The following is a 288,358-nucleotide window of genomic DNA, read 5'->3' as shown; positions in this document are numbered from 1 at the left end:
CCAATACCTGTTCATTAAATCCTATCACTTCAGGATTACTTCATCTCCCAATCAGGAAATAAAGGGGAGGAAGCAAGGTGACTCTCAACCCATGCTCCTCATTAAAATGTCTGCCATTCAGATTGTCTTATTTTTACAAGGACATGTCCAAATAGACATATGATCAAGCCAAACAGCAGGGAGACTGACAGTGATCACTCAATCTTTGGTCATTGAGAGAAGTCATTGATCCAATTTATTGGTTACCACTAGCCTAACTCATAAGTTGTTCATGCTCAGACCATGGTTTCTCAATTTATCTTAATTTTCACATGTCACACCAGAAATTGCTTATTTTGAAGCTCTAACTATATTGCCATTTAAAAAATCTAAACTGCCTCAATTAAAAAAACAAATCTTCCTAAATAAGTTGTAACTTTTTAAAAAGCTGCTATGGTGAAAACACTTTGAATCTTGCTAAGACTCATAGATTGCTTCTCTGAGCTTCAGTAGGAGCTAAATCCAGGAATGTGTTTGAACTAGCAAAAATCTGATTGTTAAATCTCCAGTATAACCATTTACTCTAGGAAATCAGCAAATCTGGTCCTAATTTGTTGTTTTGTTGATTAGCTACACTTAAGAAAGGGATGGAAGAATGTTACACATACAAAGTAAATTTAAATTAAATTTAAAAGTATATCATGAATACAATTCTTTCTTTTTGTAGGAGAGCTGATTGTTAAACATTTACTAGCATATCTCTGACTCAAGCTGATAGAGTGCTCTGGACTTTCACCACATTTAGTACCAATATGGTGAGCTTCTTGGAACTGAGGCACTAAATTGGATCAGGTCAGACAAAGCATGCTAAAGCTTAGTGTTGGATTTAAGTTTGTGAGTAGTTGATGCACTTCCTGCCTTGGCAAGACTTGGAAAACCAGTCTCAAAAAGGAAAAAAAAAAGGCAGGACTTAAGGATTAAAAAATTTTTTTTTATGTGTGTCTCCCACAGAACTTGTATGTACATAGCAAGAATTCAATCATTATTTGTGAGTTAATTTAAAAAAGAACCAGATTATTTTTTACAGGGTTATATAAATACAAGTGGAATATAAATGGGAGGAAGTAAGCACCTCTGATAGGGCACTGTCTTGCAATACTGGCACATTTGTGTAGTCACATGGGTAAAAAAAATCTGATCCAATCTGAGGGAGCTGCTTTTCTCTTTGCTGCTTGCCTACACCTCAGGTTAGTAGCCTGAACACTCCAGAAGAGTTTTCCCTGCATCTTTCCATGTGACTTTTTCACCTTATTCCTGGGTCATAATCTTATCTAGGAGAAGAAATCGTTGTCATTTAAATTGTGTCCAACTTCTTATTAGTGATCTCACTTGATACTGGAGTGATTTGTCATTTCCTTCTCCAGTTCATTGGACAGGTGAGGAAACTGAGGAAATGGGGTTCAATGACTTGACCAGGTTCGTTCAGCTAGTAAGTGTTTGAGGTTAGAGTTGAAGTCAAAATGAGTCTTCCTGCATCCAGGCTCATTACTCTTCTACTGGGCCACATAGTTGCCCATAGAGATGAAATTATATAAAATGAAATTATATAAAAACGAACTTTTCTATTTTATTCATTCTATATTTTTGGCTCATCTCCCTTCTCCTATGAGATATTCCACTCACTCAGATATCTTCCCTTAGCATTCATAGATGCAGACTCTCAGTATGTGTTTACATTGTTTCAATGAGGAAGAATTAAAAAGAAAAAAAAATATATAAACTTTCCTTTGTCACTACATCTCCCTCCAGATATTTGGTGAGGGTTTGAAAAGTTCTTGAGCAAGTCCCCTTCATGTGAGTAGCGGGGAGGGAGAGACTGGTAGTATCTCCCAAAGACAAGGAACATAGACTTATGGGTGACCTAGTTGGACCCTGGTTGATGGCTAAGCAGCCCGTATCAGCACTATCTATGGCATCTCTACAAACTCTGGCTGATGATTTATCAGGGCTTTCTTTTTTCTCCCTAAGCCTCATCTAGGTAGGTATCTGATATCTCCCAAATCCTGCTTGCCTCTTGTCTTCTGGTGTTTTCATCTCAAATTCCTCAAAATCTCAAAAAAGATGCCAATAAGTACAAATAAAATGTATTCTATTCTATTGTACAACTCCTACTTTTGCTACAAAGGAATCATTGGGATTCTGATTATGAAGTAGATGCAATCCATTTCCTGTGTCAGAATCTCAGAATTTATTCTACTATCTTTCATTCAGGAATAATTTCCTCAGACTTTGAAAAATCTCTGCAGAGACAAAAAGACATATATCTTCTAGGCTTCCTCTACTCCACTACTCTTTCTCTCTCTCTTTTTAAATTATTAAATCTTTTTAATTTACAAAACATATGCATGGATAATTTTTCAACATTGACTCTTGCAAAACCTTGTGTTCCAAATTTTTCCCTCCTTCCCCCCTCCCCTAGATGGCAGGTAGTCCAATACATGTTAAGTATGTTAAAATATATATTAAATCCAATATATGTATATACATTTATACAGTTATCTTGTTACACAAGAAAAATCAGACCAAGTAGGAAAAAAAATTGAGAAAGAAAACAAAATGCAAGCAAACAACAACAGAAAGAGTAAAAATGCTATGCGGTGTTCCACCCTCACTTTCCACACTCCTCTCTCTGGGTGGAGATGGCTCTCTTCATTACTGAACAATTGGAACTGGTTTGAACATCTCATTGTTAATGAGAGCCATGTCCATCAGAATTGATCATTGTATAGTCTTCTTGTTGCCATGTATAATGACTCTTGGTCATAATATTCCACAACATTCATATACCACAACTTATTCAGCCATTCTCCAATTGATGGGCATCCACTCAGTTTCCAGTTTCTGGCCACTACAAAGAGGGCTGCCACAAACATTTTTGCACTTACGGGTCCCTTCCCTTCCCTTAAGATCTTTGGGATATAAGCCCAGTAGTAACACTGCTGGATCAAAGGGTATGCACAGTTTGATAATTTTTTGAGCATAGTTCCAAATCGCTCTCCAGAATGGCTGGATATATTCACAACTCCACCAACAATGCATCAGTGTCCCAGTTTTCCCAAATCCCCTCCAAATTCGTCATTATCTTTTCCTGTCATCTTCGCCAATCTGACAGGTGTGTGTATCTTAGAGTTGTCTTAATTTGCATTTCTCTGAGCACCTTTTCATGTGACTACAAATAGTTTCAATTTTTTCTTCATATCTGTTCATATCCTTTGACCATTTATCAATTGTACTCTACCTCTTTCAATTGTTTACTATGTGTATTTTTCCCTCAACAAAATTTCCCAAAGCTTTCTGGGTAGAAAAGTGAATTGTTGGTAAAAAGTTAGCATGGTTTTTGTTTGTAATAGCAATATTTCAGAAATAACAACAGTCTTATTATCTGAATGTAGATCTTATATGATGTATGTCCCTTTTATAGGTGACTATTTGAGACTCTGTGAACACAAATTTACATGGCCATGTGAACAATCAGTGGTTAATTGAACAAGAAGAAAGTGCCATCCTTCCCTTTCCTTCCCTTCCTTCCAAAAAAGAAAAGCCAAACTCAAACAAAAACAACAACAAAATTAACAAAAAATCCAAACCCCCAAAATTATTGCTTATCAGCAAAAACTTTTAATCCCAGACCACAGGTTTCATTGGTGAAACTATAGAGAGAATATAGTCCAATTAAAATGTCTGGTGTGAAGTTAAATATTTAGTTCATGTTTGATGAGTAATCACAGTTAATCACACAATTATTACATTTGGAAAAAACCCAAGGCAATTAAAAATTCAAACACTTCAAAAAAACAGAAAAAAATGATTTGAAGTGATAAGAAGATCAGTTGAAATGAAGGAATATACTTCAACTATCTAAGCCACAGTGCAGTACTTTCATTTCCTGGAGGGCAGGACAAGAAGCCCTTTGGAATGATCAGTTAAATTTAATTTTAAAAACCAGAGGCAAGGTTGCATCCAACAAAAGACAATTGTGAATTTTAACAGATCATTTTAAAGAAAATCTCAGATAATGTGCTTATTTGAAGATTCCGCTGTTAAATGATTTGTCGTAGAATAATTGGCCAAATGAGATAGTTTTTGCAGAAGGTATTTTTGTTCAATTGAATATCTGCCATGCTGTTGATGAATTGTAGAATAGGTACAATCTCTCCTTGAAGATTGGTGCCTGAATGACTTGGAGATTTAATAAAAGGAGAAATTTAAATTTTCCTAGGATGTAGAACTGATAGGTATCTTGGAAATTATTCAGTTTAAATGTCTTATTTTAATAGATATATTGTTGTTCAGTCATTTCAGTTGGGTATGACTCTTTGTGACTATTTGGGGTTTTCTTTCTATAGATACTGTCATTTCCTTCTCCAGTTCATTTTACAGATGAGGAAACTGAAGCAAATGGTATTAAAGGACTTGTATAAATGTATACATTTACAGCTTAGTAAATGTATTAGGGTGGATTTAAACTTAGATATTCCTGACTCCAGACCTGGTACTTTATCCACTGTACCACCTTCTTGCCCTATTTTAACAGATAAAATCCAAGAAATACAGAAATTCAGGCTTAAAGACAGTAGAAGAAGGTCTTTTGTCTCCACATATATTGTCTTTACTCTTTAATTGATAGCCAGGTGATATAAAGAATAGAAGATATAAAGAAAAGAAATATAAAGAAAAGAAAGAATATAAAGAATAGATAATAGAAGGACTGAGTTCAAATGTCATCTCAAGTATTTAATATCTGTTAAGTATTTTAACATCTTTAGCTTCAATTTCCTGTCAAGTGGGAATAATATTATCTACTCACAGACTTGTTCTGAGAATCAAATGTACAATGCTTTGCAGACCTCAAAGCACTATATGACCTCTAGCTTAATATTGTTTTTAATTAAGCTATGTGCTTGGCAGTGTCACTAGGGCATATTTTAGCTCTTTCACCAGCCTAAACTTACTCTTAGCTTTTAGACTCTAGATATTGTTTTATGGGATTATGTCATGTTCTTACATTTATCCTTCCTTTTTTTTTTCTTTTAAAATTAAATTTAATTTTATTTTTAGTTTCAAATTCTCTACCTATTGAGAAATCAAGAAAAACCAAGCCCATTACAAATATCTATAGGCAATATTGAAGCTAGGACCTGGACCTGGAGTCAGGAAGGCCTAAATTCAAAACCAGTGTCAGACATTACCTGTGTGACTCTGGACAAGTCACTTCATCCTGTTTGCCTCAGTTTCCTTATCTGAGAAGGAAATGGCAAATCACTTTAGTATCTCTATAGCAAGAAAACCCCAAATACGGTCATAGAATCTGACATGATTGGAATGACTGACAACAAAATAGTTCATGCACATATCTTTTTTTCTTTTAATGTTAATAGTATTTTATTTTTCCAAATAAATGTAAAGTTAGTTTTCAACATTCACCTTTGCAAAACCTTGTGTTCCAAATTTTTCTTCCTCTCTTCCATGCTCCATCTTCCCTATGATTGCAAGCAATCAGATATAAGTTAAACGTATGAAATTCTTCTAAATATAATATTCATTATGCTGCACAAGAAAAATCAGATCAAAAGGGGAAAAAACATGAAAAAGAAAAAAAAACCCACAAACAATAACAACAAAGGTGAAAATACTATGCTTTGATCCAGATTGAGTCTCCATTGTTCTCTTTCTGGATATGGATGGCTCTCTCTATCACAAATCTATTGCAATTGTCTTGAGTCACCTGATTGTTGAAAAGGCCAAATCCATAGTTGATCATCACATAATCTTGTCATTGTCATATATAATGATCTCCTGGTTCTGCTCATTTTGCTTAGCATCAGTTCATATAAGTCTCTCCAGGCCTCTCTGAAATCATCCTGTTGGTTGTTTCTTACAGAACAATAATATTCCATGACATTCACACACTATAATTTATTCAGCCATTCTCCAACTGATGGGCATCCACTCAGTTTCCAATTTCTTGGCACTACAAAAAGGGCTGCCACAAACATTTTTGCACATGTGAGTTCCTTTCTCTCCTTTAAGATCTCTTTGGGATATAAGCCCAGTAGTAATACTGCTGGGTCAAAGGGTATGCCTTTTGATAGTCCTTTGGGCATAATTCCAGATTGCTCTCCAGAATGGTTGGATTCTTTCACAACTCCACCAGCAATGCACCAGTGTCCCAGTTTTCCCACATCCCCTCCAACATTCATCATTATCTTTTCCTGTCATCTTCGCCAATTTGACAGGTGTGTAGTGGTATCTCAGAGTTGTCTTAATTTGCATTTCTCTGATCAATAATGATTTGGAACACCTTTTCATATGACTAGAGATAGTTTTAATTTCTTCATCTGAAAATTGTTCACATCCTTTGACCATTTATCAATTGGAGAATGACTTGAATTCTTATAAATTTGAGTCAATTCTCTAGAAATTTTAGAAATGAGGCCTTTATCAGAACCCTTCTATGTAAAAATGTTTTCCCAATTTATTGCTTCCCTTCCATCTTGTCTGCATTCGTTTTATTTTTAATATTTATCTATTTTGTGTTCAATAATGAGCTCCAGTTCTTCTTTGGTCACAAGTTCCTTCCTTCTCCACAGGTTATTTACAGTTATTTTAAATGGAATTTCTCTTTCTCTCTCTTGATGTTGAACTTTGTTGGTAACATAAGGAAATGCCAATATTTATGTAGATTTATTTTATATTTTGCAACTTTACTAAAGTTTTTAATTGTTTCCAGTAGTTTTTTAGTTGGTTCTCTAAATATACCATTATATCATCTGCAAAGAGTGATAGCTTTGTTCCTTCACTGCCTACTCTAATTCCTTCAAATCTTGTTATTGCTAAAGCTAACATTTCTAGCATCATATTGAGTAATAGTGATGATAATGGGCAAATCTTATTGGGAATGCTTCTAATTTATCCTTTTTACATATAATCCTTGCTGATGGTTTTAGATAGATGCTACCTATCATTTTAAGGAAAACTCCATTTATTCCTATTTCTCTAATTTTTTTTTAATAGGAATGGGTATTGTATTTTATCAAATGCTTTTTTTCTGAATCTATTGAGATAATATAATTTCTGCTAGTTTGTCTATTATGCTGATAGTTTTCCTGACATTGAACCAGCCCTGCATTGTTGACATAAATACTATTTGGTCATAATGTATTACCCTGGTGATAAAATTGCTGTAATCTCTTTGCTACTATTTTATTTAAGATTTTTTGCATCAATACTCATTAGGGAAACTGGTCTACAGATTTCTTTTTCTATTTTGTCCCTTGCAGGTTTAGGTATCAGCACTACATTTATGACATGAAAGGGATTTAGTAGGACTCCTTTCTCCATTTTCCCACATAGTTGACACAATATTAAAATTAATTGTTCTTTAAATGCTTGGTAGAATTCACTTGTAAATCTACCTGGCCCTGGAGATTTTTTTTAGCTAAGGAAATTGGGATTAAGTAACTTGCCCAAGGTCACACAGTGAGGAAGTATTAAGTGTCTTGAGGTCAAATTTGAACTCAGGTTCTCCTGACTTCAGGCTGGTGCTCTATACACTGCACCACCTAGCTGCCCTGGAGAATTTTTTTCTAAGGTGTTCATTAATGGTTTGTTCAATTTCTTTTTCTCTAATAGGACTAATTTAACTAATTTATTTTCTCTTCTGTTAATCTGGGCAATCTTTATAAATACAATCTATGTATTTATCAATTTCATTTAGATTATCAGATTTATTGGTATACAATTGGGCAAAACAGCTCCTAATTATTGCTTTAATTTCCTCTTCATTGATAAGTTCACCCTTTTTATTTTTGATATGGGTTATTTAGTTTTCTTTCCTTTTTCTAATCAAATTAACTAAAGGTTTATCTATTTTGCTGTTTTTTTTCATAAAGCCAATTTAGTTTTGTTTATTCAATAATTTTCTTACTTTCAGTTTTATTAATCTTTCCTTTGATTATAGGTATTCCTAATTAGGTATTTAATTTTATTTTTAAATTAAATTAAATTAAATTTTAATTTGATTTGTTCTTTTACTCTATTTTTTAGTTGCATGCCCAATTCATTTATCTTTTCTTTCTCTGTTTTATTCATGTAAGCATTTATTGATAAAAATTTCCCTTAAGAATTGCTTTAGCATAAGTTTTGGTATGATATCTCATTATTGCCATTCTCTCACATGAAATTATTGATTATTTCTATGATTTGTTGTTTTACACATTCATTCTTTAGGATTAGGTTATTTAGTTTCCAATTACTTTTGGATCTATTTTTCTATTTCTCTTTATTGCATGTAACTTTATTGCATCATGATCTGAAAAGAATGTATTTACTATTTCTGTCTTTCTGCATTTGATTGTGAGGTTTTTATGTCTTAATACATGGTCATTTTTTTTTTTTTTTGTAAAGGTGGTATGTACCACTGAGAAAAAGATATATTCCTTTTCGTCTCCATTCAAATTTCTTCAAAGGTGTATGCATCATACCTCACATTTCTAAAATTCTATTGACCCCCTTAATTTCTTTCTTTTTTATTTTGTGATTAGATTTATCTACTTCTGATAGAGGAAAGATGAGGACCCCTACTAGTTTAATTTTGCTGTCTATTTCTTCTTGTAACTCACCTAGTTTCTTTTAGAATTTGGATGCTATACCATTTGATACATATATGTTTAACATCGATATTACTTCATTATCTATAGTATCCTTTAGCAAGATGTAGTTTCCTTCCTTATGTCTTTTAATTAGATCTATTTTTGCTTTAGCTTGATCTGAGATTAGGATCACTATCCCTATTCTTTTTTTTTTTTTTTTTTTTTTTACTTTAGCTGAAGCATAATATATTCTATTCCAGACTTTTACCTTTACTCTATATGTGTATCTCTGCTTCAAATATGTTTCTTGTAAACAACATATTATAGGATTCTGGCTTTTTTTTTTTTTTTTTTTTTTTTTTTCCTGAGGCTGGGGTTAAGTGACCCACCCAGGGTCACACAGCTAGGAAGTGTCAAGTGTCTGAGATCTGATCGGAACTCGGGTACTCCTGAATTCAGGGCTGGTGCTCTACCCACTGCGCCACCTAGCTGCCCCAGATTCTGGCTTTTAATACACTCTGCTATCTGCTTCTGTTTTATGGGAGAATTTATCCCATTCATATTCACAGTTATGATTACTAACTGTATTTCTCACCATCCTCTTTTTTTGAAGTTACATTTTTCTCCTTCTTTTTACCCTTTCCCTCCTTACCAGGTTTTGCTTCTACCACCTCCCTTAATCTGCTCTCCCTTTTTAAGGTCCCTCCCCCCTTTCTCATCCTTTTCTCCTTCCATTCCCCTACAGGCTGAGATAAATTTCCATACCAGACTAAGTATTCATGTTATTTCTTCTTTGAACCAAATTTGATGAAATTAAGGTTCAAACAATGTTTCTTTTCCACCTCAACTTTTTTTTATATTATTACATTAAAGTCAACTTATATCTATACTCTTTAAGTATACCCCTTCTAAATGCCCTGACAAAAATACAGTTCTCAAGAGTTACATGTATCATCTTTCCATGTAGGAATATAAACATTTAACCTTTAAAATTTTATTTTTTTCCTTCCTTTTCATCTTTTTATGCATCTCTTGAATCTTGTATTTGGAGACAATTTTCTGTTCAGCTCTGGTTTTTTCATTAGAGATGATTGAAAATCCCCTAGTTCATTGAATATTCATCTTTCCTCCCAAAAGGTAATGCTTTATTTTGCTGGACAGTTGAGTCTTGGCTGTAGTTCAAGCTCCTTTGTCTATTGGAATATCATATCCTCTAACCCTTTAATATGGAAGCTGTTAGGTCGTGGGTAATCCTGTGGACCTTTGATATTTGAATTGTTTCTTTCTGGCTATTTGCAGTTTTTTACTCTTTGATCTGATAATTCTGGAATTTAGCTACTCTCTTCCTTGGACTTTTGATTTTGGGGTCTCTTTCAGGAGGTGATTGGTGGGTTTTTCTTTCTTTTTAAAAAATTATTTTCAAAATATATGCATAGATAATTTTAAAATTCACCCTTGTAAAACCTTGTTTCCAAATTTTTCCCTTCCTTCCCCCCACTTTCTCCCTTAGACTGCAAGTAATCCAATATTTGTTTTTTTTAAAATTTTATTTATAATTTTTTTGACATTATATATGCATGAGTAATTTTTTTTATAACATTATCCCTTGTATTCATTTTTCCAAATTATCCCCTCCCTCCCTCTACTCCCTCCCCTTGATGACAGGCAATCCCATATATTTTACATGTGTTACAATATAACCTAGATACAATATATGTGTGTAAATACCATTTTCTTGTTGCACATTAAGTATTAGATTCCGAAGGTATAAGTAACCTGGGTAGATAGATAGTAGTACTAAAAGTTTACATTCACTTCCCAGTGTTCCTTCTCTGGGTATAGTTGTTTCTGTCCATCATTGATCAACTGGAAGTGAGTTGGATCTTCTTTATGTTGAAGATATCCACTTCCATCAGAATACATCTTCATACAACATTGAAGTGTACAGCGATCTTCTGGTTCTATTCATTTCACACAGCATCAGTTGATGTAAGTCTCTCCAAGCCTCTCTGTATTCCTCCTGCTGGTCATTTCTTACAGAACAATAATATTCCATAACCTTCATATACCATAATTTACCCAACCATTCTCCAATTGATGGACATCCATTCATCTTCCAGTTTCTGGCCACTACGAAAAGAGCTGCCACAAACATTTTGGCACGTACAGGTCCCTTTCCCCTCCTCAGTATTTCTTTGGGATATAAGCCCAGTAGCAGCAATGCTGGATCAAAGGGTATGCACAGTTTGATAACTTTTTGGGCATAGTTCCAAATTGCTCTCCAGAATGGTAATCCAATATTTGTTAAACATGTGCAATTCTTCTATACATATTTCTACATGCTGCACAAGAAACATCAGATCAAAAGGAAAGAAAATGTTAAAGAAAACAAAAAACAAGCAAACAACAACAAAAAGGTAAAAATACTATGTTGTGATCCATTTTCAGTCCCCACAGTCCTCTCTCTAGGTTTACATAACCATCAACAAGACCATTGGAATCAGTCTGACTCACCTCATTGTTGAAAAGAGTCATGTCCATCATAATTGATCATCATATAATCTTGTTTTTGCTGTGTAAAATATTTTCTTGGTTCTACTCACTTCGTTTAGCAGTCTAGCCAGGCCTTTCTGAAATCATCCTGCTGATTGTTTCTCATAGAACAATAATATTCCAGATGAGAATCCACTTAATTTCCAATTCTTTAGATGGGTTCTTTCAATGACTATTTTACCCTTTGGTTTTAAGATACCAGATCAGTCTTGATTTCTTGAAAGATGTTGTCTAGACTCCTTTTTTTTTTTTTTTTTTCATTGTGACTTCAGGTAGACCAATAATTCTTATGTTGTTTCTCTTGGATCTATTTTTCAGGTTAGTTGTTTTTCTAATTAGATATTTTACATTTTCTTCTTCTTTTTTTAATTTAAAAATTTGTTTGGTTGATTCTTCATGTCTCATTGAGTCATTCACTTCCATTTGTCCAATTCTAATTTTTAGTGAAATATTTTCCTTAGTTTTTTTTTTTTTGAATTTGGCTAATTGCACTTTTAAAGGTGTGTTTTGTTCAGCAGATTCTCTCCTCCCCCTTTTCACCAATTCTAATTTTTTTAAAGAGTTGTTTTCTTTAGTCATTTATGTGCTTCCTTTTCCAAACAGTTGGCTTTTCCCCCAAACTTTCATAACTCTCCTGCATAGCTCTCATTTCTTTCCCCCATTTTTCTTTTACCTTTAAGATTCTCTTTGAACTCTTCTAAGAGAGCCTTTTGAGCTGAAGACCAGTTCATATTCCTCTTTGAGGCTGCACTTGAAGGCATTTTACCTTTGCTGTCCTCTTCTGGGTTTGTGTTCTGATCTTCCCAGTCTCCATAGTAGCTCTCTATGGTCAGAACTCTTTTGCTTTTGCTCATTTTTAAAGGTTGTGCTCCTAGGATACAGGGGGATTGTCCCAAGCTTCTTCTGCAGGTGGACAATACTAATTGTGCGACTGGTGGTGCTGCAGACTTCCTCACTGCACTGGGTGGAGCTGGCCAAATCCCACCAGTTATCCTGGGATTCAGGGGCTCATAATTTGCCTTCTGTGGTTGTGTTGGAGATCTCACTGATGATCTGGCCTTCTTGAACCAGGGCAGTAACCAAAACTGCTATATTTTGGCTAAGAGCCTCCTGCTAGATTCCCTGTGCTGGGCCTCCCTACAATGTGCCTTCACTGGCCTTTTTACTCTCCTAGACAATTGAAGCAGACATTTCCTAATGTCCTTCCAAGATATCTTAAACTGGAAAATTATTACACTTCAAATGTTTGTGGGTTCTGTCACTCCAAAATCCATTCAGAGGCTTGGTCTAGTTTTGATTTTGAGGTAAGCTGGGGAGAGCTTAGGCAATGTTCTGTTTACTTTCTGCCATCTTCGCTCCACCCCCTTGCACATATTTTTTTAAAAAACCCAAATTTGTTGGTGAGTTCCAAGTACATTTATATTGATCTATTAAGATAACTTCCATTTATTTCTCCTCAGACAGTCAACAAGTTCTTACTAGCACTTAATGTCTGGTAGAATGCTATGCTAAGCAAAGTGTTTATTGGGATCATTCTCTTTCCTGTCTTCATTATTTTATTCTAAGTATATCCCATCTTTTCTGGGCTAACTTGCCTTCAAGAATTTCAAGTCAGTGAATGGGATTTTAACCTCCTTCTTTTCAAATCTGAAATCTTTTTCCTCCCAAATCTCGGCTTCATGAGAGAACTTATTCATTTTTCTTCTTCTTTATCATAGATGCTGCTAGGGATGATAATTCCCCCAAGATTCCTATAAATTTCACCATAGGAAACAGTTCCTCTTTGTTAATGAGAATCAGCTCTAGAAGAGAATTACCCTATTTTGAATTCTTCTCTTAAAGGATGAATTTATTTATTAATTTTCAACATTTAATTTTATAACATTTTAATTTCTATTTTTCTTCCTTTCTTTCTTTATCTTACTCCAAGACAGTAATAATTCTAACATAGGTTATAGAAGTACAATCATATTAAACATATTTCTACATTAGTCATCTGGTGAAAGAAAAGCCAGAATAAAGGGGAAAACCACAAGAAAGAAAAAACAACAACAAAAGTAAAAACAGTCTGCTTTCAGACTCCATAGTTAATTTTCTTGATATGGATAACATATTCCAATATGAGTCTTTTAGAATTGTCTTAGATCATTGTATTGCTGAGACTGAGAAGAGCTACAACACATATGGAGAATTTTTATATCTCTAAAATTGATTAGTTGCCAAATAGAGGGTCTGCCATTTCATCCTTTGACCCTAACTAAAAAGTAATCAGGATCTTCTTAGATCATTAAATATTTCAGATCAGAGAGTTAAAACTTAGAGACCTTAGAGACCTTCTCACCCTATAGATGGAGTTAAGTGACTTGCCTACGGTTATATGGTATTTAAATGTCTGAGGCAGGATTTGAATATAGGTGTCCTGGATTCTATGTACCACCTAGCAGTGTCATTTTTCACACTTATATATTTCATGCAAGCCTCCAGGCTTCTTAGAATATATATATTTTTGAAAATCTAGAATTTCCAGGACCATGTTCAAATATCACCAATGACATATGAGTATCTTACCTTTTGTAGTTTGAAGTGGTAGTATCTCATGACTGTTGACATATATTGCTAAAAATCCTAAAAAAGAAAACTATGCTTATGATATTGACATTGTAGATTAAAGGAAGTTTTGAGAGTAAAAAGGGAACTGAGAATGTAATAAATAAAGTGTCTTTTAAAAAGTTAGTTGAATGGCAACATTGCAACTCCCTAAGCTAATAGGGACATTTTGCCCCTCTTGAAGTATGCTAAAGTGGTTATGGAGACTGAAACAAATTTACTAAAGTTATAGAACACTGTTTAAGATTACCTTTCACTATAAAAAAAGCTGTTGGGACAATAACAGTAGTATTGTATGATTATCAACTATGAATGACATCTATTTTTAGCAATGCAGTAATACAAGATAGTTCTAAAGATTTAGGATGAAAAATGGCATCGACTTCCAGAGAAAGAACTAATGGAAGTTGAATGTAAATTGAAGCATGCTTCTTTTTTCTTACATTATTTCTCTTTTTTCCTTTTTTTTTTTTTTTGATATGTGATCTCTTTTACAATATAACTAATATGAAAGTATGTTTTACATAATTGTACCTACTACAAATTTTAAATCTGTATCAAAGTGCTTGCCTTATAAAGGAGAGAGGAGGAAATTTGAGACTCAAAAATTATTTAAAAAGTTAAAATTGTTTTTACTTATAATTGTGAAAAAATAAAATAAAAGCATTCTTAAAAAAAGAAAAAAGAAAGTTGGTAAAAAACTAATGTAATTAGTTTAAGGAGAGACTTTGGGGCAAGGACCCAACCAATCTTTTAGTATATGTCCACATTTACCTCTTTCCCAAATCTTAGAGAGTGAGATATTTAACTTCACATTATTGCTTCACTGTGGTACTCATTCAGTAATCGCCAGACCTCCCATAGAGGTTCCTTTCTTGATCCTGAGATGATTTGACAATGCATTGACATGGAGGTATAAAGAACTGATAAATTATAAATAAATGAAAAGATCTGAGGGAGAGATTTAAATTTTTTTTTTAAAAAAGAATAAGGTCTCAGCATTAAAAGAATGATGATAGAATAATGGAATCTTGGGGATAAGGGAAATGATGAAAAATTGGGGGAAGATTTTCCTTAATATTTTCCTTTCTATGACATTCTTTTAAAATATTAATTACCATGTTAGGAAAGAACTAAGAAAGTGTCAGTCATCTTAAATCATTAGTTTTAGTTCTGGAATGGCAGGAGCTAAGGTGACAGGGAGATAACACGTTATGATGGAAAGAATGCTAAATCTGGAGGTGAGGCTTGGCTTTTATTTCTGACTTAGCTAGTGACAAAGTAGCACCAAATGCTTGTTGACTGCCTCTGCTGCCGTCTGGATGACTTTGAGTATTCCATTTTAGTTACCTGACTATAAGTTGTTTCATCTGAATGAAAAGGTACTTTTAAGTAATAGTACTTGGATTAATGACTTTATAAGAGTAAGATAGGACAAATTCTTTGTAACTGTAAAGATGCCCTTAAATGGCTATCATTTGGTAGTTGTGGAATTCTAATCTTGGGATTTGATTTAAGCTCTACATTAATAAGAAGAAGCCAAGAAGTAGTGGCAAAGATTTCTTCAAGGGTATTGTCATCAAATTCTGGTTCTGATACTTACTGGGTGCCTTTAATTGTTTAATCTTTCTGGGTCTCAGTTTTCTTATTTGTCCAATGATGATATTGGACTTTGAGACACCTAATGTCCATTCCTATTCTGGGACTGTACTTGCTGACACTTATCTGTGAAGTAATTTTTGACCATAGCCTACTTTGGACATAGACCCTGCTCTGTTTCCTAGAAGGAGCTGGCATAACAATTACTAGAAAAGGCTTTGTCTCTATTACAACAGTGGGATAAATATCTGTGATGTCAGACCATTGGACAAAAAGAAAGGAAGGGAGTAGAATGACAAGGAACTGTGGACTTAGAGCATTTTAGATAACAAAATTCATCTATCTCTGAATTTTGGCCAGGAATTCTAATTGGACAGTTGCTGCACATCATGTGAGGTAACATATAGATCACAGCAAACTTTAAAGCAGTAAGTAATGATAACTATTATTGTCAATGTTGTTCATATTAGAGCTACCAGGAAGAAATATCTGATAATAAATATGACATACATATTTTGTAGATGGGAGTAAAAATAAAGACAGATGGTTCTGCTTGCACTGTGTGTGTGTAAAGGGAAAGGAATGAGATTGTAATAGGCATAGTTGCCATAGTGAAGGAAGTCAATCAGTCAACCAATTAATAAACATTTATTATGTGCCCATTATGTGCCAGACATCTGTGCAAAGCACTGAGGATACAAAAAAGAGCCAAAAAGACTGTTCCTGTCCTCAACGAGCTTGCAATCTAATGAGAATAAAACCCAATCACATAAACTAGTAAAACCATATAAAGAAAGTTACATACAAGATAAATAGGAAATATTTAATAGAGGGAAAGCACTAGAATTGGGGAAAACTTCCTACAGAAGATGGAATTTTAGTTGGAATTTAAAGGGATCCAAGGAGGTGATAGTCTTCTGCTCAGGCCACATCTCTAGTACTCTGCTCTCTTCTGGATACCACTTTGTTTTTTTTTTTTTTTAATTAAAAGCTTTTTATTTTCAAAACATGCATGGACAATTTTTTAACATTGTTCTCTTCAAAAAACCCTGTGTTCCAAATTTTTCTCCCCTTTCCTTTCCCCCTACCCCAGTTGGCAAGTAATCCAATATATGTTAAATATGTTAATATATAATATATATTACATCCAATAGATGTATACATATTTATACAATTATCATGCTGCACAAAAAAATCAAATCAAAAAGAAAAAAATGAGAAAAACCAAAATACAAGCACATAAAATCAAAAAGAGTAAAAATGTCATGTTGTGATCCACGCTGAGTTCCCACAATCCTCTCTCTGGGCCATCTAATGGCTCTCTTCATCACAGAATCATTGGAATTGGAATGAAACATCTATCTCATTGTTGAAGAGTCACATCCATCAGAATTGATCATCATATAATCTTCTTGTTGCCATGTACAATGATCTCCTGGTTCCTGCTCTCTAGAATGATTGGATCAGTTCATAACTTCACCAACAATTAGTGTCCAGTTTCCCCACAGCTCCTCCAATATTTATCATTATCTTTTCCTGTCATCTTAGCCAATTTGACATGTGTGTAGTGGTACCTCAGAGTTGTCTTAATTTGCATTTCTCTGATCAATAGTGATTCAGAGCACCTTTTCATATGACTAGAAATGGTTTCAATTTCTTCACCTGAAAATTGTTCATATCCTTTGATCATTTATCTATTGGAGAATGGCTTGAATTCTTATAATCTCTATATATTTTAGAAATGAGGCCTTTATCAGAGCCCTTGAATGTAAAAATGTTTTCCCATTTTATTGCTTCCCTTCCAATCTTGTCTATATTAGTTTTGCTTTATAAAAAAAAAGCCTTTTAACTTAATATAATCAAAATTATCTATTTTGTGTTCAATAATGAGCTCCAGTTCTTTGGCCACAAATTCCTTCTTTCTCCATAGATCTGAGAGGTAAACTATACTTTGTTCTTCTACTTTGCTTATAATATCACTCTTTATGTCTAAATCATGAAGCCATTTTGACCTTATCTTGACATACTGTGTTAGGTGTGGGTCTAGTTTATGACATACTGATTTCCAATTTTCCCAGCAGTTTTTGTCAAATAGTGAGTTGGGTTTATCAAACACTAAATTACTATAGTCATTGACTATTTTGTCCTGTGAACCTAACCTACTACACCAATCAACTACTCTTATTTCTTAGACAGTATCAAATGGTTTTGATGACTGTTGCTTTATAATATAGTTTTTGGTCTGGTATAGCAAGGCCACCTTCATTTGCATTTTTTCCGTTAATTCTCTTGAAATTATTTGTTCTTTTAGATGAACTTGATCATTATTTTTTCTAGCTCTGTAAAATAATTTTTTGGGAGTTTAATTGGTATGACACTGTATAAGTAGATTAATTTAGGTACTAAATTATGCTAATTTAGCCTACCATGAGCATTTAATATTTTTCCAATTGGTTATTTTACTTGTGTGGAAAGTGTTTTGTAATTGTGTTCATATTGTTCCTGACTTTGCCTTGGCAGGCAGATTCCCAAATATTTAATATTATCTACAGTTATTTTAAATGGAATTTCTCTTTTTATCTTTTGTCACTGGACTTTGTTGGTCCAAAGTGCTGATGATTTATGTGGATTTATTTTGTATCCTGCAACTTTGATAAAGTTGTGAATTGTTTCCAGTAATTTTTTAGTTGATTCTCTAAGTATACCATCATTTTTTGCCTCTTCATGAGATATAATTTACCCCATTTTAACTCCATTTCTCTCTTCTTCAAGAAATACTTTTTTTCCTTTAGTTTCTTTTTTATATCATCACAATAAAATCAAATTATACCTGCACCCTCTAAGTATACCCATAACAGAGATACAGATCTCAAGAATTAAACATATCATCTTCCCATAGAGGGGTACAAGCTTTTTAATTTTTAAAAGAAAGTTATTTTTTTCCTTTTTTACATTTTTATGCTTTTCTTGAGAATTGTTTTTGAAGAACAAATTTTCTATTTAGTTCTGGTCTTTTTATCAGAAATAAATTAAATTAGCCTATTTCATTTTATCCCTTGAAAGATAATGCTCAATTTTGCTGGATAGATGATTCTTGGCTGCAATGCAAGTTCTTTTGCCTTTCAGAATATCAGATTCCAAGCCCTTTGATCCTTTAAGATGGAAGCTACTAGGTCCTGGGTAATCCTGATTGTAACTCATTGATATTTGAGTTGTTTCCTTCTGGTTGTTTACAATATTTTCTCCTTGATCTGATAATTCTGCAATTTAGCTATGATCTTCCTTGGAGTTTTCATTTTGGGGTCTATTTCAGGAGGTGATTGGTAAATTTTTTCAATGGCTCTTTTATCCTCTGATTCTAGGACATCAGGGCAGTTTTCCTCGATGATTTCCTGAAAGATGATGTATAAGCTCATTTTCTCATCATAGTTTTCAAGAAGTCCAATAATTTTTAGATTGCCTCTCCTGGATCTATTTTCCAGATCAATTGTTTTTGCAGTGAAATATTTTATATTTTCTTCTATTTTTTCCATTTTTTGGTTTTGTTTTGCTGATTCTTGATGTCTCATTGAGTCATTCACTTCCATTTGTTCAATTCTAATTTTTAGTGAATTGTTTTCTTCAGTTAGCTTTTTAAATCTCCTTTTGCATTTGGCCAATTGAACTTTTAAATGAGGTATTTTGTTTATTGAATTTTTTCCATTTCACAAATTCTATTTTTTAATGAATTATTTTCTTTTTCATACCTATTTTATAAGAGGTTATATGCTTTTTTCATTTCATCAAATCAATTTTTAAGGCATTTTCTTCAAAAAATGTCTGTTTTTCCTTTTTCAAACTCTCTTAAAAAGTTCTTATTTCTTTTCTCCATTTTTCTTCTAGGATCTTTTAAGATCTTTTTTGAATTATTCCAAGAGAACTTTGTGAAATGGGGATCAACTAATATCACCCTTTGGGGCTTCATCTAGAGATGATTTACCTTTAAGATCCTCAGGATTTGAGGATCTCTTTTTCTCCATAAAAACTATCTATAATCAGAATTCTTTTTGCTTTTTTGATCATTTTTTTTAAAGGTTGAGCTCTATTCTTAGGCCAAAGAGGTGACAGCTATTTTAGTTTGCCCTGGGGCTGGTGTTGCTGACTGTCTTTCAGTGCTGGCTAGACATGGCCAAGTCCCATGGTTTTCTGGGGTTCAGGGGCTCACTATGTTCATTTTGTATTTGCTTTGTATATCTCATAGCAAATCTGCTGATCCACTGGCTTGTAATCAGGACCAAGTAGCCTAAGAGCCTCCCCAGTAGGCCTCAATGCCCTGGCTCCTTGTCACAACTCCCTGTGCTGTGTCTGTGCTCAGCTGCCTCCCCCACTGCCAACTGAAACAGACCTTTTCTGAAGATCTTCCAGAGTATTTTCTGTTGGAAATTTGTTACACTCCAAATTTCACACTCCAAATTTATACTCCAAATGTGGATTCTGTCACTCCAAAATCACTTCAGAGACTTGATCATCAGGTGTTGATCTGAAGGACATTAGGAGGAACTCAGATAAAGACATGTCTACTCTCCACCATCTTGACTCTGCCCCTTCTGGATACCATATGTTAGTAGAATGAATGTCAAAGTAGAATGAATCTATAAGGTGAAAACAGGGGTGAGATAATGGGTGATATATCACAGGAGCATTAGTTGCATAGTTTGGAGAGGTGAAGAATTAGGCTGGATATAGTAGTTGTCCCTCAAGTACCAAAGGTCTGCCATACGGACAAAGACTTGTCCTACTTGACTTCAGAGGAGAGAAGTAACAGAAATTGGAAGAAGGTGCAGAGGCAGATTAAGGCTTGATATATGAGGGAAAATCTTAACAATGAGATCTACCCAGAGATGATGTAGTTTTCTTGAGAAAGCAGAAAACTCTTTCACTGGAGTTCTTCAAGAAGTTTGGATGACCACTCTAATATATTTAGAATTGTATCATGTATGGCTTGGATTAGATGAATGTTGGGGTCTGACTTGTCAAATCCTGTGAGTGTGATGAAATTGCAAAATATACAGAATGGTTAAAAAGAAAAATAATTTGCCTCATGAACAGACCTGAGGAAATTTCTACTAGTCCTAGGATAAAGGTTTCTGCTCCTTCTGAAAAAAACAAAAAACAAAAAACAACAAAGCAATTCTCTAGCTACTGACCACAACAGAGCTAAAAGCAGTAGAGTGAGGAATGTCTGTCCCATAAGATCAAGCCCCCAAAATAATTCCTAGCTCAGATGTCACAATATAAGGCCATCGTGAGAAGTCCCTGCAGTGTAAGAAGTACAAGTTGCCTTGGCCATGTACATTTCCCATATATGTACCTTTCTGCCACTGTATCTGTGTGTCCACTATTTCAACTGACTGAATATATTTGTGGGAGAGCATATCCTAAATTTATTGGGGGAATTGTTATCACTGTCCATATTATGCCATTTCAATAAATGTCTTTGCTATGAGCTAATTATCTTAAAGGTAAGCACTAATGGGTGCCTTGTGAACTATAGCTTAGAAGTGCATGTCCATATAATAATTGACATTTGTAATAGTCACCCCCTGGAGTAGACTCCAAAAAGGAGTACGAGTTGAGAGGGAAACTCAAGATACTACTGATATTAATGGGGAGAAGTATCATTCATTATATAGTGAATGTAGCCAACTTCATATTTAGGAGGTTCAGTTTCTACTTATATCATATACTTGCTGTGTGGCTTTGGGTAAATTAGTTAACTCTCAGTGGTCTATACAGTTTTCTAAGATTATGAATTGCAAGTTATTTGCCAATCTCTGTTGATAGAGGGCATCTTTTCTCCAAGAATTCCAAATGAAATCCTGAGTCTGAACAACAACAAAAAGTTAGGTAACTTTTGCTCATTTGATTATTTTCAGGAAGTGCTTTGTAAAAGCTTGCCTAAAAATAAATGACAATTGTTATTTTTACATATTAACAATGATCAATGGAGAGCCAAGCTACTTTTATCCACTTAGTCTAGCAAAATTCCAATATAAAATGTATTTTGGGGAATTGGTAGGTCTTATATAATGTCCTTAATAAGAAGGTTAGGAGATCATAGACTTAAAATTGAAATAGTTAAAAGCTAATATTATTTAGCACTTTGAGATTTGCAAAACATTTTATATATCTCATCTATCTATCTATTTATCTAAATATCTATCCTCTCATTTGATTTTTATAAACCCTCAGAGGTAGATGCTATTATTGTCCCTGTTTTGTAGATAAGGAAAACGAAGCACGAAAGATTAAATGATTTATGCAGGGTCATATAACTGAAATGTGTGAGGCCATTTTTGAACACAAGTCCTTCCGACTTAACGGAAGGACTTAAGTTCAAAAATGGCCTCACACATTTCAATTATGTCAAGAGAACTAGATTAAACTTCAGTATGAATACTGCTTTTGCAACTTGCCTTTGAGACATTTAGAGAAATCGTTTTGCTTTTATGTGCCTCAATTTCTTCATCTGTAAACAATAATTTTAAAAATGATTTAAGAACCAATAAAATCAACGGATTATGAGTTAATGCCCCTTTCAGCCCCAAATTCCATAAACATGGTCCCAGAAAATGGTTTCCTGAACTTTTAACAGCTGGATAAATATCCAGAGTTCTCATTTTGCTTCCATTTTGGTCTCCAAGAATTTTCCAACCTGGATAAGTCTATTGTCTACCATCAGCCTTTATATAAATTCACTGCAGTCGGCTCTCCTCTTGAAAATTTTCATCTGGAACACTAGAGGGTGCAAAAGCACCACATTAAAAAACCCTCTTGTAGCATACAGGGGAAAAATTAGCTTACCATGGGAACAGGCTAAAAAAATTATTTTGTACTTGATGTAAGGAGGATTGAAGTGGAGATCAAGCTCAAAATGGGCCCTTTTTAGTTTCTGCTGCATGGGTATCTTACTGTAATACATAGAGATTTTCCACTAATTTTTTCAGATTCAAGTGTTATGTCTTTTTTTGAACTTTCAAAGCTTAAAACCCAATTTTTAGATTTTTCTTAGGAAAATACACAACATACACATGCTGCCATCACAATCATCACCACCACCATAACAGTAATAATAATTTTGGTACAGCATCCTCTTTTTATAGAAGATTTCCTTTAGCGGAAGATGTACACAGCTCTTAATTTTATCTTTTCCTGCCAGAAGGGAGGTTGTTAATTATATTGGAGAACCAGTGAGTGAAGACCCTTTAGGCTTAATACTTAGAGTCTGTGAATATATGTTTGACCCTCTTCCTTAAACCCCGGCCCCACTGGAATTTCTAGTTTTGCCCAGTTGTGATATGTGATAAGATGTGTGATTCCCACTATTCCCACTATTATGATTATCAATTATATCTTTTCTGGATCATCAGATAAGATAAGCAGTTTGGGCACCTGATTCATGAATTTTTATGAATTTATTCTTCTTTGTAGTAGATCTGCACCCAGGTGAGAACAGCTGAGCAAGCTGCCCAGAAAAGATGGTCTTGCAGAGAACATGAGAACTGAAAGCATTCCCACTATTATTACTATCAATTATATCTTTTCCGGGTCATCAGAGAAGTAGACAAATGGTAGCAATAGTTTTGGCATTTGATTAAATAATTTTTATAAATTTATACTTTCCTGTAGTAGCTCTTTACCCGAGTGAGAGCAGCTGAGCAATCTCCAGAAAAGATGGTCTTGCAGAGAACATGAGAATTGAAAGGGCTTGGAGACCATGCATGTTTTGGCCACATGCATTCCCTACGGGTAGTTCTCTACTAATGAATTCTCTGTGTGCCCACTTTTCCTGTGGCACTGTATTTTTGGAAGAGTGTATTCCAGGAGAGAATTCTTTGTTACTATTATGCTATAATATTTCAGCAAATGCCTTTGTTTTAAGCTATTGTGTACACTCTTACTATTTAAAGGTAATTATTAATGAGGGCTGTGAGGTATTTGAAGTAGGGTACTTTGAAACTAAGGCAATCATTCCCTAGGAGTCCTAATCTGTGAAAACACATGTCATTATAGTAGACTTTTAAATTATGTCATAATGTTTTGTTTGGGGACATGATCTGCCCCATTTACATTTAAATTCATGTAATACTATAATGTTATAATGTCATGATGTTATTGATTTCACTATAAAAGAAGCAATTGAGATTAAATCTTTAATTTTTTTTGAATTTAACAAACATAAACATGATCATTTCAATATGTGAAAAGGAACAGAAAAATAGGATCACATGTAAAAGGCTGAAGTTATATGCAGTTATAAAAAAACTTATTAAATTTATCATGATAGCTACAATTGCTTACACTGGGTATAACTCACTTTGTATATATTTACATATTATATTTCCTATTATAAACTCCTTGAGGTCAGGGACTTTTTTTTGTCCCTTTTTTGTATCCTTAGTGCTTAGCACAGTGCCTGGCACATAGTAGGTGTTTAACAAATATTGATTGATGGATTTCCCAGTTAATAATTTGTTTTTTAATTTTATCTGCATTGATTTTCCTCTGACAAAAGCTTTTTAATTGTATGTGATCAAAATTGTTCATTTGTTTCTTCTTTAATCAAGGATGCTTCTTCTATCTGTAGCTGTAGATAGTATCTTATTCCCTGATCTCTAATTTATTTATAATATGACCTCTTATAGTTAATTCATATATACCTGTGGACTCCATATGCATTGTTAGGTTTTTTCCCCTTTCTCTGTATCCCTAATACATAGCACAGTGCCTAATAAATATTTACTAAATATTAAATTAGTAAGAATTTACTAAAATTTACTAAATACTAAATAAATATTTAGTAAATGACTTTCCATTTTCTTCAGAAGCTTTTGTCAAATAATAAATGTTTCATTAGTTGGTATTTAGTTTATGGAACATTATACTATCATGTTCTATTGCTTCTCAGTCTTGTCCTAATCTGTTGCATTATCTTTTCTATTTTTAACCAGTTCAGAACAGTTTGGGTGATTACTACTGTTAAGTACCATTTGAGATATGATATTGCTAATTCCCCTTTTTCCCCCCTCACTTTTTCTTTTCAGTATTTCCTTTCTCAGTCTAGACAGTCTTTTATTACTATAGATGAATTTGATTATTGTCCTTTTTTGGGGTTATTATTCTTTCTGGTTTTATAATGTCAATCTTTGGTATTTAATAAAGCTCTAAAACTATAAATTAACTTATTGAGGATTGTAATTATTATTATATTATCAAGGCCCAGTCATGGGAAATCATGTCTTTATTTCTGTAAAGAGTGCTTTTTTGAGTTGTATGTCTTTGTAGGAGAAATTTCAAATCTTTTACACGTTCTATAGCTATTTACAATGGTATTGCCTTTTTATTTTTCTGGGTTTTATTGGTAATTCACAGAATGATAGATTTATATGATTTCTGCTATCTGCTGGTATTTCTAGCACTATATAAAATAACATATAAAATAAAATGTGATTGATCATAGGTATTCTTGCTTTATCCCTGATCTTATTGAAAAGGCTTTTGGCACTTCTCTATTACAGATAATATTAGCTCATGATTTTAAATAATTTTTACATATTAAGGAATTTTTTACTATGTTTTTCAAAACAGAAATGGGTAGTGTAGTTTGTAAAAAGCTTTTCCCCCCTTGAGATAATTATGCAATTTCTTAAAATACAGTCTATCAATTTTTATAATTTTTCTAATATAGGACCAACATTACATTCCTGGTATAAGTCTAACTTGATTATAATATAAAATCTTTTTAGTATATTAACATAACCCCTTTTTTTCCATTTTATTATAGCTTTTTACTGACAAAACACATGCTTGGGCAATTTTTCAACATTGACCCTTACAAAAATTTCTGTTCCAATTTTTCCCCTCCTTCCCTCCGTCCCATCCCCTAGATGGCAGGTAGTCCCATACATGTTAAATATTTTAAAGTATATGTTAAATACAATCTAACATAACCTCTTTGCTTAATTTCTTTTGAATATATTTGTGTATAGTTGATAGTGAGTCAGGAAAAGAAGTTCAAATCCCTCGAGTCACTAGTTTTGTGAACTTGGGCAAATGACAGATTCAATTTCCTTGTTTATAAAATGTGGATAAAAGTAGCACCTCTCTTAAAAGGTGCTGTGAAAATCAAATGCAATAATGTATGTAAAGTACTTTGAAAACCTTAAAGAATATATAAAAGTTAAATTTCATTATTAATCTTTTTATGCTTTATCTTTACCTGGTTTATATATCAGGAAGGTATTTTTCTCTAGAAGCAATTTGCTAATATGATTTCTTTATTTTTGTAACAATTTATGTAACTCTGGAGTTAATCATTTTTTGAATGATAGAAATCATTTGAAAATCTGTTTGCATCCATGTCTCTGTGTTCATGGGGGATTTTCCCTTATAGAATTCTCTTCACTGATGGTTTGTTTAATTTACTTTTCTGAGATTGGATATTTAGGTTGTTATTTATTGTTATAACTTAGATATTTTGAAAATATATAGCTACTTCATTCAGTTGATTGGTTTTGTTAGCATTTAACTTGGTAAAATAATTTCCAGTAATTTAGTGTATTTTCTAAATAGGAATTTCCTAAATAGATTTGTTGTGAATTCTTTTTTATTTTTTATTTTGGCAAGTTGGGTTTTCCCTTTTTCTTTTCTTTTCTTTTTTATTTTAATAGTTTTAATTTATGCATGGGTAATTTTACAACATTGACAATTGCCAAACCTTTTGTCCTAATTTTTTCCCCTCCTTTCCCCCCCTCAGATGGCAGGTTAACCAATACATGTTAAATATGTTAGAGTATAAATTAAATACGATATATGTATGCATGTCCAAACAGTTGTTTTGCTGTACAAAAAGAATCGGACTTTGAAATAGTGTACATTTAGCCTGTGAAGGAAATCCAAAATGCAGGCAGACAAAATTCGATTTCCCTTTTTCTTAAATCAAATGATCAATTTTTGTCTAATTAGCTTTTAAAATTAGTTTCTAGTTTTTTTAATCAATATTTTTGTTTTCACTTTTTTTTTTGGATTTTCAGAAATTTTATTTGTTTGGCTGGGTTTTTTTGATGAGGTGTTCTGTGAATTCTTTCTATTTTTCACTTTCCCTCTGTTTACAATGATTTCTTGAAATATAAGACTCTTTTATTTGGTCATAGTTTTAGTTTATAGAAAATATGATAATTCCAAGATTTATTTTTCCTAATCAGTTTTCCAGGTTGGTTGTTTTTTGATAGTAGATGCTTACATTTTCTAATTTTTCCGTCTTTTAACTTTGTTCTATTTCTTGTGTCATTTTTCAGAGTTCATTACTTAAGCAATGTTTTCTACTTTCTTTTCAAACTATTTATTCTCTTTCCATTTTGTTTTTTTCTCTCAAGAGCTCTAAATATATCTTCATATGTTGCTTTATTTCTTCTATACATTCTTGGAGAGAGACTACCTGTACCTATTACACACAAACCTTTTTAGGTTTTTATTTCTAATCCCATAGTATTTCTTCATGATAGTTGAGTTTTCTTTTGTTTGCTCATATTTCTAGCTTCAGTTCCTAGATGGAAACTTTGAACCTAGACCAGGCTCTGTCTCCCCTTATATACTATTGGCCATTAGGGGTAATCACTGAGCCTTATCTCTGATTTCTTTATCTGCCTTCTGGTGGTTCAGTGCAGGTGTTAGTACCATCATGAGTTGGTTCCCTCCCCTGTTGTGGCTTTAAAAAACCTTGACCAGATGTCAGAGATATCATTGAGGTCACCTTGCCCATCTTTAAATCATCTCATCTTGGACATTCAACCACTGGCTCTGTATGTCTCCTGGTTAAAACCGAAGTATAAGTATACCTTGGAGATATTGCAAAATTGACTCCAGATTACTGCAATAAAATAAAAATTGCAATATGATGAGTCACACAAAATTTTTGGTTTCCAGTCATATAAAAAGTCATGTTTACATTATACTATAGTTTACTAATTTTGCAAAAATGTATTTACCTTAATTTAAAAGATACTTTTTTTGCTTAAAAATTCTAAACATCATCTGAGCCTTCAATGGGTCATAATCTTCTTACTGGAGGAGGGTTTTGCCTCAATGTTGAAGGCCTAGATGGAGGCATTTGCAGGATTAACTTTTGCTTCACTGATTATTGTTTCCTCTGATATTTGATGGAGATTTTTTTTAGTAGGAACTGGGATTGGCTAAAACCTTTCATGTCACCACCTTAATCACAAGAACCAATTAGATTATCTTTAAAGTTCTCTTAACTTTCAATGTTCTGTTTTTCCAATGAAATCCTCTCTATTCTTGGGATATATACTTTTATTATTAAAAAAAACCCCAAAAAACCCAAAACAAAACAAAACAAAAACAAACCATGTGCCTGCAAAGGGTAATAATCCTGAGATCTCTTAACTTATTTAACTCAATTCCTTATTTTAAAGCTACTACAGTGTACTCATGAAATTGCCATAGGAATAGCACTTTTCTAAATTAATACTCCTGCATATTTTCTCATGTACGCTACACAGTAGAATATCTCTACATTTTCTTGAACTGTAAAAAATTCTTAAAATTTAATGACATAACCTAGGAACTTCATAGATGTTTTACGTATATTGGAAAGATCATTTAAGCTCCCTAATAGGGAAAGAACAGCCAGAAGGCACTGTGGATAAAGTGCCAGATCTTGAGTAAGACTTACCTTCCTTAGTTCAAATCTGGTCTTAGATACTTACTAATTATGTGACCCTAGGCAAGTCATTTAACTCTGCCTCAGTTTCCTCATTTGTGAAATGAACTGGAGAAGGAAGTAGCGAACTGCTCTGGGATCTTTGCTAAGGAAATTCCAAAATGGAATCACAAAGAGTTGGATATGACTGTAATGACTCAACAACAAATAAAAAAAGAAAAAAACAACTAATTAAAATTTAACAAGTGATATGTGTTTTTATTTAGTATAACAACCACTCTAATTTGTATTTCTTATAACAAATATGCACAGAAAAGCAAAACAAAATCATCAATAGTCACATACAAAGATATATATGTATATATATATGTGTGTGTGTGTGTGTGTATATATATATATATATATATGTACATATATATATATATATATATATATGTACATATATATATATTATTCTGTATCAAATCTATTGGGGAATGGATAGAAAATGATGGTTTATAGATACAATTGAACTTTATTGTGTAGTAAGAAACGATGTATGTGAGGAATTCAGAGAACCATGTAGAGATAAACAGGGTGAAAAAAATAGAACTAAGAGAATATACCAAGTGAAAAGATCCCTGAAAGGAATTTGGACTCTTGAGTAATGGAAAAACCAACAAAGTTCCAACAGAAGAAAGACAACAAAACACATTCCTCCTTTATAACAAAAAAGTGGGAGGCTATGATGATAGAATATCATATGTGTTGTCAGACATTTCTATATTAAATGTTTTTCTTGTTCAAAAGGGAGTATTCAGTCTTGAGAGAAAGGTATAAACTGTGATGAAAAGCAAAAAACCTTAATAAGATGTATTAAAAATAGAAAGTGCTGGGGTTTGTTTTTCTGTGTGTGTGCGTTTGTGTTTGTTCAAATGGTTCAGTGCCCCTCATTCTTTTAATTGATTGCATCTGTAGCAGATGTGTTTTGGTTAAAGCATCTTTTTCTGTAAATTCAGTAAAAAGCACTCCAATAACTGTGACATTCAGTCAGGCATGGAGCAAATCCTCAATTCAAAAAGCAATTTTTTAGAGCTTTCCATGTACTACTTTGTTGGGCACTGTGATTACAAAGACAAAAATGAACTTTCTCATGCCCTCAGTTAGCTTCCATTCCAGTTGGAAGAATAGAACCTACTATACAGATTAATGAACATAAGAATTTTTGAAAAGGAAACACTAAGAAGAAAGATTTTGATTTTGGATTTGCATAGGAAGTGACATCTAAGCTGAGGTTTAAAGGGAGCTAGGAATTCTAAGAGGTAGAGGTAAGAAGGGGGAATATCTTAGGCAGGGGGAACAATGATATGCAAAAACATGGAGGTAGATGATTCAGCACTAATGTTAGGGAATAGTTAGTCTGACAGTTTAGTTGGAAATGGGGAGTATGTGAAGGAAAGTAATGTGAAATAAGGTGGGCTATCAGGCCATGAAAGGACTTTTAATTCCTAATGAAGGCGAATGCACTTGCTCTTTTAGGTAATAAGGATCCACTGAAACTTCTTAAGAAGGAAATGTCGTGGTAAAAAATATGCTTTAATGGAACTCCTTTTAGCCAGTGGTAATCTGTGATGTCACCATTATACAACCCGACCTCTGTTTTCATTCCCATGATAGTGGAAAAAGCACTGAATATGGAGTCTGAAGATTTGGCTTCAAGCTTGGGGTCTCCCGCATTGGTTATATGATTAGGGTTATATCACTTAACCTTGATGATCTCCTCTGTGAATTGGAAATACTGATGCACTAATTGCCTCAAAGGATTGTATAAACTCTACAATGGCATATGGAATGTTTTATTACGTATCTTTACCTTTTTACACTTTTCCTTTCCTTTTTTCTCCTTTCTTTTCCTCTTAGTCATTCAACAAATATTTTATGAAAGTCTATTATGAGTGTAGTGCATTTGGGTACCCTCTAGGATGGTTTAAAAAAAGAATACTATAAAATCCCTACTCTTCAAGGAGTTAAAGTTTTGATGGCTTACAAGTCACACAAAAGATAAAAGTTAAACCACAATATAAGATTGTATATGCATATAAGTAAATGTCAAGTTAGCATATAGCTATTGGGGCACATGGTGGGCTACATTTCCCATAGTGCTTTGAGTTGGGAGAACTTTAAGATCCAAGGGCAGTGGAAGAGATTCTTTGTGCGCACCTCTTCAAGAAGGTAGTGTGTAAGTAACAAGGTTAAAAATTAGATTGCAAATGGTTTGGAAATGAGCATGAAAATTGGAAGTGAAAGACTTATATATACAATTTTTTTTCTAAGAGTTTGTCTTTGAAAAGGATAGGAGTAAGAGCTTGAAGGGATGACAGGGTCATATGAGAGTTTTTTCTTTTTCTCTTTTAAAGATGAGGTAGATTAGTGTTTGTTTGTTGACAGCAGGGAAAGTACAGAAGAAATGGATTCAGTATTGCTGTTATACCCTCCAGCCCTTCTTCATATGGTAGCTAAGAACAAAGGGTTGTTAGTTGGATTTGTCCTTTGCAAGAGATTATATTCACAACAAAGTGATCATCTCCTCTGGGCTCAGCCTATGCTATTTACAAAGAAAGTCTGAAGCATTTGATGCTCTACAGGTAAACTACTGGAGGTAATGACACTTCTGGTGTCACATCAACCACATCATTCATAATCATATGCTCAGGTATCTGGGGGCTTTATGTGTTCCTTCTACCACAGAGCTGGAGAAAAGGCAAGAAAAGGCTTTGATATCAAGTCAGAATTTCAAATGTCAGAGATATAGGTCTTCTGACTCAAAGGCCAATAGAAAGCATCTCCCTGTCTCTCAACACTATTGACTTTATGCTCTATTTATTTGGTCTAGTTGACTTGAAACTATAGGAAAAATATATTAAACTGCAATTGCATTTCTCGCAACTATTCTAGACTATAGGTACATGAAATTAGAGGGGACAGGTATTGGATTTGGCAAATCACTATATCTATAAAGACACAGAAGATCATAAAATCATAGGTTTGGATTTAAAGGGACTAGAGAGCCTATCACAGCTGATTTGATTTTATAGATCAGAAAATCAAGACAGAGTATTTGAGTGAGTTGGAAAGTGTTGTACAACTGATTAAATATCTAAGGGCAGTATTTGAACAAAGTCTCCCTGACTCCAGGTGGAATGCTCTATTCATATGACCATGCTGCCTTTCATGTATTTGTTTATTCCATCTATTTATAACCCATTTATTTTTTCCTATTGGAATTCATGTCATCATTCATCAAGAATTTTCAATCTCTCCCTAGCTTCTGGCTCATCTTTAATTGCCTTTAATAGTTTTCTACCCATTTGATGTATCAGCTCCTCATATTTAATACCAAGCTCAATATCTTTGTCTTTAAACTTGCTCTTTCTGAATACTATATTTATATCTTTAGTAGCAATACTTATCCAATCTACTATATTCATAACCTTGAGGCCATCTTCTAGACTTCCCATTTCTTTTTTTTCTCACACTGAGTCAATCATAGATCCAATAGCTCTCCATTTTGTCCCTTCACTTAAATTTTTACTAGCACCAAAATTGTTTAAGTCCTTATTTACCCCTTTGGGGCTAATACAATAACTTAAGTCTTCTTGCCTTTAATCTCTTTCCTCTTTGAATTTATCCTTCATATTTTATTTACAGAATAATCTTTTTTAGAAAATATATATATTTAGACATATCCCTTGTCTGCTCAAAGATCTTTCATGGGTTCTTATTGTCCATCAAGTAAATTTCATCCTTCTTTGTTTGGCATTTAATACTCCCCACAACCTGGAACCATCCAATCAATCCAATAATCTCAAATTATCCCCTTTCAATGTATTGTATACTCCAACCAAGCTGGACAGTGATTTTGTCCTTTAAAAGCCTAGTGTTTTTCATTCCTTTGCTTGGATTCTTCCCCCACCTCCTACCCCCATCCCGAACTTATCTGTTCCTATGTCTTCCTTAAAGCCTAACACAGGTAGAACTTTTTACATAATCCCCCTCATTGGTAACAGGCTCTTCCCATCAGAACTTACAGTCTTTGATTTTCTACCAATCTAGTATTATGCTCGATAATTATTTCTGTAGGTAGCTTATTTACCTCCCAGAGTTCAAGGAACATATCTTATTTGAATTTTTGCCACTTAGCATAGGTGATACTGCATATGGTGCTATTTAGTAAATATTTGTTTTTTCTATTGATCACATAGAAGAGTTGGATATTTAATGAAATTGGGCATCACATTATAAAACTTATTATAGTCTTTGTAAGTCTGTCTTTAATCGCATTCAGATCATAGGCATGGATCTAGGGACATGGAAGGGACTTCAGAGTCTATTTAGTTTAAACTACCCCTACCCCCACCCCAAGTGCTTAAATAGAGCACTATCTGTGGAATCAAGAACAAAGTTTAAATTGTGCTTTGGGTACATACTAGTTGTGTGACTATAGCAACTCATCTGACTGCTTGGACCTAAAATGAAGGATTTGGACTTGTTGATTTCTAAGGTCCTTTTCAGCTTGAAATTTGTTATCTTATGATATTCATTTTATACATGAGGAAATAGAAGTCCAGATACTTCCTCTGCTCCTTCTTCCCCTTGCCCAATAACATATACAGAACTAGATGCCACAGATAGCAGGATAAGAATAGAAAAGTCTAATAATTTGAAAGGGAAAAATTTCCATATATAAAACCCATGACCTTACATTTCTATACACAATTTAATAAAACATAGGTAATTTTGACCTCAGAGATATGGAATTTGTGAATGGAATATATCTCTGAAAAGGTATACTTTATTGAAAAAGGGTAGAAGAGATAAGAAGGTTATGGAATAATATATTACAATCTCTTTGATAACATATACTCCCATGATGATAATAAATATGAAAATCAAAGAATTAGGAGGAAGCGGGACAGAGAATACATAGATGAAGAACAAAAGAGGGGAAAATAGATGAATCTAGAGTATATTATAGACCAGGGCTTCTTAAACTTTTTCCACTTGTGACCCCTTTTCATCTGAGAAATTTTTTTGTGACTCCACAAATAGATATACAAACCAAAAGATATACAAACCAAACATTTATTGATGATAAATCACAATTTCATGACTCCCACATTCACTTACAAGACCCCACATTCAGTTTCAAGGGGATCCTGTGGCGCAGTTTAAGAAGCTGGATTACAGACCACTTAGGAGAAAAGAAACTGGGAATTCTGGAAACAAATCACAGAAGTATGTTGTGGTTTTCAGGAACATTATCCTTTCACTCTCTGGACTTCTATTGTAAATCTCCCTTTTCATCTCTTCAAATTAGACTAATTAATAAATATCTGTACTGTTATAATGAGAATTTCATTTCTCAATAGGTAGAGAAAACACCTCTTCTGGAGAACTACTTCTATGAATAAGGAAGTAGGGAGAAGGGAACAAGCCTACGATGTATCAAGCACAATGCTAAGTATCTTACAAATATCTCATTTTATGTTCATATCTCTGGGGAGATAGATGCTATTCTTTGCCTCATTTTATAGATGAGAAAGTGAGGCAGGCAGAGATTGAGGGGCTTGCTGAAGGTCAGGAAGCTAAAAAGTATCTGAGGCAGGTTTGAACTCTGGTCTTTTTGGCTCTAGGACATGCACCCTAGATTTGGAAAGGATCTTTTTCTTTTTCAAAAAATTCAAAAAAAAGAAAGGTGGAATCCTCATCACCGGAAGTCTTTAAACAGAGGCTAAGTGACAACTTGTCAGGTGCAATAAAGGGGGTTTCTGAACAGGATCTATTGACTTACATGGCTGCTGAGGTAGTTTTAAGTCTGAGATTTTGGGATTCTGTAATGTCTGGATACACTGCAGTAGAATTGTTGGATTAAATGTTTCTTACCTTGATTATCATTAGTAACTCGATGTGATTATCAGTTTTGGCAAGGTAACAACATAAATAAGTGATGAACCAAAAAACATGAAATAGCCTGGATTATTAGCAAATTAGGAAAAATGCTTCTAATTCCTTCTTGAAAGGTAATGAGATCTAGCTCCATTTTTAGCTTTTTTCCTCTATACCATCTTTGTTGAAGGATTGTGTCTATAATTACTAGTACAAATGAACATTTGGAATAACTTATACCTGAACTGAAAATAAGCATCTATAGCTCTTACTTCTGTCAGGAGTCTGACTGCAGAGTGAATATTCTCAAATGCATGACTTTCTTTCTTGTCATTTTCCCTACTAACAAATGCTAATTAAAGCCATCTACACCAAAATCATAGCAACTCTAATTAAAGAGAATCCTTAGATATCTAATAGAGCAATAAGGAAACCTTTTAATTAATGTAGACCCTAATAGTAAGAACGCATGTTTCTAAATATACATTATTAATTTTCTATTTTTCTGGTACAAGGTTGATAAGGTTAGTACCTTATTTGCATCTGTATTGACTAAGTTGGACCTCAGCTAAATTAGGATGTTGAAGAGGATTTGAGGATGGTATAGGACTTTCCCAGACCTTTGAAACCATCAAAACTATGAACTTATTATTTTAATGTCCTAATTTCTTTGGAACTTATGAAAGTATTAATGATATGAACTTGACTTGGATTTTATTTAGAACTCATCAATCAACAAACAGGTCACAGATAGCTAGGTTTTCATCTTTCTTCCCCGCTTCCTCTCTCACCAAAAGTGCCAGTAAAACTGAATAAAAAAGATAGTGTTTTATTATGGTGTCCAAAAGGCAAATTTTATGTAAAAGAAGAGGAGGTATCTTGACAGCCTATGTGGTAGAATTTGAAAGGTGGAAAAATCCCCAATCTCTTTGATTATCTTGCCATAGATGTAATAAATCTGTCACTAGCAGTTATACACACCCTATTTTTTAGGTCATTTTGTTACATTTCCTTTCAATCTACTGTCATGGATACTCTTTTTTTTTTTTTCTAGTGTGGAGCTTAAGAACCTGTCATTCATATATGTTGATAGTAAGGTACTGACCCTTTTCTCCATCATATTCATAAATTTAGACAATAAACAAAGCAAGAAATAAAGCTCTGATTCATAGCATTTGCCAATTTCTGGGTATAAATACTTCCATTGAAAATTGACAGTTAGCTTTTAAGTCACCTCCTGTAGAATTTTGGATTTATGGTCCTCTAAGCCAGCGGAATCACTCAAATAGAAGCAGATGCCTACAGGTGGGTTTATTGATTTGGAAAACCACAAACTAACATTATCTTTATTGCAATGCATTTTTATTTATCTTATTTAACATTTCTCAAGTATAAATATTTCCATTGAAAATTGATAGTTGGCTTTTAATTCACTTCCAGTACAATTTAGGATTTATGGTCTCCTAAGCCGGTGAAATGAAATTCAAATAGAAACAGATCCCTGTACTTACTGATTTAGAAAGTCACAAATTAATATTGTGTTGCATTGTATTTTTATTTAATTTATTCAACATTTCTCAATGACACTTTAATTTTGATCAGAAGTTTAATACCTTTGCTCTGACACTTTCAGAAGGCCCAAATTGTTAAAGCAATCCACAGTGTACTTACTGGACCACACTGAAATATAATTGGGAAATGCTGAACAAAATAAGTAAAAATACAGTACAATATAGATAATTTAAAAAAAGTCTATTTGTTGCCTTAGCAGGGATCAGTTTCTATTTAAGTTTGATACTGCTACTTTGGATCACAGTGCAAGTCACCTATCTATGCTTTTCCTGTCCCCATCATTACAATAGATCACTGATTATTATTACCTATTTTGGAAAGAGAAAATAGATCAGCACTGTCTCTTGACCAAACTGTTCCTGATTTCATAGAACTCTCTTGAGAAGATTAATTTTAAAAAGTCCTTGAAACTAATTTAGTCCAACTCTTTTTTTTTTTTTTTGCAGATGAACAAATTAGGCACAGAAAAGTAAAATATATTTCCCAAAGTCACACAGGATAGTTTAGTCAATAGTTAATAATATATTGCTTCATGGCTATAAATAGCAATTCCCTGGAATAGGTGTAATTATTACAATATATACAACAATAAACTTGCATAACTGCAATCAGTTCAGAGTTGATGAAATGGTCTGAAAAATTCAGAAAATGTCAGGAAAACTAATTTTCAGGCTTACTGAAAGTCATCACCAACTTCTATCATTTAAGGCATTTGAAAATGTGAGGTTAATTAATCAATAAGTATCTTACTGTGTTTCAGGAACTGGAGAAACAAAGAAAGGCATAAAGCAGTTCCTGTCCTCAAGAAGCTTATATTCTAAAGGAAGAAACACCATGTAAATAATTATGTATACACAAGATAAATACAGGCTAAACTGGGGATCATCTCAGAAGGAAGGAGGCACTATCATTAAAGGGTACAGCTAAAACAACTGGGCGATAGACTTCAATGTCTGATAGAATATAATTTAATTTTCTCCATGACTTTTTAATGAGAGGCAATATCTTTTCAAATGATGCAACGTTGTCCATTGATTATTTCACTTGATTCTCTTCTAGTTTAAATAGAGGTGAAGAGCTCAGTTTGTATAGGATCTCAATGACTTTTGGTACCTTTATTTAGTCTCCTAATTCTTGTTATTTTATTGTTGTTTTTTTTCCTTTAGACAACCTTACTAGTTTATGAAAATATGCAAGAGAAGTGTAGATGTACACAATGCCAAGCACACGCAATCTGCTTTTTTCCCAGTGGAGTAAGTAAAGGAACAATGGATTCTTAAGAGATATGATTATTGTATTGTTCTAGCTATAATGAGTATAATCTTCAACTCTGATTTTTATTAAATTAGATTGTGGAATACTTGCTGTTACTTTTATGTTTGTGATACATCTTTTTTTTTTTTTAAATTGTGTTGCTGTGAGCAACACCTATTTTGTGTAGGCTAGGTTGGTTCCCCTTTAAAGAAGTGGGTAGGATGTCTCTGACATTAGCATTGGTTTTGTTTTATTGTGTATTAAAGCATAAAAAGCCTAACCTATAGGGAGATGGTGCTAGAAGTGTTTGTGGAATCATTCTGCCCTCTGAGAAAGACTTTCTGACCTTGCATGACCAGTTAGGATGATAAATTCAGAGGTACAGACAGGAGAGTAGCTACTTTAATGGGATTGCTATTTTTTAAACCTTAGAAATTCTATTCTTCGTATCCTTTGTTGTTAATATAATAATTTAAAAATTGCGTTTAATGTTTCATGAGTGTGTCATTGAATTCTTGAGCCCTAAACCCACCCTAGAATAGGGTGTCAATAATAATAGAACTGTCAAAGCAGTCAGGAAATATTTGCAATGATTTCTTGGTTAAATTAATTGTTGAAGTGAGAGGAGATGGTGTGGCTGAAAGGGAATGTTGGGATGGCTAGATAAGGCACCCTGGCAACCTGTGGAACAAGGATTGAGAAGCTCTTATTCACCAGTATCATTAGAATAATGGATGTTTAGGAAATTTGATGTGAGAAAGTAAAAACATGGTAAAATTCAGTATATTTTGGCTTTTTTCAAGGTTTTGTGAAAATTGGATTGCCAAATAAGGAAAACCAAGACAGCTTGTCCCTGCGATTTTTGCAATTATAAGCAGAGATGAATGAACTTTTGATCTTTAAGGCTCATACTTTCAAGACAGAAGAGTAGCTCTGAATCCAGTAACGTCACAGATTAAAAATTAAGAATAATGAGAGCGGAGACTAATAGATTGCAGATGTGTGAAATGATTTCTGGTCCATTGGAGAATGTTAAATGCTGCAGAGATAAGAGTTCTAAGGGAAGAGAATGAGAGCCAATACAAGGAGGATTTGGAAATGTTGGGATAAGACTTTTCAAAGCCCTATTTTATTTCTACCTTCTAAGGAATCAATGGCTTCCTTTAAAGGGGAACTGGGAATGGGAATGGACTTTTACTACTAAGGAACTTGGGCCACAGCAGGAGGCATTTAAACTGCAAGCCAAAGAATCATTAGAACAATGGCTAATGACTGTAAAGTCTAATGGGAACAATTCAGAGATTTTGTTAGTTGTAGAGGATTTGTTCTTGTGAAATCAGCTGAATGGATTAGACACCCCAGACAATGATTTCCTTTTTGCCTTTTTTAGGTGGTTAGAATGGGGAATTTTGCATGCTTTGCCTTACAAAATTGAATTCCCTCTGTAACTGGTATTCCAATTGGGCATCACAAAGGAAAAGCTAAAATTTGGTAAACTAAATTTATACATTTCCCTAATAACTCCTCCTGCCCCTCCAATGAACAGTCTATTTCAAGTGTAATTTAATTTCTGACTTTGGGCAGAGCCCCACCTGAATTGTATTATGTGTACCTTCAACTAAGGACCTTTCCAGCTAGAAAAAGATCAAAGTAGGTCTATTGGTGAAATTTAAATAGAGGATCAGGGAAGCAATCAAATCAGTTGTCCAAGTAAACACAGCTAACCACCCAAATAGGTATTCTGGGGTTTATGGGAGGAGGCAAAGTGCCCACTTCTATGTTAGATAGACTAGGGAGATGAATTTTTCTTTTTTAACCATAAGGCATAGAGCTCTCAGGAATAGGAAAATGACAATCTCACACTCTTCTGCCCTCCTTACATATCACCTGGGATATTGTATTAAATTCTGGACATGAAAATTTAAGACTGTTATTATTAATTGAAGAGCATATTGAGGACAACCAAAATAGCAAAAAGTTTTGAGTCAACATCACATGAGAACTGGTTGAAGGAAATGGGTGTGTTTAGCTTGGAGAAGACAAGATTTTGAAAAGACAAAATAATTTTCTTTAAGTATTTGAAAAGCTGGCATGAGGAGGAGAGATGAAGTCTGTTGTTTGGCCTAACAGAACAGAACAGAACAGAAGCAGGACAGAACCAGAAGTTATGGGTAAAGGCTGTAAGGAAGCCAGCTTTGGCTTGATGTCAGTGATTTTCCTAATAATTAGAATTGTTAAAAAATATTTGTACTTTTACAAGGTATTGAGATTGGGAAAGGACCCTAAAAGGTTGGGAGTTGCAGATGTGTCACAAGGTACTTCAAAAGAATTTGCAAGCTTGAACCCATCTCCAAGTGAAGGGGCAAAGTTTATTGTAAATGTAATGCCAATTGAAGCCAGCTAAGTTCCAAAAGGGATTAGCAAGGAACCAAGAGAAAGAACATAGATTTATAGGACGTTAGCTTTATGTTACTTATTTGCTAATTTTATAGCTTGCAGGTAGGTTTGAGGTTTGGTTATCACTGACCAATAGGTTATCTGTCTTACAGTCAGTAATGTTTGTAGTACTATTCTAAGGCCAGAAAACTTTAGAATTATTGAGAACAGAAGCACTTTAAGGTTGGGGGACCTCAGGATCACTGATTTCAAAGCCAGAAGACTTTAGAGTCTTTGACAGATTGTTAGAAGAGAAGCACTTTAAGGTCAGGGGACCTCCTCACTCCTATGTTTCACTAGAAGCTGTACTCATCATTTCCCCCCTCTCAAGAAGTTTGAACCCCAAATTCATTTGGGACAAAGGGGATGGAAATCTCATCTTCTGGAGCTGCTTCATGCTGACAAAGAGCCTAGAGCTGTCCTTGCCTAGTGTAGTCCAGACTGAGTAGGGGAGAATGCCATGAAGATGGCAGCAGCAGTAATTGGGGAGGGGTGCCGAGTGTCTGAATTAGTTAGCCAATGGTATTCAGGTTGAATGAGTAGTTGGAAGTTCATACCTTGGAGTCTGGAGGAAATAAATCTCACAAGTAGATTATAATTGCATGGGCCAAATAAGAGCAAAAAAAAGAATAATTAAAAGTGGAATGAGTATAGGTGTTACCAGGGACCATAACCAGGAACCTAGCTCAGAGAAGACTTGGGAGGGTAAATGAGGCTATCATGAATGTCTCATATTCAGACAGTTTTTCCTAGATAAATACTAAAGAATATTTCCTCAAAATCCTTGCTTTTGTCTTCTCAAATGAGTAGGGGAAATGGGTAGAATAGTGACATTATGCCCAGTGAAAAGAGTGGCCTGGGGTGTAAATACCATCATGTTTAAAAGGCATTATGCATTGGCTAGAGAGGATGACATGCAGAGTGAGATAATAATGAATCTTAAATGGATTTGATCTCTTTTAGCAAAAACCTCTGAGCCTTTTCAGTCTTACAAGAGAAGGCTTTTACCCAATTAGTAAAAGTGTCAACAAAAAAACCAAAAGCAGTTTGAAGCCTCTGAGAGGGGACATGTGTATAATTTATCTGCCAGCCCTATCCTGTGTATATATATCCCTCTTCTGGATGGGCTTCAGGAGAGAAGGGGGGAGGTTTAAAAGCCCTTACAGGATTTATTTGGGCATAAACTGGGCAGATTTGACAGATCTGTTTAATTGTGACTCCTAGCTTGTGACCAGTAAAAAGGTTTCACAAGGGATTGGAAAGCATTTTTTCCCCAAGGGAGTAGCTTGGTGGAGGTCAAAAAGAAGTTTTGGCTGCTGATCTCTGGGATTAGACGTTAGCCTGAAGGTGTTTGATACCACCCAGAAGGAGAAAGGGTCTCCTGGGAGGTAGGGAATGAAAGGTGCTTTGGTCAGGGGCAAACAGGGATCAGCATGGACAGTTGAACCTGCAAGCCTGTCTCCCTTGGCCTGAAGTGAATCCCCCTTCTGCTGTCCTTTCTCTAGGTCCATGGATGGCTTGTAATAATTATAGAATTTCCCCTGCATCAAGAATCCTATGACTTGCCCCCCTGCCTTTCATCAACATACAGGGTAAAAGGCTTTAGGTAGAGCTAAGACTGGGGCAGAGACTGGCTTAGCTTTCAGGGATTTAAAAAGTCTTGGCTTGATCAGGGACCCATTTGAGGAGAATTGTGTCAGGGCCTTGAATAGAATCATAGAGGAGTTTGGCAATAACCAAAGTTAGGTATCCAAGTTCTGCAAAACCCCACCATGTCCAGGAAAGTACCAGTTGTTTCTTTGAGGAAAGTTCAGGGAGTAATAAGATTGCTTTTCATCATGAAAAGACAGGTGGTGGGAGTTAATTCATGGCTCAAATACTTAGCACTCATAGGCAAAGTGGGCCTTTAGACAAAGAAATTTCATAGCCTTGGGTGGGGGGAGCATGGAAGTTAAGGGTTTTTATGGCTACAGCCAGAGAAGCCTCTCAGGTTGGGCTGCAGATCAAGATATCATGTATGTATATATGCAGATCAAGATATCATGTATATATATATACATATACATACACATACTGGATACCTGGAGCTGGATATCTGGAGCCTGTCCAAATATGTGGGGGCTGCCATGGAAGCCCTAAACTACACTCCATGTTATGTATCCCTGGATTTGCCCCTTCAAAGGCAAAAAGAAATTGTGAGATTTTTTTTTTTCTTGAGGCAATTGGGGTTAAGTGATTTGCCCAGGGTCACACAGCTAGGAAATAATGAGTGTCTGAGGTTAGATTTGAACTCAGATCCTCCTGACTTCAAGGTTGGTGCCATCTTCTAGATGCCTTGAAATTATGAGTCTTTATGCAATATGTATGTAAAAGAAAGCATCTTTAAAACCAAAGACAGAAAACCATTATTATGTCCTCTGGTATACTTGTACTGGGCTCATAGATTCTACTGATCATTTGTTCTAATTATAGAAATTTGCTGTAAGAGTAAAAAGCAGAGACATGATTATAATAGTATCAAAACAGGTCCTTCAGGCTTCAGCCTGAAAGCACATACATGACAGGATAAAGTATCTTTAGCTCTGTTTGAAAAGCAATCATGCAGTAACAATTCCACCTCCTAGCCAGCCTCAGGAATAATTAGTTGTGAAACAAAGAAACAGAACTGGGAAACTGAGTCAAAGAATCCCACCTTGAGCAGAGGCTAAGGTTGTCCTCCCAGCTCTCACCCAGATTAGACTTCTACCGATGACAGTTCAGGAAGGCTTTCCTCTGGCATTTATAGCATTTCTTTAGAATAGTCAGTTATTGACTTAATGATCAGGCAATCAAATTGAAAACTCAAAAGAATGTCAGTTATAGTCCCATCTCTAATAACAAATTCTACTTATTGCAGCTGAGAGCTAGATACATTATTTTTAAAAGCTTATCAGGACTTTCACACATAGGAAATTTTATTTAACATGTAGATTCTTAGTAAACACATTCCTTGTTTAGAAACTACATTCTAAACAGTTTCAGTTCTCAGGGCCGATGACGTTGGTTACTCTAGTGTTTTCAAGAAAACGGGCAAGCTTACAAATTAAGGGGCAGAGAAAGGACTGAACTTGCTGTTTCTGTCCCCAGACTGTTACTGCTTTGGAAGTTTTCTGGGAGTAAGTCTCTTCCCTTAAATAAGTTTTCCTTTTGTTTTAGGGAGCAAACAAAACAATTTTAAAAATTGAGATAGAACAAATTTTAAAACTGATTTAGCTTTAATTCATGAGATTCCTAAACTTCTAATTAAATGTTCTAGACAAACTGAGTTGCCAGTTGGTTATTTTCCAATTCACACAAACCATTTCTCTTTTGTGAGCCATGAAAGGTTAAAGTGCCATTTTTTTTTTTTTTTTTACTGACAGGTTCCTCAGAAGTCTCACTCTCAGTAACTGAAAAGCAGATTATTTGTTGTCAAACAAAAAGCAAACTGCTTTTCTGTTTTCCTAAAGTTCCCAACTTCCTAAATCTTCTGTTAACATTATTAGTGCAAATAGATTATAATTTATATATCCCTTTAGTGGGCTTTGATTAGAGCTTCTTTAAAACTGCTTTTACTGTCGTATCTCAAATAACAAATTTCACTGAACTGAATATATTTTCTTTCTCTTCCTCTCACCCCTTCATCCATATATCCTTGCTGCAGACAGGGAAAGAGGGAAGGGAGAAAAAGAGAAAGAGACTCTCTTTTCTCTATGTACTATCCTTCTAGTCCTGGAGAGACATTAATTTAGTTGAATTTGCTTCCAAATTACTTTACACACACACACACACACACACACACACACACACACACCATTTCCCTTAACACTGGCCAGTCATTGTATGTTGGTCACATTTAAAAACCCATCTAAAGTTATCAAATATGAAGCAATTATGTACATTATAGCAGTTTCATATAGCTTTTGTTTTGTGCTAAGCACTTTTGCAATCATGTGATCTTCACAGCAACCATTACTATTTCTCTTTACAAATCAGAAAACTGGGCAGAGATAAAATAATTTGCCATAAATTACATAGCTAATACCTACCATAAGTGAAACAGAAAATGGTGGGCTTACCAAATGCAGAGGCTGACTGATTTTCTCACCTCATACTGCCATGCTGGATTCTTCCCAGGCAGGTCCTGGATAGAACCTGTTGGGGTGCCCGGTACCCAGATCTCCCTTTGATGGTAGTTTCAGGTGCCAGGGCTCAGGGAACGCTGTCCATGGAGCTTGACATCCACTTCATCCCCATTCCCCCAAGAAGAGAGCTGTTTGGGCAAGGTTGTTTGAGGTCTCTACAATTGTTGCTGCTTCCCCTGTTTCAGCTGAAATGCTGGATGATGGCTTGTCATATATATTATTGTGGGCATTCCTTTCATGTATAGGTTACCTTAGCTGGTCTTTTCCAACTCTCTGATTCTGTGACTTGGTGATCTTTCCCCATTTCTAAATCCTATCCATCCTTCAAGACCCAACTCAAACCGACTGTTCTCTATAAAGCTTTCTCAATCCAAGCCACAGAAATATTAGGCTCTTTTGAACTCCAAGAACTTAAAGTAACTTGTGTAACAGTAACACATTAAAATGACACCTTAACCTAAGAGCAATAGAAAGACCCATAATAGCTCTATGGGTAGCCACATGGTACCAATGACTAATTATGGAGTAAATAAATCATAAAAGACATCCTCAAGAGAATATATCAGTGTAGGACTTGTATTAGTTGTGTATAAGAGCATCTGGGTACTGTACTGGATGGAGTCCTGGATCTGGAGTCAGTAATATCTGAGTGGTCTCAGATGCTTACTGTATAACTCAAGATGAGTCATTTAACCTCTATTTGCCTTAGTTTCTTCATTTGGGGTTTATTTGGTAACTAGAAGGCACAGTAGGTAAGAGTATCAGGCCTGGAGTCAAAGAGACTCATTTTCCTGAGTTCAAATCCAGCCTCAGACATTAGCTTAGCTCAGACTTAGCCCAGTTGCCTCAGTTTCCTCATTTGTAAAATAAGCTGGAAAAGGAAATGGCAAACCATTCCAATATCTTTGCCAAGAAAAGCCCAAAATAAGGCCACGAAGTTGGATATGACTGAAAAATTACTTGACAATAGCAATTACAATAGCAAGAAGCAATATAAATGCTAATGATGATGAGGATGATGAATCATGAAAGAGAGACACTAGAAGGTCAGCCCAAGGCTTATAATGATACTTTTAAGATATTAAAATTATCAAGAATTAAGATTTATATATTATATATATATGTGTATATATATATATATACATATATATATATATATATATATATATATATATATATATATACTTTATATATTATATTTGGATATATATCCAGAATTCTAATTTTGATATACATGCAGTATGACTTCCAAGATGAAATCTCTTATTCTACTTTTTATACCCATTGTTGCATCTCCATTATTGATCATATAGGGAAAGTAAGATGGAGAATACACATACTCTAGTGGTACACAGAGAACATTAAAGAATCAAGAAGAATGTCACCAGCAAATTGAGTAGAGCCTTCATAAAAAATTTAAGAGAGATTGTAGATGAGAAGTTCATGGCATGAAAGGGTATGTGTATGTTCCAATTTGTTCCATTGAAGCAAATTGTCTCCAGTATGGAATGATAATCTTGTGGGTTTTTATGAATGTTTTTAGGAAACTTTTTGACCATGGTAAATGTTTACTGAAGGTACCAAATAGTTAAATAATTGGGCTGATGTTGGTGATTTTAGAAAAAACACAGAAGAGATTCCTCAGAACTGAAAATCAGCAAATATCCCCAATTTACAAAAAGACAAGAGGGTGAATTCTTTAAACTATAGGTCAATGTGCTAAACTTTAATTTCTGGCAAAATTCCAGAACCTATTATTAAAGGAATGATTTGTGAACATTTAGAAAGGGAAGCAGAAATAATTAAGAGTCAGAATAACTTCATTAAAAATAGGTCATTTCAGACTAACCTCATTTCATTTTCTCACAATGTGTGTAGGGTAGTAGATAGGGGCAGACCAAAGGCATTGTCAAATAGCTTTTGGGAGGTCAATTATGCTAAGTTTATGATAATCTTGTGACAAGCTGGAGAGATGTGGCCTAGATTATAGTACAGCTAAACTAATTCAGGCCCGGTTAAAAATCAATGTATTTCTAGTGAAATGCCATAAGAATTTGTCTGTGGCCTTAATGCTATTCAACATTTTTAACATCATCTTTGTTAAAGACATGGTTTTGATGGTTATTAAATTTGTGTAGAAAACAAAGATTGAAGGGCTCACAAAATCTTGGCAATCTAGAATGGTTTGCCACCTAATAGGATTAAATTAATTAAATTAAATTATATTTTAAAATAACTTTAAAATACAAAATTTAATTAAAAAAACCAATTGTATAAATGCAGATTAGTTTATTCTTCTCATGACCTTCATTTAAAAGAAAGCTCCTAGGTCAGTCATGCATTCTTCTTTACTCATCTCTGGGCTCTGCTTCTTATTCTTAGGCTTCTTTTTCTAACATGACCGTAGAACCTTTTCACCCTTGTAATTGCACTTTTCTCTACCATCTTCCTACTCCCACACTTTTTCCTCCATTAAAATGTAAGTCCTCTCAGGATAGTCTTTTTTTTTTTTTTTTTTTTTTTTGCTTTCATTTGCAGTCCCAGTCTTAGCATGGAGGCAATAGCCAAACATACATTTGATTCATGATTGTTGATTTTTGATGATTAGAAAATTAATGGATTTATATGGATTTTATATAGACATATATATTATATGGATGAAGAAACTGAAACTAATACTTGCTGAAGGTCACGTAGCTCATAAATAGTGGAACAGAGGCTTGAATCCTGATCTTATAACTCTTAATATAAAACTCTTTTCTAATGTTTATGTCAAGGTTTCAAAACAAAAAAAAGAAATTGTACCATATCAGTAAGAGCTGAAGCAACTAGGAATGTTTAGCCTAAGAGCAGAGTTTTAAACTTTTTCCACTCATGACCCCCTATGTTTCCCTGATATAGGTTTATAAAATATATACAAATTAAACATTTATTGATAATAAATCATAATTTTGTGATCCCCACATTCAATTATATGTTCTTATGAGGTCATGATCCACAGTTTAAGAAACCCTGGCCTAAAGAATAGAACACTGGGGAAATATAGCTATTTCCAAACATGGAAGATGGCATAGATTTATTTTTTCAAAGAGCCAAAATAGTGTTACTTTGTGGAATTATGTGGATCAGGTGGACACAAGCATTCACAAAGTGGTCAGTAAAAAAGTGATACAAGGACATTCTCAAGGTTATCTCTTAAGAACTTTAGATTCGATTATATGACACGGGAGACACTGGGACAGGACTGCTCAGCATGGCATGCCCTTATCAGAGAAGATGCTGTGCTTTATGAGTAAAGCAGAATTGAATTAGCCCAAAGGAAATGCAAAATACGCAAAATTAGAGAAGGTATCCCAAATGTTCATAGGGATCATTTGTGTCTCACCTGTGGCAGAGCATTTTGAGCTCATGCTGGTCTGATCAGCCACAGTTGGACATACTGAAACTTGAATCTAATATAGGGATGTCATTTTGGTCCTCTTCAAACAAGGACAATAATCATTGTATGAAATTAAACAGATACAAATTTCAGCTGTATTTTCTTTTGCATTGGACCTGTAATCTCACTGGTATAAGGACCTTTCAGTGGGGACACTTTATCTACTATTGCAGACTGGCATCTGGGAATTGAAGTTTTAGGATTATCTGGGATACTGGGAAGTTATGTTTCTTGCCCATGATCACCCAATCTGTAGGTGTCAGGAGATGTGACTTGAACCCAGTTCTCTATGCTGGGTTATCTCTTCAGTTAAATATTCAACAAATAATTAATAAACCATACGTAGGAATGTAAACAGAAAAGCCTGCCCTTAAGGAACTTACTATGCTAGAGTAACCATTAAAAGTTGTCTAAACACAGGATGGCTTTACTAGAATTGTTTAAGTAGTGACTATGACAAGTTTCAGGTGTGAAATAAGGGGTTTCTTCAGTGGGTGGAAGATTGGGAATATAAAACCTTTTAGATTCTATTCTATTATTCAAAGATCTCAGAGTGGAGATAGATCTAATATAGGACAATGGCCTTTATGACTCAAGAATAGGTTGTAGGGACAGCTAGATGGTGCAGTGCATAGAGAACCAGCTCTGAAGTCAGGAGGACCCAAGTTCAAATCTGGTCTCAGACATTTAACACTTCTAGCTGTGTGACCCTGGGCAAGTCACTTAACCCCAACTGCTTTAGCAAAAAAAAATTAGGTTGTATTCTCTTTTTTCCCAACCTAGTTTTTTATAAAATCTCAGCTAATAGAGATAGTGTAGCCTAATGCAGCAGAAGTCACCTAAGGTTAGAGCAGTTCCATCACCAGGTTGGCTCCTGGGAAGCTTGGAGGAAATATTATATAATATGGATAGCTTGCCTAAAGAAGAAAATGGCTACTGATTCATAAAATGTAAAAGCAGGAGAGACTTTAGGCAAACCTTATTCAAATTCAGCAGCCATAGAAAAAAGTTTGGATAAGAGGAAAGTAACATAGGAGAAAGGAAATGAGAAAAGGGGAGGGAGAAAAAGATGGTGAGAGAGGGGAGGAGAGGAGAGAGACAGTCAGACACAGACACACACACACAGAGCAAGAAAAAGGGAGATAAGACACACACACACACACACACACACACACACAGAAGCAAAGAAGGGGGAATAATTGAGATGGAGAGTTAAATGAAAGGAATTTCCACATAATAGAAGGCTAAATTATCAGTTAATAATTATACAGCTTAGATAAGGAAGCTTATGATTCTATTTAGGACATAAGGCATTTGAAATGGAGATGGGAAGTGACAAGTATCACTTACCACTATCTCAAGCAAGCTCTTTCAATGATGGATTATGGATCTCTTTTTAAAATACATATGGTTAATTAATCTGCCATTTCTTATTGGCAATGTGCAAAGAGCCTGGGCTCTGGAATTTGAGGTCCTAGATTCAAATTATGTCTCTCATGCTTTCCAATAGTGGAATTTCTCTTTCTGAGCTTTGCTTTTTTTTATATGTAAAATGAAGGGGTTGAATCAGATTATCTCTGAGATCATTTCCAGTTCTAAATCTTGAGACTCTTCTTGGGACCTGTTTCCTTATTGGAAGAATAGAGATAAACACATGTATAATATCTCTGCTTTTTTTGCGTGTGTATGAGGAAACTGCTTTGTAAATGGCAGAATACTTTATAAAGAGATCTATTATCATCATCATTATGCTTATTATGTTTTTCTTTTACAACAAACCCACAAAGAACAAATTTTAAGTACCCAGAAGATTTTTTTTAATAGTCAGATGCTAGTTTTTATGACTGAAAATCACAGAATCGGAGGGGCAGAAAACTTCACTGTTGGAAAGTTATAAAATTTAATGCCTTTTGAATTTCTTTTTTAAAATTACATTTTCACACACATACAATTTGCCATTAAGTCACAACATTTTATTAAACTGTACAAACAGCAATGGCACTTTCATAGTGCAGGAGTTAAGAATTCTAATTAAACAGCTGTCTACTGTAAGTAACACGCATGGTTCTTTATCTTGAATGTTGCACAGAAAGAGACGTAAGAGATAACAGGTAAGTCTCCCTGGTGTATTATGACATTGGATATTTTCAGTTGCCATGATAGTTGTTCCTTTTCCTTTTATAAGTGAGGATGGTCACCATTAGATATAATGAAAAATGTATTAGTGGAATTTCCAGTCAAGGCAAGTTTTAATTGAGGGAAATAATTTGATATCATTTTTGGTAGATTCTACATTTAATTTCTTCATTGCCAAGACAATCGGATGAAATAGTCTATTCGACTTCCAAGGAAAACCACACCAGGTGATATGTTATTCCAACTTGCCATTGTTATCTCTTGCAAAACAGTGTGGGGGATGTGGATAATCAGAATGAATGGTTTTGAAAATTTCAAGTGACAGGCTACACTTATTGTGAAAGGATTCCCATGAAAACCTTGTTACTGTTTTCTTTTGGCCATTTAAGCTTCCACCGATGTGAATGGGGTAAAATAGGTCAGCAGCTCTTGTTCTGAAGCTGGAGGACAATTGGTATGGCATCTGGCAATGCGCTGTTATGGTGTTGAGACTGTTCGTACACAGTTTGTGCCTCGATTCATCAAGGACTCCATTGATCGGCACTTTGTACTAAAGTGCAGGGGCTAATTTAGGGCAGCATTAAGTTGTTCAATCTTTCACAGTACGCAGTACCATCTTTCAAGTAAATTACTACTGTGCAGGAGTGAGGTGGCAAATCTGAACCTCATGGTGAGTTCTTTCTCTAATGCCCTGAAATTTGAGAGCATTCTGTAAAAGATGGCAGGAGATGTAACGAAAGACATTTGTCATTAGTGAAGTAGAGGAGGCTTACTCTCCAGATAAATGTTGGGAATATTGGTAAAAGCTCTGATTCCTCACTGAGTGTTTCTTTTCTTTTCTGAGATGAAAAAGGGACATGATAAGTGTTGTTTGAGCCAGTTCAAAGAGCAGATTCCTTCAGCCGAGAGGCTCTGAAAGGCGGAATCCTCAGGATAACATCCTCTCCATCTTAGGGTTAATGAAGGAAAAGTTCTTGAACATATTTTGGTCCATGCTGTTTATCAGTGTTCTGTCAGCAAATGATAGCCGTGGCTTCTCATTCAGAAATTCTTTATCAAAGTTGCTGCAGTCACTTGGAGATTTCTTCAGCAGGTTAGGACAGGGAAAAAAAAAGGGAGAGTGAGCAAAAGAGAGAATGAGAGAGAGTAAGAGTGAGAGAGAATGAGAGAGAGTGAGAGAAAGAGAAAGAGAATGAGAGAGAGTGAATGAGAGTGAGAGAGTGAATGAGAGTGAGAGAGTGAATGAGAGTGAATGAGAGTGAGAGAGTGAGAGAGTGAGAGAGAGAGAGAGAGAGAGAGAGAGAGAGAGAGAGAGAGAGAGAGAAAGATGGATCAGACTCTTAATTTAACTTTTTTTTCTATCCAGACCTAAAATCTTTACATAGAAACAACTCTCTTGCAACTGGTGACAGGGGTTAGGACTGATACCTATTTTATAGGATAATTAAACATGTTACAACATTCTTTTACTGGGTACAATTGCTATAATCCTAGGGAGATGATTTTTAACCATCTGAATACATGTCATCATAACATATGGTACAGTGGGCATCTGCTAGTTTAGAGTCAGGTGGTCTTTCTACATAAAGGTATGTCAGGGAACTCAAGTAGAAAAGAAGAATCAAAGGGGGAAATCAATTATATCTATTAGTAGTTAAAAATTAGTAATTTCTGCATATGAATGACTTTTGGTTATTTCTGGACCGAGAGAGAAAGTACTAGTCACCAATTAAAGAGAGTTTAGCAGATATTGTCATCTAATCCCTAAAAACCCAGGAAGCCAATCATAAATAAATTAAACCTCCTTCAGCAGCTCCAGGTAATTGAGCTTCCCATTTATTGAATAGAAATGGCAAGTAAGCAGTTATCTAGGAGGTTTAAACAAGAGGGCTGTCAACAAGAAGACAAAGGACTGAGCATTTGGTTTCAAGCTAGTGCAGAGGGCATGGAGAAATTTGCAATTGCCTCTAGAAAAGTGGACATGTTTTTTAGTACAAGTTTGTCTCAATCCTAAAAGGGAAAGTCAAAGGGATGGGCTAGAGCTAGCTCTTAGCTGGTGCCAGAGATATTATCTCATTCAGTCTTCACACCAACAAAGGGCCAGGAGGGGGATGGGAAAAGTGCTAGTATTATCCCATTTTATAGTTAATAAATACTATCTGCCTCAGTTTAAGTGATTTGCCAAGAATGACATACATAGTTAGTATCTGAGGCTGGATTTGAATTTAGGTTTCCCTGACTCTAAACCTACTGAACCCCCTAATTGAGTAAGAAAAAAAAATAGTGGCAACCTCTTTACATTCTATTGTGATCCCAAGCAATCTGCTGGAGGAGTTGAATGATGGCTGAAATTTCTGAAATTAGCATGATGAAGTCAATGCCTAGTTCAAAACCTCTATTTGTATGCTGAAAAATTCAGGTTGCACCTATATTATATGAAGTCATCTTTTATCTTGAGATAGAGGATAAGATGAATAATATAACTTTTGATTGATACCCACTGGGATGGTAGTTGGTTATATTGCTAAATGCAATTCTTAAATTGGAACAAAAATCCCCAAATTATACATATTTCATATTTTGAACATGACAACAGTGTGATGAGGTTTAGATTTAGGGAACCAAAATGAAATTAGGGTTTCTGGTGGTCAGGGAGTTAAATGATATGGTCTAGTGGCAGGTTCGGGGTTCAAGGAACCAAATGGAGAGGTTTGGCTCCCCTACAACCCTTTGGGATTCAGCGTAAGGGTAGGGAGTTCTGGAGACTCCCTTCTGGTGGCGAGAGGTTCTCTGTAAAGGAATTTATAGACCAGAAAACCTAGATTGATAAAAGAGGTTTATTATGGGGATTGGAAGTAAGGTTGGAAATAAAGTCTGGGAAATAGGGGAGGATAAGGAGAGGATGACAATGAAAAAGAATATTATTCCAGCAGGCAGATTTATGGAAAATGGAGTTTTGCACTGAGAATGCAGTTCTCAATGGACAGAAAGTCCTGACAACTGAATGAGCTGCCGAGGTCTATCTGCAAAGACCTTCGTTGATGGAAGCTTATTATATTGCTTGTCTTGGTGGGGACTGGGAAACTCAAGCTGGGTGGCCCAAGCAAATCAGAATGGGGGCTGAGACAACCGGAGCAGATTGGATCCAGTGGGGGCTGGGACAAGCCCAGATCTCCTATTGGAATTGAAAGGGGTGCTTTTGACCAGGATTTGTGAATCAAAGGCCCTGGAATCCTGGACTGATATGCCTCAGTCAGGAGGGGCTGGGAATCTGAAAGGAATCACAAATCAATAGAAAATATAGTTTCTTAAAGGGACCAACCCACTTCACAGTGGATAAGCCTATTTAATGCTTTCATAAAGATAGCTCCAAGGAGCAGTACTGAGAGCAGAATTAAACTTGAATTTATCAGTGTTCTAACATGTTGAACAATACATGGGTATATGTTGAATAATACATGGGTAATGACTGACTTTGAGAGTTATCTGCCTTCCCAAGAAATCCTTCTATAGAATTGATTTATGATGATGAGGTTAATAAAAAGTTAAAATTTTTACACTGCAAAGAATACAGGTTTGCAAAGTATTTTATATATAAGATCTCATTAATAGACATGATTTTTAAACTTGATATTTGTTATGGACCAGAGCAGTGGTCCTCAAACTTTTAAAATAGGGGGCCAGTTCACTGTCCCTCAGACTGTTGGAGGGGCGGACTATAGTAAAAATAAAAACTCACACTCTGTCTCTGTCCCTCAGCCCATTTGCCATAACCCGGCTGGCCACATAAACGGGCTGCATCTGGCCCGCAGGACGTAGTTTGAGAACCCCTGGTCCAGAGTATTTTGAATCATGTATCACTATAAAGAAATGGCAGAGATCACTAGGATCCAGAAGGCTTTTCCATCTGTTTTTCCCTATCTCCAAAACAAACAGGACATGGGGAAAGACACTGAAACCTTTTGTGCCCACTTTCCTTTCTCCCCACCTTTAGCTTCCCACCTCACCTTCCCATTCCCCTAGCTACTTCAGCCCTTCTGGGCCCTTAGTTTCCTAGCTTGTAAAACTGAGGAGATGAATGATATCTAAGATCCTTTCAGCATCGTCATGACACTGTGAGATTTTCATTGGAAAGGGACTGGTCTTGATCCCCCAAAGCATGTATCTGATTATCACTCCATTCCTCCCATAATGAAACTTCTTGAATGCTCTTCTTGAAGAAATAAATCATTATACTTTACAATGGGGTGCTAGGGTGAGTTTCTATTTAAATAGAAAGCTACCTAATGATCTTTTTTTTTCCTTTGGAGTGGGGCAGACTGAGCTGTTTCCAAAGCAGTGACTTGTGGTATCCTGGAGTCTCTATTTCCCTGCACAGACCAGAGTCTGTTCCTTATCCTACCATGCCCTAATTGATGGTATCTTTCATGATGTATATCTAGGGTATGGCTTGTGTTGTTTGCCCCAGGTTAAAAAGAATCCCAGCTTGTTTCCATCATCATTTTGGAACCCAGTAATGCTACACTGAGTGGACATTATGTACGGATAGGGATAGTTGGGGCATGTTTTTAAATGAGGTCCTGTAGAGATTTTATCAAATCATAGGAGAATGAGGAAGAGATATAAAAGAGATATTAAATTTGTATCTCTTTTAGTTTAAAAGGTGGCTCAATGTCCTTTTTTATCTATCTCCTCAAAATCTGTTGCACCTATTCCCTTTTTCTTTGCTCATAGAAGTGTTACTATTGTTCAGGCTCTCATTTCCTCTCAGCTAGACTACAGCAATAGTTATATTTGGTCTCCCTACCTCCAGCCACTCACTCTTCTAATTCATATTTCTAAAACACAGGTCTGACCATGTTACCCTCTTGCTCAAGAAACTTCCTTGGCTTCCTGCTGCCTCTAAGATAAAATACAAACTCCTATGTCTGATATTTTAAGCCCTTCACAGTCTGCCTCCAACCTATATTTCCATTGCTGATCTCATATTATTTTTTCCCCCACATGTTCTAATGTGTTTTAACCAAAATTATCTACTTTTCTCCTCCTCCACTTTCAAAATTCCTTTGCTTTCCCCCAGGGTCTGGGCACAAGCTACCTCCCCTCCCCCAATGAGAATGCACTCCCTCCTAAATTTTACTTCCTTGAATCCTTAGGTCACTTTAGTCCAACACTTTACATCTTATGATCCTTCACCATAGTTAATGTCCTTTGAAATTACTTTCTATTCATCTGTGTATGTGCTATTTCATTTAATAGAATATAAACTCTCTGAAGGCAGAAACTCTTTAGTTTTGTTTTTATATTCCCAATACTCTGCACAAATGTTTATTCACTGGATGGATAAATCTTCCTTTTCATATTGTTTTACCTAAAGTCTTTTCCTCAGTCAGTTAAGGCAGTGTTGTTATTTGTAAAGACAAAATCTACTTATATGATGTAGGTTAACTCTGAGAAAACAGATATATAAGTAGAAAGAAAATTGACTACAGATTTTTGGTATGAGATGAGAAGCAGAGTGCTATCTAGTAATGGGTAATATACATTATGAATATAGAATATTGAGAATAACCCCATAAGATAAAACTCACTTTGCTGCCTTATAGTCATATTTTGAACCAATCTGTATAGCTGAAGATAAACATAAACTTGTCAGATCATTTCTTGTTTACAATTATACTGTGTGTGGTTTGAAACCTTAGCTGATGTTAATTGGGCTTTTCAATGTTCCAGTGACAGAGGCTTCCATTATTTTGTTTCCACTATCATTTTGGAGCCCAATAATGATACCATGAGCTAAAATTACGTAGGGTTGGGGTTTGTGGGGCCATGATTTTAAATGGTGCTCTGTATAGGTTTTATAAATCAAACTGGAAGAGACTGGGGAAATATAAAAGGGGTACTAAATCCTTACCACTTTTGGTTTGAATGGTGGCTCAATTTCCTTTCGTTCAAGGTCTTCCCAGTTGATCTCCCTGAAGAAGGCATGCATACGGATATCTCCTTTTATCCCTAGTCTTCGTTCAGGTTCTCTCACAAAAAGCTGGGAAATTATAGAAAGAGAAGCAATTTATTTCTCATCTGGCAAGTGTTTCTCTTCTTGGTACTAGTAACATCATGTTTTCACAAATCCTGAGGTATATTTAGAACTCAAGAGACCAACTCCAACGTTGGTCCCTTGAGATAACAAATTTTCTCTCAGCCGTTATATCACTGCTATTCATCTTCACTAGACCTTGGTTTGTTCTTAGAAAACTGAACACTTGATATTAATTTAGCAACCCAGAATATCATAAGAAAAGCAAAAAATGGATATTATTAAGCTCTTCCTGGGTAAAATTTAACAATTTAACAAATTTAAGATGCTTGAATTAAAAAAAAACAAACAAAATTTGAATGTAACAGATTTTGAAATAAATTATTTCAGTATTATTTAAATTGCTAAATTTACAAATATTTAAAAGGTAATGGAGGAGGAGCCAGGTGACACAGTGGTAGAGCATAGAACCTGGAGTCAGGAAGACGAGTTCAAATCCTAAGTAACACTAGTTATATAATCCTGGACAAGTCATTTAACTTTGATTGCATCTCCCTCCCCACTTTGAAAAAAATAGAAAGGCAATACAGCTTAATAGATGAAGAGCCAGTCTCAATCATGAAGATCTGGATTCAATTTCTGCTCTGACACATACTTTTTGTTTGACTCTGTGGGAGTCACTTATTTTCTTGTTATTTCAGGTAATTCCCTAGGTCTAAGTTGTAGAGCAGGTACCAAATCTGTATTGAGAGAAGTATCTTAATTGGAAATATTCATTTATTCCCAATGAAATCACTAGTCTAGTCCCTCCCCCAAAACAACAGCAAAACAAAACAAATCCAAATAAAATCTAAAAAGCCGCCACCCTCATAGATATTTAAAAATACTCTTCTGTGAGAAGAGTGCATTGTTAGGCAAGAAATTTTATTCTGCACCCTTCCTGTCCTGTTAGAGTTTAGAGTCCAATAGGGAGAGGTGACATATATACAAATAACACTAGTATAAAATGAGAGATGCAAAGTGAGTAAGAGAGTTACAATGAAATCCAAGGAGGAAATAAGGGAAAGCTTCCTGAAATGCTGACATTTGAGTTTAGCTTTAAAGGTTGTGCAGGAATTATATAGGGAATTGGGAGAGAAGAAGGATGACATTTTGGGCATAGGAAACTGCATGAGCTAAGGTGTGGAGTTATATGGCACATATATAGAAGATGACCAATAGTCTAATTTAACACAAAAAAGTATGTGGAAAGGAAAAGAGCCATAGACTCATAGGTTTAGAGCTAGAATTCATGAACCTTAGAGTTCATGTAGATATTCTTTCCTCACCTCCATTTTACAGATGAGAAAATGAGAAATGACTAGCTAAAGACCACACAGGTAGTAAATGGAAGAGGTGTGATTTTAACTTGAGTCTATATTCTAAATCCATTCTTCAAATCTGCAAAATACAATCTTCAACAGGTACTGAGATAAGGTTTCTTGCTGAGCATGCTTGAACTCACAGCCATAGCCTCATATATCTAAAACTGACCTTTGTCTTCTGATTTCTTTTTTTTTATTAGTTATTTTTCCTAATTTCCAAACTTAAGATCTCAGTCATCTTTCACTTATTCTTTTCCCATATATCCCACACATTTTTGAACTCTGTTCATTCTTTGAAATTATCCTTGTATTTATTTCTTAATTTTCCATATTTACTGTCATTTTTTTACTTATCAATTGATGCCTGAAATAATGTAATATCCTTATAACCGATTTCATTGTTCTTAAAGGCGAATCTTTTCTTATTCCACTCTCCATACCATCAAAAGATTACTCTTAAAACAGCTTTTTCTCACATAACTCTATTGCTCAGAAACTTCAGTAACTCCCAACTGCCTAGAGTAGATGTTCTTCACCTTTTTTTGTCTTATGGACGTCTATTCCCCACGTCCAACTATTAGCATTCTGATGAAACCTATGGACCTCTCCTTAGAATAATATTTAAAATGTATTTTATAAATATATGTATATATAATTAATATATTAAACAAAATATATAAGATTGCAAAAGAAACTAATTATGTTAACCATAGATATAAAAATATATTTTTTAAAAAGTTCATGGATCTCAGTTAAGAATTTCTGGCCTAGAGAATCAAGTACCAGTTCCCAAATGTTGCAATCAAAGACCTTCACAAACTATACCCAATCTATTTTCCAATCTTACCTTCCATCATCTCCTTAGACAAGCTTTAAATTTCAGTCAAATGAATTTCTTCCCAATCTTTTGAATCTGATTTGTGCATTCCAGCTTCTATGTGTCTGCCTATGCTCTTTGCTACATTTGGAATGTTACTCTTTCATTTATCTATAAAATCTTGCTCTTTCTTGCTCTTTCCTTAAGGCCCAGGCTGAATCACACCTCCTCTCCTGACCATCAAATTTGAATTATTAAATTCAGCCCAATAGGTATTCTAGGCATAAGAAACAACATAACCAGGTAGGTAAAATATGAAATAATTATTTCTTCCAGGTGTCAAATAGAAAGTATTGTATTATTATACAGTATTTTTTTTAAAGCAATGCCTTTGAATCCAGAGGGCTTAGAATGAAGTCTCAGTTACTGATGACTCTGAGCAAGTGATTTAACCTCTCTGAGCTTCATTTTATTCATCTGTAAAATGGGGAGATTGGATTATATGACCTTTAGGTTCATATATAGATTCAACTCTAAATCCGAAATCCGAATCTTCCTAATTTAAGAGATATGATTGTGTTACTTTCATACTCAAAACCCTTCAAAGATTCCCTCCTGGATAAAATATAAAGTTGCTAGCCTGATATTTAAAGACTTTCTACAATTTGGCTCTGTTCTACCTTTCCTGACTCATTTCATGATATTCCCCATCTACTCAACATTTTGGGCTAATTTAACAATTATTAGCTATTTCCAGCTCTTTTCTTACATTCTCCTGTCTCTGAGCATTCACATTGCCCAGGGATTCTTAACCTTGGTTCCATAATTTCAGAGGGTCTCTGAATATGAGTGGGAAAATTTACTTCTTTAGTTCAATGTAATTGACTTTCTTTGTACTTTGCATTTTATTTTATGCATTTACAAACATAATTCTGCAAAGGAGCCATTGCTTTTACCAGACAGCCAAATGGGTCCTAGACACACAAAAAGGTTCAGAACCCCTGGTATAGACCATCCTGTATGCCGAAACATATACTCTTCACAGCTCTTGCCTTTTAAATTCTTTTTCTTCTTTGATTTCCCTCCATTCACAATTGAAAATTATCTTTCCCTTTTCAAATTTCTCTAGAGCAGTTTGTTGAGATTTTTCATTTGGTCTTAACATATCCATCCTTTTGCTATATTTCATTGAATGTGGCATGGTTTCCTTGTTAAAGGAGAAGATTCTTGAGGGCAGAAATTGTTTCATTTATATTTTTATATCCCCAGTACCTCACACAGTACCTGGAAGATAGGATATGCTTTTGTTGAACTGAATGGGATTCTTGCAAAGCTAGATTTTAAAAAATTACCTTAATTCCTTCTTTTTTTCTAAATATGGACATCATATGGATACAAATTTGACATTCTGGAAAATATCCATTTAAAGTTTTTCAAATATTCTTGCTGTAAGGCAGGCTAGTCAGAGATGAACTTCACATGGCATATTAGCTCACCAAGTCACTAAGGTTTTTGCTTGCAAACCTGCCCATATGAGAAATATAACTCAAAGGTTCTCTTTCATGATCTCCCAGGGAGCATATATGTATTCTCTCTTTTCCCATTGTCCTTTATCTATTTGATTTCCCCCAGGGTATTAAAGCTAACATTGCAAAGGACAGAAAAGAAATTGAAAAACTTCAAATTTAAATAAAACATGTCTAGGACTTTAAGGAAGAATAAAGTCTAAACATTGGGCCTAGAAAAAGAACAGTTCTCCTGAGTGTCTGGGTTTATTATTGGACAGCTTTAAATCAGGTTTTAAAAATACTCTTAAAAGTTATTCTTAATTGTTTATAAAGATCATTATTATTATTTTTAAAGTCAAGAATGATAGATAATTGACAGGAACATGAATAAGAAAGTAATCAAAGACTGATCCCCTTTTGGAATTTATATTCTAGATCTTATTTTAACTTTTGGTACCTTAGCTGCATTTTCCAGTCTCAAATCTTCAATAACTCTCCTTTAGTAAAGAATCAAGCCTAGTCGCTAATAAATGCAGCTCAGGCTCAGCTTTGTCCTAATCAACTATGTGACTCTTGGCAAGTCACTTCATTGCAACTTAGTTTCTTCATATATAAAATAATTTCTAAGTCTCTCCTTCCAGTTTTAATATACTGTTATTTTGTGTTTCTTTATACTGTTACTTTGTGATTCCCTAGCTTGGCATTCAAGGCTTTCCACAGTCTGATCCTAATGTACCTATGCAATGTTACCTTGTGTTACTCTTTACTCCCGTGGATGAATCTTCTGCCCCCGTCACATTAGTATATTCACTGCATGTCATTTGTCATGCATATTCTTACCTTTGCATTTTACTCATTCTATTTTCTCTGCTTGGGCCGCTTTCCATTCCAAACCCTGCTCATTCTTTATGGCTCAGTTCTGATCACACCTTATCTGAGCATCTTCCCTTGACTACTTGAGCCTATCTCTTCCTCATCTGATCTCCTTGCTCCATAGTATCCTGTATCATATTATCAGTTATCTTATTTAAGACAACCCAATAAACAATTATGAAGAACCTACTATATATAAGTCATTGTATTAAAAGCTAAGAACACAAAGATTTAAATCAAAACCAAATAGTTCTGGTCCTTAAGGAGTATATATTCTATCAGATTATAACAATATACATTGGACTTTGCATTTAAGCTACAGAAATGCCTTAGATAACAATAGATAAAAGACAAAGATAAAACTCTATATCCATATGTCTAATGTATCCTATTTCTTCCATCAGATGGTCCCCAAGGATAGGGATCACATCTTGTACCTCTTTGTTTTGCCTATAATATTTAGCACAATTCTTTGAATGTAGTTAAAAAAACATATTTATATTTGCTGACTGATGAATCTCCATCTAATATAACTTTACCTTGAAGGTAGTTGGCTTAGTGGATATACTGCAGTACCTGAGTTCCAGAAGACCTGAATCCAAATCCTACTTCAGATACTTACTAGCTGTATGAGCCTGGACAAGTCACTTAATCTCTGCCTCAATTTCCTAATTTGTGAAATGGATATAAGAATAGTGTCTGTCTTCCAGGGTAGTTGTGAGGATTGAATGTGATAATATTTATAAAGTATTTTCAGAATCTTGAGACCTATTACTACTTATGATTATGATGATGTAGGTATTTATTTTCTTTTCTATTTCTTAGGTTTTCATTTTCCTCTCCATTCTTCTCCCTTCCCATCTTCTCTCCTTTCTTCCCTTCCTCTCTCCTCTCCTTCCCTTCCCCTCTCCACTCCTTATATTAACAGTCAGCATACTTTGTACCAAATGAAATACATTCAAATGGGGACAATAATAGGTCATGAAACTGAATTGTGAAGACAGCTCTCTGTTGCCAATAGGTAATGACGTCCTTGATTCAAATCCAGTGAGTTGTTTTAAAAAGGAATTTCATCTACAATGTCCCTAAGATTTAGCTTCATATGAAGAAGTTATGATTTTTCCTTCCAACCCTTTAGAGAAATCAAGGATCAAGCTATATAGTAATTCAATTCTGCAAAAGGATGGTAATGACATATTACTTGACTGGACCAGAAATAGTGAAGAGGATGTAAAGTTGAAAATGCAAGCATTCCACTTTCTTCTTTGCTTCCTGTAGTTATCTTGTTTGTCCATAGTCGTTTGCAAATTGCCCCCTCTGTTAGACTGTGAGCTCCTTGACAGCAAGGACTGGTTTTTATCTCTCTTTATAGCCCCACTGCTTGGTATACAGTAGGTGTTTAATAAATGCTGCTGACTTGACTATCCAGGAGTTAGAGGAGCACTCAGATTATAGCTCCCTTTTCTCTCTTTAGCTCTATGCCAAAGTTCAGTTTAGAGAAACTTTCTTTTCTTTTGGGCAAAGCAGCAGCCAGCACTAGGAGAGCCAATAATTTTATTTTCTGGGAAGCTAGTATGTTATTATTTTGAGTTGAATCTGGGGCCTTTCCACTGAGGTAGAACTGCAACTCACTTATAATCTAGAATCTTTGAGAGTCACTTGGGACACTGAAAGGTTAAGTCTGTGGTCCCACAGTAAGTGGGTGTCAACAGTAAGACTTAAACCCAGTTATTCACGAACTCAAGGCTATCCCTATGTCTGCTGTGCCACACTGTTTAATTAAAGGTATAATTCTTCATATATATATATATAAATGTGTCATAGATGTATTTATTAAAGCTGAACCAGAAATTTCCCTGATTTCTCATTGTGAACAAATTTTTCTATTTCATAAAGTTGCCTGTTTTATTGAGTAAAATTCAGTTCCCCTCCTCCTTCACACATACCATAATGTTTTGTTTCCCACTTTTTCAAATATCTCGACAGCTAACTTTCTGGAGAGGAGAGTAAATTTTACTCAAAGAGCCCTTCCTACAACACAGTGTTGGTAACAAGCTAGTCCTTTTTTTGATTCATCTTCCACTTTATTACTTGAGTATCCTTCAATCTTTCTAAATAGCATAGGGTCTTTGGGTTCCATTTTGAGCAACACTAATATAAGATAAAGAATATAGGCTTGTGAGAAGAGAAGAGAGAGGTTGTGATTTTATTATTGGTTCCATTTTTTTTTAGAATGTGTATATGTGTGTGTATGATCTATTCTTAGGGAAGTTCATCAATAGGAAAACTTAGTAAATAACCTTTTTTTTACTTTTTTTTTTAATTGTTGATCTTCCTTTCATTCCTTCATTTCTACTGGTTCTGATTTTGGATTTGGAAGATTCTATGCTGCTTACAATTTTAACCATGTTTTAACCTCTAATTCGGTGGTGATTAAAGATAATTTACCATTCTAAAAAGTATCTTGATTGGATTTTTAAACATATTCCAATTTAACAGATTCAAAACTGGTTCCATGGCTCATTGTAAATATTCAAATCGTGAAAGAGCAGCTAATGTGAGTCAGTGAGCAAAACTTCTTGAGATCTCATTTTAAGGTATCTTTGGAAAATAGGAAGCAAAAGAAATGGACACCTCCCCATACTTCCCTAGCCAATCCAATATCTATCTTCTTGGAACAGGATAGCAAGGCAGACCTTTGACTGATGTTCATGAGAGTTTGGGTTTTCAGTCTTGGTCTCAATGGTTCTTTGTGTCTATCTGTGTTCCTCTGGGTGCCAGTTATCTCCTTTCTGTATCCAGATTTTCTTTCTCTGGGATGGGAGGGAGTGCTTATGGCTAGGTAGCCCTCGAAGGCATATCCTTAAAATTTTCTTAATCTTATATCAACTTATACTCTATTCTTTTCTATTTTATGTATTCTTCTATACTTTCTTGCCTTTCCCTTTTTAAGATAATTTTTTTGGTACACATAAGATGTCTTGCTAATAACTCAAGAACAAATATGAATCATATAATCATAGGATGCAGAGTTGGTAGGTACCTTAGGGATAATCTGGTTCAATTCCATTTTATAAAGGGAACTGAGACAAAGAGAGGGAATTCTGGGTTAAAAAAAAGCTTCATTTAGCAACACAGAAAAGCACCTCATCTTCAGCTTATAGTCTTGGGGAATTCCTTTAGAGAATTACATAGGGTCCCAGAGCATATTAGAGGCAAGTTTTGAACCCAGACCAACTCTCCCTCCACTATGCACACTGCCCTCTCATTTTCTGAGTAAAAAAAACAACAACAACATTCTTATAAAAATCCTGTGAGAAAAGATAATAAAAGTATTCTCTTCATTTAACAATCTGGGAAATTGGGACTTGGATAGATTAAGCAAGGTATTATGCTGAGATATGAATCCAAGTCTCTTGATTTCAAATTCATTGTGTTTTCCACTGTATATGATATAGTTTCTCAATATGTTGAATTTATACTCAGAATCCATTCTACAGAACGAAAAATTGTCTTGTGAGCTGAATATATTTATTCTTGTATTTCTTTTATCTTCCAGGAAAAATAAAAATAAAATTTATAAGTTGGGGGGGCTCTCTGAGACTCTGATTTCCATACACCATTCTTCTTTCTAGTTCTACACAGCAGAGTAAATTGCTATCTTCTTTTTAGCAAATCAGAGAGTACCCCCGGGGTCCTGGATTTGGCAGGAGACTTCATTTGTAGGTTGGAATCAGCAGATTTGAGGAAGGGAGCTGGGCTGGAGAAATAAATTCTCATGAAGAAAGACTTGCCTTTATCCATAAAGGCTGTCAAGAAGGCTGGTTTACATTTATAGGAAATAGTAGGCCTGTTACATAAACAGTCAGCGTGCAGTTTGGGTTTTGTTAAATTTATCTGGTTGTCCAGAGGGGAATCAGCTCAAGGCTATTGAGGTCTGCCACCAGTGCTCAGCACTTGTCAGCTGGTGACATAAATGCCTGAGAAATTTTCTCTTCTATCTTTTAACCCTTCTCAGAAGCATCTCTTTCATAAGAGATTTAAAAGAAAATAAAAAAGATACTTCTATTAAAAAATGTTTTTGTTCTGGGGCTTTCGATTTCCATCATTTTCCAAACAAATGTATGAGGCACTATATATTGAATAAGCTGTTATTCAATCATTTCAGTCACGTCTGACTCTTCGTAACCCTGTTTGGAGTTTTCTTGGCAGAGATACTGGAATAGTTTGCCATTTCCTTCTCCAGCTCATTTTACAGATGAGAAAACAGAGCAAATGGGATTAATGACTTACTGAAGATCATACACTTAGTAAGTGTTGGAGGCTGCATTTGAACTTAGGTCTTCCTGACTCCAGACCTAAATGTCCATCTTTACTATACTATGTTAATATTTTGTGAATGCTGAAGATTGTAGAATTCTGGAACGAATATTATCTAATGCCATTTCCTTTGAGGAAAATTCTGTCTTAGTAGCATTTCTAGAAGATCTAGCACCTGGAAGATTTTACATTGTTAGGTTTTATATGTCCTATAGGATACAGGGAGTCAATAAAGAAAGAGTATTGGGATTGAATCAGTAGACCTGGCTTCAGACTTTTTTCTTTTTGCATGATATTGGGCATGCTATTGAGTCTGAGTTTCCAAATATATAAAATGAAGATAATACTTATTTTCTACTAGCTCACTAGATGGTAAGGAAAATGATTTTTTAAAAAAGTGCTATATATAAATATGTGCAAGTCATAATAATAATTACATATGCTTATATAGAAAATGGATAATTCTTATCATATAAAAATATATATATATGTTTTATTATATACACAAACACATATATGTATACACATAGGGGGAAGCTAACTGGTGCAGTGGATAGAGCACCAGCTTTGAAGTCAGGAGGACTTGAGTTCAAATGCAACCTCAGTCACTTAATGCTTCCTAGTTGTGTGACCCTGGGCAAGTCACTTAACCCCAACTGCCTCAGCAAAAAAAAGGCACAAAGATAGAACATCATGAATCTACACAGAGTTAATATGTGACTGAATTGAGATTCAATCTCATATTTTAAAAAAATCTTATTTTTATGAAATCTTTTGTTTTTTATACAAGTCTCATTTCTGAATATATACTTTTTCTCCCACCCAGTGAATTCATCCAAATTAATTGGATAAAGGCAGAAACAAAGGCCCAGAGATGTGAGATTAATTGTTTAAAGTCACCTAGTAAGAGGAAGGCATCTGGGGGATAGTGGGTCAATATAATGGTCCATAACAGTGATATTTGAGGTTACAGTTGCTAGAACCTGTGACTGAGACAATGTGTCCAAACTATGCGCCTAGGAAAAGGTCATGAAATCCTCATCTGCTAGAGTAAAATTTAATGAAAACACATGTCAGCCTGAGTTTCATGCTCCTTCACCATTAATATCCTCAATCGATTTATTTTAGTTCTTTTAATAAGTGCTACACCCTAGGCTAAAGAATCTATTTTCCGTACTATTCAGATTTCATGCTAGCTTCTGCCTCTGGAAATGACATTGTTATAACCTGAAGTGAACTCTTTCCTACCCTCTGCAAAGGTTCTTAAAATCATATTCAAAATTCACTTCTTGAAGTAGTCACTGATTAATTCCATCTGTCATCAGCTACTCACATTCCTTTAGCACATTTAGGGAATTTTCATGGTCTATCAAATATGTTTATCCCTGCTTTTTTCCCCCCTCTCTCCTCCTCTCCTTTCTCCAGTCTTCACTTGTTTCTCTGTCCTCCTCTCTCCCTCTCTCCTCTGCTTTCCTTCCCTCCTTCCTTCCCTCTTTCCTCCCTTCCTCCCTCCTTTCTCTTCTCCTCTTTCTTCCTTGCAATTGTTAAGTGACTTGCCCAGAATCACACAGCCAATAAATGTCAAGTGTCTGAAATTGGACTTGAACTCAGGTCTTCCTGACTCCAAGGCTGATGTTCCTTACTGCACCACCTATCCTGTCTTTTCAGTTGTAAATTCCTGGAAGTCACTTATATATTTCTCATTACTGGAGATCTTCTAAAGGCTCAGTGACCATGAGAGGATTATTGTTCAAGTATGAACCAGACAAGGTGGTTTTTGAGATTTCACAGGATTACAGAGCTAGAGCTGATTTAGGGAGGAGGTCACTGAGGCTCAGGGATGTTAAATGACTCATCTTAATGCACACCATACACCAGAATCAGGATTTGAACCCACATCCTGTAACTAGTTTTGTTGTTGAATTGTTTCAGTTATGTCTGACTCTTCGATTCCACTTGAGGTCTCCTTGGTAAAGATATTGGCGTGGTTTGCTATTTCCTTCTCCAGCTCTTTTTATAGATAAGTAAATGGAGGCAAACAGGAGTTTTGCAAACAGGTAGTAAGTATCTGAAGCTGGATTTCAGTTCAGGAAGAGGAATCTTCCTAAATTCAGGCCCTTAATAGATGCATATACATCTATACATCTATACATACATACATACTTACATATGTATGTATATGCTTTTCTTTCCATCCCCACCTCTTAGCATAGTGCCTATAATCTTTTAAGAATATGTGTGTGTGTGTGTGTGTGTGTGTGTATGTGTGTATAATGTAGTGCTCTTCCCCTCCAATCCCAAAGAGCTCACATTCAAACAGATAAAACACAACTACATACATACAAGATTTATTCTGTTGTAAATAAAAGAAACATTCAGAGATAGGGACTGAGGAAATTGCTGTACTTGAAAAGACTTCTTGAAAAAGGTTTTGAGTTGAGTCTTCAAGGAAGTCAGGAAAGCTAGATTGGGGAGAGCATTTCAGTCATGGGGGAGAACCTGTGCATGGGATTTGGAATGCCTGATATGTCCCTCTAGCCATATATGATCCTTTATTATGGTACAAAGTTTTCCTTTGCTTTTATCATAGTCTATCTTCTTCACATAATTTATAAACATGCTGTATCCTCTTTATTTTAAAAAACTGCTTAAGGGAAGGGAATGTGTCATTTTTCATCTTTATATTCTTTCTTCTAGCATAATACTTAGCATAAAATAGATGCTTGATAAAAGAATTTTGGATCTTTTTTAAGTAAGGGAAACTGTTTGAAGATGTTTGTGGCAGCTCTTTTTCTGGTGGCAAGAAATTGGAAAATGAGTGGTGCCTCAACTGGGGAATGGCTGAATAAGTTAAGGAACAGGAATGTAATGGAATATTATTGTGCTGTAAGAAATGATGAGCAGGCTGATTTCAGAAAAGCTCTGGAAAGACTGCCATGAACTGATGCTAAGTAAAGTGAGCAGCACCAGGAGAACACTGTACACAGGAACAGCAAGATTGTGTCATGATCAGCTATGACAGACTTAGCACTTCTTAGCAATTCAGCATTCTATGACAATTCCAATAGACTTGGGATGGAAAATACCATCTGCATGTAGAGGGACAACTATGGAGCCTGAATGGGGATTGAAGCATACTATTTTCACCTTTTTGTTTGCTTTTTCTTTCTCATGTTTTTTTTCTCCTTTTGTTCTGATTTTTCTTTCACAACATGACAAATATGAAAATGTTTAAAATGATTGTACATATATAACCAATGTCAGCTTGCTATTGTGGGGAGGGTGGAGGTAAGGAAAGGAGGAAGAAAAAATTTTGGAACTAAAATCTTACAGAAATGAATGTTGAAAACTATCTTTATCTATAATGGAAAAAATAAAGTAGTACTGAGAAAAAATAAAATTAGGGTAACTTTCTAATTTATTACATTTGAGTTTTCCATCCTAATCAATAATTATTTATTAATTGCCTACTATCTGCTAAGGTACTGTGCTAAGCACTGGGAATTAAAAAAAAAAAGCAAAAGATAATTCCTGCCCTCAATAACCCTATAATCTAATGTAGTAGATAACACAAATCTATACAAACAAGTTTTATACAGGATAAACAGAAAATAATTAAAAGCAAGGAAACAAGTAGGAAGAAATATGGAGGAAGAGTAACAGCAAACAAAAATCTAATCTCAAACATGGAAATGCTCAGGGATTTCTTCTTTTGATTTGATGTCTTACCTTTACTAAAAGATCCTTGGCATCTTTCTGAAGCCAGTTTGGGTATAAGGGATTGTCCATTCTGATAGAGTGGAAGAGCTCTTCTTCATCTTGGCCATGGAAAGGTGATTGACCAATTAGCATTTCATAGAGGAGGACACCGAAGGACCACCAGTCGACAGAAGTGTTGTATTTCTGACCCAACAAGATCTGTATACCCACAAGGAATAGAGTCATAAAAGTATGTTATAGAATTACTGAATTCTAGAGTAGAAAAGGAAATGAGTAATCATCTAGTTCAATCTCCCAACCAACAAAAGGATTCTTTTATAATATTCCTCAAGGGTGAAGCCTCTTTTTGAACATTCTAGTATTAAGAAGCTCAGTATCTATCGAAGCAGCTTATTTTAGTTTTGGACAGTCTTTATTAAATAAAATCTGCTTCCAAGTTATGTTTTGTTTTCTGACATCACACAGAATAAGTCTAATAACTCCTCTTTCACATAATAGGTTTTCAAGATTAATTGAATAGAATTTAGTATTATGTGCTCTATATTCAATTAATCCTTAGATGACTTACTTTCTAGGTCTCTTGCTCTCCCCATTTTTCTTCACTAGACATAATTTAGCTGGTCAATATTTACTTTAATCATGATACCCAGAAATGAACACAGCTTTCTAAATGTGGTCCATTGACTGATAACCTCTCTTGTTCTACATATTTCGGTTAATAGGAGGGATAGCATGAAGGGATGGAAAGAATAATTAATTTGGAAATCAGAGATGAAGATTATATTCCGACTTTTCATTTGTGACTATTTCATGACTATAAGGAAATAAATTGCTCCACTGGATTTCTGGTTTATTTATAAAACAGGACTGAATAGCTTAAAAAAAAAAAGAAACATTATAGGGAAGGAGAGAAATATGAAAAAATTAGTGATGGGCAGCTAGATGAATATAGGGCTTGAAGTCAGGAAGCCTTTTCTTCCTGAGGTCGATCTGGCTTCAGACACTTACTAGCTATGTGACCTTGGGCAAATCATTTCATCCTTTTGCCTCAGTTTTATGGCAAACCACTCTAATATCTTTACCAAGGAAACCCCAGATGGGGACATTAGGAATTGAACATGACAAAAATGATTGCGTAACATCAACAAATTTTCATTAAAAAATAGGGAGGAATCACCGAAGTATAGCCAGAGAATTTATGACAAATCCTGGAAGAAGAGGCCTGCCTGTTTTTATAAAGGGAATCAGCCATTGTTAAAAGGTAGGGTGGACTCATTAAGAATAGATCATTTCAGACTAATCTCCTTCCTTTTAAAAATTATTTTAAAAATTTTAGACACTGTTACTAAAGCAGTAGAATGTTGTAGATATAGTCTACTGATATTTCAGCAGAACATTTGACAAAAGCTGTCATGGTAGCCTTGTGGAAAAGATGTAAAACTATGGACTAGATAGCAGTTCAACTAAGTGAATCCAGGACTGATTGAATGATTGGGCCCAAAGAATAACCAGCGATTAATGGCATATAAGGGGCTTCTAGGGAAGTATTTCAAATATTTGGCTTTGGTTCTTTGCTATTTAGTAATTTTATCAATAATTATTTGGAGGCATGCAGAGCATTCTTATCTGATTTGTATTTGAAGGTTAGAGACATAGCTAATACACTGGATGACAAATCTGGAAAAGAATCAATAGGTTATGTGTGCTACTTTGAATAAAATGAATTAATTGTATAAGTACAGGATGGGAAGAGGCATGGAGAAATAACTTTATGTAGGAAAAAACATTTATGTATGAGAAAAAGATCTGGAAAACTTAGCATACTAGTAGTTCAATATGAATCAACACTACAACATCCAAAAAATAATGTGATTTTAAAATTTCATTTAAGAGTGTAGCCACAGCAAAGGAAGTATTAGTCCTGCTTTGCTTTTCCTGATTAAAGTAAATTTGGAATATTATCAATTACTCAATTATTTTTAAGGCCACCACGTTGGATGCTGGGAACACAAAGAGAAAAATAAAATAAAATCATGCCTGCCCTCGAGGAGCTCACATTTCTAAAGGGGGATTCAACATGTACATATATACATACACATATTTATACACAAATATATTTGTATACATATATATATATGCACATGTATACATATATTTATGTATCTTCACAAAAAAGCAAATATAAAGTAAACTTCTTCAGAGAATGCACCAGAAAGGGTAGGTAGGGGGAAAGGTCACTTTGTAGATGGTGGTATGTGAGCTGAATCTGGAAGGAAACCAAGTATACAAAGAGATACAATCAAAGAAGGAGTGCATTTCATCCTCAGTCAGGGGATTACCAATCCACTAAGCCTCCTAGAGATTATATATATATATATATATACATATATAAAATATATATATATACATATATAACATATATATATATATAAATAATACACACACATACACACATATATAATATATATACATACACATACACACACATATATATTTTTGTTTGTGCATGAAATTAGTTGTTTTATACATAAATTTATTTATATGGTGGAAAGGCACAGAGATTGGGATTGGAGCATGTGATATTCATATAACTGAAAAGGTTGAATGGAGCTAAAGACAAAGTTGATTTTGAAGGTAACAGGGAATTACTGGAGTTTATTTAACAAATGAAGTGACTTTGATAGCTGTGCAGAGGATGGAACAGTTTAAGGCAAGGCAAGGAGACCACACTGGAAAGGAAATTCAGTAGTTCAGGTGAGAGATGATAAGAGCCTTGTTTGGTGTTGGCTGTGTGAATGGAGAAGACAGATGCTATGGAGGTAGAAACAGCAAGATTTGAAAACCATGGGATACATGATGTGAGAGGGAAGAGTTGAAGATGACAATGAAGTTACGAAACTGGAAGGATGGCAGTGTCTTTGACTAAGAGTAGTCCATTTCTATATGTGCTATAATTTATGAAGGACATTGACAATCTGGACTGTTCCCAAGGGGATGGGGGAGGAGATCAATTAGGCTGGTAAGGAGATGGAGATCATGCCATATGAGTACTGATGAATAGAATTGGGATAATTTAGCTTATAAAAGAAGAATGAACTGGAAAAGACCATAAGGGTCCTTTAATTCAACTCATTTTACAGATGGGGATCTTCGAGGACCACAGCAATTAACTAACTCACTCAAAGTCAAGTTTATGTAGGGAGTGGCAACTGGAAAAGATAAGACTTGAACTTATGCCTCCTGATTATTCCAGTATCAAGCTGCCTCCTAATAGAGGGTATCACAGATTCAAAGAGATATCAGAAAAAAAAAAAAGAGATATTAAGCTCATTTAGCCCCATATAGAGCACAGGGCAATCAGCAAATTTTTCAGAGAAACTGAATTTGCTTTGATATGAGGGAAAACTTTTTAACCTATTAGAGACCTTAAAATAGGCAGCATCTGATGTGTAAGGAACCACTCCCCTTGAATCAGAGGTTCATTTTCTACTTGTAGAAGATGTCATAGGGAGAATTATTTACAACTCTGAGATTCTGTGGGGCTGTGTCAAGAAAATATAAAGTGTGGCATTTTTTTGTTAAGTTATTTTTATTTTGATAATAGAAAATATATAAACCTTGGGCAAAAATAGTAAAATGACATTTTAGTTCTGTGACTTCTAATCACTTTTTAAAAGCTTTTATTTATTCATTGTTCATTTTAAACTTAAATACATAAAGACAAAAAAGTTTTCATCTATATAGCACAACATAAAGAAAATTCATTATAAAACCATGAATTTATATTTTACATTGCTTCTTTTTTGAAAGACTATGTAATAATTACTATATATACTTTTCAAAGCTATTCTCCTTTCTATGCCTCCAAGTTTTCTTTTATTCTTTGCTATGTACTTTTTATATTTTTTCTCTGCCTTTAAGTTTTCTTTTATTCCTTGCTGGGCACTTTTTATGTTGTTTTCTCCTCATATCCCACCCTATCCTAGAGATGTCTATCAGTAGATATAAACTGTGCATATATATGTATTATGTGCATATTCATGCTCACATATGTGTAGAATTATACTCTACATTTATTTATTGGTTCTTTTCTCTGGGGCAGATGGCATCTTCCTCCACATATCTTTTGTAGTTTTGAGTATTTATAATTCTCAGAATGAGTTTGTCACCCAAAGTTGTTCTTAAAAAAATACTGTTAATACTGTATACAGTGTTCTCTTGGTGGTTCTTATTTCATTCTTCACTATTTCATGTAAGTCTTTCCATATTTTTCTAAAATCAAGCAGCTCTTCACTTCTTATAGCACAATAGTATTCCATTGCAATTCCATACCACAACTTGTAGTCATTCCCCAAATGATGAGCATTCTAAGATATGATATTTTTGTTATCAATATCAAATAAGTCAAATGCTGTACAAGTTCTTTGGGAGGTCTGGATAAGTTTTATGGTTAGCCAGGATTAATGGTGATGTTCCCTGGCTGTGGGGAGAACTGTGAGGATTCATATACTATCTGGAAAATATTAGAAATGGAGTTATTTTTCTTCCAGGAGTTCATTATATGGTTTGAGTAATCCTTTGATGGATCTGTGTACTTGCCACATTGCCTCCTTGACCCTTCACTCTCTGGACTGGCCATGACTTTATTTGACTATATCTGGCATTCAATTTTTAATTCTATCTTGTTCTCACAACTTGGCTTTAATCCTTTCCCTCAGTCCCCTTGCACATCAATCAATTTTATTTGCAATCCTACATATAGAAATTCAAAATAGCTCTGAGGGTTTGGTCTTTGACAATTCAATCTATTAATTTTAATTGGGCATCTACTTTATGCAAGGTGCCATTGAGCATACAAAGATGAATATGACAGCCTTCACTGCCTTCAAGGAGATATTAAAAGCTTTTATATTAATATAATCCAAAGCAGAATTAGACAAATGTATTAGAACAGTATAACAACATGCTATGGAAGGTCGTAGTGAGTAAGATCAATTAAAGCTTAAAGGCATTAGGTAAAGCTTTATGAAGAAAGTGAGGATTTAGTTGGGCACTGAATGAAGTCATAAGACTTGGGCAGGCAGAGATTGAGGAGCTGGGGGGGGGCATTTAAGGTAGAGGAAAAACTATAAGTGAATTTGTAGAGAGGAAAAAGCCAAGGTGTGTATAGGGAACAATAAATAACCTGAAATATGGGTATAGTAGAAGAAATAGTGGAAATTTAGACTGCTCTAGCAAACTCAAGTTTAGATTTCATTCGATAGAAGATGGAGATTCTTTGGAGGGTTTTTGCCTTTCCTTTTTTGGGGGAGAGCAGAGAGTTGGTGTTGGAGTTTTACATTAGAAAGATTAGTCTGGAAGCAGCAAATAGTATAGATTGGATTGGTTGAGGAGCTGAAAGTGAGGGAGAAAAAATTGGAAAGTAGGCTATATGAGAGGTGAGATGAGAACCTGACAGGGTAATGGGAATGGAAAGGGGAGAGAAAATGATAGAAGCAGGAGTGAAAATGATTTAAATTTTGTATGTGGTGACTGAAAGGTCACGGACTTGATATGAATATGAGAAGTCAGAAGGAGCTTCTTTTGGGGTGGGGGCATAGATGAGTTTTCGTTCAAATATGTGGAGTTTGAGATATATGGAGATTGGGCATACAGATGGAGGTATCCAGCATCTGGTCAGGGATGAGGACTAGAAATTAGGCAGGAAATTTAGGTTTTATAATGAAGTCGGGGGATAAATGAAAATCACAAAAGGGAAAATGTGGAGAAAGAGCAGAGGAGATGACCAGTGATAGAACATAGCTGTGTTTAAAGGTTACCAAGAATCAGATATATCTAAGAACAGTAATTAATTCAGGAGGAAAACCAAGAATGTTGTGCAAACCAAGGGCAGAAAGGCCATGGTTAAAAGTGTCAAATGACATAGTTAAGCTTAGTTTAAGTTTAGTGGTCTCAACATGGATCCCTAGGCCCCTGAGAACCTTTCAGAAGGTCTGTGAGGTTAAAACTATTTTCATAATGATATTTAGACATTTTAATTTTCCATATAGCTGCTCTTCTTCTTTGTCTCTGTCACCAATGTAAACACAAGCTCTTTGAAAGGGTCCCTAATACTTGTTAAAAAATTGTTTTTAGTGTAAAGGAGTCTTGAGAGCAAATAATTTTAGAATTACTCTTCTAGTTGAATCCAGGTTTATGGAGGGGGAATAATTCATGTTATAAAGTCTTATTGGTAGGGTCTAAAAAGAGACACTTTTGGGACCTTTGGGGTGAGAAGGAAAATGTAACAAATGAGTAAAGAAAAAAAGAAATGTTTTGGTGAGGGACAGGAAGACTGAGGGATTACATGGCTAATAAAATTAATTTGTTCATATAATACTAATAACAACAATAGCATTATAAATAGTATTTATATAGTACTTCAAGGTTTGCATAGACATTATTTCTTGTGATCTTCACAACAATCTTATGAGAAAGGTACTATTAACCCATTTTCCAGATGAGGAACCTGAGGACTGAGAGAGAAGTTAAATGACTTGCCCCACTAATGTCACACAATTGCTAAGTGTTTAATACTGGATTTGAATTTAAGTCTTCCTACATATCCTATATATCCAGCACCTTACCACTATGCCTGACCAGCAGGGAAGATGTGCTGAAAGTGGAAATAAATAAATGGAAAAGAGTTATAAAAGTTGATCTGTCACTTAAAACTAGGGAAAGGGAGAGGCTATGGAAATGTCTATTGTTTAGAGAACTCTTGGTTTGAGACATTTCCTGTCCCCTTGCTTGTAGACTCTTAGTTAGAAAAGGTTTTAAATGCATTGATATCTACAGGCTAATATACACGAAGACTTTCCAATCACAGTATCAAAAACAATGAGCTGAGCTGGTTCAATAGTTTCTTAAAAGGTAAAACTTGTCATTTCTTGTTTAACAGATGTGGAGCTTTGTTTAAATAAAGAAAACTTAAAATGGGAAACCATGTAATTTTAAGCTAGGTCCACATCTGTATCCACAGAGCAGGTAATTAAGGTAAAGAAGCATTATTTTGTTTTGACTCTGAATTGTCCAAGTGGACACAGTTGTATCTTCGATGAACATTAATTGTATGTCCACTGAATATTTGTTACTGCCCTATTTAAGGTTATTTTTGTAGGAAGTTCAGAAATCCTTTCAAAACGAATCTTACTGTCAATGACAAATCTGGTCTTTTTGGAAAGAATCAATGGATCATTTTAATTTAGATCTGTACCTCAAAGATTGACTCTTCTCTTTTTTTCATATGAGGAAACTAAGCTCAGAAATTATTTCTTTTGCCCAAGATCATACTTGTGATAATTAAAATGGCAGAGCCAAAATTTGAAACCAATCCTGTGACTGCAAATTTACCAGTATTCCATCTACTCCACAGGAAAAAAAAAACAAAAAAACTCTCTTAAAATTGTTCTTTTTCAAATACAACATGACTGTCATTATCATCATCATTATAATTTTAATCCCTACTGTTCACTAAGGCCAGACCCTCTACTTGTCATCTCATCATCTACCTCTTCTAGGAACTCATTTTACCATTCAGGCAAACTTTCTTATTCAACTTCCCTCCCCATTCCTCCTTCTACTTCTTCCTCTCCTTACCAATTCCTTCCCAACTCTCTACAAAAATCCTTTTAAAAAAAGCTTTTATTTGTGTCTTATAATAATAATAGCTAACATTTTACATAGCATAGTTGTTTTTCTGTGCTATCTGACTCTGACCCTATTTGTTTTTTGTTTTTGTTTTTGTTTTTTGGGGTTTTTTTTGGCAAGGATACTGAAGTGGTTTGTTATTCCCTTCCCCAAACCATTTTATAGATGAGAATTGAGGCAAATAGGGTGACTAGTCCAGGGTCACATAGTGTCTAAGGCCAGATTTGAACTCATGAAGATGAGTGTTCATGATTCCAAGCCCAGTGCTCTGTTTATTTCATCACCTAGCTGTCCTTTTTAAATTTCTAAAAATACTAATTAAAATCTCTTTAAGAATTCTCTTTCTATTTCTTTGTAAGCTGATACTTATATTCAGTTCCATAAGGAAATAAGTCCTCTTAGTCTTTTTTTCTTTATTCTCTCTTCAGCTACACAGTTAACTATTTCTGGAAAAGGACAGTTAAATTCTAATCTCCTCACAGATCCCCAAAGAATGTGAATTAAACTGTAAATGTTCAATATTTCTCTCTCAAAGACACAGTAATAGCATACAGTCTCTTTGGGAAAGGATCCTGAAGCTAATATCTAGAAATCTAGTCACTTGAAAACATTTAAGAAAAAAACCACATTTTTCTGGGGGCATCTAGGATGGCCCAGTGGATAGAGCACTAGCCCTGAAGTCAGGAGGACTTGAGTTCAATATGCCCTCAAACACTTAACACTTCCTAGCTGTGTGATCCTGGGCAAGTGACTTAATCCCAATTGCTTCAGCAAAAACCAAAACAAACAAAAAAACTTTTCTATTTAAAAAAAAAATAGCCCAGGTGTTTTTTGTTTGTTTGTTATTATATATTGAATACAATTAAAATGATATTGCTTTACATTCAATGCCTTCTCTTATCTAGTGTTATCTTTCCTTTCAAGCTTTATTCCCTTTCATACTACATATGCTATAGACATACCAAATCACTCTCTGTAGTCAGAAAATGCTTGCAATTTTTAACCTCTGTACCTTTGATCATGGTGCTTCTTGTGCCTGTAATGTCATCTCTGCCTACTGAATTACTATTTATACCTTAAAGTCCAATTAAAATAGAACTTCCTCTACGAAGCCTTCTTGTTTCCAGTGTTAATAAACACTCTCTTCTATCCCTGGTTTTAGAAAACTTTTTTTTGTTTTGCAAAATTGTGTTGTGTTATCATACTTTATGTTTTTTCCTGGGTGTTTAGTAAGACATAATAAACAGACTGAACTGAAGATCATACATTAGAATTTCTGTGGGCTGCATACTGACTTAGAAAACCATCCTCTTAACACTATCTACATTAAACTGTATTTTTATTTATTTTCCTAAATATTTCCCAATTGCATTTTAATCTGGTCCTGGGAGTCAGGAAAGTTATGGGACATGAATTTAACACTTTTTTTTCTCTTGACTATTTAAAAAAACAACAACAATGTAGGAGATTTTGAAATGTTTTATGCTCAATGAAATAAACAAAAATATTATTAAAATACGAGCACATTATCTTGTACAAATACTGTGGACGGAAAGGAAACTAGTCCCCATATTAATTGTGAGGAAGAGACAGGCAGTGTCACCATATAATACTGGGCCTGGAGTCAGGAAGACTTGAATTCAAATCCATTCTCAGACACTTAGTAACCATTCGAACTGGGCAAGTCAATTAATCCTATTTGCCTCAATTACTTAGTATCTAAGATGGACCTCCCTCATAGAGGGAGTTATAGTGTTGCTATAAGGATCAAATGAGATAATATTTGTAAAGCACTTGGCACAGTGACTGCTACATATTGGTTAATGAGTCTTTTTTTCCCTCTTTACTCTTCTTCTGTCCTTCCTTTATTCCTTCCCTTCCTCCTTCCCTCCCTCCTTTATTTTCTTCTTTCCTCCCTCTCTCCTTCCCCCCTCTCTTTTCCCCTTCCTCTGTTCCTTCCTTCCCTTATTCCTTCTTTTCCTCCTTCTTCCTTCCTTGCTCCCTCCTTCTCTTCTCCCTATCCATTATGTAGTGCTTTCAATAACCTCAACATGGCTTTCTATCTTTTAAGCAATTGTATCTTGCAGGTGATGCTTGTATTGCTGAAAGTCAGGAAATGTCAATCCCCAAAAGCGATGTCAATACAAATAGTGTGCGTTAGTGGGTAAGAACATATAACCAATGAAGATAACATGGGAGATGGGACATAAAGAATATTATGAGAGAGCTGTATGACTGAAAAAGAAGGTCATGGGGAAAGATTGAAGGATAACTGATAGCCAGACCACATATTTGAGATATCTATTAAGGGTGAGAGAGTAAAATTTCCAATATATTGGGCAGACACCCTGTGGAGGAGTTATGGGAAGATAAGTCTCATAGATCGAGAAAGCACAGATACATTACATTCTGTACTATTAGAATGGAAGAAAAATAGCAAATCTATTGAAGTATTACATTATAATTATCAGTGTATATGCTTTTTTCCTCCTATTAGTTAATAAATATTTGTTGACTGAATTCACTACGTTTGAAGAGATTGTCTTAACAAATTTTTACCTCCTCCAGTACCTCTACAATGCTTTGCCTACAAGTACACTTAGGAAATATTTATTGTATTTAATTTAAATTACTGAAATATGTTTTTGACCACTCAAAGTGTACACTTTAAGCTAGACTTATTAGTCACTTTCCATGTGGTTTCTTGTCAGTTTTCCTTTCTGTTCCATTTATCTAACTAGTGACTGCCATATTCTGAGAACAAGTACTGAAAGATAAAGCTGGATTCCTAACAACTCACTGAGAAATAGCTTTATTTAAAATATAAAGAAAGTTTCACTGAAATGATTTCTAGGAAATTTTGATATAAAAGCTTTGTGAGAAGATAAAGTTCAAATGCTTTGAGGCTACATAACCCCAATCCTCCTACCTTCAATATTAAGAGGAAGGAGAATTGGCAGTGGTTGAGCTAATGAACAGGTGTTCCTGAAAGGGAATGCTCAGCATCTGCTGAACTGTTTACCTCTGGAGCAATGTAGTCAGGGGTTCCACAGAAGGTGCTTGTCCTCATGTCTCCAAACATATTCTCCTTGCACATGCCAAAATCAGCTATTTTGATGTGTCCATCTTTGTCTAATAAAATGTTGTCCAATTTCAGGTCCCTGTGTGATAAAAGGGAAAACATTTTGTGCTTTTAGTTCAGCTGTTGTATTATCACAACTGACAAGGGTAGTTTGGCTAGGCCCAGAACAGGACTAGCAACTGAAAAACAAGATCAGGGTGAATGATACAACAAACATTGGTTAAGGGTCTATTATGTGCAGATGCTGAAGATAAAAAGACAAATAGCTTACATTATGCGTGTTGAAAGAAATAACATTTATACAGATAGACCAGTACAAAATATATGCAAAATAAAAACATAGTACTTTCAGAAGGGAGGGTACAGTCAGATGTGGTAAAGCTCAGGAAAAGCTTCATATAGGAAATGACTCAAGCTGAGCCTTGGGAGAAGCTAGGAATTCCATGGCAGGGAGGAGACACAATCTTTGCAAAGGTAGAGGAAGAAGAGAGAATTTACTGCTTGGTGAACAACAAGTAGACTAGTTTATCTAAATTATGTATGAGAGGCAGTGATGGAAGATCAGCCTGGAAAGACAGAGGGAGGCTATACTATGAAAGATCTTAAATACAGTGAAAGGAATTTGCATTTTATCCTAGGGTGAATAGTGTCAATCATTTTGAGCAGGGGAATGACATTGTCAGATCTATACTTTAGGACCCTCAATATGGTGGCTTTCTGAAGGACTGATTGAAGAGGGGGAAAGACTGGAGTTAGGGAACCCAGTTAGGAGGCTATTGTAATAATTCAGGTGAGAGCTGATGAGATTGAAGTAATGCGCTGAAGAAGATATCAGTGTTTCCTCATCAAAATTTTTTCCTATTCTTTCTCCCTTCCCTTGCTTTACTCATCCCCCATATGGGAATTCTCATGCCATGATCCCGCTGAAATTTTCAATGATTTCCTTCAACTGAAAAATAATTTTGATTAATAGCATATTGTGCTTTTCTTATAAACTTAATTCTATTTTACATATTTTAAAACTTTATTCCAAACTTAAATAAAAGAATCATTTCCATGAGATAGAAGTTTGTACATTATTATACATGAAATTTCAAATCTATTGTTATTTCTTTTAAATATATAAGTTGCTATTCTTTTTAAATAAAAATAAAGTTTTCACATTCTATTTTATAATTCTCTATATTTGATCTCCTTGAAATACCTATAACAAGCTCCTTGAAGACAGGAATTCTAATTTAGTTATTGCTTTGTAAGAATGTAAAATAAGTGCTTCAAGTAAACATGAATGAATACATGCCATCCCTTGAACTCCAAACTCCTTCCTTCTTTACTTTACCTAGGGAACTGTCTATGCTTTGAAGTTTTCCCTTATTTATCTTCCTCATCAAAATGCACTTGTACTATGTTTTATTCTTCTTGGGACTTGTACTTTTCTAGAAATAAGCTAATCTATGCCAGTGTGTAAGTAGACATTAATAGATTAATATTTTTCTTTCCAGATAACACAATTACAGAAAAAACCCAACAATCCTGAAGTAGTGATTTTACTTGGGAAGCCAGGTGGTATAGTAGATAGAGCACTGGGCTTGGATCAGGAAAATTCGTCTTCTTGAGTTCAAATATGGCTTCAGATACTTACTATCTGTGTGAAAACTTGGGCAAATCACATAACTCTACTTGCCTCAGTTCCTCATCTGCAAAATATTATGGAAAAGGAAATGCCAAACTAAAGTGTTTTTGCTAAAAACAATTAAACAAACCCAAATGATGTCATAGAGAGTTGAACACAACTGAAAAATGAGTTAATAAAGTGATTTTACTACAAGTTATAGATATATGGAGTAGCAGCAATTCCCTATATATAATCATAAATGATCCTTTCAGAATTTCTTCTGTCATTTTGTTTGGACCTCTTATCATGTGTTTTATATATACACACACACACACATATATATTTATATATATATTTACATGTATTATTATATAACACAATAATATATAATATTTTAATTAGGGAGGTCCAAATGAGAAATTCTGAGAGAGAAGACTTAGAGAACTTGTGACTTAGGGAGCCAGAGAAGGTTTCATGAAACTGGTAGCCCTTGATGAACACTTGCTATAATGGAAAGAGAAATTGGTTTAAAGTAAAAGGTGAGTTCAACTTCTGGCTTTGCTATTCTGTTGGTGTAATCTTGGTGAGCCACTTCTTTAGACCATAGGTGGGTAAGGTAGGCAACCATAGGTGGTGATGAGCTGAAAGTTAGATACAACCTCTCTCTGCTTGAGTTCTATAAGTTGATAATTTTATATGGCTGAGAATAATGTTATAAATATCCAAATGGTCTTTGACAGTAAAAAGGATCTAGACCTTTTCTCATTTGTTAAATGACAGGGTAGAATCACATGATCTTTAAAATCCTTTATTATCTCTTACTTTCAGGTATCAGAGAAGGTCTTTTGTTTGGGGCAATGGGATACTTTGACCTGATTTGAATTGCATCACATCTCAAGGGGCTTTTTACCCTAACCATTCTGCAATGACTGAGTGCTGTTACATTCTCTTCAGCATGGAATGTTGGATAGAGCATTAGACTTGGGGCTAGTCAACAAATCTTTATTAAGCATTTACTTTGGGTCAGGAAGACTCGAGTTCAAACACTTACTTAGCTGAATGGCCCTGAACAAATTACTTAACCTCTCTGTGCCTCAGTTTATCTGTAGAACAAGAGTTGGACTCAGTGCTTTCTAAGGCTCTTTCCAGCTCTAAATCTACACTCCTGTGTATACTATGATAGAAAATTTTAACACAATGTGGTTAAGACCTGAAACTGGGGACCTTTATTCTGCTCTGTGGTCTTTTCTGGTTGGGGCAGAAAGGTCTGAGAAAGGAGCAGAAATGGAATGAAGAGGATGTGGTTTTTACCATGTCATGTTATATGCAGGTACAAACCACTTATGTATCCTCTGATTCACTTGCTTCATATTTAAAGCAAAAACAAAGGGAAAAAAAGAAAAAGGAGTGTTTACTTCGTAGAAATGTAATGGGTCTGAGCCTTCTTTTCAGCAAAAAGTCATATTATATAGTCATATTTATTTATTCATATTTATTGAAAACCTATACTAAGCATGGGTATGACAAGAAGGAATACTTGGGACCTCATACAACAGAGCTATGTTATGACTTTGGTCATGTAGGTATTCCCTGCAGTAGTCCAGATTGAAACCATGTGGGAGAATAGGAAGAGTTCTGAACCTGAAGTCTGAGGAAGACCTCTGTTTGACTCTCAGTGGCAGACATTTATCAGCTATGTGATGCTGCCCAAGTAACTCAGTCTCTCTGGACTTCACTTCCCCCCTGTACAATGAGGGTGTTAAGACTACATGACCTTCCAGCTTTAAATCTAGAATATAATCATATATAAATTCTCTACAGGGGATACATTCAGTGAACAGAGGCGGGGCTTCCTCCCATCCTGCAGACTATCTTCCCTCCTATCACTGGATTAGCTCCCTTCCATTTCTCTTATATGATACATGCCATGTCATTTCTTGCATACAAGTCAGCACAAGGTGATCTTATGTAGAGATTGCCAGAGTTGGAATCAGGAAGACCTGATTTCTGATGCTTGCTAGCCTTGTGACCATATTCAATCAACCAACAAGTATTTATTAAGCACCTCTTATGTACCAGCACAGGTCCAGATAGTGTACAAAAAAAAATGCAATGAATTAATCCCTATTTACAAGCCCAAGCTAGATATCAGAGGGGATAGAGTCCTGGGCCTGGAGTCAAGGAAACTCATCCTTCTGAGTTTTTATATGGTCTCAGACACTTCCTAGCTGTGGAATACTGGGGGAGTACACCAAGGGAGTTACTTAACTATTTAACTTGTTTGCCTCAGTTTCCTCTTCTGTAAAATGACCTGGAGAAAGAAATGGCAAACCAGTGTCTTTGCCAAGAAAACCCCAAATGGGGTCACAGATTCAGATGGGACTGAGATAACTCAAAAAGTGTAACACATTTACAAGGAGCTTCAGTTCCCTCATCCATTACAGTTCCCTCAGCCATTACATGGCTGTTAGGATTAAGTGATGTAGATCACTTAGAACAATGAAATGTATTTGAAATTGGAAGCTCTCGTGTGAAAGAGAATATCTTCATGAGCTTTTAAAAATATATTAGCCTACATATAATATGTTTGTATCGTGATTTATGACCAGAGTTAATATCTTAACAGAAGAAAATCACTTAGGAAATTAATAAAAATAATACCTGGCATTTATGTAGCACTTAGGGGCTTACAGAGTGAGTACTTTACATAGATAGGGTACCCCAGCTAAAGCTATTAAAACTGTACTAAGACTTCTAGGGCACCTAATACATTATTTCATTTCATTCCCACAACAACCTTGTGAGATAGATAAAATAAGTATTATTATCTATATTTTTACAAATGAAGAAACAGATTCAGAGAGATTAATTGGCTTTCTCTTAGTCACTGAGCTAACAAAAATCAGAGGTAGCACTTAAGCCCACATCTTGAGGCTCCAGGTCTATTGCTAGATTCACTAATTCATTAATTTGAGTGTTCTGTCAGGTTGAGGCATTTGCCAATTTTAACTGAAATCTTCTGTTTGGTTGGTTCACTTGTGCCTGATTCTTTGTGACACCCATGAACAAACACAGCAGGACCTTCTATCCTTTACTCTCTCTTGAAGTCTGTCCAAATTCACGTTCTGTGATACTATCTCACCATCTAATCCTCTGCCATCCCCTTTTCCTTTTCCCTTCAATCTTTCCCACTATCAACATCTTTTCCAATGAGCCCTGTGTTCTCATTATGTGGACAAACTATTTAAGCTTTGTCTTCAATATTTGATTTTCTAGTGAATACCGTGAATTAACTTAAATATTGAGGGATTTGACCTGCATGCTGTCTGAGAGACTCTAAAAAGCCTTGTTCAATCAATTCTGTGATACTTAGCTTTTTTTTTATAGTCTAAATCTCACACTCATATGTTTATATATATATATGTGTATGTATATATGTATGTATGCGTATATGTATATATACATACACACATATACATACATACACACATACATATATACATATACACATATACATACATATACATACATACACATACACACACACACACACACACACATACACATTATATATAGCCACAACATTACTGGAAAAACCAAAGCTTTGACTGTATGGATCTTTGTTGGCAAGGATCTCTGCTTTTTAGTATGCTGTCCAGATTTGTCATAGCTTTGCTTCTAAGGATCAAATGTCTTTTTAAATTTCATGGCTGCAATTGCCATCTGCAGTGATCTTTGAGTTGACTCTGTTTTCATTTCTTTTTCATTTACCAGGAAGTGAGGGGGCTGTTGCCAAGATTTTATTATATTTTATTTTTGCCAGATTTTACACTCTTCTTAGACCCTCATCAAGAGGCTTTTTAGTTAGCTTCCATTAATTCTTATTATTTGTTAGCAAATGGGAATGTATTTGAATTTTTAATAGCAAAATGATAGTTTCAAACCTGCTCTTATTCTAATAGCTCTTTATGGATGTTTATGATTGAAGGAGGCCAACAGAGAGCAAGTTGTACCAAGTCTTACCAATTATGCTTATTGTCTGAGATTAAATAGTCAGAGAGGATCAGATAGGATGTAAGGTGATGGATTATTTTGGCCAGAGGAAATTCTCAGAGGCTATCGATTGGTCACAATACCCTTATCGAATAAATCTCAGATCCCAGAAACATTGAAAATAGAGGAAGAAATCTAGAAAACATTTTCTCATATTAACTCTTAGAAAAATATAAGAATTTAAAGTAATGGCTTTCCTTCAAAAAGGAGGCCTGAGAAGAATAGTAATTCATAAAAAAAACTTGCTAATGGCTCTTCCCTGCTATAGATAACAGCCTCTGTATGGTTTTCATCTCTGTTTCTTTTATTCACACACACATGTATTATAAATTTAATATATTAGATATATCTGAAAGTGCTTAAAGACACTTTTGATGTATAGATGGATCCTATGTTTCAGATGTCTTGAGGAGCCTCTTGACTAGGTGTTCTGTTCAGTTCTCTATGACAGGAGAGTATTCATTGAACTTTCTTCCCCAACCCTAACCATCATTTCCCAACATGCAAGTCCATGTACACTGGGTTTATTACCACTGAGTCATTCTCTTTTTGTCAAGACTGCCAGGAAATCCAATATCATGGCAAGTATTCATTCTACTGGTTCCAAAAATAGATGTCCTCTGTACCTTAGCCTAAGAAGTTCTATCAGTCATCTTGATTGTGAATATTCAGTCAAATGTTTAAATACTAGATGGTCTGGGGAGGGGAGAAAGGTTAGATATCAGAGAAAGACATTGAATCTAAAGGTTACAGATGCTATCAGACACGTGATAAGTAAATTGCTTATATATAACTTGCTCTACTCTTTCTCCAATTCATTCTCTTTGCAGCTAACAAATTGCCATTCCAAAGATATCGATGTGTCCATGCTATTTATCTCACAGATCATCAATGGCTCCCTGCTACTCCCCAGGTAAAATACAAAATCCTTAGCTTGGCATTTAAAAATCATTAAAAATTTTTACAATTTTACTTCCACAGAGCTTTCCAATCATTTTCTATCACTTCCTTTGCCATACTCTCTATTTAAGTTGAATTGTCCTGGTTTTTTCCCATATATGACATCCTATTTCTTGCTTCTGCTCCCCACTCCTGGAATACACTCCTTTCTAAGCTCCCTCTCCTAGAATCCCTGCTTCCATATAAGACAGTGTCAAACACAGGACCCAAAGTCCACACTTTTGATTAAAATTAAAATGTAATCAAGAAATATTTGACAAGAGAAATAGAAATATGATAGAAGACAGATAACGTTAGTATGTTTTTTGGATTCTTATATTAGGTTTAGTGGTTCCATTTGAATTTGACACCACTGATTTAAAAAACTCAGGTATCAATTTCTACACAAAGTTTTTCTTAATACCTTCTTTTTCTTTCTAAAATTACTATGTAACAACAATAGCTGTTGTTATTTGTCCTTTGTTTTTGGATAGCCAATGACTTCAAAATGTGATGGGTGGTCAAGAACGTTATTTACTTGTGAATTGGATTTAAGTGAGGCAGAATTATGCAAAATCATTAATCTCATTCTTTAGTCTTTGAATTCTAGTGGCTCAACAAAAGTCTAGATGATACAGTAAGAATAACTAGCATTTATAGACTCCTTTTCCAAAGCACTACAAATACAATCTTATTTGACTATCACAAATCTGAGAGATAGGTGATTTTATATTACTTTGCTAATTTTGTACATATAATAATTTCTACCAGGATGTTTTCTTCTATTTGATTAGCCCCATTCTAATTATTTCTTGACTCTTCCCCTTGATTATTGAGTTATTAAGCACTCAGTTAAAACTATGTTCATTTCCACTTCCTTATCAATACTGCTTTCAATTCAGGGTGACAGACACTTATTAAGGACTTAACTATGGGTAGAATGCCATGCTAAGTGCTGAGGGATACAGAATTACAAGATTACGTCTCAGTTCTCATGGAAGTTTCAACGGAGGCTAGGACTCATACAAATAACTATAGTGCAAACTGAATATGAGAAATACACATAATATAGTTTTATTTAACATGGCCAGGCTTTGCCGATTATTTCTTTTTCATGGCTATTTATTCCATTTCCCCCAAATGTGATAAGTTTCTAAGAAACTGGCAAACAAAAGGGACATAGAAATTACATTTTATGATTCTTTTGTCTTTAATATCTAGTGTTATTGCATATAGCAAACTGTATGTATTTAAGCAGACTTAATGTATTTAACTGAGTGAGAAGAATTATGTGTTACCAGGGTTTCAAGCACGGGAGACTTGGATACATGGAGGTACTTAACTGATAGGAAAAAAAAGGCAGTAAGAAGAATGAGATTTTTGGGGAAAGTAATAAACTTAGGTGTAGACGTGTATATATATATATATATATATATATATATATATATATATATATATATATATATATATATATACATACATATAAAATCACATTTAATTTATCTATATTATCTATCTATATATCAATTAAAAAAAACATTCTAACTCCATCCCTGTGTTTTCCTATTGATTCATTTCAAAGGTGCAAGACAGTTGAGCATATGTAGTATTGAACAAAATCCCCCAGTGAACATTGACTTGCTTACTTAATCCATAATGCATATTTAAAGTTTGAAGATTGGTTTGGGTGTCATATTAAAGCAATGGATCAATTCGATAGGCTTTTGGCCATTAAGTTGCCTGCCTAAAGTTCCACTAGGTTATAACTTTAGAGATATAAGAGAATGTATGTAGAGGGTATACCACTTGTACCTTGGAATATAAAAATGCCCAAAGAAACATGGAATGTGCCAGGCTCTTTTGGCACTTCCTTTCCTTACCATATATTTGCCCTTTTAGCCGGTGATACAGTGAAAGGAATACTATATTTAGAATTAGAGAACTCAACTTTAATCTACTATTTTGCTAACTCTTTGTGATCATGAACAAATCACTTTGGATGTGAGTTCCTTTTCTATAAAACAGGGGCATTTAACTGGATCAACACTAAGGTCCTCTGGCTCTAAACTTACAAATCCATAGTTTCAAAGCATAATGATGATGATGATTGCTAACATTTATATAGGACTGTGTGCCAGGTATTATGCTAAATACTTTATAACTTATCTTATTTGATTTTTACAAGAGCTTTGGAAAGGTGAATGTTGCTATTATCTCCATTTTCTAGTTGAGGAAACTAAGATAAACAGACATTAAATGACTTGTTCAGCATCAGGGAACTAACAAATATCTGATTCTGGATTTGAATGCAGATCTTTCTGACTCCAGGTCCAGTTCTCTATCCATTGCACCAACTAGTGCCCTATAATACAGTTGGGGGATGAAGGCAACAAATTACAACTTGTGTCCTCACCAATTAAAATTAAAATCAAAGAAAGACCTAGAATTGGTAAAACTGATGAGATAATACCAACAGGTGTTGAAGATGGGAACATTAGTTTCTTTTTTTACATCTCTAGAAAAGTAAGATGCCCTTTTTGTTCTGCTCTATTTCCCACTGATGTGGAGTTATACAAAGACTTTTTGGCATAGGTGGTCAGTTATTTATAGTTGGTCTAACTGGAAGGTTTCTCCAGTGCCTTCATTTGACAGCTGAAGAATCTGAAGGTAGGATATGATTTACGTGAAGTCATATAGGTAGTAAATGGCAAAGCTAAGACTTATAGTTGGGTACTCTGACTTTATCTATAGGCTTACATAAGAACTCATTCTTTCCTCTACAAATACCTGTAAGAAAATTTTAGCACCTGTATCCTTTGTTCTCAATTCTTTGAGTCCTAGACAGCTGTTCTTATATTCTTTTGTAAACTTTACTAGGCTATATGTTACTAGGATATATCCTTTCATAAACTTTAGTAGGATATGCCTTTTAATTTTTGTAGCACCATGGCATACTTATCAAATTTACTCATTTAACGAGCACGAAATGGTAGGGAAGGAGACGAAAGACTTATGTCTCCAAGCTCCCACAGTAAGTCAATTGAACTCATAACATCTGACACTTTGGGTACAATTGTTTCATGGTAATCTATCACTCAGAGTAAAAGACAATAGTTGGAATTTTCCCCTTTGATTCATAGTTGGTCTTTAAATAATGACTCCCTTAGTTCGTTGTTTTCTATTCATGGTATGGGTATTTATGAAAATATGGGTTATGAAATTAAATTGTGGGCATTTCATAATTATTCCTAAATCAAGAAGAGACATGGTAGCCAATTCACACTGTATCCAGAAAGCTGAAAATTGAAGATTCATGTTCCTCCACTGGTTGCCCTAATAGGTTCAATTCTGGGAGATTGTCACCCAAATTTAAGAAAATCCATTATTTCTGTAATTAAACCATAAATCAAGGGATCTTATCAGAGGGTCAAAAATTCTCAATTTTTAAAAATAGATCCTGAAGTCCTATTGAGAGTAGTATTAATCTATTGTCAACCAGTCAACCAAGACAAAGAGAAGTCTTCTGTAGGCTAAATCTACTATAGGTGATGTGGAATGGGAATTTTAATAAGTCTATTCTGCTTCTATTGTCAGAACTTATAATAAAACGCCTAGGGCTAGAAATTCTGAGCAATAGGTAAGACCAATAAATAAATAAAATGGGTCAGTGTTGGAAATATGAGGGATAGCACACCTCTAAGTTCCTGTAAGCATCCTTATCTACTTACTTTGACATTATAAAATTGTAGGGATGTCTTCTTCTCTCTTAAATACTTTGGAACTTTTACCAAAGTTGAAGAAAAATATTACAAGTGGCTAACATAGAAACTGCAGGAAAAAAAAAACACAACCCAGTGTCCTAACCCTGAGTCTTTTATACATGAAGTATAGTTAGCTATTTAACCCATTTAAAAGACAGATTTCCACAAACTTCAGCTTACTACTGGGGCTTAAAAAGATGATTGGAAATATAAGGAAAAAAATTCAGTGATAAGAGCCTTTTCTTTATCATCCCCATCTTATCTTTAGAAAAAGGAATGTAGAAAAGTTGTAAAATTTGACATAGAACCAAGACAGTTGGCTTGTGAGTATTTAAAAAGTATTTTTTTTCCTCTGTGTATGAATGCCAAGATACATGTGTTGCATTCGTGTGTGTGTCTATCTATTTTACATTAGAAGTCTCTTACTAAACACACATCAATGAAAGGGGGAAATAGCTCCTAAAAAAACTAGAGTCAGGGATAAGAAAAAATAACAATTTTTTTTTCACTAAGAAACTTCTGACCTATATTATTTGAACATATTTATTTATATTATTTTGTCTACTTTTGCTCCTGTTAGTCTGGTAAGCAGGAGATAGAAATGAGAGAAAATGAGAAAAAAGGTTGCATCTTTTGCTTTCAGAATTTATTGCTGTGAATGAAAGACTACATTTATGAAACAGAATAAAAACTTCCTTTTATCCAATGAATTAAAGCATAAGGCATGATTATTTAAATATGAATTTTATGGGTTGGTAAAATTTATGATGGAAAAAGTGGACTTTAATACGATTATACTAGACATATATCAAACATTATGGTTAAATTCATTTGGATATGCTTCTGTATGGATTGTTTAGTGGAAACTGAGATTTAAAAGAATTTGCTATTTGTACTCAATGTTTGAATAAGCTAGCACTCTCATTTTGTTTTGCTCTTTTCCTACCATTACAGTGAATGCTCCTTATTATACAAGTGGAAATATTGTGAGATACAGATATTATAGCAAATCATGTAGTGACCCTAATCATTTACTTTACAACAGACACTCATTCATGCTTTAAGGATGCTCATCTCTTGGTAGGTTAAGAGGCTCAGACATCCTTTTTGGTTTTATTGTTCTGTATTGTTTTGGATAATATCCCAAGTCTGGGATAGAGAGGAGAGGAAGGATTTGATCTATGATTTCATTGTTATAGGGAACTTATGGGTAAGAAAAGTGCCTTAAATAATGCAGGTCAGAATATTCTCTGCAAATTATTATCATAGAAATTGCTTCTAATGCTAAGAAACAGTGAGTTGCCTAGAGTCACCAGTGTGTATGGCCAGAGGGAAGACTAAAACAAGTTGTTTTGATTGTCAGCTCTCCATGATGTCCTCATGCTCTCACTGGAATCTGATAGTTTTTTTAATTAGCTTAATATTAGAAGTATTCAATTTAAGCCCTTAACAACTCTCTGATCAAGCAACTTCTCATTTAAATGAAGGATAATCCCTCTGATAATCTAGTAGCTAAAAGTTTTGCTACAGGAATAATGCATATTTTATTTTAATGTTGTAATTTTTACATTACTGTTTTCAAAATAGACCTGTGAGAATACAAGTTGTCGGTTGTAATCTGCCAAGACACACTATTGCCAGAGCTCAGAATTCATGAAATTTTGGGAATATCTGTAAAATAAGCATGTGTTCATGAATATTTCTGAACAATGCTGGCATTGTGTAAGCAAAGTTTGACTCAGCTTTCTCTTTCTCTCAGAGCACTAATGCTGTATTTGCAAGTGTGAACACAGACAATTTTGAATGCTACAGTTCAGCATGCTTAGCCTTTGCCTTTAAAATTGGAAAGCAAGCAGTCCTGAGTGACAAATCTGACACTAATCAGCATGGGTCTGTGTGCCCCCGATATGAATGTAAAAATAAATAAGACACAGTCTTGAAATTTGAAAATATAGTAATTCCTGTTAACAACCAGTGGCCTGGGATAATTTAGAAATATACTGTGTGAAGAGTCTTTTCTCCAGTGAGTTACTATATCAATTGTGATTGTATGTGGGTTTTTTTGTCCTATTTCTTGAGATTTAGAGAGACTTGTAATGGTTTTTGAACTTAATTTTATAGACTTTGGAATCCTGAGATGGATTTAGAAAAATAGCAAGAATCCTTTTGTTGAGGCAACAAATGTCGGGAACATTGCTTGAGGAAACTGGTATCCTTCTCTGAATGATTCCTGTGGATGTTTTTGTGGTCTTGGGTGTCTAATGTTTAAATGTGTGTGCATACCAGCTAATGTGTTATGGTTTGGGAAAGTTTTTTTCCTTAGCAACTGGAAAGTAGAAGGAAGTTTAGGAAGTTAGAATGTCAAAATTCTGATTTGATGTGGGGGGGAAAAGTTTCCATTAAATTTTTGTGTGCTTGAGAAAAGAAAGTTGAAAGAAAAATGGCCATATGTTGGAAGTGAAATATAGAGCTTGTCTAAATATAAGAATAAGGAAATTCATTTTTGGATTATAAAATTTGATATTTGAATTTCCCCTATGGAAGGATGATGACTTGATAGCTAATTAATTAAGAGCCCATTTGCTTTGAAATTCATTCATATTTTCTAATAACTTGTTTTAAAAGCTGTTTGCAGTGCCATCATTGGATGTCCAAGAAAAAAGGACAGAGCTTGAGTTCTTTTGGAAATAATGCAGATTGGGACAGCTGAATGGGACACTGGATAGAGGACTGACCCTCAAGTCAGGAGGATCTAAGTTCAAATTCGATCTCAGAAACTTAACACTTACTAGCTGTGAGACTCCGGGCAAGTCACTTGCCCCTAATGGCATTGTCCCCTTTCCCTTCAAAAAAGAAATAATTCAGATCATGAGGTTGGAATATTTGAAATGGAATTCAAATGCAAAATTGGGGTAGAATAAGTTTATTAATACCAGTGCTAATAACCATTTGTGATACCTAGTTGTCAATTTTTTTAGATGTTGTTATCCAGAAAGACATATAAATACCAGCATTATGGTTTGAAATTTGAAATATGTGATTCTTTCCTAAATAGTTAAAGATAGAAATGATAGATGTTGATTTTCATAACATGTATAGCATAGGTTCTAGGTGGGAGTGAGTAATAGAGGATCCTACTCCTTGATTAAAGGACAGCTGAGAGCTGCAGGAGATAGAATTCTGGGCTTGGATCTTCTTCCTGAATTAAAACCTGCCTTGAGACATTTATTAATTACGTGACTCTGGACAAGTCATTGAACTGTTTTTTTCAGTTTACATGTGTGACCCTGGGGCAATCACTTAACCTTGTTTGCTTCAGTTTCCTCATCTGTAAAATGAGCTGGAGAAGGAGATGGCAAACCTTTCCAGGATTCTTGTCAAGAAAACCCCAAATGGAGTCACAGAGAAGCAATCACAACTGAAACAACTCAACAACAGCATAGTAGTAAACATTTTGTAATGACAGTAAACTGCAAAGCTTACAATAAAGGGTTGTACCCAATAAAACTGTAGATACTTTTTCCTGTAATTTTTTTTGTCTTAATTAGACACTTCTGTTCATATTCACTGAATTAGAAAATAAGTTGGCATTGGAAATTATTTTATTTTTAAAATGTTGTTCATGACAATTACCAAGTCACCGTGTAGAAAGAGAATGTTTGTAGAATATTTACTACTTATATCATCAAAATATTCTGAAGATTTCTGAATATTAAATCAGCTTCAGGTAGATGAATGACATCGGTGAGAAAAATCAGGAAATCAGTTTCATAAAGTTAGTGACAGGACCATCCTTACTCTTATTTGTTCTCTTAACTTTAAAAAGGAAAGCTCTAACCTAGTTGACCACAGTTTTAGCTATTATCCCTCTTGAAATTTGCTCAGTTTTAGTGAACAGAATGACCATGAAAAAGGTGGGGATAAATTAGATGACCTCAAAAGTCCCTTCTAGTTCTAAATATATGTTTCTATTTTATAAAACTCAAACTAGATTCAGGATCAAAGAGGGCTGAGAGAACAGAGTCCCATGCACCGAAGGAGATCAGCACGTAATTCTTTGACTCATATCCAACAGGATAGGATCTATATAATCTTTCCCCTTTACACAATAAGTTCTAATGCATAAAGATATCCACCTCTAAAATAAAGAATATATCCAACTGCCATGAAGAATGGCTCTATTATTACTAGTGATGGAAATAATAATAGTCGTAATAATAACAACAACCATATAACAGCTATTATGTGTCATGCATTGTGCTGAGTTTTACAGTTACCACTTCACTGGAATCTCACAACAACCAGAATTATTATGCCTATTTTTACAGATGGGAAACTGAAATGAACAGATTAAGTGACTTGCCCAAGATCACAAAACTAATAACTGTCTAAGTTGTATCTGAAGTAAAGATTTTCCTGATTCTAGGCCTAGGCGTCTATCCACTTTACTACCTAGCTTCTATTGTTTGTAGAGCCTGGTTAATTCAGAAAAAAAGAGATGTTAGGACAAATAGTATTTTTAAATATCCATGCTCTGCATATTCATAGTGATGGGAAGAATGCATGACAATTTCTTGTTGAATCCAGACATATACAATGTATATGTAAAAAATATAAAATTGACATGAAAGAACTAAGTAGGTGATTCTTAATTTATGAACTGGTTTAGAGCAGGGCTTTTTAAACTTTTTCTACTCATGATTCCTTTTCGCCAAAGAAATTTTTATGTGATCCTGAGAACGTAGGTATTTAAAATATACATACAAATCAAACATTTCATAATAATAACAAATCATAATTTTGTGACCCTCACATTTAGTTATGCAACCCCATATGAGGCCACAATCCTAAACTTTGGATTAGAAGACCCCAAAGTTATGCTCTGGGGATTCTTTTCCTTTGGGTCCTTATAAAGCAAGGGAATGACTTTGGCCAACTCTACTGTTATTTTCCTTAGAAGACAGTGACAAAATTTTATTGGAAAGATCTATATATACACACAGAGAGTATTGAATAAAAACTCTAGATGAATGTTATTCTGTCTAATTAATTTATATTAGCATACTTTAAGTTTGAAGAGCAACTCAGAGGAATTATGATTTGTTATATACTTTCAAGATATGGGCCAACTTTTAATGACTTTTCCCCTTCTCTGTCTCTATATTTATGCATTTTCCATCTATCCATCCAATCATTTATCTATTTATCAATTTATTTATTGTCAGGGGAAGTATTTGCTAACCTGTCATATATTGACCATGAGATAAACCACACTTTTCCTGGATTTTTTCCTCTTTAAAGCCTCTTCCTCTCTTTAGCTAGAAAATATATATGATTATTCTTTTATTTTTTTGGTATTCATTTAGAGGCAACCAAAAGTAAATATTGGGGAACAAATCAGAGAAACTGATAAACTCTTCAGTTTGTGAAATAAATCCTTTGGATCTGGGATCCTAAGTATCAGTAGATAGCAGTAGAAAATTCTGGTGAAGATATAATATGAATTGAAGCTCTGAAATTCCAATGAGAAATTGGGACTACCAGTATAAATGTGTAAAGGTAATAGCAAAAGCCAGGGGGAGTGAATGAAAAGACCAAGATAAATCGTATGTATGTATATACTAACACATGCATTGTGTAAATATGGCTTTACTTATTACTTTTATGTAAGTGACATCCCTGTTTATATTGGGAACCCATATATATATATATATTTGCATACGCACACTCATACACACACAGTATGTGTGTATATCTTAAGAACATGTTATATAATACCAATGTTAATCAGGAAGAAGAGAGGAACTAGCAAAGGAGACACAGAGAAGAGAAAGAAAAGGAAAACTGAAGTCATTCCCAGATATCAAGGGAGAAAAATATTTCTTATAAATGGGAGTCTTTATTATCAGTGTCAAAAACTAAAGAGAGATCCACTAAAAATAAGCCAGATCTGGCAACAAGGATGACAATGATACTCTCTGAGAACTGCTTCAGTTTAGTTGTGGGGGTAATAGTTAAGATTCTCTTGGAATAAAATTCAGTATGAAGGAGTGTGATATGTAGTTGAAAATCTCAATGAAGTCATGTCATGTTAAAGTAGGTTATATTGTTTTGATGGGTCTATAATTTCAGTAATAGAGGTGCTCATTTCAGTGGTACAACCTGCAATCAATCCACACATTTTCATCTTTTATCAACTCTTGTCCATGACTTGCTGTATTTTCATATAATATCTGGAGCCCCTTCCTAGAGGTCTCTTGACATTATTGTGTTTATCAGTGGAGCACAGACTTTGTTATTCTTTCTTTATCTTTGCTATGTGAGCAGCTCATCATTTTTTCCAGTCATAAATCTCTTTCATAACTTTTATGCATAATCTTTCACTGGTTAATATTCTACAGTTCATTTGTATCCATTATATATCTATATTGCTCTTTGGGTAACCTGCAATTTTGTTCGGAAATGGTGGTATGACAAATTCACTGAAAGAATATGAAGAAAAGTTTTTGTTTTAGAAAGGAAAAGAATCCCCAGAGCATAACGTTGGGGTCTGCTAATCCAAAGTTTCTTAAACTGTGGATTGTGGGCTCATATGAGGTTGCATAATTAAATGTGAGGGTCACATAATTATGATTTATTATTATTATGAAATGTTTGATTTGTATGTCTATTTTAAATACCTACATACTCAGGATCACATGATGTTATTAAAATCATTGCATAAATATAATTTAGTCCCATCTGTTCCTTCCATCAATTCTGGGCTAACTTCACTGTACATCACATTGTATAATGATGGGCAAGTTCTATGAACTATGTGACCAACTTCAGCATTCATTAGCCATTTGGATTTTCATATATATATTTGACTTAATTTTTTTTGAGTGATTTTGGATTTCCTTTAGAAGACCTTAAAATGAAATAGGATGACCTATGTTTCTAGTTGTTTTTGGAAATCTTATTAAAAACTCACACTTTTATTTGTCTCTTCAGTTAGAATCCATGAGCCATTATGTCATTTAGTTGTAATTACTCATTTATATTACAAATGTTGATTTTTATGACTTAGGTTTTCTAGTAATACTTTGATTCCTTGTACCTTGGATGAGGGTCTCATATTTAGAGCAGCAAGGGTTATTAATGCTATTAGACCCTTAGAAACAGTGTAATTGTTAGTTTATATTTATCATTAGTAAGGCAGGCTCTATCCACTACACCATCTAGTTGCCCCTGAGGAAGAGTTTTTAATCTATCTTTATTTTCTTCAACAGATGTTTACAAAGAAACTGCAATTATCTCCTTTGTGGTATTTTAGCTTATGTTTATCATTAGTAAGGTTGGATGACCTATGTTTCTCATTATCTTTGGAAATCCAATTAGAAACTAACTCTTTTTCTTTTCAGTTAGAATCTGTGAATCATTCTGTCATTTAGGTGTGATTCCTCATTTATATTAGAAATGTTAATTTTTATGACTTAGATCTTCTAGTAATATTTTGATTCCTTGTACCCTGGACAAAGGTCTCATATTTAGAGCAGCAAGAGTTATTATTGTTAATAGACCCCCTAGAAACAGTGTGATTGTTAGCACCCTGTACTCCCCTTTCATTCATTCTGTCAGTTATTGAAAAGAAGAATGAAACCCCACAGAGATGATACATCAGATATTTTCCTTTGTTTCACAGGTTTCCATAGTCAAAGAATTAATCACTTAGTAGTCATACAGACAGTAGCCTGTATGTACTTAGTCAGAAGGCAGACACAGACTGTCATTGGGATTGCATTTAAAGTTTAGAACCTGCCGGACCTCATGGTCCATTAGTATTGCCTTGGAGGACTACAAGTAATCTCTCCATCTCGATGAGTCCTAGAATTAGGACTTCTGTGGAGATGTTTGATCTACTTGCTATTGTTTGTCCTTTGTTGTTGAAGAAGATCATAACATCAGGGAGGTGATGTTATGACCTACAAGTAAACTGGATTGAAATGAGGGAGAATGGGCTGTGCCTGCCCAGTTTCCCTTCCAGGGCCATCTGGGTCCAGAGGCCAGATATAGATCTTCAACAGGTTTCAGTTTGATTAAGACCATATCCATTCAGTAATTAAGGCTAAGGAGAAATTGAGGCAAAGAATCTCCTCTTTCAATTAGTCAAAAAAAAAAAATCTAAATAAATAAGAAAACGAATGAATGAATCAGGGAGGGAAAGGCTCTCTGGGATTCTGGACAAAGCAGAAATGACTTCCATTTACATTTAAAATGAGTCAATCGGGACCCAAACAATGACTAGATATGACTTTGGTCTAGGACTTATTGGTGGCCAATTAGAATTAGATTAGTTTTGGGTTAAGGCTTGGGCTGTGCAAGGTCGCCTGCCTCACATCTCCAAAGACATCTGTCCAGTGGCAGGATGATTGGGGATGCAATGGGAAACCTTGGCCTTTTTAAGTAAGGCACCTACGGCAAGGAAGACAATACTATATGCTGTCCCAGCCAGACAACGCTTGGAGACTTGGTTTCTATTCTATTGTACCTCTTTTTAGACAAACATTTTGATTTGTTGGACTTCATTCAGAGGAAAGTGAACCAAGACAGTAAAGCAAACTTAAATATTTCTTATGAGGATACATTGAAAAAACTGGTGTTATAGAAGAAATTTTCAAATAGCTGAATAACCATCTTAGAGGAAGAAGATTAGAAAGATTCTGCTTGGCCCAGAGTATAGAACTAAAATAAATGGGTAGAAGTTTTAATGATCTTAGTTAAAGAAGTTGAGCTCAACTTCAGGAAAAACTTCCTGATCATTAGAAATACCTATGACTGCTTTGTAGGAATGTTCCCCATTACCTGAGGTTTTATGAAGAGGATGGGTGACTACTTTTGGGGAATGTTGTAGACAGAGTTTGGAATTGGAGAAGATCTATAAAGTCTCTTTCATCTCAAAATTTATGATTATCATCCTTATATTCTATGAAAATTTTCTATCTCTTGCTCCCTCGGCACTACTTAATTTTTATTTTGCGCTTAAAGAATTAAGAGTAGTTAGGGGAGGGGGCAGCTAAGTGGCGCAGTGGATAGAGCACCAGCCCTGAATTCAGGAGGACCCGAGTTCAAATCTGATCTCAGACACTTAACACTTCCTGGCTGTGTGACCCTGGGCAAGTCACTTAACCCCAGCCTCAGGGGAAAAAAAAAAAAAAAAAAAAAGAGTAGTTAGGGGAAGTTGGGCCCTCCCTTAGTCTACAACTAAAAACAAAACAAAAACACATTAGATGAGTCAGAATGTACTTAGGAAACAGTAATTTCTTAACAACTCATTCTTTTTGACAATCTCCATTACAGTATCTATAACTAAATTATTTGCCTGATAATTTAATTAGATTTAAGCACCTACTAAAGCTTCAAAAACATATTGTATGATACGCTTGTGCATTTTTAAATTTTTTTAATTATAGCTTTTTATTTACAAGAGATATGCATGGATTTCAGCATTGACTCTTGCAAAATCTTCTGTTCTAACTTTTCCCCTTCTTCCCCCACCTCTTCCCCTAGATGGCAAGTAGATCAATATAGATCATGCATTTAAAAAAAATACTACCCACAAAGAAAATAGAGTTATTAAAATATACACGTGGGGGGCAGCTAGGCAGAGCAGCGGATAGAGCACCAGCCCTAAAGTCAGGAGGACCTGAGTTCAAATCTGGTCTCAGATACTTAACACTTCCTATCTGTGTAACCCTGGGCAAGTCACTGAACCCCAATTGCCTCAGCACACACACACACAAATATATACATATATATATATATATATATATTTGTGCGTGTGTGTGTATATGTGTGGAGGGTATGTATGAGCATATACATACTCTCCTCAATTGAAATATGAAGATTCCATGTAACCATCAAACCTGAATACAATTACAGTATGATATGATGGACAGGGAAATAGGATCCTCTATGTTCTAGTTCAGTTATTTCTCAAACTGACCCTGTGTGATATTAGAAAAGTGATTTTACTTTTCTGATCTTCAGTCCTCTACTGTGCTTTTCAGTTGTAACATTATATATAATTCTCTTTTTGCTAACCATCATTAGAAATATCCTGAGGGTTTTCATTTTTCATAGCAAAGTTGTATGATTTTGATAAATACTGTTTCAGTGGGTGTTTTTTTTTAAGTGGATGAAGCTATAAAACTATCCCATAAGAACAGCTTTATAATCTGTATCCAAAAAACTTTTGCTTCATTTATTTGTCATTGTCAAGGTCTGATTATCATAGTGACATCTACAATGAGCCGTTTCTTACATTTTCCTTTTTCTAAGTCCCCAGGACTACCTCCAATTGCTTTTCTCTCAGCAGTGGACTCCACTTCTTACTTTACTGAGAAGATCAAGGCTAATCATTATAAAGCCCTCATCCCTTTCTCTTTCTCATTTCAAAACCTCTCTACACCTTTTCCCAACTTTTCCTTTGCTCTAGTCTTAAAGGAGGAAAAACTTAAGTTTTTGTCAATATTAGCCCCTCTACTTGTGTTTCTTATCCTCTCCTTCCTGTCTCCTTCATGAACTTGACCCATTGATTATCTATTTTTTTCACTGTCAAAGCCTATCTACTGGTTCCTTTCCTGCTACATACAAACATACTCCAGTCCTCTCCAACTTTAACAAAAGCTCCCTTGAATCTGCCATTGTTTCAAGTCATCATTCCTTGTATCCTTCCTTTTACTGCCACAGTATTTTAGTCAGCTACAATTTGTGTCTATTCCATCACTAACCTTCCAAATTTGATTTTATTCAACATTATTATTAAGCATACATTTACAAGGTGCTAGGCCAATAAAGCCTAAGACTACAAAGTGAAAAATGAGAATAGTCCCCAGTCCCAAGGAATTTGCATTATTCCATTTTCTCTTAATTTTATGTAAACTGGTCTCTAACTCTATTAAGTTGCTGAAACCCACTCAGTCAAGTCATCAACAATCTCCATTTCTATATCTGATGACCTTTTAAAATTTTCATCATCTTTGATGTTATCTTTAGCTTTCAAGACTAATAACAACCATCCCCCATTCTACTTGCATTTTTCTTCTAATCTTTCTGTATTTGTCTCATCCGCCATTCCTCTTGTCTATTTTGTCTTCTCTCAGCTTCCAAGAAAGTGAATGTTCCCTCCTCTGTTATTTGTCTGATCAAATAAAAGGACTCTTGCTCTCCTACAGTTCATCATTTTCTTCTGATCTCTAATTAGTGAGGACTTATTTTAGCCTCTTTCACTATTTATTGATCTCTCTTGTTTTCTGGAGTTCAATGATCCTTTGTAGATGACTTTTTGATCTAGATTCAAATTTAATTTATTAAATTTGCACTCTGGTCAAACTAGGTATCTTCCCTGGAAGGAAAGATTTGGAGATTGGGGAATGTCATAGAGATAGAAACAATTGATCAATCTATAGGTGAAAACTAGTAATCACTGATAGATTTGTATAAATCCCTGACTTTTCTCTTTTATACCTTATTCATAATTTCCCTTGGTCTTCCTGGACTGGTGACTTGGTTTTTTTTTCTGGATATAAAACAGTATAAAATCCAAGTTTTGGTGGAGCCAATCATATTTTTCATGTGACTACTAATTTTTTTGATGATGCAAACAGTTTGATCTAAGTTATGCTATCTTCTATTTCATATAATATTTATTTACATTCATTCTCCTTTCCCTTACCCATTCCTAGCTCTTGTAAATTACAGAGCATAATCTCCTTGAATGCATGGACTGCAATATTTTTCTATCTCTAGCATTTAGTATAGTACTTAGTACATAATACAAACATGAGAGAGATTTGAAAGTTTATTGTCAAAATGGACATTCCATTTTGCTGCTCTTAATGGAAATCTTTGTAAAATTCATTTTAAATTTCTCTGCTTTCTAAACAGAGCACACTGATATGCATGGAGACTAACCATCCCCTTTTTTCTTCCCCTCCTACATCTTTTAGAAACATTAAATATTTTTTAATTATGTGAAGCCTTTGGATTAATCTGAAAGAGAAATTTTTGATATGCATGGAGACTTACTGTCCCTTTTTTTCTTCCCCTCCTACATCTTTTAGAAACATTAAATATTTTTTAATTATATGAAGCCTTTGGATTAATCTGAAAGAGAAATTTTGTCAGCCTTTTAAATTTTTTTTTGCTGAGGCAATGGGGATTAAGTGACTTGCCCAGCGTCACACAGCTAGGAAGTGTTAAGTGTTTGAGGTCAGATTTGAAATCAGGTCCTCCTGATTTCAGGGCTGGTGCTCTATTCCACTGCACTACTGTCCTTATCAGTCTTTAAATATTAATTCCAAAAGAAAACCTGCATCCTTATCTCTAGATTATCCCAGGAAAGGACTCCTACACCAGGTCTTTGCTTTGATCCACATTAATAAGTTTATAGTGATCATCAAATTAAGGAAGGAAGAACTCTTGATTACTTCTAGGGAAGTATCTCTACCTTGTACCTGTTGGAAGGGAGCCCCCTTAAAGGGAATGATCAAAAAAGGGATGGAATAGTTTCAAGAAAATGATTCCTTAAGGGGTGTTTAAAAAATAAAATGACATTTTAAAAAATGATGCAACTGTTAATTAAACTTTACATAAAGTACTACAACTGTTATCTCTTTGTGAAGTTTTGTTTTTTGTTTGGAAATGATATGTCTTTAACTATGAAATGGCTTAGAGATTTTCAGAATCATAGGGATAGTTCTGCTGTCTTTGGGTCTATTTCTCTCTAAGCAAAAATGATTACTCAAATTTAATAAAAATTGTTCTTGGCAAATTACTGTCTAAAGTTCAGAGTACTGAATTTCTTTCTGTGGCAAACATAAAAACTTCTTTTTTGTTTACTTGTTGAATCATTTTTCAACCTTGTCTGACTCTTTGTGACCTCATTTGGGATTTTCTTAGCAAAGGTACTGGAGTGGTTTTTATTTCCTTCTCCTGCTCATTTTTACAGATCTGAAGTAAACAGGGTCATATAGCTATTAAATGTCTGAGGCCAGGGATTTGAATGCAGGAAGATGAGGCTTCTATCCACGGTGTCACCTAGTTGCCCCACTGTTGACTTAGAAATCATCATTAACAATAGCAATTTTACTTTACTTTAATATAATTTTGCTGGCTTCCTCCAGGGACATTTTCCCATTTACCTCCTCCCTCCATCTTCTTAAAGTTTGACCCCTTGTAGATTTACACACAAAGAAGCAAGAATAGAGTTTAAAAAGTGATATTATCTTTAGCATAGATAACAAGAAGCAGCCAGCACCAAGATGAAAGGGGGTAATAAAGAAAGGGGTAAGAAGAGGAAAAAATGATGGAAAAGACAGAAATAAGGCACTATTTTCTCCAGATAGATACCGAAGTCTGAGAAACAGGGAATCTATGAATAAAGCCCTCAACTTGGAATCAAGAAAACCTAGGTAAAAATATTACTTCATTGTGTCATCATAGACAAAGTTACTTAGCTTCTCTAAATTTTAGGCTAAGACTACAAGACGGAGGGAGATCCCAAACTGGCAAAATCCTAGATCCTTAAAGTAGTGATATATGTGTACAAGACATGGGTACAAAATATCCAACCAGGAATGCTTACTGCCTCCTTTCAATTACAGATAGATAAGTGCAACTTTGATGAATAAAGCAGAATTAGAAAAACCTAATTATTTTTAAGGAACAGAACATACCTGTAGATGATACCTTTGGAATGAAGGAACTGTAATCCAAGAATTATTTCAGCAGCATAAAACCTGGGGGAAGGATTGAGAACCAAGAATCATCATTGGTGCATTTCAAACAATTGCTTATCCAGGCTACTTTTGAACTGAGTAACAAACTTTTTTTTTCTTTTGTGGTTTTGATAAAATTATAAAAATTAAATTAGATTTTCAGAAATGACCATATATGATTAGAAATATCAAAAGTAATATTTTTAATATTTTAAATATTTCTTTGAAGCATATAGGTATATAGCTGCCCTAAATGTTTAGGCTTGAATTAAAACTATATTTTCCCAAGTATTAAAAGTATCAGTTGTGATTCTAACCAACAATGATCTCTACAGTATTATGGAGGATGGGGAAAATGCTACAGGATTGGTAATAGGCAGACGTTCTGATTTTCAAAAAAATAAAGAGGGTGGAATGTGTATACTATACTCTTATGTCTTTGACTCATAGCAAAATTCAAGAATATCTTTTAAAGGTATGACTTGTAAATATTTAGAAAATGGAAGCAGTGATCACTGGGAGTTAAAATGACTCAACAGAATAACCTTATTTTCTTTTTTGACAGCATATGGTCAGTAGATCAGGTAAAGGGGCAGCTAATGGATTGAGCACTGAGTCTGGAGTCAGGAAGACTCCTCTTCTCAAGTTCAAATCTGGCCTTACTAGTTATGTGACTTGGCAAGTTACTCAATCTAAAATGAGCTGGAGAAGAAAATGCCAAACCCAGTATCTTTACCAAGAAAATCCAAATTGGGGCCACAAAAAAAGTCATTTTAAACTGAAAAACTGACCGAACAAAAAGATTAGGGAATGTCTAGACATTCTCAGTAAAGCATTTAACAAAAATCTTTCTTATTGTCCTTGTGAAAAAGGGAAGACAGGTAGGATGTTTTTATTTTGGACAAGATGTCTGGGTTTGAAAATCAATTGTACTAGTACAAGAAAAGGAGGAGTAGCTAGATAATTTGTGCAGAAAAGTTAGAATCAATTAATAAACATTTATTAGATACCTACCATCTGCCAGATACTGTGCTAAGTGATAGGAATACAAAAAGGGGCAAGGAGCTTGCCATGTAGAAATTGTCTGTTCAACCTGAGACAAAGGTATGACAGTAGAAACCAAACTAATGTATACTCAAGATTCATTGAGAGGCAAAACATCCATAGTGGAAGCTGATCCATTTGAGGGCAACATCACTAACTAGGGAAATGTCATTGCCTTCAAAAGGACAGGAAAATGTGGGGGAAAGACAGATACAGGGAGTGAAGATGTTGAATTGGTATCCTCTACCCTCTAGTCACTCACTATACATTTAGCAGCCATAGCAATGAGGAAAATTCCAACTATTAGAAGGCACTTACTTGGCCCTACAAAGATCAAACTTGTGGCAGTTTTGGATATGGTACATCAGGTCTCCTCCATTGAGATATTCCATCACAAAAAAGAGATTTTCCTAAGGGAAAATAAAAGAACTGTGACTTTTTTTTCTTCCCAAAATAATACCAGGAATTTTAAGAATTTCTTTTGAAATTACTTAAATATATTTGAAAGAGGGGAAAATATTGAAGAACTTTATGAAGAGTACCCAAAGTACAGAGAGTACATAAATGTATAAAAAAGCATTCATTGGGTTAGTATCACGGGCTCTGCTCATTCTACTTAATACAATAAACCTGATGGGTGTCAATGATTAGTTAGAGGGTTAGCTTTTCACTTCTCTTGCTAATGTGTGTCCCACTGGGAAACTTTTTAGTTTGAATTAGTTGGAATAAGCAGAAAAATGGCAAGGGTATAGATCTAATTTAATTTGTAACAAAGAATAGACAAAGAAGCATTCATGACCATGTAATAATAAATTATTGAGTAGGTAACAAGATGAAGATGTGGTCCCATCTGTCAAGTACTTATCATCCTATATAAATATAGTATAAATAGATTATATGAACATACAGTAATCTAGACATAAGGAATCATGTAGATCATCTTATTTCAGAATATCAGAAACCTAGAGTTTGAAGAAACTTTGGAGGCCATTTCATCCAATTCATCCTTTAACAAAAATCCCATCTGTACCTTCTCTGAAAAGTAGTCTTTGCTTATGGATTTCTAATGCTGGGGAACCAGCTACTTCCTGAGGCATCCATTCCACTTTTGCATAGCTCTAATTTTTAGAGGGCAGCTAGATGGCTCAGTGGATTGAGCAGAGTTTGGAGTCAGAAAGATGTGATTTCAAATTTGATTTCAGACACTTCCTAACTGTGTGACCTTAACCTTTGTTTGCTCCAATCCACTAGAGAACAAAATGGCAGACCACTTTAGTATCTTTGCTGAGAAAACCCTGTGGGCAATACTGGCAAGTGATGGTCCACAGGGTTACAAAGAATCAGACCTGACTGAATGACTAAACAACTGTTGGGAAGTTTTTCCTTACACTAGTTTGAGATTTAGCTCTCTATGATTTCCACCCTTTACTTCTAGTTTTGCCTCCTGAGGTCAAGCAGAACAAATCAGATTCCTCTTCCATTGACAACTTTTCAAATATTTGAAGAAATATTGCAGAGGGGTGTGTATTTGTGTGTCCCCAGTGCCTAGCATAATACTTGGTATACAGCAGGTACGTAATAAATGCTTGTTGATTATTTCCCCCCAAATCCTCTCTTATCCAGGCTAAATGTGTCTAATTCCTCAAGCTAACTCACATATAGAAAACCTTGAAAACTTCCTGATCAATTTTTTGCTGATTGATATTAATTTTTTGAACTTAAGTGCTACACTTTACATTGATCCCTAACAAGTTTCACCATATCCAATTGGGCCCCACGTTCTAGTCTGTCAGAATCTTTCTGGATCATGACTGTCATCCAGTGTTCTTCCCAACTTCAAGTTATCAGGAAATCTGGTAGACTTTCCATCCATGATAGTTTTTGAGTCATTGATAAAAATGTCGAACAGCACAGGACTTAAGTAGCTAATAGGAACCTATTTTCAAGTCATTGATAAAAATGCTGAACAATAGAGGACTTAGGTAGATAATGGGAACCTACTGACCCAGTAATAAAATGCTAAAACGTGGGGTTACTTGTGAACAGAGATTCCTGTCACTAGGTGTTTCACTGCTCTCTGATTCTTTCTATTCAGCATCACTATATCACTTCCTGAATGAGCCTCTCTCACAGTTTTGATTAACACAGAACAATGTATGAAATCATCCTAATTAAAACCCAAACCAATCTGTAACAAGCCAGATGCAACATCCTTTGCTCCTCAAGAAGAGGAAAAAAAAATGACAAGAGTCACATCTACAAACATTGTGACACAAGATACAGGATTTAAATTCAGCTCTTCTTGGCTTCAAGACCACTGCATTACTTCCAACACTTACTGTGTGACCATTGACAATCACTGAAACCCCTTTTACTCTTGGGGTAGTGAAATTGATTCTTTCTTCATAGAAATTTATGTTCTGATGATCCTAAGATGAATAAGCACTTGTAGTAATGATGAAATAGCAGCATGATAAAGTGGAAAGAATACTGATTGGGAAATATGAAGTCAGTATTATATAGCTACATAAGTGAAGGCTTGAAGTCCTGGTTTGTCTTGAAAAGACTAGAATAGCTGAATATGAAGTTCCCTCCAGTTCAATTTTCTGTTTTTCCTATCTCCTTTTGGATATGATTTTTCCCTCCGAGGGCATATCAAGTGAACAGGTTTGGCCAATATAGCTGCAGCCTCTCAAGATGCATATAAACCAAAGCTAATAAAGCTAGAGACTTTATTAAGTCTCTATATAAAAGTATTTTACCTAACGCCACTGCCATAGCCTTTTGCTGGATTGGCAGTTAGATTTAAGTTCCCCCATGTCCTTTATCGTTATTCATTTAAACAATTTAGGAAATAACCTGTTTTTCTTGATTCTTACTACATTGTTATCTCCCCTTCCCACCCTAATGAGTGGGACCAGCTGACTCTGTCTAAAACTCTGTTAAAATTTTGAAGCCTAAGAGACTCTGGACCTTTGACTATAATGTGAAAGCTGTTGTAAAGTTACCTTTGGCTCAGGGTGATGGGGCTGTGCACTGAGACTATATTCTATTGACATTTATTCTCCCCCTGTCCTTGTGAGTGGTAATAAACTTTAACTACCATCCCTACGTGGCTCTGCTGCTCTTAAAACAAACTCTTCTGCTTTATATGGGAATCTGTATTTCTTTAAAAATAAATACAGGATACTCTCAAGGCTTACAATTATTATTTCATTTTTAAAAAACTAATCCTATGAAACATGCAGTTAGGGATCAGTGGGAGTGGAAGGGATGTGTATATATGATAGAGACAGGGAATAGGGGTAGTGGATGTAAACCTGTATACTTGGGGGTGGGTGTGTGTGAGAGGTTTAAGTGGGTGGTGTGTGTGTAAGTGCCGATAGTGAATATGCGTGGGGATAATGAGAGTGTATGTGTTTTGAAGTTATGACAAAGATCTTTTTGTAGATTATTTTGGAAAACAAAACAGAACAAAACCAAACCTGGAGTATTTTAAATCTCTAAAGTTGGAGATCAGAATTAGATCTTGCCCTCTCACTATTCTCCTCTCTATTTTATAGAAATAGAAACAGACTGTGAAAAACTTACATAGAGAATTTGTGAGTCTGAAGGCTCCTCATTAGCCAGCTCATGCCCCCAAAGGATAAGTGCACTCATCTCTAGTTTCTTCCTGGAGACTTCCAATGGAGGGGTATATATTATCTCCTAAAGCAGACCATTTCAAATTGAACAGCACTACTTAGGAAGTTTTTCCTGATTCAGATCTGATCATTTCACCAAAACTGCTTGCTCCAAAGTTACATGATCTCTTAGTTGCCAAATCCAATGCCTCTTTCTCAGTCCTCATTCTTTTTGGCCCCTCCACACCTTTGATACTGTTAATTTCTCTATGAGACTCTGAGTTTTTGGGACGTCACTTCCTCCTGGCTCTCTTCCTATCTATGTGACTTTTGAATTTAATCCTTACATCCAGTTTTGGCTACTAGAGTTAAAAAGAACAAATGTAATCCTTCTTCCATGTAATAGTCCTGCAAATATTTGAAGACTGCTACCATGTTCCTCATGGTAAGCTTTCCCTTTTCTAAGCTAAATATTTCCCTATTTCCGCCATCAAGATCTAGGGCTGGAAAGAACCTTAGATTCTAGAAGAACTCCCCCATTTAATAGATGAGGAAACTGAAGCTGGGTGGCAAAGTTGCTTGTTCATTATATGCGTAATTAGTAAGCATCAGAGTCAGAATTTTGATACTTTAGTCAGCACTCTTTCCTTTGTACCCATATGGCCTTTAACCATACTAGATGACTTTCAAGCATCATTCCTAAAATGTAGCATCCAGAACAAGATTCTTCTAGTAACATTTACTCCTGTTGTATAATACGAAAGCTTTCTTGTCTCATTGTTCAAAATAACAATAAGCTTTACATAAAGCAGAGTAGGTGGAATCTCTTAAGTGCTACAAAGAACAAATGGTAATAGCAACTTAAAATACATGATCCTGTGCTCCCTCCCCCTCTTCAAGCCTTTTTCCTCTCTTCACTGTTACTAATCACAACAATATTACATGAAAAATTCTATGCAAGTGCAAAAAACCCAGCTTATTTATCTTAATGAATTCCTAGAAAGGGTCCTATTTAAAAAATTTACAAATCATCAAAGGATTATTTGTGTGTGAGACAAACAGGCGTTGGATAAATAACCTAGTTGGTATGTTCCAAGTGTCTAACTTCAACTCATAATTTCCCATATGTAATTTATGGATCTGGCAATTGAGATAGAATCCAAGTTTAATTCAGTGATAATACTTATAAATTTGGGTTGTCATAAGTATTAACAGAAAAAAAATGGTGATTTATATAGCATAGTGAATGTCACACTTAATACTACTGATGCTTTTCTTTGGCTACACAATAAATCTGTCAAAACAGCTCAATCTGGTCCTCATTTTGTACTAAGCTAGGGGCATTATGAAGAGCCAAATCACTTGTTTGTCATCATTTTTTGAGAGTAGTTCGTTTTTCTCTGTTGCTTGGGTTTGGGCCAACAGCAAGACATGCAAGCATTTCTTGAAAAAATGGGAAGGAAAAGAAAAGTATAGAGACAGGTTTAGTATGACAATTATACCTCAAGGTTGGCTTTCACTTGTGGGGTGTTTAGATAATTGTTTATTGAGGCTGATCTTCGGCCAAGGCTTTACCATTCCAGACCTGGTGAATTATGATCCTTTACCATAACTAATTTAAATTTGTGTTCAGCAAAAACAAAAACAAATGTGAATTTTGAAGTTTCATGGTATGGGGGAAAAGCACCGACTGCGTTGAAATACTACCTTGTATGCTTTGGATTGTGAGTAAAATTGCATAGTTCTCCAGTTTTTAGTTTTTTCATCTGCAAAATGAAAGTTGCTCTCAGTTGTTTTTAGCTCTAGGTTATAGGTACTATGACTGTAAGACGGAAGCACTTGATGGTAGGTGTCCACAACTATAGGATTAAGTCTTGAGAGATTGATGAATATTTTGAAAATTTAAATTACAGCCTTCCAAAATAATGGTAAACATCCTAGAACCATACTTTTGATGAAGGGATGGGAAAGAAATCAAACTCAAGAAGACTTCAGGACAGGGAATAGTTTGGACTCTTGTGGGGTGATTGCCAATTACAATGGCCCAGGAGCATTTGCAAAGCTTAAAGTGCTAGCTATGACTATTACCTATTATCAAGGTTACACAGGAAGTGAATAAGATCATTTCTAAATTCTCTTGCTGCACAAGGCTGAGTCTTGGATTCTCTTCTTTCTTTATGATCTAATTCTTGGTAAATTTATCAGTTCATGTGGTTATAATTATCATTTTTATGAAAATGACTTTTCAGCCTCAGGCCTACATAATAAACAACAGGCCTACAACCTGCCTATTGGACACAACACTAATTGTCCTGTATTTATCTCAAAATCAACATTCCTCAAACAGAACTCATTACTTTTATTTATTTAATTTTTTTTTTTTGGGGGGGGGGAGAGTAATTACTTAGGGTCTAAGGCCAGATTTGAATAACTCAGGACCCCTTGCTCTCACCATTGTACCACCTAGCTCTGTATTTTAAAACTCTCAATCCTCCCTTCTAACTTTTTCTTTCCCATCACTCAAATTCACATCCTTGGTGTCATGTATCATGTTCTCTTTATTTCACATAATTCCTTGAAGACGTTCTTAATCTTGTCCTCCTCCGGAGTGTCTTGTTAGCTACATGTTGCAGCTCTTTACAACAAACATCTGTCATTCCATGGCCCTCTGTGTGATCATCATTAGTTATCTAAAAGCAGCAGTGTTCCTTGTCTGGCTGCTGCCCAGAGACATCGATAAAATGTTTGCATTGTAAAAATGGGCCTTGGCTATTAGAGGGAGTTTGGAGTTATTTCTGAAAGCAATTCAGCCTGTTTTCTTCTTTTTCAACTCTTTGCTTGGCTACTGTAATCTGAAATTATATATAGGATGTATTGTATATGTATATACATACAGATGTGTGTATACATGTATGTATATATATATATATATATATATATATATATATATATACATGCAATACATATCTATACTACATATGTATACACAAACCCAGGCATATATATTACATACATACACACATATTAGACAAGTTCTATAAGGGATCCATTTGGATGCATATTAAAATCTGTGCAACGAACTTTCTTCTTACATTCTTCTCACATGAACAGGACAAACTTCATTTACTGATAATGGATCTCTTCTAGGAGACTGCAATGTCTTGGAATTTTATGTAATTAAGACAGTACCATCCACAAGCAAATATCTTTGTCTATATAGAACACAGATCAGTAGTCACTGATGTTCCATTTTATGCTGCAAAGTACTGGCAAGTTTGAGAATTTTTGCCTTTGGAATGTTTCTTTCAGATATCTTATATATTAGATTTTCAATTGCCTCATAGTTCTATTACCTCGAGGATGGATTTTCTCTATATCCTGTTGCTTTTTCTGCCATTACTCTCTATAGTACCATTTCTATTTCTTCTGTTAGCACCTCAGGGACTATGATATAAGGATCTAAGTATGATGGTTAGTTCACTATTCTCAATGGAGGGAAAACAACCAACAATCTGTCAGGATGTGTTTTTTTGCAAATCTTTTCCATTTTTTCTTCTTTTTGTAGTTCTTCCTACTTTTCATCTTTGAATGCTCTTGGGAGTAGTTATATAGCTAAGATTTCTGGTGAAATAAGTAAAGTAGTTTTATCTTTTGCTGCTTCTCTTATTAAGATGATATTCCTCATAATTGTCCAACATTCTTTTTCCCAAGATAGCCAAAAATAGGAATGAAGTTGACCTAGGATTTCACTGAGATAGCAAACTCTCAGAGAGGAAACATTTTCTCTCAAGGCAGAGCAGTTTAGAGAACTGCCTAAAGCCAAAGTGAAAACTTGAGACCCTTTGTTTCCTAGAGTGTAGCAGAACCAGATTAAAATGTAATTGAGAAATGTTTAACAAAATAAATAAAAATACAAAAAAAGCCAATATGTCTATTTGAGCTGGATACCACTGGCCTAGACCCTTGGCAGTTAAGGGCTTCTCAGAGACAGTATGTATATATCTGACATAGACTTGATCCCTCATCTTCCTTAAATCAGATTATCTTTCTATGATCACTGCTTCTTTCTAAATCACAAAAACAGGACCAATTCCCCCTCCCCAGCTCCCCTTTGTTGTTCTTAGTATTTCTAAAACATTATAGGATTAGATCTTGCTTCTACCTTCTACGTTAAAAAAATTTAAGTTGGTTGATGAATTTTCTCTACATTTTTTCTCCCTTTGGGGTACCTATTCCATTTTCGAGCATCTTTTAAAGATCATGTGGCTCAGTTATCATACACACCCATTCTTTTTAATTACTTATTATATAGTCCATCTCGACTTGGTGATTTCAGCTGATCAAGAGAAGCTATAGGTGCTCTCTTATGCTCTTTATCTTGGGTATCAATTCCCTCTAAGCCATTTTTGCTCTGGCTTTCCCAGTACAAAGATTACTTTTCTTGGCAGAGAAAAAGAGAAGCAAGATAAAAATTGAGCAGCCTTGCCTCTCACTATCCTCTGACACCATCTATTTGTTCATTGTCCTATTTATTCTCTGGACTCCAAATCCATCTTTATAGCCACTTTACCATGCTTTCTCTCCCCATTCTTGCTAAAAGAAAACAAACTTTTTGTGGCCTTTAACTATCCTTGCCAAATACTGATACTGAGCAGATACGCAGGACAATATTCTTACAGAACCAAGGCATTTCTTTGTGTTCACTTTAATCTTCTTTCTAAAAGAAGATTATATGTGTCTTTTAAAAGACACATATAAAAGTGATTTGGTTAGTAACTTCCCTGAATAGGCTCCTCATCCTCATTAGACAATTGCTTCTTTTACTCTTCCTCAGGACATTTTCTTTCATTGTGTTTTCAAAATTTAATTTTACCATTATACCTCAATTTTTTCACAGTATAGACCACTTTGGGGTTAGGGCTCCTAGAGGCATTAGTAGTGTCAATTAAATCACAGATTGGCTTTTACAGAAAGCTTTCCCATCAGGCCTCATAATTAATAAAGTACACTGTCATCAGAGTGCATTTTCTGAATATCTGCTCATGATTCACAGCCTGTACTAATGACACAATAAAACACTAACTGTCTTGTGAGGTTTGAGATTCCAATTTCCACTCTATAAGGAAGGTCATTTTTAGCTTATGTCTGACAGCACAATTACATTAAGGCCTCTGGAAAGAAGCAGATGATTGAGTAATGCTGAAGTACCCCTGTCTAACAAGAAAGCATTTGACATACTATTTAATAAACTGTATTTATTTATTAACATCAGATTTTATAAACATGCTCATGGTATTCTATTTTGGGCACTATAATCAATTAAAAAATTGAAAAATTATAGTATTTTATAGTTTTGAATTTATATCTTCTATACAATAAGGGCAATAATCAATATTTGGTTAGATAGCTCTCCCAGACTTTTCAGTTGTGTACCACTAAATGAAACATCTAAGTCTTTGAGAGTTGCAGAGTGAGAGACATTTAGATTTTGCAAAAATATGTATGTATTTGGCCAGACATTCCTGTTATGGAAACTCCTTTTCTAATGAAGATGAAAAGTTTCTCTATAATATAGCAATAAAGAATCTTAGAGTTTCTTGGGATAGTTAGAGATTAAGTAATTTAAAGCTCCCATATGTCAGGATCTAGTTCACTGGGAACTCCTTACACAAATGAAATCACAGACCTGGTAAAAATTATGCATGCAACTTTGCAATTAATTTTTATCAATGCAGGATAGTACTTTCTCTACTACATAAGAGTTTTTAGAGAGTTATCCGGGGCACCAAGACTTTAAGTGATTTGTTTAGAGTCACACACCTAGTTATGTATTAGAAGCTGATTTTACACCCAGATCTTGATTTGAAGAACCTCCAAGTTAAGAAGATCTAGGTGCAAATTCAAATATAATATGTGTGTGAATATATACACACACATATTTAATTGAAGGTTATTTACTAGTGATTTAAGAACATACTTGTACTTACACAATGGGAAAAAGATATATAATAACAAAAGACTGCAACATAGGTATTCTAATATGCAAAGTGAAGGCAATGATATAGGAACTGTAAAAATAATTTTTATCTCTTTTTTCAAGCAACAGATATATGCTAATTTCAGCAATTTGCATGACCAAATCCTTTTAATTATATTGCTATTGTTGTAAAAAAGAAATCTGGCCAAAACCCATATCATCATGAAGCACTCTACCATCAAAGCACTGAGTCTTCAAAAGCAATGCCCTTGGATTAGTGACAAATAAGGACAATCTGGTGTAGTAGAATTAACAATAAATTGAAAATAAGGACTAATGTTCATTTCCTGGATTTTTCTATTTACTATCTGTGTGATCTCAGGCTAGTGTGTTAGTCTCTATAGGACTTAGTATGCTCATCTATAAAATTAGGGAATGGATTCATAATGATTGTACAGCTGATGCTTTAATTCTGAAAAAAAAAAGTTATTTTACTGGATCACAGTTTCCTTTATAGCTGTGCTCTAAGGTCTCTTCTAATTCTTATTTTAATAGCTTAAAAAGATAGGATCTCTGACTTTTAAAAAATGAAGTTTCAAATCTATTCATTTTCAAATTGTGGAAAGCTCAATGATAGATGATAACTTTTAATTTTAACTGATGTATTAGGATCAAATAATGTCTCAAAAAGTCTTTATTGGTAAGTTGGGGGTGTAAGCATCTAAGATGGGATTCCTAGGTCCACATGATTTTAAGTCATATTCAATTCATTGAACATATATTAGCCAACTGTTATGTGCAATGCATCTTTTCCAATGCCTGGTTGAGAACAGGAGCCCAGAAAGAAGGTGTGCAAACAATCAGTTTAATTGTCAAATCTTATGGTCTTTAGTCAGTACTCATCCTCATTGACCTATCTGCTAAATATGTCACTTTTGAGAACACTCTCCTGGATCCTAAGCTCATTCCAAGTTTTTAGGATGCTTCTCTCTTCTTGGTCCTTGCCTTCCCTATTTGACTATTCTTCAGTCTTTTTGACTGTATTACTTTATACATTTCCATTCTTTTATAAATCTGTAGGTATTCTGTAGGCCCTATTCTCTCTCACTTGCTCATTTCATAAGATCACAAAGTTTAAGAATCATCATTAACCAAATGATTCACAAGTCTATACACACACAAACATATATATATATATATATATATAAACATATATATATAAATAAACATATATACATATATATATATATATATATACATATATACATATAATACATACACACACATCCCTAGTTTCTCTCCTAAATTCCACTTTCACATTAATAACTGCCTATGAGGCATTTTGAACTGGGTGGCAGGGAGGTATCCTAACAAGTCTAAAATTCTCCTTTTTCTAATCCACCCCATCATCTTTTTTCTTTTCAAAGCTTAGGAATCATTCTTGATAACACACTTTTTCTCATCTCTAATCAGCTGCTGCTATTGTCAATTTTTGTCTCTACAGCATCTCCTTTCTTCCTAAGCTCACAAACTAATCCTTGCCCTCACATAATTCATGAATTATTATCCCAATAGTCTCCCAGTTGTTCTCCCCATCTCTAGTTTTTCTCCTCCTTTCACTTTCCAGTGAGTTGCTAAATTGATATTTCTAAAACTCAAGTCTGATCATGTTATTCCATATCCTCAACAATTGCTTTTAGGGTCATGTACAAGCGTAATTTGTAGGGGGCATTTAAAACCCTTCCTAATCTGGCTATTTTATCTTTCCAGACTTTTTTCAATTTTACTTCTCTTTATGCACAGTCCAGTCCTATCAAAAGATCCTCCTTGCTGCTTCTCACACATGCCTTTCCATTTCCCATCTTTCTTTGATCATAGTGACCCTATGCATAAAAGGCACATTCTCCTCACTTTTGTTTCTTAAAATCCCTATATTTCTTCAAAAAATGAGCCACTATCTCATGAGTCTTTTCCTAATGACTTTTCCACCAAATTATTTTGCATTTCTCTTGTATACATTTAAAATCTATTTTCTATGTAAACACATTTCCCCTGTTTCATTTTTGCTTTTATATCTCTGGGACTTACACTGGACCTGAGTTAGAACTATTATTCAATTGTGTCTGACTTTTTCTGACCCCATTAAATTTTTTTTGGCAAAGATATTAAAGTGTTTTGCCTTTTTACAAATGAGGAAACTGAGGGACCTTGTGCCAAGGTTCACACAATTAGTAAGTGTCTGAGGACAAGTTTGCACTTAGAAAGAAAAACTTTCTTTATACCAAGGCCAGTGTTCTATCTATTTTGCCACCTAGCTGTCTTTGAAGTATATTAGGCGTTTAATAAATGTTTCTTTTTTAACTGAAGGGACAGTGATAGGTAAAGCACTTAACTTTCTTGAGTCTTAATTATGTCAAATTATGATGATCTCTAAGATCCCCTCTATGGATAACCTGAAATGAGATTCATTTGTATTTTCTATCCATTTTCAATAAGAATATTAAAAAGAATAGAAAATCCTACAAATAAAGGTTTCATACTTTTTTCTGTTAATGTCCACAAATTTAAAGAAGTATATACTTGTACTGGGAGTAATTGAATATACTTAAACATAGGAATACTATATCTAACAGTAGAAATGTTCATGTACAGAAGAGAAATGCCTAGAAATAGTAAAAATTCTTGAAGTAGTTTCACTTTTCTAAAACAAATATTAAAAACCCCATTAGTTCCTTAAATGGAAGATATAAAATTTTACAAACATTCTAGGGAATGGATATATGGAAGTAATATTAAACTAAAAATAAACAAGGATGCAGAAAACTATATATACATTGAATTTTTAAATTAAATATGTACTATTACATATATAATTAATGTTTTATGATGACATATAAATAGTAAATATGTATACATAATGTATATATGGCTATATATAAATGTTAGCCATTATTATTATGAGGGGAGAGGGAATTGAGAGAGAAAAAAGAGAGAAAGAATAAATTATTTTCATTAAAGGTCTTATTCTGATGCCTCTTGGTAGCATGGGAATGAACCTGAGTTCCTGAAAACTATCTAATAAAGGGTAGAAGAATTACCAAATTGCTGTAGGACAGAAACAAAACCACAGGTTTGTAAAGTATTGAAGTAGAAATATACATAAGGGAAATGACCAAAGATAGATTAGAGAGAAGGGAGAATGGGACAATTGTTATTTTTTGTTTTGAATTTCATTTCACATTGATTAGTTATTAAGTTAAAATGAAAAAATTGAATAAAATGCAGTTTCAGAATTTATTTGTGGATACATGGTCCAGCTGCTCTGAAACAGACAGAAAACTAGATAGAAAGTCCAATTTTCTCATGAGAGTAAGTAAATATCTTTTTAATAGGAACATGAAAAAAAAGAAAACATGGAAAATTAGAAAGTAATGAAAACAATGTCAACATAGCTAGTCAAATATTAAGTAAATAGGGTAACATTATTGGGGTTGAATGAATGACTGCTTTCCATTATTAGGGAAATTAGCTAATGATTTTATGGAACTAATAATTATTTGCAAAATTTCCAAGTTGACCTAACCAAATTCATTCATCCCAGAAAAACATTTAACTCTTCTCCCAAGGAAAATTTGCTGACAAAGTGAAAAAGAGGTTGATAATTATTATCTTGATTATTTTGTTTCTGATAGTTGATAATAATAAAGTCAAGTAAAAGAAAACACTATTTTGGGGGAGGCATTGAAGTAAATATATAAGATCTCAAAAGTAGAAAACAATGTGCCATTTTTTTTTGTCATTTGTTTTGATTTAAGTAAAAAATGTTTTAGGATTTACTGATTCTGCTATTGCTAGTACAAGAAGAATGGGTGGAAACCTGACCTTTGAAAGCAAAGTTACTTTGAAAATTATTACTTAGACAGCTAGATGGCAAATTATGCCTCAGACACAGCTTTGTGACCCTGGCCAAGTCATTTAACCCTGTTTGCCTCAGTTTCCTCATCTGTAAAATAAGTTGGAGAAGGATATAGCAAACCACTCCAGTATCTCTGCTATGAAAATCCCAAATGGGGTCATGAAAAGTTGGATATGATCGAACAACAATATTATGACTTATGTGGAAAGAACATTTTTAATTGTATGGAATGTGTCTAGTGTGCCCACTGTCAGATGGTATAGTTTTATGAATGATTGTATAGTGGAAAATTTCACTACTGAAATCAACAGAATGAGTTGACTTTGGTTGAATATCCAGATTTGGAATCTCAATTTTCCCAATGGTCTAGGATTAGAAAATAATTTCTAACAAAGGCTAAGTATTAAAACAAGATTAAAATATTAAAATAAGTTTTGGAATAATAAATGGAACGTCTTTAAGAAAATGGTAATATATATACCACTAAGAAAAAATACTTAAAAATTCTCCTTGATATGGAACTCAGAAGAAATCAGTAAAATTAATTTCAAAGGCAGAGAAGGCAGTCCTTTATCACCTAATGACTAGTACAGTTCGTTCCTCCTGGTATCCTTGACACTCCAATCCAACTGCCAGAGTGGTTTTCTTTTTCCTTTTCCCTTTCCTTTTAAAACTTTTTTCCCAGTTCCAGATAAAAACAAATTTTAACATTTGTTCAATTTTTTTTTGAATTTCAAATTCTATTCTTCCTTCTCTCCCCTCTTTGCCTTGAGAAGGCAAGCAATTTGATATACACTATACATGTGAAGTCATGCCAAAAATTTAAATAATAGTCACATTGTGAAATAAAAACAATTTTTAACCTTCATTTTAAAAAACTGCAGAATATTAAAAAAAATGTCGACCTAATTGTCATATTCTCCCTTTCCTTTCCCCCTCCTTGCTCAAGCTTACTGAACTCTCTCACCTAATAGGTCAAAAATAAATTCTGGCATTTAAAGCTCTTCATAATCTGGCCTCTTCTGTATCTTTTTAAGTTTTTTTAAACTTCATTCCCCTCCTCACACTATAATCCACAGCCACACTGGCCTACTTGCAGTCAAACAGCCTTGAGCTTTGCAGTCAGCTATCCACCCATCCCTCCTCTGTTCTCCTGCCTCATTTTTGCCTCTTAGTCCCTTTGAATTCCTTCAAGAATCAGGTCAAATCTCATCTTCTGCAAGCAAGGGACTTTTTATGGTCTCCCCCAGAAAAGTGCCTTCCATTTACTCTACATAAATCTCTCTCATCCAAATGTGAACGCCTTGAGGTCAAAAATTGATTTTTCCTTTGTACCCTCAATACTTAGATGTTTGCTGACTGACTAGTTGAGTTTGCAGTCAGAAATGAAGAGGCACTTGCGCTGAGATGATGGCTGATGCTTAGGAATGAATTTTTGATAGGAGAAAGTCTAAATAGAAAAAAGAAATTGATGGTCCAGAATAGAACTTTGGGAAACAGAACATTTAAGAAAATGGAATCAGTGAAGAGGATAAAGAGGTAAAAGAATTTGAAACATGTGTTTTATTTGAATTTGAGAGGAAAAAATATCCATGTTTACTTCCTAACAACAGCAAAAAATAATAGCTAGTTTATATAGCATTTTTACATTTGTAAAGTGATTTTAAAATATTATTTCATTCTCATGACAACCCTGTGAAGTAGATGGTATTTACATCTATTTTTTATAGATGAAGAAACTGAGATTTAGGAGGAATTAAGTAACCCAGCATCACGAAGCAAACAAGTGTCTGAGGCAGCATTTAAACTTAGAGGTCTTCATAATTCTAGCTTCAACACTGAATCTATCATACTACCTAGCTGCTATTAAGTGTGTGAAACAGGATTGAAAGCCTTATCTTCCTGACTGTATAGCCAGCACTATATTATACCATGCTGCCTCTTAGACCAATGATCAAAACTCAGAAGACCTGGGTTTTCAATTTAGTCCTGTCATTACTGTGGCTTAGACCTTCTGTAAAATAGATGAATTCTAAATCCTTTCCAATTTTAAAATTCTAAAACTCTAAATCAACTTACTCTAGAGTCCATAGACTACTATTTGTATCCCCTGTCACCCAGGAATCTGCAGATTTGGATGGAGAAAAAAATTATATTTTAATATATTTTCCTTTCAATTCTACAGACTTTATGTATTTAAGAATAGTTGTCCCTTCCACATTGTGGGGGTTATGGATGCAATGTTCCTGTGATCTGGAAAATTGGTATAATTTTTTTTGGCTCTTTGTTACAAAAAAAATATGATTTTTTTTTCTTTTATGGAGTATTTACTGTGCCACATTGTAAAATTTGTGTCCAGTTTTTGTTCACAGACTCTGTGTTCATAGGCAGCTTGTGCAAAACTTCTCCAAAATCCCCATTTAATTTCTCATGCCAATCTGCATTATATTGAAACTGTGATGAAGAAAGTTGTGATGTGGAATGGATAATATTATTCTAATGAGTCCACTGGTTTCACCAAAAGGACCCAAAGGAGTTAATGATACAAAAATAGTTAAGAACTCCTAATTCAGGATTTTTTTTTGGTGAATTTATATCTATATTCATGCTTTTTGGGGCAAATGTAGCCCTCTCAGATGTTTTTAATATTCATCCTCTAAAAGAATCTGAATCTCTTTGCTGGCTAGTCTATTTCACTCTGGCCCAGCTTAACCAAATGATTTGGGAGAGGAAATTTTATTCAAAAATAAACATCTTAGAGCCTACATAGATGAAAGAGGAATGGAAATGCAGGTGTTTTTACTTTCTGGTCCCCTTAACACATCATTTCCTATCCCCATCCTGGCTCCCAGGATTGTCCTTTTGGAATATTTGATTGCACAAGTATTTTGACCTAAGTGGTGCTGGGAAGGCCTTCTCCACGTACCCTTTTCCTCTCCAATGCATCCTTTGACTATTTGTCATAGTGTAAGAAATTCCACTACAGCACTTTGCCTAAATAGCATTAATTGGTTATTGATAAGGAAGGAAACAAGGACTTATTAAGTGCCTATTACATGCCAGGCATTGAACTAAGTACTTTACAAATACTATCTTATTTAATATTCTTAGTAATCCTGGGAGATAAGTGCTCCCATTATTTACAGTTGAGGAAATAGAGGCAATTCACTTAATCTCTGGATTGACACTTGAAGTCAGTGGAACTAGAGATAAGGTTCTCACAGTATGGCTGAATTTGGTACCCCAGTTCTGGGCAGGTTACAATCACCATGCTTTTAGGGACAAATGATATAAATAAACGTGTCATTCTGTACCTCAGTCTGGAATGTGCAGTATACATGAGTTAGAAATGGATGTTCCCAGGCCAGTGAAAGAACTCGCTTTTCCACCATAGTGCATTCCACATCATCATCCATCAAAACAACATCTTTCTTCAAGGCTTTTACTGCAAAGAACTGGTTTGTTTTCTTGAATTCTGCCAGGAATACCTTGGAAAGAAATAAGTGATTGATTTATATTTGTCAATAAAAAAAGGAAAGAAAGTCCACAAAACTCATATAAGGACTAAGGGTTAAGATTTTACTCTTGAGCCAGAATAGAAGTCTATTTCTACTGGTTTAGGATATTTTTTTTTAACATTTTAATACTATAAACTTTTGTTGAAGTTTCTTTGACTAAAAATGCTCTAAAATTTAACTTTTGGTTCTCATTTCAAGTTTTATTATAGTTTTAAAAATGCTGTGGCATGAGATATAATATTCCCTGCACCTAAAAAACGCAGCAACTACTAAGTTCTCTACTTCCACAAGGCTGAAGGCTGAAAGGTAGGTAAGAATAAATACAACATACACTTTTTGAGAAGGTCCCCCATTTCTATCACAAATACACAATTTCTTTCTGTGATGGTGATTGCAGAAAGTTAGAGCCCAATGAAATACAAATAGAAAATTTCCTTTTCACCCTGGCACTATTTAAAGTATAATTATGTAAAACATGGTACTGAGTGAGCCCAATGGAAATATGCAGTGCAAATCAGAATAATGGGGCCATTTCAGGAGATGAAGCACTCTCACTAGTTAGGGCCTAGCTGTATTTAAGTTTCTCTATTATCCTCTGTTTCCCCTCCCCACAATTTAAAATAGTGTCAACTCTCAGACTAGGGACTAGGGAGAATACCCAATTTTGGCTAATTGAGGTGATTGAATAGTTAAAGTGCCCATATATTGGCACTGGGATAAGTTATCTTGCTAGTTTTAAGCAATGTTATCCCTTTATAAGAGAAGCAGCATCAAGGGTATTGAAAAGTTGGATGACTATGTTAAATATACGACACAAAGGTTTCTCATTCATATCTCCTGTTTCCCTGCAGAATTTTTTTTTTTTTTTTTTTTTTTTTTTTTTTTTTTTTTTTGAGGCTGGGGTTAAGTGGCTTGCCCAGGGTCACACAGTTAGGAAGTGTTAAGTGTCTGAGAGCAGATTTGAACTCGAGTCCTCCTGAATTCAAGGCTGGTGCTCTATCCACTGCGCCACCTAGCTGCCCCTCCCTGCAGAATTTTGTGAAAAGTTTGGAGATCAAGATTTGGGATTAGGAAAATACTTAATCCCAGGATTTTGGGAATAATCAATGAGAGTTATAGCTAGGTTCTGATTTTTTTAAACAATAGATCCTGAGAAATGGCCACATTATTAGAATTCACACTGCACATTTCTACTGGGCTAGAACCAGTTACCATATTTTACATAATTATAGCTTCAAATAGAATAAATTCAAATACTGGTGACTGATTTAGGGGATTCATTGTTCATACTAATCAGGACCTTAAGTCACTGTGGGTCCACTGAAGAAAAAAAAATGTAAGGATTATGATCTATTTTCAAATACTTCCTCTTCCCACTCCCCCAATCATTCTGAGTCTACTGCTCTTATATGAGCTTATATGAAAAGAGAAGAGCTTTCCTTGAGGAATCATAAATTATAGTAAGGGAGGCATTTGACAAAAGGAGATATAGAATCTCAGTTGGAAGATAACTTAAAAGCCATTTAATCCAATTTATATGGATAGGAATTACTTCTACAACTTAATCAATAGGTAGTCATTCATCTCTTTTGCTTTGAGACTTCTAATAATGGAAGGAGAGAGAATCCAGGATTTCTTCCAGACTAGACTATTCCTCCATTCTAATTGTTAGGGAATTTTTTCTTGCACCCAGTATAAGTCCCATCATTGTGACTTCTAACCATTGCTCCTAGTTCTATCCTTTAGTCCTTTATTACTTAATCATCTCTCACATTTCCAGTCTTCTCCCATCTTACTTCCCAATATGTATGCATCAATTCAGTGACAATGGCCTCCTAGTCATCCTCCATCCCTGGAAAAATCTCACCACTCTAGGAAGCCTCTATTAATTATTTTTCTATTTATATTTCTATAGTTCACTTTGTATATATTTGTTTGTATGTTGTCTCCCCATTAAACTGTAAGCTTTTTGAGGTCAGGGACTGTCTTTTGTCTCTTTTTGTAACTTTAGAGTTTAGCATAGTGCCTGGAACATAGAAAGTGATCAACAAATGTTTGGGACAAGTAGGTAAAGAGAGTGCAGTCCTTGAAGTCAGAAGACTCATCTTCCTGCATTCAAATCTGTGTGAACCCAGGCAAGTCATTTTACCCCCTTTGACTTAGTTCCTCATACGTAAAATAAGCTAGAGAAGGAAATGGCAAAACACTTCAATATCTTTGCTAAAAAAAACACAACAAAACCAAATGGGTTTGCAAAGAGTGGACAAAACTAAATAACAAAAAATGTTTACTGATTGAATTAGGGCAAGTTGGTTGCTTTTTGCTTATGTGCTGTTATCTTGCAGTATACTGAAATACCTAGATCTCTTTCAGTTTTCTCCCATTCTGTACTGAATGATTGATTATTAAATTCCAAATGTAAAACTGCATTTGTTCCTATTCAATTGCTTTTGTTTTAATTGTTCTAAACTGTAAAGATCTTTTAAAATTCTGATCATAGCTCTACCTTCCCATTTCATCATATTAGCAAATTTGAAAAGCATGCCATTTATGTCCTCCTACAAATATTAAACAGCTTATGGTTAAGGACAGATCCCTGGAGTATATGCTAGATTCCTTCTTTCTAAGATGAAATAAACTACTTCTGTTCTTTGTATATGATCACTTAGTCCTGAATTTACTTATTACATTATCTAGTCCAACTCTGTCTATCTTGACTGCATGAGTGACTGTCAAAAACAATGATAAAGTATAGGGGACAGCTACGACCAGGTCAGAGACATGGTCAAGTCACTTAACCTCTACCTCAGTCTTCTCATCTATAAAATGGAAATAATGATAGCACCTATTGAGAGGAAAAAATGCTATAGTAGTAGAGTGCTTGGCACAGAATAGATACTACATAAATATGTCATTATCATTATTAGGTAGATTACCAGTAGCATTTATCCCTTTAGGTACTAAGTAACTTTTTTTTTTTAAACAAAGGAAATGAAGTTAGTCTAGCATGATCCCTTCTTGGTGAAGATGTGCTTATTTTTATTGATTAATTTTTTTCCCAGTAAAAATATAAAGGAGAGGAGAGGTAAATTAGGAAGGAAAATGGGAAGGTGGAAGAAGATAGAAGGATAGATGAAGATAGAAGAGGAAAACTGGGAGAGATGGGAGAGAACAAAATAGAGGGAGGTCAAGACAGAGAAAAACTGAGAGGAGTAAAGTCCATTTAATAGGATCTCTATTATTGTGAGAAATGTAGAAATCTAGTTTTTATCTTTCTTCGTGCTTTAAGTTTGAACTGAGAGTTCGCATTTTCTGGTCTTTAGGTAAACCACTTTGCAAACAGTAGGCTCTTAGCAGATACTTTCCAGAGTGGATGACTAAATGAAATAATGAGGTGCTTGTACAAAGAATAAAACTGGATCTATTATTTGTGCATCAAATATTGACATAATTTGTAGATTTAATTGAATGGTTTTCTTATTCAAATATGGAAAAGCACAGGGCTTGGGGACAAAAAGGAAAAACCATTAACAATTAAAACTGCTCTTGCTATAATTATTTCTTTCAATAAACACCCCAAATCAGCTATAAACTGAGTGGCTGAAATTGACATAATGTGTTTAGGATTTTTGATAATATGTTATAATTGCACATTAATTGATGACAAATGATAATGAAGAGTAACTATAAAATTGTTGTGCCCAGATTAATGACAAATGAATTTGTAGTAAATAATATTATTGCAAGGACCATCTAAATGGTTTAAGGATGACCAGCTGCAGTTCGAAAAGAAGAGTGAAACTTCTGGTGTAGACACCTAAATTCTGAGTGGGATACAGATTAATGCAGCTGTTGGCGCTAACTTGTATTTTAGTTTGCTCATTATAATTCGCCAAAGTCTAGAGAACAGGTGTCTAAATATTACATTGATAGGAATTATACAAATGCATAAAACAGTATGATCTTTCTCAGGTGGGGAAAGACTCATGCCAGTGGACTTTTTCTAGGGCTTAATGTCTTATCTTGAAAAATTCCCTACCCTTCTTGATGTTAGAGTTGACACATTTTAATTGCCCATGATACTTGGTCAGGATTACATACAGAAGATTTTTAGTTCCCTTTTTGGTTATCTTAAGAGTTGAGAAGACCTTGGCAATCATCTATTCCAACCTGTATCTGAACAAGAATCCTTCTACATCTTCCCAGACAAAAGATGGTCCAGCCTTTGTTTCAAGTTCTCCAATGAGGGGGAATCCACGACTTTTAAAGGAAACCCATTCCACTTTGAGAAAATTGTAATAATTTGGTAGCTCTTCCTTCTAGGAATCTTAGATCTTAGCACTTTGCAACAACTGCTTCTGGTTTCTGCTCTGTGAGATCAAATGGAATGAATCCTTTCCCCAAGAATAAGCCCTTTAAATGACAGCTCTTGTCTACCTCCATCCCAATCTTCTCAAGATTACATATCCTTAACTTCTTTCAACTAATCCTGCCTGGAAAACTGAGGATCCTTGCAGAACAGCAGCAGCCTGGAAATTTGAGTTTGTAGCTCCCATGCCATTTTACTTTTAGGATAAGCATCCCATATTGATATCAATGACCTATCTTCTGACCTTCCTCATAATTGAAATGTGGAACAGAAAAGCATTAAGGTAGTGAATATAAGGGCAGGAATGCCCAACCACACTAGCCCATCTACACTCCTCTCTAGGACCAGGAGTTAAATCTCCTGCCTTTGCAATGGCCCTGCTCTGTCTTCATATACAAAAAGTAGAAAACACAATGGAAGTGCCATTAATCGATTGGCACTCCTCTTTCCCGCAAATGCTCTTTACATTTAACTTTACTTTTCTCTCCTATTTTATTTCCTGCTTCACAGCTGCTAAGCATACCCTTTGTGCCTGTGGGCCTTATTTCATGATGTTCCTTTATTTAATTTTCCTGGGGTAATTTGCCTCTACCACATTTTTTATATCAAGTTTATTTCTGAAAATCCCTTATCTTCCTTCCTGGATAGATAGGCAACAACTTGAAGGCAGGGATATTATTTTTAATCTTTTATCTCCAACACTTAGCACAGAATTTTGAACATTTTTTGTTCAATTGTGTCTGATTCTGTGACCCCTTTGGGGGGTTTCTTGGTAAATACACTGGAGTGGTTTGCCATTTCCTTCTCCAATTTATTTTACAGATGAGGACATGGGGGCAAACATTAAGTGACTTGCCCAGGTGACACAGCTAGAAAGTGTCTGAGGCCAATTTTGACTTTAGGAAGATGAGTCTTTCTAGCACCAGACCTGGCATTCTATCCACTGTCACTGAAGGTAGAAGACACTTAATAAAAGTTGGCCAAATTGAAATATTCTTCCTTGTTTTTAACTAATATTCTATATACTACGGCTTTAGGAGTACAGGTGCCATATTTTCAGAGGGATATTGACAAGCTGGATAGTATCCAGAGAAACACTTCTAGATTTTTATACCAAATATAAATCTTTCCTTATTGAAATGCTGCTTAATGAACTCTTCGTAAGATTTCAGCCCCAGAATGATTAGCCCCACTGACAAGAAGAATCCTTATTCATTTTAATTTCTGTAATCGGCCCAGATGAACTTCCTCATCCTGTAACGTACCTTGCCAAAACTTCCTTTTCCCAACATTTTGTGCAAAATGAAATCCTCAATATTGAATTTCATCCTGAGGGATGGTTGTTCTGTCTTCAGTACTGGTCCTGAATGAGGTTCCGTGCTCACCATCCCTTCCACTGGCAACTCCCAGGAGATTCCCTGAGGCTCTGAAATGAGCAAGCCAGTTACTGAAAGTGAACTTCAGAAAATTTAACACTTTCCCAATCATACAGACTCCATGCATTTTATATTTCAGATATCCCATTTGTGGAGATTGTGCTATTTAATTATAGGGGTAGAGACCTTTAAATGCAGTCTGAGTTTCTTAGGGGCTGTCTCATAAGCTGGTGATCATGGATAAAACCCTCAATCATCCATTGACTATTAATGACCCAAATCAGACTATGGACAAATTGGGATCTGAACCCAAACTGAAAAAAGTAAAAGGATTTATTTTTGACTGTCCTTTGCGACATTGTGATTGATGACTATCAGATATATCACCTCATTGGCACTGTGAATTTAGGAAAGGCACCTGAAAATAATTAATAATAGTCAATATTTAAATACTGCTTATGTTCAAATTAATATTTATTATAATTATATTTAAATTAATATTTAAACACAATTTATATGTTATCTCATTTGATTCTTACAACAACCCTATGAGTAAGCACTACACAGAGGATTTTCCCCATTTTATAGATTAGGAAAAATAAAACTCAGAATAGTCAAGTGACTTACTTGCCCATTGTCACATGGCTAGTCTCATTATAAAATTTGAACAACATTCTCCCCTAAGTGCCCAATCATTTATCTTTCCTTTATTCCAAGTTATTTCACACATTTCCCCCCTTCCTCCCATTCATCAATGTCTCAGTGAAAAATTTAAATTCACCACCCCTCCTTTTGCTCTGGACTTTAGAAATCCTGGGCTCAAATCTTATCCCTTATCATTCACTACCTGTGTAACTTTACACAAGAAGCTTAACCTCCTTGGACCTCAATTTCATTATCTGTATATTGAGAAGTTGGACTGGATGGCCCAGTGGTCAGAATGCTTGAACCTGGAGTCAGGGAGATCCGAGTTCTAGACTTAGAAACTTCTTGGCTGTGAGACTATGAACAAGGCACTTAAGGTTCACTGTAAAAAGGGGATTAATAATAGTACCTACCAGGGCAGCTAGGTGGCACAATGGACAGAGCACCAGGAGGGACCAGAGGGACAGGAGGACCCGAGTTCAAATCTGGTCTCAGACACTTAACACTTCCTAGCTGTGTGACCCTGGGCAAGTCACCTAACCCAGCCTCAGAAAAAAACAAAACAAAACAATAGTACCTACCACCTAAGATTGTTGGAGAACCAAATGAGATAGCATTTGTAAGTGTTTCACAAACCTGAAAACACCATATAAATGTTTTTTGATGATATTTCAGGCCCTTTCTATTCCCAAATCTATGATCTCATACTATAAATTGTATTTTATGGTCTTTTCAATAGAATCTGAGCTCATTTCCTGCTAATTAGAGGTGGAATAAACATTTGAATGGGAATTTAAAGGACTGGATTCCTAGAGCTGCAATCTGAAGTAGATTGATATGCACCAAAGGAAGTCTCTCTAACCTACCTAATGGAAATGAAAAACATCTTTTTCCTTGTTTTCCTTGTTACAACACTTACTATCTTTAATAACTAAGTCACTGGACATTCTATTCTCTTAAGGCAAAACACAAATTTTATCCTTTATGTTAGAAGGTTTCCAGATCCACAACCATATATCCTTATTTTCCTTTGACTTATGTTCCAAGTGAAAATTCAACTACCTTCAAATTGTTAGTTGAACAGCAATCCTTTGATTCTTGCTAAATAGAATTTTGAGTTCTGGTAGACTATTTCTTCACAAAATTGTTCTACTATATTTCATCATGGTGTAAGATGACCCTTAGGTCCCAGAAAACTATGTACTACCAGCAAAGCATAAGCTATGGATGATTTTACCATGATGGAAAGTATTTGAGTGTCTCTGAAAAGACTTAATTTATTGTCTCAATATTAAACTACTAGGAGAGGAGAGAAACTTAGTTGGTCACTATAATGATGAATTGTATTTGTTTATGTATATATATATATATATATACATACACACACACACACACATATATATATATATACATATATATGTACATATGAACAAAAAAATCAGAAAGTATTAAACGCAGATGAGTTATGAACTTTAACAACAGAGGGAATATCCACACGATATGATGGGTTTATTGAAATCTTAAAGCACTGACAGTTCCTACCCATCTCTATTTATTTGCCTTTTAAAATCCATAATGTGTAGGTAATGGGAAAATACTCTTTTCTTTGGGGTCAGCCAACCAGTCATTAATTATTATTACAGTTAGATTCTTATTTGCCTAATTGTATAACAGATAGTGGCAACAAATTTGAATCAGATGCTTACAGAGTAATACAAATGTAAGGAGACCTGGAGGCCATCTATAACAGTGTACTCAAGATATAATCCTCTAACTTTCTCAAATAAACAAACTGCACTTGTCTCTCTCAACTTTAGCTGCACCTGTATATTCCATAAGCATTTCAAACTCAAAATATAAAACAGAACAGAATACAGTTTTCCTCCAAAGCCACCTTTCCTTTAATGTTCCTTTTTTTTTTTTTTTTCTTCCCAAAGTCATCATAATTCTTCCAGTTATCCGTGTTTGTAGTCTTGGAGCTTTTCTTAGCTATTTACACTCCTTCAACTTTCCTATATCTAATTTGCTGTCAAGTGTTGTAAATTCCCTTTTATAACATCTGTTTTTATCTGTCTCCTAATTAGGTCTGTCTTCATTAATATTCTCCTCCGTCAATTCAGAGTGGCAATGTTACTCCCCTGCTCAAGAACTTTTAGGGACTCCTTATTGCCTCTAAAATTAAATACACATTCTATTTGACATGTAAAGTCCTTCAAAATTTGGCTCTAAACTATCTTTGTACATTGAATATAAATTATTATCACATCACACATTCTGTTTCCTGCTAATTTGGTCTACTCAATATCACTGTTGTTCAGTTGGTTTTGTGGCAAAGATACTGAAATAGTTTGCCATTTCCTTCTCTAGCTCATTTTACAGAAGAGGAAATCGAGACAAACGGGAATAATTTGCCAAATTTACACAGATAGTTGTGAGCCCAAATTGAACATGTGAAGATAAATCTTTCTGATTCCAAGTCCAGTGCTCTCTCTAGTGTGCTACTTAGATGCTCCTACATACAACTTTTCCTTTTGTGCTTTAGAATGAGCTATTTTCTATGCCTGCTCATTCATATTCGTTCATTTTCTCTCCCCTCCCCTTTGTCTCTTAGATCCCTAACTTCTTTCTACTTTCAGCTCAATAATCGTGACTTAGGAAAAGGACTTTCTTGAATTATTTTGTGTTGCTCTCTTCCTCCTCCTCTTCCCTCCCTTCCTTCCATTTGTTGAACTAGATATCAGATCAGAATTCAAATTATTTCCTTTTGGCTTTTGTAGTGTCAATGCCTAGCATAATGCCAGATAGATAACAAAAGCCTAATTAATACATATTTAATTGAATTGAAATTAATGTGATTGGAATAGGAAATAGTATAGAAAGACTGGAGGCTATAGTCTTAAGGCAGTGCTGCCATATCCTACTATTGCCTCATGTTGAGTTAGAATCCACATTTTATTCCATCTTTTAAACTTAGCATTTATCTCTAATAAATTTTAATCTTACATATGCTTCATTTTTTTAGTCTTTCATGATTTTGTTGGATTTTTGCTCTGCCATCCAAGATATTAGTTACCTCTCTACCTTGTGCCTCATCTGGAACATTTGATAAAATTTGATTTTAAAAAAGTCATTTATGTTTTTACAGAAATCATTAATAAAGGTGTTAAACAATGAAGGGCCAGGGACAGATAGCAAGAACATCTCCCTTCCCTTTCTGATAAAATCTTTTAGATTTAAACCAAATGATTAATGACTTCTTTGAATCTGGTGCTGAATCTACTTAATTATGTAATTGTCTAACCCATCCCTCTCTATCTTGTCCACAACATCTGCATGAAAGATTTCATCAAACAATTTGACAAATAAAGTATAAGGATCTGATGTCCTATTGTTATCTCAACATTCAATATAACATGAAGTAATGGAAAGAGGGGTTGGCTTGGAGTTTAAAAGACATGGGTACAAATTTAGCCTCAGATACATTAGGAAAATCACGTGAGCCTCAGATTAACCATTAACAAAATAAGGGAGCCATATTCAATGATCTCTAAGGTTCCTTAAATGTCTAAGTTTATTATCCCATCAAAAAATGAATTTTTTCCCCTCAAATCTGCCCTTCTTTGTTATTTCCCTATTTTTGTCAAGGTCACTACAACTTTGGAATCATCCTCAATTCTCCATGGTCTTTCAATCTTCCTCTTCTTCTCCTATATCTGTTTGATTGATTCCATCTGTATATCATTTTAATATGCTTCCTTTTCTCCATTCACATGGCTCTCATACTTGCCTCCAAACTGGCTTCTAAATTATCTCTTTTCCGTACAGCTAAGAAAGTGATATTCCTAAAGCATAGGTGTGAGCATGTTACCTCATTGTTCAAGAAGATGAATGAACTCCTTATTACTTTGGGATCAAATAAATAGTTCTTGCTCTCTTTACAGACAAACTATACCTTATATCCCCTTTACATGCTTCCCAATTTAGTTAAGCCAACCTATTTCTTGTTCTTCACACATAACATTCCATCACCTATCTTTGAGTAGGTTGTCTCCCTTGCCTAGAACTCACTCCCTTTTCTTTCCTACCTCTTAGAAATTCCCTCAAATTCAAAATAATTCCTTCAAAATTCAAAATAAGTGTCACTTTCTACTTGAGACCTTTTATCATCTCAATTGAGGTGCTTTGCTGACAGCTATCTTATATTTAGTTTTGAAATATTTTGCACATATTTACTTAAGTGCATCTTGTTTCCACTGAGAGAATATAAGCTCCTTGAAGGGAGAGAATGTTTTATTTATGTCTTTGTATTCTCAGTGTATAGGAACTCATGTACAAATATAGTAATTCAACTAAAAAAAAAGCCAAAATGAAATTTGACTTTAGTCTAACATGACCTGTTCTTTGTGAAATTCTTTCTGTTGGCTGATAGAGGTCAGTCCTTCCTGTCCTAAGTGCCCACAAACAATCCTTTCTAGATTTCTACCAAAAGTGGGAGTCAAGTTTGTTAGCATACAGTCTTCAGAATCTACTCTCAACTTTTTCAAAAGAAGAATACATTTGCTCTTCTCCAATTATATGGTACCTTACTTGTCATTCAGAGTCTTTCAGGGATCACTGATGGTATCTAAGAAATCATATCCAGTAGTTAATTCTTTCTATAAGGTAGGATTCTTTAAGGTAACTAGTTCTCGTAATAATTTTTGCTCTATCTTTACCAATGCAAACTCAATTTTATTGAACAAGAAAATGAAATCAAAGTAATTTTTGAGTATTTTTGCCATCCTCAATAGCAATCTGTTTCTTCTTTCTTTGTTCTTTTTGTAATACAACTATTTTTTTTAAATCACATTTTGGTAACATTTATCATCAGCTTTAGCTCATTTTGAGCACTCATAATATGATTTTTACAACACTGTACCATTTTCTGTTAAATTCAGTTAATGTCTCATGTCACAATGCTACTGTTATCTTATAGATACATATTAAAAAGCCAAGTTGACCAATGAATTCTCTGTGCAGCCACATTTTTTTTTTTAAAACCAGGGCTTCTTAAACTTTTATCACGTATGACCCCTTTTTGTTTGAGTAATTTTTACATGACTGCAGGTATATAAGGATATAAAATAAATATATAAATTAAACCTTTATTGATAATATATCATAATTTCATGACCCCTATATTCATTTACAAGACTATCTGGGATCATGGGCCATAGTTTAAGTTAATGCCTTAATGGGCTTTAGATAATTTCACTTTTCTACCTTTATTGAAAATATTTCTGTTATATCTTTTAAATATAATTTTTGAGGGCTTTGAATGCTTCTAGAGTGCCTTCCTCTATAGAATTTTAAGCCATGGGATTCTACTTGGCCTAGCTCTAGATTCCTTAAAAGAAATTTTTTTTCACAGGGTGCATATTAGGCTATGAATTCTAATATGGAATATTTATTTCCCTCAATTTTTTTTATCAATTTTTTTTAGCAACTAGTTCTTTCCTATCAGTCAGCTTCAGACCAGAATAACAATTTCCCTTTATAATCCCTAAACTTGGAAGGATGCACTTACTAAGACAAGCTAAGAATTTATTGACTGCTATGCTTTTGCAAGAGGGAAGGGAATACTGCCTACTATGTGCTAGACTGCACTATGCTAAGTGCTTTACACATATTATCTCAAGTGAAAGGAGAACTCTAGCAGATTCTGGATAACTGAAGTTTCCCCACACTTATTTTATCATATTTCCATGCCAGGTTTGTTACCTTTTCCTCAAATTCCTATAGGCAACCTATAATTTACTTTGGTGGAAATATATTTTATGTTTTTCCCTTCAAGGACATTTCTGGGGAACATAATCTTTTTTTGGAGGAAGAGACTCATTTCTATCTTTCTATCCCCAGTGCCTATGTGCTTTACACATAATAGGTATATAATAAAAATTTGTTGAATTTAATTCCCTTCAAATATTCCTTACAATTTTCCTTGTTCTTTTTTCTAATGTCTTCACAAGAGTTTTCTTAATATAGCTTTAGCTCTTCCCTTATGCCCTATTTTTTTTCTATTTTGTTCCTTTTTTTTAAAGGTATACATTTCTGAGCTACATATTTCTATTGTCAACCTCATTCCACCTAGTCTCAATGCTATCTATGGGGTCAATTTGTCTCCTTCCATTAAAGTATACAATTCATATACTTTTTATTTCCAACATATGTGAATAGACATTTGAAAACATGCATTTCATTGCTGATTCTTAGTTTCTCTAGTGAATTAAGGGGCATCTTTATTTCTGTTTTTTGTTGTCAGGACTCTCTCTCTCTCTCTCTCTCTCTCTCTCTCTCTTTATAGACAATTTTCTTTCCATTCACTTTCAAGTCCTTTTGGTGACATTTGTAAGATACTAGGCAAATACATTTTTATCAGGTTCTATTATTCATAGCCCATTTCAAGCCCTCAATTATGTATTTTTCAGCTACCTTTCAAAAATCCTGATCTTGATTCTCAGCTTCCATCTTCCTAGCTAGATGTTCATTTACCAAATCTGCCTCTCTTCAGAAGCCCCTGTTTCCTATTGGTTGTAGGGATAAAAACACCATCTCATTCCCTAATGTCCTTTGTTTTTTTGCCTTGTACTTCATTTTCTCTTACAATACTCTCTACAATATTTTCTAGATTCTTTCTGGAAGTATCAGAAGAGGATTGTGGTCAACAAATCTGTGAAGTCTTGAGAAGGTCTCAGTGATGAACCAGGTATATACTCTAGGAAGATAGCAGAGTCCTGATGGGAAGGCAGAAAAGAGGCACCTTGATCTCCTTCAGCAAGGAATCAACCAACATGACTGCTCTGCTATTATTCCTTTCACTCTTCTTATAGAGCATGATAATCAGTTTAATTCCACAAACATTGATAGCACACTTACTATATATTCATTGTGTCTATGATGCCTTTGAATAAACAGTTGCTTCTTTCTTTGAGGGCCCAGATTTCCCCTCTATGGGAAAGACCTCATGCCTTTTACTAAGCTCTAAGTATACGCCCTCCCTCTCTCCCCATCACATTATGGTACTATTTAACCTTCTGACACAGGTTAGGATTCTTTTTTTTTTTTTTTTTTTTTTTTTAATTCATTTTCACCTTGAAACCAATTTTTCAAGGAACCCTTTTCCATTCTCCAAATGCTAAAGAGTAAAAAGACCCTTTCTTACTGAAGAGATCAATGTACACTTTGAGCCCAGAGAGCTTTTACTTGTCCATGGCAAAAAAGACAAATAAAGTACATTTTAGCAAGTCATTAAAAATTCTCTTTGCCCTACATACTACTGTCTGTAAAGGAGATCCTGAATGTTCTGTCCTTCTTGTTGGTAGCTTGTGGTTATTTTTCAAAGGGATCTGCTGGGATAAATCACCAGAGGAAAAAGGAAACTTTTGAGACAGGCTATATTAATAGCAGTGTTATCACCTTTCCTCAAGTTTGCCCAATCATTCCCTTTCATGAGCAATTAGTTGCATTTTGTCAAAAGTTCAGGGAAAATACTGCTCTGCAGGAGGTAGCCCAGATTCATGTATATGAGGTGGATCTGGCTGAATTTCCAGATACTTTCAAACATCTTTCTTCTGATTGGTTTTAGAAGTTTCTGGCACTTTCTGCTGGTCTTCCCATTTTTCTGACAGTTCCCACAAACTATTGCCAGTTTTATTCTCAAGCAAAATTTTGCACTTGTCTACTTCAAGTCATTGTTACCAGGGAAACCCTTCCTGTTCTCTATGTCCTCTTTTTTCATCTCCTTTCTAATTAGCTGTGTCCACTCCAATTATAGCAGGAGTCATTTGGAGAATAGCTAAGCCTGTTTTAGAGTTAGATATCATCTAGTTCAAACCTATTACTTTATTAATGAGGAAACCAAGATCCAAGGAACTTTAGTAATTCACCTGAAGTTATCCATTGTGTAACAATTGCATTCTATCTTATCAGAAGTGATCTTCAGGAAGCCCCTATGAAGTAGACAGTGATTCTGATTCTGATTTTACAGATGAAGAAATAGGGACTTTCATTGTCTCTGATTTAGTACATAGAACAACCAGAGCTGGACCGGGGTCTTTAATCTCCTTGTTTGTGCTCTACTATAGTATGCTGAATGGCATAAAGAATAGAGTGACCAGCCAGCCCAAGAACTTTAAAGCCATGAGGTCAGAGTTAATCAATAATAGTCCCACCAAGGGCAGCTAAATGGCATAATGGGTAGAATGCTGGACTTACTAGTTGTGTGACTCTGGGCAAATCATGCTTCAGGTGATTTTCATTAGTGATATGGGAATAATAACAGCACCTACCTCCCATCAAATGAGATAATAAATGAATACATGTAAAATTCTTTAAGTCAAAGTGCTATGTAAATACTCTCTAGTATCACCATCATCATCTCTCATTAAAGTCACCTTTTTTTCCAGTTGTAGAAATGGGCAAATATGGAATTGTTGCTCCTTGCTTTAAGTGGATAGGGAGGCCAATTTCAATAGGACCTTCTCTGAAGATCTGTTCTGTGTCACGTAAGCATCGAGCCTGGGTTACAAACCAAAACAAAAACAAAATACAAGTTATTCTCTCTTCTGGTAAAGGACCAACTCAGCAATAAGTACTAGTCATGGTAAATTTCCATATTTGGAACCCTAGATGGATGAATAAACTGGGGGATCCTGTTTCAAGTTCAGTATCATTTCTTTTGTGGGGAAGGAAAAGAATAATGCAGTGGTCCTCAAACTTTTTAAATAGAAGCCAGTTCACTGTCCTTCAGACTGTTGGAGGGCCGGACTATAGTAAAAACAAAAGCTCACGCTCTGTCTCCGCTGCTCAGCCCATTTGCCATAAATTGGTGGGCCACATCAACGCCCTCAATGGGCCATGGGCCATAGTTTGAGAACTCCTGGAATGATGTCTAAGGAGAGGGCAACTTTCTTAGTATCTTTTCCAATTTATCATAACATGGAGGTAACCCAGGATCCTTGATGATAACAACAGTGAAATAAAAGTTGTTCCATATCTTAGACAGAGCTGAAAAGGTTTCTAAGTAGAAGCTAAACTATGTTTCTTTTCAAAGACAATCCCAAATTCAAACCCTCACCACTGAGTGACTGAATTTTTTTGCCCAGAGAAAGTCATGGAGACTATTTACATGATACTCCATTTCCCATCTCTGGGCCTTTACCTACATTAGTCAACATTTTCTTCACCTCTGCCTCTTTGGATTACTACCTCCCTTAAAAGCTGAGGCCTAAAAGTAGGCCTTTCCCTACCACACTCCATGAAATCTTTTTTTCTTTCCACTAGAACCTGTATTTCTTATTTATTTATTTATTTTAGAACCTGTTTTTCTTAAGGGTAACAAATGTTTGACCCAGTGCCTGAAGCACTCAGTAGATGCTTCTTAATTAACTGACTGATCCAAGAACATTGAAAAATCATAATCTTTGTGACAGAGTGGATATGCACACAGATGAAATCATATTAATTTTAAAGTCTGGAAGAAACGTTATAGGCTCAAGCGCATTTTTTTCCTCACTTCCTCCCAAAGGATCTTTGAAACTTTATATATAATTCTTTTTTATGTCTTCAGGAACCTACTGGTTAAATACATCTCCAATTCAGTTTCCAGGGAGAATTCACTGGACGTAAAGAGCATTCCTACCTGTTGTGTACTTTCAATCATTGCCAGAGCTTCAGCCATGAGTTTTTGGTTTACCCCACAAAGGTTGGCCACCTTTGTTTGGCATCGATGGTGAACGTTCATGCCACATGCTGAAAAGAAAAAAAATATATAATAGAGTAATGAGATGAGTGAAACTCCCCTGACAAAGTAGCCATTATATTTGTAGACTGTGAATTGTATATATTTTTTTCTTTTTTCCCATCTTTCCATCTATTTATAACTATTTGGGTCCAAGATGGATTTTGCTTTTATTGTATTAAATTTAGCAACAAATAACTGAGAAAAATCCTTAAATATTGGCAGTATTCATTATGCAGTGTTGGGCTGCATTTTGAAAAAGCCCTGTAGGCTATCACTTTTAGGCGGCCTGGCACCAAAGTACAAAAAATTAACAAATCCACATTTTTTAGAGGGCTTGGTACTGTGGGAATATTTTAGTTTGGATCTCAGCTCTGGTATCACTTGATTACCTTTGTGCAAGTCACTTTCTGGTCTCAGTTTCCCCTTACTTAAAATAAGGAATCAAATAGAAGAACCATGAGGTCTCATCTCTAAATCTATTACCTATGATCTATTTATGTACCATGAATGCTGAATAAATTAACCCCCTCCTTTTAAAAAAAACTCTCTCAGCATATATTTTTTAAATTCCCTTCCCCCAGTTAAGTTGGTGAAGGTCAATTTCTAAGACCACATTAAGGAGATAGCCATAGATGAATGAGGCATCTCTGGAATTACTTCAGGTACTCTAGGGATTTCTGGGAGCAAAATAATGGGAAGGTATGGAAGTGAATAAATGAAGTGAAAATCTACAGCCACATATAGTACCTCTTAAATCTCTGCTGAGGAACAGTCCACTTAAAGCATTAACTAAAGCATCAATGAGAGAGTCATTTAAGATCTTCAGATACAAAACATGGCTGCTGAAAGCCAGAAAAAGTACTTTTCCCAAGGCCATGAAAACATTTGTTATCACCATTAATAGAGTTTAATGCAACTCTTTTCAATATCAATTATGCTTTGGTTGGTGGTAAAGACTTTGAGATGAATATTATTTTTATAGATTAAGAACCATATATACCAACTCTTATTATAAAAAATACTTTCCTAGAAACACATGTAGATACTTCCTGCAGTTTCCAGAAACCTAATCCCATACCTAACCCCTCAAAATATGCAAAAATAGGTAAGGAAGAATTTTCATTTCAGCACAGATATTGTTACTATTGGCTAGATCCTCCTAGAACTTCCATTTTGAGGAAGACACTTAGGCTAGTTTTATGACTTCCTTCTCCATGACTCTCCCAGAATTTTTCTATAAAGCTTCAGAAATCTCTTTGCCCTAAAATCTCGGTTAATCCATAGAATTTTCAAAGTACCATCCCATCCAGTGGGACTGATTGATCCCAACATCTCCATTTCCAGGAGGATATGAGGGCCAGCCTTGCTTTTGTTTCTCTGCAGGCTATATTCCTGACTCTTTTAGATTGCCTATATTCCATCTCTGCATAAATTCTTCTACACACTTGTCAGCTCCCTTTAATGTGTTTTCTTTCTTCATTAGGATAGAAGCTCTTCAACATCAGCCATTATTTTTATTTCTACTTGTACTCATATTTTCGGTACTTTAAGCACAGTGCCCAGCATACAGTAAGTGCTTAATATTTGTTGACTTGACTCATTCATAAACTGTAGGATCATAGATTTAGAGTTGAAAGATCTTACCTAGTTGAATATCCTCATTTTACAGATGGGGAGACTGAGGCCCAGAAAGATGAAGGTCTTGTCTGAGGTTGCATAGTTATTATCTATTAGTGCTAGAATCTGAATCCAAGTCTTATGACTCTAAATTCAGGACTTTTCCATACCATTCTTGTTGCCATTTATGAAGGTCCAGAAAAAGCTGACATGATTTACTTCTGGATTTTCATATTATGAAGCTTTTTTTTTTTTTTTTTAAACAAAAGCCATTATTTCATTCTTTAATGACTTTCCAAGACCCCATTTGGGGTTTTCTTGGCAAAGACATGGGAATGGTTTGTCATTTCTTTTTCCAGCTCATTTTACAGGTGAGGAGACTGAGGCAATCTGGGTTAAGTAACTTGCTCAGAGTCACATAGCTAGCAAGTGTTTGAGGTCACATTTGAACTCAGGAAGATGAATCTTGCCTGTAGCACTCTACCCAATGCACAACGTCACTGACATTTAATAGTTATATGACAAAGACTAAGTCACTTAACCTCCAGGAGCCTCAGTTTTTTTCATCTGTAAAATATGGATAAGACCTGAAATGCCTACTATGAGACTCAAATGAGATAATGTCTATAAAGGCCTTTGCAAATTTAAAGGAGCCATAGCATCAAGACAGCAATTTAAGAATTAAAAATTTGGGCTACCTTATCACTTTTACACAAATTTAGACAAGTAATTTTTCTTCTACAGACCACAATTTCTTTCCTCCCCAAATGAAAAGGACTTGTCAAGATTTTTTAGGGTTTTTTTTTTTTTTGACTAAAATTCTATAATACTGTGTTGAGCTCTAATTCTTTAACTGAAGTCTGATGCACATTGTGCATCTACTCTAAAATCCTGTCTTCAAGGCCTGAATAAGGGCTCTATTTTTATTAAGAGAATGGAGTGGTAAAATTTACCTTATGCTTTAAGTAAAATGTAATCTCATATAGATAGAATTTTCTTTTTCTTTAAAAGACAATTTGCTACTACAATAAAGTTTTCCATATAACAAAAGGGATGTCTAAATACTTCCTACTCATTAAAAATTTTTAAACTACTTTTTTCAGTTATCAAACATGAATTTTCTTAACATTCCCCCCTTGGGGAGAAGATAAAAAGAAAACTTTTCTAACAAATAAATATAGTCATGCAAAACAAGTTCCTATATTTTCCATATTCAAAAATGTGTATTTCATTGCACATTTAGCCCGTCCTATCTGTTGGGAGGTAGATAACATTATCATTTATGCTCTATTACAATTAATTCCTGCATTGATCAGAATTTAAGTCTTTCAAAATTATTCATTTTTATCAACGGAAAACCTATTCATTTTAAGTAACATTTAATACAATAAAATCATAATTCACCACCACCAGAAAAATATGAACAACTCCCATGGGGTTTGTTATAATGGAATTGGATCTACCCTTCCATGGACTCAAAGATTTCAATGTCTTGTCTAAGAAAACATTTGAAATATGATGCATTTATCATGTATCCCCGTTCAAATATATACGATAAATACATACATATGTGTTGATATAAAGTGAAACAATGCTTCTCCCATGTGTATATATATGCATATGTATATATACATATACATGCATATTATTTTTACCAGCTCAAAATGTTTTAACAAAACAAAACAAAAAAATAAAACCCTTGTCGATTCTTTTCTGACATAATCAAGTATCAATATAAAATCATCCTTCAAAAAAAATGAAGAAATTGGTCTTGATGGTGGTTTACCCTCTCGGATTCTGCACTGTCAGCAGGACTTACGCTTGAGTCGTCTACGAAGGTTATGGCTTGTGTGGCTTCATCTACACTCTCTAGCCTATGCCCTGTGGCCCAGTGACACATAGCCGGAGAGTCAGCAGGGATCAGGGCCACACTGATGAATATTTCTCCACACTCTTTATAGCAGTGGACAGAGCTACGCCTTCATCTGGCTAGAACACTGTTATAAAGAAAGTCAATCATATCCACCATAATGACGTCTTGGGGCTTTGCTACTAACCCAGCAGATGGTGTCTGGGTTTGTGCTTGCGTATAAAATCCCGCTTTGGGATTATTTTCATGGGAAATGCAGAAAAAAAAGAAGAGAAGAATAGGTAGAAATAGAGACAGTATATGAGAAAATGGGGGTGATTATAGGTTAAGATAGGAAGAAACGGGAGAAGAGAGAAAAGGGAAAAAAAAATAACACGGAAAGGATTTAGGACAACTGGTGAACAGAACAAGGGCATAGGGAGGTGAGGCAAATTGAGCTTGGGGTGGGGGGGAGAAGATACAGGTGAGAGGCCACAGTAGGAAAGGACTCCAGGGGTAAAAAGGGAAGGGGGGAGAGGGGAAGAAAGGGAAGAAAGGGAGGGGAAGGGGGAGGGAATGCTAAAGGGGAGTGGTCAGAAGGGGTCAGTATAAGAAAGGGGAGGTAGAGAAAGGGGGGAAGGAAAGGGGGGGAAGGAAAGAATGGAACTGAAAACAAAGAATGTTGTCAAAAAAGAACAGAACAAAGTTGGTCATGTGATCTGTGAAACAATATGAAGGAATTCTCCCAGAAGTTCTGAGCCCTTAGAAGGGGCTCTTCAAGGAAAGAAGGAGGGATCCTGACATGGGGAGGAAGGCTTAGGTTAGAAGCCTGACAAATGATATGTATGTATTATAGAGGTGTAACAAAAAGAAAAATCAAAGAAACTGCTAAAAATAATGCTCTCTCTTAGGTCAGTTACCTCATTTGATTCCCTGAAGAGAAATAAACTGGTTATACTGGACACTGGCATAAGTTTAAATTCAAGGTTTCAAAGAACGGACAAATAAGGTGAAAACGGTGCCTTTTCAGCATGTTTTTTTTTTTTAAAGCTCTATTGGAAGGAGACACCTTCTGTGAACAGCTTTCTACCCCAAGGATCCCAAAGTTCAAGCATTAATGTTAGAGTAAATTTTACCCCCCCCTCCCCCACTTCCCACTGTGTATCACATCCTTTTAGTTGTGAGGCAGCAATTTCAGTTAAAGAATTGAAATTTGGTACCAAGGAGATTGTATTTGAACAATGTTATAATCCCCTTATGAGGGTAAGTCAAAAGTATGTGTGGGGGATGCTGGTAGTATTAGTAATTAAAGGATACTTTTTAGTCTTATAATTTTGTAAAAAAAATAAAGATGATCCTAAGACCTACTAGTTCTGTTCTCTTGTATTTTGATTAAAGAAACTTTAACAAGTATTTTTTCCTTTTCTTATAGCAAAATAGAAAGATGAATGAAGGTTGAATATGTTTCATTTACTCCAAAGGAAATGTACATGGCACTTCTCCATAGTGTGAAGTTAGACTTCTCAGATCAGACCTTCTAGAGATCTGATAAAGGCACAAAATTTGGTCACTGATTAGGTATGGGAGGATGAAGGAGGAGGAAGAATCAGGGATGAATAAGAGAGGTCTTTCATCTTTTGCCAAGGTTTGAGGACAGCAGAAGGCAACTGTATCTTCACTGGTTATTAAGTAATCTTTGCTTTTTGTACCATTCCAATGCACAAAAGATGGTTTGGGGGTTTGTAGTGACTAAAAAAAATGTTGCTGCCCTGGAAGATGTCTAGCCCAATTGAAAAGCATCATAAGTATTTGATTTCTCAGTTTTCTTAAAATTTGCTCACCCTTCTTGTACCCCTTTTCTAATCCCCTCCCCATAAGCTGTGAGTCCCTCTCAACCCTCCTTCCCCTGAAATCTAAGAATGCTCCCTCTAGGTTTCACAGATAGACGTTCCTAATGTGGGGGTAATACTCACCATCACACTTTAGCCCTTGCTTTGCCAGTCCCCAAAGTAGGGTTCCACAGTGTTCACAGAAAGTCGGGCTCTTGTAATTGTAGACTTTAAATCTATGGGGCATATCAATTTTAAATCTCTCCTTGTGGAACTAAAATGAAACAAACGTATAAGGGTCACAGAAATGCCTGACTTTTCAGAGAGCTAGTAAAGTACCACAGCATGACTAGACTTCAATTTGGTATTTGCAATATCACTTTGTATTTACTAAGAGCATAGCAGTTGCTTCTCATCATTTTACAATGAAAGGATGCTGTCTAACCCCTTTGTTAAATGGTAAACCCGAGGAACAAACTGGTGGGGATGTAGCTTGGACATAGCCGCATTTTGAGTCAGTAACAGAGACAGAATTTATAGTTCAAAAAGGAGCAACAAGAGCCATTTAGAATATTAGTGACTAAATGTCTTCTACTCACTCTGAACTAGGGTTTTTATTGTATAGATAAAGATATTTACTCTTCCCTCTATAAATTTCTCTCCTTGCATGTCTGAAATGTCCTTTCTTCCTCATAATTCCGCCTCCTTGGCTTCCTTAAAGTACCAGCTAAAATCCCATTTTTTTATAGGAATTCTTTCCTGATTCTTCTTAATTCTAGTGACTGCCCTTTATTAATCATTTCCTATTTATTCTGTATTTATCTTGTTTGTATCTAATTATTTGCATGCTTTCCTTCTCCTTAGATTGGTGATATCCTTGAGAAAAGGGAGAATCTTTTACTTTTCTTTGTATGTATCCATTTTTGTATGTATTTGAATGTTTTCTTGAATACACTCTCTTCTCTCCTCCTAAAATTCAGATCTGACCTTGTCACTCACCTACTCAATAAACTCCAGGGGCTGCCTATTGCCTCTATGATCAAGTACAAAATACTCTATTGGACATTCAAAGCTCTTCAAATCCCTACTTCCTTTTCAGTTTTCTTAAACCTTACTCCCTGACACATATTCATAGATTCAGCGACACTGGTCTCCTGGATGTTCCATGAGGCATTTCTCTAGCTGTCTCCTATGTTTAGAAAGCTCTCCATCCTCAACTCTGCCTATTGATCTCCCTGGTTTCCTTTAAATTCCAGTTAAAATCCCAACTAAATCCCATTTTACAGGAAATTTTCCTCAACCCTTAAGTCTAGTGCCTTCCCTTTGATAATTATTTCCTGTTTATCTTAGATATAGTTTGCTTGTTTATCCAGTTGTATCCCCAGATTCTAAGCTTCTTGGGGATAGAGATTATCTTTTGTCTCTTTTTGTATCCCCAGTGCTTAGCATAGTGTCTGATGTAGAGTAGGTATGCAATATATGTTTACTTATTGATGGATTGACTAAGTTATTAATTTACAATTATTTATTGTATTTCTTGAGCTTTTTATCATTCTCACGTTCAGTTGAGGAAATTAAGATTCAGAGAGTTAACTATCTCACCCAGCTAATAAATGAGAGTGCTTGAATTCCAGCTCATATCTTCTGATTCTAAATCCCTAAATTGGCAACAAATTCACACTTAATACAAATCAAAACACACACCATCGTTTCTCTGCTGTTGACAGCGGATCCTGTACACTTGGCAATAACTTTATCAATGCATTTCTTGTGAATTGCTGCATTACATTCTGAGAAGAAAAAGAAATATTATTTAAGTACCAAAAGAGGTCAGAAACAAACCAAAAAAGAGGCAAATAAGATAGAAAGCTTCCTTACTTACGTTGGCACTGATAACCTTGCTTATTAAGGCCCCTGCAATAAAACACAAAGCCATTTATATTGGATTCCAGAGATACCATGAATTCTACATTTTATTTAAACATTTCACAACTGCATCAGTTCAAGTTTTCCCATTTTAATTTATTTCTTTTTTCCCCTCTCCTTTCTTGTTTTACTTTTTTTTTTTCTGGTTATATGTGTATATTTTTTGCTTGTTTCTTGCTATTTCAAATTGTAGACAACTATTTTATCAGGCATATCACATAACCAGTGAGCAACTGTCACATGACATTTATTGGAGTTAATATTTGGAGAATTAAATAATTGAAGAATTTGTTGATTGTGGGGTGCTATAGTTTTGCCTTATTCATTGCATAGATAACTAGGTAGAAATTGAAAGATCTTAATGAAGCCAAAGTAAGAAAGCAGAAAGGGACTTCTGAGGAATATTGCCAGACTGTTATTTAATTGTTTTTAGTCATGTCTTTTGACAAGAATACTGAATTGGCTTGCTATTTCCTTATCCAGCTCATTTTACAGATGAGGAAACTGAGGCAAACTGGGGTAAGATGACTTATCCAAGATCACACAGCTAATATCTGAGGCCAGATTTGAACTCAGAAAGATGAGTCTCTCAGTCCAGTCTGGTACTCTTTACTATATTAACTGGCTGTCTTTATTAATTTCCAGATTGCTGAACCAAATTATTAACTTCCAGGCTAATATGCTGTATTATCCTTTCAGACAGATTAAAGGTAGCTATCTTTGAAATGATTTATATTCACTTCATGATCATCTAACAATCTTAAACACTCTTCAAGGTAACTAAATTGATTTAGTAGCATGGGAATGTCTATTATTGAAAGGAAGAGACTTAAAGGTGAATGCTCTCAAGTGAAGAAACAGAATATAGAAAATAGGGAGGTGGTCTGTGAGTCAAGAAGACTTAGTTTCTGATTTTTGACCTAAGCTAGCTGTGTGACCCAGCATAAGTCATTTAATTTTTCACAGTTCTAGGAAACTCTAATTTCATGAGACTTTGATCTATATCAGTAGGAGTTTCTAGATGAGAAATTCTCTCCATTAATGAAATCCCTTCCCTTCCCATTTCCAAAAATGATTTAAGATGTTTATTGAGATACTCACTAATTGCAAGAAAGCTTTATTTAATAATGCAAAGAGTGCTGGATTTGGAATCAGAAGTCTGATTTAGGTTCTCTGGTATTTATTATCCAGGTGTATTGGGTAAATTGATTAATCTCTGTGAGACTTATTTTACTTAAGTCTAATAATGGGATTTGACATCTCAAGACCTTTTTACCTCTAAATCTATGACCCTTGTGATTAGAGGAACACTGATCAATGACTATGGATCTACCAAGCCTATTTAACCTTTGGGCTATATCTATGAACTTAGTTCTATGCATTATCTCATTAGTGATCTTAGTGTCACAAAGGAAAATATACCTTTTTAAATATAAAGAATACTGAGACTCAAAGATATGGGAGTAATTTCTAGTTTCTATTCTACCATAGTTTTTCCTCTAACATCAATGAGGTTTTTAGGACAGCTAGGTGCACAGTGGATAGAACGCTAGGCTTGAAATCAGGAAGACATCTTCATGAGTTTAAATATGGCCTCAGATACTTCTTAACTATGTGATCCTAGGGAATCACTTAACATTATTTGCCTCAGTTTCCTCAACTGTAAAATGAGCTGGAGAAAGATATGGAAAACCACTTCAGTATCTTTCCTAAGAAAACCCCAAATGACTCACAAAGCATCAGACAACTAAATAATGAAAGACAACTTCAGAGGGTTTTTTTTTTTTAAACATTTCTTCCTACCAATGCAAATGTCTATTTTTGTAAATTGGAGTTGTGAGGTGGGGCAATTATGATTTCAATGCAAAAATATACTTGTAATAAGATCCCCAAACCCTTCCATTCAGCTCCATATCCTTAATAATTCTTACAACTCATGAGCATTTTTTTTTCCAAGTTAGACCTAGCCTTTGTTTGCTGCAAACAAACATCACCTAATAGGTCTGGTGAAAGTCCTCCCGTGATATTTTCTAAATTCCACTGTGATTCCATTGAAATATTTGGAAACCTTCTAAGCTATATACCATGTCCTCCAAATTGAATCATTCTCTACAAGCTGGGGTGAAGAGAATGCAAGGAGAAGCTTAACTCAAAAGTTGACATGAAACATCTAAACCATTTTACCAGACAAACTCATGGCAGACAGAGCAGAAAGTGGGCTGAGGAAAAAAGGTGGCAGTGAACTCGTGACATTTGACATGGTGGACTTTGGCTTGTTTTATAGCTCCTCGGCGATGGTGCAATGTAAAGAAGCCTTCTGTGTCAAATGTACTTGGATCTTTAGCATCTGTATAAAGGAAAAAGGGAGAAAAAGAAAAGTTCAGTGATGTGACTGAGCAAAGGTAAATTAAGCAGGATTGGGAGATGGGGGTGGGTGGGAGGAAGGATCCTTTGGAACAGAGGCAAATAGGATGAATACAGATTACCCGAAATGATATTTCAGTAACAAATTACATAAGTCATAGATTTTTGTCTTTTCTACCATCCTACAATGTGCATTTTCTTGGCCAAAACTCAAACTGAGCCCTCTACTTCCCTTGGGTAATTGTGAGCTGACTTTTTTCCAGAGATTATTTTTTCCTAAGAGATAAATTTTTGAGCATTTGTTGGTCCCTTTTCTTTATTGCCTAAAATGATTCAGCCAATGGAGACAAAAAGTAACAATTCTAGTTCAGTTTAGTTACCAATTCTAGAGAAAAACATCATTATCAGCAATAGAAAAATTAACTATTTCTAAGCTTAAAACAGTTTAGGGATAATTGTGTCAAACTAGCACACTTAAATGACAGTCATCATAAAAGTAAATTTTTTTTAGCTCATCAACCTGGGTAGACAAAATATGACAAAAAATTATACATCTACATAGTACAATACAAATATGTGTATATATACATATGATCAGATATATGTACATGCATATATATAGACATAAAGATGCCATGAAGTATCTATATCAAATCTATTCATTTATACTTGCTGACTGAATTTTTATATCTAGAGATATAAAATCAATGTGTATATGTATGTGTACAATCAGTCAATCAACAAATATTTATTAAGACTTTATTATGTGCTATGCATTCTTTTATGCTTGGGAACTACAAATAAAGGCAAAAACATGTCATGTACCTTCAAGTTACTCATGTTCTAATGGAGAGAGATAATGTAAAAAAACCAAACCAAAATACTGCACAAGTTTGATATAACCAGTGTAAATGAAAGGTAATCTCAGAGGGAAATTGTGGACTTCTTGTAGGAAGTGAGATTTGTGTGGAATCTTGAAGGAAAACAGGGAAGTTAGGAGATACAGATAAGGAGGGAGAGTTTTCCAAGAATATGGGGATATATGGATGTGTATATACACAAATACACACAGTATACATATACACATGTATAAATATATATATATACATGTATGTGTACTTAATATATATTTACAGCAATCCTTTGTTATTAATAATACATGTATTATTTTCCTGATTTTATATGTGAGGAATGATAAACATTTATACACACAAACATGATATGGAGATTTTATATATATATGTATATTATCTAAAAGTCTTAGGGCAGTTTAGTTTTAGTAACTTAACACTGCATTAAGGCTTTTGGGAAGTTCTGTGTATCTAAATCTATCCATCTCATATTATATATGTGAATGTGTGTGTATATATGCAGACACACATACATATATATATATATATCTATATATATATATATCTATATCAGTGCCTATTATGATAATCTGCCTAAGAGAATCATAGAGAAAAAAGACCAAATTATGACCTACCTTGGGATGAAACAAAAGACAAATATGACATAGGTTGGTTCTAGACTTAGCTATGATGTGAATTAGATTTCTAAATATAGGCAAACTAGCATATGTATGTATCTTTATGTGTGTGTATGTATGCATGTACGGATGTTATTCAGTTGTTTTTAGTCATGTCTGACTCATCATGACCTATTTGGGATTTTCTTGGCAAAGATACTGGAATGATTTGCTATTTCCTTCTTCAGCTCATTTTACAGATGAGGAAACTGAGGCAGACGGGGTTAAGTGACTTGCCCAGAGCCACAACCTAAGAAGTGTCTGAGGCCATATTTGAATTCAGGAAGGTAGTTTTCCTCACTCTGGGCCTAGTATTGTATCTACTCCACACACACACATGAAATCAGTCAACAAGTATTAAGTACATATGTGCTAGGTAGGCATTCTATTAAATACTAGGGATACGTAGAAAGGTAAAAATATAATTTTTCTAATCTGTAAGTGTGATAATCTTCATAATAATCATGGGTGTAAAGTACTTTTAAGTTAGATACTAGCAACCGTAGTGCTTGAAGCAACATTTTATGTGGTATATATACAAAAAGTTATTTATAAAAAGTAAAAAAAAATCATAGGTCATTGTCATAGCGGTGGAAAGAATGCTGGGACTTTGAGTTAGGGGAACCAAGTTCATATGTCTTAGCTCTGACACTCATTAGCTGTGTGGTGGTAAAATAAGTCCCATTTGCTCTCTGAGCCTCAGTTTCCACATTTGTGAAATGAGGATAATATTTTCACTAACCACCACCTCTCAGGCATGCAGTAGGGAAATGATTAGTTAAAGAGATACAGAAATGCAAGCTATTATTAGACAGACAAAGCTAAGATGGATAAATAGCAGAATGTGATTTATAGGAATTGCTGATAAGGAATGACAAGTAGCAAGAGTAAGACAACTCATTTAAATGATTATAAATTATAAACATTTAGAGAATTGAAAGGATCTTAGAAACAACATGGTTTGAACCTCTCATTGTCAGAGATGAGGGGCCCACAGAAGAGGCTAAGTGGCCAGAAGTGTTTGATAAAGATTTAAATTAAGTTGTTTTTACTATAATTAATGATATGCTGTCTGATCAATCTTTTATGCTATCGGGTGAATGTCACAGAAAACAATGCTTTCCATGGGCCTCAGAACCTTCACATAAATAGAAGGTTCAACTAGTTCAGAACTCATTTCTTTATCTTCCCTGGATTGCACTACTGTTCCATATAAACCTAGGTTCTAAGCCAGAAAAAGGAAGTAGTGATGATGGTGGGAGCAGGTCTGCACACATGTCTGTGTATGCATGTGTTTCTCTTCATTCTAGTGCCTACCCTGTTTATTACTCCTATTTATCTTGTACCTAAACTATTTGTACATAGTTGTTTGCATGTTACTTCCCCTATTAGATAGAGCTTTTTAAGAGCATCAATTGTCTTTTGCTTTTCTTTGTAACTCCAGTGCTTAACAAAGAGCCTGATACATAATAGATGCTTAGTAAATGCTGACTGACTGATCATAATCTCAGACTGGCACAAATCCCTTAGAGCTAGAAGGAACCTGTACATTTGTGGTTGGATTGGGGCTGAAAAAGAACCAGAATTTGTGGACGTGGAGGTCAAGATAATTATCACAGGTGTATTTGTTTAATTGTGGCATAATTATACAGTTGGTATAATAGCTACTGTTGGCTACTGTAAAGAGATCTAAGATTTAGACCCATTCCTCCTTTTGGGTGAAAATTAATAGAAACATGTGAACTCGGGAGCATGAATGGAAATGATTCATTCTAAGCATCCTCACTATAGTTCTGCAAAAAAAATCATTTATATGGATTGTTATACAGTACTTATGTATCCTAGAATTGTTTCTTTGTTCTTCACCATGCCCTCCATATCCTTCTTCTTTCTTAATATATCTTATTTACTAAATGGCAATTTTCCTATATTTTTCAGAATCCTATCCAGTAGTCAGGGTGATGTTCATGAGCTCATCCACTTTCACAGCTTTCACATGGATGATTCCAAAATGACATCTTCAAGTACTTCTCATTACTTGTGTTTCAAGGAATTAGTTTGTCAGTATAGAGTTATTCAGAGCTTACCATGTTCTTGCAAAGCACTGTAGTTATACTTATAGAAGGACACAAAGAAGGTCCCTACCCTTAAGGATCTTGCTATCTAATTAAGGACATGGAAAACATATATAAAGATAACTAATAATATAAATCAGTATATAAGGAGAACCCATAGAATTGGGGTATGTTCACATTTAGGGAAATGATGATATCTTTATCATATCCTAGAAATCAAGAGATGATTTCAGAAAGATGGGAGTTTTCAATAGTGGCAAATGCTGCATAAAGGAAACTAAGGATAGAAAGGGGAAGTGGATTTAGTTATTACAAGATCATTAATGGCTTTGGATAAATGAATTTCAATAAAATAGTAGGGATGGAAGTTAGATTACAGAGGATAAGAACTGAGTAGTGGCATAAAAAGTATAGACTATACTCTTAGAAGTTTGGCAGAAGGAGATATAGGCTACAGATGTAGAAGATTTAAGGCAAGAATTTGCCTCCTCCCCAAGGACAAAGGATATTTAAAGGATATACAAACAGAGGAAAGAGCTAGTGGGAAAAGGAAAACATTGAAGGCCAAGGGAGAAGACAATGGAGCAGGTGACAAGCAGTGAGATAATTGGAAAGAAAAGGTAGAAAAAAAAAGTTAGCCTCGAAAAAATAAAAAGAACACGTGAGTTAGGAAGAAATAGAAGAGAATAGTAATAAAACATCTGAAATTATTTTAAGGTTTACAAAGAAATGATCTTGACAAAATCTTTGCAAGTAATGCAGATCAGGTATCATTATCACTACCATTCTGCAGATGAAGAAACCAAGAAGCTATTTAGAAGTTCAGAGTAGGGGGAAGGAGTGATTTTTGAAGCAGAAAGGGTAGATGACATGGGTCTTGACCATTTCAATCAAGGTTCTCTGCCAGGAATAAAGAAGCAAGAAGAGGAAGGAGTTAAGGATAAGTTTGGAAGGACCGCTATGAAGAATATGTTAGTGAGCAAATTGGAGGTGAATCAAAGGATTTATGAGCATCAGAAAAGGCTCATTTTAAGTCAGATGGCATATATTGATAGTGATCCCATTCAACACAGGTTTGTGACTTTTTCTAGTATTGCAAAATAGAGAGTGGGACATTTCTAGCACTACATTTGCGTACAATAAGACACAGTAGAAGATAAAGGTGGTCAGAGAACATAGGTTACTAGTGAGTTCAACACTGAAATGACTGTAAGAATCAATTCACATTAGGAAGAAGTTGGAGGTTTTAAGCAACAGGAGTCTGTAGAGAACAAAGAGTAAGGTTGATGGAGGTCAAATGTAATAACTACTTTCAGATAAGAAGATTGTGGTCAGAAATAGCAAACTCTGAATTCGAGGTATTGAAAAATGAGTAATGACCAAGATATAAGCATGGTGAAAGTTAGCTAATATGGCACAGTGATGAAGGGCACTAGGATCTAGAGGGACAAGGGACTGTGAAGTCAAGAAACCTTGTAGTCCTCTTCAACTATCCCCTGCCCTTTATTTTATCTACACAAGTTAGCCACAGCTAACCTGTCACTGGTGGCTCACTGGATAGTATGTTGGGGCATGAAATCTGGAAGATTTGAGTTCAAATCCAGCTCATATATTAGCTGTGTGACCTTGGACAAGTACTTCTATTTAATTTAATCTGCTAGAGAAAGAAATGGCAAACCACTGTGCTATCTCTGCCAAGAAAACCCATACAGGGTCACAAAGAATTATACACAATTGAACAACAACCTGTCACCAAGACATGTTGTTAGGCTTTCAGATTTTCATTTTTCTTGTGTTCTAACACAAGTCCTAACCCTCATTACTTCATTCCTAAATAACTTTAATACTCATGTAGCTGGTCTCCCTATATTTAATATTTCCATTCTCTGTTTTAACTTTGACAGTGATGACAGACTTAAAGCACAGTTTTGATTACATCACCCCTCTGTTCAAAACTCATTAATCGTTTCCCATTTCCTTCTGAATCAGGTTCAGTCTCTTCTGTCTGGCTTTCAAGTTTTTCTAAAACCTCTCTCCATAGGGCCTGTCTTCTTTTTTACTTTCCAGTGGGGTTCATTCAGTCAACATTCTCACTGGATATTACACATACACAAGCTTCATGACCTCTGCCAAAAAACTCCCTGCTCAGTTTTTAAAATGTTGTTTAAACCCTTTTCTGATATGAAGTTCTACAATCCACAATGCTTTCTCTTCTTTGAACTCTCTTTATGGTTATAGTCAGTATTATACTGTTCTATAATTGCTATTTGTTTAAATTATGTTATTTGTTTCTCCCTCTCTCCTAGAAGAGCGTAAGCTGCTTGAGAGCAGGGACTGCTTCTTATGCTTCAATTTAGCAAACACTGATTGATTCCCTATTTCATCCAAGGAATTGGTATCTGAGAGCAGGGACCGTATTACTTTTTCTATTTGTATCCTCATGGTTAGAACAGTATACTCTTGGTACATATTTCAATTATGTCTGACTCTTCATGACCCCATTTGGGGTTTTCTTGCCATTTCCTTCTCCAGCTCATTTTACAGATGAGGAAATTGGGACAAGTAAGGCTAAGTGATCTGTCCAGAGCCCCACAGCTAGGAAGTGTCTAGAGCTGGATTAGAACTCATGAAAATTAGTATTTCTGATTCCAAGCCCAGTGCTCTATCCATTTTATCACCTAGCTATCTATAATGGATGTTGAATAAATGCTTTTCCATTTATTTATTCATTCACTTATAATGTTTCTCAGCACTTAAGATAGAGAAGGCAACAATATATCCTTACCTCTAAGGATCTTAAATTTCAATAAGGGAGATGATATATACACAAATCACTATGATAGAAATAGAGTAAGACAAGTACATAAAAGAAAAGGGAGAAGTCAGACAAGTAACATGCAATAAGCAGAGGAAGATAAATAGATGGGGGCCAGGTTTGGGAAGTTTTCAGTGTTAGGCTAAAGAATTCCTTCTTTACTTAAGAATCATCAGAAAGTTTTTTAAGTCATATAATGACTAATGAGAGCTTGTGCATTAGGAAGATGGATCTGGTTTTATTGTGAAGGATATAGTGAAGGGAGGGATACTGGGTAGAAAGCTTCCGAGATAACCTAGGTATTAAGGACCCAAAATAGGGCATTGGGGGACAAATAGGAGGGGATGGATTTGAGAAGTATTGTAGAGTCAGAACTGGTTGGATTTTGTTTCCATATCACTGAAATCACACATTAACATATGAGGGTTGATGCTAAGGAAAGAATCAAAAAACCATTCCAAGATATGAGCTGGTGATTGGGAGAAAGTTGATTTCATTAATATGAATAAGGAAGGCAGGAGGTAGAGGGAGCTGATAAAATTCAGCATATTTATTGGGAGATAATATGAAACATTTAGGTTTAGAGACAGATGGAAAAGTTAGGTGTAGATCTTGAGAGAGTTATCAGAGTTAGAAATAAAGATGTTTAAGTCATATATATGAAAGTGGTAAGTGAAATTGTAAGAGTAAATGAGATTGCCAACGGTGACACCCTAGAGAGAGAGAAGACAAAAAACTCTGGATCAGAGCTTTAAGAAATAATTACATTTCAAAGGCAGAAAGAGAGTATCATTGGAAAAACTTTTTTGTAACCCTCACAGTACCTAGCATTATAATAAATATTTCACACCAAGCACCCTCTCCCTTCCCTTTTAGCCTCACATGGTAAATTAGTATATGTTGAAAATATGGGTGAAAAAACCACTAACTATGGCCTTGGGGATGGGAACCTTACATTAGCATCAATATATCAGTGATTTGTAATTTTATTTGGGTGAAAACTTTCTACTTAGGGAATTAGTTGCTTTTCTCTTATTCAAGTAATTGATGTGCAAAAGGCGGGATTTGAATTCTTGTCTCCCTGAGTCTAGGACTAGCACTCTGCCAATCATACCTACTGCCGCCTCTTTGTATTTTCAAGAAGAAAAAAAAAGATTTCTGGGCATGTACAATTAAGGTAAAACTTTATGGTATTTTTTCCTCCTTCTCACCTGCATTTGTTCCTCCATTCAAATGAAAAATTTAAGTTTCATTGTAGCAATATGAATATTCATGAAGCTGTTTCTTAAAAGAGAAATCTAAATTCTTTCCTAAAATAACTTGCATTCAAATGATTTCTCAATTTACATAATGCATTTTGAAAGAAGTTAGTGAGAACAGTGTAGTTTTTCTTATATTTAAGAAAAGGTACTTTTAAAACACACATATACATGTACATTAAGATGCTAAGCCAGTATTTGATATTTCTTTTTATTTATGAAATTTTTTTTGATGCCCCAAGTCAATATATATAACAAAGTGTTTTCAAAACATTATAGTTATATGTGATTTATATTTAGAGTAAAAAGCCTTAAATTATTTATTTCATAAGTATTTTGATTTATTCAATAATAATTATTATTTATATAGTATTTTATGCTAAACACTGTGCTAAGTGCTTTACAATTATCTCATTTGATCCTCAAAACAACCCTGCAAAATAGGTGTTATGATTAGATGAAGAAACCTGAAGGTGAAAAGCTTAAGTGACTTTCCCAGTGTCATACAGCTAGTGTCTATGGCCATATTTGACTGAAGGTCCTCCTGACTCTAGGACTGGTGTTTTCTATCCAATGTTCCATCTCTGTGCCTATTTGAGACTTGCCTAAATTAATATTTTTATTTTTCTTTGACATCTCCCCCACCCCCACTAAAAAAAATTAGGGATTAGTGACATCTCATTATCATTGGAATTCTCTCTTGTACATTGCTAGGTTTAGGATATTAGGAGCTACAATAGTTAATATGAGCACCTAGATACTTGGCAAATATATATGTGTGGTGTGTGTATACACACATATTTATATATAAGTGTATATTTTTATGTATGTATATATACATATATAAGTAAATATACATACATATAAATAAATATACATACATATGAATACATTACATAGTCATTTGCAGCTTTTGTGGCATCAGGTTATTTCTTTATGCATATATATATGTGAATATGGCTTTCATGATACAAGCCTTTTTATACAAAATTTAAATTCATGATAACATTTTGTACCTTTTTTGTGTTTTTAAAATAGGAAATGATTACTATGACACTTGCTATGGTGGCAGACACAGAATTACAGAGCTGGAAGAAAACTTTTAAAATGCTTTAATTTTGGAGTTCTTTTGGAGCTTTGGAGTTCTTAACCTTTCTTGTGTGTGTCATGGACTCCTTTGGTCATCTGGTACAACCTGTGGAGCCTTACTCAGAATGATGTTTTTAAAGGCACAAAATAATATACACAGAAATACAAAGATTAGTGAAAATAAAGATGTAATTCTTTTCTCCTGTCAAAGGTCAAAGACCCCTGAAGGGGATTTGTGGATGTTCGTGTTAGGAACTCTTGACTCAATCTACCACCTTCATTACCTAGGTGAGAGACCTAAGAATTAGAAGTTTATAGGACAGAGCTCATTTCTCCTGGTTCGGAACGTTTTCTATTATAGGTAATTCATAGGTTATGGGTTAGAAGGGACTTTGGGGGTCATTTAGCCCAGGTGTTCCATTTTATAGATGGGGAAATGAGGCACATAGCCACCTACCCTACATCACATGGGGAATGTAGATCCATAATTTACGCTCATGTCCTATACCTCTGAATTCAGAGCATTTCCACAATACTCCCAATTATTAATGTCACTTAAACTCTTCCTGTATGTCTTAGAAATAAACTCAGATGTTATACCATGTTACTTTTATGTAGATGACATTTGCATCCCTATATTCAATGTGTGGTCCTACATACTTATAATAAACACATACTTTAACAGTTCTAGGATGTGTGATTTCAGTCATGTGGGTACATCCAACACTGAAGCAAATCCCATCCTCTCTATGTTCTTTAAGCTATTTTGTAAATTGTTATAGTCAGTGAATAGGGCACTGTATGTGGAGTGGATTGAGTCAGGAAGACTTGAATTAAAATCCAACCTCAGAGACTTAGTAGCTGTGTGACCTTGGATAACTTGATTTCTGCATGTCTCAATTTCTTTACCAGCGCCTACCTCCTATGGTTATTGTAAAGATCAAATAACTTAATTGTAAAGTGCTTAGCATAATGCCTGGCACATAGTAAGTGCTATATAAATATTAGCTACTATTGTTATTATTATATAATATTAAATATATATATATATAATGCATATATGCTAAATATATTACATATAATATAACATTATCACATGGCATCCCTTTTTTCATTATTAGTTTGAATTTAACACATGTATACACTAGCAAGTAGGAATTAGATTCAAAACTATACTCAAAAACTGAATTAAAAGCATTGTTTACCAAGAGTCAGAGAATGAAAGAATGATAGTAAAAATATCAATAGGCTGCTACAAAGTTCATCCATTCAAACTATGAACATCATTGGAAATGTCAACAACATGGAATGTCTGAGTATTTCTATTTCTACTCCCATCCTTTCCCACCATTATAGAAATTTTGAAAGGGCACATGTTTGAAAAGCCATGTCCTTCTCATCCCCAAATAGTAAGAAAAAATGTCACTTGCCACTCATTTCCAGAAAGTATCTTGCATTCATTAGCATGCGGCCTTGAGGTTTCAGCTCTAACTGGTTGAGAGAAAGAAAGAAAGAAAGAAAGATCAGTGAGACAGTGAGAAGAGAACCTTTGGCTAAGCATTTTAAAGTTCTCTGGCAGAAAAGGTTGGTTATTGTAGTGACTGATAGTTTTATATGGAAGGAAGACTTTTCAATTCTCTATGTTCTCTCTATTCATCATTACCATTAGAAGTATCAGTGATCTGAAGGAACAAAGCTCTCTCATCAATGACACTTAGAACACCTTAAAACTCATGACTGGTTTTTGGAAGTCAAAATCTAAAGTGGAAAGTAGACTAGGTTTTTAAGAGAAGCTCACAATGGCCTGCTCTGACCTAATTTGGATTTTTTTTTTTTCTTTTTAAAATTTGTATTTGATGAGTACTTACAGGTCAGATGCTGGTCATAATGCAAAGACTACAAGGGAATAGGTAAAGGGTACATGTTTTAGTTTTTAATTTTTAGGCTAAAGAAAAGGGCAAAAGGACAGATAAATTGTGACTTTGTAAGTAGATATATTCAACTTCCTTCACCGGTCAATCTGGTCAGAAAAGGTATTGAATGGGCAAAAGAAAGTAGTTTATCAAAGAATCAGAAGTCTCCTCAACAAAGGACCAGGTAACCCAAGAGGGAACATTTTAAGCTAGCCTGGTCTAGGAGGGGATGAAAAAAATTCCCATAAGAAAATGATTCAATCAGCATGTAGCATACAGTAATATTACTGCCATGGAAAATTAGGAAATCATTAAAATCACTTCAACAAATACTTAAAGGTAAATATGGGAATGTGTTTTGCATGACTCCACATGTATGATTGATATCTTCTCAATAGTTGAAGGGGAGAGAATATTTGGAATTCAAAATGTAAAAAAAAGTTAAAAATAAATTAAACAAACATTTATTTTACATATATATGCATATAAATATATATATATAAATATAAAAATATAAATATAAATATATATATATAAATATATATATGTAAATATATATCTATATATCTATATATAAAAACACTGGAGATAATACAAAGGCAAAAAAATGTGAAGCTTCCTACCTTTCTGGAGTCTGTGTATTCTTTTAGGAAACAACATGTACAAAGTCAAATAAATATTATTATTTATAATATAATAATATATATAATATAATAATATTTTTATAAATATATTAAATATTAAATGCTTACTGTATGCTAGGATGATGGGTAGTGCTGGGGATTTAAAGACAGGCAAAATACAGTCTTTCTCCAGGAACTCACAATCTAATAACAATAGGAAGTAGTAAGCTGGAGAAGGAAGGGAACACTAACGACTATGGAGGCTTAGCAGAAGAAATGCAACCAAGAAGCTAAGGTTTCTAACAGATAGAAATGAGGTAGTATAGTAGATAGATGGTCTAGTCCAACACAGAGTCAGAATGCCAAGTTCTGGAAAGAGCTAGTGTTCTAGTTTGAGAAGTGAGGAAATAAGAAATAACACTAGAAAGATAGAATGGAGTCAGATTATGGAGGTCTTTAAAGGCCAGCCTGAAAAGTTTGTAATTTATGAGAGACTCAAAGGAGCCACTGAAAATTCCTGAGCACAGTTACAACCATGATGGAAAATTATTTTGTTAAAGCAAAGACACAAAGAACCAAATTATTAGTGTTATTATCCCAATACTACAGATAGCAGAAGAAATTTTAAAAATATAATTGAAGGCCTTGATTCATAGTCACACTTAAGAACTGAGTTGCATGAGGAAAATGTGAGAACAAATCTCTTTTTAGGAAATGGAAAGGACTTAGCCTACCATAGACTGTTAAAGAATAAAATTTAAATTTGTAAAAGAGTAAATGTCTTTTTCAGGGTTGTAGAAATTCACTCTTTGGACTAGGTTTTGTTATTGAGTCATCTCAATTGTGTGACTTTTAAATTACACTTGGAATTTTCTTGGCAAAGATATTGGAGGGATTTTGAATATTGTTCTCTAGCTCCTGAGGAACCGGAGGCAAACAAGATTACATAGCTGTCTGAGGCTGGATTTGAACTCAAGTCCTTCTGACTCCAGAGCAGACACTCTATTCATTATGTCACTTAGCTGTGCATATCAGATGTAAACTGACAGAAAACAAAAAAATAAAAACATATGTCAAGGGAAAAAATAACTTGCATCCACTAGATTCTCAGTAAATATTTGCTAGTTACAAATAAAGTTTATGGTTATGAGTTTGATATCAAAATAAAATAGTGAAAATTGAACATTCTTTGAATATCTTATTAGCAAAGCTGTATAAGGGTAGTATTTGTGGTTTATGAGGGGCTTTAATTAAGCAGTTATTCCTGAAAAAACAATGCATTATGGGGAGAATGGGAGAAAAGGGATGCTGATTTTTTTTCTCCCTCCCTTTTCCCTCAAATGAGAAGAAAACAGAGGGAAAGTCAGAAGGAATTACATACAATCAAGGAAACTTTGAAAGTTAACACATTGAATTTATTATGTACTCGAACAGCAAAATCTACATAATAAAAATTCAGTTTTATGTATAATCCTCCTTTCCTTCTGTTCCACAGCATATATGGAAATGCTCATCACACTGGGTGTTTGTTAAGTTCAGAATAAAAAAAATTTTTTAAATGTTGCATTATATGTTAAGGGTGAGTCAATTTTTTTTTATTGCATAAAAGGGTAGCATTTTGGTACAAAAGATCAAGTAATAGTAAACATACTGGGTTTGATACTTAGAAAGGAAGAGCCAGTTGAAGGCTTATAGGTGAATGACAAATTTGAGAAAAGGAACTACAAACACAAATTTAGAATTCCAAGAAAAGAAAAAAGAAAACAGAATTAGTTTTAAGAAAGTGCCTTTCATTATTACAGAGAAATGAAATCAATAAGACAACGGGCATTTTTAAGTATCTGTTTTGTACCAGACACTATACTAGGCATTAGGATGCACCAAACAAATACCAAACATTCTCTTCCTTCAGGAAGCTTGCATTCTGTTAGAGAAAACAACATGTACATATAGAAGTATCTACAAATCACACATAAATACAAGATCATGTTTCATGGTGGAGGATTGAGGTACTGGTAACTTGGGGGAATTATAGAAGCCTCAAGTAAGAGATGATACTTGCCTTCATTTTTGGAGAAAGTTAGGAATTCTGGAAGGCTGATGTAAGCAGTGAATGCAGGATTCATACAACAGTTAGTCTATACAAAGGCAAGGAGCTGGAGCTGGAATATCCTATCTGAAGAACAGCAGGTAGACCAGTTTGGCTGAACCATAGAGTACATGAAGGGGAATAATGTGTAATAAATGTTACTGGAAAGATAGGATGGAGTCAGATTGTGAAAGGCTTTAAATGACATAGGAGTTTATACTTTAGTTCTAGAGGTAATACGAAGTCACTGAGCTTAGAAAATAATTTTTAAAATTGCCATGTAGAACAATGTTGAAAAAGATAACAAACCATGATTACATAAAGAGCTGAACACAAGATACATAGTTAGTGAAATCCCCAAAGAATAATATCATTAGAAAGACAGTTATGTAACAATGAGTTCTACTTGCTTCCTTTCTCATGTTTCCCAGACTTTCCTTCCCGAATGTTCAAATCACCTCACTTAAGTTTGCTCTCCTTATTCTTTCTTTGTCCCTATTTGGTCACTTATCTTCTCTAATTTTGAATTTGCAGCTGCCATGTTTATGCTTATCTTCTGACCTCATTTCAGTTCTAATTCCCTCCCTCTTCTTTTTTAGGCTCTACTTCTCCCTGCTTCTCATTATAACAACTGAATAATTTGACAAAGTCATAATCTTAATGTGTTCATGAAAAAAAAGTCATCTCTCTAGTTCCTATGCCTAAGTTGAAATATAAAAAAGGAGCTTTTTTTTTGGGGGGGGGAAATAATAAAGATTATTTATTGTACTGTAGCAATATTAAGACATAAATCAGTCTAAATGAGATGTGTGTAAAACATGTGGCATAAACTGAAAATCAACAATTCAAACATTTTCAGTTGTATCAAACTATTTGTGTCCCCAAGTGGGGTTTTCTTAGCAAAGATAGCCATTTCCTTCTGTAACTTACTTTTCAGATGAGAAAACCGAGGCAAATGAGTTTAAGCGACTTGCCTAGGATTACATAACTAGTAAGTAAATAAGGCTAGATTTAAACTCAGGGAGATGAGTCTTCCTGACTGAGGCCTGATGTTCTGCATACTGCAATACCTAGCTACTCCAATTAAATGGAATATACATGCACACAAAATTTATGGCTTAGGAGAATATTAAATTCCAATTATATTACAAAACAAATGCTCTTATCTCTTACAAGTTGGCTGTTCCTCAACTTAATTCTTAAATATAAAATGTTTAAAATTTCTGAACCCTTAAACTTTTCAGTATGGCCCATACTTGACTCACCCCTTTAAAATTTTTCATAGCATATGAGACCAATACAAAGTTTCAGCCTAAGTTTCCAAATAGATGCTGGATAAACACTGAAGATTAGGCTGAAATAATTATAGAATCATTGAACAAATGGTAGAGTGGTAAATTAGTTAAAGATAGACATAAAGAAATTAAATGTGAACTTTAAAAAACTACCTTTTTCTACCCTTTATTTCTCTACTTCACTTAACCCTGTGCTATTCCTGTTTTCAAAACAAAAATGCAGATGGATAGTATTCATGATTCAGGAACTAATGGCACTTTCTAAATTAACTTCATAGGATCATAGATTTAGAGCTGAGAGAGACCTTAATGCTCATCTAGTATAAGTCCCTACTTTTACAGATGGAGTAAACTGAGGAAGAAAACCTCCAGGTCACATAGGTAGGAAGTTACTGGTGACTAGAAGTGACCGACTCCAAATCTAAGACTCTTATCAGAGCATAGTCTTTGGAATGTTTCTTTCATTTTGAGCATAATCAAAGGCCAGTATGTTCTTAAAATGTAGCTGATTGCATCAAATTTCCAAGCTTTCATATTTTCTTATTCTAGATCATATACCTATTATCCTTACTTCACATTTATGGCTAATAAATCACATTTAAAATATACCTGTGTGAAAATTACAGAGTTGCCATACCCAATCAGAGTGAGTGTCATCTTATCTTTAGATGAGACAATAGACATTTTTGATCTCAATGAACTTCTACACGATGACAATCACCACCTTCTAGTAATGACATCACCAATACGAAAGCTTAACATAACTCTTAATGCTGGTGCCTTCCCCCTGTTGTTTAACTCAAATCCTCCTTTTCTCTCTCTTTCCTTCCCTCTTTCTCTCTCCCCATGCCCTTCCTCTCATTTATGTAGATGTATTTTCATGTTGTCTTCCCTAATAGACCATGAGCTCCCTAAAAGTAAGAAGTATCTTTTGCCTGTCTTTGTATTCCCAGCACTTAATATACAGTGGGCACTTAATAAATGCTTAACGATTAAATGCATAATACATTTACCCAGATTTCTGTCTTTCCATTGTTTTTCTTGCATCTCTCTGCCAACGAGTAGAGTTCTATGGTTGTTTCAGATATGAGGTCGATATTTTTCCCCTTCACAATGATTTGCATCACTCTCCCTTTATTGATATGAGCATCAAAAGTGCTGTCCCAGGGTGGGTACATGGTAGGCTTCTTCTGGACATAGATTTGCCCATTTTCTGCAAAAAAAAAAAGTTTGTGTAATATTCCCTTAAACTAGATTAATATGATATTCAGTTCAATTAAACAAAGATTCACTGAGAGTCTGAACCTCTTAGCATTATTTGAAAGATATAGTCCTTAACTCTGGGAAACATCAAATCAGAGACATGAGATTAAGTCACATGACAGCATGTTTTACAGTCCTAGATCCACAGCAGAGCAAATAATCTGAATAATCTATTTGGATAAATCTGGTCACAAAAATCTTGAAATCTTCTAAGTATATTATATGCAATGGATCTTCTTTCTTATATGTAGGATTATTAATACATTACTTCCCTTTTGGAACTAATGTTATATCTCTTGGAAAAGTAATTCCCATTCTACCAATTACTTGATTTGTGACCTAGAATATATTACTGAAGCTCTTTTGGTTTCGGTTTCTTGATGTGTAATAGGGAGACCATGTGGCTGACCTAGCTCATTGATACCTGAGGAAGAGTGACTAATCGAAAAAGATTATGTATCCATTTGAAAGATACAACAGCATGCTTTTGAGACCATCATAAGCACTCTTTTATTGTGGCTTTTATAAAGTCTTTTACAATGAGTAAATCATAAACTATTCCACATTCTGTACTGACTACACTATCAGGGAAACATTTTAACTTTTAAAGGAGTATACCTTCCTTTGATAAGAACATTTTTATGCACATTTGCCACCTGGCTTTGCTATACTGTACAACACTTCAGCATCGTGATAGTAGAAGTAGATCAAATTAGTAGAGAGAGGACTATGGGATTACTTTTAAAATGGAGTCCACATCTAGAAAAAAATTTCATTTAGCAAGTGTAATCTTGGGTGATAGAATCTATTAAAGAATACAACTCAGCTGGGAATAACTACCTAAAAGTATCCTTCCTAGGAAATACAATTTATCTATTGATTTTTGAACTTTAAATTATATTGTAGGAATTTGGAACTCAAAATTTTTTTAAAGATAGATTACTTTTAATATTACATTGTTTGCAAACATTTTTCATTTACCCAAGATGTCCTCTTTATCAATCAATCAAAATTTAAATGATGACATCAGTTTTTCAAGAAGCTCTGATTTCATTATATGGATATTGTGATTTTTCTAATTGGGCATACTGCAGTCCTTCTAAGCCTTGATTGGCATTCTCCATGAATTTGTCACCTTTTAGGCCAATGTTCTGCTGACAAATCTATCTGAACTTATGCTAGTTTTTGTATAAAAGATACAGTTACTGTCAATTAGGTGATGCAATGATGAATGGAGATAGAGTTAGAAAAACCCAAGTTCAAATCCAGCTGAGTGACCCCTGACAATTTATTTAACTTTTGTCTGTTTCTTCAGTTGTAAATGGGAATAATAACAGTACCTATCTCCAGGGGAGTTATGAAGGTTAAATGAAATAGAAACCCTAAAGCACTTAGCAAGGTGCCTGACATATTACAGACATTTAATAAATAATTGTTCACTTTTCTTTCCCCCTCTTCTACTCAAAGACTTTTCAGCATGTATACCAGGAGGCCCTAGTCTTCCAGAATTTGTGCTCTAATTTTGTTATCACTTAGTTGTTTCAGTCATATCCAACTCTTCCTGATTGCATCTGGGGTTTTCTTGGCAGGGATACTGGAGTGGTTTGCCTTTTCCAGCTCATTTTATAGGTAAGGAAACTGAAACAAACAGGGTTAAGTGATTTGCCCAGAGGCATACCAGCTAGTGTACTGAAGCCACATTTGATTCCAGGTCATCCTGACTCCAGACCCAGTGGTCTATTGATGATGTTAGCTAGCTACCCATATATGCTTTAAGAATCTAGAGCTTTATATCATGATGAGGCATTAGAATAAATATAGTGGAGATTTCTCACTTAAAGCAAATAAAATGACAAATTATATCCTTCAAAAGAATTGATAAAGTTCCTCCTTGAGGGGAGAGATTCATGGCCTAAAAACAAACTACTTGAATCTAAACTTCTGGAGGGTAAGAAACAAGTGCCTGAACAGCAATTCAACTTGACAAGCATTTATTAAATTCCTAACATGTGCTAGGTTCTGATAATATAGAGACAAAACCAAAACAATTCCTGGCTTCAAGAAGCCTACATTAATTCTTTTGGGAGAGGGGAAAAACAACAAGTATTTTCATAGAAAATTTTGAATATATACAAAGTAATTTCCCTTGGGGAGACAGTCAGTAGGTAATTGAGAAGATGAGTCTAACCTAAGCCTCTTATGGCATGTGAGCTGCACTTTGAAGGAATGTGGAGGTATTGAGAGGAAAAAGGGCAAGGAAGTGCCTTTCCAGACATTGGGGACAATGTGCACAAAGTCATGGGAGACAGATAGAATATCATGGACAGTAAGTGTTTGAGCCAATCTGTCTAGCACATAGAATTGTGAAGGACAAAAAAAAAAAAAAAAAAAAAAAAAAAAAAAGTTCGAAAGATAGACTGGCAGAAGACCTGGTGAATAAGACCATAAATTTGGAGCTAGAAGGGTCTTAGAGGCCATCAAGGCAAACTCCATTTTACAGAAGAGAAAATTGAGACTCATGGGGATAAAAGGACTTTCCTCAGTAATGGAATTAATAAGTATCTGAGATAGGATGTAAAGTTTTCTGACTAACTCCATTTCACTATTTACTAAACCATGGTGCCTTTCTAATGTGGGGTATGCATGAGTTCTGGTAAAGATGGAAACTCTAATTTATGGGAATTACTTTGGTCCTCTTGCATAAGATATGATACTTTTATTGTAGAACAAAAATGAGGAGTTTTATGAGTTGGTGTTTGTTTCTGTGTCATTTTCAGTTACTGTAATAGGGAAGCAGGAAATAGGAGTGATCTTGTGTGATCTTAGACAAGTCATTTAACCTCACAAAAAAGTGATTAGACTTCAGAGATGTCAAACAGACAGGTAGCTTTTAACACTTCCTAATAACAGCCTAATTAGATTGAAATATAATTAGGAAATATTTAACAAAATTAATAAAAATACAATACAACATGTTGTTGAGTCACTTCAGGCTCTATGTAACCCCATTTGGGATTTTCTTGGCAGAGATACTTGAGAACAGTTTGGCATTTTCTTCTCCAATTCATTTTACAGATGAAGAAACTGAGGCAAACAGTGCTAAGTGACTTGCCCAGGGTCATATGAGTATCTAATGTTGAATTTGAAATCATGAATATAAGTATTCCTGATTCCAAGCCCAATCCATTGCATCACCAACTGCCCCACAACAGAACACTGATAATGTTAGTATGTGGGTTTTCTAAGTAATACGTAGCTTGAAGGGAGGGTGTAGTCACTACTTGACTTTCTATTTCAGTTAACACCAGTGGATTAGATGACTTCTAAGGAAGGTCTTTTCCAGTTTTAAGTCTACAATACCAATAAAAACAAAAGGCTTTTAGTATCTTCCAGTTTCTCTCATTGGAAACCATTCATCATTAAAATACTACCACCAGCAAAATACTTCAAAACAGAATTTTATACTCATTCATTTTCTAAAAGTACCTAACACCAAATTGAGATCAACTGTTACCCAAGAAAGAACAAGAGAATTCAGAAATCTTTGCCATTTTTTAGATGTCTCATACTCTTACACAGCCTAAATACCAGCTTGAGCTCCACTCACCTGCCCTTTCCTGGGACTTTTCAATCAGCTTCTTCCCTGACAAGGCTCGACTTATGGAAAATATGGTCACAAAGTGTCTTGAGGCCAGGAAGTGCTACTTTAATCTCAGTGTGATCTTGTACTAGGTCTTGATTGAAAAAAAAAAGCCTTCAACAATTCTACAGGTTAACCTTTCAGAAAAGCAAAGTTTCCCCACTTTTTTTTTTAATTTAAGAAGGTCCCTTGATCCACACAACTGATTAGATCAAGTTCAAACACTCAGGCAAAAAGAAATTCCCCCCTGGGGGGAGGCAAATGTCAATGAGACCTGTGGTTATAAAGAGAACTAGATCCAGGAGGCCCATTAGGTCAAAAGCTGATTTTTAAAAAGCAGGCATTTTGCATTTCAAAGACTTCAGTGACATCTGAAAGGTTTTCATTTGGGAGCAGCTGTATACTCACTTCTGGGGTAGTGAAGTGGCCATATCAAAGACCAAATAAGAGGAAAACTCAGCTGAGGCTATAGATGAGCAATGGCCAATAAACCATTTCCTTTAGTTTGGGTAGGTTGGAAGTGACTGCCACAATGTCATGATCCATGAAGCAAGCAATTTTTAATTTTGGAGAATATGAGAAAAAGATTTTCTGGACTATGCACCTAGAGAATTCCATCTGCAATGTACTTAACTAGGGTTTCCTCAAATGCAAAACTTAGAGTAGCAATGATGTTGAACTCTAAACCAATATATTCTGTTCCTATAGTCAGGAAATGCTAAAGATCAGTTTTCCCAGTCTATCTTGTTAGTCTATAATGATGTGAAGTTGGAATTCGCGCTCATCCAGCCTCCATTGTTAGTAATTCTAATCCATCCATTCTGCCTTCCACCCCTGAGATTATCTTGATTAGCATACCTTTAGACAAGACTGAGGTTTGGTAAGTCACATAGACTCCCTTGGTTCCTCCCTAGCTCCCCACACACTCCTTCCCCTTACTCTCTAGACTTTACCTGTTCCTCTTATTCCTTGAGACTAGAGAGGTCCCTGAATTCAAAACATTGCTTAATCACCCATGATTCTGCCTTATTTAGTCACATCTGGCTAAGCCCATTAACTATTTCACATAATAAATGGCAAATCTTTGTTCTGTGATGGATGCCTCTGTCATGATTGTTTCATGTTGCAATTTGAACTATTATGCTCTCCCAGATCTACTTCATATATTCACATTATTATCACATCAGCTCCCAGTCTGAAGAGTTATGGATTTGGAGTTAGAATATATGAATTCAAATTCTGTTTCTGCTATTAAATTACATGGGTGAATTTAAACAAATCTCAATCTCACTCTGCCTCAGTTTCCCCATCTATAAAATAAGGGGGGGTCAGACTATATGGCCTGTAAGGCTCCTTCAAGTTCTATATTTGTGATTCTGATGTCAAATCATGAAAGATTTATTGGAGACTGACATCAGTTAGTTCTTGGCAGAGTAACCTCCATAAATCATGCCTGCTGATGTGAGAAATTAAAAACAGTGTAATAAAAGAAAGGAAGTCTGGAAAGGGCTTAGACTTACAATGCATGAGATGTAGCATTGGAAGAGACCTTAGGGATCTTATATTTTGAAACTCACTTTATATATAATTTTTTTATTTTATAAACTCCTTATAAATGAGAAATTCATAATCTCTCTGACTTGCACTAGATCCCAGAAGCAAAAAAGAGGAGGGGTTGAAATTCAAAACTAGACTGTCTCAGACTCCAAAGTCAATGTTCTTTCCACTAGGCAGGCTGACTCCCCTTTCTGGCTCCAAACAATACAAGATTTAGGTTGGAATGAGGATAGAGAAGACCTAAAGAGAAACAGACTGATAAATGTAGTAATGAAGAGAACTCAAATTTCATACAACTTAAAAACATTCTGTACATTATATTCTCCAATTAGAATGGAAGTTTCTTGTGAATAGAATTTGTTTCACTGTTTGGATCTCCAGCATTTAGCATAGTTCTTAGTACTCAGTAACCACTAATTGAATATTTGTTGATTGTGCCAATAAAAGGAATCTTGCAGTTATATTTTGCGTGCTCTCTCTCTCTACACACACACACACACACACACACACACACACACACACACACACACACTTATATATTCAAGGCTTAGGTCACACACATGTGGTTCTTTTTTTATTTTGGCAGAAGTTATATATCTGATAGTGGAATACAAATTTAGAATTGGAAGTGATCTCAGAGACTGTTTAGTTCATCTTAACTTATTTGAAAGAAGAGGAAACTGAGGCTAGAGAGATTGAGTGACATCCAGATAGTTGAAAATTCTTCCTTTATAGATTTTTTTTGAAGTCACACAGTCTACTCAGCAAACTGAAAGAAATTTGATTGGTATAAATAGCCATATCAGAGTTTAGATCAGCAGTCCCATCTCACCTTTTTTTCTCTAAAGAAGTCCTTTCCTGCTTCTGCAACTGAATTTCCATGTACCTCCTTCTCTTTTTAACTTTGTCCATAGACAGTGTTATGGAGATTTCAAGGCAGAAAGAGAATTTATAGCAAAGGGAGGCGGCGAACCATAGTGAAAAGAATTCTAGACCAAGGAGTTGGATGACTTGATTTCTAGTCTTGACTATGCTATTAACTGTATGACTTTTGTTATTTCTTTACCTCTCTGTGCCCTGTTTGGGTGAGTTGAACCTGGCTATCACTTTCTGTTTTAAAATGCCATGTTCTATGAATGCCCGTGCCCTAGTCATGCCCCAAAGTTGGCCTCCAGGGCCCTCCTGTACCAGTTCTCCAGTCTCTCTTCCCCTGAATAAGCTATTCCAGTCACTTACCTGATTCAACAGATTCTTTGACAAGCACAGCGCAGTAAGGGCTGACCACTTCTCCCTGACACGGCTGATAGGGCCCACTGTCAAAGTTGGACAAACCAATTCGAAGAAAAGGTGACATGACAGCTCCTTGACAAAAGACAAAAGACAAAGGCTATTTCAGGTCTCTCAGACTTATTCCTCCTGTCACCCACCCGGGGCCAGTGCCTTATCACTGACAACCAGAGCCAAATGGGGCTGATAATCCCTTTGAGTGGCCAATTGCTTTTTATTTCCCCTTCTGCAAAACATATTTTGTTGGTCTAACACAAAGCCACAATACCACACACAGCTGGGGACTAGTACTTCTTTGTCTAGCTCTGGATAACAGGTTACTGAGACGCTTCTGGAAGGACAATTTCAACTCAGTGGGAACAATAACCTCATGGGATTATGGCTGCCCATGACAAAAACAGGATTCAACGGTTGAACTGTTTAGGATGTTGATTTTTTGCCATGTCATTTCTTTGTTCAGCCAGTATTGGAGTATATACTCAGGAAACAGACAGCGAGAAGAAAATGAGTTTAGGAAGTGCCTGCTGACTTGAATATACATGTACACATGATACCACATCATTTTTGCATGACCTATTTATGTACTTGATGGAACAGACTCCAGTGACTAATCATAGTTTACCTTTATATAGTTCTTAGAGATCTGTAAAGTACTTTGCAAATATCTCATTTTACATAACCACTCTGGGAGGTTTTGATGCGATTATTATTATTGTTGTTCTCATTTCGCAGATGAGGAAACTGAAGCAGAAAGAACTTAGAGTGATTTGCCCAGTATTTACATAGCTAGTGTCCGAGAGCAGGTATGAACATAGATCTTCTTGACATGAGGTGTCATGCTCTAAACCACCTACTCAAATTATATTGAAAAGATTTTCATCCCAACTCTTTAAAATGACAAATGGAGACTATCTCCATGGATAGTGTGAAATACTTAAAAATAACTTGAAACATCTGAAAATGGAGGAAATCATGGATCCAATGATCAAAAGTTTCATAAATGCTAAATAACCAAAACCATTTCCTTTCCTGAATACAAATCAATTCTCTTAATGTTTGCATTCACAAATAACTATTAGTTAATATATAGCCACCCAGGAATGCAGTCCCAAATCTCTAAATAACTCCTTGCATGACTTTGTCAAGAGACATGACTTAAATTTTTACTACTTTTGATCGTACATATCAATGAGTGCATTTCATTTCTATCTCATCTTTTATTTTCAGTTGTTTTTCAATTGGGTCTGACCCTTTATGGCCCCATTTGGGGTTTTCTTGGCAAATATATTAAGAGTGAGGAAACTGAGTTAATCAGGGATAAATGACTTGTCCAGGGTCAGCTATTAAGATGTTAAGTTTCTGAAGCCATATTGGAACTCGGGAAGACAAGTCTTCCTGCTATCTACTGCATCACCTGGCTTCCCTGTCCTATATCTATACCTAATCATCTGTGGTTTAGTGGAAAACAGTCTCTCTTCTGGAAATTTGGCCTCTAGATAGCTCCAGTGGCTCTCTATTACTTTCAGGATCCCCCTTCATGTTAGTGTTTTTCCTTTAATATTATCTTTATGTTGTTTGTATGCAGCTGTTTCCATATGTTTCCTTCATTAGATCATGAGTTCCTTGAGGACAGATAGCATTTTTGCCGTTCTTTATATCCCTTGTATTTAGGACAATGCCTGGAACAAAGTAGGAGTTTAATAAATCTTTCTTGACTTGACCTGATGCATGCCTTTCAGGAGACCTTTCCTTAACTGTCATGATAGTCAATGACAATAATAGCACCAATTCTACTCTTCCTTCATCTTAATATAAAGAGAGAAGATTAAGGATAATCATATTTTAGGATAATAGATAGGGGACAATAATCAGAAATTTGGGCATTCCAAAGAAAATTTCAGAGAGCTTTTCTCATCTTTTGTTATCTGCAAAGGAGAGAAGGGCTTATCTTATAATGAAAAATGATAGAAGCTCTTATTTACATAGCATTTTAAGGTTGGTCTTATATGGGTTATCTCATTATTCTTCACCACAATTTGATCTCCATTTTGCAAATGATGAAACTGAAGCTGAGTGAGATTATCCAACTCGTGCCTTCTTTTTAGTGTGCCCCTAAAATGTTCAAGACCTGTGATCAGAAAACTTGGGTTCCAAAGATATCCCTTAATAGATACTATCCTTGTGACTCATACAATTCTGGTAACCTCTGCACATCAGTTTCATCATGATATGAGATGGCCCAATGGATAGAACATGGGGCCTGAAAGAAGACCTTGGTTCAAATTCTGTCTTAAGACACATATTAGTTGTATGATTGTTAAGTCACTGGACTTAACCATCTGCCTATCTCAGTTTCCTCATCTGTAAAACAGGGATCATGTTAGCACTTATCTTCCAAGGTTATTGTGAGGATCAAATAAGATAATACTTGTGAACCAAGTATTTGCAAACCAAAAAGTGTCTCAAATTATTTGAGTTGATTTCAGTTATGTCCAATTCTTTGTGATCCCATTTGGAGTTTTCTTAGCAGATACTGGAATAATTTTCTGTTTCCTTCTCCAGCTCATTTTTACAGATGAAGAAACTGAGGCAAACATGGCTAGATGATTTATCCAGGATCACACAGTTATTAAGTGTCTGAAGCCAGTTTGGAATTCAGGAAGATGAATCTGAGTTCAGACTTGAAACTTATCTACTGCACCACCAAGTGGTCCCTAAAAGTGTCAAAGAAATGCTAATTATTATTACTTGCATTATATATTCTACCTCCTGGATTTATTGTGAGACAAATATTTTATAAATCTTTAAAATGCTATAAAACAGGAGTTGTTAGTTCTCTAATTCAAGGGCTAGTTGAACAGTATCTCTACCTGTGGATCAATAAAGAGATAGATCCTAGCAGGGGATGCTACTTCCATGAGTAATACCTTCAACTAAGTAGCATATATTCTTTGCAAGCCACCTGGAAGCAACTAGGAAATTAAATGAGTCATCCAAGGTCATATAGTCACTTGAGTCCAGTTCTGCCTGATTCCAAGGCTTCCTAGCAATCAATCTATTCTGCAAATTCAGAGGGTTTCACTGAAGTGGGAATTGTAAGTCAGTGCAAGCTTTGGTAGGACTATACTTTCTGATAATACAAAATTGAGTTATAATCCTGTGACTTTGGGGATTGGTATTTATTCAGCTCATGAGCCCTCATGGCCTTCAGGGACTGTTAAGCTATGTGCCATTAGTTAAATACAAATAAACTTTTAAACTTATTCTTTTAAGAGATAAGGTCTTTTAATAAGGTAGGTCATGACTTCATAGTTCAAGACAAAACATTAAGTAACAGCCCTCATCTTTTGCCATATTTGTGACTTTTTAAGAGATATACCTCTCTAAAACACTCTTGAAACAGACTAAAACACTGTATCGGCTATTTATTTGTAGGTCCTAGTATTACAGTGACCTTTAGCCAAATTGGGTTTTGCCATTTCACAAGGTGCTCCTAATTGGGCAATCTTAGCTCATGATTGACATGGGGAAATCCTGGCCTTAGAATAGTAGGGGCATCTAGAGTTACCAAGGGCTTAAGTTACTATGCAGAGGAGTATGCTTCTAATATCTCTTCTCTTCTCTGCAACTTGAATTGGCTGACTCATTTGACCCTTGGTTTTTTCCTCTGGAGTTTAACAATCATCATTCACCCATCAGTTCCCCAAACTCATTGATACCATTACTTGATCACTGTATAAACATTTTATTAATCTCATTTCTACATTTGTCCCATACTTTAGTAGTGGTCTCTTTGTATTCTTTAAATGTAGTGTAGGATCTGATGTGCATTTTGAAATCTGAGAAGGGAGAGACCCTGTCTTTTCATTTTATTTTGTAAACTAGTTAGTTAATAATAAATGCTTTTTGATGATAAATATGATTCTTCGACAACTGTGATTACATCAGCTGGGGCACTTCCTTGCTTGACAATGATCAAAATGGTTCTAAGACTTGGGAGGTAATGACATATTTATAAAGTTCTCGATGGTTTACAAAGTCCTTTTCTCAAAGCAGCTTTGTGAGATAGCTAGTACTTTGATATAGTGGTACTTTGATATAATATTGACTTTTTTATCTTTCAGATTTTGCATCTTCAAATGGCTTTATTTCTATTTTAAGAAAAATATGTTGACAAAAATTTGAAGTTTTTTAAAACTCCCTTTTTAGTTGAAAGGAACCTCAAACATTGATTCTTATACATTCAGAACCACAGAGAATTAAACATACATAAGTGAAAATTATTTCTCTAGAAATCAATATCTAAAGTGAGTGCTTTTTTGTGTCATTGTCTCCTCTGAATGAATGCATAAATAAATCATTTAGTAAGAGCTTACTATGTGCAAAAGTCCTGGGCTAGACATTGAGAATACAAACAAAAAGTCTCTGTTTTCATGAAAGTCATTCTAATGGGTGAAATAAGATAAATAGAAAGCAATAGCTTTCAGATGGCAACATCTCATGATCTTTAGGGTGAAGCAGTAACCAACTGTAATGCCTTTTCTCTAAAGTCATTTTCACTGATAAAATCATACCAGTTTCTGATGTTGAATTCTTTGACAATGCCAAGGACTTTGATAACTCTTTTTTTAGGTCTTCAATAGCTATATCTGTAATACCTGTAGTAATAATAACAAGGCTGTATCTCTACATAGATTATGGCTTCTAATATTGAGATTGAAGCATTGTTTTTCCAATACTATTGGATTCAGGGTCCTAGATGTTACCCATCAGGGTCTGAGGGGAAATGGTCATCAAGGTGGCAGTGGCAGTTTCATTTGCCTAGCTGTGTGGTAGGGCTTATGTTCACTTTCAAAATAATGTTTTTAATTGCAGAAAATATGTAGGATTACAAAAGAAACCAATTATGTTGAAATAATTATCAAAATATTAGATATAAACCCCTTAACCCCTGATCTAAAGATACACTTATCAGAGATTTTTTTTCATTACAAACATCACTCAGTTTCATCTGTATAATGGAGATAATAGTAGCATCTACCTCAAAGAATTGTTATGAGGATCAAATAGCAATAATGCATACAAGATGCTTTGCCTGCATATCATAAAAAGTCTCTCTTAGATGTTTTAATTAGCTGGTATACTGGAAAAAAAATCTTTAGCTAGTGGCCAACCATCTGGTAGGGGCTTATAAAGGATGATCAGATGACTGACACAGATGATCACTGGGGGCATGTTGAAAGCCTTCCAGCTATGAAGGATCTGCCAGAGCTTATGTTCTTCTGCCAAAAACTTGAGAACCCAGGATCATTTCCAGGCCACGATGAGACATCAGGGAATGATTTTGCTGGAGGTGACTAACCAAGGGTACACTGGTAAATGTTTAACAACTGGCTTTACTCCCTCCTCTCCCTATGTATGCATGATACAGTTTTCATTTTAATTAGTGTTATTAATATTTTCTCCATTATTTTTCTAAGTGTAGACAATCAACAAACAATAAATCAAATAATGATTTGCAGTGTTTGTTGATTTCTGAGGTATAAATGCCAATGCTGAAAATTTAACATTCAGCTGTCCCCAAATAGTAGAAATTGGCTCTAGCACACTCCTGTGACTAACCATTTCACAAATACAGGGTTTCTTATGTAGATATTCAGGACTTTAATGCTGATCACCAGTTCTTGAAACAAACATTATGACAGAAATGAAATAGTAATGGGAAGTACTAAGTTCTGTGATTCTTTGATCTTTCTCTTTAGTCAGCTTTGTATGTAGTAGGGCTGAAGGGAAGGAAAAAGAAGATATTTCCCTAAGTAACAAAATACTCATGGCAGAGCATCATGTATTAATCAAAAATAAAAGGTCCTTTTCCCGATGTGTTTCTATTTTTGGAGAATCTCTGTCCTTTCTGTGAATATCCTCAGTTAATTCTTCCTATAGGGGTGTGTATGGGAGGTGAGTGGGAGGGGGACAGTTAATGCTGTGGGCTCATCTTTACTTCCCAATCATTGTAATTTACAGTATGCTTCCCAAACTCAAGTCTTGTTAAATGCCCTGTTTAGTTCATTTTCAAAGCTAGTCCTCATTTTTTCTTCTTCTGAAAGTTCAAAATTCTTTACAGAAGAATTTATTTGCACAAATAGGAAAAAAGACCACAAAACCAGGGCTTTGTATTGCATATTCACAGAATCACAAAATCACAGAGTAGAAAGAACCTCAAGAGATCACCTAAAACAATTTCATAGCTGAACAGGAATCTTTTCTAACATATGGTCATTCAATATCAAGATAAGGTCAAAGTAGACATAAAGCATAGTTTACCTGTCAGATCTTTGGAAGAATTTATGACCAAACAAGAAATAGAGAATACGATGAAACGCAAAATGGATAATTTTGATTACATTAAATTAAAAAGTTTTTGCACAAAAAACAATTTAGAAAGGAAGTAAAAAGCTGGGAAACAATTTTTACAGCCAGTGTTTTCAATGAAAGCGTAATTTCTAAAATATGAGTTAAGTTTATAATATAAATCATTCCCCAATTGATAAACAGTCAGAGGATATGAATAGACAATTTTCATATGAAGAAATTAAAGCCATCTATAGTCATAAGAAAAAATATTCTAAATTATTATTGGAGAAATGCAAATTAAAATAACTCTGAGGTATGGCCTTATACCTGTCAAATTGGCTAAGATGACAAAAAAAGCTAATGTTAAATGTTGGAGGGGATGTGGGAAAACTGGGAAACTAATGCATTGTTGGAGTCCTGAACTAATCTAGCCATTCTAGAGAACAATATAGAACTAGTCTAAATGGCTATAAAACTGTGCATATACCCTTTGATTCAATGCTGTCACTACTGGATTATATCCCAAAGAGATCATAAAAGAAGGGAAAGGACCCACATGTGCAAAAATGTTTGTAGTAGCTTTTTGTGGTGGCAAGGAACTGGAAATTAAGGGGATAGTCATCAATTGGGGGGTAGCTGAATAAGATGTGGTATATTATTATAATTGTATAAGAAATGATGAGCAGACTGACTTCATTAAAGCCTAGAATGACTTACACGAACTGATGCTGACTGAAATGAGCAGAACCAGGAGAACACTGCACATAGCACAAGCAAGACTATGTGATAATCAACCATGATAGACTTAGCTCTTCTCAGCAATAGAATGATTCAAGACAATTCCAATAAACTTTGGATGGAAAAATGTCATCTGCATATAGAGAGAAAGAACTATGGAGACTGAATGTGGATCAAAGGATATTTTTCTACTTTTGTTGCTGTATTTTTTCCTTTTGTTGTGATTTTTCTTTTACAACAAGACTAATATGAAAATATGCTTAAATTGGTTGTATGTATAACCTATATTAGATTGCTTGTTCTCTTGGGGAGAGAATAAGGGAGAAAAAAATTTTTTGTAGTTCAAAATCTTCCAAAAGTGAATGTTGAAAATTATCTTTATATGTAATTGGAAAAATAAAATATGATTAAGCAAAAAGTAAACCAAACAAGTAGTCATTTAATCTTTACTTGGAGAATTTCATCAATGTCTCCTGAATCAATCCTTTGGGGCAGTTTTAATTGTTTGGAAGCATTTACTTATATTAAGCTGAAATCTGTTGCTCAAGATTCAACTTGACATTTATTAGTATCTACTATATGTGTGCTTTCCCCTTTTCTGGTGCTGAAACTTTTAAGTCACAGGATAAAGACACTATCTGATCTGGTGTGAGAGGTATCTTAGTTTTCTTGGCCATCTATATTCTGAAGGGTCAGTTTTTATCTTGAATTTCTTTTTGTCAGTTGAAGTTTTACCTGCCCAGTAGTTGACATTCTGTTAGCCTGATTTCTAACATGATAATTACAATCAATCTCTCTCCTCTCTCCCCCCCTCCCCCCCTCTTCTTCTCTTCCCCCCCTCTCTCTTTTTTAATCTGGAGACCTACATCCTAGTTAAATCCTGAAATTAACAGAAGCTACCCAGATTCAAATTTTGATGCCCTCAGGGGAAACTCAGGACCAAGATGCTACATGATCCATTTGAGGGAGAAAGATAATTGGCTTTGTTTTATTTGAGTTTGAGCTGTCTACAGGGCAATCAGCTAAGAAATATACAGTATGCAATTGGTGAATCAGAAGTGAACTAGTGGTAGAGTAAATGACTGCAAGGCATGATACGGATAAATAACTATTTTAGGAAGGCCAAAGCTGAAAATGACATGGAAAAATAGACCATTATAATCAGAGGAATATTGGAGTTCTGTACCACAAATATAGTGAGATTTGAGAATAAGTTAACCAATCCTACATGTGGCTGAGATAAAATAGAAGTGTAATGGAAATGATCTGAATGGTCAGAGATTTGAGGGATATTAAAGTATATAATCCAATTTGTCCAGAATACAAAATGTGTGAATAGGTATAACAGAATAGTCTGGAAAGGGAGACTGAAACCATAGTATGATGAATGTTAAATAAGTTGAAGTATTATTATTCAGATCTCAAGTCTGATATTTACTATTTGTAGGATCACAAGCAAATCACTTAAGCAACCTGGATATTAATATCCTTAGCTGTAAAATGAGTGGATTATATAGAATGACCTTGGAGGAATCATTAAGTCAATCAGACCATGAAGTGACATAGTCAGACCTATGCTTTAGGAATAATATTTTATCTCCTGTAGGGAGGATGAGTTAGAAAAGACAGGAAGCAGAGTAAGTAATTAAGAGGCTATTAAAATAGCTCAGATAAGAAGAGTTGAAGTCCTAAATCAATCTCTCCTACTACAATAAAGAAAAGGGGATATACATGAGAGATATTGCAGAAAGAGACCTTTTGGGAGTTGTCAACTGACTGGATATGGGAGGAAAAGTTGAGGATGAGTTGATGAGTAGAAACAGATCTATGAAGGAGCCATTTATAATAAAGCATTTTTTCATATGACTATAGGTAGCTTCTATGTCTGCTGAAAAATGCCTATTCATATCTTTTGACTATCACTTGGGAAGTAGCTCTTATTTATTATTATTATTATTATTATTATTATTAATAATATTATTATTTACAAATTTGACTCAATTTAATGAAGCCATTACTGGAAACTTGCTGTAAAACTTTTTGATAAGACTTCCTTGTCAATGGTACCTTTCAGCAAAAAAGATACTTTTCCAGATTAACTCTTTAATTGGGTCTCATCTTGCTTTGTCTGAGATCATGACTGTTAACCTTACCTTTATCACTTCAGTTAAAGCATAATAGACTTCAATAATTATTATATTTTCTCTACTTAATCTGTTTTTCTAGGTGAGTTGTTTTTCAAGAAGTCATATTTTCTTCTTTTTTTTTCTTCTTTTGGCTTCATTTGATTATTTTTGAAATCTCTTTCTAGAAAGAAATACTTTTTACTTGCCAATTCCAATTTTTAAGTAATTATTTTTTCAATGAGCTTTTATACTTTTTTTCTTGGCCAATTCTTTTTTCTTTTCTTTCTTTTTTTTTTTTAAAGAGTTCCATTCTTCAGAGAATCTTGCACTTCATACTTCTTTTTTTCCATTTGGCCTAGTCTACTTTTGAAGTTGTTCTTTTCTTCTATGAATTTTTATGCCTTTTAAAATTTATTGGGCCAATTATGTTTTTGAAGATATTTTCTTCAAAAATTTTCATGCCTCTTATCAAGCGATTAATCTCTCTTCATAATTTTCTTGCATCACATTTCTTTTCCCAGTTTTTCTGCACCACTCTTATTTCTTTAACTCTTCCAAGAATTCTTATTGGATATGAATATAATTAGCATTTTTATTTGAGGTTTTGCTTATAAATGTTTTTACCTTGCTGCTTTTTTCTAACTTTATGTTCCTTACCACTAGTAGCTTTTTATGTCAAATTGTCTGATTGTGTCTGCAGATCTGTCTGTTTCTCTCTCTCTCCCACCTATTTCTTTTTTTTTTTTTCTTTTTCTTTTTTTCTTGAGGCTGGGGTTAAGTGACTTGCCCAGGGTCACACAGTTAGGAAATGTTAAGTGTCTGAGAACAGATTTGAACTCAGGTCCTCCTGAATTCAGGGCTGGTGCTTTATCCCATGCACCACCTAGCTGCCCCCTCTCCCACCTATTTCTTCATTTTAGTCTCTTTTCACCTGAAAGTAGAGAAGCACTTCAGGCTTTTTGATGCTGCTGTTTGGGAAGCCAATTCTGGGGTTCTGCAAATTTTTGGTGCTTCCAAAGTGGTATTATCTTGGGAGAAATTTCATCACTGTTCTTCTAAGGATGCTTTCTGGTCTTTATCCAGGAAGGACCCCTGCTCTCCTGCAGCCGTGCTAGTGCTCTCTTGTCCCTGGAATCAGGAAGGTCTCTTGCTCTCCCACAGCCACAAATAAAACTATGACCAGCATGCCTGCTCCCTTGTGACTAATCACAAGCACTCTATATTCTGGAACTGTGATCCAGAATTATGACCCAGAACTGCTTATAGTCAATAGAGTTGCCAATCAACACCAGCTGCATTCAATACCAGCAACAGGTTCTCTATAATTTCTTTCTGACCAGTTGTCTGTCCCCCTTACCATCTCTGGCTGAGAATTTCAAAAGCTGTTGCTGTTGTCTCCATGGTCACCATTGGTATTCCTGCTGTGCTTCAGATCTGTGCCCATCCTGGAGCTATAAACATCTCTTGTGTACGTTAAAAGTTGTGTTAGGCTAGAAAAATGTCTCCCTCTGACCATTAATTGGTTCATTTTCTCCAAAATTTGATTTGAGATAAAATTTTTAAAATTGTTTGGAGGGGAAAGGAATGTAGGGAGAGAGTTAAGCCTGTATTTTGTGATTCTGGCTTCGTCCCTTCATTTGGCATTTAAAACCTGGCTCCAACAAGCTTATTATATATCATTTCCCTATAAAGTGTGTTCACCTAACTTGGCCTTCCCACTGTTTATCACAAACAAGATTCTACCTCCCATCTACATGCCTTTAAATAATCTATCTGTCCATTTTGTTTCCTGACTTCTGCTTCTTAGAATCCTTTGACGTTCAGTGCAAAACAACCTCTAACTCAAAAAGTCTCTCCTGCAACTCTTAGCTGCCTGTGTCTCCCACCATAGTCACCTTGTATTTATTTAATGTTTGTATGGTGCACATGATTTTTCCCTCTACTATAGTGTTGAGAACAAAGACTATTCTGGTTTTCATTCTTTATCTCAATTATCTAGAATGCTGCCTGGCACATAGGAGATTAATAAGTGTTTGCTGATTGGTTGGTTGATAAGAAATCTTCTGTCTCTTAGGAGTTATGTTCTGGTGTTGATGATTGCTAATTCTCATTATTTTACTATATAATGACAATTAATATTACATAACTATATTCTACTTATATTCTTTGATCTATGAAGTTAATCTTTTGAAGCTAAGAGTTGGACTTTACATTTTTTCCATTAAAGTTCATCTTATTAGATTCACCCCATTATTCTAGTTGGTTCAGTTCCTAGTGATACAATAGACTGTCAGACCTAGAACTGGGAAGACTCAATTCTGCCTCAGACACTTATTTGGTGTGTGATTCTGGACAAATTACTTAATCTCTCTTAGCCTCAATTTCTTCATCTGTAAATTGGGGATAATAAGAGCACCTACCTCACAATCTTGTGATACGCAAGTAAGGGATTTGTAAAGAGTTTTGTAAACCTTCAAGTGCCATAAGTGCTTTCTCTTATTAAATAATTAGCAAGGATTAATATAGCATTACTATATATTTATATGGTTTTATAATTTACAGAGAAATAATTGGTTTTTCAATTGCCTTTCCCATTAGCTAACAATATTTCAGATAACATTCCTTTATAAAATCTTCAAAACAGTTTGAATCTAAAATGTTTTAAAGAAGTCTAGAGCTTTCCTCTTCTTTTATTATACCTGGAATTTCAATAACAATTTGATTATTTATTGCACAATTAAACTATTATGATATTATTATGTTGATAGAAGCAATATAGTAAAATTAAAAAAAAAAAACACATTAGGTTTGGAAGGCAGGAGAGACCTGAATTACAATCCTTAATTGTACAGTAAGGATAGTAAGAGCAAGTACTTTTACTAGCTATGACACTAAGGTTAAGTTCTAAGAGAAGATATAATTTACTCAATCTCAAGACTGTTGCGAAGTTCAAGTATAATAATGTATGTGAAGTATTTTGTAAATCTTAAAATAACAACTAGGATTTATAGAGTACTTTAAGATTTGCAAAGAATCTTACAAATACTTTCTCATTCTATTCTCACAGCAACCTTAGGAAGTAGGTTTTATCATTGTTCCCATTTTACTATGGAAACTAAGGCAAGCAAAGGTTAAATACCTTGTCCATGGTCATATAGTCTGTAAGTATTAGAGCCTGAACTAAGCTTTTCCAGACTCCAGATCCAGGGCTGTATCCGCTGTACCACCTAGTTCTCTAATCAAATGCTAGCTTTTCAGCTGTGATAAAAATAAAATCAGAACCTGAGAAGATAGGGAAGAGAATGATACAGAGTTAATGTGAAGTTGCCTACTCCCTTCAGGACATAGAGTAATAGATTAATCTGGTAGCTTGAGTTCTGGGGAAAGGTGAATACCAACCATACTTAGGGATGTATTTTATTTCAGTTCTGCCAGAGGAAGCCAGACTTTGGTAGTAGGTGCAAAGAGTAAAGAAGGGTAACCTTCCTCTGAATCCATGAAGAAAGGCATGATTTTAATTTAGGGGGGAAAACAATGTTGCCTGGATGTTTATAATGGTACAGTTCCTCTTGTTCTGCATGGATAGGGTTGCAATTAGTCTTCATCTTAAGAAGAAACTAACCTTAACACATTGTGATCTAAAAGAAATCATGTAATTTCTCTTGATCTCAGTTTCCACATCTGAAAGATGAAAGTTTCCAGCTCTGAAATTCTAAGACTATGACTGGATGGATGGTTTGTACAGAATTTTCATATACCCTATTCCTCGTGCACAATAAAAAACATTTTTTCCTATTAAAAAAATCAACATTATAAATGGTGATTAGATTCCCAGACCAACCTTTCTTTAACTCATACTACCTAAGGAACATGTTATATTTTTCTTTTGTTATAATATTGCCCAGATAAAAAAAAAAAAAAAGAAAAAAAAAAGAATTTTATTTATTTATTTATTAGCAAAACCAATCAAAAAAAAAAAAATCTGATTTTATCTACCATGTTTCATAGGCATGGAGCCCTCAACATTGAATAAAAATATGAGAAAGCATATTCTATTATATCTTCTTTGAGGCCAAATTTGCTTTTTATATATTCATAACTTCAGGATATTGTTATTTGCATGACTCATTATTATTGATTTGAAGAATTCTTTCATGTGGTTGTTTTGGGTTTGCAATTCTTCTTTTGAGAACTCTATGTTCATTGTCATTGACTATTTATCTATTTAGGAATGGCTTTTGATCTTATATATTTATGTTAATTATTATGGACTTACTTTTAAAAAAATATATTCTTATTTTGTGTCCTGCTACTTTATGTAGCTGTTAATTGTCTTTGTTACTCTAGGTCTTTATGTAAATTAATGGATCATTTGTAAATTGTTATCTTAGATACACAAACCCACATATATATATGTATGATACAAAGATTACCCCAACCTCCCAACAGTCAACCATTTTCTTTCTTATCTTAGATGTATTAATTTTGTTTGGACAAAAGCTTTTTTTTTTTTTTTTTTTTTTTTTGATGCAATCAAAATTATCATTTTGCTCTTTGCAATTATCTCTATTCTTCATTTTATTAAGACTCTAAAGCCTATTCATAAATATCAAATATAAATAATCTGCTTCTCTTCTAATTTCACAGGGTGACTTTTAATGATCAGGCTGTATATCTATTTTAGACTTATTGTGGAATATGATGTTGTGATATTATTTCTTATTTTTCACTGCCCAGGTCCAGTATTTCTGTAAATTGTTCCATTGGAAATTAGATCATTATAGTTATGTCTGTAGAATAATTAGAAAAAAATTATCATGTTTACTTATGGGAAATAATGACAAACATTAAAAATGTTTTATGGTTGCCTTTACACATAACTTGGTAGATTAAGTCCCAGATATTTAATCCATTTTGTTATCTTAAATTGCATTTTATTTACTAGTTTTTCCTCTTGGTTTTTATTGTTTGATTTTTTAAATATAAATTTATCTTGTATCCTGCTTCTTTATCAAAGCTTTTTTAATCATCAGGACTTGTTTTCAGGGGTAGGTAGGTGGTGCAGTGGATAAAGCACCAGCCCTGAAGTCAGGAGGATCAGAGTTCAAATTTGACCTCAGATATTTAACACTTCCTAGCTGTATGATCCTGGGCAAGTCACTTAATCCCAACTGCCTCAGCAAATAAAATAAAGAAATAAACAAACAAACAAACAAATAAAGGACTTGTTTTTATTGTTTACTTAAGAACCAGAGTAACAATCATATCATTTACAACTAAAATCAATTTTGCATTCATAACAAGCATTAGCTATACCTTACTAACAACACCTTGTCAAATAGTAGTGGAGACAGTGTACTTTTTTTTTTTTTTAAATTCCAATCTAACAAATTTTTTTTAGGTATTTCTCCATTACAATTACTTGCATCTTACTGTTTTTTAGATTTATTTCAAAAACATTTTTAAATATTTATTATGTATATTATATAATACATAATATAATATGTAAACATGTGATATTTATATGTAATATTTATATTATATCTAATATATTCTATTTTAATATTTAATCAGAAGGATTTTTGGTTCTATTAATATTTTGAGATTTTATTTTTTAATTGATATGATTTATGTTAGTATATAGTATGTTAATTTTTATAATTTTCTCTATTGAACTATTCTTGCCTTTCCTGCATAAATTAAACCTAAGAACAAAGATTAATTATTTAACATGTTGCTGTGACTTCATTGCTACTGTTTCATATGATCATGATAATGTTAATTAATGATATTGGTTCCTATTTTTCTTTAGAAAAAAAAAAAAGTCCCACATGGGGATTTCTGCGCAAAATACATATATTTTTTGCTATTATTTTGGTATGGTTCTAATTGTTCTGAATTGATGAAAAGGAACTCCTTGGTTTTGACCAAAATCTCTGGTATAGTATTCAATTTAAATGATGGGGCAAATAGGCTTTTGCATACTGACCTCAAAAATTAATCAACATTGACAACATTGTTTCGAGGGGGAAATCCCTTTCAAATGCCATACAACCTACTTATTTTTGTAACATCTCTCCTTCTTTAAAAAAAAATGCCAAATATCTAAAATAAAAAAGATAATCATAGTTGCCATTTATCTAATAACACCAGTGTTAAAACTTCCTAACCAAATGTGACAATTTAAGTAACAGAACCTTGTAAAACCATTTGTATTCTGTTACCTTGCTGCTATTACTGTGGGATAGGAAGTATCTATAAATAGAAGAGAGAAGAGTTATGTTATCTTGTTACTACGGTGTTACTAATTTTATATTTTGAAAAAAAAATCCTTCAGGGTGGCCTTTATGATGTCAATCTTGAAAACAAAAGTGCAACACAGATGTTCCATACATCTTTTCATACAAAAATCCAAAGCAAGTTGCAAATGATCATTTATGAGTTTTCTACTCTTTATGTCTGTCCATGTAAAAGAATCCTGCCCTCCTAGACTCCTCAACAAATTCCAATGTCTCCCTATCTAGAGGACCAAATATAAACTCCTTTTTTGGGCAATTTAATTATTACACAGTCCTTTTCTACCTTTCTTGTCCTCTTGCATTTTATTCCTTTTCAGGTACTCTATGAAGCAGCTGTGACTAGATTGCTACTCCGTCTCTCATCTCTATGCCTTGTACTGGCTGTCCCTCATGTCTGCAATGTTCTTCTTTCTCACCCACAGTGCTTAGCTTTTCTAGCTTCTTTCACCACTCAGCTCAAATCTCACCTTCTAAATGAGGTCCTTGTTCGTCATTCCCAACACCCAGATGCTAATGCTTTCCTCTCAGGTATTACTTCCCACCTACTTTATAAATCCGATTATTTACATGTTGTTTCCTCCATTAGAATGTAAGCTCCTTGAGGGCAGGGGCTGTTTCTGCTCCTTCTTCCTCTCCTCTTCTTTATTCTTACACAATAAGAGCTTAATAAATGCTTCTTGACTTGATTCTGCCCAGAAGAATGACCATCCAACTTTCCCCCCTTACTCTCACACAGAGGGTCATTTTCATGTGGTAGTAAATGTCATGGTGGCAGGACTAACTAATTCAATATTTAATAAGTGCGTGAAATGGCCCTAGGAAAGAAAGTTAAGAGGCGTTGTTACTCTCCTTAGGGAGCTTACAATTGGGTTGAAAGATCTAAATCAGACTTGGGCAGCTAGGTTGCACAGTGGATAGTGTGCTGAGTCAGGAAGATTCTTCTCTCTGAGTTTAAATCTAGCCTCTGACATTTAACCGTTGGATAGCCTTGGGCAAACCATTAACCTGGTTTTCATCTGCAAAATGAGCCAGAGAAGGAAATGGGAAACCATTCCTGTATTTTTACCAAGAAAGCTCCTAAATAGGGTCCACAAAGAATCAGACACTATTGTGCCACAGTTCTCTTTTATTGCCCTGACTCAGTTTCCCTAAATTGTCCTGACTCAGTTTCCCTGAATTGTTCTGCAACACTATCGCTCCCGCCTAATCCTGATGATCCAGATAAGGAAAAAGACTTTCTATCTTAGACATCATGATCCCAGCACTTCCCTACTTATCAGAATGCCTCTGCCTCAGTCTACCCCATATCTAAGCCATGTGTATATGTGCTATTGAGAACTCACATTGTTTGCTGGATTCTTGGAAATGATAGTCTCTTTCAGCCCTGGGACCAAACCATGGATCCATTTGGTCCCATAAATTTCTCCCTTTCAAATAAAATATTAAAAACTCTCTATTCTCTATCTTGCCTCAGTTTCTCCAACATTACAACACGATGGAAAAACAACAAAAATCCAATAACAGCTTGGACAAACATGAAAAATAGGACATAAGGCTGGAAAAATAGGGTAGTGTCATATTGTGGAGGGTTTTGAATGCTAGGCATAGTTTGAGCTTTACTCAGTAGACAGTTGGTAAAAACTGAAGTTTTTTGATCAGAGAATTGATGTGTGTTATACATGTGGTAATGTGAAGGATTAGAGTGATTTGACTTCTCAAACCTTGAGGTACTTTCCCAACATTTTCCTCATTTATTCCCTCCTAGTCTTTAAGAATTGAAGTGAAACTATAATCATTACTACTCTGCATGGCAAAGGAAATGGTGGTATCTGCCAGATGATGTATAGTTGTGGGTTTCTTGGAAGGAGCAAGAACTTGAGAGGAAAAAATGGTGTAGGAGGTTTAACAAAGTAAGAAAATACATTTCTCAATATATATGTAAATTTAATTGCAAGCTCGAAAGAATGGGAGGATTTCAACTTCAAAAGTTAAAACATTAGAGAATAATTCTCTTGTTATTAGCCCATAATAACTAATCTTGGCCCACAATGACAGATGAATTTGGATTGACTTATTTCATCATTTTTAAATCAATCAACCAATGAACAAATGTTTATTAAGTACTTAATATAATATACTAGACATTGCATTAAGCACTGGGAATACAAAGAAAAGCAAAAAGCATGGTCTCTTTGCCCCTTGCTTTCATATAAGTATGAGGTCTCTCATAGAATGAGAAGTGATCATAGGCAACTCATTTAACCACTCATTTTCTTCACCTGCAAAATAGGAGGGGGTTGGGCTCAACTTTTTTTAGTTTTAGTTTAGTTTTTTAGGGTTTTTTTTTTTTCAGTTTTAAATCTATGATGTTTTCAAGATTATACACACACACACACATATACACAGTATATCTATATCTATCTACCTATCTTCAGGAATGGGACTCTCGGGGTTGCTATAGAAGGGGAAGTAAAAGGAGAAAGGGAAGAAGATATCTACTCTTTTATAGTATGATCATAGACTCCTTTTTTCTTTTGAGGCAAATGTGGTTAAGTGGCTTGCCTAGGGTCACATAGCCAGTAATTGTCTGAGGCCACATGAGTGTTGGTGCTGTGTTCATTGCACTCCCTAATCACTCCATTATGAACTCTTAAATGGGGCAAATGTATCCCTATACAGTATCCTCACTTCTTGCTGCTTTTGTTTCATTCATTGCAGTTTAATCTTCAGAACCTGACACATAATGGGTGATGAATAAATAATTTCTAAATAGATGGTTGTCTGCCCATGTCTTTTTACTGAAAACATTCCTAAGAAATTTGCCCCATAAAGAGGAACTTTGACTGGGGAATATGTTAAATCATAGATTAAAACCAAGTAAAAGGGTGGTTCTTTAGAAGAAGGAAAATTTGATCTATGATCACTACATGTATACCATCATTGGGTATAAATGCAAAGAGTATTGAGCTTTCTTGGAACTTGGAGGACATCAAGTTGGACGATAACTGAGATCATTTTGTGAAAGAAATGTGTCATGTTACATCTCTTTACCCATTCTCACTCCTAATACTGTCCATTACCTCAAATTTTTATGTTAAAATTCATATTATTAAGTTTTATAAACAAAAAATTTCAGGGAGGTGGAGCCATGATTAAAGGGAGAAAATTGCCCAAGTTCTCCCCCAAACTCTCCAAATACTCTAAACAAATTCCAGAGCGGCAGAACCCACAAAAAGATGGAGTGAAACACTTCTCCATTCCAAGATAATTGAGAAAGCTGGCAGGAAAGACCTATGGTACCTGGGTGAGAGAAAAGTACAATGCAACCCAGGCCTCAGCAGCATAAATCAGGCCCAGCAAACTAGGAGCAAGCTTCAGAGTTAACTGAATCAGCAATTGCAGTGGCTGCTTGAAGCTCTCAGCCCACAGACTGTAAGAGGGATTGGACAACAGGTAGCAGAAGGTTCACAAGTCTCTTTGCTGGCACCAGGGAGAGGACTCTGTTGGGTCATAGTCCTGGGTCTTAGTTCCAGTCAAGAAGGATCACTATAGCAGAGTTTGTGGTCACAAAGAGTAAGGGAGCCTGGTCACAGTTCCAGGGTTGAAAATAGTGCTAGTGGTCACCCACAAACCCATGCATAGTACAAAAGAGTAGTAAACACACCTCTTCCTAGATCATATCACCTTGAAAAAGTAAAAAATTTACAGGTGCTCAGAATTATCTCTGAAAACAGCTGCACAAAAGCCCTTAATCTTTGATCAGTGCCTTCTCCATTTGGGGAACAGAATTTTACTTTAACATAGAGTTACAAGTCAAGAAATGCACTGAAAAATGAACAGAAAAATTTCTGACCAAAGAATTTTTATGGTGACAGGGAAGATCATTATCTACTTCCAGGTGTGTGTTTTGAAGTCAAAATTCCTGCATCCAAAGCCTCAAAGAAAAACATATATTGGTTTCAGGAAGAATTCAAAAAGGATTTTTAAAATTGAGAGGTACAAGAAAAATTTGAAAGAGAAATGAGAGTGATACAAGAAAATCATGAAAAAGAAACAACAGCTTGGTGAAGGAAGTAACAAAACAAAATATCTTAAAAATCAGAATAGGCCAAATGGTAAAAGAGGCACAAAGTCAAATAAAGTAGAATGTCTTGAAAAGCAGAATAACCAAATGGAAAAAAGATACACAAAACTTCACTGAATAGAAGAATTTCTTAAAAAGTAGAATTAGTAAAATGGATAAGAAGATACAAAAATTCTGAAGAAAATAGTTCATTAAAAGTCACAATTGGGCAAGTGAAAGCTAATGACTTTATGAGACATTAAGAAACAATCAAATGAAATAAAAAATAGAAGAAAATGTGAAATGTCATTGTGAAAAACAACTGATGTGGATAATAGACCCAGAGAATTATTGCACTACCTGAAAATTATGATAAAAAGAGCCTAGATAACATCTTTCAAGAAATAATCAAATAAAATTGACCTGATATTCTAGGACCAAAAGATAAATATTGAAATATTGAGTCCATTCTTCTCTTTCTGAAAGATCCCAAAATGAAAACTCCCAAGAATATAGCCAAATTCCAGACCTCCTGGATCAAAAAAAATACTGCAAGTAGCCAAAAAGAATCACTTCAAATATTGTGGAGCCATAATCACAACACAAGATTCAGCAGCTTCTACATTAAAGGATTGGAGAGCTTAGAACATAATATTCTAGAGGGCAAATGATCTGAGATTACAACCACAAATCACCTACCCAGCAAAACTAAGTATAATCCTTTAGCGTCAAAAATGGAAATTCAGTGGAATAGAGGACTTTCCAACATTTCTGATAAAAAGACCAGAGCTAAATAGAAAATTTGACTTTTAAATATAAGATGCAAAAGAAGTACAAAAAGATAAACAAGGAGAAATCATAAGGGTAAGTATATGCAATAAGTAAAGTTAAACCTTTTACATTTTTACAGAGGAAAATGATATTTATAACTCCTAAAAGCTTTCTCATTGTTGGGGCAGTTAGGTATATGCCTAAACGAAAGCAGAGGTATATAAAAATCTAAAAAAAATTAAGGTATGAAAAAAAAGAATGCATTGAAGGTAAAATAGGATAAATTATCTGATGTAAAACAGGCTAAAAGATTTTACACTGGAGGCGAAAATGGGGGAAAAGCAGAGAGAGAAGCATACAAATCTTACTTTCACTGAAAATGGCTTAAAGGTAGAATAATATACGCTAAATTAATTGTAGAAATCTATATTACCCTACAGGGAAGTAAAAAGAAAAGGGGCCAAGAGAAGGCACAGAGAAACTGATAGAAGACAGGGAAGTTTGGGGGAGATAAAACTCAGAAACAAAACAATTTTGAAAATGAATAGGATAAAATGAGAGATTAGAAAAAACTGGGAAAATAGAATGGAGGGAAATATATAGTTGGTAATCATTACTATGAAAAAAATTTTATAATGAGTTTTCCTGATGAAGATTTCATTTCTCAAACATATAAAACACTGAATCAAATTTATAGAAATAAAAGTCACTCCAATTGATAAATGGTCAGAGGATATGAACAATTAGATAAAATAATCAAAGCAACTAAAGCCACATAAAAATGCTCTAAATCACTACTGATGAGAGAAAAACAAATTGAAACAATTCTGAGCTATTACCTCACATCTGTCAGATTGGCTAGTATCAAAGAAAAGGAAAATGACAAGTACTGGAGGGGATGTGGGAACATTAAAAAATAATGTATTATTGGTGAAGTTGTATACTGATTCAATTCATTATAGAGAGTAATTTGAAATTATATCCAAAGTGCTATAAAATAACCTTTGACCAAGCAAAACTACTACTAGGTCTGTATTCCAAAGAATTAAAAATCTAAAAGGAAGAAGATATGTATACAAAAATATTTATAACAGCTCTTTAAATAGTGGCCAAGAATTGAAAATGGAGGTGATGTCCATTAATTGGGAAATGACTGAACAAGTTCTTGCATATAACTGTGATGGAAAACTATTGTGCTTTAAAGGAATGATGAGCAGTATGATCTCAGAAAAACCTGGAAAGATTCACATGAATTGATGCAAAATAAAATGAGCTATATTAGAGAACATTATATCCAGTACCAGCAGTATGGTGATCTACTATGAATTATTATGAAGCAATATCAGCAATACAATGATCCAAGACAATTTTATAAGACTTATGATGAAAGATCCTCCCCATCTTCAGAGAAAGAATTGGTAGATCCTCATTGGACAAAGAAACTTTTTTTTTTTTAACTTTTTTTCTTTTTGGTGATTTTTGTAAATCTTTCATAAATATTTACGTGGAAATGTGTTTTGTGTGATTACACATGTATAACCTATGTCAAATTGCTTACCTTCTCAATGTTGGGGAGGGGGAAGAAGAGAGCTGGAGAGAATTTGCACCTCAAAATTTGAATTAAAAATGTGCAAATTATTTTTATTTAATTGGGAAAAATAATAAAATATTAAGTAAGATTTTTAAAAAGTTTTATGAGAAACATAAGGCAATTCTGTTTTATATCTCTATATTACCCCACAGACCCAGTTTGAATGATTGATTAACTGTGCCACATTCTTTCCAACCATTGAAGACATCAATGGAAGATTTTTTTTTTAAATGCTTGCAATCCTACCTAGACTTTACTGCTAAATGACCTGCTAATTGAGGGCAAATACAGGAGAAACACACAGGAAATGGTTTTTGGAAAGTAAGATCTGATTCATAAAGCTGAGTGACTAATAATTTCAAGTTGGGTTCAGCAAAATTAAACACCCATGCTTGAGGGAAAAAAAAAAACAAAACATTGTTTAAATGGAGATAAAACTTTAGAAAAGTGCCTGACACCTAAACCTTGAAGACTAGGAGATAACAAAAACTGAACCCCAAGAAGATCGGGGTAACTTCCTGGCTCTGCAACTTTTTGTACATATGATCAGACACAAGTCATTTATAGTGCTGAAAGAATTAGAGATAACTTACCTAGTCCAACCCACACATTTTGCAAATGAGAGAAGCTCAGTGAAATAAGAATAACAACTCATCTTTATATAGAACTTTAAGATTTGCAAAGCACTCTTCCTATGATGACAAAGTAGATGGCATAGGTATTACCACCATCGTCATTTTAAAGATGAAAAAAGGAGAATCTGAGAAGTTGAGTATTTGCACATTCCATAAATATCAAAGAATGTGATGATAGATCAGCTGACTTGAAGGTCACTGCTCTAACCACTAAGAAGCACTACCTTCATCTTTCCAAATCATACAGGTAGTAAGGAGCAGAATAAGGATTTGAACTGAAATCTTTAGACTCTAAAAACCAAAACTTTTTCTATTTCTTCATTGAATCTACCTCTCTCCTCCAGCTGTAAAAATGGGGACCAATATTACATACCTGTGATACCTACCAAGCAAGTTGTTAAGAAGATAAAATAAGATTGGTGTAAAAATCAAAGCAGTGGCCATTATTGTGGATATGTCTGTGACAATTTAATACAAGGATCCTTGTGGGATCAATCAGATTTTCATAATTCAGGAAATGGGCACCTGCTTTGAAGATTATTCCAGGTATATGCATTCCCTTTTATTTCAGTTTGTCTATTTTTGCTAGTTCATGATTTGTTGCTGCTTCTTATATAGACCAGGAAGAATGAAAGGGAAACCTCTAGCAGGTTCTTGTGGAAGATCATCAGGAGGAGGTTCAAATGAATGACTAAAATAAGTTCTGATGATTGCCTATGGATTTTATATGTTCAGGCGCTTTTTTTCTTCCAGATCTTTGATTTTTATCTTAGAGAGAATCTCCTTGATGTGGAAATCTCTTCTCTTCCACCAATTCAGAATGTAGCTGTTCTGGAATCGAGTCTGAGACTTGGAAGAGTTTCCTAGTCACTAGAGATTAGTTATTATCATGTAGTAAGTGTCATATTAAGTAGGTGTAAAATTTGAATCTAAGACTTCTTCACTCTAAGAATCCTACCCTTCTATCCACTACTCTTATGTTATTTGTTTCAGGCTACTGTTTATCCCAATCACATAAACAGATCTTTCCACAGGTTGTTATTTGCCCACATGGACTTAATTATTGATCCAAAATTGAATTCTAGCTGACATTTTAAATATTCTTAACTATAGATGTTCAATTTTCCCCATCTCTTTTCTCCTCCCTCCTTCCTTTTCTCCTCCTTCTTCCTCCTATCTTTCTTGGTAGCAGAGTGGTTTGCCATTTTCTTCTCCAGTTAATTTTTTTTTAAATGAAAAAATGGATTCAAACAGGGCAAAGTGATTTGCCCAGGTTATATATAGCTAGTAAGTGTCTGAGGCCAGAGTCAAACTCATTAAGATGAGTTTTCTTGATTCCAATCCTAGAATCAGCCACTAGCTGCCCTTAATTGCTTTCACTTAACTATTTTGCTTTGTCACAAGAAAAGATTCAATGGATAGATAGGAGGTAGTAGAATACTCAGGACAAACTGTGATGTGAAAACAAACAAAAAACCCAATAAAATGTTCACTTAAATATTTCCATTTTCCTTTGATCACTTATTTAAGTACTTCAAAGACGAATGATTTCAAGCATAGAAGAAATAACTTCATCAATTTAGATCCCAGGAACATTTATTTGATTCTCCAAATCATTTATCACCAGGAGAGGACTAACCTTCTGGAAACCAGCCTCTCCTTAGTTTGGTCTTTTGCAAATAAGTGCGTGTGTGTGTGTGTGTGTGTGTGTGTGTGTGTGTGTTCACCATTAATCCTATGCTCAAAGCTGTGTTCCACTAATAAAGCATTCCAGGACACAGGTTCTCCTACATGCTACCATAAGGCATAAGAGGAGGCTTTTTGTGTGGGCTATTATGTCAAAAGTGTTTTTTGAGACTTGGTTAAGTCAATAAATCAAAAGAACTTTGGGCTTAGAATAAAATGTTCTGTTAAATGATTTTCTCAGGGATATATAACATATAACATATTATATAAAAGAATATTAGCAAGGTTAAAAGAGTATTATAGAAGTACAAAACATTATCAAATAACACAAATCTTGTATATGTTCTTTGAACATTTTTGCTGTTACATGATTTTGAAATGGATTTCTTTCCCTACATTTAATATGCTCATAAGGACTTGGGGCAGTTTCTGAGATAAACCATTTTTAAGCCCATTAATAATCTTAAGCCCATCATAATCTTACAGCACAACTCATTCAAAGATCTTAGAGAAACATGGAAAAACCTGTATGAAGAAATGAAAGGAGAAATGAATAGGACCAAAAGATCATTGTATACAGAAACAGCTATATTGTTTTAAGAAGGCGTTTGAGTGAATAAGTCATTTTGATGGTTATAAATATCCAAATTATAAATACTATATGAAAAAAGACTATCAGAGAATGAACTGATAAATAGAATTTTGCATAGAATAGATTTACATATGTGTATGCCTATGTGTATATATAGATATACACATTTGTGTCTAATGGTAGCTATTTCTAGATAACTATTATATGTTCAAAAAGAATATCAACTTGTAAATGATAGATTTGCAGTTTTGTATGCAGTTAGCTTTATTATTATTGTTAATATTATACTATGTTATGGAAATGCTTTTCTTTATCCAATAAACTAAAAATAAAATAATAAAAATAAATAATAAATAATAAAAAATAAAAAGACCATATCCATTAACACATTAAAATTTTTGATGTTGAGAGGATAGAAGAATAATAGCTTGCCAAAAGTAAATACAAATGAATCTCAAAAAAAGAGAGGGATTAAAATGCTCTTCTATTTCAGAATGAAGTTGATACTACTTAGACAGGAGATGTGCTTGGTCATGGGCTGTGAATTGGAACTGACCTATCCATACTTTCTCTTGTTTATTCCCTGTGGCCAGGAGCACAAAGATATGAAATGACTGGTGGAGGTGAGCAGGGCAGACTATTAGCATACAACAGAACAAAGCTAACTACTCTGTAATGTGACTGAAGTTGCTGAATCCATTAACCTTGGTTTCATTAGCATCATTTTTTAAAACCATGGTTATTTAGTTCAATTATCCACAGGTTATGAAGGCCATGTAAACATACTGTTTAATTATTTGCTTACTTGCAAAAAAAATTGGCTTTCAAAAAGCCATCTTTATTATATGACAAGATCTCAAAAACTCTTTCAAGGAAGTTATTGGCAAAACAATTTTCCTCAACCTCTCAGGTTTCTGAAAACCTGTAAAAGCATCCTTGAGAAATTGACACCAACCACTTAAAGCTTTTGTCAATCTATTCTGAATTAACCTAATGACTTCAACTGGAGCTCTCCAGGGTCTTTACATTTTTTACTACTGCATTTATAATTAACAGTAGATCTGATCTGATCTTCTTGGTTTGCCAGGATGAATGCATTTGTCTCCAGCTAATACTCAATTAGAAAAAATAAACTAACTTCTGAAACAGAAGTATCCACTGAGAATCAGAGGCAATGATCTTTAGATTTTTGCAGGTATAGAAAGGAATGTGGAAAAACCAGTACCAGGACATTGAGGTGTACCATTGTTCCCTCCCCTAAACTTTCCTTGTAGCTTCCCCTTTTATATGGGATATCTTCAGTGTCCTGAATTCCCTTAAAAGCATTAAATTAAAGGAAATTTGCTTATTGGATTACATTAGCTAGGCTGGTGGATTGTAACCTCAGAGGACACCTCAACTAAGGGCTAAATAGACAATTTTCTCCATATTCATTCTTAAAATCCTTTGTCTTACCTTTACTTTATGATTAAGTTGAGATGATGAATGGTTCCCCATCTGTAAAATGAGATAGTGGCACATTGACAGGAAAGCATCAATAATTTATAGGTAAACTAGTAGCAGAATAAGCCATGTAAACTTGGACTGCTGTTCTAACCTTGGACATTCCTTCCTTCTGATGACGAATAATGATTTGCACATAAAAGAACTTTATTCTTCATACTCAAATTAGACCAATGGCTTCAGAAAGGTGATGTCTTGATTTATAAGTGAATTGGATTTAAATAAGGCAAGGTTATACAAAGATACTAACCTCACTCTCTCCTCTGGAGTGATCTGGGACCAGTAGCAAAATATAAATCAAGATGACTGAAGATGGCCCTGGATGCAACAGGAGACTGACTTTTTTAAGCTAAGGTCTTTCCTAGATCTCAGCTTCTCTGAGGTAATACCCATTCAATAACTTTTAAGCAATCCTTCAGTAAGAAAAACTAACAATGAGGAAACAAACTGAGGTCCTGAGAGGTTCTGTAGCTTCCCGGAGATCACCCACCTAGTATGGATTTGCTCAAGTTTTATAACTCACAAGTGACAAGACAAGACAAGAACCCGGTTTTCAGATGATCATTTTTTGCACTCTTTCTAATGCACTGTGTTGGGAGAACCAAGAAAAGGTCATAGATTGCAATTAGCCCATATGCTTTCAATGACTTCAATCAATCAATAAGCATTTTTGTAGATACCTACCCTATGGGAGACCCTGTCATTGGGCTTGTGGGGAAATAAATACTCAAAAAGACTCATGAAAATTTTAAGAGGTGGGAATGGAGAGTGTGCAGGTTTTAACAGATTAGAGTAGGGCTGTTCATGTAATGGCAAGATTTAGGGCACTAGGTTTGCGAATGTTTCCTCCCCCTTTAGTCCTACTGTTGGAGGAACTGGAGCTCTTTTCCAAGTAATCAGATAAATTTGAATTTCAACTGTTGAAACCCAAGGGAAAATTTTTGTTCTTCAAAGAAGTAGTTTCTCATTTCCTACCACCTGTCACACTGTGCACTGTGGGACTGTGTAGGGGGTCTTACAAGGACAGCAGTAACAGACAAGGAAAGCAGTGGGAACATAACCAAGTTGTGAGGAAAGGACTTTGTAAACCTTAAAAGCTTTTTAAATGTCAGTTACTATATAGCCATTCAATTATCGGCTCTACCACTGACAGTCCATCTATGACAAGTCACTTAACCTCTTAAGACATTTGGAGCCTCAGTTTGCTAGTTTCTGTTTATCATATAATTATGACCATGTGCTCTGGCATAGTGGACAGAGCAGCTATGAAGCCAGAAAGACCTAAGTTGAAATCCTTACTGGGACCTGTCCTGGCTATGTCACTCTAGGCAAATCACAGCCTCTGAACTCCAAGGCATATCTTGGTGGCACAATGCATAGAGTGCTGGGCCTGGAGTGAAGACAACTCATATTCCTCTGAGTTTAAATCTGGCCTCAGACACTTACTAGGGGTTAACTCTATTTGCCTCAGTTCCTCATCTGTAAAATGAGCTGGAGAAGGAAATGGCAACACACTCCAGTATCTCTGCCAAGTAAACCCCCAATGGGGTCATGAAGAGTCAGACACGACAGAAAAAAGACTGAACAAAAATAGAGTTTCAGAGGAACAACATGATGTTCATTGATAAAAGGCATTTCTTTACCCATGAGTTTCCAATGCCAATGAAATCACAAGTCTAGTCCCTATCCCGAATTATCAGTAAGACATTCATGAAAATTTAGCACAAAAGAAAGGTTTAATGTTTATCTAATCTAACTTCTTTATTAATAGATGAAGAAAATGAGGTCTAGAGAATTTAAGTGATTCAACTAAGGTCAAACATTGGCTTTCAATTCTGGGGCTGCCACTTGCTCTAAGTCCAAATAGACTTTCCCCCCCTGTAATGATATACTGTATTCAAAGCATACATTATAACATTCAAAGCCTTTTCAAATATATTCCCATCTGATCCTCATAATCCTATTGTTATGGAGGAAATTTCTATTAGGCCTAAACATTAGGGACATTGTAGGTTATGTAATCTTTTGTGAACTTTTCCAGGAATTTAATTACTAGGTATAACACATTTTAAAAATAATTTCCCATTGGTAAATTGGGAATGGTTTGTACTATTAAATTTTAAGGTAGATTTATATCTACCTTAAATCTAAATCTATAGATTTAGAGCGATAGATATTCGATCTTTGAGGTGATCTAGCCAACTCACTTATTTTACAGAGGAAAAAAAATGATGGTTCAGATAATTTAAGTGACTGGCATTACACAGTAAATAAATTGGACAGTAGGGTATCTAAATGCACTAATTTCAAGTCTAGAATTCTTTCCACTAAAACAATTCAGGCAGGGGTTCTTTGTAACTCCTTCAATTCCTACAGGGGCTAGTAAAAAAATTTAACAACGGGTTTTCTATTATATTGTAAACTTCTTGAGGGCAAACAGTATCATTTGCCTCTCTTTGTATCCCCAGGATATAGTATATAGTAAGCACTTAATAAATGTTTGATTCATTGAAATATATGATCTATATATGTATATGTGTATATGTGTATAATATGTATATATTTTATGCAAGACACATTTTAAAGTTTTACCTGAATTACTAACATTCTCTCCATTACTTTAAGTCTAGATAATCAGCAAAATTATAAATCAAGCCAGGATTTATAATATTTGTTGATTTTTGAACTGTACAAGCTCACACCGAAAATTTAACAATCAACTTTTGAGAGGATTAAAGAAGCTCCAGCACATCTCTGCTGTACCACCATCCTTTGCATTCAGTGAATATTTGTTGATTTGAAGAAGGAATGAGTTGGTCTAGTAGAAAGATCACTGAACTAGGAGTCAGCAAACTCTGCCTCCAACACTTACTAGCTGTGTTATCTTGGGCAAGTCACTTCCTCTAGCAAATAAGGATACTAAAGTTTATACTACTCATCCCAGAGTGGTTTTGTGAGAAAAAAGCACGAGTTATTAATAGTTATTATTTCAAGACTGCTTTAATTTAATTTGCATTTCTCTACACAGTAATAATTTAGGACATTTTTAATATGATTATAAATTGTTCACTTGACTGCCTACTTGACCATTTATCAATTGCAGAATGACTCATATTCTTATAGATTTTATAAAGTTCTTTTTATATTTGAGATATGAGACCTTTTTCTTAGAAAGTATCTATAGATTTTCTTCTATCCCTGATTTTCTGTTTTCATTCTGAGCTTGGCTACATTTGTTTTATTTGCAAAATCTTTTTAAATTGAATATAATCAAAATTATCTATTTTATATTTCACTTTGATCTCCATCTCATTTATTCATAAATTGTTCACACATATTCATAAATCTGATAATATATTCTATGTCCTTCAAATCATTTTAATATCTCTCTTAATATCCAGGTCATGTATCCATTTTGACCTTATCTTATCTTGGTAAAGGGTATAATATATTGGCCTATGCCCAATTTCTGTCATACTACTTTTCCTAACAATTTTTTTTTTCTTAACCAAATAATGAATTCTTATCCCAAAAAGGGAGGAAAAGATATTTACATGATAACTTTATTATAAATTTAAGAGGAGTAGCAAGTTGTACATAATAATTTGCAGTTTAATGTACAACCATCTTTTGAAAATTATACTGTTATGGAAATGCTTGTTTTATTCCATAAATTAAAAACATGTGTAAAGTTATTATTTCCCACCAAGACCTGTCTTAATTTAGGTGTAGGATGGAACAGAAGGTTAAATAACTGACAAGTTGATAACCTTGGACTGGAAACTAAGATTGTTGTGCCACAATTCCCTTTTATTGTCCTGCCTCACTTTCCCTAAACTGTCCAGCCTCAATCTCCTGGATTGCAACATCACTCCTCTGTCCTAAATTTAATCCAGATAAGGAGAAAGACCTATCTTTGACATCAAGACTTCAAACCTTCTCAATTTATCAGAATGTCCAGTGCCTCCTCCCATTCTGTCATTGTTCTTCTTAATCCCAATTTATCAGAATTTATAGTCCTACCCCCACCCTGTCAGAACCAGATTGATAGTCCCTTCTGGCTCTGCTCAGCTTCCGTCCCTGCCTCTGTCTGTCCTGATAGCTTAAGAGCCGTGTGTGTGTGTGTGTGTGTGTGTGTGTGTGTGTGTGTGTGTGTGTGTGTGTGTGTGTGTGTATATATATATATATCATGGGAACCTCACATTCTCTGCTTGATGCTTTGAGACATCAGTCCTGGGGGCAAAATGCCCTCAGCACAATCTCTCCCTCTCAAATAAAAATATTAAAAACTCTCTAATCTCTATCTTGCCTCAGTTTCTCCAGCATTACATTATGGCTACTTGATTTTTATTATACTATCAAGACCATTTACCCCACTAGTACAAAGTGATTTGAGGGTTTAAGGAAGTGACTGGATCATCTTAATGATATACTTGCTCTCTATCTAAAACCTTAGACCTGGAAATATCCTGGAAAATAGTATTCTTAAAAATTCATCTTACTATCAACATTTTAAAAATATTTTTAGCTTATGGAATAAAATTAGCATTTCCATAACATAGTATAATAAAAATTTATTGCACTTGAAAATGCAAATCTATTATATACAATTTGCTATTACCTTTAAATACATTAAGTTATCATGTAAATTTCTTTTTTCTTCTCCACTCACCCCCACCCCACTTCAGAGATGACTACCATTACACACAAAATAGAAACACACACACACAAAAAATTAGTAGGTATAGAATAAATGTATTAACTTCTATTTTTCAGTTCTTTCTCTGGATGCAGATAGCATCTTTCTTAATAGATCTTTTATAGTTAATCTTGGTACTTATAGTCAAAATAACTTATTCAACATTTGAAGAGGAAACAGAAGATTTCTGCTTTCTTTTTAAAAAATTGTAACTCTTAGAGAAAATCAGAGACTGATAGTATCACACTCTAGATAAGTCAAAATGAAGATGAAGTGATGTCGTTAAATGATTCTTGCATAGTGCTTTGGAGGAGATGAGTGTCATTCCCAGCAACAAGATCCCTGCATTCTTCTCCAAGCACTGGCAATGCAATGAGAAGATATAAGTTCACACGTTCCTTCTCATGCCCACTGCCTATGTGATCTTAGACAAGTCACTTAACAGCCTTTTGTGTTCCCTTCTGTAAAATGAAAGGGTTGGACTGGATGTTTTGTCAGGTAGCTTCCAGCTCCAGGTTACTATGATCCCACAAACAAACTTCTATGTAAGCAAGCATATAATCTGTGCTCTGTACTACAGTTGGATTGAACATCAATTGCATTTCCTTATTGCCAAGAAGCCAGTGGCTCCTATGATCAATGACAGCTGCCCTACTCCATTGCATTCCCTGGTGGCCAGCAACTGTAGTGATGAGTAAGGGTAAATATATTTACTGAGTTACCATACTTCCTATTTATACAAATGCCATAAAAATACTGGGTTTTTTGGCCTCAGAGAGATATCACAATTAGTTTTTAGAGCATTGCGACAGCACTCAAATCTGTTTAATCCTAAAGGAGGAGGTCTAGGGATGAGGAACAAGACAAGGAAGGAGTATTCTATAAAGGCTGTGCAATTATAAGAGTATTTATGCTATCTGCATCCAGAACTGGTAAATAGAAGTAGTCACAAAATAATTTTAAATATATAAATAACTGTGTGTGTGTGTGTGTGTGTGTGTGTGTGTGTGTATATATATATATATATATATATATATATATATATATATATATACACACACACACACACTTCTATTTGCATAATAATAGCCATTTCTAGGATGGGGGGGAGAAAAAAATAGAAATTTACATGATAATACTGTTGTATATTTGAAAGAAACAGCAAGTTGTGTATAGTGGATTTGCAGTTCCATGTGCAATCATTATTTTATTGTACTATGTTATAGAAATACTTCTTTTGTTCCATAAATCAAAAAACAAAATTTAATTTAAAAAGCATTCAGTTAATCTTGGCTAAAATAATGATAGTAATAATAATTTTGTTCATTGTATCTGATTCTTTGTGAACTCCATTTGAGATTTTCTTGGCAAAGATACTACACTGGTTTGCCATTTTCTTCTCTAGAATATTTTACAAATGAGGAAATAAAAGGAAAACAGTATTAAGTGACTTCCCCAGGGTCACATGCTAGTGTCTGAAACCAGATTTAAATCAAGATGAATCTTCCTGACTCCAGGTGGAACTCTATCCACTATTCCACTTTGCTGCTCTGGTGATAATAATAATAATAATAATAATAACACTAATAATAGTAATAATAATAATAGCAGCAATAACAGAGGCAGCTAGATGGAAGGTGGAAAGAGTACTACTAGCCATAAAGTCAGGAGGACCTGGATTCAAATGCCCTCAGACATTTAATACTTACTAGCTGTGTGACCCTGAACAAGTCATTTAATGCCAATTACCTTGCCAAAAACAATAACAACATCAATAATAATAATAGTCAACTAGGAGACACTAGGCAAGCACCAGATCTGGAATCAGGAGGATCTGAGTCCAAATATAGATATAGACACTTACTAGCTGTGGCCTAGGCAAGTCACTTATTCCCTCTTTGCCTGTTTATCCATGTTGCCTCCTCCAATCAATCATTTATCTCAACTACAGATTTCTGGTTTTAGTAATGTTTTTAGACTTATCAATGAATTTTAAAATATTGGAATATTATAAAGTGTAGTATACTGAAGGAAGGGAGGAATGAGACCTGATTTCAGTTATGACTTAATTGTTATTTAGTTGTGTGACCTTTTATAAACCATTTGATCTCCCCAGTTTCAGTTTCCCTTTCTGTGAAATAAGAGTTAGTGTTTTATGTTCCCTTTCTAGCCCTAAGCCTCTATGGTTGTGTTATTACTGCCTAGCATGTGACAGTAACACCCCAAACTATAGCTAAGGCTAATGAATATTTATAAAAACCTCAATATTATTGTACAAAAACTCAGAGAAATACAACTTGGTAGAATCAGCAGCTCCGGTTCTAGGGAGAACAGTTGACTTTGGCTAATACTTCAACTACTGGCTTGGAATACAGTGTAATTTGTCTCTTACCTATGAGGCACTGAGCAAACCATATTCTGATAATAAGCTCACAACAGGGATGCAAGGAGATTAGTTTATCACTGATCTCCCAGAACTTAGATTCATTTTCTGTGCCACAGATTCCTCAACTAAAAATCGATCAGTTTATTCAATAAGCATTTCTTGAGGGCCTTTCATATTCTGGGCTCTGTGCTAGATGTTTAGGATATAAACAAATAACAAGTATATACTCACAGGACCATGAGCTTAGAGTTAGATGACACTTTAGAAGCTATGGAGTTCAACAACCTCATTTTCCAGATGGGGAAACCAAAGCACATAGATGTTTCTAAAGTGAATTATCACATAACTAGAAAGAAACTGAGATAGGATTTTAACCCATGTTTTCCCAAGTTTGTGTCCCATCCATTGACATCCAAATATTAGTGTACACACACACAAAGAGAGAGAGAGAGAGAGAGAGAGAGAGAGAGAGAGAGAGAGAGAGAGAGAGAGAGAGAGAGAGAGAGAGTGAGAGTAAAAGCAAGAAACCTGAAGCTAACATGCAGATCGACGGGATCAGGAAAGGTTTCATTTAGGAGGTGGAGTGCCAACTCCAGCAAAGCTAGTAGGATTGTTCTTAGAGTTAAATTGAGCAAAACCTTATTGCACTTGTTACCATGTAAAAATCAAAGTCCTGTCGTTTTATTGTTTCTGCTCAAAAAAACAAAAGGAAAAATAATGAATGCTCCTACCATTTTTATTCTTCTGCCTTTGGCAGGCACCAAAGCTAGTGGGGAAAAAAGTGCTTCTCAACCTGTTGACCTTTACCTCATTTAGAAGGCATCATTTAGGCAAGAAATAGTTCAATAGAGCCTTTTAACTGCTGCCATCCTCCAAGTCAAGATGGCCTGGCTATGAACTAAGGTAGCTCTTCAGCTTATCCCCTTTGAAGTGATGTTCGTTAGCCCAGCAGTTCCTGTATTTCTGTACACTTGGTAATTGGTTAATACACTTCCTGCTGGGTATGCTTTTAAAAAGAGAATTTTTAAAAAATCACACAGGTGGAGTCTCGGCATTTGAAAATACCTAACACCATGTAGTCAGCAAGGTTGGCTTCCTGTGATTTTCTGTAGGAGCCCTGAGAAGCTCCTTCCTCTGTAACATGTGAAAAAAATGAAAAAAGAAAGAAGAAAAAGAAAAAAAAAGAAATATGTAAAATAGAAAGAACATTTCTAAATTTACTTTTCAGAATGAGATTGTATCCATCATTTCAACACCTTGAACAATTTATGAGGTTAGAGAGTAAAACTGGTTTTGTGGTTACATTTTCAAAAACAATAACTAAACCTAAAGTCCAAAGCACACTTACTGCTGATTCAAACAAATCAACTCTTAACATGCTAATAGCTTGTTTACAACAGCCTCCCTTGATTTTTATTTACTTTGCACATACTTAAATTTTTAAGTTTATTTTGATTACCAGTTACATGTAAAATTTTGTTAGAAATTGAAAACTTTTTTTGGAACTTTACATTCTCTCCTTTTTTTAATAAAGCTTTTTTATTTTCAAAACATATGCATAGTTTTCAACAATCATCTTTGCAAAACGTTGTGTTCCAAATTTTTTTTTACATCCTTTCCCTATTCCTCTCCTAGATAGCAATTTATCCAATATATGTTACACGTGTGCAATTCTTCTATACATATTTCCAAAATTATTATGGTGCACAAGAAAAATCAGATCAAAAAGGAAAAAATGAGAAAAAACAAAACACAAGCAAACAACAATAAAAAGGGAAAATATTATGTTGTGATCTTCACCTAGTCTCCACACTCCCCTCCCTGGATGCAGTTGCCTCTCTCCATCATATGACCATTGGAACTGGTCTGAATCACCTAGCTGTTGAAAAGAGTCATGTCTATCAGAACTGATCATTGTATAATATTGTTGCCGTGTACAATGTTCTCCTGATTCTAATCATTTCATCAGCATCAGTTCATGTAGTTCTCTCCAGGACTCTCTGAAATCATCCTGCTCATTGTTTCTTATAGAACAATAATATTCCATAACATTCGTATACCCTAACTTATCCAGACATTCCCCAATTGATGGGGTTTCCAATTCCCTGTCACTGCAAAAAGGACCACTACAAATATTTTTGCACATATGGGTTCTTTGCCCCTTTTTATGATCTCTTTGGGATACAGGCCCAGTAGAGACATTTCTGGACCCAAGGGCATGCAGTTTGAAGCCTTTTGAGTATGGAGCTTTAAATTCTTTTCCTCCCTTCCCTTCCCCACTCATTGAGAAAGCAAGTAATATATCATCAATATACATATGAAGTCATCTGCATATACTTTAGATACGTATAGTGGCTACATGGTCCAGGCCATATCCCTAGGCCATAGCTACAGTGATACTTGGTATATCATTAATTGATGAGTACATCTCCAGTGTATACAGCCTAACTATCCCTTCCCTCCTAATTCCCCAAAGGGACAAATGGGACTTCAGTTGTGGAGAAACAAACCAGCCCAATTGGGCTCCTCCCTTCTTGACTCTACTACTTTTTTGAGAGGAACCAAAACCTTTATACTCTCCTTCTAGCCCAGACTTCCAAGCCTCCAAGGTGGGGAGACAAGCGGAGGGAATTGAGGTTGGATGTGGAGTTAGAAGTTACAGTCATGTGCCCTCCGCTGCCCAGAGTTCTGGCCATCACCAAGGCTTGGTGGCTCTGGGGGGCTGCCTGGATCCTCCACCTGAGCTCCTCTCCAACTTTTTCTCCTCATGCTGGGAATGCCAGACTATGCGTACCCTTCCAGGACTACTGTTTTGGACATAAGCTGCAGCCACATCATCCTGCAGGAACTGTCCTGCATCTTGTCCACCAATGAGCACAACCTCAGCATCATAGATTCCAGTCTGATCGTCGCTGCCAAGGAATATCATGGGCTCCAACCTGCTGCCATGGCGAGGGCAACAGCAACAGCAACAACATCTGGAGCTGGGCAGTATCCCTGGCCATCCTCACATCCCTACTGCTCAATCAAGACAACAACCAAGAGCAACAAGTGCTGAACAATGCTCAAGTGCTGAAGCATTTCTTTCTCCTTTTAATGTTTTGACTACCAAATTCAATGAGTTTCAAAGCAGAGGAATGTCAAGGTAACACTATTCAGAATACAATTTATTCCCCCAATAGACCATAAGCTGCTTGAGTAAAGAGATTTCATTTCCATCCTTATGTCCTTGCTGCTTGGGGAGTGCTGGAACATAGTAGGTACTTAATTGATGTCTACAGATTATTTCATTGTACTCAACGGGACCTAAATGTAGCTATTACTCCTATATCATGATTCCCCTCATTATGGTATCAATATTTCATGGGTTGGCATAATAAATTAAATGGATTTGGGGGGAAGTTTTATGGAAGATGCAGATCACATGTGAAAGATAACAGATGACTCAGAAAAATCTTTAAACCCAAAATTTAAAAAAAGGTACCATAAGCACCCCATAAAAGAAAAAAAATCAGTCTTCTCTCCTATGGAGGAAGGGCCCCAAATTTTTACATGGATTTTCCAGATGTCAGGGTCTTGGATCTCCTAACCTCTGTGATATGAGAAGGGGAGAAGTCATTAGTGGGTTTCCTCAAGTGGATGCATTATTTCTGAAAAGAGGGAAAAGTTGATGGCAGGGTGAGTTGTCCATAGAAGTGTGCCCAATTCCTCGGTGGCTAGGTTTTATCTCTACTTTGTACATTGAATATATCAAGAGTACAATCTCCCTTGTGGTTGGGAATAGAAAACTCTAAGGTATATGACTATGAATCTTAGAGGATTATAAAATGAAAAAGCTGTTTTTATCTAAATTCATAAAATATGGCTATTTTTTTTCTGCTCAAGTGATAAAACCTCTAAATAAGGACTCCACTAATTTGAAATATATAATGATTCCCACAGTTAGGCTAAAGCCAATTGTTAACTCGGGGAAGATGTTCTTGGAAAAATCATAAAATGGTAGAGGGAGGAATGCTTAAATGGCTCCACAGAATGAATTCTAATATCCTTTCTACTTTAGGATCATCATGCATGCTAATTATAAAGCAGGGGCAGCTAGATAGTACAATGGATAGATTTATGGGTCAGGAATCAAGAACACTCATTTTCCTAAATTCAAATTTGGCCTCAGGTATTTACTAGTTGGGTGACCCTGGGCAAGTCACACAATCCTGTTTCCCTCAGTTTTCTCTTCTTTAAAATGATCTGGAGAAGGAAATGGTAAACTTTTCAGTATCTTTGTCCAGAAAATCCCAACTGGGGTCATGAAGGATTGGATATTAGTGAAAAATTACTGAACATAATTATAATACCTAGCATTTATATAGCACTTTAGTATTGCAAAGCACTTGGCATATTATCCCATTTGATCCTCACAATAACCCTATGAGTTTGGTACTATTATCATCACTCCCATTTTACACGTGAAGAAACTGAAGCTGAGAAGGTTAAGTGGCTTTCTCCGTATCACACAGCAGGTCAGTATTTAAGGCAGGACTTGAACTAAGGTTTGACTCTTAAGCTCTCTATACTCTATTACCTAGCTGCCCCACATATCATTCTTATCTATTTTTAAAATTCATGACACCTTTTTATTAGAAAGCTATAGGACAAAATAAAGAATTGCTAAATCAGATTATTTCTAAGATCCACTTCAACTCTAAGATTGTATGATTCTATTCATGTGTTCTATATGTGCGTATATATGCATATTTGTATATATCATATTTGTATGTATTTAAATTTCTCTGTCTCTGTGTCTCTCTATATCTCCTCTTTCCTCTAAGTTGATCACTAATTCAGATTAACTGCTAGAATTTGTATATTTCCTAGGAGAAAGACAGGCCAACAAAAGTGGCAGTAAGATGGTTATGACCATTTTTGATATTATAAATGAGACCATTTCATTTTAAGTCAATAATGCATCTTTTCCAGAATGCTGTGATAAGACACAACAAAAGGTTTAGTCATCACTACTTGCTCTCATTCAGTTCTGCAGCAATTTTTGTTGAACAGGCAAGATAAATATCTTATCTGTGATGATGATGATGATGCCCTTAGGGAAAGGATACTAGGCAAATAGGAGGCAGGACTCCCATCCCCCATGCCTGGAATGCTCTCCCTTCTCAATTGTGCTTATTTATTTCTCTGGATTCCTCAAATACTAACTAATAGCCCATATTTCACAGGAAGGTTCCCTTAATCCTCTTAATTCTACTGTCTTTCCTCTTTTAATTTTCTCTTATTTTTCTTGTATTTCATTTTCTTTGTTATGTGTTTGCATGTTCTCTCTCATTGAATGGTAAGTTCCATGAAAGCAGGGATTATTTTTTATTTCTTTTTGTATTCCTAATATTTATCATTGTGCTGGGCACATAGAAGGCACTTAATAAAGACATTAATTGAATGACATTATTTATCTTCTTGGCTTTCTTTAAGTCCCAACCAAAAGTCTACTTGCTATGGGAAGTCTTTCCCAGTCTCTCTTAATTTTAGTGTCTTCCCTCTTTTAATCATTTCCTATTTATCCTGCATATAGTGTTCTTTCTTTCTCTGTGTCTCCCTGTCAGTCATTCCGCCCCCCCCCCCACAGCCTCTCCCTCCCTCTGTCTCTCACACACATATATACACACATACATTAGATTGTAAGCTCTCTGATAGCAGGGTTTGTCTTTTGTCTTTTTTTTTTTTTTTTTAATACATTTTTAGCACTTAGTACTGCCTGGAACATAGTAGGGGCTTGATAGTTATTGATTGTCATCAGTTTGGTATTTGTCCATTTTTCTCCTTGTCTTCTGAGGGATCTCTATAAAGACTATGTTTTACTTTGCTTAAGTACTCCCCTCACCTCCTTATCCAATCAATTGTCAAGTTTTGTGGATTCTGTTTAACAATGTCTCTCTCAACTGACCCCTCTCTCTACTTACAAGGCAACTTCTTAGTTCAAGTCCTAATGACTTCTGGTCTGAACTATTACCATTATCTCCTAATTCATCTTCCTGAATCTAGTCTCTCCTCTTCCTCCTCTCTGATCATCATCCACACAGTTGCCAAACTTACAAGTCTAAAGCACAGATCTAATTGTGCTACTTGTGCCCAAAAAGCTTCAATAGCTCCCCATTGTCTATGTGATCAAATATAAATTGCTCTATTTGGCATTTAACACCTTAATAATTGGGTTCCTATTTTTCAATTTCTTTTTCAAATTGCCTCCTCTATCCCATTCTTTCCCAGTCAATTTGGCCACTTATTGATCCCCATATATGGAATGTTCTCTGTTCTTACTCTTGGAACCCATGTCTCTTTTTAAAGTTCAGCTCAAGATCTATCTCCTTCAATAGGTTTTCCCTGATTCCTCCAGTTAGTTTTCCCCAACTCCTCAAATCACTATGTCCTTATTTGCATATATCTTATACTTATCTGTGAATATTTTGTATCCTCCCTATAGAATGTCTATTAGGTAAGGACTTGCATTTTTACATTTGCATCTTCAGCATTTGGGCATACAGAATGTTGTTAAAAATGCTTGTTGATTGATTAATAGACACTTGATTATTTGCTTACTAAAGACCTGAGTTGAAGGGGGCAAGAAAACAAACAACATTCCTTCCATGTTTTTTGTCACAGGAAACCGAGTAGCATAGTGGACAGTTTTGGATTCAGAGGATTGGTTTAAGTCCTACTTTCAGATGTCAATATGATCCTGGGAAAGTTACTGAGGTTTAAGGTCTTTTGAGCCTCAGTTTCCTTTACAAAGTTAAGGAATTGAACTACATAGCCACTAGGAGCTTTCTAGATAGAAGATACTATGATACTATGAACATCTAAGATATATTTTTTTGGGGGGAAAAGAGATAAGCCATACATTTAAAATAGGCAACTGGGGAAGAAAGCTGTTACTTAAGATAGGTTTATAAATAAAGAAACATATACAAAAATTTTACTAGTTTGTTTTTCCCTCTCTGAGATACTTGGGTCAGAACATGATCAATAAAGTTGGGATTGCTTTCTATTTAACAAGCTTATATTGTTACTTTCCCAGTATGAAAAAGGAATTGACTGCCAAATTATTATAATTCCTATCCTGGGAACTTTTATAGTGATTAAATTACATCACTGCTCTCGATGTACAAAATAGGCATGTATGTATGTATAGCTTCTTTATTATAGATGCCTTACCAAGGGGGAAAGCATATGGATCACAGACTTTCAGAATTGCAAAAGATTATGTAGCCCAGTTCAACATTGCAGACAAGGAAGCAGAAGCCAAAAATCATACAGCTAATTAAATGTCAGATATTCTGACTCATAGTCTATAGGATTTTGAATCACAATACTAAGTTCATTTTTTTCTTAAGAAACTACACAGAAAAATCAGTGATATGAGTATAGATAAAAGAAAGTTAAAGGCTTTGGAATTTCTGTTTTTGGCTGGTACCTTTAAAAGCAAGATAATAGTCCATTTCCCCATATAGTGTCAAAAAAGTCTCTTTTTCAAAGCTGCAAATTAATGTCTTAATTAAGGTTCCTCATTAGTACCAATTCTAATGAGCCACACACATTTTGTCTATTGTCATTTTATATACTAAGTTATCTTATTCTAATCATGTAATGCCTAAACAATTAATTCAGCCTTTCTTTTACTTTATCTCTGTCTCTTCCTTCTTTCCTTCAAAGAAATTAAACTATAATGAATTGCACTGTACTGTATTTAGCTTTAAATGGTCCAGACCAAATCTAGATAACCATTCTGGATGATTTAGTAGTAAATCTTTGTTTTCTTAAATCTCAATTATTTACCAGTTCCTTTAGCTTAGAAGACATAATTAATTCACATCATCCCCCTTCCAATGCCTTGGGGACAGGTTTATTCCCTTTATTTTTTATCAATTGGGTAGGGAAGGGAGAAAGGGATTGAGATAGAGAGATATTTGTATAATTCCAATGAATTCCAGGTAGATCTAAAATTTATCAACTCAAGTCCCTTTCTAATCAACTAATTTATTATCTAAATATTTAAAATTAATTATTAATTCTGATATTTGAGTAATTGCTTCATTTCAGTCACTATGTCAGGCATGTAGGAACAGCTAATAAATATGCAATATAGTTGAGAAATATATATAATCAAGAGAAAATAAATGGAAATATATGGGGACACAATAAGTAAATGATTGTCATTGACTCTAGTAGAATTCAAGTTCTGAGAGATCAGGGAATTGTCTTATATCTCCAGAACTTTAACACTGGGTTTATTGAATTGAATTGCACTTGAATTCAGAAGAAAGAAAAAATATTATTTTACATTTATTAAGAAATCATGATGTGTGCAAAAATGTTTCAGCTTTTTTTTGTAATGGCAAAAAAAACCAAACCAAAACAAACCAAAACAAAACAAAAAAAAAAAAAAAACCAAACACGAACTGGAAACTGAGTGGATGCCTATCAGCTGGAGAATGGCTGAATAAGTTATGGAAATGAATGCTATGGAATATTATTATTCTATAAGAAATGATCAGCAGGATGATTTCAGAGAAGCCTGGAGAGACTTACAGGAACTGATGCTAAGTGAAATGAGCAGAGCCAGGGGATCATTGTACATGGTAACAGCAAAATTATGTGATCAGTTCTGATGGACATGGCTCTTTTCAACAATTAGATGACTGAGGCCAGTTCTAATAATCTTGTGATTAAGAGAGCCATCTTCACCCAGAGGGAGGATCGTGGGAACTGAGTGTAGACCACAACATAGTATTTTCACTCTTTTTGTTGTTGTTTACTTGCATTTTGTTTTCGTTCTCATTTTCTTTCCTTTTTGATCTGATTTTTCTTGAATACCATGATATTTGTGGAAATACATACAGAAGAATTGCACATGTTTAACATAATGGATCCCCATCCAGGGGAGGGAGTGGGAAGAAAAGAGGGGAAAAATTTAGAATACAAAATTTTGTAAGGGTGAATATTGAAAATTATCTATGTATATATTTGAAAATAAAAAGCTTTAATAAAAAAAAAGAAATCATGCTAGGTAGATAGCTTCTTGGAGAGAATGGGACTTAATTTGGATCTTGAAGGGTAGGTAGGATTTAGATGGATGGAGGTGAGAAGAGAGACAAGTAGTCCTGGAAAAGAGAACAGTATATGCCAAAGTCCTAAAGCAGGAAAGAGTAAGGTACATTCACGGAATATTATGAAGTCAAATAATTCGAACCCAATAAAATGGTTTTCAATACCAATTGAAAATAATAGCATGAAAAACCTAAACCTGTTGTTTAACATCTATGATCGGGGCCTGGGTTAAAATCCCAGCTCAAGAGGCGGCTAGATGGAACAATGGACATTGCACCAGTCCTGAAGTCAGGAGGACACGAGTTCAAATTTAGCCTTAGACACTTAACATTTTCTGGTTATGTGACCCTGGGCAAATCAGCTCCAATTGCCTCATCAAAAAACAAACAAATAAATAAAATATCAGCTCAAGCATTTACTAGTTGTTGTATGTGATGTTACACTGGTGATTCTCAAAGAGAGGTCTAGGATGCCGCGGGATCCTTAAGACCTTTTCAGGGTATCCACAAAGATCAAAACTACTTTTATAATAATACTAAAATGTTTTATTTTCTAATTTATTAAATGCTGATAGATATGTCATATAAAAACTCTTTGGGGGTATCCAGGGTTCTGACTTCAAAAAGTCTGCCTTGGATTGCTAAGCCTTAGTTTTGTTATATGAAATTTTTTTAAAAATAATACTTGTTTAACCTTCCTCACAGAATTATGGCAAAGATTAAATGAGAAACCTATGTAATGGGCTTTGTACTTCTGATTTTGTAAGTGTATCATACCATATATAAACTTTATAAATCTTTTATTTTATTATTGTTTAAGTTATTCGCTTTGACTTTCTTCCAAGTAAGACCTCCTCAGTATATAACTGTATAGATGAAGGCATTTTCTTTGTTCCTTCATAGATAAGTTAATTACAAGTTAAGTCAATTGACATTTATTAAGCCCTTTCTATGTGCTGTGTTTGTAATAAACACTAGGGATACAAAGAAAGCCAAAAACAATCCCAGCCTTCAAAGAATTTACAATCTAATGGGGAAGACAACATGCAAATAACTATATGCATAAATCATCTATCTGTATGAGAGACAGAGAGAGGAAATCACACATTAATGACAAGTATTTCAATTCAATTCCACAAATATTAATTCTGTGTTTATTATGAATAAGACACACCATTTTATGCACCAAAAATCCAAAACAAAATTAAAAATAAAACTGAAAGAAGTCCCTTCACTCAAGAAAAAAATGTAAAATAGTTTCTGAGCACCTTGAGAAAGGACCTATAGACTTCAGTGATGACAGGTCAACGTAAATAGATGTAATGAAGATCAAAGGGGAAGAGGTTGTGTGGTGGTAGAAGGAGGGCGGTTTTTAAAAAGTAGTAGGAAATATGAATTTCTACTTCTCTTGTCCCATTATCGGAGAGTGGGTGGAAAGAGGTTAGGTAGAGCATCATCTGGTATTGAGGAGAGGAGGACGTGCTTTCAAGAACCCAGATTCACCTCTAGCCCACAAATAGGCATCAAAGCCGTTTCTTATGGACTAAGGTTTCATTAACAGGACTACAGTATCCAGAGTAGGAAGTTGATTAATTGGTGCCCTCTCCTAACCAGACCACACCTGCAGTTGTGTCCAGAACCATATACCACATTATAAAAGGTATGTTGATAAATTGGAACATGTACAAAGGAAATGAGGTAAGGTGGTTAGAAAACATGTGATATACAAGGAGATACTGAAAGGCACATTGATATATAGTATATATATATATATATATATATATATATATATATATATATATATATATATATATATATATATATATATATAGAGAGAGAGAGAGAGACGAGAGACGAGAACGCAGATGAGTGCAGACGAGACGAGAGAGAGGCTGGAGAAGAAATGATTTAGAAAGAACATGATAACTTTCTTCAAATATTTAATTGACTAATGTAATTGACTAAAGAGTGCTGACTTTGGTTCAACATTAGGCAGGGATTCTTAACCTTTTTTATGGAATGGACTTTTTTTAAAGTTTGGAAGCCTATGGGCCTGTTTTCAGAATAATGTTTTTAAATGCATGAGATAGAATACACTGAATTGCACAAGAAAATAATTACATTGAAAGATGTTATGAAGTTTATGGAGGTCTGTGAATCCCATGTTAAGAACTGCTGATGTAAGAGAAAAGTTCTCTAATAAAAAGCCCATCCAAAAATAAAATGAGCTGCCTCTGGAGATAGCTTCTTCTTGAAAACTCTTACAAAACTTATGTGACCATTTGGGGAAATGTTGTAAATAGGATACACAATTTCGGCAGAGATAAAATATGGTGATCTTTCAGGTCCTTTTCTATTTGACTTGATAGAATATAAAATATCTTCTATAGAGAAGCTATAAAGAGCTTCTATAAAGGGCAAGGGAACGAGAAGATTACAAGAGGAAGAACTGTAGGATGGAGAGGAGTTTGGTTGATGAAAGAATGGGAGTTCCAAAGGATATATTTGAATAAATCAGAGGCTAATGAGGAAGAGAACAGAACTGATTGGAAATAAGCAAATTGGGAGTATTGACATGGAAAGGGGATTTATGGCTCAACAAGTAGTGACTGAATTACAGGTACAAGGGGAGTTTGTGAGACCACTATTCTAAGATAAATTAGCACTTCAGTAATTATAATAATGACTAAATCATAATATCAAAGGATCACAGAATTAATGATTCAGAGGTAGAAGTGACCTTTAAGTCCTTCTTGTCCAATCTTGTCATTTTATAATCTAGTTGAAGCAACAAGGCATTCTGGGAAGAAGGCAAGAAGAAGTCAAGTCAGCTCCACCATATTTACTATCATTTCTTAGACTCTGATAGAGACAACCTAGGACCATGAATCCAAAAGCCTTGGGAATGCAATACAGCCAGTCTGGTGCCCACAGCCTTCATCCTGAAAAGCAATCATTGTAGAGGTGTAACCTGGCAACAGCTCCCTCAGTTACTACAGCTACAGAAAACTCGGGGGGGGGGGGGGAGAGGGGGGGGAGTCTTGACACCAAAGGTTTTTGCACTGTTAAATGGTTCTACATCAGAAACCGAAATGATTTTATCAGTGGAAATGGCAAATAGATGAGCCATTAGCACCTGCTTTGCTTCTGTACCTTGAGGACCATGAGATCTTCTATGTGACTTGCAGCTAAAACCCTCAGATATGTTTTTTTCCTTCATTAGAACATGAGCTTCTTGACAACAGGGACTATCTTCCTTTTCTATTGTTTTGCACATAGCAAGCACTTAGCTTTTTTTTTTTTTTTTCCCCCTCACTGTTTCATTCAAATGAAAAAAAAAATGAGACCTAAGAAGTCAACTAAAATGTACAAGTGGAAGAGCCAGGATGGAAATTCATATTGTCCGATTCCAAATCATGTAACTTGTTGGTTTACTCTAATGGGTACCACAGGGGATAATAAGGAAGCATCTGTCTTTTGAATAGAAAGAGTAATAGACCAGGGATGAGGAGAACCAAGTTCTAGTCCTAACTATTTTATTAACTCAAAGTTTCTCAATTTGGGCTCCATGGAGATTTTTTAAAAATTAAGTTTGATAACAGTACATTATTATAGCTGGCTTTTTGTAATCCTATGTATTTTGTTAACTTAGAAACATTACTATAAAAAGGGAGTTATAGGCATATAATTTGTATAAGTTATACTATCAGAGGATCTATGGTACAAAAAAGGTAAAGAATCACTGCACTGATGTGTGTGTGTGTGTGTGTGTGTGTGTGTGTGTGTGTGTGATTTTGGGGCAAATCCCTTTATCTCCCTGGCACTTGGTTTTCGCCTATATAAAATGAGGAGATCAGGATAATCACAAAGATCTCCAGCTCGATTATTCTAGGTATCTACATATATAATGCTATATAAATTCTATGATCACATGTTTAAAACATGCTCCCTGCTTTAAAGGGATGTATAACCTAGTTGAGTGTGCATTAATAATACTATCATACTATGGATAATTGTATCTAATTACAATACATGATACAATCATGTGCCAAGGGGTGTGGTATTAAGAGCACAACCAGCATTTCCCAGAAGGTTAAAGTCTTTTGGGAAAGTTGCATGGGAGAGGTAAGAACTTGAAAGATGGATAAAATCTGGATCAGCAAAAGTTGGTTGTCCCAACTTCTGACTGCAAAAGTTTGGTTGTTCCTTGCATCAGGGATGTCTGTGATACTATAAAGACTAAGACGGGTTTGATGTGAATTCTGTAGTTGCTGACAGTCATTTCCCTTAGAGTCTTTTAAAGGAAAGAAGGAAGACATTAATTCAGCCCACATCCGCTGCAGACCGCCGAAGAATGAAGCACAGCTCCTTATAATCCTTTCTCCCCCTTGTCAGGGCAGGTCAGGGTGGCAAGGTCCCAGCGATTCACACTTGGCTACCAAAATCCATTGGTATTTTCCTGTCTCATAGCAACATGTACATTAATTGTGAAGTAAAATCATCTGCAAGTAGAATAAATTACTTTACTATCACAACACCTAAGTTTTCTCTTCACCTTGGCAGTGGGATCTGTCAGCACCATCTTTCTTGCAGAAGGTAGAACTTTTGTTTGCAACATGTACTTTAATTGTGAAGGAAAATCATCTGCAACTAGAGTAAATCACTTTACTATCACAAGCCTGTTTTCTCTTTATCTGGACAGCGGGATCTGTCAGCACCATCTTTCTTGCAGAAGGTAAAACTTTTGTTTGTTTGCATATCTTTTTGGTGAAACCCCTTACTTTAGAAAGATGAATCTGCATGCTATTTTTAGGAAGAGTCATTTCAGACAACATGACCTCACCAGATGAGTAAACTGATTATTTGAATCAGACTGTGAAACAGAAGAAAATAATACAACAATAGTGGATTTGGAGTAAGAAATCCTGGATATAAATACTGGATCAGCAACTGGAAAAAAATCATAACTAATATAAATCGACTCAGGGGACCTGTACAGGGCTCTTTTCTCTATTCCTACATATTCTCATGAAAACAAAAAGAAAAAACAACAAAAAAAGGAAATTGTGATTCTGAGAATTAATGTCCTTTCCAGCTCTAACTCTATGACCTAGTGCCACCCAAGGGGACACCAGAAAAAGGGAACATGGGATTTCACTTTCTTCACAGCGTTGTCTCAAAGAGAGCACTTCATATATCTGTAGGAATGCAGATTATTATGAATGATATGTAATCCATTATGAATGGCTATGAAAGGATGACATTTGGGTGCCCAAAATCCTGTAACTAACTGAAAATAATCTGGCAATTATGCATTATACCTATTTGTAGATTATGCAAATTCACTTGAATGTAATTATCTGACAGTAGGGGTTTCATTGTTTATTTGTATGTCCCCAACATTTAGCACAGTGCCTGGAATACTGTAGAGACTTTATAAAGGGATGTGTTAATTGACAGATGAAAACTTGAAGAACAAATACATATACATGTAATTTATTTTATGGATATAAAATTATGCAATATGTAAATATCTTCTGTAGCTTTCTTGACATTGCAGTCAGGATGACTACTTTTTGGTTAGTTCTATCTTTCCTGCTTTGTTCATTGAGTCAGCAAGGTATTGTAGAAAGAGTTCTGGGATTTGCAATTGAGAGACTTGGTGGTTTTAAGTCCCTGTTCGTAATTGATAAACCAACAAATCACACACCTTGAACTAGTTTTCTTATGTCTAAAATGGGGATTAATGATAATTGTACTTTGTCTCATAAGTTTGAAAAAAGAACTTTGTAGATCATAAATAGTAATAAAAATGTGAATTATTATTATTATTTCTACTCCTTTCCCTTCACTGTTGCTTTACAGGCACTAATGTAAGAATGTGCTTTACTCTTGTACCCATTTATTTGTGAATTTACCAAACATTTTATTTTATTTTAATGACAGCAGATGTAAAGTCTATCAAGGGAAAATACCTAGTTCATAATAGTCTCAGTGTTATGATCATATTTAGAAGGCAGAAAATAATTAATAATGATTATAATAATAATTAAATTAAATAAATAAAGACTCTTTGAGGGCAGTAACTGTCTTTTTACTTTTCTCTGCCTCCCCAGCTCTTAGTACATGGAAAGCATTTAGCAAATGTTACTGAATGGCCAACTAATAATAGTTAGCATTCATATGACATTTTAACATTTATAAAGTGCTTTACATGTATATTATTCATTATCTTAGATGTTGTTATTGAGTTGTTTCAATGTTTTCTGTCTCTTGGAGACTCATTTGGGATTTTCTTGGCAAAGATACTAGAGTATCTTTTCATTTTAGAGAGAAGGAAACTGAGGCAAGCAGGGTTAAGTGATTTGCCTCATTAGTAAGTATCTGAAGCTGGATATGAACTCATGACTTGCTCAAGGTGACACAGCTATTAAATGTCTGTCTATGTAGATCAGTGCATGTGATTTCAATATCAGTATTCCCTCCATCAATGTGGATCACAACCAAGCTCGACCTTCTCCTCCCTTGTGATTCTTACCATGTTCTTCCTATAGATACTGCATAATTAGACTAGATGGCTTCTGAACCTCATCATTACCTGGCTGTCTGCCTTTTCTCAACAAACCTATTTCCTCATTTATAAAATGAAGGCACTTGACAGGATGGTCTTAGGTCCCTTCCAGCTCTAAAATTCAGTGAAAATCAGGACCTTGTCTACTGTCCTAAAGTTAGATTTGGAGTGGAGAGCTCATACTACTGTGGTTAAACTACTTTGAAAATTGCAAGGAAATTATATTGTAGTTAAAGTCCTTCACGTTCAAAAAACATTTTTGAACCAGATTTTTTCCCCCTCATATTGGCTTTTTTTAAAAAAGAGTACTTATAAACAGTTTTGGATTTGTCTAAAAGCTTTTGAAAAAAAAAAATCTCTCTTCACACAGCTGTGCAGAGACAGTCGTTCCAATGATAAGAATAAGAAAACAGGCACATAAGGCTAATTACAATAACATTTACTAAACATATGGAACTGAGTCATGCAAAAACTCTACAACAGAGATAAGTCCCAGAACACTGCTTAGACCAAATAGGGCTAGGGACTGAACCTGTGATTTAATTGATATAAGAAACTCTCAGATGAGGTTAGTTCCTTCGTAGCACAGGCTGACACTTTGTTTGCAGGTTACAGTCTTAGAGAGAATGGCTGAGAACCCTGAGTACTTCAGATGATTTGCCTGGGATGATCCAAAAGAAATATTTTAATTCGAGTCTTCCTGGTTCCAAACTTACTCTCAACTCTGTCTTGTTGCCTTTTTTTTTTTTTTTTTTTTTAATAATTTCCAATTTCCCTCCCCCAAACCACACACAGAGCAAAACAAAACTCAGGCACTTGTGAAATACAGCCTGATAAGATGAGCTAAAAATTAGTCGATTATTTCAATTTAAGATGAAGGCTGATAGAAAATGAGTGTTAACAATAATAAAAAAATTCACAAAGCTGAGCCAACTTTTCCCAATTCATATTTTTTACATCACTTCCCAGACTTTTACTGCTGCTTGACAAGCATTCTTGTTCAGTTGTGTCTGACTCTGTGACCCCAACTGGAATTTTCTTTGCAAAGATACTAGAATGGTTTACTATTTCTTTCTCCAGTTCATTTTACAGGTGAGGAAACAGACAAACAAGGTTAAATGACGTGCCCAGGATTACACAGCTAGCAAGTGCTTGAGGCCAGATTTGAACTCAGGAAGATAAATCTTTCTGACTCCACATCTGGAGATCAGTTCATTGGACTATCTAGCAGTATGCAAAGTTCTATCCTAATCAACCATTCTCATTCCTTTCAATGTCTGTTCTAAAATTTCTTTTTCTTTTCTTCCCCAATATCTGCACATGTCAGTGGCTTTGTCTCCTACTTTGCTTCAAAGTTTGAGAATGACAGGAGTTCTTTTACCTCCTTTCCTCTCAGAACTCAGTATCACCATTTCCTTCCTACTTGTTAAACTAGAGATATCCCTGCTATTCACTAAAGCTAATCTATCTCCCTCTGGTCTCTATCCCATTTCCTAGAAAGTGATAGCCAGGACTGAACACAAAACTTTAGGTATCAAATAAAGTCTGAAGAGTGGTTGAAGAAGCTGAGGATATTAACCCTGGGGAAGAGAAGGCTTAGGACAAGATACCTTTCCTATACTTAAAATGTTTTATGGAAGAAAGGTTAGACTCCTTTTTGCACATATGAGGCAATGGATAGAAATTGCAAAGTGATAGATTTAGACTAGAGGAAAGGAAAAACTTTCTTAACAGAACTGATACAAAATAGAATGTGCTTGATGGCAAGTTTTCCTTTACTAGATCTCTTCAAGAAATGGGCAAGTCCAGTTTAGAAAGGATTCTTGTTAAAATACAGATCAAACTAGATAGAGTCTGAGGTTTCCTCTTTTCTTTCACCATTTCCTTTTATTTCTTTCATATTGCTTCTAAATTTCTAAACTGGAAAATTTGTCTAGATACAATGTTTCTATTTCCTTACTACCCACAGTGCTCTAAATCTGGATTCCACCCACTTTACTCAATCTGTCCTCACAAAGGTCACTGATGACCTCCTAATGTCAAATTCAATTTTTTCCCTTGAATTCTTTTTTTTTTTTTCTATCACCTTAAGATTATTTCTTTCCGGCTTTGCCCTTGCCCTCTATATTATCTTTTGTGGCAATTTCATTCACACTTATGGCTTCAAACAGCAATTTTATAGAAAGTTACATCTAATCTATATCTGTGGTCTTCACTTCTCTTTTGAGTTTCAGATCCATACTTCCAACTGCCTTCAGTATATTTCCAGTCACCTAAAACTCTTTTTTTTTTTTTGCTTTGTTTATCTTTCATTCTGGAAGAGGATCATGACATCAGGAGATGACACCCTCCCATACAAGGGAATTGGATTTGAATGAGGGAGGGCTGTGCAAGATCACCTGTCTCGTGTTCCCCTACAGAGCAAACTGGCTAAGGTCTTTAACAGTTTGACTGAGGCATTGCCCAATTAAGACTAACTAAGAACTGAGACAGGGAATGACCTCTTTTACCTAGTTAAAAAATATAAAGAGATAGACACAGAGATGTATATGCATATATCTCACACATACATAATATACATACACATATACACAGACATATATGTGATTATATATGCCTACACACACACACACACACACACACACACACACACACACACACACATATATATATATATATATATAGGGTTTCTGGTCAAAAGATAAATTTTAACCTGCTGTTTATATTCAATATATAATATATAATATATAAAAGCTAATCAGGGCCCAAACAATAACCAAATAAGACATAGCCTGGAATCCTATTTTTGGTCAATGAGAGCCAGAGAGATTTATAAAATGGAATATAATTCTCTCATTAATTATCTTACAGAATAAATAGAATTAAGAAGATAAAATGAGAATATATATATATATATATACATATGAATGCATACACAATTATGTATGTGCATATATCTATATTTTGGGGGGATAGTTGCAAAGTACTTATTTTTTTTCTCATTAGTATTTTATTTTTCCAAATACACACAAAAATGAATGTTGAAAACGACCGTTATAAGGCTGTGTTCCAATTTTTCCTCCTCCTCCCTTTTACCTCTTCCTCCAAATAGTAAGACCTATATGTATGCACACACACACACACACACACACACATATATATATATATATATTCATATATATATGCTCTTACACTGTAAAACATTAGAAGCAATCTATTACTATGAAAACAAAAGGCAGTTTTGAACTGATTTCTGGAGAATTCTAATTCAGACATTACTTGGTCCTATTAGTAGTTTTGTATTATAAAGAATAATTTTTAAACTATTTCATTTTTAATAATTAAATTCAATCTGTTGGGTAGAAAATAAGTTTGAAACAGGATTTGATATTGAATAATTAAGAACCAAGTCCAATTTGAGTTTTCCAGACTGGAATTTGAGATTTCTTTGAGATATATCAGATAGACTCAGAATGAATCCAGGTTTTTTGTTTGTTTTTTCATGAAAAACATATTTCCATATTTGTCACAATGCAGAAAAAAAAAACCAAAAATGAATAAACAAAAACCTAGAAATATAAAGAAACTGGAAAAATATGCTTCAATCTGCACTTAGAATTTAAAAGACCTCTCTGGAAATGAATAGTATTTTTCATTATGGGTCCTTTGGAATTGTCTCAGATCGACTGTATTAATCAGAGTAGCTGTCTTTCACAGTTTATGATCATTACAATATGGCTATTGTTGTGTATGATGTTGTCTTGGTCCTGCTCACTTCACTCTGCATTAGTTTATTCAAATCTTCCCAGATTTTTCTGAAACCATTCTATTCATCATTTCTCATGGCACAGTAGTATTTCAATACAATCATATAACACGACTTGTTTGGCTATTGCACAACTGATGGACATTTTTTTCAATTTCCCATTCTTTGCCACCTCAAAAATGCTGCTATAAATCTTTTTGTATCTATAAGTCCTTTCCCCTTTTTTATGATCTCTTTGGGATGCAAACTAAGCACTGGTATTACAGGGTCAAAGGCTAAATGCACTTTTAGAACCCTTTGGAATCCAGGCCTTGTGACTTCAAATCCAGCGTTCTTTCCACTAGAGTTGCCTCTTTAGAAAGGAACTAGCTAAATGAATACATCTTTTTCTTCTTGGTTTCGAAGATTTTTCTACTAAAGAGGATTGCAATTTTTCTCTCACAAATCTGACTTATTCTTTCAACTGCAGTATTATAATTGGCTAAACAATTTGAAAAATAGCTTCATCTCTGGCTAGACATGGTACTGAAAAATTTGCAACACTTTGTCAATGGAAAAGATCACTGATTTGATATATTTAAATGTCTGCATGCTAGGTCTATACTGAGCACACTTGCACTTTCCTTTGATTAATGAACATTTTAATAGATTCTTACAGTCTCTATTTCATAGTTGACATCTATTCTATCAGCTTTGTTGGACTAACATAAGAATTGTAGTGTAGTAGAATTTTATCACAGATTTCTTACTTGAAAGATTCTTAGAGGTACAAAATCTGATACTTTAATTTTAGAGATACAGAAATTGAAACCCAGATCATAAGTGACTTTCCAAGGGTCAAATAGCAAGTAGCTGAGGCAAGATTTTATACCAGTTCTTCTTGAGGACAAGTTCAGAGACCTTAGCTTGGATCCAAGCTCCACTGAGCCCTGCCTTCTACTTCCTAATAGCATTTCTTATATTTTATCTACAGAGCATTGTTTATGGTTTTTTACCAATTTTTTTGTTTGTTTCTTTTAATAAAAGATTTCATGTTAACTCAGTGTTACAAGGTAACTGTTGAATTCTAAATTGTGAATGTAATATATTAAGCAATGGAAATCTTTTCCCTATCTCAGACACTTTTCTCTTTCCTAAAGTACCCTTTTCTAAAGATTAAGTGTTCTATAAATATTATATTCCACTGATAATGGAAAGGACATTATTAAAAATCCTTTTTAAAACTAAGAGAAAAAAAATGGAATAGAAGTTTCAATAACTTTGGTAAACATTTAACACTTCTTAAGCTTCACAACAGGGTTCTTACTTTTTCTTGGGCAGTAAATCACTACGTGAAATTGTGTAATTATAAAACGGATTCTCTTCCCCTTGCCCTCCACTCCTATCCAAACTACTTGGAGAAAGGGGGAGAGGGGGAGAGAGAGGGAGAGGGGGAGAGGGAGGGAGAGGAGGAGGGAGCAGAGGGGGAGAGAGAGATCGATCAAGGACCTATTTCTGATTTCCCAGAGGACTCTCATATGCAAACATTTAGGGGCTGATCTTTAACAGGTGTTCTTAAATCAGGGTATGTGAACTTTAAAAACAATATTTTGTTAACTAAATTTTGACATAATTGACTTCCATTGTGATCTTATTTTATTCTGGATATTAAAAATATCCTGAGGAGTTCCTGGACTTTTCCAGGTTGCTGAATGGGTGCTTAACATAAAAATGATTAAGAACCCTTGGTTTAGAGGGTTTCCTATGATTCAGAGTGAGAAAAACTATGTGCTACAGAGTCAGCAAGCATTGAAGGAGGCATATGAATGCAAATCTATGCTTCTCTAACCAAGGCTCTATCCACTATGTAGCATTTGTTCTCCGATCACTGGTAGTCAATAAAAGTGAAGAAGTGGAATGCTTGAGTTTGCCTGAAAAGTTAAGATGTACAACTAGGGAAAGGCAAGTCAGGTAAAGAACATAGGAAACAAATACCATGCCTTTAGGATGAAGGGGAATTTTGTATTCTTGCCTCAGATACAAAATTAAGTAGCTACGGTGACATCATTTTCATCAACATAAAAGACTTTGCTATGGTGGTTAATTCTGTACCTTCTATATTTTCTGAATATTATTGGATTTATTCTGTAGCAGTATAGAATAGTAGATAGGGAGCTGACCTTGAAGCTATGAAAAAAAGGTTCAAGTCCTGCTTATGATGTGTGCTGACTGTGTGATCTTGGGCAACCTATTTTCAAATGAGTATTTTAGGCAGTTCTCTAAGTCAAAGAAGAGGTTAGCATGAACTAGTAGAGTAAATTTCCTCTCCTTAGAGTTTCCTATACCAATGAAATCATGGATTTGGTTGCTATTCTGTATTCTACTCTAAATCATATTCTTCTTTGCAGAAGAACAAAAACAGTTCCCACAAAATAAAAACATTTACATTTAGCTATTTCATTTTGCTCTCATCTTGTAGGCACCAAAGTTTTTGGCACTATGGAATGGGCTCAACATCAAAAACAGGGACGTCTTTAATGATGAAAATAACACTGCAAAATATTCCATTTGGCTTACAGCTGTAGCCTCCAATAGGAGCTGATTGTTCTAATTAGAACATGAGCTTCTTCAAGGCAGGCAGGGATCATCTTGCTTTTTTAGGTGTATTTCTAGCATTTAGCACATTTCTTGGCACATAGTAAACACTTAATAAAAAGCTTTTTCATTTATCCACATGAATATATGTATGTGTTTTTGCAATTTTACAAATTTCAAGTAGCCAAGAACTGAAAACACACACACACAAATATGATAAACAAAATGTGGTACATAAATATAATGTAATATGATTGTGCCATGAAAAATAACGAATATGATAAATATCCAGAAGCATGCAAAAAAGCAAAGCCAACTAGACAACATGGTCAATGATTATAACATAAATAGAACAAATAAGAATAACCAAAAAATTTAAACCGAAAGCTACAAAATTATAATGTTAAGTTTGGCCCTCGAGACGACAGAAATACCTTGATACCTATACTACTCACTATGCTATGCTCATGCCTCGGTGGAAATGTTGGTGCATAGTTGTGGAACATTTTATATAGTTCCAGAACTTTTTGATGTATCACAGTCTTGCTGAGTTTTTCTTTTTTCTAAAAATTCTGTTATTAGAACTGGTTGTTTGGGAAAGGGGACAGGAAAGGACACAGAGAAATCTAAGTGATTTAAAAGCAAAAGATAGAAATATATGCTTTTAAAAACAGCATTCCTTCATAAAACAATTTTGTAAATTAGAATATTTCTTATATTGTTTTAAATGCTAACATCATTGGAGCATGGAAGTGGTTCTGAAATCTTAAAGCTATGGTTTCAAAGTACAATCTTTTGCAGATATTACTGATCCAGAAATAATAGCTCATAGTTAACATTTATGTAGCACTTACTATGTGTCAGACACTGAGCTAATCTCTTTATAATTATTATCTTGATTGATTCTCACAACCATCCCGAGGTAGGTTAGAATAAACCACATTTTACAGATGGGGAAACCAAGGAAAATGGAGATTAAGTGACTTGCCCAGTTAAATGTCTGAGGACAAATTTGACCTCTAGTTTTTTCCTGACTCTAGGTCCAGTTCTCTACTCACTCTGCCACCCGGAAGTCCCATTATTTGAAAAGGACCCCAGAATGAGATGAACTACGTGCCTGCCATCTAGGAACTGGCCTGAGTTTGGAGAGGTCCATCACCAGAAGGCTGGGCACTTAGAGAAAAATTTTTCTGCATACAAAAATTCACCAAGGTGTTTTGTTTTATAATGCATACAACTATCTTTCACAATTACTCCTCAATATCTTTTACATTCATAGTGATGAAATTTCAGATCTTCTGAGGTGGAAGAATGCAATAATCAACAATAATTTTTCAAAGGTCTATATGTTATTTGTTCCAATATTTTTGTTTCTTTTTCTTCTTCAGTGGTGGTGAGGAAAGGCAGGGAAGGCTGGATGAAGGTATAATCTTAAAGATGGGAATCAGATTATTACTAGAAAGTTCTATTGAGATTACATAATCTACCCTCTCTCCCACAACTTTAAGAAGAAAACTGAAATTTTAGGAGATAAAATGAATTATTAAAAGTTTAAAAAAGAGCTAGCAAATGACAAGAACCAGAGTTTAAAACCTGATAATCTAACTCCAAGTCCAGGCTTCTATACCATGATAAAGAACACAAAATGAATGAATTAGAAATAGTTATTAATGCTAGCCAGATGTCATTGAGATCATGCTCCTCCCTCCCTAAGTTGCTTAGAACTGGCCCTGAAACCATGAAGAGACAGCTCATGTCCCATTTTGGACACATACAAGAAAATTTAAAATATCAGGGTATAAGGTGTCTCTAAATTTAAAAGAAGATGCTAGCATACACAGGTAAATAAATTTCAAATTCTTGCTGAGGAAATCACAGGTCCAATCCTTAATTTTTTTGCCTCTCTCACCCTTCTCATTCTCCTCTGCTTCTGTGAGAGGGAGAGGGAAAGGGGAAGAAGGGGAGAAAAGGAAGAGGAAGAAGGAAAGGGAGAAGAGAGGAAAAGGGAAAAGGAAGAAGGAAGAGAGGAGGAGGAGAGGAAGGAAGGGGAGACAGGCACTTGTTTAATATATATTTGGTTGAAATAGTAGCACTACTCTTCAACTACATTTTAAGCCAAATAGAGTTACAGTTACAGTAGCTTCCATTTTTGAGAATGTTTACATGAGAAAATGAGTTCACACTTTTCAAGCCACTGACTTACAAATTCTATCACTTTTTATGTTGATTAGGTCAAAAAAGAAGTGGTAAGACAGTATACGTTACATAGGAAATCAGTTTTGGGAAAAATTATAAAGCCCCAAATAAATGTGTACAGTTCTAACACAACATGATTTTTGCATGTATTGTTATTGTTGTTTGTCCTTCAGTCTTGAAAAGGACCATGAAGGTGATGTCTTGACTTGCATGTGAACTAGATTTAAGGGAGGCAGAGCTTTGCAGAGTCATCAGCTCCACACTCTCCTCCAGAATCCCCAAAGTCTTGCCACTGCAAGACAAAAAGCCAAGATGACCAGGATGCAATATATAAGGAGACCAACCACAAAATGGAAAAGGATAAAAAGCATGGTCTTAAAATGACAAACTAACCAACACATGGCATCTCTGAACACACAGTGAAGATGAACTTCTCTTTAGAAATAAGGTCATTCTTGCGGTTTATTTTCTAAGGAAGAGAATATTGTTGTCGTTCAGTCACTTCAGTCATGTCTGACTCTTGGTGACCTCATTTGGGGTTTTCTTGGCAAGGATACTGAGGTGCTTTGCCATTTCCTTCTCCAGTTCATCTTATGAGGAAACTGAGGCAAAGGGGTTACATGGCTAGTAAGAAATAGATTTGAAGTTAGGAGGATGAGTTTTCCTGACTTCAGGTCTGGCACTCTATACACTTCCCCACCTACTGCACCTCCTTTCTTTGGGCTGTTTGGAATAGATACATCAGTAATAATAACCACATGGACCTTGGCTTTTCCTAGAAAACTGTCCTGATACAATTTTTTTGGTTAGTGATAAGGCATATACTTAAGAGAAATGATTATTTCTCTCTTGTGCTACTAATTATTGGATTAGGACCAAAATTCTCCCTCTTTCTACTTCCTCATCCTAAAATCAATCAGTATGAGAAATCTTTTTCAAAGACTTATGGCTGAAATCTAATCAAAGGCTGTGAAAGACCTTCTCAGGTTAGGTTCATGGGTGTAGGTTCCTTCCCCTTATATTTGCTCAGACAGATCTGGGAAAATGTGGGAATTGATAAGTCATTTTGACTAAGACTTGTGTGATCGAACTCTAACCCAAGAACCTTCCTGAAATATAGCCCTATTTATTTTCTCATTAATTGTTAATTGATTAGAGTTGGCTGTCACCTTCTTCCAAGGACAAATTGTGAACCTACCATCATGAGAGGTCTTTGGACTAAGATATTCAAATGGCCATCCTTTTACTAATATGCATGCTGACATTATCAATATAATGATTCGATTAACCCAAAATTATGTCTCAAATTTTTAAAATGCTACATAGTATATTTTAGTCAGTCTAATTGTATTTTTATATAGTATGAGTCAGACCAAAATTTTTCCCTATTTAATAATCTTCATTGGTTCTCAGTTACCTCTAGGATCCAATTACAACCTGAGCCCAACATATCTTTCCAGGAAATTGAGGCAGAGGTTAAGTGATTTGTTCAATCACACAGCTATGAGTCTGAGGATCCTTGATTTAAACCCCAGTTTTTCTGACTCCAGGTCCAATGTTTTTCTCTTTGATTTTTTTGGGCTTATTACTGTGTCACAAGATACCAACAGTTTAGAGAGCACTGGATTTTCAAAACTGTTCCTGTCTTAAGGATAGCATCTAGTATATGGAAGATAGATCTGTATAAATGTCTATTACTATTTACTCATCTCACTAATAAGGCCCAAACAGCTAAAAGTGGTATCCTACTTCTTTATCTTTTCTCTTTGCAGATAAGGGCTGAAAACTTTTAGTAAACGAAAAAGTTGAATTTCAACAAGTTTATAAAGTTGTATAGTTATCCTTTCTACACAGCAACTTTCCCCAATAGGGATTTTGATATATTGTGGGTTGGCATAAGCAATTAAATGAGACTTTTTTGGTTTCACCAAAGCTGAAGACCTCATACAAAGCCAGGAGATGACAGAAAAAGTATGGAAACTCAAATGCATAAAATATAGGTATAATTTTTAAAACAATAAAGTAAAAATCCCATAAAAAAGAAAAAAAAATTCAGACTTCTTCTCAGTATGTAGGGAGGTCCAAATCATTTTATGTGTATTTTCCAGATCACTGGATCATGCCCCTAACTCCTGCATAATTATATTGCTGTTTAAAGACTTGGAAATCTCTGATAATGCTCTATCCCTTTTCAAATGATTACAGTCTTCAAAACTGTGTTCCTGCTTCTAGAGTCCTAAGTCTGTGAATAGGAACTATTCTTATAAATAGAAGTAGAATAAAAATGTGAATGATGATGCAGGAAACCCATTGGCATTGAGTTGACCATTACATGAACAAAGAAATTCTATCATGTATCCATTTAAAATTTCCCCATGCTATCTATCTGTAAATTCAGATCGTCACAAATCTGGTTTGCTTAAAATGAATTCCACCAGCCAGTGCAAGGGCTAATTAATCATCCTAGATCCCTGGGTCTTTAGCAAGTCCTTATTCCCAACCCAGCTCAGGCTTGGACAAGAAGGCTCATAAAACATGGCTGGTGAGCATCAAAGCCCCAAGCAATATAATGGGCACCAGAGGCAGCCAACAGAGTAGAAAGGTTACAAGACCAGGTATTAGGAAATGGGAATTTTAGAGCCATCCTGCCAATAGCTGACTGTGTGACTTTAAACAAATTATTTAATCTTCCTGGGCTTTCCACACTTTTCAACTGTAATATTTAGGGGATTTGGCTGAAAGATTTCTATGAGTTCTTCCTACTCTGATATTCTAAGATCAATCCTGGATGTATATACAAATCAAGCAGTGAGAAGTCTATGTTTACTCAAATTAGAGGCTGTGAGCTTTGGGATTGGATGTGGGTATTCAGGTTTTCACACATAGAGAGTCAACCCACTCTAAAGTAAGCATTATTCTTGGCCCTCTCTCTGATGTCAATCTTTAATGCTATGACCTTCCTCCACTCCCATTTTCCTTTTCACCCTATGATTGTATATAGTTGCTCATTCACTTGAAATAAAGAATCAGCTCCTTAAACAAAGTAAGAGACATTTCAGGGTAAGTTAGTACCTCAAGTCCCCCTGCTAATTCAGCATATTTTTTTCTTTTTCAACCAAAGTCATTCATTGTTCTTGTAAATGACTGGATAGACATGGGAAAGGAAAACTGGATGTAATTCTCTTTGTATTTCACTCATGAAATCAAGGGAATTTAAATGGGAGATTTAAACTTTAAAATAAAAGATGCAGGAAGGAGACTGTATGATTTTCATGGCCTTAAATGAAGGAAGTAATTTTCCTTGTTTTCAACTATAGATTTGATTTTGGGTTAAAAAAATCATGAGAAAATAAATGTAGAACCACATGCTTACTGCCTACAATTCTTGTCTGAATTTTCATAGTCAAACCATACCCTAAAATGCATATGAGGAAAACTTTTGGAAATAAAAGAACTGAAAAGTTGATCACAATGATGGAGAAGTCATCTGAAATTAAATAAAGCGTCAGTTAAGGGTCTTGTCACCTAAGGCTGACTAATGCAAGTGAAAAGCTTTTAGAGATGTCTTTACAAATATACTATTTCAGATATATAGGAGGAGTTTTAAACCAGAGGACATTCATCCTTAATTTAAAAGCAGGAATATTCTACTATAAAAGTTTATTGTGAAATGTTATAAGCCAATTGTTTTGCTTAAGGAATGCTTTTAGGATCAAAACATCTAGCATTCTTGAATCCCAGTTACAGACTTGTACCCTAAGCCTCAGACTTTGGATCACATCCATAGAGGATTTTAGGGAAAACAACTGCTTCATTGCTGGGTACCAAAGGATTTGGTCTTCTTAGCAGAAGAGGAGAATGTGAGCCCTAGAAGACAGGGTCAGAAGAAGTGAGATGAGAGGGAGAATGTCTGCAAATACTTGACCCAAATGAAAATAATTCATAAGCATGTACTTTAAACATATTATATAAAAAAGGACATAAGAATTGAAGATGCATTATATATAGAGAACTCAAAAGAAAGAGAGACTCTGCTTTCTGGTTCAAATACTATTCTTAGTGCTTGTTACCTATGTGGTTAAGTCATTTAGTTTCTGTATGGTGTCTCACAGTGGGTAGTAGAGGAGATGCTGAGAACACTGGCAGAACCATGCAACCAGTGTGTGCCAGAGGCAGGACAGAAACTTAGTTCTTCCTGACTTTGAGGTTAGCTCCCTTACCAAGGAAATTGCAGGTTCAGTTTTATTCCTTTCCCTCTATCTTTCTTTATATAATGGGTAGGAAACTGAGAAAGGTAGCCTACATTTGGAGCCAGAGGAAAAAATTATCTTCATCCATTCTAAAATGGTGCTACTGTTTTTTTAGACTCCAGAAGATTTTTAGAAGTTTCCTCATCTGTAAAATGAAGGAGTTGGACATTATTTTTGCTATCCATAAAAGCTCCAAATCTAAGACCTTAGATAGGAGTAAGAGTAGAAAATACGACTTCTATGCAAAAGAAAGAAAGAAAGAAAGAAAGAGAAAGAAAGAAAGAGAGAAAGAAAGAGAAAGAAAGAGAAAGAAAGAAAGAAAGAGAAAGAAAGAGAAAGAAAGAGAAAGAAAGAAAGAAAGAAAGAAAGAAAGAGAAAGAAAGAAAGAGAAAGAAAGAAAGAGAAAGAAAGAAAGAAAGAGAAAGAAAGAGAGAAAGAAAGAAAGAAAGAAAGAAAGAAAGAAAGAAAGAAAGAAAGAAAGAAAGAAAGAAAGAAAGAAAGAAAGAAAGAAAGAAAGAAAGAAAGAAAGAAAGAAAGAAAATGGCAACAGCAAAGTGTACCCAAAATCATCCTGGAGGATTTTTCAATTTGAAAATAGATTAAAAAAAAAAAACTATAGCCAGTCTGAAGCAAATCAAGGGGAGGAGCAAACCCAAGTTACTGTTTATACCTCAGATGAATGTTTTCAAGATGAAAAAAAAAAAAAAAAAAAAAAAAAAAAAAAAGATCCTCTACCCAAAGCATAATTACTGACTTGAAGGAGGAGCTTCACAGCTGAGGTTTTTGTGTAAGGTCTCTGAAAACTTTTCCATCCTGTCTTTAAAAGGCTGCATACAAAATCAGCAAAAGAAAAGGATTAACAAGATAATTAAGCAGTAAACACCTGCTTGAAAACAATAGAATATATGGGCATCAGTGGAAACTAGAGAGCTTGAAACTGCTGTGAATAACCCTAAATGTAATTTGCTATTAAATCAACAAATATTATCCTCCATTCTATTTGATATAACATTTTACAGTGGGAGATGGGACATATGCAGTAGGCCTGGAAAATTACTAGAGTTAAGTTTTGCAAAAAGCTTGGTCCTGGGGAAATAATGTGCCTCCTTCCTTTCTTTGCAGAGGTAGGGAACTATGTGGGACACTGCATATATTGGGCAGCTAGGCACTGTGGTGCATAGAGTGCTGGGCCTGGAGTTAGGAAGATTCATCTTCTCGAGTTCAAATCTGGCCTCAGACACTACTTATGTGATCCTGGGCAAGTAACTTAATTTTGTTTGCCTCAGTTTCCTCTTCACAAGAATGAGCTGGAGAAGGAAATGGCAAATCATTATGGCATCTTGCCAAGAAAACCCCAAATGGGGTCATGATTAGTCAGATAACTGAAACCATCCAACAATAAAATGTACTGTCAGACTTTATTACTAATTCATTGTTTGGTTTTGCTATTTAAAAAAAAACTTTTAAAAAATTCTTGGTTATAAAGGATAGGAAATGCATAAGGGTGTGTTTAGAAAAAAAACTACGTAAATATAGAATATTCCCATTTTAAAAAATGGAGAATATAGAGGACTATGGTGGAGCAACACAATTGAGTAGGGGTATTTATCCTAGGGTGGTACAGAGTATTCACTGACTGGAGGTGGAAGCCAAAGATACCCTCTTGGTTCAATAGTAGGTCAATCAACATTTATTAACTATTTACTATGTGTCAGGCACTGTGCCAAGTGCTAGAAATACAAATAAAGGCAAAAACATTGTCCCTGCTCTAAAGGAAATCATATTTTAATGGGCAGAATGCTGAGACAGACAACGTCCAAACAGTTATACATAGAAGATATATCATTGAAAAATATAGCTGAAGGGGTACAGTGTTGAGGTTTGGAGAAAAGATGGGAAAGAGACTTAGAAAGATCTTTTACCCTTCAATCTCAGTTTCCTCATCTGTCAGAGAATGTTTTCACCATTCAACTCAAAGGGATGCCCATGAGAAAAGTGCTTTATAAATTGTAACTGTGAAATTGTGAGTTATCTGAACAAAAAGTGAAGTGTCTTAAAGCTGAGTGACCCTGAAATTTCTCCAAAATGATGATTCCCTATAGAGAATAAAACAAACAAACACACACACACACACAAATTAATAGTTGATTTCTAGAGCAAAACTGAGGAAAGGTAGCAAATATAGTCAGCTACTATGCCCCAAGCTTCCCTCAGGGAGTCTTCTAAATCACTTAGATTAGAGTGTAAAAATCGGCTCTTGGCACAAACAGAATAGTTAAAGACATAAAGTACAAGAACCATCTCTGTCACTCTGAAGAGCAGATAGATAGTAAAAAGTCAATTAAGTTGCATCTTGCTAAGTACTTAGAAAAGTAATAGTCTCGAAGTTAGCAAGGTGACCCTCAATTATTCTTCCTCAACGCTATCTTGGCAAAATCCCATCATTCTCTGCCTTTCATTTAGCTAGTTCCTTCCCTCGGTTACCGATTCTCCCCTTCAGTTTTTCACATTCTTTAATAATCTCTTAGCCCACAACTGTTAGCTGACTCAGCTTCTATGGGGACAAGACAACATCGCTGCTGGAAAATGTCTTTGCAGGCTCCTCCTGGTGGGATTCTTTCCCAGGAAAAAGACCAACATACCATTCTGTCATCCTTCAGATGGGACCAAGACAACCTCCACCGCAGATCAATCAGAGGCTTAATTGAATTATCTGCTAATCTCTTGGGTGCAAAATGTGGTTCAGACTATAGAAACAGGCTTGTTTTCTGAACATTGACAATAAGGGCTTAAAACCAGTGGCAAAGTTGGTTGCTTGTTTGAGTAGGCACCCTGTCTGGTTGTGATAGTTTCAAAGACCCTGCCTCAGTCCCGACCTCAGTTTACCAGTTGAAATAGGAATTAAATTGGTTTAGAGGGGGAAGGATGGTTGTGGTCAAGGTTGCCCCAGTGGATTCTAACATAGAACAGTGCATCTGACTGTTATTCCCCTCTGAATTCCTCCGCCCATCCAAGCTTTAAAGGATTTGCTCTCCTCTAGCACTGGATGGATGGATGTTCTAAGACATGAAGACAGTAGGAAGGGACAGAGGGAAGAAGCGGCTATCCGTACAAGTGAAATGACTTTCCCAGAGTTTTCACAATTAGTAAATGGCAGAGCCAGGATTTTAGGCCAGGTTTTCTGTCTCTAAACTCAGCTTTCCTCCCATACGTGTTAAGCAACATCCTGTGCAGCTAACAATCAAACACAAGAAACAAAAGGCTGTTTTCTCCTCTCCGCTGTACCCCCACCCCCCTTTTTTTTTTTTTTTTTTTCAATTTCGTTTTCACTCCTGCTTCCTTCAGACCCTCAAACTCTCTTCTTGGAAGGTTTCAAAAGGTTCGCTCCGTTGCCTCCACCCCCGCCCCCTTCCCCCTACACTCCCCTCAGGCCCCAAAGCTTTTCCCAAAGCCAGCCCCCGAGCCTCAGAGAGCCGACGGCCCAGCCGGGCGCACGGGACAGCCCAGAGCCCGCATGGCCAGCCACTCCCCAGCCGGACGGACCTCCCAGTCCCGCGGAAAAGTTGGATCCGCGGCGCCTCTCTACCTTTCCCTCCGCTCCCTTTCTCTTGCGAAAAGAGTGCTCTCACCTGGCCGGCTGGCTAGCGGAGAGCCGGAGTGTGCCGGAGACCTGCTCTGCTGGACCGCTGCGCACTCTCCGTGTGCGCTCCTGGAGAGCCCGTCTGAATTCGCGGCTCGTGCGTCCTTCGAGGAGGGGACCACAAGCTCAGTGCTGCTCCCCCGGCGGCTAAGCCCAGACTGGCAGCTCGGGAGCAAGCCAAGTTCGCTGCGCTCTGTGTGGGCTGCCTTACCGCCTCTGAGGCTGCGGGGAGGGCGGGCGCAGGGCTGGGACTTACCGCGGCCTCCACATCCCCCCTGGACCCTTAGGGTCTCTCCCGTTCCGTGGGAGATGCTCGTCTTCCTAAGTAGAGAAAGTCGGGATTGAGCTTCCCCAGAAAACACGCTGCGAACTGCTCCCTCTTTTCAAATGTTCAGTGATTTCCCCCAGAGTCCCCTTTCTCCCACTCCTTTCTTCACGCTCCACGTATTGCTCTCTCCCTGCCAGGGATATTACAGGGGAAAAAAAAATTAAACCCACGACAGATTTGGATCAATTTAGAAAGAGGTTTGGAGATGAGCCGGGATGAGGCAGGAAACACAATTCATGGTGCCGTGGGGAAGGATAAGTGAGGCTTTGGGATGAGACTAAAATCTAGGCTCTGTAACTAGTGCCAGCTCACTAGTTATCAGATTGAACTGGCTTTGTGAGACTCAGTTTCCTCACCTGCAATGTGATGAAGTTGGACTAAACCATCTCAAAGGCGGAGCTTTCAGTTCCCAATCTGACACCAGGTGTTCTTCATTATCAATGAAAATTTTAAATGAAAGATACTTAATTGCAGTGTGAAGTCGAGATTTAACAAAAAAACTTTTTTTTTTTTCCTGTAAGGGTTGTTAGACTCGTTGCAGCACTATGAAAAAAAATTTTTTTAAATGAGCCACCTCTCATATAAATCATAGGATCATAGATTTTAAACTCCAAGGGACCTTAGAGGTCAGCTAATCTAACACTACAAGTGAAATGACTTTCCCAGAGTTTCACAATTTGTAAATTGCAGTGTCAGGATTTAAGCCTAGCTTTTTTTTTTTTTTTTTTTTTTTTTTTTTTTTTTTAAGTCTAAACCAGCTTTTTTCCATTCCACCATCCTGCTTCTGATTGCACGTAATCCTTTCCTTGAAGATATTGGTTCTTATCTTTAATGACTGAGTCTTTTTAGTGACAGTGTGTAATTGTTTTTAGCATCTGTTTGGATCCTGTTGGTTTTTTCATAATTGATTTTTTAACTGTATTCCTGAATACTTTAATAAGAACATCAATTGAGGAATAATTTTGGATATATTAATAGAACTACTGTATCATTTGATTCAGGGGATAGTATTTCTGGATATTTGTAATATAAAAAATTTTTTTTGAAAGTACCATAATAGGTGATCTTAATGTTGACTTTTTAAAATAACGTGCTTAGATTAGATTAATCTGAGAAACAATAATATAACAATCCCTTTTGACAGCTAACCACACAGGTTATGTTGTTATAACATTAATAGCTCACATTTATATATCATTAAGGTTTGCAAAATGCTTTATCCTTTGGTTTTCACAGCAACTCCCCCACATCCATGTGCAAGTTATTATAATCTGCATTGAAAAAGGAAGAAGAAATTGAAGACAGGTTAAAGTGACTTATACAAGCTCACACAGCAACTAAGTTTCTAAGTCAACATTTGAAATGATTTCTTTCTGAATTCAAATCCAGAATTCTACCCACCTTGAATAAACAGGCCTCTAGTTAGTTAACTTCTGAACATAGAATTAGAAAAATTATAGGAGGCACCTTAAAGATCATTTGCTCAACAGGCAGCAAGAAGGCAGCTGGGATAAAGCACCAACCATGGAGTCAGGAACATTTGAGTTCAAATCCAGTGTCAGTCATTTATATTAGTCACTTATTGGCTGTGTGATGCCAGGCAAGTAACTTGCTCAGGTATTTAACTTGTCTTGCCGAAAGAAAAGAAAATATCATTTGCTCAACCCCTTCTTTTAGCCTTGTTTTCTTAAAAAAAAAAACAGGATTAAGACACTGATTCTTTCTTTCTTTTTAAATAGTTTTATTTACCAGTTATATGCATAGGTAATTTTACAACATTGACAATTGCCAAACCTTTTGTTCTAATTTTCCCCCTCCTTCCCCCTGCCCCAGATGGCAGATTGACCAATACATATTAAATATGTTAAAGTATAAACTAAATACAATATATGTATACATGACCAAACAGTTGTTTTGCTGTACAAAAGAATCGGATTTTGAAATAGTGTACAATTAGCCTGTGAAGGAAATCCAAAATGCAGGCGGACAAAAATAGAGGGATTGGAAATTCTATGTAGTGGTTCATAGTCATCTCCCAGAGTTCTTTCGCTGGGTGTTGCTGGTTCAGTTCATTACTGCTCTATTGGAACTGATTTGGTTGAAAATGGCCACATCCATCAGAATTGATCATCATATAGTATTGTTGTTGAAATATATAATGATCTTCTAATTCTGATCATTTCACTCAGCATCAGTTCATGTAAGTCTCTCCAGGCCTTTCTGAAATCATCCTGCTGTTCATTTCTTACAGAACAATAATATTCCATAATATTCATATACCACAATTTATTCAGCTATTCTCCAATTGATGGGCATCCACTCAGTTTCCAGCCACCACAAAGAGGGCTGCCACAAACATTCTTGCACATACAGGTCCCTTTCCCTTCTTTAAAATCTCTTTGGGATATAAGCCCAGTAGTAACACTGCTGGGTCAAAGGGTATGCACAGTTTGACAACTTTTTGAGCATAGTTCCAAATTGTTCTCCAGAATGTCTGGATGTATTCACAATTCCACCAACAATGTATCAGTGTCCCAGTTTTCCCACATCCCTTCCAACATTGTGCATTATCTTTCCCTGTCATTCTAGCCAATCTGACAGATGTGTACTGGTATCTCAGAGTTGAAAGACACTGATTCTTAAAGAACTTAAGAGACTTATTCACAGCCAAGCAGAACTGACACCAATTCTACTATTTCTTCTACCTCCAAATGAAACAGATAAATTAGAAAGCATAAAAATGTTATAGATAGTTGTTACTCAGTTCACATTAAACTTTCCTTTTAAACCTTCAGTGAGCATTGTTAAGATGCCTATTAGTAAATGGAGAAGAGGATACCAAAGTTGAAAGGAACAAGACTAAATATCTATAATCTGTGACTGAAAATAGGACTCATATGAGTAGAAGAATATAGTAGAACTACAGTTGTGAATATGGTCCAAGAGGCAAACTCTGATATCCCACCTCTGGTCACAAACAGAAGGTTCACTCTCTTATTTAAAGAATCTTCTTCCCTCTTCTCCCCAAATTGAAGGAAATCTGCAACTGTGGGTAGCAGTGGGCAGCCAATTGTTATGAACCCACACCCTAGTGGTTCTCCTATTCATTGTTGTCGAATCATCTCCTATTCTTCATGCTCCCATTTGGGGTTTTCTAGGCAAAGATAACTGGAGTGGTTTGCCATTTTTTTCCAGCTCATTTTACAGATGAGGAAAGTGGTTAAGTGACTTGGTCAGGGTCACACAGTTAATAGGTATCTTAGTCCAGACTCCAACTCAGGAAGATGAGTTTTCCTGATTCCAGGTCTGGCACTCTATCCACTTTACTATCTAGTTGCCTGGTAATAGGGATTTTCAATGAGTTTTTGAATGATATTAGATATTTGCCTAAAGCAGTAACAAGTTAATTAACTTGCTCAATGTTACACAGGTATAATGTATCAGAGATAGGTATTAAATCCAGGTCCTCCTGTCTTTCTGGCAGTAATGAAATTGCAGATTTAGTCCTTATCTTTATTTATATATTAATACCAGAAATTTGGGGAGAGTAGGCCATATTTGGAGCCAGAAAGAAAATACCATGCTGTTTCTTCAATCATTCCAAAGTGGTAGGGTTGTTTTTTAAACATCAGGGTTTTTTTTAGTTCTCACATAAAGCACCATCCTTCGGTTTTTCTTGTAGTTCTCTTTGGTGCCATTTTTAAGTGAGTCCCAGATTCAGTTTCAGCATCCCAAGCTCCTCTCCCTCACTCCACCCACCTCCAAGAAATGCTTCTGTTTTTGTGTTTCACATTTTCTCATGACTTTACATTAATAACATTCGTAAGTGATGACAGAGTACTCATGCTAGGTAGTAACTGTTGCTGCTCAGAAGTGGAGGCACCTTTGTTTCCTGGAAGAGGAAATGGCATTTCCTGGAGGAGACCAAATATGGGTGGTTAGATTCTACTGACATTGTAAACATACAGTGAGCTTTCAGTCATGTTCTGTTTTACTCTTTCCTTTTTTCTGTCCTAAAGATTTTTGTGTTGAACAGCTAATAGATACTATTTCAGCAGAGGGTGGAATGATACTTGTTTATGAATTGGGACATCCATTGAGCTAAGAATGAGTATCCTGTGAGTTCTAAATCTTTAAAGGTCATTTGGGGACATTTTCTTTGGCTCATTAAGCTTGGAATTCAGAAACACAAATGTAGATGTTTTTGAAATGGGCCTGCCAACTTGTCTCTAATGACAGTTGGAGATGATGTTGGATCTGCTACCCCTTACCCTAAAAGAGGCCCTTTTCTGTGAGACTGCTCTAACTTGGGGAATTTTGTGGGCCAGAATGAGACCTGACCTTTTTGTTGGAATCATATCAGAGTTGGAAACATGGACAAGGAGGAAGAAGAGACAGAAGTAGGAAATGCTCCAAACAGCCAAGAAGACAGAGCATTTACAAGAACCTGCTGAGATATATATATATTTTTATTTTTAAAGTAAATAAGCCACTTATAGTCTGCAAGACAATTCTAGAAGGCAGAGTCTGTGCAGACACCTAATTAACTAGTGTAGAACCAAAACCAAATTCTATTGAAGGCAATAGGCTGGATGTGTGGAGGGTGGACCACTTGTTTTCCTCTATACTGCTTAACTGATGTATACTCAAAAGCTCCCTTGCATTTAATTATCATCTATATGCTGATGATTCTCAGATCTATCTATCCTGCCTGCAACTCTCTGCTGATCTCCAATCTTGCATCTCTATTTACATTTGAGACATCTTGATGTCCAGTTGACATCAAACTCAAAATTTCCAAAACTGAATTTATTTTTTCCCTAAATTCTCTCCATTTTCAACCTTTGTTGTCTCCCTTATTAGTTTGTATGTTCCTAGAAGGAGACTCTTTTGCCCTTTTTTTTTGTACCCTCAGCACTTATTACACAGTTCAGCACAGAGCAAGGGCTTAATAAATGTTTACCAAAGAAGAGAAACATCCAAAATATTTCTAGGGGTTGTACCCCCTACCAAAAGAGAATTGAGTAAGTTTTATATTTTAACTTCACATTTTGAAAAAGGACAAGGGAGATATTTTCTACTTCTCCTTACTTCCAGGGGTACAAATCTAGAAACTTAAATGTTGAAGCAGTGCCTTGAAAGTTAGAAATGATGGTCTCCAGAGACAGATGTTGAAGACCTGCAGCAAAAACTGGCCTGCCATTCATTAAATAAACATTCTTCGAGCACTGTTAGTACTAGGAAGATTCTCAACAGATTTTCCATGTTATGAAGAGGAAAATGCACACGTGTCCCATCTCCCCCCCCCCACAACTTCATTTGCTAAAGAAAAACATCTTCCTCAATATATTATTTTAGAAAATAAAATTATTTGTAATGTTTCTTGATTTTTGGCATTTTAAAAGTTTTTTTGAACTTTCAAAGTATTTCTTCATTGTCAGTTTTTGAGGAAGGTAGGCATTAGCTGCCTTGATTTAGAGTGATTAAAAGATGTCAGAAAGATGACTTGTTCAAAGAATCAATGTTTTGATAATGGTCAAGTATTAAAGACATATAATTAATAGAAATATATGACACCAAAAACTCTGCCCCAATAGGTATATGGTTAAAGGATATGAACAACTTAAAAGAAAAGTTGCAAACTATTAGCCACTATTTGAAAGAATAATGCAAATCAATAATGATTTTGAAAAATGTAAATCAAAACTATTTTGAGGATTCACCTCACACTATAAATTGGCAAAAATTTTCAAAGATGGGAATAGTCAATGTTGGAGGGTATGAGGAAAAACAGGTGTACTGTGAATTAGTAGAATTATGAATTGCATAAATCCATTATGGAAAACAAAGAGAGTGATTAAAATTTCCATGCCATTTTACCTACAGAATCTTTTGCGTAGCAAATACCCCAGGGAGGTCAAGGACAAAAAGACCCCATAGACTGCTCATTCTGAAGCATCTCTCTGCCATCCTGATCCTCCTTTGCCCATTGGTAAATTCCTCTTGGGGTGGAATGCTTTCATTTTAGAATGGGGATTAAGCACTGGGTCTACAGTCAGGAAGGTCTGAGTTCATATCTGGCCTCGAACACCTGTTAGCTGTGCAACCCTGGGCAAAAACCAGTTTGCCTCAGTTTCCTCATCTGTAAATAAGCTGGAGAACTTTGTATCTTTGTCAAGAAAACTGCAAATCGGGCCATAGAGTCACACATGACTGTAACAACTGAACACACTTTCACATAACAAAAATCAAAACCATATAAAATTAAAAATCACAAAAATGGAAGTTCCAGTTCTGCAGCATTACCAAGGGATTCTCATACTCATTTCTTATATCCTTTACAAGGACGAAGGGATACTTCAGAGTATAGAGAATAGGATTACTATGTCAGGTTTCCAATGTAGGAAACAGATCAAAGAGCCTAGATTCCTCCAACCCATACAAGGTTGTCAAAGGGTAGAACCTAAGGTCTGACATTCTATCCAATATTGTGTCAGAGATCCGAGACCAACTCAACCTCAGTTGACAATGGGAGGGTCCATAGTATTTATTCAAGGGTGCATGACAAGTATCCAGAGAATGGAGAACAACTGTGATTTTGGCTCACCTGGGTCACTTAGGAATGTGGAAGAGCATTAGAATGACAGGTCTTTAACTACTCTATGCAGGATCACAGTCTCTTTTACAAGTGTCTCAGACTATGACTGCTGGATGGAACAGAATCATTCTCAGCCTGACCTGCTGGGCGACTGGTCTAGGTAAAGAGTGAGACCTGATTATGATTGCTTATAGCTCAATCCCCTAGTCAGAGCGTAGAACAATTTGAAAGCAATAGCAAGAAGGGGACAACATCCATCTCTAATAGTTAAATTAAAAGAAGTGAACTACTGAAAGTTAAAAGACTTCCTAATACAAAGAACAATTACTATGGCTTAAGAGAACCCAGGATAAAATCTCAGAAGACAATCACTTTACAATAATTATAAGTAGAATTGGAGAATAGAAGAATAGATTTGCCAAAAGGACTCCAAAAGTGGATAGAAGACATTAAAAATAATGAATAATTGACGCAAGATATAAAGAATAAAATTAGAACTTTTAAGGAAAAATTTGGAAAAACAATAAATATTGGAGCAATCAATCAATAAATGAATTAATTAATCCAAAAATATTTGTTAAGCTCTTACTCTGTGTTAACGCTGTGTGTTAAGTCTTGGGAATACAAAGGAAAGAAAATACCTGGAATGCTCTTCCTCTTCTCTTCTACCTCTTTGAATCTCTTTTTAAAGACACAACTGAAGTACTGCATTTTACAGGAAAGAGTTTTTATTGGCAATCCCCAACTTCTAGAGTCTTCCCTTTTAAGTTATATGTACCTTGCCTTCACTAATACATGCATGTGTTGTTTGCCCCTTAGAATGTGAGTTCCTTTGAGACAGTGTGATGAATGAAAAGTCCAACAGAGATAATTTTGGATAATTAATCAATTTGTTAATCATAGCTATCAAATAATTAATAAAATAATGGCCATTGGCTTTCTCTCATAAGCCAAATGATAATTTTAAAAATCATTGGAAATCATGATAAAGCAGGAAAAAACAGTTACATATTTCAAGAAACTGAAAAAGAAAACTACTTTGACAGTACTAAGTAGAGGGTAAAGTGAAAATAGAATCCATATATCACCACTTTAAAGAAAATGTAATCCCTATCCTCCACCCTGTAATGACTGCCACACTCCAGAGATTATTGGTCAACAGGAAAAAAAGTTTATAAATAGAAAGGAAGAGTTCACATACCAAGAAACCACAGAAAGGTTCATATGAAATTATGAGAAAGGCAGAAGGAAAACTTTGATAACAATATCCAAAAAGACAAACTAAATATGATCAAGAAAATGTCCTTTAGGGTTCAATATAATCCCAGAGGGGGAAAAATCCTTGGATTTTTAATAATACTAATGATTTCCAAGAATTACTGTTGAGAAAGCCAAAGCTGGGTAAAATCTTTGAAACACAAATGTGAAAGATAAGAGAAACCTTAAAAAGTAATACAGTTTAAGAAACTTTAAATGATTTTCAAGTATTTTCATCCTAAAAGAAGAGACTATTGGCCCTTCAGAATTTTACTGTTTTCAAGACTGAGAGAACAAAGAAAAACAAACTCTGTGCTTTGGGTGTATTTTGTTTTGATCTTTTTTAAGGGAAAAAAGAAAATTTGGGGAGAAAGAAAATTCTTAAGAGAGAAATGAAGAGGAAAAGGAGGGGAGATTTACAATTTATTTTACTTGGGGTATGAGAGAAGATGCTTACACAAACATGAAGTTAGTGCTCCAGTATCATTTGATCAGTTTAGCTTTAACAAAATGATAATTACTAAAGAAATCACAAAAAGCATTTCTCCTCAATATTCAGGGAGACATTCTCCTCTATCCAAACTTAGTTTCTGGGGTAGTAGACTCACACATAATGCATTTTCTAGGAAGCATTTACTCCACCAAATTCAGTACAACTGCTAGATGAATCATTGCCTTAGCTACCAAGCAACTTGGCTGCTATACCCTTGGACTGCACTAGGAAATAAAAATTAGGATTTCTAGTAGATAACTATAATCTAGATCATTGTCATAGAAGTTGTTTTGATTCAGGCTCCTGATTTTTTGAAGCTCACAAGGCATAACCAACTCCAATATTCTTACCCAAAATTAGGAAAAAAATGGACACAACTCTTCACTCAAATAAAATCATGTGAGAAAGAAAAAAAATCTTTGAGCAATTAATTCCCTTTGAATGCATTGTTCATTATGGTTCAGCAGCCAGTCAAAATAATTTCCTTTTTCATGTGGTAAGCAGATCAAATATAGTACTAATGCATGCTCTGAAGTATAAGTGAGGATTGCATTAGGAGGTCAAGCTGCCCATGCTCATAAGGATTAGAGTCATTGGCTAATTCACTTGTTATGTAAGCATAAAGATGGAAACAAATTTGTATTCAGAGCATATGGTAATTGACTTATATAATCCTAAAGATTCTGCAGAAAAAAAATTAAAAATTTCTATGATGAATCCACACAAAACATCAGTTATTCTGGGTAATGCTGACAAAATCAAGCAGGGAGAGAGAGAAAAATTTCACTCAACATTACTATAAAATGCTTGAAATTTGGGGGTTTAAATCTATAAAAAATACTCAGAATTTACATGAATATGATTGCCATTCTAAAGACTATTAGATGCTCTCCTTCATTTTCGAAAAGGGCCAAAAAATTGACTCAATAATATCAAAAGAAGGCAAATAGTTTTTTTTTCAGAGGCAACTGGGGTTAAGTGCCCAGGGTCACACAAGTAGGAAGAATTAAGTGTCTCAGGCCATATTTGAACTCAGGTCCTCCTGACTTTAAGGTCAGTGCTCTATCCAGTGTAACCATCAGCTACCCCTAAAAGAAGGTAAATAGTAAGGACTATTTCACTTTTGTATTTGACTATTCAATGCCTCATATAATGATTGATAAAAATTAGGTGTTTAATACATATTTGTTGATTGATTAATCAAAGCCAATTTCAGAAGTTTGACTGTGGAACATGCCTCCAGCTTCAACAGAGGTATAGAGTGAGGCAAACATTTTCAGATTATGGCTAATGTGTTGATTTGTTTTTCTTATTGTGCTTATTCGTAAAAAGGATGGTTATATGGGGAAGATTCATCATCAGAGATTATTTTTGATTAATGCATTTATTTTCAAAACATGTGCATAGATAATTTTCAGCATTCACCCTTGAAAAACTCTCTGTTCCACATTTTTTCTCCCTCCTCCCTCCTCAAGACAGCAAATAATCCTATATGTTAAACATGTGCAATTCTTCTAATAATATTTCCACAGTTATCATGGTGCACAAAAAAATCAGATCAAAAAGGAAACAATGAGAAAGAAAACAAAATGTAAGCAAACAACAATAAAAAAGATGAAAATACTCTATTGTGATGCACACTCAATTCCCACAGGTCTCTCTCTGGATACAGATGGCTTTCTTCATCACAAGACGATTGGAACTGGCCTGAATCATCTCATTGTTGAAGAGAGCCACGTCCATCAGAATTGATCATTGTATAATCTTGCTGTTTCTGTGTATAATATTCCCCTGGTTCTACTTACTTCACTCAGCATCAGTTCATGTAAGTCTCTCCAGGCCTCTCTGAAATCATCCTGCTGATCATTTCTTATAGGACAATAATATTACATAACATCCATATACACATAACTTATTCAGCCATTCCCCAAGTTTCTTGCCACTACAAAAAGAGCTGTTACAAACATTTTTGCATGCATAGGTCCTTTTCTCTTTTTGTGATCCATTAAAAAATCCTTTTTTTTTTTTTTTTTTAAAGTATTTCTTTCTTTCTTTCTTTTTTTTTGGCTGAGGCAATTGGGGTTAAGTGACTTGCCCAGGGTCACACAGCTAGAAGTATTAAGTGTCTGAAGTCAGATTTGAACTCAAGTCCTCCTTACTTCAGGGCTAGTGCTCTATCCACTACATTTTAATCAGATTCAGCTCCTCTTTGGAGTTTGGCATTAATGGAGAGTTTGACACTTTTGTCCCATATGACTAACAAAGTGGTATCCATGTCACTCCTATTCAATAAATGTCAACTCTAAGATCAACTACAAACTCCTGTCTTTTTAGCAATTAAGATTTTTCAGCTCTTGCCTTTCTGGGCTTATTGCATATTTGTCTTTTTCATGAATTCTGTGGTTCATTCAGCCTGTCTTTGCAGTGTACCATATATAATATTCTATTGCTTTTCTCTTTTTTCACACAGGTTGTCACTGAAGCTTGGAATTTCTTTCTTCTTTTCCATCCACTTCATAGAATAACTTCCTTTAAATCTTGTGTGCCACAACCTACATTAGGCCTACTCTATTGCCCCAGGTGGTGGGTACTGTTATTTCCAGATAGTAATAATTCCCCTTAGTACTCCCAAATTACCTTGAATTTATTTTGCATGTGTGTGTATGTGTGTGTGTGTGTATGTAATATATATGCATATATATTATGCCCTCTAAGAGAATTTAAATTTCTTGGGAGTACTTTTATCCTTGTATCCTCAGCATCCTATTAGAGTACCTGGTTTATAGAAATTATTTAGTGAATATTTGTTATCAACTGAATATTATTGGTTGTAATTCAAAAGTTTATATCTAGCATATGCAAAAGGAAATGAACGTTTATTAATCACCAAATGTATTCTATGTACTATGCTTTAAACCTATTATCTCCTTTTTTCTTCACAACAATCCTGAAAAGCAGTGCCTATTATTATACCTAATTTATAGATGAGGAAATTAAAGCAAACAGTGACATGCAGGGCTATACAAATTATAAATATTCTAAGTTCTATTTGAATTCTGATATTCCTGACTCCAGCATTCTAGCTACATGGAATTGCTTTTCCTATATGGATGTGTTTTCTTTTTTTTCCCATGGATACTCAAGTGTGGCTGGCAATTGGAAAATCCTAATTGCTTTACAAAAGCCCAAGTTACATTTTGTTTTATTTTATTTTATTTTTTTCTGAAAGGAAAAAAGGCACTTCATTGAATAATTGTTCTGAATCATTCGATTACAAATCTGTCCTTTTAACTCTATTTAAGAAAAGTTCTTTGAAGATACAGATAATCATATATCACAGGTCTGTGTTTTTGAGAGGCATTTGTGATGGATTAAAATACCTGTAATAGAAAAAATTCTGCTTTTACTTCCACAGATTAAAGTTTTAAAACTTAGTTTAAATTTATGTAATGATGTACAATGATGTGGAGCAAACACCTTGAATAAGGCTACATACAATGTAGTCCAGAGATATTAGACCAGAAACTCATGGGTTCCAAAAATTTTTGAAAGATGCAAAAATGTGGATGAAATGTTTTTTTTTTTTTTTTGTTTGTTTTGTTTTTGTTTTTGTTTTTGTTTTGTTTTTTCTTTTTCCTGAGGCTGGGGTTAAGTGACTTGCCCAGGGTCACACAACTAGGAAGTGTTAAGTGTCTGAGATCACATTTGAACTCGGGTCCTCCTGAATTTAGGGCTGGTGCTCTATCCACTATGCCACCTAGCTGCCCCTGGATGAAATGTTAATAGCTACAAAGTTCCTTTTTATGTACAACACTGGTCTAAGGTAAGAAAATCATAACTAGTTAAAGAACAAAAAAACTTGAAAATCTAGGCTTATGCTTAAGTCCAGACCCAGGCAAACGAGGATCAAGGTGTTTTAAAGTCCCTTAGAGAAAAATATTTGTTGGGAACTGACTTTCGATCTTTGACTGTTTTTGTGAGTAAGGAGAAAATTAAAGGATTTTATGTCATTTATTTTCATTATAAACTTCCTATGTTAATAAACTTTATGTTTTGTTGATTTGAATTAGTTCTTTTCTTTCTCATAGTTTTACTTATATAAAACAATCTTTTTATCTTCAAGCCCTGGAAATTTTTTGATGGATCCATTATCTTATGGCGGAGTAATTTCCTCTATGTCCATGGATTTGAACTTCAGGATTATGTTTCCAGTGATCTAGTGAAAGAAAAACTTCATGTTAAAAATAAAAAAAGCCAGATAAAATTCGTCTAACTATACTGGTCTCTTTGCATACCAATCTATTAAAATCTTTACCTTTCCTTAAAGCTTAGGTGTGAAGTACCTTCTTCATCAGGAATTCTTCACTGATCTAAGGGTTTACATGGTATGATAGAAAGCTTATTGGATATGAAGTGAAGAAAGACCTGGTTCCTAATGTTACTTCAGACACAAGATTTGTAACTCTGATCAAGTCACTGCCTGTGGCAGGAGTAATATCCTAACCTTTCTCCCCCAGGCAAGTTAAGCCAGGTTTTTCCTTAAAAATTATTAAGATCATACATTCTGCAGAATTTTTTGGCTCAAGGTACATCACTTCCTTGATGTCTGAATTTTTAAAATGCTAAATGATCTTTCAGCTAATTTAACTGGAGTTCTTGTTGAATATTCTTGTCTTTTTGTGGCTAAGTAAATCTCCATTTATTCATTACTTATGAATTACCTATGAGTGTTTCATTTTCTTTCAAATTTGAACCTAACCTATTAGGGGGCTGGCCTGGGTCAATCCCAGCCAGAATACCACCTTGCTGAATACCCTCCCAAAATAACTTGGGATCTACTGGTTAGATTTCATTCCTAAAGACCATCCCTTAAACTAAAACCAATCTCATTCTCATTATCTGCCCATAGGTCCCAAGCCAATCCTCATTTGGTCATTGTTTGGGTCCTAATTAACTCAGATTGAATGTATATAGCAATCATTTCTGCTTTGACCAGAAACTCTTAGGTCTTTTCCTCCCAGATTTATTGATTTAGATTTCTTTTGGATTAGGTGAAAGAGCAGATTGAATGGATGCATTCTCAATCAAACTGAAATCTCTTGAAGTCTTTAGTTTTAAAAAGTCAAAGTCCCCCACTGCATCCAGAGTCATGACCTGATCCATAACTGGCCACTGGACCCAGATGGTTCTGCAGGGAAAAGTGAGGCAGGGGACTTTACACAATCAAATTATTGAAATCCAATTTATTTGCCTGTCACAGCATCACCTCTCTGATGTCAAGGTCTTCTTCGAGAAGGAAGGACAAACAACAACGACAGCTTCATCATCTATAAAAATCATACCCGCAGATGTTACTTCATAGGATTGCTGTGAAGATCAAAGGAGATTGTATATTTAAAGCAGTTTTAATCCTTATAAGTGGTTAGATGTTAGCTTTAATTCTCTCTCAGAAGATAGTCCTCCTTCCTTAAACTCTCATACATCTCTATGACTTCCATTCACATGCTTATTCTAATGTTTTGATATATTTATCTGTTTGTGTCTCATTAAATCCAGCATATGTATACATACTATATAATTATCATGCTGCAAAAGAAAAATCAGATCAAAAAGGAAAAAATGAGAAAGAAAACAAAATGCAAACAAATAGCAAAAAGAGTAAATTAGAGAAGTATCTTGAGGCAAGTTTATTTTGATAAGTAGGTAGAGGATTTCTAAAATCCCAGAGTATGCATTCTAGTTGGAAAACAAGGTCATGGAATATCTTCCTCTGGAATTGAAACTAATGAGAATAAAAACAAAATACAGGATGAGAACTTATAGGACATTGAGATCTAAAGATAGAACTAGGTGCCATTAAATAGCTACCATAATAAAAAGCCAGCTGAGATAAAGCACATTCTGAAAAATCACAACATGAGAGGATAGTGTAAAATTAGAAGCATTTGATGATTGATAAAAATATGGAAAAAGGAAAGTTGAATGATACAGAATTTGACAGCTTTTCTAAAGTACTGACCTAGGAAAGGTTGCTCTCATTCTGAAAGACTCATTCTGGTCATGTAGATATAAATAACATTAGAGAGAATGACACATGATCTTTGTCATCAGGCTATATTAAGCTGATACAGATATACTTTTGGCATTGCCACATTTTTTTCAGATTATTTGATCACCAAGCAAATTTCTGACCTGCCAACTAAAAATGGAGTGCTTGGGACAAATGACCAGTTTATATATTGCCCCTACTATTCATTCATAGGGAATACAAGGTGGCTTGCAGCAGAAATCTGAAGTCAAGAAGGGTTCCTTTCCTCAGTACAAATCCAATCTCAGACACTTAGTAGTTGTGTGACCCTGGGCAAACCACTTAACTCTGTTGCCTCAGTTTCCCCATCTGTAAAATGAGCTGGAGAAGGAAATGGCAAACTATTTTAGTATTTTTGCCAAGAAAACCACAGATGGTATCATGGAGAGTTGGACATGACTGAAAAATGACTAAACAGCAAAAATATGTCATATATATCACATACAATCACAGATTGTATAAGATCATATTTAGAACTGGCAGGGTAGGATATAAATCCTCTTTTTATGAGTTAGTCTGACACACCTTTGAATGAAGTGATAAAACTGAGTTTTTGAAATTTCAAAGCCCAGGTTTGCCTTGATATCACCAAACAGTAGCCTGAAATAGCTGATCAGTATTTGTATATATATATATATATATATATGCTTCCAGTGTGGAAAGCAACACCAGGCAAACTATCAAACTGGGCAAAAAGAAATTTCATTTGAACCAAAGTGGCATGCATTAGGCATTTTCATCACTGATATGGATATTTGGTCAAACAAATGAACCTCAGAGTTCTAATTAGCTTGATACTCCTTGTTGCCCATTTGAGAGAGGTTGGCTGTAGAATTTACCTTTTAATATTGGGATATGGCCACATAACAAATGACATATGTCATGAATTCTATAAAATAAATTCTGGAGAAATCAAAGGGATGAATAATAGTATTGAGGTCCCAAACTATGCTTCTGTAAATAAGGAGATGCCATCACATGGTATTGAACCTGTAAAATAATGATACTTAAATTGCTCTAATATATGTTTTTTAAGCAGGTTTGTTGTGAGATTTAAATGAGAAAATGGATGTAAAGTATTTTGCATTTATAAATTCAGTTATTATTATTATTATTATTATTATTATTATTATTATTATTATTATTATTAACAACCCATAGTCACCAAAATTCCAGTCTGGTAATGATTCAATCAAAGGGCCTTCTATTCAGTATTGCTGAGCTCAAGCCTTGTTTGTAGAGAAATACAGGGTTGTTCTGGTATTTGCCAATCAAGTTTTGTGAGAGGGGAAATGCACTCATATACATTTTCCAAGTTCAATTTGCATTATTGATATTTTCTTAAGTCTAGAGAATCAACAAAACAATAAACCAAGCCCTGATTTGTAGTGACACAGATAAATACGGACACTAAATTTTTGATAATCAGCTTGTGAGCAAGTTAGAGTTGGCTCCAATACACCCTGAGTTTTAGGAACTTACAGACTCTCAACATTATCCAAACACTTCTTCTAAATTTAGTTAATTATTATAATTGTGATTTTCAAAATATATTGTTTGATGTCATAATGTAAGTGATAGGAGTCTAATATGGAGTCACTTCAGCTAAGTAGTCCTAATGATCATACATATATATATATATATATATACACACATATATATGTATGTATACAAACTATGACAAACTTATTCTGACCCTATGCCAAAAATGTAAATGATCATGGCTCCTGATTGAGGAAGCTCCTGGCTGATTGCAACAATTGTGCAACCCATTTGTGGGATCTCTGATTTCGGAATTGGACTTCCATCCAATTTTTGTTCCAATTAGGAAACTCCATCTCCTGAGTCTGGTATTGATAAGTAATCAGGAGAATTCCCTTATCACAAAGGAGTCCAATTAGGGATGCCCATTTCAATACCTGCACTGATCATTTTTTTTCTCAACCAACCAAGTCTATCTATAAAGTATAAAATTTCCCTCTTCAAATTCTATACTTTCACAGAGGACTGGCTGAATTTCTTATTGTCTAGGTTGCCATATAGTGTCTTTGTGTTTGTATTTTTTTCATCTTGTTTACTGCATCTTATAATAATAAAATTAGTACTTGTACTAGATCCATGTACCAATTATCTATAAATCTTCAAACCCACATCTTTTTTCTCACCTGAACCACAAGACTGAATAGAACAATGTTGCAGACATGAAAAGCTTATTTATTTATCTTACTTAGAAGAAGTCAGGAGGCTGAAGAACAGAATTTCTGAAAATTATAGAATCATACATTTCAATTTGAAAGTAAGTCAGTCAGTCAACAAGCATTTATTAAATACTCTCTGTATATTAGGCATTATGCTAAGTACTTGAGTTATAGTGCTGAGGGATCTTTGAGATCCTCCAGTCTAACATCCTCATTTTTGTAGTTGAGGAAAATGAGAACTGCAGAATTTAAGTGGCTTTGCCCACAGTCATGCAAAGTCACACAACTGACTGGTCATCATAGCTAGGTTTTGAACATCAGCTCCTTCAACCCACAATCTTGTATTCTTTCCATTGTATCTCTCTTTTAAAATTAATAGATGATACAAAATAATTCAAGAAAATTGAGCTTTTTGGTTTACGGAAATTTGCTTCTGGACTTTTAAGTACATTGTGGAGAAAAGGTAATTGTCCCTTCACCTGCAACAGGGAGCAATGATGAGTCTGGTGCACAGAGCTTGGAGATTGTCACAGTAGAGTTAAGAGTTAAATCAGTCCAGCGATTTCGGGAAACAATCTGAAATTCTGCCCAAAGAATTATAAAACCATGTACACTTGTTGACCCAGCAATAGTATTATTAAGTCTGGTTCTTCAGGTGATCAGAGAAAAAGGAAAAGAACTTATATGTTTAAAATTTTTTTTATAATAGTTCTTTTTATTGTGGCAAAGAACCAGAAATTGGGGGGGTATTCATCAATTGGAGAATGGCTAAATAAGTTGTGGCATATGATTATGATGGAATACTAATGTGCTGTAAGAAACGATGAGCTACTTGATTCTAGAAAAGCATGAAAAGACTTGCATAAAATAATGAAAAATGAAATGGGCAGAATTAAGAGAATATGCCAAAGAAGGCCTTCTCTAGTGGAAGATGGAGGAGGAAGGGAGGAAAGGCAACTTAATTAGTTAACAAAAAATAAATTAATAAAATTTTGAAAAAGAGCTAAATTGGAAATTCAGACTACAAATAATTTTTGGTAGCTATGTTCTTTGTTGATTTCATTGATTACCTCAGGGATAGTTTTTAGGAAGCATAGCCAAGATTAGGAAGAACACATTCTCTAGGAGAAAAAATACAAAGTCAGCCAGGAGGTAAACTGGATTCTCTTTTCATTTTCCATTCTTTGACATCTTTGACATAAATAGATTTTTGCTCCTAAAGAACTTATATTCTAACATTGGAAACATGCACATATGTAAATGTAACAAGGCCTACAAAATCAAGTTACTATTGAGTTGAAAGGCACCAGCAGCTGAGGGGGACAGGAAAGGCCTTTCTGAGGGTGAAGTTTGGGTTGGGTCTTAAAGGGAGTGAGAAACTCTAAAAGTTAAAAGGAGGGACATAGGCAATACAGAGTCTCAAAAATAGGGCATGAAAAGCCATAGGTGAAGGAGAAAGGTAGGTCAATGTGACTGTACTGTTGAGGACATCAAGGGGATAATTTGTAAGAGAAGGAAAACAAAGGACCAAGTTGTCGAGAATTTTCATACCAAACAGGAGTTTATATGATTCTCAGGGCAAAAAGGAGCCTTTAAAATTTATTGAGGAGGAGGAAGACATTATGACAGCTGTGTGATTATATTGGTGTCTATGAGGAGGATGGACTGAAGAGACTTGAGGGAGAGAAACCAAATACTTGTAGCACTCCAGGTAAGAAATGATGAACTAGGGAGCTAAGTGAGAAGAGAGAAGGACTCATAGAGTCATGATTTAGAACTACAAGTGACTTGGGAGATGTTCCAGTTCAGCCCTGCTATTTGCCCTCTTGCCAACCCCACATTTTACAGATGGTAAACTGAGCCTCCAAGAGACTTGTCCTTTATGTTATATATGAAAGCTTTTGTGACAATAGAAATCACAATACTTGGTCTTTGATTGAATATGTTGGGTTGAGAATTTGAAGGATGACATCAACATTGTCAATGATTGGAAGTGCTCTAGATAGTAATAGGTACATTCAGAAGAGAAGTGGATTATGGAAAAAATGAGAGGTTATTTTGGACACATTGAGTTTGAGATGCCTTTGGGATATTCAGTTTGAATTTCCTCCCCTATGGATGGAAATTAAGCCTAAATAGCCTCAGCATTGTGAGAGATGAGAGAGCATGTTTATTTTTTCAGCTAATAAAGGATCTGCTTCTGAATTTTGGACAAGGGGTAGAGCCCATTATTTCTAAATGTATCACTAATCAAAAAGCCAACCAAACAAAAAACAACCAAGCAAACAAATCCCAAGCCTTAAATGTCTAAATTTTTTGTCATCTTATTTTCTCTTTCATGGTTATTTTGCTTCTCCTCACTCAGTTTGTTGAAAAAGAAGAGAATGTTAGCAGAAGATACAATAGCAGTAGTTACAACTATCAGCATTACCTTATGAGGTGAAAGTTGCAAAATCATTGAGGTCTGTGGAATAACTGGATTGCTACAAGGAAGATGAGCCCATCCTTTGTAAATCACTGACAATGGACATTGTGTCAGCCTTGAAAGATTTCACATCCTATCTAACTATCTGGCTAGTTTACTAACTGATACTTACTAACAAGCTTTGTAACTCAGGGCAAATCCCAGACTCAATTTCTAATTTGTAAAATGAGATTGGATTAGATGGCCTCTGGGTTATTCCAGCTCTGATTATTTGATTCTAGGACTTACCTGTACTACCGCCGTTTTATTTCACTTGGTTGTTAAAGAACTTTGGAACTGACTGTTCCTGGGACTCAAGGTAATTAATATTTCAGTCCTGAAAATATTACTTCTGTACAATGACTGTTTCTACTTTCTGTAAAGCAGGGATTTTTTACTTGGGGTCAGCAGAGCCCCAAGGGATCCATAAATAGATTTCAAGGACTCCATGAACTTGGGTGGGAAAAAAGAAAAAAAAAATTAAACCAATCTTTCTTGCTGAAATTTAGCATTTTCTTCCACTATAATTCTGAACTACAAACATTATTCTGAAAAGGGATCTGTAGGCATTGCCAGACTGCCAAAGGGGTCTACAACACAAAGAAGGTTAAGAACTCTACCTTCAAAGGAAAGACTCTGTGTGAATGCACTACATTCTTTAAAGGATACTGCAAAAGGTCAAAATATTTTCATTGGATGTGGTTAAACTCTGGATTGAAAGCTTACTTCTTGAATTGCCTTTGCCCTCTCTTCTAGCTGGTGGCAAAACAGCAGCTGTTGGTAAAGACAAAAAGGTTTTCTGCCTTTTTCAAACTAAAAAACAGACGTTGAAAAGGAACAAATTTTCAGCTGCAGTCACTGGAAAAAATGTCGTTCTTCTATAGGGCAAACAAAATTATGTCTGCTAATGTCAGAAATAAGTATCTTTTTTTTTTTTTGTAGTTAAAGGGATTTTTGATGGACTGTGGCATTCCATAAGACATTCCATAAGACAGTTAGGTGATGCAGTGGATAGACTGGCAGGAGGCAGGAAAACTTACTTTTCTGAGTTCAAATAGTCACTTACTAGTTGCCTAACTAGGAAACTTGTTGCCTCGGTTTCCTCATCTGTTAGATGAACTGGAGAGGGAAATGACAAGCTACTCCAGGATCTTTCATCAAGAAAACCCCCCAAAAGTTCATGAAAAGTTAGACACAATAGAAATGATGGTACAATTAACAACAAAAATGCCTCATTCTAATAATATTACATTCTACCAAGTATATCAAATGTTTCTCTAGCTCTTGTGCATAAAGAGAAAAAGTTAATATTAAAGGGTTAGAGATGATGAGTGTTGAATGGTTGAAGGAAAGTAGGAATCAAGAATTAATTGGACCCATGATTCCAACTTACTGCATCCTTGTTCTGTGCTTGAATATTCAATCTCTTTTATTATCTTATATCAGATTTACTCTTTTTTATCTGATCTTTCAACAATCTGAACGTCAAAAAAAATCCTTAATTTTCTACTAGTTTCAAAGTTCTTTGATGGATGCTGGAGGAGAAACAAAGATCAAAAGGACATAGGATAGAACACATACACACCTCCCTAAAACAACATATGGAGAAAACAAGATGGCATACTGAAGGAAACACAGGATTTAAGAGTCAGAAGACTACAGACTATTGCTAATTGTGTATTTCTAAAATATATTACTTAATCTCCCATAGTCTTAGTTTCCTCATCTGTAAAATGGGAAGAATAATGCTCATTCTGCCCCCTCCAAGGGTTACTATGAGGAAAGTGGTTTCTACAGCTTTAAGTATAGAAGTCAACAGGATAACTATATGAGAGACTAACAAATAATACTTTCCTAGAAAGAATCAGGGAAGATTTTATGGAGGAAATAGACCATAAAGAACAGACCAGTAGGATGTTAATAAAAGAAGAAGGCAGGGATAGAGACTGAGGTATTCTAGGACTACAATAAATTTAAGAAGGCAGGACAGTGAAAATCAGAGTTGTGAGAGCACCAGCATTTCTCTGATATAACTTCTTTCTTCCCAGTCACAAAATTAATAGGTTTTATTTAAAAGAAGACAAAGTTATCCCAAGACGTGACTGACCCCAGTTTTCTGGTCATGTTGTTTAGTGACTTCAGTTGTGTCCAACTCTTTGTGACTCCATTTGGAGTTTTCATGGCAAAAGTACTGGAGTGGTTTGCCATTTCATTCTCTATCTCATTTTACAGGTGAGGAAACTGAGGTAAACAAGGTTAAATGACTTTCCCAGGATCATGTAGCTAGTAAATGTCTGAGACCAGATTTGAACTAAGGTGAATTTTCCTGATTCCAGGTCCAGCACCCTATCCGCTGTAAAACTTGCTTCTGGTCTTCTAGGGAAATAAGTCACAGGCACAGGGAATCTGGCTTATCCAGGTCTATTTTCATATGTAGACATTGGGACCATGTCCTGATAAATGCCACAGTAACTTTGCATATTCTTATTGGGTTAGAGCAAAATAAACTTCCTTTTATTAAATGTTCAGTGATTGACAATTTTTATTTCATCCTACAATTGACCTGAACCAAGACATTCCTTACATTAGAGCTGTGATTCCCACAAGTTTCATTGCACTCAGGGTGATCTTGTTATATTCATTTTTCTGATAGAATTCCTCATTGTCTTAATATTATCAATATTTGATGAAAACAAACATCATGATGTCACCAATCTGTGTAAAAACCAATAGCCTTTTCACTATTGAGTGACACTTATAAAGCTAATGTTATCTTTGATGGCACTAGGTATCACTGGCAGAATTGGCAAGCAGCAAGGAAGTCATTCAACTCTGATATCAAATTTTGCCATACTTCATGATATGCGGATTTCTATATAATAGAGAAAAACAAGAAAGGGAATGAATGATAGAAGATTCAAGATTTAATGAGAGTCAATATTACTTTTCCATTTTCGTTGCATAAGTACTATGAGAAGGTGGCGGAAGCAAGGTAGAAGAAGTATTCATTAATTCACCATGTATTCAAAGAAAAGATAGTAGGATGATAGGATAGAATCAGGAAAACCAGGGTATAGACTATTACTTCTACATTTTATTCACTCAACATCATTGGCTAGTCTTTTAATCTTTTAAGTCTCATCTCCTCAGATAGCAAAGGAAAAAAATTGGACTAAATATCCTTGAAGTTTTCTTTTAGCTTTCAGTGATAAATGGTCTTCTAATTTATTGAAAATCTACAATATGCCAGTCATTTTACTAAATAATAGGAATAAAGATAAAAAGAATCCCATTTTCTAAAGGAGCTTTCATTGTGAGGGGAACAGTTTAAATTAAAACAAGGTATAAAAAAGTAGTTTCAAGGAATGAGGAATGCACTAGAATCTGGGGAAAAGGAGTAACATAAAGAGATGGTTTTTGAGATGTACTTTGCATTAAACTAAGGTAAAGGTGCATGATTGTGCAAAGAAATAGGAGGAAACAAGTCAGTTAGTTTAACCAGAACATGCAATGTGTAAAGAGGAGTAATATGTATTTATCCCCGAAAAAGAGCCTGGAACCAGATTGTGATGGGCTGGGGCACCTGTGTGGGACAGTAGATAGAAATCTGGCCCTGGGGTCAAGTGAATTTGAGTTCAAATTTGATCTCAAACACTTATTGGCTATAGGACCCTGTTTGCTTCAGTTCCTCATCTGAAGAATGAGCTGAAAAAGGAAATGACAAATGACATCTTTGCCAAGAAAACTTCCACATGGAATCACAAAGTGTTGGCCATGATTGAATTGACTCAACAACCACAAAATTATGTGCTACATTGTGCTAAGCACAGAGTAGACAAATAAAAGTTAAGAAACCCCAAAGATTAAAACAAACAATAACAAAAACCTCTCTCTGCTCAAAGAGCTCACCATCTAATGGGGGAGAACGCATACAAATTATTCTTTAAAAATGATATTTATGGAATAAATTGATGATAGTCTACAATACTGTTAAAACAGTAGTTTTGACAGACAATGTGAATACAACAAAATAAATAAAAGGTTTTGTTCATTTTGACTGCTTACATTTAAGAAAAAGCAGATTTGATGAAAGAGCAAGAAAAAATTGAGTTTTATGGAGATCCTGAAGAGAGTTTTTGGACATTTTCAAGAGCTTTAGAGATGGATGGAAATTTTGTCTAATTTTACTTCAGAACTTTGGGTTTTCTTTTTTTGTGATCTGTGCATCATTGGCATTACTCATGCCTATAAGACATGACTAGAGTGATTTTTTGACTCACAAATGGAATAGAAAAAGAAGGCAAAGGTTTTTCTTGAGATAATCAGCAAGTGTAGAAGGATAGAGAAAGGAAAAAAGAAGTAAAAAAAAAAAGGATGTATATGTATATCTATATTAATCACTTACATACTCATATACACATGTGTATATGTATGTACATATATAAAAGCCTGTATGTGAACATATATATATATATATGTATACACAGATGTGTATATATGTCTATATACACATCCATTTTAACTCCTCTTATCCTTCCTCTATCTTCCTACTCTTGCTTGCGCCCCATTATCTATTTATTTTTTGCAGCTCATTATTTCAAGAGTAACCTTTGCTCTACCTTTCTACTCCATCTGTGAGTTAACAACCTTCAGTATACGCAAATGCATACATATAAAAATGACTACTTATATAAAAATCAGAAGGGAAGAGAAAAGTATGCTCCTAGTTGCCCTCAGAAAAATGTAGATCCAGACAGTTTCCAGTAAAGCCATTAAGTGTCATGATGGGCCCGGTTTAACCTGGCTGCTCTCTTGCATGAGATGAGTGAAAAGGAAGGGTTCCAAGGGATGAGGGTGGGAAGAAAGATCCATTTGTATAGGAGACATTCACAAATCAGGAGCTCCTGTGTCATATTATATTGTACTTCACAGGACATATAATTTTCGTATGTTTCTTTTGAGTGATGATTATGGTTATAAATGAATCATAAAACTTTTATTTCTATTACCTTTGTGCTTATACCTATTTCATTTGCCTTCCCACCATTCTCTACAGGTAAGTGGTTCTAATTTCCTTTCCTTAGCTTCTCATTTCTTGACTTTTTCTACCATTGAGATTCATAGTTCTTTCAAACACTCACTGCTCACCATTTCTGAAATTTGCTTTGTGATCTACGTTAGCTGACTTAAGTAGTTGGTCCACTGCTGAAGGTTTTTTTTTTTTTCCCTTTTTGGAGGAGAAGAGAAGGAGGGGTATGAAATGGCCAAAATACAAGTAGCCATTAGCACAGATTTTGCAGAAATGGGACTCATACTCCAGGGGTCCACAGTGGAATTCTAAGAGACACAGTCCTAAATTTGACAGGGTTGGAAACAGTGGTCCATTGGGCAGTAATCTCTCCAAAAATACAAACCACACTTTAAGTTAAGTCTGTAATATGAACGTTTTTCCATCACTTTCTTAAATTTAGGTAATTAACAAAACAATAGAATTAGCCCTGATTAATAGCAATTGCTGATGAACACAGGCTATAGGCAATGAAAACCAAGGGGGTAGAGCCAGACAGGAATCATGGTCAATTGGCCTTGTCCAATGGTCAGAGCCAAGTTTAAATGCAAAAGATAAACTGTTGCTCTTCCCCTCATTTATTTGGCAGGATGAAAATATTATGCTCTATCCCCTATGCATGCAGGAAGGCAGGGAGGAAACTATCTGACTATCTGAATTTATTACTTTCCCTAATAGACTCTGGAGACTTACTTTCCAGCTACTTGCCTCCCTTGTTATTTTATCTCATTGTCTTTCTATGCTCCAGATTTAGATGCTGCTGTAGTGAGAGGAAAGCCTCAGGCAGATTATCCAAATGCACTGACTTATTGGAATTAATGCTCTCCTCTGTTAGCCCAGATAATCAAGAATTATGGCAAGATGATCACTAATGTGTCATAGTAGAGGTGATTTAGGGGAAAAAAACGAAGTAAAACTATGCTTAAGTTGGAGCATAGAACTGTTCTTCCCCCAGGCCCATTCAGTTTAGTTGAACAATTTAACAATTGCTTTTATCCCCACAGTTTCTTACATTGGCAACGTTTTGTCATTTACTCAATGAAGGAGTTGGGCTAAAAGTCTGGGGCAGACAGAAGAAGTAGATAGCAGTCAAAGTTAAACAATGGAGTCATAAGAAAGAAATATTCTTACACTACTGGCAATCATCTAAGATATTTCATCTTTAGGTATCCAAGATTATTCACATGGTTCTACCTTCTTTGGAATAACCCAATGTTGAATAAGTTTCACATCTTTTTGCCAGGTTTAATCCCTATGAAGATGGAGAATGATTTTTATTTCTGAATAGCTTCAGGTCTCTGAATCAAAAGATAGGGCCCCTTTTCAGGGTGTTCATGTTCTTGGAATGTTTGTCCAACAGATTGGTCAGGGTGGAGTTCTCTCAGATCTTTTCCATTTCATGTCTGTTTTATCCAGATCTCATTTTAAAATTCTTTCAGAATCACAGAATATAAGAATTGGAAGGATGTCCGAATCTATCTCCTTTCAATTGTATCCTTTAACTGTATCCTCCCTATCTCTTACCCCACATAATCCAATTTAATGTCAATGCTATCAATTTTACCTTTGCACCACCTATTGAATACTGCCCCTTTGCACCTCTGATACTTCAAACTTCTGGTGGGTGGAGGTCTCATCACCTCATGCTTGGATTACTGAGTTAGTCTTCTGCTGGTTCTAAGGAGCTCAAGTGTCTTCCTACTTCAATCCACCCTCCATTTAGCCACCAAAGTAATTTTCCAAAAACACTGACCATGTCCATCTCCATCCTCTGCCCCCATAAACTCCAATGGCTTCCTGTCACCTCCATAATCAAAAACAAAATCCTGTTTGTCAGCCAGTGCCTTTCATAACCTAACCTCAGCTCATCCCCAACTCCCATAAATGTCCATTCCTCCTCTGTCCTGGCTTCATTTGCTTCCTTAAGTAACTTCCAACTAAAATTCCATTTTATATAAGGAGTCTTCCCCAACTCCTCTTAATTCTAATGCTTTTTCTGTTGTTTTCTATTTATCCTCAATGTTTGTACACAAGTTATGCTCCCTCTATTATCATGAGCTCCTTGAGAGTAGGGACTGGCCTTTGCCTTTTTTTTTTTTTTTTTTTTTTTTTTTTTGTATTCCTAGCAAGTAGAACAGTTTTTGGTTCATAATAGGTATTTAATAAATATTTATTGACTGATTGTTACCTGACCAAAAGAGTCAGTTAAGTGACTCATGTATAAAATGCTGGGCCTGGAGTCAGAAAGCCTTATCTCCTTGAATTTAAGTTTGACCTCAGACACTTACTAGCTAGGTGATCACAGACAAGTTATTCAACAATATTTGCCTTAGTTTCCTCATCTATAAAATATACTGGAGAAGGAAATGGCAAACTACTCTAGTGTTCTTGCCAAGAAAATCCTAAATGGGGTCATAAAGAATTTGACACAATTGAAAGGACTGAACAACAACAACCTGACCAAGAATCTGCTCTCTAAAAAATGGCCATCTGGGATTTTACTTGAATTTTCTATCTTTTCTATATCTCACATAAAAATCTCTGTAAGATTATTTTCTTTCAAATGTTTTCCCATTTTATAAGGCCCCACTGCTCAGAGTTTTCTAATGTATTTCTCTAATGTCTTACAAATGAAATTTCCCACCCAAAACTCTGCTGCCCTTGGTTGAAATCTATTTCCTTTTTGCTAACTAAAGTAGTGTGTGATTCTTTTTGAGCCTCCTCATCATGGTGGCTATTTTCTGCCCATTAAACTTCTTAAAGAAGTGGTGACAGTAAAGATCAATGCATTTGTTTTTGTCCATTTTCATTTTTTTTGAGGGGTAGTCAATAGTTTGTGTAAATAGGTCAGAGTGGGGATGCAGCATTCACAGTCACTCTTTTCTAAACTTTAGGATATTAAATTGTCATTTATTTGTCACCCTTATTCTGAATTGTGGATTTAACTAACTGCTCATAAATAATTGTTTATGAAATGCTTTTTTGATGATAATAACAATATTAATGCTTTTAGAGCACTTTAAGGTTTACAAGACAATTTTCTCATATGTCTCATTTGATTTTCATAACAGTTATAATAATCAACATAACAATTTTTTGTGGTGGGAGATATGAAGAAGTTAAGACTAAGAAATCTTAACTGACTTGCCAACAATCACAGTTGGTCTTGAGTAAACGATGACTGAACTCAGAAATCCAGATTAACCAATAACACTGATCAGAGTTTCACCATCTTTCAATATATTTTCCTTTACATTATTGTGGTCATTGTGTACATTTTTTCTCTTAGCTCTTCATAATTCACTCTGTATTTCACAGTGTACGATGTTCTGGGTCTGATCACTTCTCTCAAATATACAAATAGTGGTGGGAGAGAAAAGATATAGGGAACATGTGTGGGTAGGGGATATGTATGGAGGGCTACACAAATAGGTGACACTTGTTATCAGGTCACAAGATATGTCAATTCAAACAAGCTCAACTGTTGGAGGGCCACTGATGTCTTCATATGGGAAACATAAGCATATGTGCTATTACTGCTGGACTCTCTTATTGCTAATCTTGTATACCCTATAGCTGGTCTAAGTCTTTGCTGGGCCTTTCTCTTTGTTGGTTTTTTTTATTGGTGATTGCTTATTAGAGTTCCAGTAGTCCCACTACCAAATAATACTCCATTAAATTTCTTTTCATGACTCACTTCTGACTTCAGCTAGCAATTCTCGATAGTATGCAAAAAAATACTTGATAGTATTCTCAATAGTTTTTTTCCAGATTCTCCTATGTTCTTTTTAAAGTCCCTAATCATTTTTAAAACTGATACAAATCTTTTTGAAAACAGAAATGCTTAAATACATTCAATCATCATACAAAGAAAAGCCTGTCACAAGAAAATAAAACAAAACAAAACAAAATCTTTCTAGTTTTTTATCCTCAAAAAGTGAATTGACTATTCTTTCCAAAGCTTCAGATACAACATTTTTTTTTCCCTCTAGAAGGTAATTCTTTGCTAGGAGCACAAAGCTTCTTAGAATACATAACCAACCACCACCTAACTAGTTATTGCCTTTAGTTCAATTCTATTTTTGTAACTATATTTCCTAGTAATTAGGGCCTGGCATTCTGTCAGAGACTGCTCTTGAGCTTAGAGTAGATATTCCTAATGGTTCCCTGTTTCATTCCCAGTTGGGATTTTTTTTTACATCTCATTTTCAATTCAGGAGCAGCTCTGCCCATCTTTATAGAGAAGTCAGTGTTTCATCTCTTGCAGATATCTGGGCATACAATATGCTTTTCTGTGGCTACAGAAATGAAGGTAAGCAAACAAAAAGTTAAGCCCAAAGGGAAAGGTCATCATTTCTCCCTATCTACACACATCTCTGTTCATATATATATATATATATATATATATATATATATATATATATATATATATATATATATATATACCACAGCAAAATCTTTTCAGGTTATGAGACAACACTTCAATATGAAACCTCCAGGTCCTATACTTGAGAGGTCAACATATTATCCACAGCATAACATTTCCAGGATCTACTATATAACTCTGGGGGTAGATCAGACTATAAAAATACATTGATCCTTCTTCCCTTTTAAAAATCATGTTGTTCCTTCTTTCCTTAAAAGAAATATACAGCTCTATAACATATCCAAATGCTCAAATGAAAACTCTGTCTTATTAGGCTTTCTATAAGAAAAAAAAGTGAGGCGGGCGATATAAATTAGTGGTGATTTTATTACAATTACTGCTCCTATCAAATGGGACTAGGTCTCAGTTCATTGTAAAATCTGGAGATAAGTAAATGTTTTAATAAATGAAAAACATTGCAATTACTAGGTGCAAATATATGCTAATCAATGTTGGTTACTGGGCATTCAAATACAAAAGTGAGACAGTTCCTGCCCTCAAGGATCTTATGTATTCCTACTGGAAGACAACAAATTTAGGGGAGCACTGACCAAGGAATTGTCTGGGAGTTGGTAGTCTACTGACTGGCAGAGTCTACTCACATGTATTTTACTGAATTGATTTTGGATTCTAGACTAAGAAATGAAATGTGGCATGGGGAGGGAGGGAGGAAAGGGAAAAAAAGGAATGGTATACTGTTAGGATTACTAAGTGAGAACTGAGGTTGTCTGGACAGTGACAAGGTGAGAATTCAGGTTTTCTGGACAATTACAAGGTGAGAACTCAGGTTGACTTGATAGAAGGAGCAAGCCCATTGGCTGAAGTGGTTCTTCCCAGAAGCCCTTGCATTATCCCACGCCCATTCTCTGGGAGGATAAAGAGGAGAGCACTCCAGGAAGAGAAGAAGACTCTGAATTGCATCAGGCTTGACGGGGCTCTCTGCAGGAAGGGAAGTCACTTCTTTGGACAAGAGTTAACAGCAACTGCCTGGAGACAACGGTTCGTTACAGTATACATACAGTGTCCAAGAAGGGAACAAGAAGATGTTGTGGTTGAAGGCTAGATTGGGTATGCAATATAGTCTGGTGTGATCTGGAAGTGCCTAGATATAATGGATATTGTGAATTTTATCTCAGTAATCAGAATGGCAAGGGACCAGGGAGGTATGCTGCCTCAATGCTGAGTAATTATTATTTGTCCTTCATTATAGAAAGGGACCATGACATGGGGAGATGATGCTGTGAATTGGATTAAAGTTATACAGATCTGTCTAAGCTCGCTTTCCCCTCCAAAGCCATTGGGTCCAGTGGCCAGAAATAGATCAGGATGACTGGAAATGACCCTGGATGCTATGGGAAATCTTGTCCTTTTTAAGCTAAGTTCTTTAGTAGGTCTCAGTTTGACTGAAGCAATGTTCATCTGTGGTTAAGGCTAGGTAAGAATTGAGGCAATGAATGGTAAGTCTCTTTTACCTTGTAAAAAAAAAGTCACTAAGGGTCTTTGGCCAAAACAGAAATAACTGCTATTTTCATTCACACTGAGTCAATCAGGACCCAAATGATAGCCTGGGACTTTTTGTTGGCCAATCAATGAGAGCCAGAGTGGTTTGGGTTTAAGGCTAGGTCCTTAAGAAAGAAATCTAGCCAAACTATTTGATTTCTCAAGGGCAAAGTCTTTAAAAAGGCAAGGCAGATTGCTTGGGTCAGGAATTAGATGAGAAGGGAAAGATTCAGTACTGATCTTAAGAATTGCTGGAGTAGAAGGGGAAAAAACAAAACAAAAACATTATAAGTAAAATACTGAAATAAGAGAAAATGAAGAATTTGCTATAGAAAGAACAGCTCTTATTTTCTTAGAAATCAATGATCTGGTATAAATCCAAAGGACTACATGGTATTAATGACTTGCATCATGAAACTAACTTTGTGCCCAGTTTAAATCTTTTGTTATTTAATTTCACATTAAATAAATATTCTCCACAAGTTCTCTTAGGAATTATTTGTACAATTCCAGGTGCTAAAAGGTAAATATAAATGAAAGTAAAATGTCTTAATTTACAAATGCAAATTAATTTTGCATAACTAAACATTACATTATGAAGATTGATGCACAACTCATAAGCCAGCATTTCTCCTGCAGCTGTGATCTATGAATTTTGAACACCAGAGAAAAGCATAATTTGCATATGCAAACTGGTATGGTTTCTATGAAGTCTTAATTATTATCATTTAAATTAGCAATATATTCATAATATTCTAGTTTTCATATGATTAATTATATAGATCCAATTTTGAGACAAAACAGTAATGGGCCTGTTCCTAAATTTGTTTTATTCATGTAGCTCTCACATGCCAAATTCACTTAAAAATATTGCGGTTCCTTGGGAAAAAATCTGAGCTTTCCTATATTACAAATATTATCTGTCATAAGAATTGGAAGACAATTAAAGAAAGCCATCTAAAGAAACTTCTTATAGTTTTCCAATCAGTTTTGTGGAAATCTCTTTATATTTCTGTTTCAAATTCTTAAAAGTGCTTTTGAACGTCATGTTCAGATAGATTTAGAATTTGTGATTCCAATCTTTTTCAGAAGGTGTTTCAGTCTTCCTGATAATTGAAGGAAAGGAGGAGATGTTTGAAATAGATTTTCCTGAAAAAAGAAAGTGAAGATGGTGAGAGGAATAGGGAACCACATTACAAGAAGTTTGCTTTTATAGAATGGAAAATCTAGTACTCAAACTTCAAAGTCAGTGCTGTTATTATACCATACTGTCTTTGTCTTCAGTCATCATGGCTGATCACAGCCTGTCTCTATCCCCAGGCTCTGAATGATCTTATTTGCCACATCCTGCTCTTCAAAACCCAGGATCCCTTCAAAGTTTAGCTCAGGTTTTACTTGCTGGAAGACAGCTCTTTCCTACTTCTCCAAGTTGTTATCCAGCCTCTTGAAAATTCATTTTGCTTTTATTTCATATAGATTTTTACATTTACTTATTGTATGATTTTTAGTAAAATTTAGGTTCCTTGAGGACAGATTGTTATCTTTTTTATCTCTGTGTATTCTGTAGCTTGAATGATAAGAAAGAGGTACTTGACAAATTCTTGTTTGCTTGATTTTTTTCCATTTGCCTATGTGTATGTTTGAACAAGTAGTCAACCTAATTCCTTACTGAGTGATAAAATGATCATATCACCATGAATTTAGATTTGCAATCACTCCATTTTATGATGAGATTTGGGAGAACAATTCCTAGTTGGAAAAGCAAAGTGCAAGTTGCACGGAGCATTGGGATGTTCACTTTCCCAAAAGGTACCTTTATTCATGAGGAAAAAAAATTCTGTGTAGAGGACTTTAAAATCTCTCTTCAGTTCTAACTTGTCTTTCAAGCTCCAAAATTATACCTCAAATTATTTTCAGGACTATATGCTCAATTAGTACTTCAAATTAAGCATGTGTATAGTTTTTCCTTTGTATATTGTATCTATGTATAACAATCTTTTTCGAACAATTCTAAATATCACTGACAATCTTCTATAATATCTTAGGATTTAATGCAAAAAAAAAAAAAAAAAAAAAAGGCATGTCAGCCAACAAACAGGCCATGTCCCTGAACCTGCTGAATAGTCATTCGATATTTTAATGGATTTGTGATTTCATTGATGTGGGCATTTTTTCTTTTTGGTCAATGATATTGGTTACAATCAATCCAACCTTCTCATCTGATGAAATTTTTGCCCATGTTCTTTCAAAAATCTATAGGGGTTCTATTTGATACTATAGAAACATTTCTCTAGGTTAATGGTTCCTAACTTTTTAAAATATAAAGACTCCTTTTTGATGTCAAAATGTTTATAAGACTTCTGCATAATAGTAGTTGTACCATTGGTTGAGAAAACATAATTATAACAAACTTCTATTAATATTCAATATTGTTGAATTTCGAGTTTATTCATTTCAAAAACATAATAGAAATTATTCATTCAGAAGCTATAGCTGCTTACTTATTATACCAAATTATTCTTTTAATGTTTATCTTGCAATAACTATATGATTTCAGGGAACCATAGACTTTGGGTTGAAAAAAAATCATTCTAGTTTAAAAATTTTTTTTGGCACTAGCACAGTTTCCATTCTATCCATTTGTTAACTACTATTATGTGATTGGTAGACCTTTTTTTCCAATCATATATTTTTGATGACATTTTTTATGCTACTTCTCTTTATTCAAGTCACCATAAGGAATATACTGCAAGTTATTAATATGCTATTTGTATTGCAGGTTATTAATATGCTATTCGTATTCTCTCTATTACCCTTTGAAACACCTAAATTTTTTATTCTTTACAGTTTTTGGGGAAATATTAGAATTTAAAAATTCATGTCAAGAAGAAGTGTAAGACCATTGAAAGTATAATTTTCAAAATTCTACCCAGCTTGCTCCCTTCCTTGTATTCAATTTTGTGTGCACATGTTGTCCATTTGCACAGCCAATTCAAGGCATATAGAACAATTCAAGAAACTGCTCATTCAATTGCATGTCAGAGTATAGATAATAGACATTTTTCATCTATTTTGTTTTTCCTTTGTAGATTATTAGACTAAGTAATTTCTTCTAAGTAATTCTAAATTTTATTGATGATAATGTGTAGTATTCTGGGACTGAAAGAAATAAGTACCATATTTTTGTTATCCACAAACTGAAGCATTTCTTTTCTGTTTGTGTTCTGAATAGAACAGACATCCCTCATGACAGCATTACCTTGATTTATATAAATATTCAAAATATTATATATTAAACAAAGTTAACTCTATGGTTGCATATGCCAAGAAATTTTATAGGATATTTAAACATACCTTTGTGTATGTCCATATATATAGGTATAAATACTTACAAGAGGAACTTTGTTAGAGAAGATACTTTAATGCTGAATATTGTTCTGAGTCAAATACTTTTAAAATGTAATTAATAAACAATAAATAAATTATCTATAAGAGAATGAGTTAATTTGTATGGTTGTGAAGATGTGGTCTGTTATAAAAATAATTTGCAAATATCTGCTTATTCCCTGGACTTGGGTAATTAGGATAAGGAGACTAAAAATCTCATCTCAAAGAGACTGATTCCTGTTTAAGTACCATTTGAACTATGGTCCCTCACTATCCTGAGATTTAGTGAAAATATAAACACAAAACCCCCAGAATAGACTCTTCTTTGGCATTAGAGATCTTCTCAATGTGACAATATTCTGTGTTAAAGCCAAAATGTACTACTTTTTCTCCCTGGGACATACCCTTCATTTTTCATTTCTTTACTTCATACAATCTATTTCCTACTCAGAGAATTTCTTTTTTCCTCTTATTGATGAATTCCTGTCCTCTTTAAAGTCCAACTTAAATGGGACCTCTTTCATAAAGATTTCCTTAATACCCCAGATCAGTAAGAATTTTTCTCTCTTTGACCTCATGAAGATCTTTGTTTTACAATTCTCTAACTTTTTATTCAATATGTGAATTCAACTTAACTTTTTGTACTTTATTCCTGTAATAGACTGGAAGCTCTATGAAGCCAGATTATGAATTATGTTAATTTTGATTTCCCGTAGTGCCTAGGATAGGGTACTATACCCAATAGGCACTTGATAAATATTTGATGTATGAATGTATGGATTAATCTATAATGAATGACAGAAAGTGTTCTTCTTGTTCTTCAGTCATTCCAGTCATGTCTGACTCTTTATGATCCCATTTGGGGGTTTCTTGGAAAAATACTGGAATAGTTTGTCATTTCCTTCTCTAGCTCATCTTAAATATAAGGAAAACCGGGGCAAAGTAGGTTAAGTAACTTGGCCCAAGTTATGCAGCTAATACGTGTCTGAGATTTGAATTCATGAAGTAGTCTTTTGACTCCAAATCCAGTGCTCTAACCACTGTCCCACCTAGCTGCCCCAAATGATATTGGGTACTTGGTTTCTTTCCTTTGCCTTAATTTGATATGATTGATAGCTATAGTTCTAAGATCATTTGTAGAGCACAGGCAGCTTAAAGGTTAATTTGTTCTATGACAGACCAGCTGGAATGACTTATCAACTTTGATTAGATTATTAAGATCTCTTCTATTTATATCCCTGTTTATCATTAAGAAAAAAATTGTGATTTTACCCAAGATCCCTTAGTTACCTTCTTATAGTTCATTAAAAAATTTACTTTTAAAAATTTGCTCAAAGTAAAGAAGAAAGAACCCCACTACAGAAACATACTATGGGAACTGGGAAGACTGGGATTCATCTTCAGAGGAGGACACTGAAGTAGAAAAAGCTTCTACTTCAAAGAATAATGTGAAATGGTTCCCTGCTCAGAGATAATTTATAAAACTCAAAAAAGAATTTAGAAATCAAATGACACATTGAGGAAAAGCTAAAAAACTAAAAACCATCCAAGAAAAACAAGATTATAAAAAAAATTACCATCTAGAAGAGGAGATATAGAGTCTCAAAGATGAAAATGACTTTTTGAAATTTAGAATTGGGCAAGGAGAAGCCAGTGAAGCTATGAGAGACCAAGAAATAACAAAGCAGATGATAAAGAATGAAAAAATAGAACAGAATGTGAAACATAAGAAAAATGACAAATCTAGAGAATAGATCAAGAAGAGAAGATATAAGAATAATTGGACTGCCTGAATGGTGTGACCAAAAAAAAGGACCTTCTCTCAATAATGGAAGAAATAATCCAAGCAAATTGGCCTGGAGTAATAGCACATGAGGGGAAAATAGAAATAGAAAAAAAATCTACTGACCACCATGAGGTCCTTTGTGGAAAACACATAGGAACATTATTGCCAAATTTTGAAACCCCCAGATCAAAGAGAAAATTTTGCAATAAACAAGAAAAAAATTCAAATGCAATGGAGCTACAATTAGAATTGTATAGAATTTATCATCAGCCACAATAAAAGACTGAAGGTCCTGAAATCATATCTACTAATAATCAAAAGAACTAAGCCTGAGCTCAAAAATATCATATCCAACAAAATTATCTATAAATGTATATAGAATATTGAATGAGAAAAAAATGGACATTCAATGAACTTACAGATTTTTAGGACTCTCTATCAACCAAAACCAAACTTTAAAAAAAAACCTCTTTATTTTTTTATTAAAGTTTTTAATTTTATATATATGGATAATTTTCAACATTCACCCCTACAAAACCGTGTTTCATTTTTTCTCCCTTCCTTTCCCCATCCCATTCTCCAGTTGGCAAGTAATCCAATATATGTTGAAAATATGCAGTTCCTCTATACACATTTCAACAAATATCATGCTGCTTCAGAAAAATCAGATCTAAAAGGAAAATAAAAATAAGAAAGAAAACAAGATGTAAACAAACAAAAACAAAAACTGAAAATATTGTATAATCTTGCTGTTGTATACAATGATCTCCTGGTTCTGCTCATTTCATTTAGCATCAGTTCATATAAGTCTTTCCAGGCCTCTCTGAAATCATCCTGCTGATCATTTCTTATAGAGCAATAATGTTCCATAACATTCCTGTACCATAACTTGTTCAGCCATTCTTCAACTGATGGGCACCCTTAGTTTCAGTTCTTTGCCACTACAAAAAGGGCTGCCACAAACATTTTTATACATGTGGGTCTCTTTATTTCCTTTATGATACATTTTGGATATAAGCCCAGTAGAAACATTGCTGGATCAAAGTGTATGCACAGTTTTATAGTACTTTGGATCTAGTTCCAAATTGCTCTCCAGAATGGTTGGATCAGTTCACAACTCCACCAACAATGGATCAGTGTCCCCATTTTTCCATTTCCCCTTCAACATTTGTCATTATCTTTTTCTGTTCAGAGTTGTCTTAATTTGCATTTCTCTGATCAATAATGATTTAGAACATCTTTTCAAACAATTTGAGTAGAAATGGTTTTAAGTTCTTCATCTGAAAATTGCCTGTTCATATCCTTTGACCATTTATCAATTAAAGAATGGAATTCTTATACAGTTGAGTCAATTTTCTATACATTTTAGAAATGAGGCCTTTATCAGAACCCTTGACTATAAAATTTTTTCCCAACTTATTGCTTCCCTTCTAATTTTATCTGCATTGGTTTTGTTTGTACAAAATCTTTTTAACTTAATATAATCAAAACTATCCATTTCACATTTAATAATGTACTCCAGTTCTTTTTTGACCACAAATTCCTTTCTTCTCCACAGATTCAAGAGATAAACTATTCTTTGTTCTTCTAATTTGGTTATATTATCAGTCTTCATGTCTAAATCATGAACCCATTTCTATCTTATCTTGGTAAACAGTGTTAGGTGTGGGTCAGTGCCTAGTTTTTGCCACACTAATTTCCAATTTTCCCAGGAGTTTTTGTCAAATAGTGAGTTCTTATCCCAAAAGCTGGGGTCTTTGAGTTTGTCAAAGACTAGATTGCTATAATCATTGAGTATTTTGTCCTGTGAACTTAACCTATTCCACTGATTGACTACTCTTTTTTGTAGCCAATACTGCTGCTTTATAATATTGTTTTTAGGTCTGTTACAACCTAATAGATTCTCCTCCAGCCTTTAGCCTTTACTCTATATGTATCACTCTGCTTTTAATATGTTTCTTGTAAACAACATGTTGTAGAATTCCGGCTTTTATCCCAGTCTGTTATCTTCTGTTTTGTGGGAAAATTCATCCCATTCACATTCACAGTTAAAATGACTAATTCTATATTTCTCGATATCTTATTTACTCCATTATGTTTTTCTTTTTCCTTTCTTTCTTCTCCTCCTCCCCAGTATTTTACTTATGACCTGCACCTCCCTCAAATAGCCCTTCTCCTTTACAGCTCCTCCCCCTTTCTTATCATTTCCCCTACTACTAATGTTTTCCCTTCTATTAGTCTCCTCCTTTTTTTCTCTCCCTTTCCCCTCCTACTTCCCTATAGGGTAAAGCAAGTTTCTTTGTGAAGCCAGATATGCCTGATATTTTCTCTTTGATCTAAATCTGATGAGAGTAAGATTCATACAAAGTTCATCCTCTTTTTTTCTTTCCCTCAATTATAATAGGTCTTCTTTGCCTCTTCATGAGGTATAATTTCTCTCATTTTACCTTATTTTCCTCTTTTTCCCCATATAATTCCCTTTCCATCTCTAGTTTCTTTTATTATATTATCACAATAAAATCCAATTGTACCTTCACTCTCTAAATATACCTATAACAGAGGTATAGTTCTGAAGAGTTCTTTCCTTTTTATCTTTTTATACTTCTCTAGAGTTCTTGTATTTGGAGATCAAAATTTTTGTTCAGCTCTAGTCTTTTCATCAAAAATAAGTGAAATTCATCTGTATCATTGTATGTCCATTTTCTTCCTGAAAGATAATGCTCATTTTAGCTGGATAGTTGATTTGTGGCTGCAATCCAACTTCCTTTAGCCTTTTGGAATATCATATTCCAGGCCCTTCAGTCCTTTAAGGTAGAAGCTGCTAGATCTTGGATAATCATGATTGTGGCTTCTCGATATTTGAATTGTTTCTTTCTGGCTTCTTGCAATATTTTCCTTGATCTAATAATTCTGAAATTTAGCTGCAAAATTCCTTGGAGTTTTCATTTTGGGATCTCTTTCAGGAGGTGACTGGTGAATTTACCTATTTTACCTTCTGGTTCTAGAGCATCAGGATACTTTTCCTTGATGATTTCCTGAAATTTAACATTTAAGAGCTGATATCAAAGATCATCATCAAGGAACCAACAAGGACAAATTGTTTATTTGTTTGTTTGTTTTACATGGGAAATGTATAGCATATGTTTAAAATTTATATCATCAATAAGGCAACTCCAAAGGAAGATTGGGGCAGAGTTAAGGTAAAAATAATAATTATGTTATACAAATGAGATGCAAAGGAAGAGAAGACATAGAGGCATTAGAGAAGGGAGGAGGGAATTAATGCAAAAGGGTCAGTAGGGATAGGAAAGATGTGTGTGTGTGTGTGTGTGTGTGTGTGTGTGTGTGTGTGTGTGTGTGTGCACGTGCACCAGCATGTGTGTGTGTCCATGTTATCTGTATGTATATATCTTACATATGTATATATATAATACATCCTAATTATAGTCCACTTATGATTAGGGAGAATTAATGGGGGAAAATAAAGTAAAAAAGGTATGCAGCACAGAACAAAAGAACAATTTACAAGGAAGTAAAGAAAAAATGTACATTCATGAATATTTCTTCCACCAATATATATATGTTCTTAGACTAGTATTTGTTGATGTATATTTTGAATCCTCCCTGATGTTCTGCTGGGCACATGACAATGTCATCTTTTGTTTTATTATTATTATTATTATTATTATTATTATTATTATTATTATTTGTATTCCTTTTCTATTTTCTTATTCTGTTTCTTTGAATAAAATAAATTTGAAAAAAAATGCCCCAAAAGCACAATTAGGAGCAGTGGGTGTAAGTTATCAAAAGGCAGATTTAGAATTAAAGTCAGGAAAATCTTCTAATAAGCTAAACTGTCCAAAAGAAGAAATGCTTGTTTCTGAATAGTACTTTCAGGGCACATGATGCAAATAATAGTTGATACATGTTTGGAAGGGGCTATTGTTTAGGTATATATTGGATGATATTCTACAATTTGATTCAACAGACATTTATCAAGGCTATAGTATATTAAAAGCACTGTACTGGACACTAAGGATATAAAAACATGGACATAATACTTCCTATTCTTGAGTAATTTGCATTTTATTGTGGATGGGAAGTTGGGAAGACATAAAACCCATACATAAGTAAATCCAAAGCAATTTAATGTAGGAAAAAATATGGTAGTATGGGGGAAAGCATTAGGTTAGGAGGGGTCAAAGTACTTGGGTTGAAATTTTATTTCTGTGTATGTGAATTTGGACAAGTAATAACTTAGTTTCCTGATTTGCAAAATGAGATAAGTGAAGTAGATTGCATCCAAGGCTCTTCCAACTCTAACCTAGAATTCTTTTATCCTCTAAAGTAGGGACTCATGGACAAGGCTTCTAAACAAGGTTTCATGGTAGAAGTAGAATCCAATTTGAACTTTGAAGAAAATAAAAAATTCTGCTTTATAAAGATGGGCAGGAGCAGTATTTCAAGCATAGGCTACCGTTTGGAAAGCAGAAATGGATTCCTGCATAAGGGATTAGTTACTAGTAGCATAGAATCTGTGCAAATGGTATTATATGAAATATTTAAAAAGTAGGCAGGAGCCAAAAAATCAGTTTTGCTTTAGACATATTGGTTTTGAGAGACTCAATTGAGTTATATTTCTTAAATGCTGGGCTAGGGAGTTTGTATTAAATATCTCAACAATAAGGAGCCATTACAAGTGTGTGTGTGTGTGTGTGTGTGTGTGTGTGTGTGTGTGTGTGTGTTTCAATAGCAATAGAATGACATGGTTAGAACTGAGCCTTAGGAGGATTTTTTTGAGCAACTTGTAATGAATAAATTAGAAAGGAGAAAGACTAGGTGGTGATTATAACTGGAGAAAATGGAACAATAGGAAAGATATTGTGGAGATAGAACTGAGGAATTTTGGCCACTGATTGGCTATTCTGGGGCAAAGGTTATAGAAAATTCAAAGTTACAAAAGTAAGTGACTAAGAAAATCATGTTTTTCCCTCAGGGAAATAGTAATATGCTGAATTGCTTTTTTTTTAGCTGATTTAAATATTTCAGGTTCAATTTTGAAATTTTCTGATTCATTAAGTCCCTACTATGTACTAAGCATTGTGTTAGGCACTAGACATCTAAAGATAAGTATGGTACAAAGTCCCTTTTCTGAATCAGTTTAGAACTTAATTGTTATATATTGAGAGAGAATTCTGGCAAAATAGCTGAGTGAGAGATTTTTATCTAATTAGGTTTAGCTTCCAGCTTTATCACCATAGAACAAAAAATGTGCTAAATAAAGTAATAAAAAACTATAATAAGAAGAGGAAAGAGACATTTCCCCTCAATATAATTAATAGAGAAAAGAAAAAAAAAAACAGAAGCTGCCCTATTCTCATTTCTCTCATTTCATCTCTCTTCAGTGCTCACCACTTTCAGCACACCTTATTGGATTTGCATTCTAAACTCCTTATCTATGGAGGCATGCTATCACTTCTGTTATGAATTGCCCCTTGGTAGTGACCAAAAAGACACCTTTATCCCTTAAAAAGGGAGGTGATAAGCTGCTTATCCATTATGATATAGATGGGAGAAAAATGGGAGGTTGTGGATGTTGGAGGAATAGGGCCTGAGTTAACACATTCTATGTAATGGAAGAGAATGAGTTTCTGACAAGAAGGCTGAGACAATGACAATTATATGTTCCATGCCTATTCAGCACTTGGACAGGTAAAATAGCCCCAAATAAATAAAGAAAAGGGGGAAAGGCAATTAAAAGAGAGTAAATGTTGGGAACTTCCAGAAGTATGACATGTTTAAACCTAAGCCTCCTTTATTACCTTGAAGTAGTGTGTAAAGTCCCAAACAGAAAAATGGGAAAAGAAATAGAAAAAAGGAGATATACATGAACACAGTATAGACTACTCAGCAGTGAGATTAATAAAGAAAAAATAGACAACTCTTCAACAAAAGACCACAGTACATGAACTACTAAAGATGAATACTATTAATATGAAATAATATTTAAGGATTAGTTTCTGGTGTAAATAATAAAAACGCCTTGATGAAAGAGAAAGCAAGGCTGCACATTACATTAGAACCCTAGAAATAATAATGGAATGAAGGGGAAAAAACCTCGAGAATGATTCAGAAGAGAAATTTAAAAATTAAAAGGAGTAATAAATAAAGAAATTAGGGTGGAAATTAGAATATCTGTGGGAAAAAAATCAATATGACCAACAATAGAATAGCCAATTTGAGATACTCTCTAAAGCTATTGAGGCTCTTTAAAAAAAGACAGGAGCGATATTTAAGAATACAGATTTGGAAGCAAGCTTAACTGAAAAAAAATAAAAGAAAGCAACATTGAAAGAATCATGAATTTGAAGCATCAACTCTCCTTCACTTTCCCCAATAACATCATCACCTCTACCACACACACAGACAGGATCAAATATAGCAATGACACAAAGTCCCTTTTCTCACGCAGGTTAGAATGAATTGTTATATATTGAGAGAGAATTCTGGCAATGACACAGGGATAATATTTCATTTCCAGCTAGGAATATGTGGCTAGACTAGTACTTGGGGCACTATATCTGTGCAAGCTCCAAATTGTTGTTCTAAGCTTGAGTTACCAGCTCAGTCACACTGTGCATGGGCAGATAGGAATTAACCATCTTTGACCTTGAGTTATCCATTTACTAACAACTAAGCATGCTCTGGAACTTTTGTCTTTTAATTTTAGAAATAAGGATAAAAATTAGAAATTTAAATTTAGAAATAAGTATAATAACAATTCATAGCTTCCTTGGGTCATTGTCCTTGTTCCTACTCAGTTTCTCACTCTTGCTTTTCTGTCTTATAATAATTCAACTAATTATTAGATTGCATTTATTGAAGCAAAATTGACAATAAAAATATAATAATAAAGACTAAAATAGTTGAGCATCTACTCTCCAACTGCCCTCATCCTCTTCTACTCTCAACACAGGAGAGAGTGGAGAGCCTACCCTTATAGGCAAGTGTTTTCAAGTGTTCCAGTTTCACTTTGTTGTTGTTTGTCCTTACTAGAGAGGGCCATGAAATCAGGGAGAGAATGCCATGCAATACAAGAGAGTTGGATTTAAGTGAGGGAGAGCTGTGCAAAGTCACCAGCCTCATTTCTCTTCCAGAGCCATCTGGATCCAGTGGCAACTGGAGATGGACCTGGGTGCACTTAACCTTTTAAAGTTGCAGTTTTCTCGTCATAGGAAGAAGGAGGCTACTGTTTCACCATTCTCCAGCTTACTTTTTTCCATTCTCCCATATTTCTGTTTTTGTTTTTTTTTTAATAGAAACTGCATTCAAGTCAGTGACAGTCAGGTGAAATCTATGGGATAATATTTTAGCAGCTGATCTAGAGAAAATCCTGAATATATTTTCTCAGTCAGTTTTCTATTCTCTGTCTTCTCCAAGAGTGCACTTGACACAGCTGGAAGCTCAAGGGTGATTCAATTACTTTGAACCTTGTGAGTTTGCTGCAGGGGGAATGCCCACTGAGGACACACATTTTCTGACATTTTCACAACCTTGGCCAAATTTAAAAAGTGAATATTCTCAGAGTATGTACTTAAAATTCAAGCCCTAGAGAAGCGAAAGATGTAAAGTTTTACCCTTTCCCTTTTTCCAAGTCCTCCAGGTTGCAAAATATCATTATAAATCTCTATAAAATTCTCTTTACCTTGATCTGAAGCCTGAGGTTATAGTTCTAAAATTCTGTGTGTTTGTCACCTGAAAACGGAGGAATTCAGGGAAAGCTAATACCTGCTGCTCTGTGGGAGGCTGCCACAGAATGTATCACAATTTTTACAAGCTAAAGCTACTTACTTTAAACACAAGAGGTGTAAGCTCAAGTGAGATGATGTATATAACGCCCTTTGCAAATTTTAAGGCATAACATAATATCAGTTATTATTTTTAATATTGCCTCGAGAGACAATCCAGTTTCTATTTGGATAATTTCAATGCTTAAGAAGTTTTTTCCTTTGTTGTCAGTGGTGTTTGACTCTTCATGACCCCATTTGAGTTCTTCTTGGAAGAGAGACTGCAGTGGTTTGCCATTTCCCTCTGCAGCTCACTTTACAGATGAGGAAACTGAGGCAATCAGGGTTAAGTGACTTGCCCAGAATCAAACAGCTAGCAAATGTTTGAGGCTGGATTTGAACTCAAGATGAATTTTCCTGACTCCAAACAAAACACTCTTTTTGACTGCATCTATCCTCATTTTGACATTCTATCTATTTAAATATGTTTTTCCTTATATTTAACCAAAATCTGTTTCTCTGCATAGTGCTTGACACATAATACTTGCTTCATTGTTTCTATCTCTCTTTCCAGCCAATTATTAATCTGTCTTTATATCATTTGTCATCTATCACCTACCTATCTATATCATCTATCAATCAATCAGCTATCACCATTTTTCCTGTCTCTGTCATCTATTCATCAACCTATTTGTCCATTCATGTTTCCATCACCTCTCTGTGTATCTCTGTTTCTGTCTCTGTCTCTTTCCCTCTTCTTTCTCTGTTTCTGTATCTCTTTTTTGTCTGTCTCACACACTCTGTCTCTGTCTATATCTCTTGTGTTTATCTATACCTCTCTCCCCTATCTGCAATTTTGACACATTGATCCAAATGTGATCTCTCCTTTGTATTACTTTCCCCAAATTCTTGAAGACAGCTATTATTTCCATCTAAGTTTTGTATTTTTTTTTTTTTTTTGCCAAATAGTATCAGTTCTTTCAATGAATTTTTGTATGGTATGATTTCCCTTACTTTCATCATCCTGGTCATCCTCCTCTGAACATATTTCATATTGTCAATATCCTTTCTAAAGAAATGAATACCAAGAAACAAACAAAATCTTTTAGATAAAGTCTGATCAGGGAGGAATAAATTGGAATGGTCACAATCCTTGGTTTGGATAGTATAAGATTCAGTCTAAGCTCACATTAGCTTTTATGGCTGTCATCTCACACTGTTGACTCACATTGACCTAAAAAAACCTTGGATCTTTTTCACGTGAATTTTTTGGCCACATATTTATGGCAGTGCTCTAGGTGGTGGGAAAACAAAACAAAACAAACTAAAAACAGAATGAATCCCTCTTAATTGGAGAAAGACTGAACAAATTGTGGTATATACATGTAGGAGAATATTATTATTCTCTAAGAAATGACCAAAATAAGGAATTCAAAGAAATAAAAGAATACATATATAAACTGAAGTAGAATGAATTAGAGTACATCCAAAAGAACAAAGCACACCATTATTATAATAAAAAATTAAAATGCTTCCAAACACAGATCAATTGCAGTAACTATTTATGGTCCCAGAGAAAAGAGTAAGAAATATATATATATATTTCTTTCCTTTTAATAAAGAGGAAGGGGGACTACATGTGTGGAATATTGTTTCTTATTTGAGACAGGGTCATATTGTTAGATGTGTTTATTCAAATATGCCTCTGTTACAAAAGAAAATTCAATGGTGGAGGGGTGTATTTTGGGAAACGATTTTTATATCTAAAGGGAGTAAAAAATAATCAATAATTTTAGAAAATGTATTTAAGATTTTTGAAATAGTTATCCAATAGTCTTTACAAATGACTGAATGAAAGAATGATTGATTTTTGGAATGGAGGAGAAATTGGAAAAGAAAAAAAGAAGGAAATGGAAGTTTGAGTAGCAAAGAGGTTTATTTTCTCTTTTCAGATCAGGGTGGAGTCAAAGGTAAAGTGAGAGTGAGCATAGTCAATAAAGTATAGATGCTTTGATTAACAGGGACTTACAGAAAACTGAGCTATTTTCTATCCTCTACCCCTTGGGCTGGTTGCTATTGCTTTTTTTAAGTGCATACCTTAATTTTATTATAAATTATACTTTACAGTTTTAGTTTTACTCCTTATAAGTTCCTATGGTTGATCCAGTGATATGTATTTCCTTGCATCCATTAGTTTGTAACTTAAATGTGCAGAGGACACTTCTGGGAACATTGCAGGAAATAATGATCTTTTCTAGTGAAAAGTGTTAATCCCAACCCACAGACCAATGTTAGGAAGTTTCTCTTTCTCTCTTACTGGGCATGTAATCAAAAGTCATTCATATGTTTCATAACAAAATTCTCAAGAGCTGAATTATGAACTTATGCTTTTTAGTTTGTCCTGGCAGACTGTGGGCTTAAACTGTTATTTTGCCACTTAAATCAAGTGCCTAAGAGCACTGGGGCCCCTTAGAGCTCCCTACCAACCCCTAATATTGCCTAAGAAACAAGTATCTTAGAGTACACATGCCAATCATCTAGCAAATACGAGAAGGATGTCCTGGAATTGCTCTTTCAAGTGAGGAATCAAAAGTCTTATAGAGATGTTCTTGGCTTTATTCCCAGGAGTCCAAATATGAACCCCAGTTCAAAGTCCATTGGAAATGGGGGTTGTGGGGAACAAATACACTTCTCACATACAAAAATCCAAATGAGAGAAAAAAGCCTTATTTAATAATATAGCTATGTATAAATGTGCATATGTATACATAGTCACATGCACACAATATTAATATCTAGTATTTACATACACCTTAAGGTTTACAAAGTGCTTTATATATGTTTTCGCATGTGGTCCTCACAACGGTCTTATGAAGAAGGGGCTATTTTTATCACCTTTTTATAGATGAGGAAATTGAGAGTAAGAGAATTTAAGTGATTTGCCCAAGATCACACAGGTCATACGTCTAATAAGTGTTGAAGGCAGAATTTTAACTCATTTTTCCCAACTAGAGCACTATATCTATTGTGCCACTTTAGATACCTATGGATATATAGGACATATGGATATGGATATGGATATGAATATGGAGATATGGGTATATATATTCATAACCTATATGGATCTCTCTCTGTCTCTCTCTTTTTTTCTCCATCTATCTCTGTCTCTCCATCTCTGTTTCTCTGTCTCTCTGTTTCTTTCTCTTTCTCTATCCCTGTCTTTGTCTCTGTCTCTGGTTCCTTGAATGTCTCTTTCTCTTCTCTCTCTCTCTCTCTCTCTCTCTCTCTCTCTCTCTCTCTCTCTCTCCATACTTGAACTAGAGTCAAAAAAATTCATTTTCTTATGTTCAAATCTGGCCTCAGACACTTATCTTATGACATTGGGCACGACACAATCTTGTTTGCCTCAGTTTCCTCATCTGTAAAATATGTGAGAGAGGGAGTTGGAAAAACATACCAATGTCTTTGCCAAGAAAACCCCAAATGGGGTCATGAAGAGCTGGACATTACTGAAATCACTGAACATGCGTATAAAAATCTAAATTCACTTAAAATTCCCCAGAATGAATAAGGTTAGTACTTACAATTCTAAAATTCTGATTATTTAAACCATAAATGTATAAATTTTACAACAATGAGGTATAGAACCATAGAGACCAGGCTTTATGGAAGCATTAAAGGTAGTCAAAGTTGGGTTGACTCTACCATTCCCCCTACCATTTTGGAGTGAAGTTGCATAGCTGGGGTCAACTGGGAGTGCTATTTGGACCTCTGCATTTGAACAAAACGTTTTCTGATTCAGATTTGAAGAAAAAGCCGCCTTCTCCCTTTTTCTGCAGCCTGTAGCTCCATTCTTTGGAGCTGTACAAGGTGACACATCTCTACTCTGGATGCCGTGCTTAGTCACTTCACAAGAAGCTGCTGGGTGGAGGCCCCAAACCACTAGGCTAGAAAATTGTCACCTTCTTCATTCCCCCCCCCCACACACACTTTGTGATTCGGACTCGTGGCTTGCTGAGGAGAAAAAAATAATCATTCTCTGCTGCTAACTCTCCTGGAACTTTCATGCCAATTTGCTTTCATTCTCCATAGTGTATACCTCCTTCTGGTATTCCATTGTTCCTTCGGATACCTCTACGTTTATGAATAAATTTTGCCTTAGTGTAGCTTTCTTCATATCACACTATTTTCACCTTCTAGTCTACAAGAATCCTGAATCTTTCCTGCTCCCCTGGCCACCATCTGCAGTGCTATAGCTTCTCTAAAGCTGGACAAACCCCTTTTACCCAATATCCACATGGACACAGAATAAGACAGACAGACACACGAGTCATACAAGAAGGCACCATCTTGTTTCTTGCTCTCCAGTGTCCCTATGCTGCTTCACTTTGAAACTTTTAAAAATTCATCTCCATCCATTTCTATCTCTCAGTCCAGAGAGTTGTTGCTGTAATATTTGCTTCTAGTCTTTCTCTTGCATTTCTCAGTGAATTTTGTATCTAGCTTACACTTGTACTAGGAGCAGCTAAGTCCTGCTGTAGGCCAGGCTTACAATCAGAAAAACTTGAATTTAATTGTGTCCTCAGAGTGACCATGGGCAAGTCACTTACTCCTGTTTGCCTCAGTTTCCTCATCTGTAAAATGAACAGTAGAAGGAAATGGCAAATACTACAGTATCTTTGCTAAGGAAACCCACAGAAAATTAGACAGGACTGAAGCAATTGAACAACCACCACAACACCTGTACTTCTACCTTTATTTATGGAGAATTCAATACATATATTGGCAATCCCTTAAATCCCCTGGCCCCTCAATTCATCAACTTTCATAATACCAATGGCCATTTTTATTTAACTATCAGCAGTGTAACTTTGAACTCTCAAATTCCACTTCTTATTATGAACTCTTCTTTGTTCACCTCTCCCTCTGCTTCATTCTTGCTTAACCTATTCTGCATCCTCACTATGACCATCTGTCCCTTTGTTGTCATCTGTTTCCTTATCCATGAACCTCTTTTCTGAGATCACTTTCATCTTTTAATAGTCTTAACCTATAGTTGACCATTTCAACTATATAAAAGGCTTCCTATGTAACTCTATTAAATATCAATTATTATTTTGATTCTTATGTTAATATTAACAACTCATTTTTATATAATGCTGGAAAGTTTAGAAATACTTTACCTTGGCCATCTGTTATTCCTGGAATGTTTTCCTTCCTTACCTTCACTTCAGAGAGTCCATCTAATTCTTTAAAATGAAATTTAGGCGGCATCTTTGTCATGGAACCCTTCATGATCCTCTACATGCTAGCATCCTCCTCATAATACTTGCATAAAATCACTTTTCAGATAATTTATTTGCTACCTTATGTTTAGGATAAATATATTTTTATGTGTATTTCTCTCTCCCATTAGTATGGGGAAAGGGTTGTTTTATTCTTTATACTTGTGTCCACAGAACTTAATACATGATTGAAACATAATACATGTTTAATAAATACTCCTTGGTCTGATTATCTTAATAAATCCTCATAATAATCTTATGAAGTAGACAAGGTAGTCATCATTTTATAGATGAAAAAAATTGGTACCCAGAAAAGTTCACTAATTTGCTTGAGCTCAGAAGAAATAAGAATTCAGGACTTCAGAAATCAAATCCAGTGGCTTTTCAACTGTAGCTTGCTTCTTTCCCCTGTGGCTTTATATACCATAAAAGCTATTCCATTTATACTTCATTGGAAAGAGATCATTTTTCCTAAGAGATCAGTCTTTTAGTTTCAAAGGAATATTTTCCAGAGTGGAATAGGAAGGCATGCCTTGAATTCATGGTTTCAAATCGGATTATACACAAGGCTCCTTAGGTTCCTTTCTAGGTGACTTAATTCTTTGGCCTCTCAGGCTGGAGTACATTTCTGCAAGAGGCCCAGGATCTTGGCCTAAATTCAGCAGTGTCTAGACAAATAGGAAATTTGGGTCCGGGCTTGTTTCTTTTTCCATTGTTCAGAGAAGGGCCTAGTGAAGTCAATGGAGATGAGGTTGTTCCCACCCTTTTCTGTCACCAGAACCAAGGAAAATGCCTCTTTATAATTGATTCATTCCTTTTCTACCTCTTGCCACTTGACCCAATTTATGCCTTGTTGCAGCAGATCAGATTCCTGTAAAACTAAAAAAATCCCTTTTCTTTGTGGAAGGAACATTCCACTGCCTTAAGCTTTGATGGTGATTCTGGTTTGTTGCCAGGGCATTACAAGAACTTTATTTTCATCTCAATTTAGTTACCAAGATGCACATGAAATAGCCTAATCTAGACAATGTCTGGAAGCATAAGGAGGACATTTAATATGATCAGGTGGGGCCATCTGTTGAAAGGTAGGACTTTTTTTTTTTTTCTCTAAAGATGGGTTTGTGTATCCCTCTTGGGTGGAAGGAGAGACAATTTAACCTTTTCTGGAATAGTTAATTTGCACTGGTTCCTCACAACCAACAAGAAATAAATAAAAGGAAGATGATAACTAATAATAGCTAACATTTTTGTAGTAATTACTATGTGTCAGGTATAGTGTTTAACTGCTTTACAATAATTGTTTCATTTGATCCTCACAATACTCTTGGAAGATAAGTGCTATTATTATCCCCATTTTATAGATGAGGAAGCTGAGTCCATCTGTGTAATCCTGGGCAAGTCATTTAATCTCTGTCTATTTCAGTCTTCTCATCTGTAAAATAGGGGTAATACCACTTACTTCCCAGGGTTATTGTGAGGATCAAATGAGATAATATTTGTAAAATATTTAACACAAGGCCTGGCACAAAATGGGTACTTAACAAATGCTCTTTTCCTCCTTCCTTTGTAATATGTTGTAATCCTACTTATATCTCTCACATACCTTTCCATTAGTCTCTGGGTGATAATCATTTTTAATTCATTGGAGATTGTAATATTTTATGATTTATAGCAATTCAGCAATATTACTAAAATTGATATTAAAAATTTCAACTTTTGTTTAAGGAAACATACTGGAATTGTTTAAAAGAAAGTTTTACAATTTCCAAAAGGCAATCCAGTCTACCAATGTATTTCCCTCTCTCTTTTAATTTTAAGTCTACTCCATTTTCTGGAAGACAAGAAACCTCTGTCCAGGACACACCTATCCACCCATCCACAGGAGTAATCTCTAAAGATTGTCCAATACTTGCAATGTCTACTGACTAGACCATAGCCTTTCAACTACTTGTTTTTTTTTTTTTTTCTTGTGCGCTAGTTAGTGCATACTCACTCGAATGATTATGAATCTTGTCAATGTTCTGAGACTTTATACAATGAACATAATATCATCCACTAACAAGAATATTTTGAGGACCTTATCTTCGTGAGGAATCCTTCTCAAGTTGGAATCTGGGATAGAGCTTCTCTAAGAGTGGATGTAACTTCAGTGAAATTATTTTTTCCAATGTTTTGTGCCCCAATTAATTAAGAATATATTTATGATCAGATATTGGTTAAATAAAACTATTTTTTATTATAAATGTATATATATATGCATTACATATGCATTTTATACATAAAGATAGATTAGGAATCTTGTATACTTTTGATGAGATAATGGGAAATACTTTGAGAGTTTTGTTTTATGGAATCAAATGCTTTTTTGTAGTCAGTGAAAAGTCAACAAAGTGAGATCTTGTATCCTTTACATCTATTATTCAAATGGATAATGGTAAAGAAATAGACTATTCTGGAAGACTGTTTTAAAAATCCTACTTGTTTTCTCCTTGGTTGGTTGGTTGTTGTCCTTTCTTTTGAAGAAGACCAAACTGATATCCTTATGTTGAATAAAGGTACAATGGTTCTGAACATAAATCATTTCCATGCACATTTGGAGTGGAGATGTCAAAATTTGCACATCTCATATTTTTTTTTGCGCTAGTGTGATTCTGCTTTGCTCATAGAGCACAAGTGCCTTCTTTGACGAGGGTACCATGCTGGGTGGTCCTGTGCCAGCATCTCCCATGTCTCCCAGTTGATTTCATGTATGGGTTCTCTTCCCATCAGAGATTCACTTAATGTATACCTAGAATATTCTTATGAATGTCTTATATCTGTAAAAATAACCATATGGGTAAACCACTGTTGATGTTCTCTCAGTTACATTTTCAGGAAATAACAAGATCTAAGATATTTTGGCACCTTTGCTTCTTTCAGACACAAAGGTCCTACATATGTGAAAAGATTAATAATAAAGGTTAAATTTGCTAAGAAGTAGTGGGCAATATAGAAACTATCGAAGTAAATTAGAGAATTTCATCCAATCAGCTTATATGGTCAACAAAAAATCATACAGCTTTGCTGTGGAAATTGACTAAATTAAAAATGGAATTCTTAAATGTCTCAATTTTCTTTGGCTGGACAGGTTTGATGCTCAGGAGAAATAAGTGTTGGTGAATCATGACCCTTTTAAATTCATGTACCCACTTCCTTTCAGTGTCTTCCTGTGTCTAGGTAATGCGTGATTTCATGATAATTTCTATTTCCTAAGTCCTTTACTGCAGCACACTGAGCAAGATTTTTACACAAAGTAGAATAGAAAGAAAACTATGTGAATTGTAGATGAAACTGCAAAGCTCTATTATATATTTGTTTGTTTTTTTAAAAAAATTTTTTCTTTTAAATAGCATGATTTTTCAAGTTACCTTGCCTGTCTGTTGTACCCTGTGATTTAAAAAAAATCCTGTTAGGATTCCTCTCCTGTTATCTCTTCTTTTCCTTTTTTTTTTTTTTTTTTTTTTTTTTTAATTAGAGACAATTTGTTATAACAAAAATGCTGTTAAAATTTAAAAGACAATAACCCAGATCAATGAAATGATTAACCATGACTTTAGGGCACCTTTAATGAAGCATGATACTCATCTCCTGAGTGAGTTAGGTGATAGACCATGCAGAATGAGAGATATATTTTTGGACATGGCCAATATGGGATTTGGTTTGGCTTGACTGTGCATATTTGTTATTTTTTTTTTTCTTTTTCCAATGTGACAGACAGAGCAGGAAGAAAAAATGCTTGCTATTTGAAAAAAAAAACTTATCTGATTCCCAAATATACTCCTCTCTATTCCAAATATTTTTAAAAAATCATTCTTCCTCATTCCAAGCAGAGAATTAATTTACAAGAGCAGATAAATCATCCATTCAGGCTTCTTTTTTGTAAGTGGAAAGAGCCATAGAAAAAGAGAGACTCTGACATTTACTGTAATCCAATCTATCAATAGAGGATGAATTCACTTGGATTTAAAACAAGGTACCTAGAGATCTGTAAACCTCACTTCAGCTGCTCTATTGAGGGTTTGACTCACTGCTGCAGGTTGTTTAATTAGTCACATTAATCCAGCAAATGACAGCAGAATGCTTAGTAAAGCTGTCTAACCGGGACATTCCTAGGGAACCTTGTTGTTTAATTAGGAAATAATGGATTGTATATGTAGTGTGTAGACTTCAGGGTTGTAAAAGGTGCTTATGACTGGCTCAATACAATGGCTTTTAAAGTGACTACTCAAATAAATTGACTGTTATTATGGTACATGAATTTAAAAGAGGTCATAATTCACCAACAAATTTTATTTTAGCTTTTACTTAGCAACAATCAATTACTGTTAGGGATACTGAAAGGTGCCCAGATTAAACAGAGATGAATAATAATAATAATGATCTTTATAATAATACATTTATGTAGAACTTTATATTTATAAAGTTCTTTTCTTCTTAAAGGAATAGAACTTTTTTTTTTTTTTTTTTTTTTTTTTTTTTTTTTTTTTTTAGGAATAGAACTTTTAAATACACGAGAATGAATGGATGAAGGAAGGATTTGTAAATTCCTCATTGTTGTTTGTCCTTCATTTTTGAAAAGGATAAATGACATAACAGTATAACACCTTATCATGTGGGAATTGGACTTAAGTTTGGCAGAGTTTCACAAAGTCATCAGCCTCATTCTCTCTTCCAGAGTCATTGAAATCCAGTGGCAAAACAAAAGTCAAGACAATAGTGATGGTTTGGGATGTAGTAGATGACCTTGACCTTCTTAATGGATGATCAAACTCTAAGCATTCCACAGTACCTGCTTTAGCCAACTTCATGGCCACTGGAACTTAATTATTCTCATCTGCCCATTCTTCTTCTTTTTTTTTTATTTTATATATATATATATATATATATATTATAATATTATCCCTTGTATTCATTTTTCCAAATTACCCCCCCTCCCTCTATTCCCTCCCCCGACGACAGGCAATACCATACATTTTACATGTGTTACAATATAGTCTAGGTACAATACATGTGTGCAAATATCATTTTCTTGTTGCACAATAAACATTAGAATCCGAAGGTACATGCAACCTGGGCAGACAGATATTAGTGCTAACAATTTACATTCACTTCCAGTGTTTCTTCTCTGGGCGTAGCTACCTCTGTCCATCATTGATCAACTGGAAGTGAGTTGGATCTTCTTTATGTTGAAGATTTCCACTTCCAGAATACATCCTCATACAGTATTGTTGTTGAAGTGTACAGTGATCTTCTGGTTCTGC

General features: G+C 34.9%; 1 protein-coding gene across 3 annotated transcripts; it reads right to left on the bottom strand.

Annotated features, from left to right (window-relative positions):
• Window positions 1-48,778: 48,778 nt before the first annotated feature.
• Window positions 48,779-234,754, bottom strand: PRKCQ (protein kinase C theta). Of its 3 annotated transcripts, XM_074268751.1 has the most exons (18): window positions 234,380-234,754; window positions 168,790-168,915; window positions 162,107-162,306; window positions 156,604-156,664; window positions 146,228-146,390; window positions 144,000-144,031; window positions 143,822-143,907; window positions 142,262-142,391; window positions 136,721-136,830; window positions 135,474-135,597; window positions 126,286-126,446; window positions 120,448-120,621; window positions 103,936-104,027; window positions 102,532-102,594; window positions 78,386-78,524; window positions 67,684-67,872; window positions 54,950-55,078; window positions 48,779-50,119 (listed from the first exon to the last, which is right to left on the bottom strand). In XM_074268751.1, the coding sequence occupies exons 2-18, from the start codon at window positions 168,905-168,907 to the stop codon at window positions 49,964-49,966; spliced, it is 2,127 nt and encodes a 708-aa protein (XP_074124852.1). In that variant the 5' UTR covers window positions 168,908-168,915; window positions 234,380-234,754; the 3' UTR covers window positions 48,779-49,963. The 3 variants fall into 3 exon arrangements, with proteins under 3 accessions (XP_074124852.1, XP_074124853.1, XP_074124851.1); XM_074268752.1 differs by lacking the exon at window positions 156,604-156,664 and having other exon boundaries at window positions 234,380-234,510; XM_074268750.1 differs by lacking the exons at window positions 168,790-168,915; window positions 234,380-234,754 and adding an exon at window positions 165,964-166,088.
• Between the last annotated feature and the right edge of the window lie 53,604 nt (window positions 234,755-288,358).

This window comes from Sminthopsis crassicaudata, chromosome 5 (genome assembly GCF_048593235.1).
Source record: "Sminthopsis crassicaudata isolate SCR6 chromosome 5, ASM4859323v1, whole genome shotgun sequence".
Classification (NCBI taxonomy): domain Eukaryota; kingdom Metazoa; phylum Chordata; class Mammalia; order Dasyuromorphia; family Dasyuridae; genus Sminthopsis; species Sminthopsis crassicaudata.
Note: the sequence above shows the minus strand (reverse complement) of the source record. Positions and strands in the feature narration are given on the sequence as shown.

What these genes read in the sequence shown, in the direction of transcription:
- PRKCQ (XM_074268751.1), bottom strand. Translation starts at nt 168,907, where the DNA reads ATGTCACCTTTTCTTCGAATTGGTTTGTCCAACTTTGACAGTGGGCCC. An exon ending in TGATTGAAAGTACACAACAG is followed by an intron (nt 135,598 to 136,720) that starts GTAGGAATGCTC and finishes TTTGTAACCCAG; the next exon opens with GCTCGATGCTTACGTGACAC. An exon ending in TTCTACAACTGGAAAAAAAG is followed by an intron (nt 126,447 to 135,473) that starts GTGACTTTAATG and finishes TGCTCATTTCAG; the next exon opens with AGCCTCAGGGAATCTCCTGG.